Source organism: Mustela putorius, unplaced genomic scaffold (genome assembly GCF_011764305.1).
Source record: "Mustela putorius furo isolate JIRA1106 unplaced genomic scaffold, ASM1176430v1.1 tig00000129_pilon_pilon_pilon, whole genome shotgun sequence".
In the NCBI taxonomy this organism is placed as follows: Eukaryota; Metazoa; Chordata; class Mammalia; order Carnivora; family Mustelidae; genus Mustela; species Mustela putorius.
This window is the reverse complement of record NW_025421290.1, coordinates 14,745,902-15,016,355: the sequence shown is the minus strand read 5'-3', so window position 1 is coordinate 15,016,355 and position 270,454 is coordinate 14,745,902. Positions and strand designations below refer to the sequence as shown.

Here is a 270,454-nt window from a genome sequence, read left to right as displayed (position 1 = left end):
AAAAGAAGAGCCTTCAATTACCATTTGCCTCAAAAGCCCACTTAAGCCCCACAGCCATGCCTGGGGCTCAACCCTGCCATCCACAAAGACCCTTCAAACCAGATTCGGGAGTCTGAGGTCAGAGCAGAGGAGCAAGCGTGAAAGTAATACCCTCGCGGTCAAGTTGATAACACTCTGCACTGACAATTGCCTGGAAAGAGCCTAGTGATCAAGAATTAACAACACCACAAAACATTTCTGCTGTTGTTTCCTAACAGGAAAAGCGAATGAAATTAAAAATGTATGTGTGTAAAGCGAACAAACATGAATCTCTCCCATGGCCGTTTTCTTTTTTCAACGTAATTCACCAACTTAAATTTACCCATATTAGAATATTTTCATTTGAAATCCTTTACATCACTTAAGTGCATTTCTTAGTAGGTGTATAGAACCTTGGACAACCTTACCTTCCTTCCATTAAGAAGCAGGTTCAAAAATGTCCTCAGCCTGAATTATAGTTGTGTGATTTAAAAAAAAAAAAAAAAAAAAAAAAACCACACCTCATATAATAAAAGAAGAGATAGTTTAGAGGAGTTAAGACTAATGACGTTGAGTCACCTCGAACATTCTATATTCTATATATATTCTATATATATTCTAATATATTCTATATTCACCTCGAACATCCACCTCTATAACAACAACATAAAGTAACATGTCACCCAATGAGGCAAAAATTTCTTTCAAACTAAAATTATTTAAAAATCCTAAATTCTGAGTGTAGGGCCTATTATTCCTTTTCATTTTTAATATTTTTCTTGTTGCGTTAATATTTGCAAAGGCACTAGTAATAGAAGCAAGTGTATATGGTTTACAATAGTAATAATGACTTTCTCTAAAGCCTACTATTAATTTAGCTATCAGACAGTTTGTTTCATTCACCTTCCTCAGTTAACTCCAGTCCATTAACAAGCCAAGTGGTTATTAACTACAAGTAGTGACTAAGTTATTAGATTTTGTGGCTTCTGTAGGAAACCCGTAAGAGGAAAATGATCATTTTGCTCTAATAGCATTTCTCTTACCCTTCACAGGGTTTCCTCCATGTTGTTGATGGTATCCTCTGGTTCACTTGGTGACCAGAGGTGCTGAGAGTTTTGTAGTAGTTATTATTTGTAAAGCACTTGGAAGAGTACCCAGAGCAAAGTCAGCAATTTTACAAATGTTTATTAGTATAGGAGGCTTTTTCTTCTTTTCATTTATGTAATCTGGGATTTTTCCATAATGAAAGTTTTAGCCACTTATTAAAAAATTTTTAAGCTAATATTTAAAAACTACACACCAAATCACAGATAAGGTTGACTTTAACCCTTTGAAACTGTAATCACTTCCTGTCATCTTTCTGGTGAAACTTAAACGTTTTCTGATTCTTAGAAATGAAGAAGCAGTTTGGCCCCTCTTCCTAAGAGTGTAGAGTTCATAGGAAGGAGGCATTAAAAAAAAGACATTTGTCCTTGAAATCCAGACAATCTTTCTCATATAAGAACAAAAATCTAACTTTTTATGAAACTAATCAAGGCACCTTTCTACCTTAAAATCCTTCAAAGTACTTCCCTTTTCCTTTTTTAGAACTCCGAATTGATACATTTGTTTTGCACACAGAAAGTTAGCAAATGTTTATTCTAGATACTAGATGAGCAAAACAGGTAAATACTTTGTAGTAAATCAAGATACTATCCATTTTTAATCCTAATTTAATAAAGCCCCACCAAGCAGTCAACATAATTTTAACTCTGGAAGCCAACAACCAACAACAAGGCATTTCAGGCAGTCTGACCATGAACTTTGGGGTGGAGTGGGGAGTTAGACAATCCTGAATCTACTTTTTGACAAAGTTTAACAGGCCCAGCTGGTTCTCCTGCACCCAAGTTTAAGACCCCTACACGTAAGAGACAGTAACATTCAAAGACTTAGGTTTGCAACCTCCAAAATTATTAGATTGTCAGACAAGTCACGCAATTGTACAGAACTAAATGAGAAGCCAACTTTAATGCACATTGCAAAGCCCTGCAACATTATATAAATTTTATCAATTCTGTTTCACAGGACTGCTCACTTTCCCTCTCCCCCAACCCCCCCCCCAACCATCTCATTCTGGCTGCCTCACACTGTTCCCACTCCCCCCCCACCCCAACTCCTGGCACGAGGAATTGGTGCTTAAGACCAGACACAGCCCCACAGCCATGCCAGGGTTCAACCCTGCCATCCACAAAGACCCTTCAAACCAGAGACAGATATTTGACCCCTTCTCTTCAAATAGAATCATTCCAATTGAGATTATAAAAACGGCAGAAAACTTGAAAAAAATGACACCAGTAATAAGAAAATGAAAGAGAGAGCTGGTGAGTATAACACAGAGAAAGGGAGAAAATAAGCTTATGGGCTCAACGGGTATGAAAATACAAAAACCCATAGAGTACCCAGAGGAAACTTAGGCTTGATACAGGAGAAAGGAAGCCAACAAAGGAATTTTACACATTTCCCAGTTACTCATTTTTTCTAAGAGTCTGAACAACTGAAATCAGGAAACACCTGTGCTTGTTAACATTAGTTAGGAAATGACTTTAAAAACTTGGACTCAGTTTAAGATAACTGATGGCAGGCAATGATACCATTCCTAAGTCTATATTTCCATGTCAGTGCTAAGCTGTTTCTCTTAATTTGGGTCCATTTTTGTAATAGCAATCAGAGATTCAATGCATTATACTATTGGGTAATTGTTATAGTTCTTTAAGTTTTAAAATTACCTGGCACTTAGCCACATGTTTGTTTTTTATTCCCATTTATAATTATCCAATGATTGTTATAACCACCCAGAGATATGGCTGTCATTACTCTGAGATGAAAACATACAGAAAGAATGTTTTAAGATCAAAGACAAAAATATGGCACTATAGTGAGAAGATGGGTTAGAAACTAAAGTAAGAACACAGAAAGAATGGATCCTTTGATCTGGAAGGCATGTTAAACAACTCTAGACCAAAATGTTATTTTACAGTTGAGGAGCTAGAACCAGAAATAGGGCATTTTCCAGATAGTTTATTATGTATTCCCTAGGTCTTCAGAATATGGGGCCAGAGCTCCCCAGAACAGATTCTAGTCTCAAGTAAATTATTGACTCAACATGCCTTATCTCTAATTGATATAAATATACAGCAATATCATTTATTTTGCTTTGATATGTTTTGTTAAACAATAAAGTAAAACATAAATTCTGGTACAGTCAATGATTTAGATCAGTGTTCTTAGGAATACAATGTCAGGCAAATTCGTTTCTGGCATTTTCCTTTGATATGCCGATTAAATTATAGTCAGTAAAAAAGTATTTTTGTTTTTAAGGAAATTATAAAAATTTTTTACCAATGAACAACAAAGTTTATATGGGTCATTTTAGTGTCCTCGAACTTTATTGTATCCCACTATTTAAAATAAAACTTTGTTCTACCCAAATTTTGTTTCAAACTCTTGAAAAAGTATCTTTTCAACATTTGATAAACACTGTAATGAGTAACGCTAATTATTTTTTTTAAAATATCTATTCATTTGAGAAAGAGAGAGAGAGGGTGAGCAGGAGCAGGGGAAGGGGCAGAGAGTGAGAGAGAATCCTCAAGCACAGTCCCTGCTGAGCACAGAGCCAGACCTGGGACTCAATCCCAGGACCTTAAAATCATGACCTGAGACGAAATCAAGAGTTGGATGGTTAACCAACTGAACCACCTAGGTGATAAACATTTATTTACTTTAGAGAAAAAGAACATAGGGTTGGGGGGAGTGATAGAGGGAGAGGGGAAGAAGAACTCAAACAGACTCAACACTGAGCGTGGAGCCCTATGTGGGACTCAATCCCATGACCCTGAAATCACTGAGTTGAAACCAAGAGTCAGATGCTTAACCAACTACATGACTCTGGTACCCTCTGAGTAATGCTAATTATTAATCATTATGATTTACAAATGTTAATTATAATAACTTAAATGAACTTCAACAGACTAATGTTTACTGAAGTTAGAGTAAGAATACACATAATCATCAAGAACAGTGCTCTGACATAGAAATGAAACAAGAATCTTTAAATAAGAAAAGAAAAGTGATTTTTTTGTTGTTGTTTTAATAGTTTATTAAAACAAACCGAGGAGAATATCTACTTCTGGCTGTACACAGTGACCGGTACTGGACTTGCTCTCCCAAGTGAAAACAGCTATAAATATCTAAGGCAACCAGTTCCAGGCGTTTGACAATAAACATTGCAGTACTGTGATCTTGAGAGGAGAGAAACACAAAGAGAGCTCCATGTCTTCTTCAGCTTTCTACTTAGAGTCACCAACTGAACTCAAAGGAAGTGGAATCCAAGGGAATATGGAAGTCTCGCTGAGCTGAAGAGGTATACATAGAATTCAGAATGGCTGGGGTTTCTGGAATTTTTAAGGCAGGATATCACAGAGAAATGAGCTGTGTAGAGGAGGAGGATGGACTTCATAATGTTCCCCTGCAGCCACTGGGCATGCAGGAGGAGACTTCATGAGGCCTAGCAAAGAATAGCTGCCACTAGTAAGAAACTTGGACCAAGACATCACAAGTTCTGCACTCTCCCCTATTGGCCCAGCCTAAGTGGAGAGGCCTTCCTAAGCACCTCTTATATTGAACTGAAACTCCAAAGAGGCCACACCTTAGGAATAAGTACCATCCCCCAGAGAAAGGTCCATGCCCCAAGACTAAGGGCAAAATCAAAATAGAACTGCCCTAAACAAATAATAAAACAAAGCCTAACAAGATCAGGAGGATTTGTCAGTAATTTAACAGCTTCATAGAAAGAAAGCTCAACAGATTTTAAAGGAAAATAAGATAATCTCGACTCTCTATAACTCTGATAACAACATTGAAAAATAATTTTAGGGGCTTCTGGGAGGTGCAGTTGGTTGAGCATCCAACTCTTGGTTTCAACTCAGGTCACGATCTCAGGGTCATGAGATTAAGTTCTATGTGGGACTCTATGCTCAGTGTGGAGTCTTCTTGAGACTCTCTCTCCCTTTCCCTCTGCCCTTCCTACACATGCTCTTTCTCTCTCAAATAAATAAATAAATCTTTAAAAATAATAATTTAAAAAATATTAGACACTTGAAGAAGTAGGAAGCTGAGACCCACAATCAGGAAAAGAAGCAGTCAATAGAAGGAGAATCTAAAAGAACCCAAATGTTGGGATTAACAGATGAAGCCCTTAAAATGGCTCATATCAATATATTTAAGGATACACAGGAAAAGATGAATATATTGAGTAAAAAGATGGGGAGTAGAAGCAAAGATTAAACCAAATGGATATATTAGAAAAAGAAATTAAACTTCTGAAATTACATATATATCTGGAGTCCTTGGAGGGGAGAAGAAAGAAAGAATGGTGTAGAATAGAATTTGAAGAAACCATGGCTGAAAATTTCTCTGGTGGAAAACGTCAGCCTACAGATTGAAGAATGAACAAACTTCAGACAGAATAAATACAAAAAAAGAAAATCACACCTAGGCACATCATAGTCAACAAGCTGACAACCAAAGATAAAGAGTAAATGTTGAAAATAGAGAAAAAAGTCAACTACATGCAGGGAACAATGCCATAAGTGAGTTTACTTCTCATTAGAAACAAGGGAGAGCAGGGGTGCCTGGGTGGCTCAGTCAGTTTAAGCGTCTGCCTTCAGTGCAGGTCATGATGTTTGGGTCCTGGGATTGAGACCCGCATCAGGCTCCCTGCTCAGCACGAAGTCTGCTTCTTCCTCTCCATCTGCCCCTCCCTCCACTCATGCTTGCATGTGTTCTCTCTCTCTCCCTCTCAAATAAATAAATTCTTAAAGAAAAGAAAGAGGACCTGAAGAAACTGGAAAATCATCATTAAAGTGCTGAAAGAAGTGGTCTACCTAGAATTCTATATACAGTAAAAACAACTTTCAAATGTGAAAACAAAAAAGACATTTTCTGATAAATGAATGCAGGTATAATTCACTGAAAACTGTAAGAAATTCTAAAAGAAGGGCCATTTAGGATGATGGGAAATGATATAAGGAGAAATCCAACCTATAGGAAGAAATGGCAAATAGACATGAAAATATGAAAAACTATCTTCTTGGGTTTTTTTAAATAATTTATTTAAAAGACAAGAGTATTTAAAGACAGATATATTGTGAAGCTTTTAACCATGTACAAGTAAAATTCATAACAATAGTAACAAAAGGATAGAGAGTTAATAAAATTATACTATTGTAAGATTTTTATATTTTACATGAGATTGTACAATATAAATCTAAGTAGACTGGTAAGATTGTGTTATCCAATACAATGGATGGTTAGTATTCACTAAGCTCAAGTGACTAAGTTTAAACTTAATTAAAATTAAATATAACAAAATTCAGTTCCTCAGTTGTATTAGTCACATTTCAAGGTCTTGACAGTCACATGTTAACTAGTGACTCCCATATTGGAAAAGCACATGGAACATTTCCATAACTGTAAAAAGTCTGTTTGGAAATTTTAAGCAACCATTGAAACAGCAACAACAACAATAGAACTCCACAGACAGATAACTTAAGATGAATTAAAGTAGAGTCCTAAAAATATTTTATTAACCAAAACAAAGACAGAAAAGGAGGAAATAAGAAAGAAAAACATGGCAAGTTAAAAAACAAACTTAAATCTAACCATATTAATAATTATATTAAATATAAATGAACTGAACAGTGAAAAGGAAGAGATTGCAAAGATGAACAAAAAGCAAAACTTGACTATTTATTATCTGCACAGATGCATTTTAAAGATCCAAATAAATTGCAAGTAAAAGGAGGGAGGAAAGATAGACCAAGCAAATCTAAGAAAGTTAGTGTTGATATAATCATGCACAGTAAACTTCAAGTCAAGGAGAATTATCAGAGTTGAAGAGTAACATTTCTTAATAATAAATTGCCATCATAAAGACTTAAAACTCTAAATGTCCATGTGACTAAAAATCTTCAAGTACAAGCAAAAATGAGAATTAAAAAATTCGTTATCATAGTTGAAAATCTTAACTCCCCTCTCTGTAATTGATAGAAGAACTAAACACACACACACAATGATTTGAACAATATTATCAACCATCTTGATCTAACATTTATAGAATATCTTACCTGGCATCTGCAGAATACACACTGCTTTCAATTGTATATGGAAGTCACTTTATTAGTCAAAATTCTCCAAAGAAAAAGAACCAGTAGGATAGATGATAGGTAGATAGATAGATAGAACGAATGAACATGCAGGAAACAACGCCATGAGTGACAGTTTACTTCTCATTAGAAACAAGGGAGAGCAGGGGTGCCTGGGTAGCTCAGTCAGTTTGAGCATCTGCTCTCCAGCTCAGGTCATGATGTTAGGGTAGAATGTAGGGTAGACAGATGTAGGGTATGACAGAAGGTAGATGACTGATAGATAGATAGATAGATAGATGCATATATACATAGACAGATATTTAGTTGCTGGTTCATGTTATTAACAGAGGCTGAAAAGTCCCACAGTCAGCTGTCAGCATGCTAGAGACCGGGAAAGCTGGTAGTGTCCTTCAAAGCCCTGAAAGCCAGAGAGTTGATGGTGTAGATTTGAAGGCCTGAGAATCAGGAGTTGCAAGGGCAGAAGAAAATCGATATCTAAGCTCAAGTGGCCAGGCAGACAGAATAGTTAACCTTCCTCTACCTTTTTGTTCTATTCAGGCCTCTGGATTGGTACCAACTCACACTGTAGGCGAGGAAGGGATTTTTTGTGTGCATATGAGGGGGTGTCTGCTTTACTCAGTTCACCAATTCAAATGTTAATTTTTTTCCAGAAACATATTTACAGACAGATCCACACAACATAATTCTAAATGATTTATGAGTCAAAGAAAATTTACAGGGAATTTAGAAAATATTTTAACCTGAATTATAATAAAAACAAAAAAAATGTCAAAAGTTGTGGGATACAGGTAATGTGGTATTTAGTGAAAAATTTAAGTATTTATATTTACATTGGAGAAAAAGTTTTATAAAGCTGCAGAAAAGGAGCAAATTAGATCCAAATTAAGTAGCAGAAAGGAAATACTTCAGAGCTGAAACCAACAACAACAAAAAAAGACAAATGGAGAAAATTATTCATTTTCAAAAGTTGGTTTTATGAAAGATTAATAAAATTCCTAATCCCCTGGCAAGACCATTCAAGAAAAAGCACACAAATTATCACTAGGAATGAAAAGGGAAACTCACCACAGATCATATAGATATTAATAGGATAATAACACTATGTATAATATTATGTCAATAAATTCAATAGTGTAGATGAACTGGACAAATTTCTTGAAAAAAAACACAAAATAAAAAACTGACACAAGAAGAAACTGACACAATAGAAAATCTGAATAGCCTTATCTTTGTTAAAGAAACAAAACAGGCAAAACCCTGTGTTCGTAGAAACCAGATTAGTGGTTGTCGAGTATGGAAGAGTCTTGAGGGAACTCTCCAGAACAATGGAAAAGTTCTTATAAATTTTCTGTGCTGATTACAAGGATATATCTTTGGCATACTCATAAAATGATGCCCTTAAGACGTATACATTTCACGGTATATACATTGTATCTCAATTAAAAATAAACAGTGGCATCCCTAAAACTATGACATAAACATACAAAACTTGAAACATTCAGAAGTTTTAAATTTTAAATATAACTGAAGCAAAAATTTCCATGAGATGTGTTAGCATAATGCCAAAATTATCCTGTAACCTTATTTGGAAAATGTTCCTTTCTTCTCCTTCCAAATGAAATTTCTGAAGTTAAACTCTAGCATATTTCTTTCTGGAATGATGATAATAACTATGTTGATTTAACCCTTCTAGATTCAGCCTGTGACCCTTCTTCAATGTAATCTTTCTGGAACCACAAAGAGGACATAAGCTCTCCTTCTCTGCTCCCTGGCCCCCAGTGTCCATCTGTCTCACAGCATTATGAGAGGGGGAAAAAAACTTAACATATGGGAAAGAGGTCTTTCTAAATCACTTTCCCAAAGGTTAGATGGTATCCAAACTTTATGAAAATGTTATTTATTCTTTGAAATATCAGTCTTAAAATAGTCTTTCTAGTAATGTACAAATATATATGATCATACTTGGTTATATCAGATAACAATGCACTCTGTATTGACCCTGTAGCTGTATTGTGATTGCAGGGCTCTTGTTTGATTGTGGGTTAGATGGGGTGTACTAAAAAATATGAACTCTTAGGTAAAAGACGTGTGGTATACAATTACACACATTAGATAAGGTTTAACAAGAGATCTTGTAAAACTTAGCAATTCTCTAAATTAGTGTCAGTGGGTTGGAAGGAAAATAACTCAGCAGTTAGAGATACATGGTCAAGAAAAGCAAGAAAGAAGGCTCTTAGTCTGTGGAAAACTGAGCAAAGTTTTGCTCATCTCCAGAAAAGGTGTCAGGAGATGAGAGAGAAAGGAGCCAAAGGTTGCAAGGCTCACTGCAAGGTTTGGGGCCAGGAATGCTGTAACCAGAGGCAGAGGAGAAGGAAGGCTTTGGCAATGAACTGCCCTTTTACTCACAGAAATTACATATTAAAACAAGTCCAAAAGGGCTGCTAATAATCTCAATGAATATAATCAAGAAACACAGAGGCACCTGGGTGACTCAGTGGGTTAAGCCTCTGCCTTTGGCTCAGGTCATGATCCCAGGGTCCTGGGATGGAGCCCCACATGGGGCTTTCTGCTCAGCTGGGAGCCTGCTTCTCTCTCTCTCTCTCTGCCTGCCTCTCTACCTTCTCTGTCTGTCAAATAAATAAATTTATAAAAAGAAAAGAAACATATCCCTGTTAAGCTTTCTCTATGATATAGTAGAGAAGAAGTCAAGATCTACAACCTATAGCCAAACTGCCTGGGTTCAAATCCTAGCTCTTCTGCTCATCCCTGAGCAAGTTACTAACCCTCTCTATGCCTCGGTGTTAACATCTCTAAACTAGGAATGATAACACCTAATGTTTGTTATTTGGAGGATTAAATGAGTTAATGCAGGTAAAATGGATAAAGCATTGTCTGACATGCCCTATGGGCTCTAGGAGTATTTTGTATTACCACGGAATGAATAAGCCCTCTCTTCCCCCAAGGAAGGGAGTTCATAGAATGGTTAGAGGAAGGAAACAGGAGTCAGGACGTACACACATTCCTTAGACACATTGGAAAGGCTCACAACTTCAATCAGACATTCTGGGGCTTAACACTCATATTGTTAATTGTATGATTAATTAAAATGCTTCAATGATCATAATTATGAGTAATTTTCATGAATTGCCTGAATAATTCACCATGTACAGGTTTGATGTTTTTAAACCTCAGGGTTCTAAGTAAAAAAAAACAAAAACAAAAACAAAAACAAAAAACACACACAACTAAGTTGAAGGCGATATCCATAAGAATAAACTAGACCTAGACCCCCAAATCGGGTGCAAACCCTGTTCTATCTTGATTTGCTACATGATCTTTGGAGGCAGGAAAATCTCCTCCTTCTTTAAACACTATTGGAGCTGGGAAGGCAACTGACCTGCGGTATAAAGGATGAGTAGGAGTGCACAGGTCTTCATTCACTTATGCAAAAGACATATATAAAGCACCTACTACCTGTTGAGCCCTTTGTTGGATGGTAGAAATACACGCAAGTAAGTAAATTCATTTACTGCAGACTTAGGGATAGATGGACAAATAGACAATTACCACAAAGTGTGATAAAGACTAGGGGAAGCGAGGGAGCCCAACCTATCTGGGGAAACAGTGGGGAGGTGTCCCTTCCCAGGGGCAGTGATTCCAGTAGGAATATCTAGGTGATACGGGTGGAGAGAAAAGAATTGCAAATAGAGGCTGGAGACTGGAAAAAGCCTCAGTTTGATGAGCTGAAAGGCGTGTCTAAAGGACAGAGTACAGAGTTTAGAGGCAGAAGAGACCACGCCAGAAAGGTAGGCAGGGTCCAAGGCCTTCTGTTCACCTTAAGGATTTTAGATCTGTCTTAAGAGAGATAAGAAGCTATTGAAGTTTTCTAGCTGGAGCCAGACACGGTGATATCCACATTACACAAGGATCATCCTGGCTATCACGAAAAGATCAGCTGACAGGGGCCAAGACTAGGGGAAAATTAACCAATCATCATCGCAATGAGAGAGGATCCAACCCATGACCCGGATAGTGGTGGAGTCAATGTCAAGGACCGGCAGACGTGGGAATAGATTGGGTATGGGGGGAGGATAGCAAGAAAAGGTGAAGCCAGTCTTGGACCTCTGCATGGGGCAACTTCACAGAGAAAGGTGGCTGGTCCCCAAGAGAGAGGACATTGGGGTGAGGGAGCAGAGCACTGGGTGTCCAGACGGAGGTCTGGAGGGACAGGGTTGTGCAGTGGCGGGGAAGGCTGGAGGGTGTGCTGCCAGGGTAACAGAGGCTGTGGTATGCAGAAGGCAAAGTCTGGGCATAAAACTTCCGTAAGCTCATCCTCTATTATTAGTGGGTTAATAATGAGCATAATAAAGCCACCTCCTTGGACTGATCTATCAATTTTAAGAAAGCCAATTAATTTTATTCTTTTCCAGAGTTGAGTTTAGCATTTCAAATAATTTGTAAATAAATTTGCATCTTACTTTTCAGTAAATGCTTCCGGTGGTAAAGACTTCCAAATGAGAGAATGTGACTACACTAATAAAAGTTAATCAACATTATTAGAAAATCAGCAGCAGCCTCTCTGAGGGGAGGTAAGGAGTTACATTATCTCATGTGACTCAGGAACCCCACACCCAAACCGAAGTCTGAGGGGCATTATACCAGTGTCACATGGGAAGGAACATTTATTTTCTTTACGCAAGGGAAGTTTCGTAGGAGACTGTGGGATTATGATCTCAACGTCTACTTAATAAATTATAATACTGAAAATTTTTATGTGAAAAATGAAATGTTTCTACCCTCACGGAGACAAAAACGTGGCAATCTTAACTAATGCATATTACTTTCTTCACGACCGCCCAGCCTTACGTCACAGGCTTTTCATATTTGAAATGCACAGCGCCATCTAATGGCCACAAACCATAAATCGAAAGACAGGAAGAAAAAGGATCAGAATTAAAATAATACTAATAAACACAAGTAATATCAAACAAATTTCAAGTTCCAAAATTGTTTACTCAACGGACCTTGCATACAACAATTGAAATCTTTTTCCTAATCATTGTCATGTGAATTACAAATGATCATATTGCATAGGTAACTATAGATATATTTTTAAAGATTTATTTATTTATTTGACAGAGAGAGAAATCACAAGTAGGCAGAAGTAGGCAGAGAGTCAGTCAGATAGAGAGGGAGAAGCAGGCTCCCTGCTGAGCAGAGAGCCCAATGCGGGGCTCGATCCCAGGATCCTGGGATCATGACCTGAGCCAAAGGCAGAGGCTTAACCCACTGAGCCACCCAGGCGCCCCAACTATAGATATTTTAAATGTAAGCAATTCACAACACATCTATAACCATAAATTATATTTACAATTTTTAAAATCACAAAGTCCTTAGAAGCAATGTGTTTAAAAAATAATATATTCAAGTGGGATTATTCTTTTTTCTTTTTTTTTTTTTAAGAGGTAAAATCAGGGGTGCCTGGATGGCTCAGTGGATCAAAGCCTCTGCCCTCTGCTCAGGTCATGAACCCAGAATCCTGGGATCATGCCCTGCATCAGGCTTTCTGCTCCACAGGGAGCCTGCTTCCTCCTCTCTCTTTCTGCCTGCCTCTCTGCCTACTTGTGATCTCTGTCTGTCAAATAAATAAATAAAATCTTAAAAAAAAAAATAAGGAGGTAAAATCAGGGGTACCCCTAAAGGACTTTATCTTGATTTTTATAAGGCATGACCAGTCTTCTGCATGGAAAATGATAATTCCAAGCACTCTTTCAGGAGTCCCTCAAGCCTGGAGAGATTATGGGCCACTGAAGGAATCCTGGACTCTATAAAAAGGGAAGCTGGCATCCACTGGTTCTGCTTTGGAAAGCTGTATGACCCTTCTCCAGCCCTACTTTGGGTCAAAGGAATTTTCCATTGCTCACATGTGCCGCCCAACTCTGGGGGTATAAGTAAGAGAAGGGAGGGGAGGAACATGGCTGTGTACTGTCTTAGTTACTCTCCCCCGAGGAGCAACCAGGCTTGCTATTCCAAGAACAATGCCTCAAAGGCTGAGCTTTGGGTGTGGGGCTTCCAAGCCACATGAGTCACCTTCCCTTCCAGCTCAGTGGCCTCTTCAAGGCTAGATCTCTTTGATCTCAGCCCTTCTGAGGTGTGTGAACCCTCTGCTATAGGAATTGATAACTCCCACAAGAATTGCTTTAAAAATATCCTGCTCTACTGGGTATTATATGCAACTGATGAGTTATTGAATTCTACATCTGAAGCTAATGATGTACTATATGTTGGCTAATTAAATTTAAACTAGAAAAATATCCTTCTCTAATTGAAAAGGTTTTTTTTGTTGTTAGCTATGTTGTTTCACTCTTCTCTCATCAAGTAGGACATTAACATGACAAAAAATCCACTAAAATGTCGTGGTGTGTAAAAGTGATATTTTACTGCTTAGTCTTTCCCATTTGTCTTTAAGTTCTTTGGGGAATGAAGATCACACATTGCTTTATGCAATACTGCAAATATTTATTGAGTTAACTTCCAGACTTATCAGAATGCAGGGAGATTCCAGTAATGCAAAAGCCACACACACAAAAAGCAGCTTAAACAAAGTGGTTCAAAACACAAGTTTTTTATCAAAGGCTTATTCCTTTATATGGAGATCATTAGATATGATGATTTCCACAAATTGTCAGCAACATCAATACTGTCGTAACTTTCCATGCTTTCTTTTTGGACTCAGATAAGATCCTAAAGTGTACTGGAAAGGGAGAAGAGGTAAGAGGTGTGATAACTGATGAGTTGTGAATAAGGTTGAGAACCATGGGTTAGATGCTATGGAGACCACCGTAGCATTCCTAACTACACCATGCTCTGGGAACTGGATTAGGCATCTTGTGTCATTATGTCATTTAAGCCTCACAACCATCCTTTAATATAAATGTTAACATTCTGTATTGAAGCATACAAAAAAATTCGTTTCAGTTTAGGTTAGTTACGGAGGTCCCACAGCCAATAAGAGGCAGAGAAGTTAAGTGTAATCCCAACTAGTTAAGTGGGTGTGTCTTCTGGCTGGCCCAAAGACTGGCAACAGCAGTATCATCTGGTAATTTTTCCAAGGGAGATGTTTTTAAAAATCTCTTTCAATAGTTCTGTTCAGCAGAGCAGTCTGAGAACCACTTTATTAGACCTGGAGAAAGGTTTTAGAGATAAGCCAGAGGGCTCTCTTTGATCTTTCTTCTACTTCTTTTGCATTTTTAAAAAACACAATATTTTTGTTATTTTCCTACTTATAAAAGCATATATACTAAATTATTTTTCAGAAAAATGACTAGTAGCCCAGCCACTCAAGGTAACCACCGACTTGCTTGGTACATCTCTTTCCAGACACTTTTCTATCTTTATACACATGCACACATATTTTGATAGTGGAATCAGAAATGCATAACATTACATGATATTTTTTTCATTTTTCAATGTACCAGGCCCATCTTTTCAGACAACAAATAGATCTACAACAACATATTGAATGTTCATCTTATGCTCCATCAAACAAATCCACCACCTAGTCAACATCAACATTTAGCCAAATCTAGTCAACATTTTGATTAGTGACTTAAGTGAAGAGGTATGTTAATCAAATATTTGGATGACATAAGCTAGGAGGGCTGGCTAATATATCAGATTTAAAGAATTACTGTAAATTGTCTGGAGGGAAGATGGTAGAAGAGTAGGGAACTCTCGCTTCATCTGGTCCCTTGAATTCAGCTAGATATCTATCAAACCATTATAAACACCTGTGAATTCTAACTGAGATCTAAGAAAAAATAGCTGCAATTCTAAGTGACCACTTTTTGCATGGTAGGAGGTGCAGAGAAGTGAATCTGAGGGGATATATCAGAAGATAAACTGGGGGACGCCTGGGTGGCTCAGTTGGTTGGGCAGCTGCCTTCGGCTCGGGTCATGTTCCCAGCGTCCTGGGATCGAGTCCCACATCGGGCTTCTTGCTCAGCAGGGAGCTTGCTTCTCCCTCTGCCTCTGCCTGCCATTCTGTCTGCCTGTGCTCGCTCTCTTTCCCTCTCTCTGACAAATAAATAAAATCTTTAAAAAAAAAAAAAAAAGAAGAAGAAGATAAACTGGGAGAGAGCCTCTATAAGTCAGCTACCAGAAAGTGATATAGTGGCAAAGAGCAAAATTGGAACTTTTAGACTTCTTTCCAGTGGAAAACATCCCTGCTTAAAAGGTGCATAGGTGGCAAAGTGGGACAGAATCCTAGGTGGGACAGGGTGATCTCTCCCTGGGTCCCCAGGGTCACAGAAAGAATGGAGATGTGTGAGTGCAGCAGAGTTCCCAAGGATTGGAGCAGGAAAGCAGGCTACAATCAGCAAGCCCGGGGGTGGGCTTTCAGCTAGGCATTGCCATAAACCACAAGCCCAGGCATGATCAGGTGACTGCTCTCCAAGTAGGGGCCCAACAAGTGACAGAACTGCAGCAGCCCTCCTCCCTCCTGCAGGAAGATTGGCATGGGTGCACACCTCAGGAGCCTACAGCTTGGCACAAACAAATGTCACTGACTGCTTTTCCCTGAGGGTGCAATGAAGAGTGGGGACCATGATCCTTCAGCTCTGGGGCTGGAGATTGGGGCACTGCCATTTTTATATTTTTTTCATCCTCTAAAGTGGCATGGAAAGCCTTCAGGGAACAAAGCCACATAGAACAACATGAATCCACTTACACTGAGCCTGGCCTCTGGCAAGGGGTGGTGCAACTCCACCCAGACAAAGACACCTGAGAATCAGTGCAACAGGGCCTCCCCCAGAAGACCAGAAGGAACATCAGGCGAACACTAACTTTATGGGTCACACAGAACTAAAAAACTCCTGCACTGATTTCAGATCGCTTCAGATTTATCTAGTGTGTATTTTGCTGGATTTGTGGTTGATATTTTTTATTTTGTTCCTGTTCATCTATTTTTCTCTGGACAAAATTACTAGAAGGAGAAATTCACAGCCAAAGAACCAGAGGTAATATTCTTTGCCAGAGATTTAATCGATATGGATATAAGTAAAGTGTCTGACCTAGAATTTAGATAAACAATTATAAAGATACTTGCTGGGCTTCAAAACGCATTAAAGACACTAGAGAATCTCTTAGTGCCAAAGTAAAAGAACTAAAATATAATCAGGCTGAAATTAAAAATGCTTTAACTGAAACGCAGCCTAAAATGTATGCTCTAATGGCTAAGGTAAGTGAGGCAGAAGAGGGAGTCAGTGACACAGAAGACAAAATAATGGAAAGTAAGGAAACTGAGGAAAATTGAGAAAAACAGATAATGGAACATGAGAGGAGGCTTCTAGAAATCGGCACTACCATAAAGCAAAACAATACTGGAATTATTGGGGCTCCAGAGGAAGAAGAAAGAGAGAGGGACAGAAGGTATATTTGAGCAAATCATAGCCAAGAACTTCCCTAATCTGGGTAAGGAAACGGACGTTCGAGTCCAGGAGGTAAAAAGAAGCCCCCTCAAAATCAATGACAATATATCATCACCCCAACATAAGATAGTGAAGCTTGCAAATCTCAGGGATAAAGAGAAAATCCTGAAAGCACTAGAGACAAGAGGTCCTTAACCTAAGGGAGTAAAATCATTAGACTAGAAGAATACCTATCAACAGAGACCTGGCAGGCCAGAAATGACTGGCATGATAAATTCAGGGTAACAAATGAGAAAAACATGCAGGCAGGAATATTTTATCCAGCAAGGCTCTCATGCACAATGGAAGGAGAGATAAAGAACTTCCAGGATAAACAGGGGGGGAAAAAGGAACTTATGATCACCAACCAGCCCTGCAAGAAATATTAAAGGGTATCCTGTAAGCAAAGAGACAGCTCAAAAGTAACAGAACAGAAAAGATCAGAGACAATATACAAAAACAGTGACTTTAAGGTAATACAAAAGCACTAAATTCATATCTTTCAATAGTTACTCTGCATGTAAATGGGCTAAATATTCCAGTCAAAAGATGTAGGGTATCAGATTGGATAAAAAAGGAAGATCCATCCATATGCTGTCCACAAGAGACTTATTTTAGACACAAAGTCACCTCCAGATTGAAAATGAGGGAGTGGAGAATAATTTATCTTGCTAATGGACATCAAAAGAAAACTAGGGTAGATATCCTTACAGAAAACAAATTAGACTTTAAATCAAAGACTGTAGTAAGGGATGTAGAGGGACACTATATCATGCTTAAAGGGTCTATCCAACAAGAAGATCTAACAATGGTGGTATAGCCACTCTGGAAAACAGTATGTAGGTTCCTGGAGAAGTTAAAAACAAAGCTACCCTATGACCCAACAATTGCATTACTAGGCATTTACCCCAAAGATACAAATATAATGATCTGAAGGGGCACATGCACCCCACTGTTTATAGCAGCATTGTCTACAGTAGCCAAACTGTGGAAGAAGCCAAGATGCCCACTGACAGATGAATGGATTAAAGAACATGCGGTATGTATGTATGTGTGTGTATATACATACATACATATGCAATTGATAATACTCAGCCATCAGAAAGGATGAATATTTGCTATTTACACTGACATGGATGGAACTAGAGGGTATTATGTGGAGCGAAGCAAGTCCATCAGAGAAAGACAATTATATGGTTTCACTCAAATGTGGAATAAGAAACAGCCCACAGGATCATAAGGAAGGGAGGGAAAACTGAATGGGAAATAATCAGAGAGGAAACAAACTATGAGATACTCTTAACTACAGGAAACAAACTGAGAGTTGCTGGAGGGGAGGTGGGTGGGGGGTGGGGTAGGGAATGGGGTAAGTGGGTGATGGGCACTAAGGAGGGAACATGAGGTGATGAGCCCTGGGTACTATATGCAACTCAAGAATTACTGAACTCTACATCTGAAACTAATGATGTACTTACTGTATGTTGGCTAAATGAATTTAAATTTTTTTAAAGATTTTATTTATTTATTTGACAGAGAGAGATCACGAGAAGGCAGAGAGAGAGGAGGAAGCAGGCTCCCTGCTGAGCAGAGAGCCCGATGCAGGACTCGATCCCAGGACCCTGAGATCATGACCTGAGCCAAAGGCAGCGGCTTAACCCACTGAGCCACCCAGGCGCCCTGAAATGAATTTAAATTTTAAAAAAAGAATTAACATAAGTCATCTTACTGGGAATTATGACCCTAAATTGATATAAAACTTAATAACAGGTATAAAACTTCAAACAGTACCTGTCTAATGTCTCTGTCCAAGTCCCATATTTCTGGGAGTGGGGAGGACGCTGACTCCGAGAAGGGAGTGAAGGCAAAGCAGGCCAACGAACTGACCTGTCCACCTCAATCAGGCATCAACAAACAAAGCATAGCAAGATTAATGGCACAGCACAAGTGAGGAGAACTGTAAATGTCCACCTAGGAAGATGTAAAATGTAAAACTCAATATAAATATATCGTTACTTCAGAAGAGCTTGGCCATCCACTCTGTTAATAGGCAAGTTCTGTGGCAATTTTCTGTGGTAAGATTTTCTTGAGAGAAGTCCTGACATTCAGATAGTGGCTGCTTCCTTGGATGCTAACTTTTCAAAACTTTGCCAACAGAAGCTAACTACTCTAAGTTTGCAGACCAGTCCGATACTGGGACCAGTGTCTATCATGGAGCACATTTTTTAAAAATGGAGCTAAACAAAATTCTTGGAGAAGGCCAATCATCCACAGATCCCTTCTAATAGAGAGCTCCCATCTCACTTATTCACTAAAAAAGGTTTATCTTCAGCAGTTTTGGGAACCGAGTGATTTGGTCTTCTAGGCAAGTGACATGTGTTTGTACAAACTGAACAGAGGTAATTCTGCCATTTCGATGTTGGGATGAGGCCTCATGTCCCAAAGTAAATGTAAAGATAACCTGAGGTGGCTTGTGTGAACCTACAGGGAGGGCACACTGGGTGCTGCTGCTTCTGGAAGGATGAGTTGGGACCTGCTCTTCACAAGCCTGGTCTTTGTTGGTGTCATCTTTGCTCCCCAGACAGGCTCTTGGACTCTGGGGTGCTGTACCTGCCCTGGTCATTTGAAATTAGGTAGAAAGGGTCTGCAGGTAGCCAGATACATCCGCTTCGGGCAGTAGCTGACAGGCCCTCTGAGAAGGTAGAGTTCTATCAATCTGTGCAGCTGTGGTCAATCAGGCATTTTGGGTTTTGCCCCTACAGATGCTTATTGTCATCTTGGGAGAGTAATAAAGATTAGTTTACATATAATTAATTTCGCAATTTCACATTTTCACTGATCACCGGCCATTGTAAAACACAGGGATCTTCATATGTATACATGATACCCACAGAACTTAAAATACATTGAGTTATTACATGATTTTGTGAATAGATGGGGAAGAGCCTTTGTTGGTGGTATTTTGTTGGAAATTTCTCCTTATCAATTGGCCCAGAGTTTAGTCTATTAAATTTTTCCTCAGGGCAATTATTTACTTACTCCTAATTTACTAGGTGGTCTATCTAACATGCATGTCACCTTCCTGCTTGATAAATTGTAAAGTTCTAGGACTCTTGGGCCAGTGCTCTACACGAAGTGAGCTGTAGGCATAGCTATTCCACCACTGATCATTAGTAAAGTCTTTATCAACCTTGTGGTACAATCTGATAAGAAAACCTAAGAGTGTTTGTAGCTTTTATTGATCTGTCCATAATCTTTGAGGACTGAAATCAGTCCAAGATCCTCGTGCTCAGTATTGATTGTCAAGGCCCATTCCCACCCTTAGTCACAAGGTTTTAAGGAACCTGCACTTCATGCCACCGTGTTTCAAGGTCAGGAATTACAGTCCCTTGATGGATCAGAAATGGCACCTTTTCCAATTACAAGGAATAGAGAAGTGGGCTTTCTCTGACACATCAATGCCTTGTTTTCCTTAGTATCAAAACCAGAATGGCCTTAATACACAGCTGATACTATCTGTTATTATCACAAAGAAAAACTAGATGTTCTGAATCCAAAATCATCATCTTTTATATAGTTTTATATATACTACATTTTTAAACTTATGTATACACTTTTCAGTATAAAAAGCAAGATGTTCTATGAGTGAGTTACTGTGATTTGCTTATGGATAAAATGAATATGTGGTTATAAGATTTAACTATTTTTCAGGCTAAAATCATTGAGGTTGTACTGTATCATCTTGTTAGAGCAAACACCAAATTAGTTCCTAAGGAGAATCTGAGCACTAACAGACGGTCCTTTCCTAGCCCACCTCCAAGTGAAGGAGCAGTGACCTTCTGTCCACCATATGTCCTTGTTAGGCACCTCAGATTTAATAAGAAGTTGCCAAGCACTCCCTAGCTTGCTTGATTATTAAAACATATGGCTCTGAGTTCAGCTGGCAACACAGAGGTTCTATGCCTTAGGAACTTATCAGGGTGTTTAATCTTGGAAATCACTACTGCTCCTTGACTATTGAAAACTTTGGGAAATGAGCATTATCTATGATAGATTATCTGAGGGATAGCAGTGACCCATTCTTTTATATCAGTGGTTTTCAAATTTTCTTTTTAGCCCTAGACACATTATTCAAACCATGTTTTTCTAGAATCCTAGTCAGAGAATGGGATACAAGGGAGGGATCGGAAGCTTGAAGTCCCACCTCTGATGGGATCCTCAGAGCACAGCTTGAAAACCATTGCTAGATCCTCTTAATACCCATCCACAGACTCTGGGGCAAAGATCCACAAAGTGGCACCCAGTCTGGATCATAGAGCCTCACTCCAGAGGCTTCACTGAATTGTGCTTTCTCCAAACACCATTGTGTCTCCTCTTGGCAGATATTGTCAGAAAGAGTCCTAGGAAATGACTACAATATTTACTTCAAGGATATTGTTAAAGATATTGTTTACCTGGTTTTATGACATCTTCTCTCAGAGAACCCCAAGGAGAAATACGTTTCCTGTTCTTTGCACCAGAAATCATTTAAATTCTTCTGGGCCAGTGGCTTGTTTTTTTCTCTCATGAATGCAGTGATTCCTCACTCTCCCTTTAGGCTGGCCACTAGAAAGCTGAAGAAGCACTCCTGCAGCCCACCCTGAGCAAGCCACAGGCTCTCATGGGCTTCATGAACCAATTTCTCCTCCAGAGCCTGCTTATTTTACAAAGTGTATCCCTTTTGCCCTCATACTTTTGGTTTGAAGTATTTTGGGGGTGGTTCTATTGCATATTTTAAAGCCACTCTCAATCCTTTAAGAAAAACTACGATTTTTAAGTCAGCAAATTCTTCAATGAGAACAACCACTAACTCAAGCCATTTGCGAAGGAAGGAACCCAGCATGATGAGCGTCTAGATCCAGAAAGGACCATGACAAGGAACTAAGCGTATACGGTGTGGAAATAAAAATCTTGAGATGAACACAATAGCCATCTTCAGATTCTTAGAGACCGAGGAATAAGTTTATTCTGTATTACTGCAGAGAATGAACTTAGAATATATGATGGTCATTACCAAAGAAGCCATTGAGTACTTAGAACTGGAAAAGGAACGGACCTCAGAGAATGGTGAGTTCCTTGTTTCAGGAATTGTTCACTTCCTGAAATAAGTTTCATTCCCAATGATATCCCAATCATTCCCAAATGATTCCCTCATGGGGATGTTACAAATATATAGTGGACTTTTTGTTTGTTTGTTTTGTTTTCCATGGGGGAGTCTTCTGGTGAAGACTGGAAAACCTACTAGACAAATTCTAAAAGAGCTGTAACATTTAGTGTACCTCCCTTGAGTGCTTAGCCAGACTGTATTTCCCCTCCTTTGGAAGAGTCCCTTCCACTTTTACTGAGGAGGTGGATATAGGCAACCATTTTGTGTGTCATGGGACCTCTCCCCACCCGTCACAATAGATTGAACCAAGGCCAGACCCCTGACCCAGCCTGGAGTCTCTCCTGAACTGAAGAACATGTATGGTGGAGTGAGCAAGGGCGGTAAGGTGATCCAGCACTGGCACCTGAGTCAGAACTGTGGCAACCCAAAGCCATGCAAAGCCCAAGACTGGGAGGACCAAAACTAAAAGCCGTGCTGAAGAGGGTGGCCTGCCAAAATGCAGAGAGAAGCCATGACACACAGGACAAACAGAGAGAAGGGAGCTGCCTAATGACCTTCTACTCATGGGAGAGCCAAATCAATTTCCATCAGTTCCTTCCTTGTGCGAGATTCCTCATCTTTAAACAATAGCCGCCCCTTTACTAAAGCTGGCTTGGGTTTCCGTTCCTTGCATCGCAGAAATTCTTACTAAGATCAAAGAGAATTCCCCAGATGGATTCTGAGGCTGGAGTAGGTTGGTGGCTCCCAGCGATGGGCGATGATCAGATTGCTCTGGGTAAGCTTCCTGGGCACCAGCCCCTGGAGATTGTGACTTAGTGGCAAAAGGCAGATCGAATGTGTATTTTTTTTTTTTAGTAATTTAAAAATTTTTTTTTATAAACATACAATGTATTATTAGCCCCTGGGGTACAGGTCTGTGAATCGCCAGGTTTACAGAGTTCACAGCACTCACCATAACACATACCCTCCCCAATGTCTATAACCCCACCACCCTCTCCCTACCCCCACCCCCCAGCAAACCTCAGTTTGTTTTGTGAGATTAGGAATGTGTATTTTTAAACACTGCCCTCCCCCCTAATGATTTTGCTACATGGCCAGTTTGGAAAACACTGGGTAAGGTATCATCTAGGATCCTGGTCCCTGTAGAGTCCCAAACTTTGGTTTAGAATTTGATGCAATGCAAGCCATCCTCATGGTACTTTTTCCTACAGAAAGAAAACTAAAATTTTAAACACAGCCACAAGTTCAGATTTACTATTATGAGAGAAAGGCCAGGGATGCCTGCAACCCTCCAAGGATATACCCTCTCCCGGTTGAATATTAACAAGTCAATATTGATCAGCACATATGACAACTACAGGTTCAAGGGGTGTTGGGGCAAGGTATTTAAACATTTAAATCAGTGATCTGGATAACAGAATTCAACGTATGTTTGTTCAGTTTATTGATGCTATCCAGCAGAGAAGAGCATCTAAGCACATCTTTCTTGGGTACCTCCAGTTTTCCTAAGAGGTCAGCCCTCCCTCCCCAGCGTATGGACGTTAGGACATATGGCTTTGCCCTCTCATGGCAACAGACATCTACTTTATTTCATTTCACAATCTGGTAACTTTTTGAAAATTTTTAAGTGCTTAGCTATTTTGTCCTGATACCTAAGTGAAGGACTCCTAAAGTTTAAAACAGATACTGTCGCCATGTATAAGGGAAAGACAGTATGTGTACCATAGTCCTCAGTGAGGCCATCCCCAAACCAGTGAGTTTCATCCCCTCAGGGACAGGGGGATGGCAGAGAAGGGTGTCCCATAATCACCTCAACAGACACCCTACAAACAAACACCAACCACACAACTCAAGTCCAATCCCATCCTGGCTGATTTATCCACCACCTTTCAACATGGCCATCTCATACCTAAAGCCAATGCTGCTGAAAACCTATTGTCACCTAGCTCATTCCCATTTTTCTTCCATACTCCCCCCTGCAGCTCTGCACAGGACTGACCTCCATTGTTTCTCAGTAAGGTAGTGACAGGAGAATCCAAAACACCACAGCAAGGAGCAGAGAATTCTTTCCAGTCTTTTGCACCTCCAGTGCTTTTAGTAGTAGTTAACTGAAATTGCTTTGTATCTTCCACTAGGGGGTACCAACTCATAATTTTTGAAAACAGGAAATCTCTTGAATACAGTTTTTAATGAAAAATGAAGTCCAGGCACAGTGAATTTTTTTCTGAACATATGCTGTAATTTTATGAAGCAATTTAATTTGATTCCTTTTAAATAAAAGCTGCCCCATGGGCAGAGTAATAAGCAACAATACTCAGTAGTATAAACTTATGTAAGGAAACACCAATTAAAAATCCTGCCTCTATTACAGTAAGATATATAGTCATGAATTAAAAGAAATAAATGCAAAAACTGAATATAGACAGACAAGTGAAGTTATTTTTCCTTTAGCTAGAGAAATAGGCATGCTAAACAAAAGTCGGCCTCAAAACAAAAGCTTTTGTTAAACAAAAAGAAGGCAACTCAGATATCCTGGGGCTCTCCATCCAGTGGTGTGGAATTCTCCTATCTTTGTATAAGAGAAGAATGGCAATACCAAAAACTGGTTCACTGTTAAAGTGTTTGGGGTTCTTTTAAGAGAAAGCATGCCCAGGCATTATAGTGTCCTCGTTGAAAATGCAAGACATAAGAATTAAGTTGGCCTTCAGCTTCCTGATCGCTTGTTTACCTCCATGAGAACTTGGTCAGCCTCTACTTCCTGAGCCTAAATCTTAGTTCTGCATCAGCTCAGTGGGTTTAATGACAGTACTTCCCACCTAGGTTTGTGGTGTGAATTAGATGAGATAATGTATCTAAAGCACATAGAGAGTGACTGGCCCACAGCAGGTATAAATCCATAAAAGCTAACCAACCAATGAGTCAGTATGCAGGACACCCCTTGAGATTACCAGGAACAGAAATCTTTGCATGGAAAAAGACAGTCACTATCATTTTGGCAAATACACTCATACAGGTAAGCATTCAGATCAGGATAGTTAAGCAAACTGACCAAGGGGAACTAGATAGAACTTGGACTTCCTTAATGTCAAGCTGCATTCTTTCCCCTATGGTATACTGCTTCTCCTAGTATCTGGTAGCCTATTAGCATAGACTAAATATATTCTGTGGTTAACAATCGGTATTGCTGGCAGTTTTTGGTGAACATAGCAAAGTTCACATTACTGTGGCTGTATCAGAGTTTCTAGCACTATGTACCTTTAAAGAGTTTGACTTTTTTTAAAGATTTTATTTATTTATTTATTTGAGAGAGAGACAGAGAAAGAGAGTGAGAGAGAGGGAACAAGTTGGGGGAGAAGCAGAGGGAGAATCAGACTCCTTGCTGAGCGGGGAGCCCAATGTAGGACTCTATCCCAGGACCCTGGAGTCTTGACCTGAGCCAAAGGCAGACACTTAACCAAGTGAGTCACCCAGGTATCCTAAGGAGTTTAACTTTTAAGTCTTTCTTACTCAGAAATTTATAGCTGAAAAGAAAAGTTACATGCAAAAGATGTCCACTACCATATTATTTGGAATACTGAAAAATTGGAAATAATATAATACCCAACAATAAAAAGAAGTAGTTATATATGGTAGACCCATGAATTTTAAGACCATTTAAAAATTTATAAAGACCACAAAGAAATATAGAAAATATTTTATTCCTTATTCCAAAAGGAGGTAACTTAACAAGTAGAATGATGATAATAATCGTATTTTTATATTATTCCACCAGAGATTAAATATTTATACAGATAAAATCGGGAAGACAAAAGGGGGAAATGAAGTAATTTTGAGAGTATTGTGATTGAGAATTCATTTTTCTTTCACTTCGAGTTCTCTTTGTAATGAAGAGAGGCAATAAAGAATTGTTTAGAATGAGCTCATTTCTTCACTTTATTGGTACTGAAAACTAAGAATTGAGTTAACATGATCCAAGTGTCCTTTAATGCTCCATGACAACATGTATAATCAATTTAAAGACATAAGATCAGAATTTTCGTTATACAGTGCATTCGGAGGGACAAGGATGTATATCAATCCTGGACCTCTCAGACGTTCCAAGTTGGTGGAGGAAATAGGACATATACCCAGAAACCAGTACAGCTCCACCTCTAACATCCCATCTTGTATCAGCACTTTTCCCCTCCCGGCTTTCATGCCACCTGCTCATGAACATCATTAGGACTCCCAGTGTCTGATTTCTATGTTCTCTTTTGATCCATAGGCTTGGTTTCATTTTCTTTGCCATTCAGCTTACATACTAAGGTGCATCCTTTAGCCACCCCACCCCAAGAACAACACTAGCTTGAACCTCTATCTTTCCAACTCCCCTTTCCTGAAAGCCCCCATCCACTGGACATGTTCAATCACTCGCCATCTCTCAGTCCGGATGGAGGGGACTCCCTTAGACCAAGCCACTCAACATCCCTTCCTGTGTCCTTGGTCAGTTCCCTCTCCTCCTCCTCTCACGCTTTCCTTTGGAGATGACCCTGCATTTTAGTGCACGGAGGAAATTATTAAATTAAAACTTCCTTCTCTTGAGCTGAGCCCATAGTCCAGTTACATTCTGCATCCATCTTTATTCCATGTCATCTAATTTCTGGGGTGAGGTGACCCTGCACCTGTCCTCTGGACCCCCTGCCTGTTCCTGCCTTTGTGCCACCCAGGATCACCCATCTGCAACCTTGCCTGAATTATAATCTTTTTCCCTCAAAATAAACAGTAGTCTGTCCTCTATAAAGAAGCCTTTCCTCTGAAATATGTCCTCTTCACAATGACTACCATGTGCCTTTCTTCTTCCTCCCCATCCCCACATTTCTAAAGAGTTGTTCTACCTTGCTTGTCTCCATTTCCCCTTTCCTTCACCTGACAGAACCTGACTCTTCCCACCCCAACACCCAAACTGCTCCCACAGAAGTCAAATGCCATGACTCCTTTTCATTTCTTATCTCACTTGAACCCTCAGCTGTGTTTCACCCTGTTGACCATTCCCTGTCTTGAAATATTCTCTTCTCTTGACTTTTGGAATGCTCTGGTTTCACCTTAATTAGAAGAATGAATGAATGGTTGCCTTCCATCCAGGGAAAGGCTCTCAGCTCAACAGGGAGGCTCAGACTTTTAGGGGAGTGGTGGTGTTAGATTAAGTTTTGATGACTGAATTTCTTCCTAGAGACTAGTTTTGTGTACTTTCTGTCAAGCTGACTGATGATTTTATGAGAAGTGTAGATGACACTCAACCATAATGATATAGAGAACTGTTTGTTCTTTTGTCTTATTGAAGAAAAGGTGTAGTGAAGATTGATTCAGACTTCAGGAACTTGTTGGCAATGTTAGAATATTCCTCTCTTGGGGTACAATTAGACATGAGGGAAGTGGAATTCAAGTCATCTGACTCTCCCTCAGTGACCTCTAACAGATAAAGCCTCTAACCTGCATTCATTCCATTCAACAAGATAATGAATTTGTTATTGTCAAAACAATATTACTTTTTAATTTTTAGTATCATTCCTGTAAAGTGCAATTTGGTACTTGACTATATGCTGTCTATTGTGTCTTTCGATTTTTTTTTACTTCAAAGTAATATATATCCCCTCATAGACTGCAAACGCTTTGAAGTCAAGGGTCCTTTTTAGTCGAATTCTCTTCTGTCTTCTATAGTATTTACCATAAGCATGAACACTTGGGTGATGCTTTTAAAAATTCTTGTTTAATTTTTCAAGAATTTTAACTTTCCAAATTTCAATGGGTTTTCATCAACTCCTGAAGGCAACCTGTTATTCTAGGTGCAAAAGTGTAATATAGAAAATATTTAAGTTATTTGCATTTTATGAGCTGAAGGAAAGGCTGGAACCCCTCAACACCTAGGGAGAATTTAGCACAAAGCTGAAATGGCCTGATACCCCCTTGTGTAATATGGCACATAAAAGCCAGAATCCCAAGCAATGACCCAGAGCTCATTTGGGTTCTCTTTAAAATAAGTCCTATAAATCCCGATAGTTCACCTCCTTAGGCCAAACCATTCCCAAAGTCCTTGACTGTGGATAGCAGGTAGGTCTTTGGGGACCTTGGATTGGGCCTTTCTCCAGTCAGGCAAAGAATCTGAAAAGAAAAGGAAATCACAGGTAGTCCAGTCCGTTTTTACCCTTGTGTGGTTTTTCCAGCAGCTAGAGAGATATTTAAAGGCTTTGAACCTCTTGTGGTCTGTGATTCTCTTTTTTAAAGACCAACTTTATTTTTGGAGAACTTTCTACTTTTTTTTTAGCTTTGCACCCAGACTGCCATATCTGGCCGGAAAAGCATTCGTCTTTTTTAAAATATGCTAGAATTTGAATTGCTGACATTGAATGACTAACAGATTTGCTGTAGTGTAATCTCTCGGTATTACAATTTGTGGTTAGAAGTTGACTAAAAGGGGGGGGGGGTCCATAAGTTAACCTACAAAGACGAAAGGGTCAAGAGTCACTCCTCCACACCCCCCAGATAAAAGAGGATTAATAACCTGAAACCTTCAAGTCACCGGTGCAATCTCTCAGTGAACTTTATGCTTGCTACAGGTGGCAGTTCCTGTGATCAACAGCAGAGACTGGCCCAGGCTCTCTACTTTCTTAGAAGGCGGAAGCGAAGGTGGTACCTGAGCAAGGCAGGAGCCACTCAGACGCAGCCTGGAGACGCCCCTCACCTCGGGGAGGAGGAGCTGGCGGCCGGACCCACCCAGACCGGGATGAAACGCGAGCCTCGGGCCCGCCAGGTGAGGAAACCAACGCCCGCCCCGCTCCGCTCGGGAGAAGCGGGGCGCCGCTGCCCATCACCAGCAGGGGCGGAGCCGGCTCGGCTCACCTGGGCAGAGGCGGAAGTGAGCGGTTCAGGTCACGGCAAGGAGAAGGCTAAGGCTGACCTGGGCAGGGGCCGGAGGCGGGGCCAGCCCCCAAACTCACCTGAGCCTGCGGAAAGCAGGGCCGGGAGCAGCCCCCGGGCTCGCCCCGCGCGGAGGGGCGGCGCCCCCGGCTGGCCGCTCGTGAGCGCCACTCCGCCCGTCCCTCGTCCGATCCGGCGCGGCCGCCATGACCTGGAGCGCCACGGCCCGGGGCGCCCACCAGCCCGACAACACCGCGTTCACGCAGCAGCGTCTCCCCGCCTGGCAGCCGCTGCTGTCGGCCAGCATCGCGCTGCCGCTCTTCTTCTGCGCCGGCCTGGCCTTCATCGGCCTGGGCCTGGGCCTCTTCTACTCCTCCTACGGCATCAAGGAGCTCGAGTACGACTACACGGGCAACCCGGGCACCGGCAACTGCTCGGCGTGCGCCCTGGCCGACCAGGACCGCGCGCCGCCGCTTCGCTGCTCGTGCGCCTGGTACTTCTCGCTGCCGGAGCTCTTCCCGGGCCCCGTGTACCTCTACTACGAGCTGACCAACTTCTACCAGAACAACCGGCGCTACAGCGTGTCCCGCGACGACACGCAGCTGAGCGGGCTGCCGAGCGCGCTGCTCCACCCGGCCAACGAGTGCGCCCCCTACCAGCGCCGCGCCTCCGGCCTGCCCATCGCGCCCTGCGGCGCCATCGCTAACAGCCTCTTCAACGACTCCTTCTCGCTGTGGCACCAGCGCCAGCCCGGCGGACCGTACGTCGAGGTGCCGCTCGACCGCACCGGCATCGCCTGGTGGACCGACTGCCACGTCAAGTTCCGCAACCCGCCCCTGGTGAACGGCAGCCTGGCGCTTGCCTTCCAGGGCACCGCCCCGCCGCCCAACTGGCCCCGGCCGGTCTACGAGCTGAGCCCCGACCCGAACAACACCGGCTTCATCAACCAGGACTTCGTGGTGTGGATGCGCACGGCGGCGCTGCCCACGTTCCGCAAGCTGTACGCGCGCATCCGCCAGGGCAACTACTCCACCGGGCTGCCGCGCGGCACCTACCTCGTCAACATCACCTACAACTACCCGGTGCGCGCCTTCGGCGGCCACAAGCTCATCGTCTTCAGCAACATCTCCTGGATGGGCGGCAAGAACCCCTTCCTGGGCATCGCCTACCTGGTCGTCGGCTCCCTCTGCATCCTCATGGGCTTTGTTATGCTGGTCGTCTACATTCGCTACCAGGACCAGAACGACGAGGATGAGGACGCAGAGTGATACCCGTTTTCAAAGGACCCTTCCGGCTAGTTGTCTGAACTCTCCTGCAAGCTTCTTAGATTCTCCCAATCAATTCCAATTCCAGCCTTGCCTCACTTTAACTCCTGGTGTGATGCCTGGACCAGAGGGAGGGATTCCATGCAACTGGGGGCTACCAGAACCTTGCTGGGGTGTTTGGACCGCACATTGAGACATCCTTGTAAATTCTCCCCATCTTCACGATTTACACCGAGTTGACATGTTAGGTTCTTAAAGTACGCAGCATTTGAGTGTGGAAGGGACAGTAGAGATTCCTATTCAACTTCCATCTGATGAAGAGACTGAGACCTAGAGATGTTATAACGCATTCAGGGTCACGCAGCTCTTCCTTGGCTCCTGACTCTGACTCTGTTATCCCTACAACACCGTGGTTTTCTTGGCCGGGGGGTGGGGGGTGGGATGTTGGGAGAGAGAGTGAAGCCCACAAATGACTTGCAGAGGTGTGGAGGGGTGGGAGAGAATATACCTGTAAAAATGTGGACATCTTGTAGACACAGACCCATTCTGACGCAATAAGGCTGGGATGAGAGCCCTGTGTTTAAAAAAAAAAAAAAAAAAAGAACCGCGTTTTAACAAGCCTGTCTGGAGATTCCTCCTGTATTCCCTCAAATTCGGGAATCACTGCCCCCACCCAGGGAACAAGTAGAACACTGGATGTTCCCTGTTTCCTCATGTGTCTGAGGTTGGCCCTGAAGCAGTGACCTGCATTCAGCTCTTCAGGTAGTCATGGATTCCCAGGGACAGTGACACAGTCATAATATTGCAAGTTTTGCAATCCTGCCTTCAACATAGAAAGCGCTCCATAATTTCTGGAATGAGTGGGGAGAAAAATCTTGCTAGCTCTAGAAATCTGGCATACGAATTTGCAGGACAAATACTGGAGGATTAAAGTGAAAACAACAGTTTGCCCAGTACTGTATAGAAACTTGATAATGCCAGGTCACTTTGCACAGCTTGGAGTAAGTATTTTAACTTCAGAATCAGATAGATGGAAGGGGTCTCAGAGGAAAAATGATTTCCCTGAAGTCAAATCTGTTTCTCCTGATTCCTGACTCAGTCCTCTTGGTCATCTAATTATTTTTTATGCTTAGAGGAAAAAAGGTTTATTTCATGCATACATTTTCCCGGGAGTCAGAAAAAACCTTTTTAATCTATGTTCTCAAATGAAGCATGCTTATTTCTAGTAATTGTTTTAAAGGAATGCCAAGGAATACAGTCATGTATGTTATCTAGAATCTTAAGAAACGTCAAGATAATCTTAAAGTCTGCCTACTCTAAAATTACCCTACTGTATATAAAGTTATTTTGAGCAATAGATTTTTTTTTCAAATTAGTTTCAGAGGTAGAACTTATCAACTGATAAATTCTGATAAAAACCTGATTCATCAGTTGCATATAACACCCAGTGCACATTCCGTCAGGTGCCCTCCTTAATGCCCATCACCCAGTTACCCCATCCCCCACCCCACCCCACCCCTCCAGCAACTCTCAGTTTGTTTACTGGAGCTCTGCATCTCTTATGGTTTGCCTCCCATCTATGTTTTCATCTTATTTTATTTTTCCTTCCCTTCCCCTATGTTCATCTGTTTTGTTTCTTAAATTCCACATATGAGTGAAACCATATGGTATTTGTCTTTCTCTGACTGACTTATTGCTAAGCAATAGATTTTTTTTAAATCACCTTTTTATGGCAAAACAAAAACAAAAAACCTTAGTGATACCATTTAAACCAGTTTATTTCCTGAAACTAAATTATTTGGTATTCTGTCAGTCGTCTGATACCTACTCTCTTTTACAGCTGTTTTACTGCTGTTTTTCTTCATGGCTGGAAGGTAGTACAAGATTTTGACATACTTTTTTTGTAGCCAGAGAATATTGAATTGTATTGAATAATTTACATTAATGTTATTATACTCTATTCTAGTTCTTTGAAAATTAATAATTAATAGGCAGCATGCATGTTCACTGCCATCTGTCTCCAACATTCTGGAGTAGTTGTAAGTTAATATTTCTGCCCCACTATTTGGCATAAACCAAAAAATATTTTGCTCTTTCTAGTGTGCTAGCTTTCCAGTTCCTGAGTGTGACACAATTTTATTGTCAGACTGCATGTTGTGATTTTAGGCTATGAAAACCTGATCATTATATGTATATAGGATCATCTTTATTTATTAGGAATAATTGATCAAGCAGCTCACTAGCCTAGCTTTCTTTTTGTTGGATAAGAGAATTTACTACTTTTTTACTATGTGGCTGAGAGCAACCATGTATTTTACTATCCTTTTTATAATATTTAGTCCATTACTGTAGAATTTTTAATGAGACCACAAAATTTAAGGTATTCTGATTAAATCAGTGAATGTGGTTCCAGGTCCTCTTCTCTGAGCTTTTGAAAGAGAATAAAGGTTGTGTTTGTCTTACCTTTGATATCATGTTTGCTTAATTCTTTTGAACTATGATCTTAAAGGCACAAACGGTACCAGCCACTTTGTTCATTTGCAATTAGCAGGTTCTTATCGCAGCAAGAAAATCTTTCAAAATAAGGCTCAGAGTGAACTTAATCTTTCTAAAACAGAATTTGAAGTTACATGAACACCAGCATGTAATATGAATTAGCTGATCTTCAGCTATTACTTGAATTTGGTCAAATGTGATCAATTTAAAAAATAGTATGAAAATTTATTTTAAAATGTGATTATTGCAGCCTTCTCCATTTCTACATTTTACTCAGATTCTAAATTGCAATTATTTGTTGGATCTTTTGGACTGCAAAGCCTCAAAAACTTTATAAACAGAAATATGAAGCATTTTCTTGTGATGATCCCTGTGCTATAGCATTTTGTTTGATAACTCGGGTTTCCAGCCAGGCTTAAATTCTCATGTTGTCTAGTAAATGCCTGGAGCTAGATCTCTGTCTTCTGGAATGAGACAGAAAAGATTGAACCTCAACAAATGGACTGGAAATGTGCTTTGATTTACCTTGTAAACTAAACCACAAACAAAACAGAAACAAACATGGTTGGTGGGGAGACTCCCAAAACAATTACAGAACAAGAAAAAAGACTCTAGGTATCTCCAGGATCAGATCAACTAAATAAACAATTTGCTAATTATGCAATTGCTAAAAAAAAAACAAAAAAAACAAAAAAAAAGACACTACCTTCCCAAAGAGAATAATTGCTCAGTGGGGAGCCTACTTCTCCCTCTCCCTCTGCCTGCCATTCCCCTGCTTTTGCTCTCTCTCTCTCTCTCTGTCAAATAAATAAATAAATAAAAAAGACTTTGTAAAACTTGCCAACAGCATTGACTCTAAGTACACAACCATCCTGCATCATTGCCCTGGTAAGTAAGACTAACAACAGGTATTCAGGAAAAACCGCTTCCCTGCTGGTTTGCCACAAGGCTATCTATGATTCCCGCCATGTAGGTTCAGTCCGTACAGCTGTCTGCACTCCTTATGGCATGGATTTGGCCAAGCAGCTCATCATTCGACAGAAAAAAATCTTGGAGGTGATGAAATCCCGCAGAGACTACTTGTAGGCGCAGAGAGCCAGGAGAGGGGGAATAAGAGGGCAAGATGAGGTTTAGAGCATGAGATATTTTTCTGAGCCAGCAAGGTGTCCAGAAGATAGGGACGGGAGCCCACCACAGAGGGCAGAGCTTATGAGCAGGCTCATGGCCCACGAGGCCCTTGAGAAATTCAGTAAGCAGTGGCTCACCTCCTTCTGAACCCCTCAACTTGTCTTTTTGATCAGTTTGAGTGTGATTTATTTTTTTTCTTAGAAGTGAAAAGTATTACTGTCAAGAACCTTTGCTAATAGCCTTGCCCGCCACATTGAGCTCTTAAGTTCCCATTAGAGTGGCCGAAACTTTACATTGCTGATGAAAACTGGAAGTGATGTGTCATTAATAACGATACTTTGTTCATCTAAAAGACCTTTGTTCTGAAAGTCCAAGGTGCTTAACACTATGTGGTCTCATTAATCTTACCCATCAAAATGCATGAGGTTTTAGAAAGTCATCAAGACTGACGAGGAAGAAATATATTCCTTTCTCATTTCTTTCTTTCTTTCTTTTTTTTTTTTTTCAGAACTCTCTAAAAGTCAATAGTATTCTAAAACAAAAGCATAAGTTCTGGATGTGGCAGTGATAGTCATTTAAAAGGGCCACTTGAGTATTTCCCAAGGAAGACTTAGTTCTTGTTATGATTTTAAGAGGTAAAAGACAGTTCCCATTTGTGTTAATCCAAAATGGAAGATGCAACACTTCCTAGTCATTGTCATTGAATGTTAAAATACTTTTCACTCTTTTCCCAAAAGGCTTTAGGGATTAAGACTTATGTTACATTAACATAATTTGCAATTAATCAAATTACAGTATTTCTCAAATTTTACTTAAGGGGTTAAATTAGCTCATACGTTCACTTTCAAAAATCTTTAAAATTAATTTTGAACATCACATATATAGATGGCATCGAACCCTGCCTTTGATCCAAACTCACATTTCCAAGGGTCTATGGGACAGACCCAGATGTCTTACAAGTAGCATAAGCTCATCATGGTCAGCCCTAACTCACGGGCCTCTTCTCCAAGCTCATTCTTCCAAAAACAGTCCTGCTCGCTGAAAATGACTTCTCTCTCTCTCTCTCAATCTTCCAAACCAAAACTTTGAACTGCTTCCTTGACTCTTCCCTGTTCCCTTTTCCATCCAAATTGTTATCAGATCCTGTTGCTTCTATATCCCAAAAGCACTTTCAGTGAGGTCTCTCTCTGTCACTGCTCTGGCCCAGGTCTTTGTTATTTCTCATCTGGAAGTGGGAGGAGCCTGTTATTGGGCTCCAGTTTGTTCTCCACATCTCAGCCACAATGAGCTAACCAAAACATAAATCTCATCCTGTTCCCCTCAACTTAAAATCTCCCATGTCTATACACAGCCTGTGGGCGGGAGTCCCAGTTCTTTAGCATGGTCTACAAGGCCTTCGTGGTTGGCCTCATTCTAAATCTTGATCCCTTTCTCCTCGAGGCCCCACCAAATTCCACCACATAGAATGATTCTAAGAGGCCTAAACCCAACATTCCCTCAAATCTTTGTGCCGGTCTTGCTTGTCTACCCGACCACCCAAATCTCTCCAATTATCCTCAAGACTACACTGTGTCCTCTGTCCTCTGTGAAGTCCTCCACAAGTCCTCCTTGTCTCCTCTACTCCCTGCCTCCAGCCTGGTCTTCCCTTTGTGCTTATCCATCTCTCAGAGCACTTACTGGTTTGCCTAGAAATGGCTTATTTGCTTGTCTATCTCCATATCTGGACTATTAGCTCTTGGCTACCTGAGACTTTGTTTTCTGACTTATTCTTGCCAGTGCCAAGTTGATCTACCAGCACATGGTGGGTCTTCAAATATGTGTTGAATGATGATGAGGAAACCAATGATTCCCTTACTTTACTGCCACTGACCATGTTATCTCCTCCAATCTAGTTGAGGAATATTCCTCCAACATTCCTCAAAATAATTGAGGAAACAAATGAGATGTGGACACGACACCCTCAACATCTGAAAATTTAAAGCAAGGAGTGCTGGGAATACACATATATTCTTAACACCACAAACACGCTAAGCTTCAAGTTCCCATTGGGGTGCAAGCAAGTCTTCCTCCATAAGCTAATTTGCAACAATGAATAACATATGGGTTACCTTAGTCCATTGATAGTGAGGACAGTTACTTTATACTCAAAGGTAATCAACGTCTTTCCTATTAAACTGAGTAAGCTAATGGAATGTTTACATTTCTGCAGTGGTTCTTTATGGAGGAGAACGTTTTACTTACTGTAGCGTTCTATAATAAAATGTAAATGAACATTGCTTTCCTCTGCCAGGTAATTACCCCCAGAATCCATTTAAGTGAAAATAGCATTTGTACAGAAATATCCAAAAAGGAAAGCAAAAATAAATGGAACTGCATTTTGTCCCATTTGCCAGCTCATGTTTGGTTTATAACATTTGGCACATCTTGATATCTACATAATAGTAGTTTTAAAACCATAAATAATATTTTACAGAGGTCACACCACCGTTATTTAAGTTCAGGGGTTTATTTCCCTGAGCACTAAGTAGCTATGAATGAATTATGTTTAGTCTGATCTGCCACAGAAGGGCCATAAACCTCCAAGTCATGGCAAACCGTGGAATATTACTTCAATACGTCAGGAAAATTGTACGTGTAAAAGAATAATACATGATAAGGGAAAGGTATTTCTATTTTTTAAAAGTAATATATGTTACCAGGCAGGAGCTATAAAATTTTGTTATTACAAACTTTCCTCTGATTCTGGAAAACAAGTTAAGGGACAGCTTTGCATTATCAGCCCTAAGCTGACGAAGCAGACTGTGGAACCAGAGGAAGGGCCTAGGAAGGCAAGCTTGGCCGTGAATCAGGAACAGCTTCTCCTCCTCGGTGCCCCATACCTCAGAAAGATGAAAACAAAGAAAAGCTGCCTGAGCTTAAGAGATGGGTTTACAAAACTTCTCTTTGCTACAGGCATTTTCCAGTGATTCTCAGGCAAGTGCTTTTGAAGACGCTCAGCCATGAAAGTAGAGAGAATTCCTAGCATCAAGGCACAATTCACTCTTAAAATTAAGTCTCTTTAAAAATGCTTAAGTGAGATTGTTAAGTATTTACAGTATACCAGACAACATGCTAAGTCATTTCACTGCGTTTTCTCGTTTAATCTTTACAGCAACCCTGATGACCCCCATTTTGCAAATGTAAAAACCGTTCTGGAAACACAAACAAGTTCAGGGCTACAAGTTAGGTGGGAAACAGCCAAGAGTCTAGCTGAGGTCAGTGTGACTTCAGAAGCTCCCTATCTATTCAAAGTCAACAGGGACACAATCCTATGAAATGGATGCCATCATCATCCACATGTCACAGATAAGGGAGTGGGAGCGGGGAGTGGAGGCCCAGAGAGGTTAAGTCACTAGCCTCAGGCAGCACAAACAATAATGGAGGGTCAGCTCCTCCGACTGAGAGGTTAACCACTAAGGAACTCAACATCTCATTCTCTATTTTTCTCTTAGTTTTTTATTAATGATGGTTAATTATGAATATTAAAACTCATTTAAAAAAAAACACAAGAATAGTCAAGAAACCCCTGAAAATGAAGAACATGGGTAGGGGGAATGAGGAGGTGGAGAGGGACACTGCTTGACCCACCAGAAATGAAGACTCAGGACAACGCATCAGGAATTCACAGGTGATTTTAGTGCAGGGACAGACAACAAGATCACTGGGACAGAATAGAGAGAGATTTAGATAATGAAGAAAAGCAAGGAAATGATTATCACCCAGGGGAGGGCTTCCCCCCAAGAGAGAAAGAAGAGAATGGAAGCAGGGAGGGGCAAACAGGGTACTGGTAATATTGTCCGTAAACATTCTTAAACGTTCTTAAACCAGGATATCCTGGACATTTTGCTATTATTTCTGAAATTGTGCATGTAATAGAGCATGGAAACAAGTAATAACAGCCTGGGCAATGTAGCCTGTCCTCATGAACAGCTGGGGCAGGTGTTCCGACTGCAGGTGCATGGCGTGTTTAGATTCTGCCGCTTTCTGTGGTGGTTCCGGTGCTTCTACAGACTCAAGGATTAGAATAAGTTAATCTTAAGCATTTGTTACCTCGTGAAGGAACTTGGAAAAAAATTTTAAATGTAACATTTTCTTCAAATTGAATAATAAAAATGACATTAGATGGACTATTGCCCAAAGCACTTGGTTTTAACTGAGAGTTCAAAGGAACAAGGGTGCCCCTGTTGGTCAGTCTCCGGGAGTCCTGGCGGGTCTGATATTCTCAGTTTGACCAAATACTGTATGGAGGAAGGAAAGCTGTAGGCAGTGCTAGGAGGGGGAGGATGGGAAGATGCCCCCTGCAGGGACGCCTGGGTGGCTCAGTCAGATAAGCCATTGCCTTCGGCTCAGGTCCTGATGCCGGGTCCTGGAATCGAGTCCCGCAGGCATCCAGGCATCCGGGCTTCTTGCTCAGCAGGGAGTCTGCTTCTCCCTCTGCCTGCCGCTCCCCCCGGCTTGTGCCCCACCCCTCCCCCGCTCTGGCAAATAAATAAAATCTTAAAAGAAGAAAAAGAAGAAGAAGATGCTCCTATAGGACCCAACTCTCCACGTTTTCTCCTCACTATCTTTCATCAGAGCAGAAAACAGAGGAAATGCGATCTAATCTAATCTAATGCAGATATCATGGGGAGGGAAGGAGTCGCATTTTAACCACATTTCCTTCAATTTGTCGCCAAAGTTGAATTTGTTACTCAAGTAAGGGCTGGGGTCCCAGACCCTTTGCATGCCATAGAGCTCCCTCCCAGGGCTGGGACACAGTCCACTGAACTGGGAAGATGAGGTTTCAATTCTGCCACCTTCTCCTCGTCGTGGCCCTGCTGTCCCTGCCAAGGACTGTGACCAGAGCCTGACTCCGGAGACACAGAACCTGGTATACGGTTTCTCAGATGGGTGCCTGTCCAATCCGAAAAGGGAATCCCGCTTCTAAAGGTGTGCACTACTGCCCTCCGCTGGACGGAGCCAGAATCACCAGCATTTAACTACCTCTGGGCCTAACCCAAGTGGGGAGGGGGAAAAAAACCAGCTTTTATGCGATGTGTACGCTCGTGTGAAATACTAGTTTCAAAAATTAAACTTCCTGAGATTAAATAAAATACAAATGCTCTTAAATTGCATAATAATTCCATGAGTTTTAATACATTCTAGTTAACTTATTGAAGAAGAAACTGGCACGTTATTTTTTATTCAAATAATATAGAATATTGTCTTCACATCTAATTCCAGTCATTACTACTGATTTAAAGTTTTGTCTCTTAAAACCTTTGTGCTTACTTTAGAGCTATGTCATAAAGGAAGGATTTTTTTAAAGATTTATTTATTATTTGAGAAAGAGAGAGAGCACAAGCAGGAAGGGCAGGGAGAGGGAGAGACAGTTCCAAGCTGACTCAGAGCTGAGTGCAAAGCCTGAAGTGGGGCTTGATCTCACCACCCTGAGATCTGGACCCCAACCCAAACCAAGAGTCAGCACTTAACTGACTGAGCCTCCCAGGGGCTCCTAAAGGACACAATTTCTTGACACAAATGTCGCAAAAGTACACGTCATCTAGTTTGTTGTAAGCTTAGGCACAACAGATGAAAACTGTTACTATTCTTTTTTTAGCAAATAACTTTGTTAATAGGCATAAATATGTCATTTTATATTAGAAATGGTGTTTTGTTGTTTTTAATGAAGGACTGGGAAATATTGGCAGGCACTTTCCCCAGGAACTATATAAAATTATGTCCCAGGCTTGTCCATAGCCATGTCTTTCAAGAACAAAGCTTCTAGAATCTCTTCAAAAGCAAAAGAAAATGCCTTCACTTAGGATTCTCTGAACTGGTTACACCGAGACAGTAATTAAAGTGGGGATGATTTTAAACTCCATATACTTTCCTGAGGTTGATATTAAACCTAAGAACTAGAGATAGAAATACTTGTAAAGTATTTTGAAATTTTGTATACATGAGTCTCATACCATGCTTTGATACAAAACCATCCCATATTTCTTCCACTGTAACATGCACCTTAGCCCCCACCACACACACACAGTTTAACACCTCTAAAATCAGAATGTGTCTCAAGCTCCTGGCTTCTCACTATTCATAGCAACTCACATTTGTGTCACTCAACACACTCAACTCACTGCATTATGAGGCATGGTCACAATGCAGTTGTCATTGTGCTGCAGTGTGGTGTTTTGGGACAAAACACTGCATAACACAGACCTTGACGATTCTATCTCTAGAGGGATTTGGAAGAGTTGGACTCTGAATGTACAGAAGTTTTAGAACCTTAGCCAATTTATTTTACATATATTTTCCTTTTTATGTCTATATAAGTATGACACATACCAAAAGTCTATCTAAAGAAGAGTAAAAGAATCCTTTTAATAAGAATAAAAGACAAAAGTTTAAATGTAAGGAATTATTAGGTCTATTTTAATTGGCAGCATTTTTTTTTTCCTAGTGGTACATAAAATAATGGTCCATGTCATGGTGGATGGCATCTTAAACCAATAAATTATACAATATAATAACAGGGCAGTGGAAAGAATGCTTCTGAATTTAAAACCAGATGACATCAGATGACATTAACTGAAAAGGCACATTCACTCAATTTCCACTGCTTGCACCCTCGATCAATTAAAAATTCTCTCACTCCTCTGATGTACCCATATATTAGTAGAATAAAACAAGGTGCCAGCTGCCAGCACAGATCAGCCCCTCAGCCTTCAGCATCCCATGACAATGATTGGATAGAGGCCAACTAACCTTCCAGACCACAAAGAGGGTAGGTGAAAGGCTCTGAGATCAAAGCCAACACGTAGCTCATCTGACGCCCATGCGGTGTGCCTCACTGGAAGGATGCACAGGGGATGGAGTGTCAGAAGAGTGAGAATACTGAAGGGTCTTTCCCAGTCCCTGAGGTCTCCTTTGGACCAGGAAGCTTCGCTGGATAGACATACATCACAGCTCTCTATATTACATCTCTCTGTGTTCTTTCAGTATGAGTCGTACCTGAGTGTGTGAACTTGAATGACCCAATATAAATCAGAGTTATTTCTGTTGACAGGAAATAAAGTTAGACCATCAGACATGCTCAGAGCCAATATCTGCTTTCATGTTTTTCAAAGTTATAGGGAAAAGATGTCTTCCATTATTGTGGCTGTCTTGTCAGAGCTCAGACTGAGCCAATTCCATTCCACCTCTGTTCTTGGCCAAGAAGAGAAACCATGCTGTGATAAAACATTGCCAAGGGAGAGCTCCAAAGAAAAGCTTTCCCAGTCAATTTAGACTCCGCTTGGTTAAAGATTCACTTTAACCCCACCCTCTGCGACCCTGCCTAAGGAAACAGGTTTGGGCTTTTTTCTTTCTTTCAGAAATCGTGTTTCTAGTTCCTTACCACCCATCCCTGTCTCTTTGCTTCTTTTTCTAGACTCTATTTCAGAAAAGCTCATAATATCAGATTTATTTAAATTTAGTTTTATTTTTCAGAGAGAGAGAGAAAGCAGGTGGGAGAAGGAGGGAGGGGTATGGAGGGGAGGGGCAGAGGGAGAGGGAGAGGGAGAGAGAGAATCTTAAGCAGGCTCCATGCCCAGCCTGAGGCAGGGCTTGATCTCACCACCCTAAGATCAGGCTCTGAGCCAAACAAAATCAAGAGTTCCTTAATGACTGAGGCCCCAGGCACCCCTATCAGGTTGTTGTTGTTTTAGATTTTTTTTTAGTATACATAGATTCTTGTGCCAATTTTCGCGTATCCAGTAGTACAAAATTGCACACAAGTAGGTAGAATAGCGAATTTACAACTAAGTCAGGCTATAAAGTCGTTTCTAGTTGTGCATTCTTAGGAGATGATTCAGCCCTTCAGAACATATTTCCATCTGTCTTCGCTCTTGATCCCTGTCTCAGTGCTGTGGAAAGCCACTGGCTGTAGAGGCTGGCGGACAATTCTCTCAACAGTGTTTCCCCAAGGTGAGCTCTACCTTTTCTGCACCTTCAGAAGTTCCTTGAGTTTAAAAACTTCCTTACCTGCTTGTTTTATGGAGCATCAGGGTCAAATTGGCACCACATACATTCTGGATCTACAATTTGTCTAAAAGCCTTAGCAGTCTTTCAAACTCATCCCTCAACCTCCAGCACCCGCTTTTCGAGTTCTTGGGGGCTCTCATCTTGGAGTTCTCTCTTGATACTTAGTTGTTAGCCTAGTCTCATCCTAGACAAGCATTAGCACAGAACGGCAATGCAACAACTTTTCGGTTTTGTGTTTTCGAACCCAGACGAAAATTATTCTGAACTGACAGATGATTCAGAGTAGGGAAATACTACTCTGGTGTGTTGAGTGGCACAGTGGTGACATAGACCATTACTGCATTGGGAGGTGGAGGTCCCCGGTATGGTCAATTTCTGTAACTGCATATGACTTGGATAAGTTACTTAACATTTTGTGCCTCCTCCTCTGTGGAATGAGGCTTTCGACTAAACCGTTGGATTCCTTCCAGTAGTAGAATTTTCAACTTGGGATTTAGTTGGGAATTTGTACGGTGGGCTAGGCATAGGACTGATTTTTTGTTTTAATGTCAAAGGACTGAACATTTCCCTGAAATGTCTTCCATAGATTATTTCTGCTTTCATGAGATAGTATATATAGTTGTTTTACTACAGTGTAGGCGAAGTCCACAGTCAAACAAGTTTCAATAAGGTTTCTTTCCTACAGCATTTCTAGAATTTTTTTTTTTTAATTGGAGCGAGAGAGAGAGATCGGGATGGTGACAGAGATAGTAAGAAGAACACACGCAGGGAGGAGAGGGAGAAGCAGGCTCCCGCTGAGCAGAAAGCCCAATATGGGGCTCGATCCCAGGATTCTGGGATCATGACCAGAGCTGAAGGCAGATGCTTAACCGACTGAGCCACTCAGGCACCCCCTAGAGCCTTGAACAGGCTACTATGCTTATGAAGCTCTGGGAAGGAGAACAAATGTTGCAAAACTATGTAAACACATTTAAACACCTACCTTTCGTTGTTGTTCAAACACCAATTACCATCTTGTAGACATAGGGTTCCACATAAGGCGTCTTGGAGAATGGTGTCCCAGGGATGGTTTCTGGAAGAAAAATGCGGTTGTCAAAATTGCAAGAGTTCATAACAGAGAAGAACCCTCCTACTTCCCACTGAAAAAATTTAGAAGATCATGTTGAGGTTTGTTTCAGACTTGATTCCTTCCAATGTCAACTTGTAACCTTTTTTTAAAAAATGAAATAATGATATGCTTATTTGGTTCCCAACATGTACTTGGTGTCTTAATCCTCTTCCTACTCCACTTCCAGCCCAGCCCAGCCTTCTCTTCTCTCTTTGCTCTTCTCGCTAACCACATGGACTCTTCTAAAATGTAAACTGAGCTGGCATCTTTGGAATAACTAAAATCTCAGGAATCCAAGCCTCTATGTTTCACTGCCAAGTACTCTTCCAAAAAGTTCACTGATCTTTGAAATCAGCCACCCCCGAAACCTGCCCAAGGGGGTCAAGAGAGTTAAAAGATTCCAGATGGGGCCAGAGCAGCCTCTCCAATTTCTTCCACCTCTGTTGCTCATTCAGTGTGTGACCTGTACAGGTCACTAAATCTCTATGTGCTTTCAACTCCCCATTTATAAAATTTGGCCAATACATATTGATTTCTAGGATATTTAGAGATACTTGAACTAAAGTCACTACAAAGAACAAATTCCGTACCTGATTTTTCTGTTATTACCACTGAAGACCATAGGCACAACTCAGCAGTACGAAAGCAGCAATGTACAAGAAACTGCAGAAATTGACCACATCAGGCTTTCTAACGGCTCTGGAGCCTTTGCTACTCAATTAAATCTGTACATTTACATTGGACGACATCGAGTTTATAAAGGCAAATATTTAATTAGTCGGACCTGAGGACTGGCAATGTTACTTCTAATGCGTGTAACAAGATACTCGAAGCTTGAGAAGTAAACCCTGTAAACTTAAATTACCGCAAAATTATAAAGTTTAACGTAAAAATGGAAAATCTTTAAATAGCTGTTTTGTGCAATGTACTTAACAGACAAGACTGCCTCACAATGGAACTGTGTAACTGCTAGCAGCAGGCACTCCAGGAAGATAAAATAAACTGGCTTTATGGACCCAAGGAATTGATTTTTAATGAGACTCTGCTTGGCCGTAATGGCATCCTGAGAGAGTGCTCCGGTTTCCCTGGCCTCTGGTACACAGTTATAAGGTGCGGAGCAAGGGCTTGGTTAAACAGTGCCAATGCATTTGCCTTTTTAGTGTATGAGACTAAATGAACTAAGGATGTTGTTCTAAGACACACTCCAGAAAATGCATGAGCACGGGTGTGCACACATGCACACATGCACACTGCCATGCCTTCACATGTTTTCTGAAGACCTTGCCTACTTGTATATTCTGAATATTAGGATACTGGAACTTTTGAAATCATATGAATATGTTCATATTTCTCTACCAGAGTTTAAGGACCCATATACTCTAAGATAGACCTAATTCTTTCATATTCTAGCACATGGGCTTTCTGCTGACATTATGTAGATACCGATACAGACATTAAAATAGATTTATCTACAAGATATATAAATTTAAATATATGTATGCATACATAACAGCAGATATGATTAAGGATAGGTATGGGTAGAGGCAGAGATATAACATAGATAAGAAGAATGGAAAAGGCAGTTCAGCAAATTAGTTAGGAGCTTCAGCTTTTTATCTTGCTTCTACTTCTTTCTAGCTGGGTGTCTTTGGGCATGTTAATCAACTTCTCTGAGCCCCAGCTTCATCTTCAACAAATGCAGATAATAATACCTATTTTTTACAAGGTTGTAAAAAGATTAAATGACGCAGAGACATATAACAGTTACGATGAATCTTAGCAATATAATATCAAGTGAGAAAATTAAGACCCAAAAGATTATATAGAACACATTTTTTTCATAAATTAAAGCTAGGTAACATATACACCTCTAAGTTTAAGAATTCACATAACATCAATAAAATTGCACACAGAAAGGAATGATAAGGGGGGAAAGTGGGAGAATGCACCTATTCTCACCCAAAGAGAGGATTATATAGCTAGATAATAGGTTATAGCTAGTGTTTGGGTGGCTTGTAAGTACATATTATGAATGAAAATAACTAGCTAACTAGCTAGCTAACTAAAAATAAAACTAGCCATGCATGGACCAATGATAAGAATATACTATTAACCAAGAAATACGACTAATCTAATTCTGTACACAGGAGGGTCAAAGAAAACAAGAAGATTAAATGAGATAATGCATCATAAAAATAATTAGCACAGGGCTTGGTACATAGTAAACACTCAAGAAAATATTAGGTAGCTGGCTACATATCTCTTCATCTTTGCACATAGATTTTCATCAGTAATAGGATCAACTTCTCCAGTGTGATCAATTCCCCTTCATCTTCTCTTTTTGCTGATTTTCTCCAACTATCTTCTCTGGTTGCATCATCTGTTTTTCCAAAATCCTTGACTTTATAATTTTTGAAACCTTTGAGGTATAATCTATATAACACCAGGTATAGGTCTTAAGGGTTCAGCTCGATGTGTTTTGTCAATTATATTCACAATAATTTCTATTTTTAATAGAAATAATCTATTACAATAAATTTCACAATAATTTCACAATAATTAAAATTAAATTCACAATAATTTCCATCACCCCAAGAAACTTCTTTTTTGACCTTTTCCAGTCAATTACCCCCCTGCCAGAGGCAACCTTTTGACTTCTAACTTTTATCTCATTGTAATTTGGTCTTGTCCATCCATGGACTCAACATAAGTAAGTCATACAACCTATGACTTATTTAACAACCATACAACAACTCTCTCATATCTACCTTCTTTTGATTAACTTAAAGTTAAGATTCTCCATACTGTTTTGGATCAATGGTTCATCTCTTTTTGTCACTGAGTAGTATTCTCTAGTATGACTAGGCTACGATTTGGTTATCCTCTCTCTTGTGGGTGGACATCTAGGTTGTTTCCAATTTAGAGATATTATGAGTAATGCTATAAACATGCTTGTACTATTGTTTTTGTAGACATATCTTATTATTTCTCTTGGTAAGGAGAGTGGAATTGCTGAATTGTAGGGTAAACACCTGCTTATCTTTTTGAGAAACTACCAGTTTTCCAAAGTGGTTGAATCATTCCACATTGTTAAGTTTGTAATCTCTAGCTCTTAAGTAACGCCATGGACAATGACCCATTTGTGTCAGAGCCATGTCTTTTATCAACTCCAAACGGATTCCCAGACCAGGATAATAAAGAAAGAAAAAAAAATAGATGAAATAAATGGAAACGGTAATTTAGACTTGTCTGATGGTAAAATGGACAAAAATCAGAACAGCAAGAAAGAGCTCCCTGCTGATTTAGACCATGAAACTAATCATTTTTAAGAATACAACTTAGGTGAAGTGAGCCTAAATCATAGATTCCCCAGCAGTGCGGATGCCCCTTTCTGTTCTTGGCTGAAGAATCTTCTTGGGGGAAAGAGGTGGGTGACCGATGGTAGGGACATTCATTGACTTCCATTGGCCTGTTGCTCTGGCAGTAAAGAGAAAAGCCTGCCCTGGCCCCAAAGAGCTTACATCTGTTTCTCATACAGCTTAGCCACCCATGCGGCTTCAACCATCCCCTTCTGCTGTCCAGGCTACCGCTTTATTGATTTTTTCCCCCCTGCCCTTTTAAAAAGATGAAAGTCCCTAAAAGCTTTTGCATGCAAATATGTGTGTTTGTACTCATGTGCATTTTGGTGACAGCAATGGCTGAGTTAACAAACCAAAGCAGCAGCTAGGTGAGCCATCCTGGTGTGTGTGTGTGTGTGTGTGTGTTAGCCAATTACTCTGGGTTGTGCACCCCCAGTGGTGGAGCTGGCAGAAGCACAACAATTAGAATGTGTTGACAACAACTTAAAGATAATTAGTTGACAATGACTTGAGACCTCATTAACCCCTTTAACACCTCATGGTTTATAATTAAAATGAAATATTTAGAGATTGTTGGAAGGATGATCTGTTTTACCAGCAGCAATTGTTCAGGTATGGCTAGCACCGTTGATATTTCTTTGACACAGCATTCCTTATTCTCTCACCATCATCAATGATTACCCAAAAATGTTACCATTATTCTGTGGAAATCAATGGACTAAGGATTCGTCCATTTACTCAAAGACCTGTTATTTGCTTCTTTCCCCAGCATCCTCTCCCTCTCGTCCAGCCTTTTTAACTAAGTGAGGTTCAAACTTAATTTTTAAGTGAGCTCTTCCGTTCTTAGACATTACGTGGGTTGATAAAGTCAACTGTGACTTTTCCTGAAATCACTATGATTGGGAGTATAACATCTACAGAATTCCAGCATGAGAATTCTCAGGTGTTGCATGTGTTTTGATGGTCCCACCATATTTCACAAACCTGCTAGCCTCACACTCCAAAAAACAGAGGAATAGTTTTCATTTTTCTTGATGGGTTCTCAGTAAATGTGTAGTAGATAGATGGACTGATGGAGAGATTCCCCAATCTTCCAGAATGTATTCAGTTTTAAACCACCAGAGGCGAAATCCAGTGGTTCCTTTGTTCCTAAATATTTCTTCGGCAAGAAGTGTCAGTGTTTCTGGGCCAATCCAATATACTACATATGAAACTGCAGGTATCAGACAACACTGTGCTATCTGAGAAAGTTTGAAATAAGCTTTGTTTTGATTTTTAAATGTGAATCACCTCTAAAGGTATAATCTTAATATCAGTTGCAGTGTTTAAATATGCAATCTGTTGTCTGTTTAGGTATTCCAACCATTTATTTGATAGGGAAGTTTCATATCAATGAGGCCAATACTACTAAATTTGTTCCCTTCCAGGACAATGGTCCTTTACCTTCTTTGGGCCATAGACTCATTTGGGAATACGGTGAAGTCTACAAACCCTAGAATACAAAAAAAAGGCTCTAGTCACTTCTATACCAAATGAATAGGTTTCCAGGGATTTATGGATTCCAGATTAATATTCTTTTCTCATCCATAACATGGATGATTTTAACCTCCCAGACATGTTGGTGATAATTAACCTATAAGACAAATGAAGGGAAAACGGGCCAACTGTGAAAAGATCATATTCAAATTGGAACTATGATTTGAGAGAACTCTCTTAGTTAGAAATCCAAGCAGGCCAAAAAAAAAAAAAAAAGAAAAAGAAAGAAAGAAAGGTGTCTTGTTATAAAATAAGGGTGAAGCATGCAGTGGACTTGTATTGAAAAGATTGATTGACCAGAAGTTCTAGGCAAGTGTTTCTCACGATATAACTTATGTGACTCCTTCAGCAGAATTAACAGAGATGTTTATTTAAAGTGTATATCTCTAGGTCCCACATCTAGCCAACTAAACTGGCATCTCGTCCAGGGGTGCTGAGGCCCTGCACTTCAGTTTAACAAATTTCCAGGTAATTCTCATACACAGTTAAGTTGCAGACTCTGTCTCTTGCATTCTTGTTCTTAACTCCCCTTCTTACATCTTCTGCAAGTACTTTCTTTATATTAGTATTGTTAGTCATTCACTGTGAATTCAGCTCTTCCATAAACATCCAGAAAATGCTTTTGATAACTCCAATTTGGAGAGTGGATGTCATTAGGGAGAGAGCCCTTGGAAGGCAGCTGCAAACAATTGTCACTCCACTCACTTACCATCAGACCCAGGGCACTTTGGATTGGCCCATCACATTGTTTCATTTTTTGGTACTTAGTCATTTGTTACAATAAAAATTAAGTTACAGGGAAGGAACACTGTGACAGGATAATGGACTCCTGCTCAGAAGAAACCAGCCTGCCTCCAATTCATCACGGCATTTATTGTGCATTAGAAGACATCACAGTGACAACATCATTCCTTTGGGGCAGGAGGAAAAACCAGATTGAGTGGGAAAGAGGGAATTTACTTCATGAACTTGGCAAAAGTGAAACAAAAATAGAATTCAGGGGTCGTTTAAATTGCCATGTTCAGCAAAGGACGAGGAAAAGGCTAACAATATCTGAGACTAACCTTCCAATATGTTAAAAAATTAGCTCATTTCACCTTGCATCACAGGAGCAGTCTGTGGGTAAAAAGGGAAAGGCTGCCTGAGGAATAACAGAGAGGCATGGAGAAAACGGGCAAAGTTAAGGCAATTTAAAATGATTAAAGCCCACAACATATTTTGCAAATATAAAATCCTGGAGAGAAGCTTAATAATAATATTTGTCCAACGAATGGGGCCAAAGATATCTATATTGTCTAGGTATTTTAATTGGAGGCCTGAAGTATCATTATAAAATCATAAGAAATCTATGTCTGTGTTCTCATAAAAATAAAAATGGCTGTTTGATGTTGGAAAGTACTGTTTTGAGACGTAGGAGCTAAAGGAATGTGGTGCTGCGTAGGCATAGCTGCCAATTTTGACCTGGGAACTTAATAACTTTATAGTATTTTTGCTAGTATACCCTACACTATGTTAAGCCTGAGGGGGGAAAAAAAAATGAAAGGCAACTTAGTATAATGGGAACAATGTCTTAATTCTGGGAGATTTTTAAGGTAACATTTTTTTTTAAACTCTACTTTTTATTAAAGCGACATTATTTCATAGACCTCAGATTTTGGTTGAGGGGAGGGTCCAATGGTCTCCTTAATAAAATCTTTAATTCACTTAAGAATCAATTTGAACAAAAGCCTGTGTGGTCTCATTTTCTTTCCCTGTCAATCTGTGTTATTTCCAGGTTGAAAGGTAATTTTGACCATAAACATGGTTTCCATCACACATTTCTAATTTTAACCTATTTGTCTCCATTTGATTTACATTGGGTCTAGAGCAAATTAACTATTGTGAGCTTTTATTGAAAATTAATTAGGTGGCTAAAGTGCCCATGGCAGACTCTGCCGGTAGATGTTTCTCTCTGGGTCGCCAGCCTTCTCTAGTTAAAACACCTAGCAACTTAAAAAAAAATCCATAAAACGAATGATATAATTAGTTCCAGAGTGGAACTCCATCTCTTTGAAATCAGATGCTTTCTTCTAGTGCCGAAGGGCCATGCTATAGCAAGCATTTTATGGTATCAGGGGATTTTCCTAGGGGTAAAGAGTAGCTCATTCTAGCTGAATCACCTCCCATGACTTACAAAAGGTGTCCTTGTGGTACTAAATATAGCTGCCTCCAGGATTGGATTCCTAAGTCACAGCAAGGAGAAAGAAGGAAACTGGGTTTACAATACCATAATGAGAAAAAAATAAGCTATCCAGGTCAGAAAATAGACTCCCTGAGTGTATGTGTGTATGTGTGAGTGTGGGTATGTTTGTGTGAGAGAGAGAGAGAGAGAGAGCACAAGACAGAAAGATCTTATACTTCAGAAAAACCAGGATGTAAATGTGATTTATTGTAAATAGTTCCACAACATTAAAATGAGTTTTTATTTTCTATGTATGCTGCTTCAAAGAAGAGCTCTGTGGGCTCATAAAAATGCAGAGAACAAATAGGGGCCTCTAAGTCCAATTTATATGCCATGCCCACTGTGCACTGAGACACATATAATCTGTAAAATGTCAGCTTCAAAGTTCCACCGAGATCGGTGTTAACCCTGACCTCTGGCCTCGCCGCCTCTGGCTGGGCCTGTGTGCTTTCTTTACCAGCTGTTTTAGATAAATGTGTTCCATTTTTAAGAGATTGTCTCAGCGTTTTTTACATGAATAGTGGTAATATTATTAACTCTCACTGGAGAAACCACCTTTTCCAAGAGGGCTTTACAGAGGAACCGATCGTTTCATGCCTCATGCAGAGAGTAGTGGATTAATAAATATGTCATTGTACTGAAAATATGTAAACAACACTGGGAGAAAAGAGCAAGGCATACAACAAAAGGGAAGCATATTCGTAGTGTTTCCTGTCAAAATACACAGAGGAAGCACTTTATTTGGACCATTTTCTCCATAAAGAGACATGGCGGGCCAAGATAAACACAGTGAAGGAATCTGGTTTATCCCACTTTGGAGATTGGAGACCATCAGCTCAACCAAAGTTATGAGACCAAAACCAGGTTTTCTCTCTTGAGGCTGCTAAGTAAAGCCATCAACAGAGGCAGCAGATAGACTTAGTGGATCAATATTACAGAGTTAAGTGGCATATACAGTTTCTTACATGGTTTTGTGAAACAAGTCACTTATTAGGATCCATAAGCAGAAAACGCAGATCAACATATATAAAATTTTGTGACGAGGATTTACCCAACCAAGACTATAAACAAAGGTTTCAGTCAGAGTCCAGGGACATTTTTGCATTTCAGCGGAACAAAGTAAACCCTAACTTCATGTTTGCTGAGCGCTTTCTGAATACAATGTAGTTCTTGATGCAGAGTGAGTTTAAAGACATAGAAAAAAATTATAATTGCTACTAACCTAGATAATTAACTTTCCAGGATCAGAAAAGCACTCAGACTTCACAAAGATGAGCACTGTCAGGGAAGAGGGAGCGCCCACCGAACTGTGATTATGAGGGACGGTGGTACACACGTGGTGGGCTTTCCAGAGGGAGAGGGACCCTGACACGCACTCTGACCAGCAACAGAGCAGACCCAAGGGAGATGGAATGCTAGTTTGTTTGCTAGGGGAGACAGAGAATGGAGAGGAGACAAAATAAAAATAGACCACCTTTGGGTATGAACCATTCAGTGTGAATATCCTGAAGAGAGGTCAGGGTGTCGGGGGGAGCAGGGAAGCTGAATGAATGCATTCCTGGTCAGTTTTCACCGACTGTCAGTGTCTCTCATCTAGAAATCCTGGCTGGTACCCATTTTGACAAGCTAGGGAACTATGATTTATGATACATTCAAAATTTAAGATGATTACAGAGAACATTACAAGATGCTGAAATGATCACAGCCCCCTCCAATCCACATGCATTGGAAATAGGATCCTAGATTCTCACCATTAAACATGATGCTCTAAAACAATTAGAAATTTTTTTCATGTACGAAGACCGACATCATGTAGATTGAATCAGCCACAACTAGTACTTTTTTAACATGAAAAGCTTCCTCAAAACAGGTAAGACTGTCAAAAACCACTGGAGAAATTATTTTGGGAAGGTGGATGTGCTCATTCTAGGATATCATATTATTAGTGAATTTGGCACTTCCATATGTATTACCCAAAAGCATTAAGTCTACGCCAGGTGAGAAGGTTGTTTTTGAAATTGATCTTGTAGAATTGTCCCTTTTAAGTGGCTGCTTTCATGAACCAGCCAGTATTTATATATTATTATAAAGATAATACCCTTACTTACCTCACAAGGGTGTTTTGAAAATTAATTAATGTTTGCCAAGTACTTTGAGTTCTATAGATGAAAGGTGGGGTGGAAATGCTAAGTAGTATTATTATTTTCATCTGTATTTGAACTTGCCTCTTATAAGACAATCTTTTTTTTTTTTTTTAAAAGATAATGATCTCTCCTTTGGGGAGAAAAGGCAAAAATTGCCTTATCCACAATCAAACCCTCATAAGGAGGACAGGTGTAATTATTAGGATTTGGCTAAAGAATAGATTGAAGCGGATGGCAAACTTCAAAAGGTTGTATTCCCAATTCCCAAGACCTCTTCTGGGAGTCCTAAATGTATCAAGTTCATCTTGTGATTTCTGCCAAGATATGGCCAAATGTAAAGGCTGGGGCCAGTTGGGTATTTATGTGGCATATAAATAACAACCCAAACCCTTTCAATTAAGCTCTTGGCTGTTAGGTGTCCATAAGGTTCACAATCTGCTTCCTGAAAAGAAAGATGTTCCCTTAACCCTGCCAAGAGATTAAAGGACAGCATGGAGGAAATTGGTTTGGCTAAACCAGTTGACTAGACTGACTTGAGAGGAACTGATTTTGCTCTGCTCTGGGTCCTCAGCCCTAACTTTAGTTCTGGTCAGTGCAGCGAGAACAGCTGCCACGGAGCTCAATGGGTCCATTTGAGAATGTGCAAGACTGTGTGAAGAAGGAACAGTAAAAATCTCAAAGAGCCCCCAGAGCTCAGAAACTGTCCCTTCCCCCTACAGACTGTGCATTTCTCACAGGTAAGGGATGGTCTGGGTCAACAGCACCCTTTCCAATACTTGGCAGGTTCAGGGCTAGTGAAGGAGGAAGCCATGTTGTACCAGTGGGTGGGGATGCCTGTCGACAAGAAGACCAGATTCCCTTTGAGAAAAGTGGTTTGAGATTCCCTGGAGTTTTCTGACTGTTCTTTGGTAGAGACGTTCATATAGCCAGAGAAACATTAAAATAGTCTCATTGTTATTCTTGCCCCAAATTAAAGGTTTGCCTACTATCAATGGCCTCCCTCTCCAAAACTGACATATGATTGTCAATCTTTTGGATTTTTAAAAAAATCATGATGTTTCTATGTGTTCACCTCTAAGATTGGACGTTGTCATTTAAGCTAATTTGTATTGTTCCAGTGAGTTAGCAAACAAGTTTTAGAATCACTAAGGAATAGTCAGGTGATAAAACATCAAAGAGACTGAAAGCTCCCTGAGGGAAGGAAAAGTGCCTTTTTCAGCTTCTTATGCACCTCAGTGTCTAGCACAGCGGTCTGAACATAATAGAGACTCCATAAGTATATCTTGAAAGAGGAAAGTAGGAAAGAAGGGAGGGAGGAAGGAGAAATGGAAGGAAGAGGGAACCTGTCTGTGCACAGGTTTAGTTTACTTTCAGTAATTATATCCTGTATTCGTTGAGCAATTACTGGGGGCAGGCTACCATCTAAGCACTCAGCATCCATTATCCTCCCAATAACACTGTGAAGTGGGTACTATAAGCAATCCCATTTTACAGAGGAGGAAACTAAGGCTAAGGAAGCTTAGAAAACTTACCCAAAGTTGCCCAGTGAGGTAGTAGCAGATTAGAAACCAGTGTGATGAAGCATTTTGATTTTGAAGGTCAGAGTTACCAACTCTCTTCATGATGTCCCCAAAACAGAGTTAAAGAGGACTTTGCAGAGCAAAGCAGAGCTTAAAGCCTCAGGATGGATGTTACATACAAGGAAACGTACTCTTTTGAAAAGCACTCACCCTCCCCCCTCCATCCCTGCCAAATTAAGGACCTAAGGATTCTGAAAATATCCAAATTCCACTGCAGCCCAGGGAAAAAGTTTAGCAAGATGCATCACGTTCTCTTTGAATGTTTTTGACCCCACTGACCTATCTCAAACACACCCATTTTCCCCAGGCAGTCTTGAAGTCTACCACATGCTTTCAGGTTTCTCAGAATTACTCCTGCTCACGAAGCAGATAAATTCTGGCCTGTGCACAAGTAAGCTGGAGCTCTGGCAGACAATTAGTTGGAAAAGAAACTGTTCGGCTACAGGCCGATAAGCTGCTTTTAGAACCCATGCACAGAATAGGCGGAGCTCTTTACAAAACTCGTTACCCTAAGTATCAACGTACCTACCGTAGAAGTAGCAAATACTCAATAGAAGTTGTTTCTAGAAATCTAAAAAAGAGTAAGTCTTGTGGGTTTGTTTTTTAAATCAATAATTTTAAAAGGTGACTAAAAAATTTTTAAAAACCTCTTTTTTAGAAATCTAAAAAAGAGTAAGTCTTGTGGGTTTGGCTTTTAAATCAATAATTTAAAAAGGTGACTAAAAATAAAAAAAAAAACTCTAAAAAAGAGTAAGTCTTGTGGGTTTGGTTTTTAAATCAATAATTTAAAAAGGTGACTAAAAATTAAAAAAAAAAAAAAAACCAGCACAAAACATTTTTCCTACTCCTCCGGAGAAGGAGGAGTAGAACATTAAAACATTTAAAAACATTTTCCTTTTTGTTAGTTCAGTGTTGTGCTAGTTTGTCCCCATTTGTCCAGCAGGGGTCACTGTTGCCCACCATACTCTCAAAAGACTCCATTGCTTGTCTGTTCTGTACCAGGGGCTTTTATTTCCAGCAGCAGCGTGAGTATAGGCAAGGACATCAGCCCCAGAATATTGAAGAGAAAAGAATCTGTGGTTCGGAAGGTGGAATTGCGGTATTGGGAAAATAGATACTTTTGTAATGATGGTGTATGAACAAGAGGTATCAAGTCTGACATTAAACTTGTCAATTTATTGGACAATTTCGTCAGTTTCTATCGCAAAACTATAGCTTAGTTCCATTCTTGCTCCTAAATCTGAGTATATGTGGGGTCTCTCTTCTCTGTATCAGTGTCAAACTGGGCGAATAGGGAGAGGGGAGTTGAGCTGATGGTGTTTGCTTGTGTCCAGGCCACCCTCAGCCAACGGCCTCATCGGTGTTCACTTGCGCCTCCGTGATCGCTCCAATCTTGTTAGAACAATGGGTGTCCAGCCTGCTGTGTCCTCAGGGATCCTCCTGTCTTGGATGGAAGTTAGTCCTTAGCTGTGGCACCTTCCTCTTCAGGAGCGCAGGGCAAGTTCAAGTTCACACCGGCTGTCTGGGGCAGATCTGAGTCTATGGGTACATGTGAAAGATGGGTTGGGGAAAGGCTGACCTTTCTGCCTTCTCACACATTGGTGTTTCTCTTGAGGCCACAGGCGCAGATGAGATAGCGAACCGCCTGGCATGGCCACGTCTAACACCACAGAGGGCAAGGAGTGGGGTTTCGATACTGAGGAAAGGAGTTCAGTGAGGACGGAGCTCCATCAGTAAGGACACATCACAAATAAAGCACAGCTTTGTGATTGCTCTACGTTGGTCAGTGGGTGAACACTGATATTTAAATCAAATATTTAAAAGACTCATATTTATTCTGCTTCCTCTATCTCCTTTTCTTTTTAATACTCAAGACTTAAAAAACAGTAGACCTTCACTGTAGAGCAGTTTTAGGTTCACAGCAAAATTGAGTGGAAAGTGCAGAGAGCTCCCAAATACCCCTTATCCCATGCACCCCCCCCCACACACAGCCTCTTCTACCATCAACATCTGCCACTACAATGGTCCATGTGTTACAAACAGTGGACCAACACTAATGCATTGCTATCACCCAACGCCCATAGTTTACATTGGTGTTGTACATTTTATGGGTTTTGACAAATGTATAATGACATATACCCACCATAACGGTGCCATACAGAATATTTTCACTGCCCTAAAAATCCTCCATGCTTTCCCTACTCATCTCTTCTTCCTCTCTAACCCTTGCCAACCATCAATCTTTTCACTGTCTCCATAGTTTTGCCTTTTCTAGGATGTCACATAGTCAGAATCACACAGTACATAGTCTTTTGATATTTGCTTCTTTCACTTAGTAATATACCTTTAAGGTTCCTCCATGTCTTTTCATGGCCTGGTAGTCCATTTCTTTTCAATCCTAATAATATTCCATTGTCTGGATGCACCACAATTCATCTATCCATCTCCTAAAGGACATCTTGATTGCTTATGGCAGTTGTGAATAAAGCTGCTAGAAACATCTATGTGCAAATTTTTGTGTTAATAAAAGTTTTCAACTCATTTGGGTAAATACCAAATACAGTATTTCTGGATCCAATGGTGGCCCTGACACCTTCTCATTCTGGTCTTCACAATTGTTGTGTAAACATTCTACCTTCAAAATTATAGAACAAATGTTTTCTTCCATTTGGAGCTTATATTCTGGTGGATGACTGACTGTTCCTTCTGCTCCAGGATTTCAGCACCAACTTCTAGAGAAGGGCCTGTGTCTGAGCAATAATTGTCAAAGGAGAAGCAACTACACAGTTGCTTGTTGATGCCTCTTCAGCTGGAGACATAGGGTGGATAAATGGTTTTATGAGTGGTTTATCCAGAATTAGACCAACCCATATATGATTTAAAAAAAAAAAAACAACACTGCTTATAATTCTGGAATTTCCAATTGCTTGTTGTTCATATAAATTGGGCTCCCGAATTAGATTAGCTCTGATTTTACATTCTGGAAGGAAAAAAGAAAATATTGTGTTGCAGCAGTGGCCATGGTGGTAGAGGTAGGAGCAGGAGGGGGCCCTTATTGAATAATTTGATGCCAATTTTAATTCCCAGCATTGGATACTTGTCAAAAGGGGTTGGAATTTCTGTGGTATGTCCTTGTTGCTTTTCACCGTATGAGCTTTCCTAGTTTAGACCTCCTAGAAGGTTCGCGGTTATGGCCTTGGTAGGCTTCTATGTAGACTGAGAACTGTTAGCTGCTAAGCACTAGCCCTCCGTGTGCACCTTCTACAGGTTGAGTGGTACCAGCCAATATTTTTGCTTTGTTTACACTGCTGTGGTCTTTCTGTCATTCACATCCTTTTCATCTGACTGACAATTTTCGGTTTGCAGCAAATAGTTTTCCAAAAAATAAACCAACTCCAGATTATTTTGATGGTTGACGTAACATGCTGAAAGTAAAAATGCGAGTCTCCCAGTAACTCCTGGGGGGTGACCCCCAGCTGGATGGAGGAAGTCATACTCTAGGTGTGGTCCAGCCCATCAGCCCAGGAGTTCCAGAGAACACCAAGAAGATAAAGACCCTTATAGGATATTGACTTTAGGGGAGAAATCCTGTTGTTAGAGGATAAACCTCATGAGGACTGGGGTAAGTTTGATGCATTTCTTTGCAGCAGGTCCCCAAACTATAGGAGGTGGTCCTGTAGCCACACAGTTGTGAAACAACACTGAAAGATTGTCTCCACTAAGCAGTTGATAACATTTTTTTAGAATTCTAGAAAAATAAGGTGTATGGGGGCATGGAGTTCAGCCTATCCAGGCTAGCACCTCCAAGTGATCTCTACTGTTGTCCTCAGGCAACCATGTAACTTCATTTCTACTGGAGGGTGTTTTAAAGCCTCCCTAAGTCAGATGTTCTATGGTTTATTTTTTTCTTCCTTCCAATCATTTCATCAAAACATCCTTTGATCACCTTGCTTTCAAAATTATCTGGATTTTCATTTATATCAATTCTTAAGGGGCTGAGCTGTGCATAGAACATATAGAGAGGATTATTAAGGATAATTAAAAACCTATATACATTGTGTTCCTACAGGATTTTGAAAACATGCCTAATGCCCAGGGAAGTTTGTACCTTGGTGGGGCACTTTCTTTCTGGCAAAACATCACTTAGTTTTGTTCATCACAAAAAATTTTTTTATAGAGAGAGAAAGAGAGGGGGGCAGAGAGAGAGAGAGGGAAAGAATTTTAAGCAGCCTCTATACCCAGCCTGATGTGCGGCTGGATCTCATGACCCCGGATCATGACCTGAGCCAAAATCAAGAGTCAATGTTTGACTGAGCCACCCTGAGGCCCCTCATCAAATATTTTCTAATGATCACTCTTGCCAGATGTTGCAGTAGGAGAATAAGACATCGTCCCTGCCCATATGGTGCTGCCAGTGCCAGTGGGGAGATGGGATGTTTCTATGTGATGTATGTGATGTAGGGGTCCTGGGTCAGAGGATGGTCAGGGAGGCAACATCTCTCCACCTCAGCCTGGAGGTCTACCTCCTGAACTGCTTCCCCAAACCAGAAGAAGTCAGGCAGATTGACAATGGGACAGAAGACTGAGAAGAGGATCTTACGTATCAAATGACATGAGCCAAAGTATTCATGTGGCTGCTACCTGAAGGGCAAGCAGGAGAGTTGAAAAGAGATGATAGTCAAAGGGATACATGCACCCCAGTGTTTACTGCAGCATTGTCTACAATAGCCAAATTATGGAAGCAGCTCAAGTGTCCATTGACTGATTAATGGATAAAGAAGGCGTGTGTGTGAGTACATACACACATACACACACACAATGGAATATTACTCAGCCACAGAAAAGAAAGAATCTTGCCATTTGCAACAACATGGATGGAGCTAGACAGTATTATGCTGAGCAAAATTATTAATACTAAACATAATACTAGTATTAATACTAGACATAATACTAGGCAGTATTTAATTATTTTAATTTTAATACTAGACATAATACTAGACAGTATTATGCTGAGCAAAAAGTCAGTCAGACAAAGACAAATACCACTTGGTTTCACTCATATGTGAAATTAAAGAAACAAAACAAACAAGCAAAGGAAAAAAAAAAAAGAAGAAAGAGATAAACCAAGAAGCAGACCCTTAACTATAGAGAATGATGGTTACCGGAGTGGGGGAGACGGGGATATAGCTGATGGGGACTAAGAGCTGCACCTGCTGTGAAGAGCACTGGGGGACGCATGGAGGGGCTGAATCACTACATCGCACACCTGGGACCAATACAACACTATATGTTAACTATGCTGAATTAAAACTAATATTAATTTTTTAAAAAGAAAGGAAGGAAGGAAAGAGAGGAGGCTGTGGGAGTGCCTGTGAGTACATCATAGGATTTGGACCCTACACTGTGGGTAATGTGGAGTCCCAGCAGGCTTTTAAGCAGGAATTCATTTTTTTTTTTTTAGACAGAATATTCTGACAATTAAGTGGATGATCATGGCTTGGAGGGAGCAAAACCAGAAGCAGAGAAATTATTGAGAAAACTTTATCGAATTTCAGGACTAAGAAGAGAGGCACGAATTCATGACTCCCAAACAAGTTGAATGGGAAAATTCTTTTAAGTACAAATATGTTGCAGTGCATTTCCTTTTTGTCCAGGGGACAAAAGCGCTTTAGGAGGGGGAAGACTAGTACCTGCCCCACAGGTACCCAGTCTTACTGGAAGCTCTCCCTCACGTCACTGAGCATCCCAAGACCAGAGGCCACCAACTACTGTGTCTAATTTTGGAAACAGAGGCAGGCCCTTCTTCCTCAACCCCTTCCAGATCCACTCACTGATATTCCCACCACTAGGATCTTTTCAGACTAAAAATAAAATAGCACCCACATAAGCTTATCTTCTCTTTCATACTTATTAGGTTTGAGATGCTAAAAAAAAATCTGAGCACTGTATTAGGTTGGATAATCTGATGTGAGTGCCCGTGCGGTTATTTTCTGTTTGTCCTTCTAGATGTGTTCTCTGGCCTTCCATGGCCTATTCTGTGCCCCAGGATGCCGACCCCTGGCAGGTCCCCCCTCCCCCAACCCCTTGGCATTGGTACTGGTTATGGTCGCTCGTGCTCCACATCTCTCACCGACTTCCACTGCCCACACCTCCACAGCTCCTTCATTTCATTCTCCTCAGTCAGCTCTGATATGAATCCCTTCCTATGTTTGCACTTTGTAGGGTTAGGACTCTGAGCCCCTGAGCATAAAGCTAGCCATGGAGGAAAGACGAGACTAAGAAGATTCTAGAGTCTCCTAGGACCTATCACAGGGCTGCAGGACCGCCCACCTGCCAGACTCCTCCTTTGCCTCGTGCTTATGCTGTCTAAGGGAAAGTTAGCCTCTCAGATCTGGTTTGAATTTATGTTAAAAAAAATCCGAATTGATTTGTGTTGCAATCTGTAATTCATAACCACTCCATCAAGAGGCATTTCTTGTCTAAGCATGTAACTTAGCAGACTCATCACATGGAGAGGAACAAGAAACATACAGATGTCATCTTACGTTGGGCACCTAACAGAGTCTTCAAGGGTTAAGAAACAGCCCCATGCTGTACCTCAGGTACAGTAGGTTTACCAGAGGTTTCCTTTTGTGTTTAAACAATAAACTAGCTGGTGGTCTGCTGGCTACAAGCTGTTATACATTCCTTGGTTTTATTAGGATAACCATAAGCCTCCAAGACCCACCCTGATGTCAGTGGCAGGTTTTATAGAACACTCACAAGTTTCTTCACGTTGTGTTTGGGGGTATATAAAGTGTGAGGCATAATAGGAAACAGGTTGGAAGACCAGTGGAGGGCCGACAAAAGTTCTGGTTCCTTATGTGAATATTTAATAACTCCTCATTACAGGAAAGGGTCGACTACCAGATGCCTGTGACCAGCGGCTCCAGAGCCCACTAAACTTTTGAGTTACTCCAGGAGCAGGAGTGTGTTTTGGCAGTTCCCTCTGCCATTCCAACAGGATGGAGGTTAGGATGTGCCCAGTTGATTTAGGAACGCTGGAGGCGAGCATTTGCTAGAAACATCTCATCTATTGTCCAGCAGCCAAGTGGATAATTACTTCTGATATGGTGATTTCCCAAGGTGATAGAGCACAGTAGGTTTAAAAAAAAAGTTGTGTTTTTTTTGTTTTTTTGTTTTTTTTAAATAAACTCAGAAGCATTGGAACACATAGGATCTTCACATTGGTGTGGATTGCTAATTCACCGTTTCAGGACGTACGTTTATAGAGGCCCCTGAGAGCATCACCTGAGCTTGAACTTTGGTTAATTGGCATGACAATGACCTAGTTCTGCACTCCTGAGCTGAAATACACACTCACAATTTGTCAGGTCCTAGATGGTGTCATTTGTCCAGCTGTGTTTTGACCACAGCTGGCCTGGGAATGGAATCTTCTTGCGTTTCCATGGCCCATGAAGTTTCGTGACAGAATGCTCATGGGGCGGCCTCCTGCCTCCCTCTCCGCGGCACATGGGAGGAAAGGGTCTCTTGCCGCTCAGCCCTCTACCACATGACAGGCCGTCTCTCCCGGAGCACTCCATGGCCCCAGACTAACAACAGAGAGATTCTGGGCTGCAGGGCTGTGTTCCTGTCCCTCCCCAGCCTCCCTGCATCAAGGAACCACTTCAAGAGCAACCGCTTATGATAGTTGCTTTTTAATGGAGGATGTGTCTATGAATTGGCCTTAAAAATCTGAATCTGAGCCATAGGTAACAGGTTATTTGAAACACTTTTGTTGTTTTCTTTCTTTAAAAAAAAAAAATTCCAAAATGGACATAGCTATGGGTTACTATCCTGCTTCAAACCCTGGCTTTCTCTTCCTCTTAAAAATCAAATGCAAAAACCATTAACACAATGGTTAAGGCCATGTTCTCTCTGGCGCTTTGCCTTAACTGGATGTCCTCTTTCCTCCAAGCTGCAATCCCTCTCGCCTACGTTCAGCTTCTTGAGTTCACCGTTCTTTAGGGTCTCTGCACATGCCATTCTCTACATCTGAAATATTTTCCTTCTGTCTCCCTCTCTCTCCCTTCATATTTTAGCTTTAATATGATTTCTTCAGGGATGCCGTCCCAAACTCTAGCTTAGGTCAAGTCCCCATTGACTTCATAGTCCCCTAGACTTCTCTATTGAGCCTACTGTCATTGGAAGCAATTAGTTATTTGTATAATTACTTATTCAGTGTCTCGTTCCCATCTAGACTGTAGATATATCAGGAGATAATGGGGCCTGTACTCTCAATGCCTAGTAGAGTACATGGCATATAGGTGAATGTTGAATTAATTATTTAAACCATGCATGCTTATTACAAAATGAATTACAAAAGTGCAGAAAAATACCAAGAAAAAATAATCTATAACCCCACATCTCAGGTATAATAACTCTTAACATTTGGGTGCGTTTCCTTATGGCCTTAAAAAAAAAAAACACACAATGTATGTGGCATATAAATAAGCATTATATAAGACAGGTCCTCTGGCCATTTAGAAAAGTCTTCTTGAAACACACCAGGCACCCTGGTGTTCCAAACTGAAGTCAGTCGGGGAGAGCTCTGTGCAGTGATATCACCATTCATGGTCTCTAAGGCTAGAGAGGGATTAAAATCTAGCTCCCAAGAGCAAGTTCCAGGGTCTTCCTTCTATACTCCACTGTCGCTCTAAGATTTTCTATTTAGATTCTTTTAGTAAAGGAACAATTTCTTAAATACTCGAAATATGTCGCCTCCATGTTTAGTTTTTGTTGCTGCTAGCATCGTTCTTTCCCCTAATTCATAGGATAAGGGATGTTTTTCAGAATTGTGGTTCCAATGGTCCATTCCTAGCTCTTTTGCAAAGGGGAGGTGTCTGGAAATAGACTGGGTACAACTGGATAATTCCTCACTTCCAGGTAACAGTGTGACTTCTGTGCCCCAATGACCCAATACAGCTTATCCCACAGAACCTATTTTTGTTGATGGGCTAAGTCCACCAAGCAGGTACTGCTATTATCACCATTTTAAGTGTAAGGAGACCTGGCTTAGAGATGGCACAGAACTTGCCCACGGCCACGCAACTCATCGGTGGCTGAGTCAGGTTAAAACCTAAGCTGGCCAGACTCCAAAGCCCAGCCTCTGAGCCACGACACCAGGCTGCCCAAAGTGGCTCTCTCCAAATTTTACCAAGAGGATTAGCAAGAGGAGTAGACTTCACAGAGCCTTGAAGACCCCTAAGTGTGTATTAGATTTCGTGTGCCTGTACACATTTGTATTTTTTCTAGGGAGAAGATCTCTATATTTCATCAGACTTGTTTGGAAAAAAAAAATAAAGATTCATCTGGATTAACAATTACACTAATATTTGTTGATCGGTTACCAAGTACTGTTTTAAACACTTCACTTGTATTAAACCTTCACAATAGCCCTGTGGGATAGGTACTATTATCCCCGTTTTATGGTCAAAGAAATAGTCACTGAAAGCTGTTATGTGCCAAGGTCACACAGCTGACCCGTGGTGAAGGGATCTCATCCAAGCAAGTACTCAAGCCTGCACTTGTATTTAACCACAGCGAATAAATACCTCTTTTGTAGATGTCTCAAGGCTATCTGCTATCTGAACTTGGGGTGCATCTCCCCATTAATGTATATAATCCATGTGGTAGTTTTTCCTTCCTATCCCTAAAAACTACTAATAAATTAAAGTGGTGGTAGCTCTTACAACAGAGGTTATTTTAGAAGAAATTAGTAACTCTCCTTGGCAGGATTAATCATATTAGGGAGTTACACCTTTTAACAAAATGTTAATCCCTCTGGCATGGAATTTGGACAAATTCCTAATGGAGTCAGGCTTCTGAATTAGAAGGGGGCTCTTCTGGAGGAGGCGGGGACGGAGAAGTGACCAGAATTAAGGGGGAGCCTGAGGAAAAACACTATGCTGTGTAGGGGGGGTGGTGAGAGTTCACGTACACCTTCTCTATAATGTGTGCACGTGGGAGTACACACTTCCATTACACTTATAGCCCACAATACATCTGGCTTGTATATGATTGATTGATTATGATGAATGCACTTTGAATTATCTAATACTTTTCTCCACACCTTTTGAGATAATGAGACCCAACCTAAATTGTTCCCAAATGGCTTTCAGGGATGAGTGCGCTTGAGGACAAAACACACTTCACAGGCTTTCCCTTTACAGATGGAAAAACAGGGGTAAGAAAGTTGGGCTACTTGTTCAAGAGATCCTAAGGGTTTTAGTATAAAACTAAGAAGACCATTATGACTTTATTCTCCCTGCTGAGGAATTAGCATTTTCCTGATTAAGTGACACTGAGACCAGAGACTGAAAAAACAGAGTCTAAGAGATGAGAACTGAGTCTACCCCAGGGTCCAGATGAGGTGAGAGACAAAACAGGAAGCGGCTGGGCTTACAACACAAGGCCTTGGCCGCCACCCGCATGGCCTCCATGGTTTCGGCTGCGTGGGTGTGGGAGACAGGCCTGGAAAATGCGCCCCAGGTTGGCTTTGGAGAAGAAGATCATGTACCTTTTTTTTTTCCCCTGTTAGAATTCTGGCAGAGTCCTATTTTCAGACCCATTAAAATTCAGGAAGGAAAAAAGGAAAAAAATTGAAATAGATTTCAAAGAGGAAAAAAAGAAAACAAACACACCCATTCTTACAAAAATTAGATTCCACCCCAAAAAGCCTTTATGAAATGTTTTTGAGTTTAGAAACAGAAAAGGCGGTTGGAACGCGGATGGGGCACAGGTCATGAAATGACCATTAAATGTGGCCTTGCCACCAGCTCCTTTGCGGGGGCGTGTTCGTCTTGTTCAGCCCTTGGAGGGAAGCAACCCCATCCCGTCCCCTGGAGGAGGAGTAGAACCCAACTCTGTCAGCGAGCTAGATTCCGCTGAGTGTTCATGTGCTGAGGGGGCAGTGTGGGGAACAATTTGTTCTAATTCACTGCCTCAACGTGAGAGCCTCTCACTCTGGAAGCTTCCTGGCCAACCCACCCTCCAGTGCAATCAACAGTCTCAGCCAAATCCTTTCTTCAGTCTCAGATTTCGGTTATATAAACTGTGCTAATCAAACAGACGCCTTCCAATTCAGAACAAGGCAAAATAACCATTGACACAAACAGCCAGTGGCTTATGTAACCTGAGCCAGTACACAGGTCTGGAGAAATCTGCTCAATCATTCAGGTGCCTCAGGTGCGAGTGGCAGGCAGATTGCATAGCTCTGGGCTCAGGGACTAAGGCAGGACCTTGTTCCGGCAGATTTTTTTTTTTTTTTTATCCCAAGAAAAAGGCTACAGGTCCTTCCTGTAGCCTCTCTTCAGCTTCAAGGCACCCATTGTTCGATGCACTTTCCACCCCTTACAGGTTCTTATTCTTTATAGAAAATGGATTTAGTATTTTTTATATCAGGGTTTTATCTGATGGGTTTTATCTCCTGGGGGTATGACTTTTTCTCATGGCATAAGCCATATATATTCAGAATTCTAGTTAGAAAAATTCAGAAAAATCAGAAAATTAGTTCCACTCCCCAGAATTGGTTACTTTTTAGCATTTGGTGTATATCCTTCCAGTCTTTTTTCTATGCATATCATATAGATACACACACATACAACATACAGAACTATCTACGTATTGAAGACATGCATATATATAATATTTAAATAAATAATAAATTGTGACTATACTGAGCATTCTCTTTCGAAGTATGCTTTTTGCCCAGCCTCCTCCTCCTCCTCATCACAAGGATCTCACCTTCCCTCTCAATTTTAGAAACTTACCGGGGCTGTGCCAATCGCTTTATCTTCCTACCTTCAGTTACCCCTATAACATCCCAGTGGGGCTAGTATCATGACCCTCACATAGCCGCTGAAATTCAAGGCCTCTGAAGTCTGTGGTCTTAGCACAGCCTGATAGCTCACTGCTATTAAAAGTCTTATCTAAGGAAGGTTTTCAGCGGCTGCTTGGTTGTCGCATTGTACTCTATTCAACACATCCCCTATTTCCGACTATTTAGGTATTTTCCATTTGGGGAGCCATTATAAATAATTCTGTGAGGAACATGCTCTCATATAAATATTTATACTACTATTCTCATAGTATAAGTTCCTAGCAATAGAATTTCTGGGTCAAGGATATGTTCGTTTTGATGGCTTTGTACTACCAAATTGTTTTCCAGAAAGGTGAAATGAATTTTCACTCCCACCAGCTACTGCCCAATACTCTAACCAAAGTCATTTAATAATTTTTTAAAATGATTTAAAAATGAAAGAAAAAATCTTTCTCAAACTGCTCGCTTAGGGAAGATAGAATACATATAGAAAATGTTTGACGATCCAGTGATTTTTCACATTTAACTACTATAAAACTTCCAGAAAGAACCCTTGGGAGGACTAAAACACAACTGTTGGCTGTTCCTGGACTCCTGTGATGGGTTCACCTTCAAGCCCTAAAATACAAACCCTCATATTTCCCCTTTCCATTTCCCACTGTCCTGCGATCTCCAGCTATTGCTTCTGATGGCCAGTCCTGCAAGGGCTGATGGGAGTAGATGGTCTCAACACCGCAGCAGAAGGGAACTTGCTTGGGTGGGAGAAAAGGGGATCAGGTTCCATGCTGTCAGCAAAAAGCTCCAATAAACAGAGTGCAATACATTAAGCCCTTGCTGTTAATATGCTGTCTAGACTTGAAAAGATTACTTTTCTCTCTGTCTTCTAAACTTCGACTCTTAACCTTGGGTCTGTCCTTGTCTATACTGGACTCAAGCATTCCTTCTCTCCCGGAAGCTCAATAGTGGGATGCCCTGCCACTCAAGCTGCTATATAGTAACTGAGGGCAGACATGATTCTAGCTACTTCTCCGCTATGAAATGAACAAAAAACTTGACAACACCTGACCCAGGAGGCAGAAAATGCAGGGCGTCCCCCTCCTGCTGGCTTCAGGGTAAAATGATACTCCCTGCAGAAATAAGAGCGGACAACCCCTTTGTTGGCTGTGGGTGGAATCCCAGAAGGTATTTGAAGGAGGGTTAAGAAGAAGAGCCTGCCTGTGAGTTCCACACTTAGGGATAGAAATAATTTGTTAGCAAACTGGTTGTCAGGCCTTCTGTTTAACTATGTTTTGCTCAGAGATGACAATTCCCTTCCCCATCACCAGGGTTCCCAGTGCCCTCATGCTGACATCTGGGTGCTCAAGTCCCACTCCAAGATATAATATTTATTAGGCACTTTAAATGTTAGGCATTCCTAGGCACTATCCTAAAAATATTCCCATTTAGTCCTCACAGCTGCAATCTGATGAGGAAGGTACTCATTATTGCCATCACTCCTATTGTACAAAGAGAACAAATGTTGTAGAAACAGAAGCAGTGAGAAGTTCTAGAGCTTGAAACTCAAGGAGTGATGGCGGTAGTCTGATTCAGAATCACATGATTAACCACTATTCTATACTATTTGTTGATCTAGAATTTTATTTTTGTTCTAGATTTTTCTTCTTGGTCATCAAAAGAAAAAAAATCATTGTCTCTCATTCCTTCTAGGTCTTGCTGAGGTGGGTAAATTAATCTGACAAACAAATTTAGTCTGTTCATGGCTGATTCTGGGGCAACAGTATGCCTCTTGGTAAATTTATAGTTCACTAAAACATTCACTGGGCCACCAGTGGTGGCAGCCAAGGGTCTCTGAGAAAGATGCTAGGACAGTGGTTATTGGGTGAGGTAGGGTGTAGAGGACAGAATATTTGTGGGTAGGGGAGGCTTTCCCATTTGTCAATGGCTTGTTCAGGCTATAGGATAAGACAAGCCCCTGATATAATAATTAGCCTTGATCAACAATGACCAAAAGCTCAGATGTTTACCAGCATGAGGGCACTGGGAACTCAGAATCTAACTCAGAAGTCTCAGAGTTGACCACCATCTGCCAACCACTGCTCTATGGGAACCACATAATTTCACGGTCTATCTACAACATCCAGTCTCCTAGCACATTTTTGTGATTAAGGAAAGCAGAAAGAGTATGACATACATCTATCTATCTATCTATCTATCTTTCATCCTCACAAATCTATCTTTCACCCCAACCTGGTCTAAACCAACTGAAATACCCCAGATCCACATCAACTTGTCACATCCGTTTTGTTTGACTGACCCACAACATCCCACACATACCTTTCCTCTCCTGACTCTCTTTGGGGCCGGAGTAGTTTGTGGAAGAGAAAAGATGACTTGCTGAAGGGTGTGGCCAAGGAATAATATAATCTTTGGCCTGAAGATGTATGTTTTGGTCTTGGGCAAATGTATTTGAAAGAGTTTAATGAGTCATGGAGGTAGTGCTGACACTTGGAATAATATTTTTCAGTTCTTTAGGATGAATAACACAAAGCCTGGTTCAGAGAGGAAGCCAATAAATGCTCATTGGTTGAAAGAGTGAGTGAGTCCTGAGAACTTAGAATTCACCACAATTGGGATAGCGCTGGAGACAAATCTTTAACAATGTCTTGAAGGGCTGCCAGGCTTTTGTAAAATGAATTTTCATTTTACCCGTTAGTTCTGCAAACCCCCTCAGTTGACCTAGATATATGGCTTCTTTCTCATTGAAAACATTCTCCACTCTTGAAATTATATCTCTTTCTTTCAAAAACCTTGACGTTTTTTTCCTCACAGTAGGTTGGTTTGTTTTATTTTTACAAGCTGAATTTAAAGATGGGGACACTTTTCAGGTTACTGCTACAGGACTGGCAGACCATCATGGCTCCTCTGTAGGTAGGACACGGGCTCCCAGCAGCCAGGAGAGCTGGTATGCCGTTTAGCACCCCGCACGCTCCTTGCCCTGTGAAGGGTTCATGGATGCCGGAGGGGAGTGTCATGCCCTACTGTCTTTATGTCACATCTCTGGTGTCAAGCGCTGTTCCCCTTCGGTCCATCCCATCCAGGTGACAAAGCGGTTAGTGGTGAGTGAGATATCCTCCCAGGATGGGGAGCGGTCCTCTCCTCTTGGCAGGTGGTGACTCTGAAGTCTCAGGAGGCAAAAGTGACTTTCCCAAGCCTACAGCGTGGGAGGCTGTGGTAAAAGAGCACTAGGTTCAAAGACTTATTTCCCAACAGGAAGCTCCAGAGCTAGAACTACAAAACACACAAGCAGTTACAAGCTGGGGTGCGTGCTTTTCCTGCAGACGCTGGCCATCCTGGGAGTCACACATGCTTTTTCAGGACTCAGATAAAAAAAAAAATCCAATGCAAAGCCACTGAAATTTAATGGAGAAAGCATTTTCCTAGTGCGTACAGCGCTACAGTGTTCACCCTTGTAAAAGCTGGTTGGAGGTAGGGGTTCCCTGTAACAGCCTGATTAAATGACAAAGTGAAAGTCCCGTAATCTGGTAAGTGTACCAAGTACTTCTGAGAGTGTTCGAGTCTGTCAGGAGGTGAGGTCCTGTTTGGATCCACTGAGGGGAACAGTCATAGCACAAGGTTTGGTGTCCCTAAGGGGTCCGTCAACATACCAGATACAGAGTAAGAAATGCTGCAGGCCTGTGGGAGGCTGACTCCACTTAGGGACTTGCTTCCTAAGAGCAGAGGGTGGAGGAAAGGGGGAGAAGTTAACTTCACAATAGAGAAATGGGACACACACCTCCTGAGCTAGGTGATCAAGGTCATAAGTCTCAGTCGTGGTAACCACGGTTACCACAGTTACCTGCTGATACGCCATGATGAGAAGAGCAGTACTCCTCTCAGTCTTATCATGAGAAAAACACTGGTCGAATCCCAAATGAGGGACATTCTACAAAATACCCGGCCCAGCGCTCCTCCCAACTGACAAAGTCATCAAAACCGCAAAATCTGTGAAACTGTCACAGCCAAGGGGAGCTGAAGACGACATGATGACTAATGCAGCTTCCTGGATGGGATCCTGGACCAGCAAAGGACATTAGTGGAAAAACTAGTGAAAGATGGATCAAGTGTGGAGTTTACTTCATAGAAACATGCCACTGTTCATTTCTTAGTGGTGACGAATGTAGCTTGGTGCGGTCAGATAATACCAAAGGAGGAAATGGGGTAAGGAGTCTATGAGAACTTCTGGCATTATCTTTTCAGTATTTCTGCAAATCTAAAACTATCCAAAAATAAAAAGGTTATTTTAAAAAACAGGTGGAAAGTGAAAATAAACAGGGGCACTGAAAGGATATATAAGAAACTAATAAAAGTGGTTACTCAGAGCACGTGGGAACACAGGGTCAAGGGTGGGAGTTAGATTTCTCAGTGGATTTTTTATATCATTCTGAGTTATGGACCATGTGAATGTATTTACTAGCTTTAAAAAAAAACACACACACACTCTAGGTCTGCAGCCTGCTTACACATACTGAATAACAATGACAAAGACTAAGCTTACTAGGCAAAATGTTAATTTTTAAAAAATATAGCTGGTGTGCTAAATGAAGGCCAGACATGTGGGTATAAGGTTGCCAGTTGCAAAGGCACTCCCCCACGAGGAGCTGTTTGTGGCTGCCCGTCTGCACTGTTGGATTGTGAGTGTGAAGTTTGGAAAAAGCAATTTGGCTCTGAGGGGCCTCCGGAGGGTTAGCTCTTTTGCAAGGCTCTGGCCCTTCCTTTCTGGGTGCTGACTTTCCATGACTGTTTATGACAGGCTGCGCCTCTCTTTCGCTCTGCTGTGTAGATACTGTGTCAGACAGGAAGTGTAGGGTTGTATATTACAGATCTGAGTCCTAATAAATAAATTCAGAGGCAGATATCATGCTGTATAATGGAGTGTGGGAAAAGAGCAATAAAGATCAGGCAACAGAGTCTTCCCAGGAGGCTGGGGAGGAGGGCAGCGGTTGCAGAGAAGCTGAACTTGGGCCAAATGGTAGGAGCCAAAGATGAAGTTGTAGGCTGCAGGCAGTGGAAATTGTGCTAAGCTCATCTCAGCTGGGATCTCAAAGGCAAGACACTCTAGACTGTCTGGAAGCTAAAGAAATGGGTCACAGAGAAACACTGTCACTTCATTTAAAATCCAAACTGAAATAAATAAATACAATCCAACCCAAAGTCAAAGCTTTAACCTGCACGTACGCACGCGCGCGCGCACACACACACACACACTCCTTCTTGTTCTTTTGATGTCAGCCATTTTAGAGAGCTTGATGGTGGAAAGCATCTGGAATCTGAAGATTCAAATATTCTTTTCTTTCTGTGTAAATTCTCCCTGGTTCTGTAGGATTCTTTCTCCTTCTACCTGGATCCCTTCCTGCCCTGAAACTGTTTAAATGGGTGAGACTAAATGACCTCTGGGGTCTCTCTGGCTTCTAAAAGGCTACAAAATATCTTTGTTTAGAGGGAACTGGATTTCAGAGTTTAACTCCCCTGGGATGATCTCAGAAGACTAAACTGGACTGGTTGGTGCAAAATTAAAAAATGAGAGTCATTGGCCCTGTTTAAAAGTTGAAGGGGAAACAAAAAAACAAAACAAAACAAAACAAAGAAAAACACACAAAAAATGAGGGTGTCCTGACAGGCTGAAAATACCTCCCAGGCTTTCCAGGTCTCCTAAATGTTATGGGTGTGAAACTGGCCACTGGGAATAAAATGTGGAAACAAGAATGGATTAATTAGCTGAACCTTTGAGGTTCAAATTTCATGAGCTCATGAGAGCTCTTTGGTCTTCCGAGAAGACAGAATATATGCAAGAAGCTGAAAGGTTTTTGTCCATGCAGAGTTTATTTTCTCAAACACTGCTTATCCATTGTAAAACTAACAGTCTTTGCTGAAAAGACCATCTCATGAAACATTTCAGGTAGAAGCAGAATATTTTATGCAGTCCTATCTCCCCGTGAGGAAATCCATCCAAAGCTCAAATGATTCACACACAAAAAAAGTTCACGGAGTTGTTCATGTCTGAACTCAAAATTCTCGGGAGACACATTAGCTTGTTTGATAAACCAGAAAGAACAGTGTTTTTGTGCAAGTATTTTTAATACAGGAAATACAAGTCTAGTCTGTATCTCTCCAAGTCCATGTGTATGAGTGGGTTTTGAAGTAAAATGCCATTTATTGCCTTAAAACATGGTTAAAAGAAATACACATGGTTAAAAGAAATACTACCAGTGAAAATGCTTCTTTAATCTGTACCATGCTGAATAAATACCAAGAGTGCACACAATCTAATAAGGATAACAGAAATAAGCGAGATGCTTAGCAACGAAAAATCATTCCAAAGCTCCTTCCCTGTGAATATCTTTTTCAATGGTCCTGGATACACAATTTTATAATTAAAACACAATACCGCACATCAAATTCTGTAGCAAAGAACACTGCCTACGGGGAGACTCAGAACCAGTCTGACAACTTTTCTGAGATTAGAAAAGGAGAAAATATCACTTTACAGAATCTACTTTTCAGAAGGCAGCATCAGCGCTTTGTTGAGAGGAAGGCAAGACCAGACAGTGCTGGGGAGGGAGCACTGTGGGCTGCCTCCCCCTCCCATCTTGGACCCCAGAGAATGCTCAGCTAATAAGTCCAGGGCACCAGAAGACAATCTCTGCGGACCATTTGGATTGTAAATATTCTCCCACGCTACCTTTTAGCAAAAAGTCACTTGGGGAAATAGGAACCTGACTGCAATCCTTCCTTCTCCCAAAGGGTGAATGTTTTAGAAAAGGATCCTGCAAGGCTGCAGCAAGAAGGAAGAGGAAGGGAGTCTGGAGGGCCCAGTTTGGAGGAAGGATGCCGCCCTCCTGAAGAGCAAGAAGCCCCAGAGAGTTCGGCAGCCGGCATTGAGGTTCTCCAGTGGAACCTCAGGTCCTAATCCTGGGCACAGAATCGGTGTGGGAAGAACGTGGGCGGTAGCAGCGCAGATCTCAGATAGGTGGCGCTCTAACACGCTTCCGTTCACCTAGCAAAAAAGGTAAGAGAGGCAAGAGAACAGCGGGCAGGCTGTGAGATGTGCCAAACTTTCCTGAGCAGATGAGGGCAAAGAGAAAGAGAGACTTAAAACAATAATAAAAAAATTTAAAAGCAGAGCTAAGCACGACAGTATGTAACATCCAAACAATCCTAGTGATTTTGTCTAAGCTTGTGGCTAAGAATGTTAATTTAATGGAAAATCCCTAGAGAAGTAAGCATCCCAAAAGACAAATTCTAGGAAATAAAGGTCTCTCCTCCATTAGGGATCTGGAAGCTGGGTTTCTCTTACGGGTCACTGGAGGGTTTTCCAGCTGCTGCTCCCCTGGCATCCCACCTTTCCTTTGCTTCTGTCCCAGTTTCCTTCATTTCTGGAAGCCTCACCTTTGTCCTAAATTTAAAGTTCAAGATTCATTTTTTTTTTAAAAAATGACCTGCCACTAAGCATGTAATTTTTATAAATGTCTGCCCAACACTAACAGCACCAAGCAATAAGATTCAAATCCCCAAAGCAACATTATTCTGCCAACCCCTCCCTTTTCTCCAGACTTACCAGAGTGTGGGATGTCTGCCAGGGAAATACAATAAAATGTGGGAATAGGAATAAATAAAAATAAAATTTTAAATTCTGTATGTTGCTTGCTTTGTTTTATTTTTTAATTTAATCCTTTTCTTTCCCTCCTTTTCTCAGACATTTGTAGTATTTCTTTTTACCTAACTTTGTTTCTGCCTCCTGGGTTGATGATGCTAATATATTCACCCCTACCTTATGGACTTTCTGGGCAAACAGGTTGCCTGCACTATTTGAACAATTCCCTCCCTTGCTTTGTCTTATTATATCTTCTGAGTGAGTTAGTCCTGCCCAGTCAGGTTCTTCTTTGTCTTTTGTGTTCTACACCATGATTCTCACTCTTGGTCCCCTTGTTGCTGGCTCTTGCAAATCTTACCTGATCTGTTATCCTCACAGCATCTGCTTTCCGGTCACTGTTTGTAAGGCCTCCCCCACTACCTGTTGTATTTCTTGAGAAATCTCTTCAATCTTCAAATGCCCTGTCCTTCCTGACTGGCATGAGAGATCATTCAGGGTGTCCTTTTCCTCTGCTCGATCTAAGAAGCGTTGAGTCTTGTTTTGTTTTGTTTTGTTTTTCCCCTCCTGTTTAGTCCACTAACTAGATCTCTGGCTAAGGAGATCAAAATGTTCCCCTCTTGGGTAGACACCTCCTAGCAGGACTCTGCCTCCTGACAGAGGAGACATTCTCAGTTGGGGGGAGGGAGCAGGGAAGGGGGCAATCAGGGGCATTCATCACGGGCACAGCCATTTGGGGGTGATGTCCACGTCACCAGAAGTTGGGAGTTTGCTGTGAGAGTAATTTGGTTTAGGAGAAAAGAGAGATGGTGGGGGACCCACAACTGTGCCTTTCCAAGGGTTCTCTAGGACCATGGCAGCATCTCCCACCACTAACTACTGACCTAAAAAATACAGATGCTCCTGCGCTGATGCATTTCTTTCTTTTTTTTTTTTTAAGATCTTATTTATTTATTTGACAGACAGAGATTACAAGTAGGCAGAGAGGCAGGCAGAGAGAGAGAGAGAGGAGGAAGCAGGCTCCCCGCTGAGCAGGACCCTGGGATCATGACCTGAGCCGAAGGCAGAGGCTTTAACCCTCCAAGCCACCCAGGTGCCCCCACTGATGCATTTCTTATTCCCTTAGGGAAAATAATGTACTTGGAACCCTCCTGAGGAACAAAGTCAGGTGGCAGCTTCCCAAGTCCTACGTAGTGAATCTATTTTTTTTTAATTATTAACATATAATGTATTATTTTCTTCAGGGGCACAGGTCTGTGAATCATCAGGCTTACACAAGTCACAGCACTCACCATGATAGTGAATCTCTTCTAACATCACCAGCTCCGAGAGTCTCCTGACTCCTTTCTCAATCTTACGGCAGAGGAGCTCTGGCATGTCTGCCTCATTCCTCATAAGCCATTTTTATGTCGGGCCCAAAACAACAATGACACATAGGACTTATAGAGAAACTCTGTTATAAAGTTGAAAGCTATGACACAATTCTCTCAATTATTTTGATCAGAGGAAGTTACAGCAACCCAAATGTACATTTTGCATGTTTCTACTTTTTATTTCATTATGGGTAATGATTCTTTTGAGTTACACCAAGTAATACACCTCTTTGGGTAATGAACCTCTGAGATACAGCCCGGATCCATATAGTAAACATTGTAGCATTCTGACTTCTGGCACAGGGGCTTATCAGCAGCACCTTCCTTGCTTACTAGTGAGGCTAACTCTACCTCCTCACCTAGGAGAGAGGGACAGGAAACTGATGTTAAGGACAAATCACTGACCAACAGAAACAAAAATGACCCAAGGTTTTCGGATGGAGGCTTACAGAAGCTCACGGCCCTTGCCCTAGTGGAGAGAGAGAGGTAACATGCAGCCCATAGTGGCTCCCTTATTCCTGGCATGCCAATAACAATACGGTTGCCTTGCATTATTTGGAATATTGATGCTAAAGTATTATATGTTATTTTTCTCAAACTTATCCTGAATTGAGCACCCTGTGTTTTAGCTGACAACTCTAATAGTACCCAACCACCACATCGACCATGGGGATCTGAAGACAGCTATCCATCGGCTATGGATAAGCTAAAACACACCTATGAGTGACTCAACTCGGTCTCAGTCCCAAAGCCAAAGGAGGTTTGTAAAGTCCAATTTTAGGCCATTTCCAGACTCCGTTTGGGACTGTTTACTTCAGGGACACTGATTAAGTCATATATTACAAGGAAGCCTCCCATTGCCCCTAATTCAAAACAGCTGAGCCAGCTTCTGCCAGCAAAGCCTCATGGTGGAAGCCTTGGGAGGGGACAGGGTTTGGGAACAGGGGGAGGGCAATAGGGGGACAGGTTCAATATTAAGTGAGGACACGTCCTAATGCTGTTGTGGAAATGCTCTTATGGAGCATCAGGTTACAAAGCCCCAGTTAGGTGGGGGGCGAGCAGGAACGGAGTGGGAGGGGGCACTGGAGAAATCGCTACAACACTGGAGGATCAAAGAATCCAGCCTGTCAAGGGCTATGATATTTTTTCAATGAGGAAACAAGCTCACATTATTCCCCCGAGGGCTCAGAAACAAAAGCCAAGGTTCAACCAAAAATGTTTAAGACTTTTTTTTTAAGCCACAAATTATGTCTGTGTGTGCTTTGCTTCCACTATTGCTTTTTTTCCACCCCCCCTTGAAATTTGGGTGGGTGGAGGGGGGAGCAGGAAAACACTGTAGTTGGAATTTGGAAGCCATACTGACAACATGTCTGGTGAATGTGACCATTTTGGAATGTACAAAAGCATTCACTGGGTACCCATAAATCTGGCGATTGTGTTCATTTACTTAACAAAGCTTAGCGTTCCAAGGGTGAAGGATGTTTTACCTAAATCTACAAGGTGATGAAGGGCTGGCCGTGGGCGAGTCCGTAGCTCAGCCATGCTTCCTGTTTCGTGTTTGCTTATTTTTCTTCCGTGAAGCGTTTCTGCACGGCGCAGGGCTGAGGAAGAGAGTCGGGGGTTCGAGGATGAGGGGGGAGGACGGATGAGGGCAAAACGATGGAAGGTGATTGTGATGAGTGAATTAGCTGTACTTTCCCTCCCTTCAGCATATATTTCCAACTTTTGCTTTTTGGAGAGAATCCAGCCTGTTTTAATTTCATTTTCCAGTAGATAATGCTTCTATGAACTCGATTGAACTAGAGAACAGAAAGGAAAGAGTGTCCAGGTAAGCATGCTGAGGACTGAAATGTCCTGGTTCAGAGTAGTTCAGCATTCATGTCTGTTGACCATAAACATAACATTAGTTATGCCAGAGAAATGAAGAGAAGATAAAATCGAAATTCAATCTTCACAGGGCTCCAAGGCAGGCCCTATATTTGCCTTTGCATAAGGTTGACAATATCGGCTCTGGCTTGATTGAAGTTTGGAAATGTATAAAACAGGGATTCCTTTAAAAAGTAGAAGAGGGATTTTCAAAGAAGTTGCTTGTTGAAGATCACCGCCGAGATCTGTCAGCTCTGTACGTTCAGAGGGCACATCTGTGATCTCAGTTTTCGTTCATTTAAATGCCCATGGTTGGCTGCTGCTAGCCTTTCCCACGCCCATCAAGAGGATTCGTGGCAAGAGAAAAGGCAGTGATGCTCCTGCTGTGGTTGGGGTGCTATGGTGGAGGGGTCAGGAAGACATGTGGAAGCAGTAAGGGGAGAAGCTCAAGAACGAGACCCCTTGTGCTTCTCTAAGTGCTCACGGGAACTCAAAATATGGACTCAGCACCACTACACCCTCTACACGTAAGGTTCTTATTTCTTGTTTTCTTTAAATGGAGTTAGAGCCATACCATTCACTTTCAGTAAAGGGCACGAACCATAAGCATAGGGCTTGATGAGTTTTTACAAACATGTGTGCCCATATAGCCACTCCTAGATGAAGGGTCTGGAGTTCCCAAAAGAAGTATCCTGGACCACAGCATTCCATGTGCAAGAGTTTCATACTTTTACATCCCAGAATAGCTTTCTTACTTAGCCTGGCCTCTAGTCTTTCCCAGGGAGAAACAGCCATATTAAATGAATTATGATTTTTAAAATTATTTTTATTTCATAACACAAGGCTGCACGAAACAACAGAAAGCTTTCATTCTCGCCATTGAGCCTCGTCCAACCATCCACGTGATAACATCTCAAGAACCAGCCCTTCAGCAGCCCAACTTCTGCTAAGCCTAAAGGAAGAAAAGGGCTCTCCCTGTGAGGGTATAAAACACCAATGATGAGCTTGGAGAAGTAGATGTAGAATTTGCTAGGTTTTCCATCCTTCAGAAGGAGGAAATGTCTCCCTCTTTACCACTGCTATTTATTTATTGGGTAAGGCTTGCTTTGTCTAATTTTTTTTAAAACCTGTTTTTTTGTCAACCTGACAACAAAAGGCACTTAGGATCTGGAATAGAAAATAAATGTGGAGAGAAACAGCCCAGAAATGCTTCTAATTCTGAGCCATACATTTAATGGCCAGCTACAATGTGTGAAATCTGCCAAGAACTTGGGGCTGTGACCTTGGACAGAGTAGATTGTGTGGTCCCAGAGGCCTTGGTTGTTTTCCTGGATGTCTCTTAAAACCTGTATACATTCAGAACAGTGTTTTCAATTCTGAGACTGGCTGAGGTCTCCTGTGTCACACAAAACTGATCACAGGTTAAGAAATTTAGAAGTATCTCCCAAAGCGTTATTGCTCAATGGAAAGTGAAACATACCAGAAATAGAATTATACTCTTTTATTAAAAATGGCAAGCCCAAAAAGGGCGGCAAAACTTAGCATAGAAGCTTTGATAAATCAAGCAAGTAAATCACAAGCACTTATTAAATATATTTTATTCTTAAGTATGCTTATTTAATAGTTATTTATAAATACTTACTGAGCATCTGTATTAGTTAGGATTCTCCAGAGGAAAAGAAACAATAGGATATATTTATATATAGAGAGAGATTTATTTTAAAGAACTGATTCACACAATTGTTGGGATGGTAAATCTGAGATCTACCAGGCAAGATGGCAGTATGGAAATTTAAGTAAGAACTGATGTGACTTTGAGTCTGAAATAGACAAGACACACCGGAGGCTAGAATTCAGGAAGGGAAACTGCTATGGTCTCAAGGCAGAATTTCTTCTTTTCTGGAAAACATCTATCTTTTGTTCTTCAGGCCTCCAACTGATTGATAAGGCCCACTCCACCTTATGGGGGGTAATCTGTTTTACTTAAAGTCTATTGGTTGTAAATGTTAATCACATCTGAAAAATACCTTCACAACAACATCTAGACTGGTGTTTGCCCAAACAATCTGTCACGGTATCCATGAGAAACTGACACATAAAATTAACTATCAGAGCATCTAATTGTTTAAGCACTGTGTTAGGGACCTGGGAGGATACTCATGGAAGATAAAACACAAAGGCTGATTAGAAAGAATTCTCCCTCAAAGAGCTCAAAACCTAGTAATGTAGTGAATATACAAATGCCTTCCTTCACTTTCCGGAAATATGGTCAACTAGATTGTCTGAAAAGCCCCTCTGATGAAGTACTTAAAAATTATGATTTAAACAATGATTTTAAATGATTTCCTGAACTAAGGGAGAGTAATGAATCTGCAGATACCAAAACTGTATGGAAAGCAGGAACTCTGGGAGGCTATCTGTCAAACTCTGGTGACCTTGGGCTTTGATGATGACTACTCAGGACATGAGATAGATAAAGCCCAGGACCCAGCCAAGGTAAGGAACTAAATAGAAGACTTTTATAACCTGAGGAACTAAAGAGAAGTGTTTTCTCAGACTTTCACTGGGATCACAATAAGACACATGTCTGAATTAGAGTAGACTTAAAAGTAAGCCCATTGGAGGGGCGCCTGGGTGGCTCAGTGGGTTAAAGCCTCTGCCTTCAGCTCAGGTCATGATCTCAGCATCCTGGGATTGAGCCCCAAGTCAGGCTCTCTACTCAGTGGGGAGACTGCTTCCTCCTCTCTCTCTGCCTGCCTCTCTATCTACTTGTGGTCTTTGTCTCTCAAATAAATAAATAAAAATCTTTAAAAAATAAAAATAATTAAAAAAAAAGAAGTAATCCCATTGTGTAGAGGGGGACTTCAAGGAAATTTGGCATGGATGGAATCAGTCTTCATTCAGGTTTATGACCTGAATACATAATACCTTATGGCTAAAAACTGCAAGAACCAAATTTAGTTAAAAGTAATTCCAAGCTGTAATTTCCCCTAGGCAACTGACAGAAACAAGCACAGATCTTTTCTGGAGTCATCACCCTCAACTCAGGTTTCAAAGAATTCCTGTAGACAAAGTATTGAGAATATAAACTCACAGCCACAAATGACAAATCATAAACAGAGCTCCATGAAGGAGAGCCAGCAGAATTAGACTTAGGGAGACTTCAGGTACTAAAATGACTAGATACAGAATATAAAAGGGATTTAATATGTTTTAAGAAATAACAAAATTTAAAATATGAGCTTAGTACAGAGACTTATAAAAATGGAATTTCTAGAGGTAAAAAATCCAGTGCATATGTTAACTAGCAGATTAAAACACAAATAAGTCTAATAGGAGTTCCAATTATTTCAAGAGTTACCAAAAAAATCTTAAATCTGATATCCAAGAAGCCAAGGAATCTTTATTAAGATAAATAACCAGAAAAATGTATCTACACACATCATAATGAAATCAAAGACATAAAGAAAAGTTGAAAAAACACCTGGAGAGAAAAGACAGGACAAATAAAAAGGAGCAAGTAGTGCTCAGTGGTAAAATGAAAGACAAAAGACAATGGAATAATATTTTTTTTAAAAGATTTTATTTATTTACTTGACAGACAGAGATCACAAGTAGGCAGAGAGGCAGGCAGAGAGAGAGAAGGAAGCAGGCTCCCCTCCCCACAGAGCAGAAAGCCCGATGCGGGGCTCAATCCCAGGACCCTGAGATCATGACCTGAGTTGAAGGCAGAGGCTTTAACCCACTCAGCCACCCAGGCGCTCCCTGGAATAATATTTTTAATATGCAGATAAAAATTAAGTCAATCTCAAACTTTTATACCCAGAAAACCTATCTACTAAGAACAAGTACGAAGAAATAAAGACACTCTCATATTAACAAAAATAGAGAGTTTAATACAAAAGAATTCCTATTCAAGGAGAAATCTAAAGGATATAAATTCAATCCAAACATAAGGTTATTAGGAGGGAAAATAAAGTAACAAAGAAGACAGGACAAATAGATGGCACAAAATAAGGTGATAAAAATAAAAGTAAGTATATTGGTAATCAAAATATATATAAGAAGGAAATCCAAGTACACACAGTTCATAGAGATTCATAAAGACATAAAAAGGTTGAAAGTAATTGGGTAGAAAACATCTATTGAGCACATAAGCCAAAAGAAAGTTAGTATGTCTGTTTTACTATCATACCAAAAAGATTCTCAGGGGGAAAAAAGATTACTAGTAAAAAGTAGGGTCATAACAAAATAACAAAAGTTTTTTGTTTTTTGTTTAAATATTTTATTAATATTTAATAATATTTGATTGTCAGAGAGAGAGCACAAGCAGGGGAAGCAGCAGACAGAGAGAGAAGCAGACTCCCTGCAGAGCAGGGAGTTCAATGCAGGACTCGATCCCAGGGCCCCAGGATCACAACCTGAGATAAAGGCAGACATTTAACCAACTGAGCCACCCAGGTGTCCCAATGACAGAAGTATTGATACATTAATATATCAGATATATAAGATATATACCAGATATTTAAGATATTTAAGATCAGATATATAAGATATAAAACATCACAATTCTAAACTGGATATGCATTTGATATATAGAACAAAAATTGAGATGATATAAATGCAGACTAGTATGCTTTTTTAAGTGACAAGTGTTATAGGAGAAAAATGAATAAAATGCTATGGTAATTCAGAGGAGAAAAGGGATATTAGCTGATAAAGTGGAAATGTATGGTAGAACTAGATTATGGAGGATGCTGAAAGTCAGAGAAATCTGAGTTTAGCATGATCAGAAATTGAGAACTACCTATATTCTTGAGCAGAAAAGTGATGTGATAGAAATGACTTCTTAGAAAGAAATGCAAAAAAATTGTGTGTAAGATGAATTGGATGGGAGAGCTCAACACCAGGCTGTAAGCAAACAGGGAAAGTCACAATATTTGGGATTTGGGAGATAGAGGACATGAGAAGGAGGGGTAAACCCAAGAGATATTTTCATAGACAAAATCAATGGTAAATACCTGCACTGTGCCAGTTAGTGGATTATTTGTCTTAGGAAGTGACTGCAAGAAATACATTCCCCCAAGATAACCATATGAGAAGAGACCTGGATGTCAGCTGACTCCTGGATGCCCACTGACTCATCTCTATTAGCCTCAGAAAGTAAGGACAATAGCCCCAAATCTATGGGTCACAGGTCACTCCCTACATGGGCCATTACAGATTATTTTAAAACACTGATTAGGGGCCCCTGGGTGGCTCAGAGGGTTAAAGCCTCTGCCTCGGCTCAGGTCATGATCCCAGGGTCCTGGGATCAAGCCCCACATCAAACTCTCTCCTTGATGGGGAGCTGCTTCCTCCTCTCTCTCTCTCTGCCTGCCTCTCTGCCTCCTTGTGGTCTCTCTCTGTCGAAAGAATGGATAAAATATTTAAAAACAAAACACTGATTAAATGAGGGATCATGGGAAGACTATAGCTCCAGAACCATTTAAAGATCAGTCTAAATTTATTCACCCATAATTATGGTATAGGTAGGGCACATCAAGCCAGACCCTGAATCAATCATGGATTGCTTATAGAGATGGACTTCAGAATATACTTCCTCAAAAATGTTTTTCCAGCCTGAAACTATGATAACTGTGCCATAAGGAGTAGAGACTTTGGCCTTGGTAGCTCATCAGCTTACGCATTAGCATAGATTCAAAACCATGTCCGAGGACACAATGCCTCCCAAACTGCACTCCCCTGACTCACCTCTAACCACAGGTAGTATGGCTGCTGATTCATGTCATCTTTATTTGATCCCTCAGTTTTTACAAAGACATGTTAAGGCAAATGTCAGAACAAATGTCTACTAAGTCACAAAGGTCTGTCTTCAATAGGAAATAGAGAGTGAGTGCAACCAAGACTGAAAATAAAGAAGGAAATTCAAGTGCACTGTGAGTCAATACTTAGCAGGCATTCAACTGTAAGGAGCCAGGAGGACATCTGCAATGGAGGGAACATCTGTGGTAGAGGGGGACAGGTACAAAGGAGGGGTACATCTACGACCAACCATCAACAGGGGGACATCTACTGTCTCTCAAGCAATGGTTTATAAGGTATTCTAAAATCTACCCCTGGATCAAGCAAAAGCAGATGAGAACTAGTGCTGAATCTATTACACAACATATCCATCCCCCCACAGGTGGACTGTGCTAAATTGCATTTTTGGCAATGCGCCATTCGTCTCTTTTGAGATCCTTATTTTTAAAATACTCATGAAATTTGGTGTTTTTTTTTTTTCCTGAAGAAAAAGCTTTTTTTTTTTTTTCCCCTGATGAAAGGTTACTTGTAAAATCCTACCATGACCTCTTTATAAAAACTCTGGAAGAATCTCCCACCCTATGCTAGTGTAAAAAAATTGCACTCGTGAAGCTGGCATTTATTTTCTGCATGCCAGATTGCGTAATTGACCGAGTTTCCCTTTCACATTATAGCCAAGCATGTGGCCCACGTTGGGGAAGCATATTGATCAGAGCACACATTTTAGCCCTAGTCCTGGCTTCTTTCTTATGCTCCTCTTCCATTTTCTTTCTACTTTTCTCAGATATTTATGCAATCTTATTGTATTTTATCTATCTTTAGAGTGTACCTTAAATCCTATATGGAACAAGTTTGGGATAAATAAGTAAATGAACTATAATGGCTTGACATAAGTTAGAATTTCCCCATGGGGTCAGGACAATGTACCCTCCGTGGGATTTTGCCTGAAAGTTGTACCTGCTAGCTTCTTTCCCTTCCCTGTTCTTCTGTTCCCCCTCAGGAGTACTTCCTTAATGAAGCACTAGCCGGTAAATCGTTGTGTCAGGGTGGGCCCCTTCAGAGAGTTTCCCTCACCCCCTACCTTCCAATATTACTGAGTCTCCCTGATTTTGCCTCCTCAAGGTCTTTGGGGCCCATCTGGCACTTCTCTTCCCCTCTGTCCCACACTGGGCCATCTCGTCTCCACCATCTCATTCCCATTAGACCACATCGGCAGCCTCCTAGAACTAGAATTTTTCTATGAGTTCATTCTCCACACGTAGCCAACAGAGATCTTCCCCCAAATAAAAATCTGACCATGTCCTCTCTCTGCTTAGAATTCTTCAAGGGTGTCTCCTGTCTTTAAGATAAAGTCTAAACCTTTAACTGGGCGTACAAGATCCTCTAATATGAGGAAGCATCCTTTCCCCAGGCTCCTTCCTTCGTCTACACTCTCCAGCCGACCAAACTTCCTGTTCATCCCCCACCTTGGGCATGAACTCTTCGTTCCTCCCAAGCACTCTCCCTCTCTCATCTGTTTAACTCTCCTCTTGGCATTTGTTTGAAGAAGCCATTCATCAGACAAATACCTCTTGAGGTCCTGCCCCGGTACCAAGCATTGAGATTGGCTCTGAGGAGATCAGCCGCCGCCCAGACACTCTGAAGGGCTTGGCACAAAGACCACTTTTCTGGAGACACTCCTTCAATCCACACACACTCAGTTGGTGACTCACTGGGCTGCTTTGAGTTCCCACCACACCAGGAACAACCACCAGGTTCAGCGTTAGCTACCTGTGTGACGTGTGCCTTGAGGTTGTCTCTAAACTGCAAGGCTCAGAGGGCAGGGTCTGGGTCCTTCTTGCTTCCCACAATATCCCCTGACACTGGGTATCCCCTGATATTTACCCAGTATAAGAGCTGGCGTTTAGTAGGTGCTCAATAAATAGTTGTTAAATGAATTAATTCCTCTCACTTCTGCTTCACAAAGATCGTGGCTCACATGATCAGTCCTTTTTGCTCCACTGCTATTTGCCATAGCCTCAGGTACTGGGAGAAGCAGGAGAGCGGCCTCAAGGGGTCCCCATCTTAAACCATCGTCGCAGACACTTTGGGTTCAGGAATAACTCAAAATGCCTCTGGCCAGAAGATATTTCTTTGCCCACCAATTTTCATAACCCTGTTTGTTTGAGAGGAAATTTGATCCAGATGTTTCAGATTCATTTACATTAAACTCATCACCACGTGACACTCTAAGAGCTTGTGATGGCCATGAAGTCCTTTTTCACAAACCAGGCTGCTGCATTTTGCCAGCTATAAATGAGTGCAGGACCCTGGTTCTTTGCACTTAGGTCCAAATTTAGCAGGGATTGGGGGAGTGTGAAGTTTGGCAACTATATGTTCTCCCATCCCTGCTGAGGCACGGATGGGATCTTATGGACTTTGGAATGTAGATTTCCTAACAATTCAGATGAATGTCACAATATGATGGTTCCATCCACCAAAAGGATACTGAAGCAAGACCCCTACTCGTCTTTGTGATTTCTTGTTTTAAAAAGAAGTGGGAGGGAGAAAAGAAGGTAAGGAAGGCGTTTTAGCAGAGTCAACAATTAAGCACACATACGCTCACACACAAATGCACACGCATCCAAAATTCTTAACAACCTAATGATTCACTAACAGCGCCAGGGAATATAAATGTGCTAGTCCCTTGGCAGGCAAGAAGCCAAGGTCCTCCTCCCCTCGCCTCTCTCCCTGTGCTTTTCTCTATCCACCCCCCTCTCCCTGACATAAGGGTAAGCTTTGGCACAGAAAGACACCTCCTCATTCCACTGAAAACTCAACGCTGCAAAACTAACTCAGAGTGAACTGAAAAGATATTTTATGGCTCAGAAAATATTTATACCAGGGTGGTTCTCTGAAACAACTGGGAAATGTTATCTCAACACAGTGAGTTCCTCCCTCCTCTGCTCACGGAGCACTTGACTCTGTCTTTGCTCTTAACATGTCATTGATCTGTTAGAAGACTGTTCCCATCACTATATTGGTAAGATCCAAGGACAGGTGCTGTATCTCCTGTATCCTTACATACTCAGAACTTAGCACAGTGTCTGGCAGGTAGCAGCCGCTCATGAAATGCCTGCTGAATGAATGAATGAGCCCTCTACATTAACCAGAGCTTCCAAATCACCATGCTACCTACACAGATAGACACACATCAGTGGATGTAAAGAGACAAATGGACATAGACAGAATGAAGAGGAAATATGGAAAGAAAGGAAAATCTATTTCCCCCAAAATCCTGTGCCTTGAACTAGGGAATTTTAAATAACTCAAACAGGTAGCAGCCATACCTAGATTTGAGCATGCTTATCTAATACTGTTTCCTTTTATTTTTTGTTTCCTCTTTTTTATGGCTTTTCAGGGAGGCAGATCCCTGAAAATGGACACTCCTAAGCCTTCTGAGGATACCATAGTTATATAGTCTCTCTGAGAAAGGAAAAGCCAGGCCTTCAACGATATTGAAAAACACTCCACGGACCCTTCAGTGAGGCAGGACAGTTCTGCCCTCGCTTGGAGCCACAGCTAACGACATCCATTTATAAAGGGGAAAAAGAGATCATAATTTTTAAAATTGTGTTTTTCCATGTGCGGCTGGGTTTTCTAAGTCAGTCTGAAAGCCCCATGCTTGCGAGACCACAACTGCGCTCTCAGGCCGAAGTGGCGAGCCGCTGTCTGAGACGCAGGAACAGATGATGTCATCTTGCAGCAGTTAAGGACTGAAGGGATTACAAGATTTGAAGTGGGATTTGGAAAAAAATCTGGCGCTGTGAATATCGGGGGGCGGCTGGCTCTCTCCTCACCTGAGCAGAAACGCCTCGTTCTCGCCCCTCGGGTTAGTGGCTGGGTTGTAATAACCACCGGCTTTGGCTAGGGCTGTCATGGGTTATTTTGTGTCAGTTTTTCCACTCCACGTTTCAAGAGCTTTTTCTGTGGATCTTAATTCTTTCCCACTTTTCTTCAAATCTTTTTGACAAGGTTTCAGATCAAGAGCAATGTGCAGTGCGGAGGGATATTAAAAGATTTGTGCACTTGGCAGCTTAGGCGCAGGGATGGGGGGAGGCTGTGCGGGGTGGGGGCTCCGTACTGTGGCCAGCTGAGGGTCACCTCAGCACCCTCAGGCTGCACAGCTGTGTTTGGCTTCCTTGTGTGAGACTGCAAACTAGCAAGACAAATATTTAGATTATTTAATCGAAACGGAACATACCGGTGGAGCATCTACTATGTGCAAAACATCCCATTGGATGTTGTGCACGATGATCACAAGGAAGAGCACTTTCTTGCCACCAATGCATTAGTGATCCAGTACCTAGAGATCAGTGTAGATAGTATGGTTGGACCCCCATTTCTTCGTTTATCAATTTTAAATAGTAGTTACTGACCCTCTAATGCAAAAGATGAACAGGGTCTCATAGCTCTTCTTCCCTCCTCCTCTTCCTCTCAGTATTTAATATTCACATTCTTATTCATTTGTTTCTTTGAAATTTTAAACTTTATACAAAATGCTACCTCACTATTTCTTATTCTAGCAACTTCACTTTGTATCTTAAATGTTTATTATGAAATATAAGAATATGGAGACTCTAACACCTCTGTTACCTCTTAAATATTTATATATATGTGTGTATGGATTCCTAAATAATATGTATTATTGCCTTTTTAATGTACAGAGGCCATATGACTACTGTGAACGTTTTATTTTATAATTTGATTTTTTCATTCAATTTGGTGTTTTCAAAATGTATCCATTAACATGCATAAGCTATAGTCCTTTCGTTTTGCCTGTTACCTCCATCCCATGAATTCGTACCACAGTGTCTTTGTTCAGGTCTTGTTGATGGAAAATAACGATAGCAATAGCAACACCCAACATTGAGTGCCTACTGTCCGCCCGGCACTACTCTCAGTCCTTAAGTTTACATTGCTTAACTAATACGATCTGATAGTGATCTCATTTTCTATGGGAAAACTGAGGCACGGGAGATAAACCACATTCCTGAAATCTCGACAGCTAATACATGAACATCTAGCTTCAGAGTCTTCTCTCTTAATTTCTACATAGTCCTGCATCTTAATATAGACTGGTTACTTTGAACCTTTCCGAGCAACACTATAGTGACTCTCCTGTATGGGGTATGAGAGATCCTCTAGGAGAATTACTGGGATGTGGGATGGGGGTGGGGAGGGCATCTTCAACAGCTTGTCTCCATATATGGCCAAATTGCTCTCCCAAAATACATTTCCACAAGCTTCTATTCACTTCAGGCAGCATTCCTTGACTCTATACTATATAAAAATGAGGCAATTATCTTCCATTCCATCTGCCTTCCTTTCTTCTACACTCTACCTTCTGTCAGCTACATTTTGCAAGGTAAACATGGATGAAATTGTTCATATATTCTATATAATCTCTGTTAACTTTTCTCTACCTTATTCATAAGGTGACTCTAAAGTCAGATTCCAGTGAAAGGTATTTACACATTTATAACTATTTATATATTGTTCAGTGCCTGGAAAAACAGGGTGTTGGAATCGCATTCCCTCCCTGCGGGGCCCAGAGGAACCAACCTAGCGCCACCTTAAGTAGAATGTTCATAGCATCGAGGACTAATGGAGTCCCTTTTCTGACAATTAGCTTTAAAGTGGGTCATGTTTAGTTGACTGAGGCACTTATATACTTTCCCTGAGCCCTTGAAATTCCTTATTTTCTTCTTTTTGTTTTGTTTTCTATTATCATATTCCCAAATTTTCCCCAAACTTTCTTTGCCCATCCTTTCTACCGATGAGTTGGCTTTGTTTCTCCAAAACTCTCCTGCACCACTCTGGACTTGCCCTCTGGGCCTGCTATGCTATTCTCATCCGAGAACCTTTTGTCTGCCCCTGCTCTCCTGCAACAGAGCTGTTTATTGATTGCATGTCTCCTTCCTTAGTTTGCTCCCTTATTTTGCTGGAGTATATCCTTAAGTAACAGCCACAGGAGGGGGCATGGAAGATAGATCTTCTACATCCTCACATACCTGAAATGTTTTTACCCTCATGCTTAACAGTTTGGCTCTCTATAAAATTTTGACCAATTGTTAAGCTGGGGGACCTCCCATATGTCCAAATAAGAAGAACTATATCTGTATGGGAGGTCTTCATCTTCCCCCAGATGACCAGTTCAAAATTTTTGGAGCAGAGCTGACAGACTTATTTTTTTGCCCTGGGTAAGTGTCAGCTGTTTGGGCTTTCTGCCCTAAAGGGGTGGGGGATGTTCAGGGTGTACCAACAGGGGGGATGTCCGGTGTTTGCTCTAGTTATCACTTTGACCCTTGGCCATACTTGCTGATTCTAAGCACAGAGCCTCTCAGCGATTTTGTTAGTAGACTGACTCCAGTAGGGAGAATACACGGGATCTCAAGTTTTCCCCACCTGTTTCATTTAATAGCCTTGTCCCGCCCACTTTCCATCTTACAGAAATCTGTGGACCGTTTTCTATCACTTTCGGTAGTTTTATTTCCTCATTTATTAGCTGTGTGACCTGGGAAATTTATTTAACCTTCCTGTACCTCAATTATCTCATATATAAAATGTGAAATAATGGAACCTACTTTATTAGGTTGTTATGAGAATTAAAAGAGTTACTACACTTACAGCACTAGAAGGGCACTTGGCACACACTTAACTCCGTAATACAATTCAGTTATTATCGTGATGACGTGATGGAGTCTTGAGGGGGTGGAATACAAGATCCCAGGCTGTAGTATTTAGCCAATTTCCTCAGGGCTCTGGTCTCAGATGGAAGAAACCCATGGAATGAAATCATCTGGGGTTTATTCATCTTTGAGCTTGAGGTCCCCTGAAGCAGGGCTTCTTAAACCTTAATATGCACCATGATTACTTGGAAACCTTATTAAAATGCCAATTTTGATTTAATAGGCCAAATGTGAGCTCCATATTTCACATTTCCAGCAGGTTCCCAGGTGATGCCAATACTGTTGACAGTGTGTTTGTGTATACACAATGTGTGTACTGCCTGTGTACACTAGATGTCGATATGAAATAGATTTTTTTACTGTAGGTCATGCTAAAAATGTTTGAAAAATCACTGCCTAGAGAAATCCAGCCTCATTCTCGGCTGTCTGCACAAGAGATTCTCCCCTACATGCCGCCCAATGCTAACCTTGGAAATCAGGATAGGGTTTTATCCAGGAAACCGTACTTACTGCAGTAAGAGTTTGTCTCAAATCCTAAGTCCTGTTATTTGAGACCCCTTCTCCACGGTGCCTGGGATCTTACCCAGCACTATCTACATCTCTTGCTGGTTTTCCCAGCACTTTCGGGCTTCTGGCTTGGTGCCTCTTTCAGACCACCAGAGACCTGACACCCCCTACCCCTTCCCTGGGATATCTGGTTTCACTCTTTAGCTACTGGTTTAAGGTTTCTCTTCCTTGGAAGACAGGGACAGCTGGGAATGTGGATCTCATCCTGTCTGGGTTTTCCCCTGACAAGTGCCGGTAGTAGCAGGATATGAGGTGCTCGAAGACCACTCACATGCTATTATCACCAAGAGCGGAATCAGTAATGAGAAGAACAGGTGCAGTGGACTGGATTTCACGTCATGGGCAACTTGGAACACTATGGGAATCAGGACGACACGGATTTTTCAAAAAATCAATTAGGGAGAGGGATGAGTAGGTGAGCACAGGGGATCTATAGGACAGTGAAATTGTTCTGTATGATACTATCATGGTGGATATGGGTCATACATTTGTCAAAATTCATAGGATCTCAAACTAAGAGTGAACCCTAGTGTCAGCTAGAGACTTTAGTTCATAATAATGTACAGTATTGGCTCATCAGTTGTAACAGAGGTACCCCACTCAGGCAAGATGATAATAAGAGAAACTGGGGAGACAGGGTAGGTAAGTGAGAACTCACTGTACTTTCCGTTCAAGTTTTCCATAAACCTAAAACTGCTCTAAAAAATAAAGTCTACTAATTTCAAAAAATAGAGAAAAAACTATTTTTTCTGGGCTATTGTGATGATTACAATGGGTAAAATAAATGACAGCACTTAACGAATATCCATAGCAACAAGAACAAAAACAATCAATTACCTGTGTCATACATGAATACTTCATCACTCTGAACTCATCTCCCTAGACAAGCCCACTGCTATTGAAGTGACCTGTATCCTCCCAGAACTTTCCGTGTGTGTGTATATATGTAAGGGGGATAATGCTTTTGAAATATCTCCCCATATCATGCGTTCTTTTTGGTAGACTGCTTTCCCTTCCTGCAGCCCATCTGCCATGAAGGCCAAGCTGTGAGGCTTACTGTGCCCTGGGTCAGAAAGGTAATACACAGACCGGAAAAGGAAGTGGAACCCACTCTGCTTTCTCATCCAGAAGTAAATATAAAAGAGAAAAGAGGGTGAGAAATTCAGACACAAGGGTCCTTGTTTGCTCTTATCTCTGGGCTGCATCTTGGGTTAGGTGGGGGCATAAAGACATTCATATAGCTATAGAGAGACCCCAGACCATCGGGGTGTGGTGTTTACCTGGCACACCTTCTAGACTTGGAGGAACTCCCTCGTTTCCCTTAGAGCCACGTCTATAATGTACATCATGAGCATTCTTCTGGGAGGGAAACCTAGATACGGACTTACTGAGTGAGAAGTATAGGCATGGTTCTTATTATAAAACATAATATGGGCACATGGAAAGAATCATTTAACATATAAAATCAAAAGTAAAAATCTCACTCCATGATCCATACTCCTGGCCTGGCCGCTTTTCACAGATAACTCTTTCTCATCTATTTGTTTATAGTTTTGTGTTTTCTGGTAGTCATCTACGTAACTCAACTAACATGTTTGTACTGTTCCTGATTTATCTATTGAATGATGTTTTGAAAAATTTTTTAAAAGTGGGCTTGTTTATATTAAACTCTCTTCTGACTTTTGTTAACTTTTTATTTTTAGTTCTATTAACTATTTTTATAATTTTTTTTAAAGATTTTATTTATTTATTTGACAGAGATCACAAGTATGCAGAGAGGCAGGCAGAGAGAGAGAGAGGAGGAAGTAGGCTCCCTGCTGAGCAGAGAGCCAGATGCGGGACTCGATCCCAAGATCCTGAGACTATGACCTGAGCCAAAGGCAGTGGCTTAACCCACTGAGCCACCCAGGCGCCCTATTTTTATAATTTTTTAAATATATATTTTTTTAATTTATTTGACAGACAGAGATCACAAGTAGGCAGAGAGGCAGGCAGAGAGAGAGGAAGGGAAGCAGGCTCCTTGCTGAGCAGAGAGACTGATGCCAATGTGGGGCTCGATCCCAGGACCCTGGGATCATGATCTAAGCTGAAGGCAGAAGCTTTAACCCACTGAGCCACCCAGGTGGCCCTATTTTTATCATTTTAAAAATATATTTCTTTTGATGCAGTAACATCAAACAGTCTCTCCTCCTCTGAGAAATATGAGGAAGTAAGTACTCTTTTCCTTTTCTTCCCTCTTTTCCCTAGCTTTCTTCTATATTATCTGTATATGCCCAAGGTCTTTTGGATTTATAATTAAGTTTTACATGCTTTATAGAAAGACTCTTTTAAAAATCCAAAGAGCATTTATCATGATTATGTGACTATCATTCATTCTTGATGGGGATAATAGAGCCTAGCCGGAAACAATATATCATAATGGGAAAGCCTGAGGCTTAGAATAAACTCTGCCACTTTAGTGTTGTGTGACTTGATTACGTAATTTCTCTGTGCCTTAATTTTTCATCTGAGAAAATTGGAATAATAATAATACCCTGTAGGATTGTTCGAAGATTAAATGCAATAATCTATCTAAAGCACTTAGCACAGTGCCTGTCATGTAGCAAGAATTTCAATAGAAGTCGTATTATTATCTTTGTGTATGGTGTAAGAGAATGGTCGCATTTCATTCTTCTATACATAGCTGTCGTCCAATTTTCCCAGCACCATTTATTGAAGAGACTGTCTGCCTCCCACTGGATATTTTTTCCTGCTTTGTGGAAGATTAGTTGACTATTGGGAGTCCATATCTGGACTCTCTATTCTGTTCCATTGGTCTATGATGAAGGGGGAGAAATAAGAGTGGGAGATGAACTATGAAAGACTATGGACTCCGGGAAACAAACAGAAACTTTTAGAAGGGAGGGGGGTGGGAGGTGGGGGAGCCTAGTGGTGAGTATTAAGGAGGGCATGGACTGCATGGAGCACTGGGTACTATATGCCAACAATAAATCATAGAACACTTAATCAAAAACTAATGATGTACTGTATGGTGACTAACACAATAAAAAACAAAACAAAATTTTAAAATTTATATACTGACCTAAATCCATTACTACTACTACTACTATTATTATTATTATTTTGTTAGGGTTGCAACATAAGTCTTCCATAACTATTTTCAAAAATACAATTCTTTCAAAACTTAAAAAAAATTTATTACTAGTAGTATTATACTGTCATATAGGTAGTATGAATGGATCCATTGGAAAGATATTATAAATCTTATGTTATTAAACCTGTGTCACAATAAGGAGAATATACCTAATACCAAGGTTAAGTGGATTCTCTCTCTCAATACAGTTCAAAATGTCACGTCATAGCTTAATTTGCATTTTTAGACCATGACTTTTTGTATTTCACACATCTAATTGACTGTCATTTTTCTTGTTGAGTGAAGAAACTAAAAATAGACTATATCATACTGTTTGTCGAATAGCCGAGAAGAAAATTATGCAATCCCTGACAAATAAGAGAGACAGAATGCCCCTGGTTTCTAACTTTGCAGTTCTGGTTTCCATGTGATCTGGATTTTTTTCTATTCCTCAGCTACCTGAAAGATGCCCTATCCTATTCTTATAATGTCCCCCCAATTGCACACATATTCATTAAATAGTAGCACATGAGGGTTACTTTCTTTGAAACCCAATGATGTTATAGAGGGAGCTGTAGTGAACATAGTTAGGCACTCTTCCAACTCTCACATTTTTTTCTATGGTTTTAAGCTCTGTGGAGAGTCTGCTCATCCAGGCTTTCCATTCTGGCTAAAGCTTTCCTACTCTCTCTCTCTCTTTTCCTCTACTCTTTGCCCCACCTGCCCCCCCCCCATTTCTGATAGAAACTGAGGACAGAGACACACCCTCACCTTGTAGCAAGGATTATTTTGGCCCTGTCATCACTGCTCCTCCTCAGTAACCCACAATGCATACCAGTATGCTAAAGATAATCACCCTCTAGCTTCAGCAAGTTCCAAACCCTTGCTACATTTAAAGGGATACCATATAAAACACACATTTTAATACATCAAATCCACAACCACTATGAAGGAAGAGGAAGGAGCATTTCTGCTTCTTGATAAGAAGAACTAGCTGAGCACTGTGTACATCTTAGCAGTTACTAAATATAAATGAGGGTCATGGGATACAATGTTTAAAATCTTGAATTGTCTTAGAAATAAATACCCTTGAGGTATAGTTTGAGATGTTGCTCAATGCCAAAGTTCCCCAAGGACCGGAAAGGAGGGGATACATAATAACAGACATAAGCTCTCCATAGGGAACTAATGCCTGATGTTTCATGACGCTTTCCAACAATGCAAATGGTGTCAGTTCCCCTACATTGACTGTGGTGTTTTAATAAATCAAATTATCTAGGCTTCGTAGATAAAAAAAAAAAAAAAAGAAAGAAAGAAACAAAAACAAGTGAAGCAAGCATAGCTTGCTACTCTAACATCAAAGACCCCAAACCATAAATCCATAACATTCACTTTCAAAAGCAGATGAAGAAAAATATGGAATGAGTTTCTTAGATTTAATTTTAAAACAGCAGAAGTATGTGAAAGCAGAAGAGAAATGCTGAAAAGCAGAAACCAGAGCAGAGGGCACTTCATTTTAGAATTTTTAGCTTCTCCAGGGAGCATGAGAGCTTAGTTCCTTCGTGGCTGGAAAGCCATAGGCAAAGTTTGCAAGCTCTTTTTGCATTGAGTTCAGTCACTCAGCTCAAGTCAGTAAATCAGACACCCAGGGGATACATAACACATTATTAAATTTATGCAAAAGCTCTGAGTTCATCAAGAAAAATAAATAAAGGTGCTAAATGTCACAAGTGAATTTGCCGGTAATCAAACCATCCAATATTAAATTGATTTTTAAATCATATGGTCTCTTTCTCTGCAAAGTTTCATTCATAGCAGACACTTGTCACTTTTTTTTTTTTTGGTTACACATTTCATTTCCCTTCTGATAACATCTCAGTTTCCTTTCAGGGAATTACTTTTCCCTAATGTATGCAATCTTAGTGGGAAGTAGTACCTACCCCAGCCCCACCAGCCAAAAAGGTTGGGTGTAGCCCATCCCAGCCTGTCCATAGAATGAGCAGATAGAAGGGGTGCATTGACACAGACTCAGCCAACTGGTTGCTATCCCCAGCCTGAGAATCCCAGGGGAAGGATACAAGGATATGAATGGTCAGGAAAGTTTATTTGTCCCTGATGATTTGCGCTCTTAGGTTCCATTGTGTCCAGCACATTCTCCAAACCTGGTTTTTGAACCCCTCAGTGACTTGTAACCAGTAGTCATCCAAGAAAATCTATTTTTTTCTTGAGCTCATCAGTGTCTATTTCAAATGCTTGTGACCAAGAGGTCTAATGTATTCATTTGTTCAAAGAAAAAATTTCTTGAACATCTACTCTGGCACAGGAATATAGAGACATGGTACCTACACTCAGACTGACTGAGATTGCTACATAAATAGGTAATTCCAGAGTAATATAGGAGGCGCTATTATGGATAAACAAAGATCACAGAGGCAGAGGCCAGTGATTCTGCATAGGGGACCTAGAGAACATTCTACCAAGGAGGCAAGCATAGTCTGGTTTTGAAGGAGATGTAGTTTACCCTTGCAAAAAAGATGAGGCAGGCTTTCCAGCAGCAAAAACAAAGGACACACAGAGGCATGCAGGCCTGGAGGAACAGGACAGGTTTGAGATGCTTCCAGAATTAGGCTGGGGCAGAGTCTGCAGGAGTGAATGAATGTTTGCATGAGGCTGAGACTACATCATGGAGGCCCATGCACTCAGGGCAATGGGTGTTGAATAAACAGCTCATAGAATGGCTAACGCCAAGATACTCAAAAGCATTGCCCTCAAATACAGGAGGTCTCAGAAAGAGTAGGGGGGCAGAAGTAAAACATAAAATGGAAAAAAGATGCTTCAAATCAATCATATAACTTCTTTTTCAAGCATTGATTTAGGTTAAATAGAAGTGTTTACAGGCCATAATTAAAAAACAAAACAATCACGTTAAATCTCATGGTGTTCCAGATTTGATGATCTACTTTGTTGATCAAAAGAACATCAAAGGAGATAATGGGTAGCTCTTATTCGCTGCTAAAATATTAACTCTTGGGACTATTTGAGAACTATCTACCATTGGGAGATAATTCTCTGAGTGTGTCTTGCATTTCGGCTCACCTCACAAGTAAACACACTGACTGCCCCTTGTTTCAGACTACATTTTCAAGGATGTAGTATATAATATGTATATGTAGTATATAATAGACAGCTTTATAAAATGGCAGTAGTGTCCTCTTCAGTCTTCAACACTGGCCTAGGCTTTATGAGCAATAAGAACCCCTACTTTCACTGTGTGTAGACAGAAGTGACCAACACATGTCAAACCAGAGTGAACAACACAAAATAATATATAATTCAGTACGACAGCCCCTAGCAAGAGCTGCTGTTTTTTCATATTGTTTAGATGCTTAGTAAAATGTTTTGAATACCGTCAAATTTCAGAGGAGATAAAAATCAGGGGAGGCTTGGTGATGCAGAGGAAACCTCTTTGGAGGAGAACTTCAACTGGGCTCTGAAGAATTGGGAGAATATTTAGTGGGAGGAGATGGGGGAAATATTTATTATGAAAATTGACAATGAGATTTTTTTTTAAGAGAGGGAGAGAGCGGGGAGGGGGAAGGAGATAGAATCTTAAGCAGGCTCCACACCCACACAGAACCCAACACAGGACTAGACTCTCATGATACTGAGATCATGACCTGAGTGAAAATCAAGGGTTGGATGCTTAAACAACTGAGCTACCCGGGTGCCCCAAGAATGAGATGGTTAAGGAGCAAGTTGTTAGACGTGGGTTGCCTAGGCTGCCTCCTGTATTTATCCTCTAGGTGTCTCAATCTCCCCATCTGTGAAGTCTGGGACATCATGGCCCTATCCCCTAGGGAAGCTAGAGGGAAGCAATGAACCAGCAGGTGTGAAAGCTCTTTTGAAGTGAGAGCACATAAAAGCCAAGACAGATAGACTGATTATACCAACACTTATCTTATTACTGCTTCTTCTCTTTTCCAGATTAAATGTCCTTCGGTGGCTATCCCCATGTGTCACATGGCAAGGCATGAGTCCAGTCTGTTGTTCTGCATGACTACAACATAGTTTATGTTCTTCTCCAGTGTGGTGCTCAAAATTCTCCAGTTGTAGCCTGACAGGTGCAGACTGGAACGGGATGTTCACCTTCTTTGGTGTATGTATTATAACTGTACCAGTCCAAATTCAATGAGCACCATTAATTCCTATAGTCCTGTCAACTAAAGTTCCATTTTAATGAGATTCACTACTGTATCTTCTCCATCCTGTTCTTCTGGTCTCAAAGGCAGGAATTTTGACTCATTTCAATTTGCTGTCTCTTGATGACTGTTGATTCCAAATGGTAGTAATGGTTGAAAAGATTAGCAGCCTAGGGGCGCCTGGGTGGCTCAGTGGTTTGGGCTGCTGCCTTCGGCTCAGGTCATGATCTCAGGGTCCTGGGATCGAGCCCCGCATCGGGCTCTCTGCTCTGCAGGAAGCATGCTTCCCTCTCTCTCTCTCTCTCTCTCTCTGCCTGCCTCTCTGCCTACTTGTGATCTCTGTCTGTCAAATAAATAAATAAAATCTTTAAAAAAAAAAGAGAGAGAGAGAGAAAAGATTAGCAGCCTCAGGACACATGAGATGTAAGTTCACCCAACTGGGAAGACTGGACCATTATCAATTCCTAGTTTCCTGGTAAGGCTGGGCCTTAAGCAACCACACCTCCTTCTTTCTTCTCAAATCCCTTCCTCCTGACCATCAATCACTTCATTCTCAAATGACCTTGCCTTCTCCACCAGCCAGGAATTCCCTATCAGAACCTCCATGGATGCATCATCTCCACCAGCACCAATACTTTCCCTCTTAGTTCCATGATCCAAGGCTGTGTTTTGGCTTCTTATGGTCATCATTCCAATAGGCCATGTTTTTTTCTCCTGCATTTTTATTTTGCCCTCTTTATTAGCTCTTCTACCTCCAAACCTCCCTCCCCCCACACAACACACACACACACACACACACACACACAAATACGCTGTCTTTTCCATAAAATCCATCTGTCATGGACTCAATGTGTGTGCCCCCTTAAAATTTGTATGTTGAAGCCCTAACCCCAAGTCAGACTGTCCTTGGAGATGGGGTACCTCTAGGGAAGTAATTAAGGTTAAAGGAAATCATAAGGGTGGGGTCCTGATCCTTACTTCTTTGTCCACTAACACTCACTGAGGAAAGGCCAAGAAGGCAGCCATCTACAAGCCAGGAAGAGAGCTCTCACCAGAAATGGAATTTTCTGGCAACTTGGTCTGCCAGCCTCTAGAACCATAAGAAAATAAATGTTTGTTGTTTTAGCCACCCAGTCTCTGATATTCTGTTATGGCAGCCTGAGCAGACTGAGATGCCATCTATTGACCTGCCTTCCCTCCAGCTGTTGCCCAGCTGGTCCACGTTGGTCATGGCCAAGTTTCTGCCAAGAGCTCCTTAAGTTCACTGATTCTAGGTTCTCTCTTCCCATTTACTCTCCAACCCATGTCATGTACCTTCAGACTCAACTCTCTGCAAAATACTCTCACCATTACCTCCTATAACCTGCAATGATAAAAGCCAGGATTGAAACTTTCTGCATCATTCAATGCATTTGGTCACCCCTTCCCTTGTCTCAAGGGGCTCTCCTGGTCTGTCTTCGACCCTTGCAGCCATTCCTTTAGTCGTCTTCCCAGCTACTGCCCCGTCCCAGGTCCTCCCAAGATGATCTCTGACATCTGAATGACAATCAAATTTCAACTATAACTTACACTGTGATGATACTCACATGTCTAGTTTTGGTCAAATTCTTTCTGCTAAAGTTGTACATGCCCAATGACACAGGCCATTTGAATGTTCCTAAATTACCTTAAAGCCAGATATTTCTGGTACTGAACTTACATATCTTTCCTTCAAACCTGCCCCCGCTCTAATATCCCCTATACACCTAATCACCAGAGCCTGAAACCTGGGGTCCTCCTGGATCCGTTCTTTTCATTCACTGTTAGCATTTATATGAATGTATGAGCATATTCATATATAAATATAAAGAACTGAATGTGGGTCTACATTAACAATCTACTGTATTCTATCATTTATCCCTTATAAAGAAGATACTGTTGCTGTTTTTGTGAGAAGAGATTTCTCAAGATTGTATAATGTTTCCAGAGTTGCACAGGTAGGAAATGGCAGGCAGATTTGAACCCAGCTACATGTTACCACAAAACCCAAACCCCCTTTTTTTTTTTAAGATTTATTTATTTATTTGAGTGAGAGCACATGGGGACAGGCACAGAGGGCAAGAGAGAGAGAGAATTGCAAGCAAACTCCCTGCTGAGAATGAAACCCGAGGTGGGGCTCCATCTCACAACTCTGAGATCATGACCTGAGCCAAAATCAAGAGTCAGATGCTTAACTGAGTAGGCTGCACGGGCTCCCCTCCAAAACCCAAACTCTTAACAACTAAACTAGACTACCTTGTAATAGCTGTTGTTTTAAATGTGCTCATGTTCATTGCTACATCTCTATCTTCAGTTACTCCCCACCCCTTCTTGCTTACATTATCGCAATAGCTTCCTGATTATTCTCCTCAGCTCCAACCTGGATTGCTTCCAAGACCACTTCAACATTGCCACCAGAGAAATCTTTTGAAAACAAAACTCTGAGTATTATGCTCAGCTAAATACATCAGACAAAGAAAGACAAATATCATATGATTTCACTTATATCTGGGATCTGAAAAATAAAACAAATGAACAAACAAAACAAAACTCGTAGATACAAAGAACAGATTGGCGGTTGCCAAAGTCGGATGGGAGGGGGTGAGAGAAGGAGATCAAGAGGTACGAATTTCCAGTTACAAAATAAATGTCACGGGGATGTCATGGACAGCATGGGGACTATAGTCATTACTATTGGGTGGCAAATTTGAAAGTTGTCAAGAAAGTCAATCTTAAAAATTCTCAAACCAGGAAAAAAATTGTAACTTTGTGTGGGGATGGAGGATAAATAAACTTAACGTCCTGACCATTTCACAGTGTATACGAATGTCAAATCATCATGCTGTACATCTGAAACGAATACAATGTTATATCTCGATAAACTCCAATAAAAAATATGCTTCAATAAAAAAATAAAATAAAACCAAGTATACTCAAAAAAACAAAACCAAACAAACATAAGTCTGATCACTTCCCTCCCTCTACGTGAAACCCTCTTTTGCTTTTCAGGACCTGACTCTTTAGTCCACAAAGTACCTAGGGTTCGGGCCCCTGGCTACCTCTCTAGCTCCCGGGGAAGGCCCCATTTTTCCCAGAGCGACTTGCAGCTCCCCCAAATGTGCATAAAATGTTACAACTCCAAATTTTTACACATTTGTTTCCTGTCCCTGAAAGGATTTTCCTCACCATCGATTCACACAGACACTGGGGTTGACTAACCCAAAAGCCCTTTCCAGCACCCTGTTGCCTCCTCTCCAGAGACCAGTAAGCCTCTTCCTTGCAGCTAGTGGTGGCCACATGACACTGTCACGGCCAGTGAGATGCCAGAGGAAGTCTGCTGTGGGACTTCTAAAGAAACAGACATGGCTGGTGCTGTCCTTCCCCCACTTTTAACCACCTTGAACAGAGATGTTCTTTTTGGAACTGTGGCTGTCTTGTTGAAATCATGAGACCATAAACCATGAGGATTAAAAGCCATAACTGTAAGGACGGCAGAGCAGAAAAAAAAAAGAACACGAATGCCCAGCTAAAATCAATGTCCAGTGCTTCTGGACTTCCATTTAAGTCACTGTTATTCAGGCATGCTGTTACATCGGCCAAATGACTCAACTAAAAATAGGTCTAACAACCTAACTCTTTCAAAATTCAATCCAAGGTGTCTCTCCTGGGAAATACTTCCTGACTCTTACTTCTGATTTGGAGGTTCTTCCTTTGACTCCTAAAATAACCTCTGCATGATTCTATCATGCACATTATCACACTTAATGTAATCATTTATTTACCTGTCTTTCCTTAGAAGACCGTGAGCCGCTAGAAGACAACATCACGCCTATTTGATTTTATATTCCCAGTGACTAGCCCATTGCCTGACCCATGTTGGGTCTTTAAGATCTGAAACATTATCAATTTTGAGTCATAAAATGCACCTTGAGTCCTCACTTTAAATAATAAATTCTAAAAATTTCTCATAATTATTGTAGTCTCTCCTTGAAGGTGGGAAAACTAATTTATTTGTATAAATTTGGCAGAGAAAGTGCCACAAATGAAGAAAAATTCATTTATCATACAGTTAGTTTCAAAACAAAGACTTTCAAACAAAAACTGAGAGAATGTGCTGGCATTGGATATTTACTTAGAACAACTACTAAAAAGAAGTGATTTAGGCAGAAGGCCTATAATCCCAGATGGAAACATGGTAATACAGGAAAGAATGTAGAGAAATGGAAAAGGTAAACATGTGGGTAAAACATAATGAATATTGACTGTTTCAAACAATAATGTTTTGTGGGATTAAAAGTATGTAGAAATAAAACACGAGATAACAGTAACAATGCCCAAACAGGAAAATCAGCTTAAATGTTGTGAGATTCTTTTATTGATTGTCCCAGAAGTATTAATGCTATCAATTTATAGGAGACCCTAATTAGTCAGGGACCTGTGTTTGTAATCTCTGTGGTAATCACAAGAAGAATAATTAAAGAGCATATAATCTAGAAGCTAATCACAGAAAATGGAATAATTTTTAAAATACTAAATTGTCATAAGTAAGAAGACAAGAACATAGGAAAAGAGGAATAAAAAAAAAAAAAAACCAAATCAGACAAATAGTAAACAAAGATGATGATGGTGACAGTAGATTTAAACTCACATAGGCAGGCATGGTGGGCCTACTGCTTACCAAGCAGAAGCCAACCTGGGGAGGAAAGGTGGTTATCGTGGAGAAGGTATGAAGAAGGAGACAGAAGATGTGTTGGACTTTAAGACAAAGATGGAGGGATGTATTTACTGTCAGATGAACTTTCTAACTGATCATAGCCCCTGAAAACAAATTTTCTGCGAGAGAAAAGTTCACAATATCCTTACAATAAACTCTCCTTTCTGAGCTAATTTCAGGCAGTTCTGTTCCAACCTTCTGTTGCAAACAAATGACCCCTGACTGAGACAGCGGTCACGGTTAATAGGAGCGGAGAAATATGGTCTCATTAGACTGGCCTCTGGGGAGCGAGAACCAGTGTCTTGGTCATGAAGCTTCTATCACAAGAATGCTTTCATAGTCCAGGTTTCGATAATGATGATTTCTCATTTTTTAAAAATATTCCAGAACAACAGGCAATCAGTCTTTATAGTAACCTTAACGGAAAGGTAGTGTTGCTTATGTATAACAGAATACTGAAATTTGTAAAGCAAAAATGTTTCATGCTATGAAAACAAAAGAAAAACAAAGGCCTCTTGGTTGATTTTTCTACCATGACCATCTGGTTTTAAAATTAATGTCTTGCCAATATGCTAAAATATTTTCTATGTAAATCTTTTACATTCTTGCTGCATTTTCAATTAAAGTCTCTGAATTAAAACTTTGTACCATGAGTCAGCAGTTAAAGCAAACATGTTTTTTCCATTTATCTTCCTTTGGGAAAACCCAGAACCAAATGCAGAATGCCTGCCATCCTGTAGTTCTCTTCATCAAACCAGATGTCCATAATTACTTCTGGAGGTTGCCATCGTGGTTTGCCCTGCCATTTGACACCATCTTTCCCATGATTGCCTACTATGGCTTCCCTTGCTGCTTTCACTATTCCCCATAAATACTACCATTCACAGTGGGCAACATACCTGTGGTCTATGCATCGTAAGACCTGGGGACACCTCGTGTTCATGGGTGGCTTCATGCAGGGACTGCCATTTCAGGTTTGTGCTGGGGCAAACAGACTTTCTCTTTATACCCAGTTTGAGAAGCCATTGTCCTATTCTCTGAGCCATATTGCAGAAAGTTAATATTATAAGAAGGAGGGAAGATGAAGCTGCAAAGATCACATACGCAACAATCATGAGGTCCTCACAGGCCTTATTTACGATAATGCCTCCAAAGTGTGAGCCAAAGCCATTATGACCCCCATCAACATTTGGTTGGCCTTGGACAAATGGCTAGCTGACCATCTGCTATAGATGTGGGTCTGTAAAGATGCTGAGCCTAGTAGTGTCCTGTTGCCAAAATAGCTATGGCAGCAAGCACTGCTTTTCTTTTCTTAAACAGTTTTCCTTTTCTTTCTTTCTTTCTTTTTTCTTTTTTTTTTTTAAGATTTATCTATTCATTTTGGGGGGGGGGGGCAAAAGGGTGTGAGAGAAGGAGAGTCCCAAGCAGACTCCACGCTAAGCCCAGCGTGGGGCTTGATCTCACAACCCCGAGATCACAACCTGAGTCAAAACCAAGAGTCACCAAGAGTCAGACGCTGAACCAACTGCATCACCTGGGGCCAGGTGCCCCCAGCACTGCTTTTCTTCAAGAAGTCCTTCTGAGGAGTGCCTGGGTGGCTCAGTGGGTTAAAGCCTCTGCCTTCATCTCAGGTCATGGTCCCAAGGTCCGGGATCAAGTCCCACATCAGGCTCTCTGCTTGGCGGAGAGCCTGCTTCCTCCTCTCTCTCTCTCTCTCTCTCTGCCTGCCTCTCTGCCTACTTGTGATCTCTGTCTGTCAAATAAATAAATAAATAATCTTAAAAAAAAAAAAAAGAAGTCCCTCTGAAAACAGGACACCTTGGCCGCTCTGTAGACATTCCTTTCTGCACACTCCTCTCCACAGAAATACTCTAACCAACATAGTGATGCTAGTGTCACATACAGCTTCATCAAAAATATTACTAAAATCTATACAGATGGAACCATTTACCATCTGTTAAAACTCTACTACAAGCTGCCTATTATCTTAGGAGCTTTACCTGCCTTCTCTCTAATCCTTGCAACCTTTCAGATTGGATGTCTGCTTTCCTAATTAGCAGTAGAGGAAACCTACTCAGAGTGGTTAACTTGTTATCAATCACATGCTAGTAATTGTCTCTTACTGACACGACTATTGGAAAATAGAAAAATTAGTCTAGTTGAGAAGTTTTTGCTCAGGATTTGAATAAAGAAGGGTAAATCCTGAAATGCCAACAAGTAAATACAAATCACTTCTTATTTAAAAAAAATGAAATCTGAATAATTTCATACGTAACTATCGTTTAGCGCTTTCACACAGCAGAACAGAGCTAACTGTTAGATTTGCTTATTTAAATTTCAGAGCTAACGCACCATCATTCCAGGCGCACACAAAGTGTTCTAGGAAAACTTTGTTCTTCTTCACATACTTTAAATATGTACCCCTCTGCCAGTGGTCCTGGGATGCCTTGAGCATAAATGAATGTAACCATGTGGATCACATTTTTTTTGGAAATACATATGAGCTTGTAAACTAAAGGGGAAAGAACTTGGAAAAAAGTTTATTTGGGGGTTTGATCAAAACCAAATTACTTAGGAAAAAAAAGATCATATATGTATCATCTGCAGCCCATTCAACAAATTCCCAAAGCCATCAAAACCAATGGCCTCTAAACAATCCAGGCCAGACACATCAGAAAGAGGGAGTTAGACTTGAAAAAATTCAGACCCAATTACTAAGTATATATTGTTTCCATAATTTTCTCTAAAGTAACAAACAAAAAAATTTCTCTTATGTTAAGAAAACAAGGCCCATTGTTGGGGCCTGAAGAAAAAAAAAAAATAAGTGGGTGAAAGTTGATTCTCTTAGCAGACCTAGGCAATGTAGGTGTTGATACATAAGAAATTATCATAATTAAAATAAAAAATACATTCTCTCTTCCCACTCTCATTGAGGCTGCTTGGAGGAATTTTTTTTTACTTTCTTCATGGTGATGGGAAGTCGATTTTTTTCACTCTTCTGTGAACCCTTCAGTAGTTGTCCTGGGGCAAAATTATATACAGCCAAGCTCTGACCACAGGCCATTGAACCAGGCTTCTTATAACAATGATTTGTTGTTGTTGTTTTGGTTTTAAAAGTTGGTTAATCCTATGACTCTCAGTCCTTGCTTTGAAAGCTCATTGCATTTGTTTCTGTGGTCTTTCCGTTTGAGCTGACTGGGGTGGGAATCAGGTAGGGGGATGGCTTCTCTGAAGAGGTGACATTTGAGTGAAAGAGTCAAGAGTTCAGGGGAAGAGAGTTTCAGCCCAGAGCTCAGTAAGAGTAGAGCTTCCAGGCAGTAGAGAGCTGAATGCCATCAGAGAACAGAAAGGTCAGGAAGGGGGCCAGTCACTGAAGCACAGAGAAAGAGATTGAGACAAGAAGGAAGACCGATGGGGAGGACTGGCACAGGGGATCCTTGTTCCTGAGAATGCAAATTAGATCTTATCCTAAGTACCGGGAAACCACGGAAAGGGTTCTAGAAAGGGAGAGACATGATCTTGGATTGGGGGCAAGGCGGTGTTTTTTTGTTTTGTTTTGAACTTCAGTTTCTAGTTGTTTTTTAAATTTTATTTATTTATTTGACAGACACAGTGAGAGAGGGAACACAAGCAGGGGGAGTGGGAGAGGGAGAAGCAGGCTTCCTGCAGAGTGGGGAGGTGGGGGCGGGGCTCAATCCCAGGCCCCTGGGATCATGACCTGAGCAGACACCCAATGGCCCAATGACAGAGCCACCTAGGCACCCCGAATTTCAGTTTTTAAAAAGCCACTCTGGCTGCTGTTTGGGGCACGGACTGAAGTGGGACAAGAGAGTGAAGTCAGACAGATTGAGAAGCTGAAGCAGATGTTCAGGCAGGAGAAAAATCGCTGGCCTCCCTTTTTGGGGAAGGATACAAATATTTAAGTTGAAGGACTTTGAAGACCTGATTGAGCTAAGATCCCAGAACACCTGGAAACTGTCAACTCAAGTTTTCTTTTCTTTTTCTTTTCTTCTTTTTTTTTTAATTTTATCCATTTATTTGACAGACAGAGATCACAAGTAGGCAGAGAGGCAGGCAGAAAGCAGGCTCCCTGCTGAGCAGAGAACCTGATGCAGGGCTCAATCCCAGGACCCTGAGACCATGACCCAAGCCGAAGGCAGAGGCTTAACCCACTGAGCCACCCAGGCACCCCTCAACTCAAGTTTTCTTAAAGAGGGGGCAGCAGCGGCGGCGGTGGGGTGGAGGAGGGATTTAGAAAATAGTTTTTGTTTGTTTTTGTTTTTTTCAGGAGAACAGCACCTATAGAAGCACCTAAAAGCTGACCTTATTAAGTGTGTGTTACGTGAATACATTATTACAGTTAATTTATTTTATCAATCCTGCAATTTTATAAGTTGGGCATTACTAACCCCATTTTTCAGATAAAGAAATGGAGGCTTAGAAAGGTTAAATGATTGACAAGCTAGTAATGGACGAAGATGAGATTTGAACTAATCCTTGAAAAGAGAACAGAGAGAAAAAGAGAGAAACAGGAGCCACCAGGTAGAGAAGGGATAGACCCGTGATATGAAAGACCATGTCAAAATTATATCATTGAAAACAAACTGAGGGTTGCTGGGGGTAGGGGGTTCAGGAGAGGGTGGTGGGGTTACGGACATTGGGGAGGGTATGTGCCTTGGTGAGTGCTGTGAAGTGTGTAAACCTGGCGATTCACAGACCTGTACTGGGGCTAATAATACGTTATACGTTTATTACAAAAATTAAAAAAATTTTTAAAATAAATAAAAATTATATCATTGACTATGGGGGAAGAAATGAGGGAGCGCTAAACATATATTAGAAGTTCATTTTTTTAAAAGATTTTATTTAAGAAGTTAATTTTAAACACTTCAAATTTTAGCTGAGAGGGGGGGAAAAAAGAAAAAAAATAGGCCAGGCCAAATATTGCTATTTAAAAAAAAAAGCAAATGGATTTAAAGAGCATAGTCATTATCAGAAAGAAAAAAAAATAATCAAACAACAGACACTGAAGCCTCAAGCAAGAAAGGAAAGAAGGAAGGGAAGAAAGAAGGAAGCTGTGGGCCCTCACCACAGGAAATAAAAACTTTTCTCCAGAGAAGCAACGTTTCGGTGCAGCGTCCCTTCATCAAGGAGGCACCTGGAGTACAGACAGGGGAAAGGCCACGCACTTGGGGCCACTCGGTGCACAGGCTTATCGTCGAGCATGCCCCAACTCATTCTCCCCTTCGCCTTTTCCCTAAACTTGAGAATTTTGCAAAAAGCAAATTAAGGGCTTGGCAGATAGTCTTGTTTTTTAAAGAAACAGTGACCTAGTGAGAAATCTCAGCGAGGTCAGGGCCTGGAGACAGGCTGGTTGGGACCACCCGCTGGGATTCCCAAACACCAGCCGCCTCCCCTTCCGCAGGGAACCGGGGTCGCCCGCGGGCCTCGCTGGAGCTGCGGGGAAGCGTCGCTCGGTTTTGCTCAGAATAAGCAGCTCGTCTTTTGAGCCACATTTCCCCCGGTTGCTGTTGTTTTCCTTGTGAACTGTTGGGTTGGTTTGTTTCTGTTCACATGACACAAAGGCTGGGGCGAGGGGTTTGCCTCGGCAGCCCCCGCGGTCCCCCGATGCAGCGGGCCGGGGACTCGGTGCGCCCGGAGCCCATCCAAGGAGCGCTTCTGGGTCAAAGCCGACGAGCTACGGCTCCGGGGGGGGGGGGGGGACCCAGACGCCGCTGCCCCGGAGGCCTGCTTCCCCCGGAGAAGGCCGCATCCTACCCTCCTACCCTCCTCCTGAATCTGCCCAGCCTGAGCCCCAGGCCCGCAGAGAAGCTGAGCTACCTCGCCTCCCTCGCCAGGAGAGCCCCGCACTCCTGAACTGGACAGGGCCGAGGCACAAGCGGATCTTCTCCTCTGGGTGCCCTTGGGACAAATGCAATGAGGAGGATAGCTAGGATACATACTATTCCTTATCTCATTAGTGAAAGTCACATCGTACAGTATATTGTATGCCTTATCTTCATCTTCTCAAAGACTTAAACTGAAGCTCAAAAAGGTTAACTGACCTGCCCAGGGTCACACGGCCAATAAACCAATGGGAGGAGTGGGACGCTGAGATTCAAACCCAGACTTCAACTCCAAAGCCCTGCTCAGAGTTTGGATTCATGAACCAATTCAACAGATTTGTAAAGCCCCTACTATGTGCCAGGGAAAGACAAAACCGCTGGAGAGCCAGGACTCTGAAAAGATCCTTGTGTCCCCTGATCTCCACCCCGGCAATGTGGAATTTGATTTTTTGGTAAGGCTTCAACATCTCTAAGTCCGCTGAAATGAACATAGCATATGCAATGTTTAATTTCTGGTGTTCTGATTGAAAAGTTCTAAGTAAATTCACTGAAGCTAAACTTTCCTCTCTCGTGTGTGCTTGCATTCAAGCGCATGCCTAGCTAATCCAGGCGTGGGTGTGCTGGTGAGCAGGGTGGAGACAGTCTCCTTCCCCTCCAGGAGCAGAGACAGACATTACACCTGTAAGCCTGCAGCATTCGGAAGGGGAAGCCTCACTCCAGATTCACCTCCCCACAAAACCCAGTCTAGCCTCCCAATACCTCCTGTACTGTCAGATCCCAGAGCAAATCTGGAGGCCAGAGAACAAGAAGGTAAAGCAGGGCTCCCTGGGGTAATTAGACCCCAGCTGCCCACAGGTGCTACACAGGTGGTCTCAGCCACCAGCGATGACCTAGGAAAAGCCACAGGACCGCTCAGCTGCAACCAATCCTCTGCCTGCTGCCTTCTTGAAACAGTCCAGGTTTAACTTATTAAACATATTAATCTCAAGTTAACAACGTGTGGTCGTTTCTCTAAACGGTTTGAAGAGAGGAAGGTAAGGAAAAAGAATTTGATCTGATGGGAACGCTTACTCCTGATGGACTAAGTGGACTTCATATCCTGACTCTGAAAGAACTGGAAATGGAGGGACTATTCACAGAAGTGGAGAGTCAGAGGGTAAACCCCACTGGAGTTAAAGAAACACAAACACAACCCATCCCCTTCTGGGCCCCAACCTGTCATGTGACTCTGAGGACATTGCTTACTGCAGTGACAGCATTTTAAACAGCTGCCCAGAGGGGTTTTAAATAGACTTGATGTAATTCAATGATTTATAGAGCATGGGTTACCAAAATATTAAAGTTCTGAAATGCCCCCAAACCAGGACGGTGGCCCCAGCATTACCCACTCTGAACCAAATAATTCCCTGCTGTTGGAGTATGGTGTGCAACTTGAGAAAACTGCCATTGCTCTGAATGTGGGGCCAGAAGAAGATAAAAAACCTCTAATGAGTAGATACTTGGATCCGTTTACACTCAAGTCATCCCAGGATCACTGGCAGGGAGATACATGCTCAAGGTGTGTGAAAAATAAGAATCTTTTCTAAAACATTTCGTGCATGTGCGTGCTCATCTGATGGTACCTTAGCTCAGGGTCCTTAACAGGCAACTCCTATAGTTAGGTATGGTTCATACATTCTAGGACATACCCTCCCAGTCTTCAAGGATTCAGACCATGGAAGACACCCATCTCCAGGAAACAAGCCAGGCAATTATTCTCTAATTGCATATCAAATCTAAATATTCAAGGAAATTGCAGGGGGATAAAGACATAAATCTGGTTAATGAAATGCCCGCAGACCTCTGTTTTATAAAATAAACTGCAATTATGTAAACATTTTACGGCATTCATCAGTACCCCCCCCCACACACACACTTCAGAATGCAATGGTCTAAAATTGCGTATAAGTTTGGAACTGGAGATCATTTCCATTCTTCCATTACATTCTTTTCATTATCTTGGAGCAAGACTCCTTTTTCTAATCCTTGCGGATCTCCCGGCCTCAAAGAGAACACCCTGAACCAAAGGCAGGTCTGGGTCTCCGAGAATTCTGACAGCTTTGTTTATGTCAACAATAATGAAAGATGACAGGCTATCACATTTAGACTTGTAACATGATCATTTGCTTCAGGACTCCCTGCTCAGATTAATTTGGAGACAGGGAAGAAGAAAGAGGAGGAGGAAATGGGGGTGGATGAGGAGGAGGAAAAGGGCACTTACATGTTGTCCTTAAAAGAAGGAAAAGGGATGGGCAACCTGACGGATGCATTTTACTTAGCTCAAGGGCAGGTGAAAATTGGACCTCTGCATGGGCTTTTATCTAACTGATCCTCCTATTTTCAATGCTTATTTTGCAGAGGACCATTATGTTGGAAAAAACCACAGAAACCACACGGTGATCATGCATCGGGTGTGGAAGAAAGCGGTAAGAAAGCGGCACCCTCTCCCGTGTGCTCGTCGTCACCAACACCAACCACCATCATCACTACTACCATCATCCCAAAGAAGGAGACATAATCTCTTGGAGTTGACTTGCATAGCCAAAAGAGTTCCTTGGCCTCTTCCTCTCAGTCCAAACTGGTTGTGTCATACACCTTAACTTCTCTATTTTTCAAAAATCCTTCTCATCCTTAAGCTAAGGCCCTGACATACCAAAAGGAAACTAAGTCTCAAGGAGAGTAACTTTTTCGTGGCGTGTGTTTTGGCACATTGGGTGGCAGGTGGTAGGAAGAAGCCAAAATGACATGGCAGCCAAGGGCCTTCTGTCTCAGAGTGGGGAAGTCATATAAGATTTTCTGCTAATACATCTGGTGCAGAGAGACAACACTTAAAATTTTCAGCCTCATGTAGAAACCAACATACAAAGATCTCCCTTGAATGAGACTCAAAAGCAATGGATCCAATGAACCAATGAAAAGGAGATTTTATATCAGAGGCTAATTCCCATCTGTTGGTGGTAGCTTCTGTGGAGACTATTTTGAAAGGGTTTTAGTTTTGTTTTATTTAAAGCTAAACAAGAGAAAGGAATATAAATACATCACAGGTATGGTGATCTGTGGTTAACCGTAGGCCCACGGCGGAGGGGGAGAAAAGTGGAAACCTTTCCACCATTACTTACCATCAGCACCCTCCTCATTCCCCTCCTAGAGAGCTCATGTGTCTGATAATCCCACAGTTACGTATGCCCACATCCTAATGCACTAGCCTCTGAGGCGTAATATCATCTTCTGAGAACCAGGAAACCTATTACTAACATGTTGGTTATTCGTTCACAGTACCAAACCATAGAAGACTTGAACAGAGGTCTTAAACACCATCAGGATGCACCAACTCCCATCTCTGCTTCTCTTAGTTGGTGTCTGCTTTACTCTCCCAAATCCATTGGAAGGACTCTAGTTGTCTTAGCCCGAGTCACTGGAACATCTCTGCACCAGTCAGCACGGGCAGAGATGAAGCACGGCGACGGGACCAGGTTAGGTCAGCTGGCCATCCTTCAACCCATGATTGTGGCCAGAGAGGTGAAGACCTATAAGCAGAAGCCTGCTCCAATTTGGGCCACATGGCCGGGTCAAGAGGAGGGAGAGAGGAGGAGAGGAGAGTTTGGTCTCCCCAAAGAGGAGGAAGTAGAGTAGTTGTGCTTACTAGTGCAATGGGTTTGAGTTACAGCCACCAGAACTGGAGCCTACTACAGAAGCCATCTGAAAAATCTACTATACTAGTATTAAGAAAAACACTTGTTCTTGGTTTCATAGACTTTGCCAGTTTTAGAGATAGCGGCGGCAGAGATACTGATAAGCTCTAGTGTAGATGAGCAAACAAATCAAATAGTGTGGGAAGAGAATGTTGATAAAACAGATTCCCGGTCCTGTGTCCAGAGATTCTGCTCTCCTCTATCTGGGGCCCAGGAATTGACATGTTGAAAGTCCCCTCCCTAGGATAATTTGGAGGTATCCAGTTCACAGAACACCCTTCGAGAAATACTGGCCCAGCCTCTCATTCGATACTGTGGCCCAGTTCTAGCGAGAGCGTGAGTGGGCACCGCAGAGAGTCTCTCCCCTCTGCCAGCTGTGGAGGCTCCCTCGGCTGTTTCAGTTGCAGGTCCAAGAGAATGACCCTCGTTCCTAACACTTCAGTCCTAAAGCCTTTTCATCAAAGTCTCAAGAGCCCCAGGCATCTAGCTCCCAGCTAACCTACTACTCCAGGGTCTCACCCAAGTGTTTCCCCATTCCCTTGGCTCTCCAGCTACCAAGAGGACAGGGGTGAAGGCTCTCAGCCCAGTCCCTTTCCAAGAACTACCTTTAGACTACACCTGGTCTAAAGTCACATGGCCTCTTTTACCCCAAGACAGGTCCACACAGGGAATAATAACCCAGTCCCTTCCCTGGGGGCAGGGCAACTCCAATGGGCCATCCTAGCCCCAAAGCTTCCTATGGGATTGGCGGAGTCTCAGTGACAAATACCAGGCTCATTACTATTTAATCCTTCCTCTACCTAGTCCTCTTTCCGCCACCTCCTACTCACCTACCCCCCCATCCCCATTCAACTCCGAGAAGGTGTTGATCCTGAGCACCCTCTGCCATAAACTTCCTCCAGAACTTTCCTCCCACAGAATGGATCCCTAGGAACCCAAACTAAGACCGACTGCAGCCCAAAGACCCCATCCTCTTATCAATAGTTACCTGGTCCCGTTTTCAAGCAATCAAGTACTTTAGCTACAAGGAGCCTGAGGGTAATAAATTTGTATTTCAGAAAAGCTTTCTGAAGAAAGAGAAAGTTGCAGGGATGAACCTGCAAGGAACAAAATGTGCTAGAATCCAGTCAAATCACCTCCTATGTACCTGTGAACACCCAAGCTCTTAGCGGACTGCAGGAGACAGCACAGGCCCAGAAGTGTGTGTGTGTGTAAAAGGCATGGAATTCTGCCTTTCCTGGAAAGGACAGGGAGGGAGAGAGCCTCAGGGAGCTGAGGATAGGCCAAGACCAAATTAAACCAGCTCAGAGAGGAAATGTGATGGACAGATGGAGTCTCAGCAAGGTTCCCAGGGCCCTGGGGTCCAGTCATGGCTCTGCCAATTCTAGCAGTGGGCAAGGGCCTCCATTTCTTTATCTGGGAAATGGGAATAATTATGACTGCCTGATTTCTCTCCCAGAATTCTCATGACCATTCAGTGAGATAGTGCACACAAATATCACAGAGAAGCCACTGTGCCTGTGACCTTACCTCCTCCCTGACCCCGACCCTAAACTCCCTTACTGTCACGCCCAGACACAGTAAAGCGGGAACCCAGTGTTTTCTAAAGCGCTTTGGTATTAATAGTTATGTGATTTATTGAGCACTTAGGGGGTACCCTCCCGCCAAAGACTTCCGTGACAAGCAGAAAGCAAAGTGCTGGCACTTGACTCACATTTTTGCTGACAACCCCGGGTGGGTGAGTGTTTCCTGTTTTGTAGAGGAGGAACACAAGGATCAGAAAGTTGATCAATTTTCCCAGAGTCACAAATCTCGTAAGAGAGGGACTTAGGGTTTGTACCAGCTCTGCCTGGTACCCAAGCTCTTAACATCAGGCAAAACTGAAAAAGAAAACAAACAAAAATCCAGAGGACTACTCAGATACCCCCCTGCCCCAACCATGTCATTGTGGGAGAGAACGTCTGAGTAGCTAATGGAGTCACGTTTTCTCTAGACTTGAGGAAAGGGTTAAAAATGCAGAGTCCTGTCCAAAGCATACTAGTAACTTTTCCCTTTTGTTGCATTCCAAGCACACATGTACTTCCCGCCTGCTCCAGGGGCCGGGACATCCTTGCCGAGGCTGCGGCTTATGACCTATCATCACCTTCAACATCAGCCTGGAAAGTAAGAAAAATATTATGTGAGAGGTTTTTCTCTCTTAAAACCAGTCTTAGGGAACTAGGGAAAGAGGGAAAGCAAGATCATTGAAGGCCAATACACAGCGGGTTTATTTTAGCCCTATGTGATGCAATAATAATAATAATAATATATTCTAAAAAGTGTTGCTTAAGAAAAGGCTGGAGAGAATTGGGAGTCAGCTGGCTTGGGTTTAAGACCTGGTATGCAGCAGTACAGCCAGATATAGTTCTTTGGGGGAAAAGAAATCTGAAAAGAAAAGGAAAGAAAGAAAGAAAGAAAAAAAAAAAAACCCTTCCTAAGTTTGGGAAAGGGCAATAAAGCATACAAAGGTGTGTGGTACCATGCCAGAAGTAAAAGAATATTTCACTGAAACCACAACCCCAGTCATCTGCTATTACTTATGCTGGGTTTGACAATGACTGGCACAGGCAGAAGCAATATTATCTGCTGGATTTGGCATCGCTCTCTGTTCACAGGAAACTGTGTTCCTTTGATTCCGTCGATGGGTTTCCTGCTGAAGGCCATCCATGACAGGGCGGGGAGTATACAAGACCACTGTCCAATTTCCATCTTTCCCAGTGCCTCTTGCTTCTGGCAGCGGAAGCTGGCAGCCTTCCCTTGATATGATCAGGCCCTAGCCTGGCAATAATGCACGCGAGGCTGGTTGTCAATGTTGCATTTAGCACGTTGGTTAGGGAAGGAAGGAAACCTTGAAACACAGGGGCCTACACATGTACAAACAACCACGGCAGATGAACCCCCATTTGTTCGCCCAGACTCATTCATTCCCTGCCATCAGCTTCCAGGGGCCCATGTCACAAGGTAACAAAAGATCTGCCTCCCACGGAGACCTGACAATGTTTCCAAGGGAGAGACTGGCCCCAGGGAGAACAAGAATGGGAATAGATGGGGTTTGGCTGAGCGGTGGGTCTCCCTCCTCCATGGTTTCTAAGCCAAATCATCTTGTTGAAAAGTCCCTGAAAACTCAGTGGAGGGTAGAAAGGTTGGGCCTGAGCCTGAGAAAACCTGTGTTGATGAGTCCGGGTCGTTGGCCATGTCCATGTGCGTGGCTGGTGTTAGTAACAGCATGGAGAGAATTTTGTATTTGACAGAGAGCAGGCGTATTTTTTCACTGAGTTGACTTCAAGATGGAATTATAAGCAGTTTTTGCTTTGGCTGTTATTGAAAGATCATGTCTGTAATAAGGTAATTCTTTTTTAAATGATAAAGGAAGATAATTCATGTTAGTAGTGGGCTTGGGTTGGACCCGGGTAAGGCAATACCCCAGCCACCAGGGCATCTCGATCCCCTGAGGTCCTCAATCTCCGGGCCATCAGCCCAGACGGAGGTTCTCTCCATCGGAACCAGAGACTCATTCCAAACGTTCCTTGTGACCATCCTCACTGACCTGGCTTCTTAGCACATCACCCACTCTATCTCGTGTTTCAAGCAAAAGTAACAACAACAACGCATTTATTCTATTTCCAGGTAAGGAATTGCAGGCTATGCAATAGTAAGGGCAGGGGGAGGTCAGTTGCAGGAATTTACTCATTCATAGATTCCAAGGGGTGTTGCTTAACTCTGACCTTCAGATTGTCACCAAGCTAAGAGATCCTTCCTAGCCTCTGATCTGTGAAACCCAAATCCTTTTTGTCACAGCTATAAGTAACCTTCCCACTCCCACTACATACACTCAAGCACACACACACACACGTGCATGCACACCCCAACCCCCACAGGCAGGACTCTAGGTCAAAACCATACTCTGCAGCCACCAAAGCTCTGATTTGGTCACTCCCTCAGTTGGCCTTGGTGGGTGACCTGGGGACGGGGCGGGGTGGCCAGGGCCAGATGGACAGACGGAGGACCCAGAATGAGGAACTGAGATGGCTCCAAAGCTTCTTGGCAATCTACAGGAGCGGGACAGAGAACGGAGCTGAGCCCCCTCCCAGACCCTCCCTGTCTCCTGTGGTCTGGTGGGAAATAGGCAGAACTTGGAGAACCGAGCTGTATGGAGGACAGTAATTAACAAGGGGGTGGCCGGAGAGAGGTTGGTGAGGCTGCGCCTCATGTTCTCTGAAGATGGAGAGAAAGTGCTGGCTGGTTGGGCTCCCTCACAGTCTCCTCCTCCGGGGCCTCGGTCAGCTGTCAGCCGAAGCCTTTGCCCTGTTGTCTCCCTCCCTCCATGTTTCTTGTTTTCTCCCCTCCCCCCCCCCTCCTTTCGCTCTCTCCTTATTGTGATGTTTGATCCTGTCTTTAATAAAGACTTTGCTCCAAGGCCGCCTGTCTGGAGGGATTGGTGTGCAGTGGTCACTGGAGGTCAGTTGGAAGGAGGGGCTCTGAAGTGGGGGCCAGAAGGTAGGGTCAAGGGAGCAGCCAGATGGCCGGGGGATGTCAGGGAGGGGGTGTCCATGAGTTCTGACCTGGTTGAGAGAACACAGAGCACCAGTGAGACAAAAGTGCCCTCACTCTCTGCAGGAGGGCAGCCAGGCAGCCATCCAATAGCTCCTCCAGATCCTCCAAGCCCAGCCTCCTTCGGCCAGAGTCACTCAAGCGTGGGAAGTTTCTCCATCCTTCACTCTCTGGCTTCATGAAGGTTCTGTTAGATGCTGGGACCCTGCTTACTGCTTATGGTAACCCTTCCCAGTTTATGTCCAGTCTTCTCAGTTACTCACCTTCTTCCTAACTGGTCTTGACTGGGGACCCTTCCCACAGCCCACAGGCTGCCTGCCCCTCCGGGGCCAGCTAGTGGCAAGCCCAGATAGAAACCTGGATCTTTGAATCCTGGGTCCTTAACTCCTTCTGTTCCCTCCGTATCACTACCCTTTGCTTCCCAAATTGCTGCCTACTGGCTGCAGATGGTCCTTTTGTAGGAAATAACCTCAGATTCACTCATCTAACTCAAGCAGAAGTGAAGCTAATCTTGTGAGAAGTGTTTTCTGCTTGTTTGGTTTGGTTTGGATTTTCTGTTGGTGGTTTGGAGTCCTATGGGACTTAGAACATTGTTTTTCCTGTCCCCGGATACACTTTTAGAGTTTGTGATTTAATTGAACTCAACATTTACATTAAGGGAGCTCTTAACCAGGGCGCCTAGGTACTCAGTTGGTTAAGCCTCCAACTCTTGATTTCAGCTCATGTCCTGGTCTCCGGTTTGTGGGATCCAACTAGCATCAGGCTACGTGCTCAGCAGGAGTCTGCTTGAGATCTCCCTCTTCCCCTGCCCCTCTCCCAGTACTTATGCTCTCTAGAGAGAGAGTTCTTAACCTCTAATGAGGCTTCAAACACACATAATGTGAGAGGGAAGGGGCAGGGAGCTATGAGAGCCAGGACTCAACACAAACCTTTGAACCTTTGAAGCACAACACCCCTGACAGGTCCATTCAAGTCTCTGCCCCTTGAGCCCTGCGGATCCTGAAGCTGGACATTCGGAACATATTTCTGTTGATTAGTTCAAGGGCTGGATTCAAAGATGCTATTTGATTCACTATTTCTTTGCTGTCTTGCTCTGCCACTGAGATCAGTATCTCTGGTACCTAGAACAGAGCCTGGAACATGGAGCCTTCTCAACAAACACTTGTGAGATAAAGGAACGAATGAGAGCTCCATCTCTTGACATTCTAAGTTTCTGTACTCACAATAAGAAGCAAAAAGCCAGAGTCCAGCTGGGCTGCCCCCACCCCTTCATCACCCCACAGAGAGACCCCAGTTCTCCCTGTTCTACTGAGAAAGGATTCCTTCTTCCTCAATGTCCTTCCTTTTGCCTTTTCTTTCCATGTTGCATGTCTTAACATCCCCTACTAAGAACATAAGTGACCGTGTTTCCTCTGCTGTTTCCAATCCCCTGTCCATGCCATTTTCCCTTCAGTTTCCCTCTGGTGGAAAAAAAAAAAAAAAAGTTCCTCCCAGAAATGTGACTCAGAGGTAATCATCGTCAATGTCATCCAAGGCCATGGGGAATTTCTTAGCCATGAGTCACATCCCCTGTGCTGAGAACCTGAGTTTTTGTCAAGGCAGAAAGTTTCAACACCAACCTCTAGAGACACCCCCCTTCCTCCCCAGCCCCATGCCCACTGACTGCAGGAATTTCTCCTTGACATTCTTTGTTGTTGCTGCCCTCAGCAACATCGGGTGACGGCTCCAGCTCCCTTCCCTTCCCAGCGAACTTCCACGGCTGCCGACACGGAGTTAAGCTCCTTGGCAGGAAGTGCCTGGATGCCACTGCTCATTGAGGACCGAGAGATGCAACCCCCAGCCAGGTTTCAGTGCAGGCTCAGAGCCAGGGCACCTCAGACTTTCCACTCCAGCTGGAAACAGGACGTGAAGGGTTCGGGTTAGGAAGGAGCCATGGCCACTGAGTTCAAAGGCCTCATTCGTGAAGTTAAAAAAATGTATTTTTCAGTGATTAGGTTGCTCGGCTTTCTTTGTTCTTTCTCTTTCCTCTCAGATTTGTCAAGTAGGTTCCAGCGTATGAATTTGAAAATAGGATGGAAGGAAGGAAGGAACGGAGGGAGAAAGGAAGGAAGGAAGGAAGTCTAAAGCTCCCAAACATACACAAAGGTGACACTATCCAAATGGAAGGGAAAGACAGTGACAAGTTGAGAAATTGTTATCCAGGTCATAGGAAGGTCACTGACATGTTTTTGGGTCTCCAGCAAGTTGGAAAATGATTGAAACCAAGGGAGCTTGGAGCAACCTTGCCTAAGACTGCACAGGCAGCCCTGAACAAGAGGCGCAGGACAGCACAGGGTTAAAGGCACGGGAGCCACTGGGGCAGTTCGGACTTTAAGAAGCAAGGGAGATAACCACGCAATAGGAATGATCCCGGCACGTGATGGGCCCCGAGCAAATGCTGGTGCGATGCGTGAAGGACCATGAGAAGTGCTTCTCGGAGGCCTGGAGCACTGAGAGGAGTTCACTGAATAGCAGTGGTCATTCCTGAGCTTGTGATGGGAAACGACGGGGACCCTTTCCTGTCACTGAGCTGGAGTTTGGCCAGGAGCCGTCAAGGCACCATAGCACCAAGAGGAAGGGGGGGAGGGTTAGCCACACTTGGGATGTTCTCTCGCAGTGAACAAGAAATACCCGTGACAGGATGAACGAAGGTCACGGTCTTCAGAAAGGGCAATGTCTAAATGGGTGCAAACTGACTCAGACCCCCTCCAAAGAGGAGGATCTCACCTACACACCCTAACTCTGCCTGGGAACTTTCTTGGCCAGCCCTCAGAGGATGAAGGAACCATCCCTTTTGTCCTGTACCCCCAGCACAGGCAGGCAGAACCTCTTATTTCAAGGGCAAACCTCGACATGTAGGGTGCCCTCTACCTGAGGGTGGTTAATTTACAAGTCAACATGTGGCAGAAAATCTCCCAGAGCAAGGAGAGAATTTGAACATTATTCAAGCAGCTCTGCATTAGCCAAGACCCTACCAAACAAACAAACAAACAAAAAACCACCAAAAAACACTTACCTCCAACTACTTGAAGCAAAAGAAGAAAATTTCCTGACTCACAAAACCAAACTTCCAGAAGAAGGGGTAGGACTCACTTTAGGAGCTAGTAGGACAGGGTCAGGTCTCATCTTTGGGTTGTTCCAGACTCATATCCCAAGTGTGGAGACTACTGGCTGTGGTTTTTTCATCTGCATAATGGGAATATTAACTTTCTCGTCTACCTCACAGAATTAGTATAACGATCACCTGAGAAACCCCATGAGCCGAGGTACCATACATGGTCTGCTATAACACTTGTTTTGAAAATGCAAATTTATTTTAATTATATTAATATATGATGGGACATTTTGAGCATGTGCAAATTTCTTGCCGCCAATTTTGTCTGAAAATTTTAAAACTCCATTAATACAGAAAACTGCACCCGCTGAGCCAAGTCTTGTAGGAATTCACGAAATGCACAAGTGCTCACACTCCACACACTCTCCCTACCTTGTACTGTCCTCCTTGTCCCATCCAAGTGTGTGCTCCTACAAGGTTAGTTTTGGTTCTTATTATGTGAGCTTTTTTATATTAAAAAAAAATACTCATTCAACATCTCAAACATGTCTAACCATCCTGATTTTAAAATACCAAACAAGCCATGAAAAAGGAAAATTTTATGTATTGAGAAGAAGTTTGAAGTAAAAAAGAAATTTTGAAAGAATCAAGAGATCATGTGCCGTTTCCCAAGCAACAGGTATGAAGGAATCCACAAACGCTGAGACCATAAACAATACACCCGAGGGAAACAACTCTGAGGACTAAGGCGTCAATGAGACTAACCCCTGAAGAAACACAAGAGACAGAAAGATGAGCACTGTTGCGACTGAAAACCAAACAGGGCAAAGTGGTGGGCCAGCTGTCTCACAAAGACACACACTCTCTCCATACAAGAGCTTAGGGCAAAATGCCAAATTCTGCAGAAGGGGCACCTGTCAGTACTACGAGTGGCTGATTCGGGGGTTTCAAATTCATGCTGACTTCCAAAACCTTCAGCTGTTAGGTGAAGCCCCAGGTGTAGATGAGAAAGCCACGGAAGAATGTCCAGAAGGCGGACAAAAGTTAACAGACGGCAAAGACTATGCATGGGATCAAATTTTCAATTTTGATAAAGGGGGTCTCTATCATAAACACATGCTTCCAAGGGCCTATATCTCCAAGACAGAAAAACAAGCTCCAGGATTTCAAGCTGGCAAACTTGGGTGACCTTCCTCATATCACCCCACAATGCCTTGCAAGCTGTGCCACCTGCTTCCAGAAGCCAACTTCGGGTCTTTTTCAAGATAAGGCGCCATCTTTATTGTAGTACTGACCCTTTCTCAATCATTTAACATGTGCGAAGCTGTGCTATTTCTATTGATATCTCTTTTTAGTGTTACTGACAAAATTTTTAGGTGGCTGCCCGTTTCTATAAGCCCCGCAGTTTTTATTGTGTGATTTTGTGCAGTGAGGGGAGTTTTCTATATTGAAAAAAAAAATGCCGACTGTACTATAATGAAATATATAAATGCACTGGGATGTTATTACCCAGATCTTTTTTTTTTAAATATTTTATTTATTTATTTGACAGGGAGAGATCACAGTAGGAGAGAGGAAGGGAAGAGATCACAGAGAGAGAGGAAGGGAAGAAGGCCCCCTGCCAAGCAGAGAGCCCGATGTGGGATTCGATCCCAGGACCCTGAGATCATGACCTGAGCCGAAGGCAGCAGCTTAACCCATTGAGCCACCCAGGCGCCCCTACCCAGATCTTTTAATTCCTACATGTTTCTCACTCCACTGCAGGCTACAGGTGTGAACCCCTAAATTAAGCTGGGCCCCAGGATCAGAACCCCACAAGCTGTTCCTTATTCCTTGAGGCCCTTAGAGCTGAATCAGACATCTTGACAACCCTACACTGTGCAGCTAGTTTGTGAAGGACTCCCCGAAATCCCATTTGTTCTCCAGAAGCATGTTCTTTCCTCTTCATCTCCATTGCTCGTGTCCTTTCTTTCTTGCACCCACATGTTGGAAGCCCCACAGATCCCTGTGGTTGCTATTATCTGCTTTCCATGGAACAGCCCCCCCCCTCCCCCAGCATCAAGTGGTGCTGGGTGAGATGTCAGGGCCTCATCAAAACTGGTACCCTTTCCTGGATGATCCTGGGAGTGGCTGGAGAAAGCTAACACAGCTCTTAGTGGGACAAAGACATAGGGTCTCTAGAGAAGCCTCAGTTGTGGGCTGGGCATCCTACAGGCTGTCCTCAGGCTGTTCTGGAAGTCTTGGCTCTTTTGCAGGACTCTGAAGATCTGTCTCTTCAAGGGCAAGCTGAGACCAGCCCCACAGGAGGTGAGGAGAATAGGATGAAAATCAGACCCCCGGCCACCTAGAAAATCATACTTTAGCCACTGCCATTTGTGAAATGCTTTTCCTGGGGAATTTTATTATTCTTTCCTGACTACCTAACATATGTCAGACATCGGAGACTTCAGGAAATCCCCCACTGTGCTAGCTTTATTTTACTTTTAAAAGTGAGTTTCGAGCCCTTCCTGTTTCTAAACTCCAGTAGCTTTGTCTACATAAGAACACCACTGTGCAGCTCAGCGAAGACAACCCCAGAATGAAAGGTGTAAATCATGTCACTCCAACAAGGCAGAAACTTCAAAACTGTGTTAGTGCTAGAGACTAAAGGTGGAGATCAATAGAATTCTTCAGAAATCTGACTTCCCTTAACCCCTTGCTTCAGCTGAATTGCGTGTGGTTTCAGAGCGGTTTTCAAGGGGATCACATTGAACTTGACTAGCAATTAGGAGAATTGTGTATGATTCTGAATTCATCTCCTGACCTCTTAGCGTGTGGACTACTTCAGCTCTAAATCACAGACCACAATAACATAATGCTGAACAGTGTCTCCCGCAAAAGTGAAAAAGGTAGTGTTTTCAGGCTCAAAGAACAATGTGTTGGGCAGGTGATGGCCCAGAAACATTTCAGTAAGAAATACATTGCTTTTAAATCAAGGTCAGACATCTATACTGACAGTCAGGGATTGCCTAGGAACATTCAAGCCTGGAAAGGCTCACTTTGGTGAGGCTTTGGTGCCAGGCTGCCTGGGTCTGATTCTTGACTCTGCCATCAATGAGTTGTCTGACCTTCAGGATGTCACCTTCTGTCCTCTGTTTCCTTAACTGTAAAATAAGCATCATAATGACACCTGACTCATAGATTATAAAAAAAACCCAATGCAGAGTTCATGGAAAATATCAGGTGCGTAGTAAGAACTCAATAAATGTTTGCTATTTTTAACATCTCAAACTACCTTATGAACAGTCTAGAATAACATGCAATTTTATGCAAAACTATTTATTCACCGTGGTAATTTGTTGAAAAGGTGCAATCTTCCTAACAATACCACTTTTCATGAGTTAATACATGGGAAGTACCTGGTACGTAGTGGGTTCTCAATAAATGTTACTGGTTATGGACCATCTCAAATTGCACGTGCCTAGCCATGGGATGCTATCTGAAGAACACTCAAGATTATTTGCTCTTGTTATTTCATAAGAGTGGTAATCTTTAGTGCCTTCTGTCTATTTGAGTCCAAATGCCGGTTTGGGTTCTGATAAATGACTTATTTTAAACCCTGAGCTCATGAGGTCATACTTGAAGGAATCACAGCCAACTATTGGTTGTTTATGTTGAAAGAAGAGAGGAAACACAAACAGAGCCAAAGTCTATAGCAATTACACCAGTTCCCCTCAGAATTTGCTGGACCCCTCCCTCCTTTCTGCAAGAGGTCTGCAGGCCTAACCCCTGGGGCGGTGGAATGCTTGAGCCCATTCTTCCCCCACTTGCCAGAGCTGATTTGGCTCATTTCTTCCCAACTCTTCTTTCAGGGACTCCTAGTTCACATCAGGGACTTGCAATTGGGGGTGGGGAGAATGTTTACACCATGATAATTGGCCAGCGCTACAAACTAGAGATTTCTTTTCTGGACAGCCATTTGTTAAACATTTAATAGCACACACTGCTTGGTGGGGCCCAAAACTTTGTTCCCTCTTGTACAAATCCTTTCCAGAGATCCTCCCCAGGCAAGGGACCATCTGGCACCTCTGCTGGGGGCGTCCCTGTGGGAAGCCTATTGCCATCTGGCACTCTGCAGAGCCCTGGTCCTCCTGATGGGCTGCCTGCCACTTCCACTGGAGAGGAGGATGCAAGATGACTCTCTCTCTTGTCACTTTGCCCCTCAGTCCCCACAATACTAATATACAGGCTGCAAAGACACAGGCAAATGTCTTTAAAAGAGTTAATACACTTAGTCCCCCCGGGGGAGGAGAAAGACTACGGGTCCTCTCAACACACATTTTATTCAGTCACTAATCTTCTCATTTCACCTAGTGATTGAGACATGAATTCAAACTTTTTAACCACTAAAAAGTAGCACAGCTAAGGAACTTGAGTTTTGTCTATTTTTCCCATCTTTTCTCCCTTTCAGGCTCTACTTGTCATAATTATGAAGAGAACCAGAAGAAAAGAGTAGAAAAAACCCTGAAGATCTGGTTAATTGACAGTTTTAATCATGGCTATGGTTGCAAGTAATTGTCCTTCACTGGTATGTGTCTGCCCTTGGCTGGACAGATGGGAGCATTTTCATACCTACCAACACCTTTCCCAGGAAGTGAAATGTCTTTGGCTCAGGACACCCCAAAGAATTTTCCCTGTCCTAGTTCCATTGACAACTGCCTCCGGAAATTTCTGTAGCCATTTATTCCAATTCAGTAAGAATTTCTCCTTCTAAGACCTTGGCCCAGAATTCACTGAGTTCCTCCTTAAGTTCAGTGAGGTTCCAAGTGGCTTCCATTTCCTTCCATAACCAGCACAGCCCAGACTCAGAGAGTCTGGTTCCCTCTAACAGAGAGTTGGATGAGGGGAGTGAATGGGATTTGTCCCAAAGAGCCAGAATTGCAGTGGAGTTTCCCTAATGACATGGCTAAGAGTGGAAAGAGCTGCATAGCAAAACTGGAACAGAGTCTAGAGAGAGAATGGAATTGAAGGTGGGAACCTCTCAGAGGATAAGGGAAATTGAAAATGAGAGATATTGGCTACTTTCACGAATGAGGCCCATCCACAATGGGTATGACAGCAGATGGGATTTGTCCCAAAGAGCCAGAATTGCAGTGGAGTTTCCCTAATGACATGGCTAAGAGTGGAAAGAGCCGCATAGCAAAACTGGAACAGAGTCTAGAGAGAGAATGGAATTGAAGGTGGGAACCTCTCAGAGGATAAGGGAAATTGAAAATGAGAGATATTGGCTACTTTCACGAATGAGGCCCATCCACAATGGGTATGACAGCAGAGGGCACTGGGCTCCTGTAAAAATGAGGTTTGGGATCTGCCCAATACACACTTGGGCAACTCTCAAGTATCAACGGAATCTCTCGTTTCCCTAAAAGCTGATTTCATTTCCAGGGAAAAAAAAGAAAATGAAAACTTCCCTATTAGAGTATCAGTTGAGGTATAAGTACTAAAAACAGATTCATATTTGTGGAGACAAACCCAAGTGTTTTGTTCCCCATGTAAAATTCAAACAAAACACCAAAACAAAACCCTGTCCTTTTGGAACATAGTCTGAGTTCCCTGAGTGTTTTGAAATTTAAATCCAGCTCCAAACCTAAAGTATGTTTGGCTAGTTCTTAATTATTAAAATCTTGGGGAAATTTGAGGGAAATTTTATCCATATACTTCTGATCTGTTTGCATTCAGTCCATCAAAAAAGTATTTAAATGCTACTTCATTTCAAGAGATTTTTTACAAAATCAAAAACCAGGAAGTTCTATTTTACAGAGAGTAAACAAATTTAAACACCAACTGTTCTCATTTGGTGGGATTTGCCTAGACCAAAGAGACCGAATGAATTCTAAACTTGGCCAGATACAGCCCTGCCTCCCTACTGGACTCATTCTATCACATGCAAAAATGCATGAAGTGATCCTAGGAGAAAAAAATTTAAATATATTTTTGATTTGCATACAAAGCTTTGTTCATATCAAACTAGAGTAGAAATTTAAAAAGCATGAAAAGTTTCTGCTCTTTTTGTTGTGATTTCCATCTCAATTTCTCATGGGATTCCATGGCACTGGGCCAGTTTTCTCATTTTGCTGGAGCTCAGGTCTCTCAAGGAAGAAAGAGTCCCAGCATAGGTCACTCTCATAGAAATATACTGAAGGATTTTCTTCATTGACTACAGTGCCTGGAACAGCAATAATTTATTTTACCATAAACTGTGGTGATCGTGTGAACTGCCTTGTTACATTTAAAGAGAAAGTTTATAAAATCCCTAAATGATTTTCCATGGCGTCCAATTCATTAGCTTTATTTCTTCTTTCTTCAGTTGTTCAACATTTCCATTGGGAAAAGATAACATGTGAAGTGCTGGCATTGCAAATACCAATGAGTTTAAGTAAAGATCACTTTTAAATTGACCAGATGACCATAAACTTTTGAATTCTTAGTCTCTTAGAAACTATGTGAGATCCAAGCCCAAAAACATTAGATTTTAGTTCAAGAGGTAATAAGAAATGACAACATTAGAGGACCAGCCAGGAAGCTGGAAGGGAAGGAGACACAAAGACGAGTATAAAATAACTCTTTATCAAGGGTGAGGTTAGAAATCTCCAACCATAGATACAGTCTATCATCACCAAACCCACTATAGTAAACAGATTTCATCAATTGCTCTAATTATTCACCTTTTGCTGTACCCACTGTTTGCCAAGGAACTTTCTACTTGTCACTCTGGTGTGAAGCCTTAGACATAGAACTTTTTTTAAAAATCAGCTTTTTAAAGTTATAATTTATATACAAGAAAATATACCCATTTTTAAATGTATTGGTAGATGGGTGTGATAAATATATAATTACCAGCACGATCGAGCTATAAAACATTTCCATCACTCAGAAAGTACTCTTATACCAAGGTCACAAATCTCCAGCCCCAGGCAAAGACTAATCTGGTCTGTAGCTCTATAGCTTTGCTTTTTCTAGACTTTCCCAGACATCAGATAACCTAGTCTTCCACTCTGGGCTTCTTTTGCTTAGTATCATGCTTTGTTCTTTCATGTATCAGTAGTTCATTTCTTGACGTATTCCATCGTTAGGAAATACTAGAACTTATTTATCCATTCATGAGTTTATAGATATCTGGGTTGGTTTCGCTTTCAGCTCATGGAAATTAAGTTGCTATGAACATATATGTACATATCTTTATGTGGACCCATGATATTTTTCTTAAGTAAATATCTAAGGATTGAATCACTAGGTCATAGTTAATGACCAACTCCATTTAATTTTATAAAAAACTGAGAAACAGTTTCCAAAGGACTGCACCATTTCCAATGTTCCATCAGTAATAGAAGAGAGTCCACACTGTTCCACATCCTCACCAACACATGGTATCGTAAGTGTTCTTAATCTTAGTCATTTAAGTACATGTGCAGCAGTAACTTACTGTTTTTAACTTGTGTTTCCCTACTGACGGATGTTGAGCATTTTATCACATCCTGATTCACCATTTGTATATCTTCTTTGGTGAAGAGACTGTCCAAATCTTTTGTCCATTTGCTTTTATTTATCAGAGTTGTAAGAGTTCATCATATATTCTGGCCACAAGTCCTTTATAATATATCTGTTTTCCAAATATTTCCTCCCAGTCTGTGGCTTGCCTTCTCATTTTCTTGATAATGTCTGGTGAACAGCAAAAGTTTATAATTTTGAAGAAATCCAGTTTATTTTTATTTTTCAAAGTTTGTGTTTTTGTATTCTAAAAAATGTTTGTCTAACCTAGTTCAATTTTTTTTTTGGGGGGTATGCTTTCTACTAGAAGTTTTGTTTTGTTTTTATTTGAGAGAGAGAGAGTGAAAGCACTGAGCTGGGAGGGGAGAGGGTTGTAGGTTCCCTGAAAGCAAGGAGCCAGATACAGGGCTCAATCCCGGGACCCTGAGATCATGACCTGAGCTGAAGGCAGAGGCTTAACTGACTGAGCCTCCCAGGCATTCCTCTACTGGAAGTTTTGTAGTTTAGGTCTTACACTTAGGTCTATTGCCTACTTAAAATGAATTGAGTGTGTGATATGAGGTAAGGTTCAAAGTTCATTTATTTCCTTACAGATGTCAGGTGTTTTTTGTTTTACTTTTAATATTTTTTAAGGATTTGATGCATTTATTTGAGAGAGAGAAAGGCATAGAGATCATGAGCATGGGAGGAGCAGAGGGAAAGAGACAAGCAGACTCCTCACTGATTCGGGAGCCTGACACAGGACTCAATCCCAGGACCCTGAGATAGTGACCTGAGCTGAAGTCAGACACTTAAATGACTGGGTCGCCCAGGCATCAACTGTTTTTTTGAAAAGACTCCCCTTTCTCCATTGAATTACACTGGCACCATTTTTCAAAATTTGATTGACCTCGTATGTATGGATCTATTTTTAGACTATTTTGTCTGTATCTCTCTATTAAGTCTTTAATTTCTCCCAACAGAATCTTATGTTTTAGCAGATGCTGCACATATTTTGTTAAATTTATCCCCAAGCGGGCACCTGGGTGGCTCAGTGGGTTAAGCCTCTGCCTTCAGCTCAGGTCATGATCTCAGGGTCCTGGGATCGAGCCCCACATCAGGCTCTCTGCTCTCTCTCCCCTCTCTTTGCCTGCCTCTCTGCCCACTTGTGATCCCTCTTTGTCAAATAAATAAATAAAATCTTTAAAAAAAAATTTATCCCTAAATATATCATGTTTTTCAATGCCATGCTAAATGTTATATTTTAAAGATTCAATTTCTAGTGATTTGGGACTAACAAAAATACAGTTGATTTTTGTTTAATCAATTTACATGTTTCAACCTGTCTAAGCTCACTTACTCATTCTTAAATCTTTTTTGGTAGATTTTTAAGAATTTTTCCACATCAACCATCATGTTATCTATACAGAAAGACATGTATCAGTAGCCCACCCTTTTTCATTGCTAGGTAGTATTCCATTGTAAGGATGTACTATGTAAGAGTTCATCATATATTTGGTTTTGTATTCACCATTTGGTTTTGTATTCACCAAGAAGATTGGCTTTTTTGGCAATTGTGCATAAAGGTACTATAACATTTTTGCACATTATTTTCTGTGAGGACATAGCTTTCATCTACCTTGGGTAAAGGTTTCATGTTTCTGAAGTCCTTGCATTAGGTGCATGTGTGTCTAGGATTGTTACATCTTTCTGATTAATTTATTCCTCTCTCATTAATAAATATCCCTCTCTATTTCCGTTATCATTATATGTTCTGTTGTGCACCAACATGCTGCATTCATGGAATGAATGTTTAAAAAGCCCCAGAAGTTTCTGGAAGGCCTTTCCCTCTAAAGAGTGTTCTGAGATCAGGGTTATCCTAGTTATCTCAGACCGGGGTTACAAAACAATGCTTGAATCACCTTCAGATCAGAGCCTGGCCAAGGAGAAATCCAGTTGGCAAGAAAGCACTGGATTGCCTTAAACTATTTTCAAATATCACAGTCTTGAATCTCCTCAAACCAACAGGAAATTAAAATTCATTGAAAACTCCTATATCAAGGCTCACAAGCCAGAATGACTCAAATGTGAGATGATGAAATGTCAGGAATGATTTTTGAGGTTTTGGTTCATGAACTTTTTTGGTTACTTCTTTTTTCTCTCCTCTGTCTTCCTTAGTTTCTTCTAAACTTTTTGCAAATTCATGTAAGTTATGCATGGCTGTGCCCACCATCTCCACAAACACTGAGGACAGAAAACCATCCTAATGTCCTTCTGTCGTTCTTCCTTCCCTCCTTTTCCTCTTCTCTTATGCCCCTTTTTCTTTCCTCCCCATCATTCAACATTTATCAAGTACCACTATGCATAAAGTACAGTTGCCTCAAAATTTTTAATCATGACCCACAGTAGAAAACACATTTTTACATCAAAACCCAGCACCCTCCCATCTTCCTTCCCGTTCTCCACTTGCCCTCTTCTCCAGACCGTCTTCCTGTCCCTCTCATCTGGTCGGAGGGCAGTACCGTTAACAGAACAGTGAACACCAATGGCGGGACTGCATCCCCAGCAACTCTCATCTAACTGGTGGGCTGCAAAACTCACAAACCATTTTTAAAAGCTGCCCAGGTGATTTTAATACAGAGTCAAGGCTAAGAGGCATTCAACTTAATAGTATTTAAGCCCCTTGTATCTCCTTTCCTGGGAAACTGTGATTAAAATAGTGAAAGAATTGGCCCCAAATTACCCCATGAGGCAAGACTAAAGCCCCAAGCTCTTGTGTGTATCTATGCCCCACCTCTATCTGCCTAAAGAGGATGAATATACAGGCAGCCCTTTGCCCTCGATCTAGTGTGGCCTGAGGATTCCCGTCTTCTCTTTCACTACAGTTTGTAGGTACTGTACCTCCCATTAGTATCTCTGTTGTTCCTGGTTAATAGCCTAGATGGTATCAAGAGCCTAAAGTGTGTTCACTAATAGCTAGAAAGCATCTTAATAAAGACCAAGCCTTTTTCAATTGATCCACATTGATTGTTTCCTCCGGTTAAATGGACTGAGACAAAACCCAGAGCAGGGCGTGTTCTTGTTGTAGGTAGTGAGATTCCACGAGGGATGGAATCGTCCCTCCGCTCCAATCAGAGACAGGTGATGGAACCTCCAAGACTATCTCCACAGGAAGAGACAGGCTGACAGCAGAGAGAGGAGAGCACACTCATCCCCCACGCTCATGGCCTGGGCTGGCCTGCTCACAGCTGACGTGTCTGGTTTAGACAGTGTAGCTCAAGCTGGGGTTTGGATTCCTTCAAACAATCTACACACAAGAAAAGGAAAACACCAACATGATTTTCTTTGACACTTTCCCCTGAGTTCCTTTTCCATTATTATTGTTAGAAATTCCAGAAAGAAAAACACTGAATTAAGCATTACATACATTCCTCCCGGGATGAGAATCGGGTGTGTGCATTTTGGACTCATGATTAAAGTTCTTGGGTACCCAGTTACTTGGCAACCCAGGAAAGGCCACAGGAACTCCATGCCTACCTTACCTTCTCTAGGGGTACAACGCGCTCAGCACAGAGACATTAAAGGCCAAACTACCAACCACAGCCTTGCTTGAATTTTCCTGACTGGAAGTTGGGAGGGTCAAGAAAGACAGGGACTCGCCTCAGCAGAGCTAGAATGTTAGTCGGGGTCCCTGCAGGAAGCAGATGGCACGCTCCAAAGGGGTGACTGGAGAGAGTTTATAAATGGATAATTTGCTGGGCGATGGGTCAACCTACAAGGGACGATGACGCATCCCAGGGCTGACAATATACTGTGCCTTCCCTTCCTCGGGCTTGAAAGGAAAAAGTGATAAAAAGCAGTTCCTGGAATCTGGTGAGACCTGCCATTGTAGGAGCTGTGGTCTTCAGTGATGGTATGGAGCTGCTGCCAACCCACAGCCCCACCGGGAAGCAAACACCCCAACCTCACTCCTCCCTCCCTCCCTGCATGATCTCCTGCTGTGCCTCCCTTTGGCTGAACCCAGCAGGAAATGGGGGCAAAGAAGTCCAGCTGATGCAATCCTTAAAGGCCAGCGTCCCATGGCGCCTGAGCAGGATGGAAAGGGGAGGCAGGGGGAGAGCAGATCCAAGGGGCAGGCAGAGTACAAACAGAGAACTGGACAAAAACCTCAGAGTCCCCTGAAAAAGGAAAGTCCCAAAATACAAATCCATGGTGTATACTCCTACTTCAAACATCATATCATGATGCGTAATTGTTAAATATGACTTTGTACACAAAAACACACGATCAACTCTAAAGACCTACCCATAGTCCTATTATTATTAATAATACTATTCAAAGGGGAATTAGAAAACTCTATAGCGATTGGATGTCAGGAGCTGAGTAAGTAAGTAATTTAGCAGCTGTAAGGTACAGAGGCTGTTATCAGGAGGCCTCAACCCCCAGGCCCTGCCCCATTTGGGTCCCACCTGTAACACCAAGTGGCCCTACTAGGGATTCCAACAGTGTAAGCTACGGTCCCTTTGCCTGCTCGGTGCTGATTTTCCTCTCTTGGGCTCCTGCAGGGTGGAATGTCAGCTGAGTGGCAGGGAGCCTGCTAACCAAGGGGCTGGCTGATTGCTTTGGAAACCCATCCCTCTACTGGAATTTAATAAAAACCACCCACCAGACGCAGGGTGGGGGCATTGGCTCTTTAAATGATGCGTTCCTTTAAGGGAGGAAAAAAAAAATCTATCTGTGCCAGCAAAAAAGAGAAAGAATCTAGTTATTCAAAGATGGAAGAAAAATGTTTTTAATTTGTAACTTTGCTAATTTCATTCCCCTGCTCAAAGCTCTTTGATGTTTATCATTGCTGAGAAAATAAATTTCAAATGCTTTACCCTGAGCTTTGCCCTCATCTTTTTCTACCCAAACTCTCATGACTCTCCTTCAATTCTCCTTCTTCCTTCAGAGGGACCGACTCAGAGGAATTTTTCTAGGCCATTCCATGTGTGCTCCCATACACCGGTCTCTCATGCTTTCCACCAATATTTCCCAACCCAGGATAGTCTGGTCTGCTACTTAGGGGACATTCAGCAATATCTAGAGGCATTTTTGATTGTCAAACCTAGGGAGGGGAATTGCTACTGGTATTGAATGGCTGGGTTTTAGAGATACTGCTCAACATCTCATAAGGCACAGAGTGGCGTTACGGAGCCCCCAGAAGACAAAAAGGCCAAGGTTGGGGAGCCTTGAGACTCTGCCAGGAAGTCCTCCTATGCTCCCCCTCAAAATGCTGTCCATTCCCTCACCACTTAGACCTGCACTGCCCAACTGAGGAGCCACTTACCCTCTGGGGCTATTGAGCCCTGGAAATGGGGCGAGTATGAGTTCGATGCACTGTGTCAAATGCTCATCAGATCTCAGAGACTTTATATGAAAATTAGAATGTGAAATGTTTCATTCATAATTTTTATATCGATTACATGTTGAAGCAACATTTTGGATGTTCTGAGTTAAGTAAAATACATTATTAAAATTAATTTTACTTGTTTATTTTCACTTTATTAACGGGGCTACAGAAAATGCTCAGTTAAGTATATGACTGAGTTATATTCCTATTAGTACTGGTCTAGACCAGGTATTGGCAAACCTTTTCTGTAAAAGACCAGACAGCTTTTAATGTTTATGGCCCATACATGGCCTGGCACGTATTTTCTCCTTCTTCTCCTCCAACAGCTCCTCCTTTTTCTCCTTCAACCTTTTAAAAATCTAAAAACCATTCTTAGCTCGGGGGTATTTAGAAACAGGCCTTGGCCCCAGCCTTAGCCTATGGGCCATCGCTGACAGACCCATGGAGATGACTGAGCTCCAGAAGTAATCCTCCCTTCCTGGTCTTTCACCAAGAACTTGGGCTTCTCCAATCCCTTCTCCTATAAATTCTGATGTCTGCATCTCGGCCTTTCCTTAATCCATTAGCTCTTAGAAAGTTGATACCATCTTTCCCAGACATGGATCCTTCAGAGAGACGAGCAAGATGCCTCCACCAAGCACGGCCCTATGCGGAAGGCAGGAGCACACAGGGGTGAGGCACCCAAGCTATGCATAGCTCCAAGGACTTCCCTGACCTTTTGTTTTCCTTAGCTCTAAGTGGAGCTAATGGTACAACTGAGCTCAGAGACTAGGCGTGAGGATGGATGGAATAACAGACAAACAGAGCACTCAGCACTTTGCTGTGAACAGAGCTGTGCTTCTCATTACTGTTGTTATTTTTGTGAGTGATCATTAGAATTAAAATTTAAGTATTTATTGGGTTAGAGATGAGAGAAATATGAAAACAATTCTTGTTATTCTTCTTGTTGTTATGATTATGTTTTAAAAACCCAAGTATTTATGAATTGAATTACAAAGTCTATAGAATTATAGCCTACGGCTTCCAGAAATCTGATTGTTTTTCCAGGGAGTTACACATACGCATGAATGTGTATATGTTGGCAGCTCAGAATTAACAGGGTATTTTTTCAAGTTCTAAATTCCTCTCAAATGAGAACGAAGTGTTCTCCTGACCCTTCCTACACTTCATATTACTGTCGACATCTGCAACTAATTGGTGATCTATAAGTCAAAACTGTGACCAATGCAAAAAACCTTTAGCAAAGTCGGCCCCAGGTTTGGCTGACCCTTCTTAATGTATTTCAGATTAAGACTAAAACAAGCTACCTTTTAACTGTTCAACTGAGTACCAAACGGTAGCAGTGAATATTTATCAAACATCAAATAATAACATGATCAGATAACATGCTTACCAGTGAAAATCTAATTTGGAGCATTTCTTAAATTTCATTGAATTTTTAAAAACTCAGACATTTTTGAGAGGTATAGAGGAATATATTGTCAGCATGCTATTTGATTGATTAAAGTAACCCTTTAAGACAACAAATCAAATTACGACCATCAAAATATCTTTGTCATGACACTTTAAGAAACCGTAGGAAGAGGCAACATAGCATTTTGCAAAAGAACTTGGGACCTGAAATAAATTGGCCTGAGTTTGGGTCCCAGCTTTACCTTTTACTAGCTAGGTGATGCCTTATACCTTTGCCTTCATCCATGAAATGGGGGAGAGCAGAAGCTTCTTTGCAGGGAAACTCTGGGAGGGTTAAATGTGATACCTTTAAAGCAAAGTGTTTGGCACAATGCTAACTATGTGCTTCAAACATCAGACACAAGAAGGCTACAAAATGTACAGTCTAGGTAAGTAACTATCTTTTTAAAATTAAAATATATAAAAGGTGATGGACTTGATAGCCTGTTTGTGTGTTGACTAACTGACCTACCCCGTGTTCTTTAGGAGAAGATGGATGTGACTCCAGAGAATTGCCCATATGAGAAGCAGCTTGTTGCAAACCAACAACCACATTCCAACTTAGGGCTCCTGTGTGGCAATTTGCTTTCTTGGTCCCATATCTTAATTCTGGGGCCAGCACCCCCTCAGCTGCCAGGCACGGCTTCTTGTCGCCAAATTTCAGTTTCATTCCTTCTGAAGAATGATGGCTTATCTTCCTGAGATTCCCCTTGGGCAGAGCACACATTTTCATACCACCCTACCATGCTCTTCAAACCTGGGAAAAATCCACCCAGCAATCTTCGTGGCCTGTAGTAAAGGCAAACAAAGAAACAGTAATCTCGTTTCTAAGCTGAAGTTCACTTATGTTCATTTATGATCCAGGTAATTCAAAAACAGATTAATAGGATGACGCTTGTTTATTTTTAAAGTACTAATAGTTTTGAGCAGGATGATTAGACTTTGGATTCTTTTCCATTGACATCTGCCCGTCTCAAGCCCTGGGTCAGGCATCTATAGAGCTGAAGACATTTCCTTCCACCTGAGCTGCTACTGCTTAATGTCGCACCACCGCTCTGTGAAAGAAAGTGGCCCCCCAGCCTGATCTCTCTGCAGAAACGGGGTTCCCGGAGCCAAGAATGCAGGCACAGTGGCCACATACTCCTCAAAGGGGCAAGTTCCTTGGGCTGCCGTATCAGTACACATTAACTTTCCTTCATTTGTAGGTTTCTGAAACTACTTGGAGTGAGGGAAAGTACACTGACCACTTGCCCATTCCAAGGTTTCTGGGCCCTTCTGGAAGCTGTGGCCACTTCCCAACAGAAGACCAGGTCACCAGGGAGCCTTGGAAATAGTCCTCTAAAGCCTTGCTTAGGAGAAAGTTGTCTTCCCAGAGCGGAGGCAGTTGTTGATGGGCTAGGTCAGTCCCTCTTCCATAACCAGGGTAGGATGTGGGCATGGGGACAATCACATACCGGTGACATCAGCATACTCCCTTCTTCTCCAGCCCAAATATGGCCCACGGCAGGGGAGGGAAAATGACCACTGCTAGCCACCTCCAGCCAAGCTGCTTAGGCGAGGCGCTGGGGGATCTGGGTATATTACCTCATTTAATCCACGACAGTCTTTGGAATTAGACCTTTCTCTCCCCATTTTATACCTGAGGAAGCTGAGGTCCAAGGAGGTTAGATCATTTGCCCAAGCTCCTGCAGATCATAAGTAGCAGAGTCCAACCCAGGTGTGAACAACACATTCCTACCCAGACCCCCACAGCAAGCCAGGAGGGAGTACGCCCCAACCGTCCCCTGATGGCTACCTGTCAGGGTCACTGGGACCGGGGCTTTGTTCCAGGGCTGAATGCAGGCTCCCTCTCCCACTCCCCCTCTCCCCAGGTTGCCAGAGTAATGTGTCTGTTCTGTTCTGCTCCCAGTTTCCCAACTCAGAGCGCCGGAGTCCTCTGCTTGGCTTGGCCAGCTCTCAGCAACGCAGGGCCGTCCATCACTCATGTCTCAGGTTTGCTCCTCGGAGAGCCGCAGTTGACCACAACTGCTTTGGCGCCGTTCCACTGTGAGGGAGTCACAAAACTGGCATTTAAGTCCGGAGCGGAAAAAACACCCCAAGCTTGTTCGTTTTTTCTGACAGGTGCTGGAGCCCATGAAAGGTCAGATTCCAGCTCGCAGTCACATCCTGGCTTAGCCGGCTCCAGGCACACAAAGGCCTGTCTGTCTCACCCAAGCGCGGGGAATGAGGACCCAGGCCAAGGGCTTAAAATGGCCGCCTGATGGCCCGCGCCTGCTGATCCGTTCCTTCACGGACATTGGCCTAAATGAAGCATTGGGAAGCCCAGCTGCCAAGGATGTGTGAAACGGGTGAAATGAAGAAGAATGCGGGCTTTTTTCTGATTTGTAATTGCAAGAGATATTAACCCCCACCCCCACCCCCACCCCCACCCAGCAGCCCATGAATCCATCCCCTGACATCCAGCCCTGCTGTGGCTCATTTGTAAGAGCCCTGGGACACTTCTGTTTCATGTTCAAAGACTTGCTGGGCTGGAAAATTGAGCGAGAGCTGTCCCTCCAACCCCAGCCAGGCTGCTGGGAAAGGAAGGAGTTTGTTCTCTTCCTTGCTGAGGTATCAGGGGTGGCTCCGCGTTGTGGTGTTATTGGAACAGAGGCTGTGTGTGTTTAAATGCACGTAGTGCACGCTTTCCACCGGGAATGTTTGTTTTTGCTGCCTTTATGAAAACATGCCCCAATTCAAAATGGCTCCAAGGTCCCACAGTCCTGTATTTTAAGTTCCTCATCAACAGCTGTAGGCTGAGGTGCTTTGACACCTTTAACGTCTTCAAAAGATGGTCACTTCACTGGCCCTCCAGCCCCCTCTAGTCATGTGAGTCCTTCCCTCCTCCTTCCCCCTCCCCGTAACTTTACACGGAACTGTGATGCTGGCAGGGAGCCAAGGGACAGCGGCTAACACAGATCACCCTGGAAAGGAACATGGGAGATCCTGATTTTATAAGGGCTTCATTTGAAAGCTCCTGTTAAATAACAAGCTCAGACTTCCAATAAAATTCTTAACCCCCCCCAAAAGAAGATAATAAATCTGTGAAATAAAAACCATTGTTTTGGAATAATTTCTTCCCCATCAGTGGAGAATCTCACCCTAACAAGAGACTTTCTTAGTAAAATAAGCCACAGACCAGGCACCAGGGCCCTAGCCTCTTGTCCTAAATGTGCCTTGGAGTCGTTCTGGGTCAAAATGTGTTCATACCCACACGACCCCTGAAATTCCAGTCTCTGCCACCTCAGCAAGGTTCCATCCCACAGACTTCACCAATGGTTGGACTCAAAGAACTTCTGTTGACAGCCTCTGTGAAAAGGCGTCCTGGGGGCCTGTCCCACAGCCACTCTATAATCCTTCTCTGGGAAGCACAACTCAACCCTAATAAACACACCGGTGCTCACACCTACAATATGCACATACTGTGCTAAGCTCTTCCCCAGCACAGTCATAAGATTTCCCCAACACTTGAGGAAGTAGATATGATTCTTCCCATTTCGTAGAAAAAGAGCCTGAGGTTCAGAAAGGCCCCCTGCATGGGGTGGAACTAGCATTCAAACTGTATAAATCTGACACCACAGTTTAGCCCACCGGGCTGCTGAGCCTCTCCCAACCAGGGATGTCAGGAATAAATAATCCCCAAGAATCTTTACAAAGAATTTAGTAGAAAAGAGCATTTTGGCCAAAATACCTCTCATGTTTTTGGGCTCTCAGTATGTGCCTGACACTGCCAGGAGCTGTGTATAAATCTCCCCCAGCATTCCTACAAGGTAGCCAACGTGACTCCATGTTGTGTCAATGACCTGACAGACATGAGAACAAAGCAAAACGCTGAGTGAGCTCGATCCTAGAGTAAGACAACCCTGGCCATGCAGCTGGCTTCCATACGATGTAAATGTGGCAGCATCCGGACAACTCACTGCTCCATCCTGTTATTTTTTCTTATCAGAAACAATCAATGGCATTTATTGAGCATAGAGCACATGTTTTCGGGTTCCCGTCCTAGGTTAGGTTTGTGGTCCCTCTTTAGGGATGTCAGCTTTCCCAAAAATGTGATTCCTGTGATTTCCCAGACTGCCTGGGGCTCCGTGTGTGAGTGTGTGTGTGTGTGTGTGTGTGTGTATTTGCACACTCCCGCTATGTGTCGGTCACACTGCAGGGAGCTTTTCCTCATTTAAACAGCCAATTAAAACCTACTTTGGCACTTAACGCATGTCACTGCTTCTAGGCGCTCAGCTGCCTTCCCAGCAGGCCTTTAATTTGATAAAGAGCTTCTAATAACGACTAACAGAGCCCCAGTAAGTTAATTAAACCTTGTCCTTTATTTTGCTTTCAAGGTGTACCCTCCCTATAAAAGGCCCAAGGTCTGTGCTTGCAAATGACTTTAGACAATGTTCCATGCTTCAATGAGAAAAGTATGTCTGTCATGTCCTGGCAAGTTACACTTAAAGTCTCAATTTCAGCATCATGTCAGGCTTTAACGGAGGCCAGAAGCAGATGGAAAAAAACCTCTGCACCCAGTTGTATGGAAGCCAGAGTTAGCAATGGAAGATGAGTTTCCTCTGAGACTATAACGCTGAAAGACGACCTGGCTGTCATACCGAACTCCATTTATCCTATTTCTTTAAAGTAATCTGAGAGACCAGATGGGCTGTATAAACAGAACAGGAGGTTCCTGGGAGTTCACTAGCTTAATGAAGCCCGTATGTTTGACTCATGTAATAAGTATTTAATCATGCTGATGAAATTCATTTAAACCTCAGCCACACACGCTGTTGCGAAGTCCCGATAATGCCCCACGTCACTCGTGCTAGCCGTGCTGGAGTGAGATAGGTGCAACAGAGAGCCGGTGACATTTCTCCTGGTAAGTGCGCTTTGGGAAAGATAATGAGCCGTGAGAAGCTAATATGCAGCATTATGGCCTCTGAGTCCTCGACGACGTTCTGCTCTGCCTCTGCCCGTGAAAGGTGCTAAATGCTGGGTAATAACTCACATGTCCCCTCTGCCTAATTTCTGAGTGATCAATGAGAAAAGATACATCACTTGGGAAGCTCTCTGCTGGAAGTAACAGAAACCACCCCCCACCCCACTCCACCCACTTAATCTGGAAGTTTTCTGGATGCACATAATTAGAAGTCCTGGTACACTGTGCTGTCAGACCCTGTTAATTCAGCAGCTTGATCACATCACCAAAGACCCGAGTCCTTCCTGTCTCTCGTCTGCTGTCCATGGTGTGTGCAGGTGTCCACAGGCTAGCTGCCTCCACAGCCTCCATGATGGCTGCCCGTGCTACGTCACAGCGGGATGTAAATTACTGTAGTCCATTCATAGCCAGAGGAAGGGGAGAAGCCATTCGTTCCTTTATTAACAAAGAAAACTTTTCTTCAAGTGCCAGGTCCCATCTCTAATGGCTTTTGCTCACAAACCAAAGACAGACACCAGGATGGGATCACCTGATTGACTTAGACTCTTTTATCTCTGAGTGGCTGTAGCAGCGCTGGACTGGAGCAGCTCAGGCCAGTTTGCAGGTGCGCATAGCGCACAGCTCTTACCCTCTTACCAAAGGCCTCTGTTTAGTGACCTTGTGCTGGTATCTTGAAACCAGCCACAATGGGCAGATTTATACCACATGAACTGGCAGACACTACAAACAGGGCTTTTTCCTGAAGAGCCAGCTGATATGTATTTCCCAGCACATCACTGAAGTAGGGTCACTTTCCTTTTTTATTTATTTATTTGACAGAGAGAGAGATTACAAGTAGGCTGAGAGGCAGGCAGAGAGAGAGGGGGATGCAGGATCCCTGCTGAGCAGAGAGCCCGATGTGGGGCTCGACCTGAGCGGAAGGCAGAGCCACCCAGGCGCCCCTAGGGTCACCTTCCTTAAGGTTGGATACCAGAACGAAACCGGGGCTCTTTTAGCTAGAAAGAAAAATAGGGACGTGGGTGCCACATGAGCACTGAACGTTTTCTGTCTGAGAAGGGCTCAGCGGCCTGATCGTTCTCTCTAGAAAGCACAACACTCAGAGCCTGAGCAAGATTAAAATACCTCATAAAAGTATAGGGCAAACCCTAAGTGGCTTTCAAAATATCCTAAAAGAATCTGCTTGGGTAGGGAGCGCTTGTTTTGTTGTTTGGCTTCATTTTTCCACCAAAATTGAAAAACTTCTCCTAAGAAAGCTCTTGGTGTCCTTTTGTCTGAAACGGTTCTCCACACGTAGGGTGTTCCATGACCATCCAGAAGAATCTGGGACCACAGCAGGCTCCTGGCAGCCTCCCCAGGAGTCTGGTTCACTGGCTCTGCCGAGAGAATCAGGAAGCTGGACTTTGAGCACCATCCTCCTCCCCGCCCCCTCTGTGATTCTGATGCAAGTTGTCTGAAAAGAAATTCCACACGGCAAAAGAAGCCTTCCTCATGGTGGTCTAACTCAGAGGTTGGCCAACTAGAGCCCACAAGCTAAGACAGATTTGTATATTTTTAAATGATTTCTAGATCTCAAAGGAAGAATATACTGTTGTGTGATGTTAAGGTGAGATGAAATGCAAATTTCAGTGTCCACAATAAAGTTTGCCTACGACACCATCACACATGTGTGCATGTGTTTTACAGAAAACAGCTGCCCTCAAGCTATGATAGCTGAGTTGAGTTGAGCTGCAACAGGAATCCCATGGCCTGCAAAGCCTAAAGTATTTACTCTCTGGCCCTTTACAGAAAAAAGTTTGCCAACTCTGCTCTAAACATATTCCATTTAGTTGAAGGACCAATGGAATGAGAAGACTTTCCCTATCAATTCCCTAGCAGAGGGGTTCCCAATGGGTTAAGTCAAATCCTTCGAGCCACATCAGAGCCTTGCAACCTGGGAATCATTCTATGGCTCCATTTCCTTTGGCTCAAAGATGACTAACAATGGCCACATGGTTTTCCCTTTGACTGCTAACGGGCCCTTGATGGTGTGTAGAGTAGGTAGTGGTGTTTTCTTAGTAATATGCTCCACATATTCAAAATCAGTAGCCATCATACCATTCCCCACAGTGCTTCTACCCTGGACACACCCCTGTGCTTGCCCATGGCCAGGGTCAGTGGGGAACGGATACAAACACATAGGACACATGGCCTCTGCCCTCCTGGGACTTACACTTTAGTTGGAAAGAAAATACAGAAAGCCTGCAGGCAAGGCAAAAACAGCAGCACTTCCATTCCAAGCAGTGGGACTTTTCTCAAAAAAAGTCAGAAATGTGTCCAACCATTAGCCATCCTAGGTCAGGGCTCCATGAAATCAACATCCTCTGAGACAGGGACCCACAAAGGAGAGCTCCAAGGACTGAAGGCCATCACCGAGGATTCTGGAAAGTTCCATTCAAGGGCTATTTGCTGTCTGAATGTCCCTGATGAGTAGGATACAGAATGTGAACTCAAGGAAGCAGAGGACTCAAAAGTGGGGGCTGAACAAAAACTAAGGAAGAATGCACAGAGAAGATGATATCTGAGATCTTAAAGTTGGGGGGGCAGTTCATAGAACCTTCAGAGGAAGGGCGCAAAAACAAGGAAGTATAGGATGACTGAAGAGAATATGTCCCCTGGTGAGGTTGGACTAGGGGGATTAGTCTGAGAAGGTAGGTCAGGTCACAGCGCAGAAGATCCCTAATGCCAGAGTCAGACAATGGCACTTAATTCTATAGAAAAGGAGGAACTGTTTTTTAATGTACATTTTTACTAAAATTAACATATACAAAAGGGAGCACAAATCACAAGGAATTTTCATCAAGTGCGAATATCCAAATAACTAATAGTTCTGTTCCCTGAAGTATCCCAATCTGTGGGAATTCCCCCCATCCTGGTATATAATTAATAATAACAATGATGATTATGTCTCATACTTATATAGGATGTTATGATTTTTAAATGATTTACATGCATTATTAAAGCCCCCCAAATTATGTGTGGCTATCATTATCATTGGCCTTGCATCACAAAGGCATAAAGCAGTAAGACCATGTGAGTATTCAGTAGAAGAAGCTGGACTCTGTATCCTCACTCCGTTAATGGTACAATCACTGAAATGATGTGGCAGATATATATTTATTTAAATAGAAACATGGTTAAAATACATTATGGAGTTGAAGAAAATAAGACTACTGAATAGCCATATAGAATTTCACTCATGGAAGATCTCGTGGGGCAGTGGAACATTCCAGAATCAGACCATCTGCTTTCAAACCCTGACTCTGACATATACTGGCTATGTGACTGCTAGGGACTGAATTTTCTGTGGGACCCCCATCTGTGGAAGCCCTAGTCCCCAGGGCAGTGGTACTTGGAGCTGGGCAGGCAAGGAGGAGCAGAGGAAGCGGTCACGGAAGTGCTGGTGACGTCTCTGCTTTTCCCCCACCCATATTCTGGGAAACGGATGACTTGATCTGAATGGCCTGGATTTAACTGTTTGGAATTTTAACTCATTTGCCTAGTGTTTCTTAGTGATCTGAATTCTGATAACCCTTGTGGAAGGGGTTAGTTCACATCTTAAACAGGGGAGCGTTGGAGTCCTGTGTAGAATTCTTGGCTCCCCCAGTGACTGGCTGTTTGATCTTGAATAATTAACCTCAAAGGAAGCTCAGTCTCCCCATCTGTAGAAGCTGAAACACAACGCATTCCTGACAGGCTACTGAGAGGATTCAGTGAGACGATGTAAGGTTCTGAGCACAGTGCCAGACAGAATGTAAGCGCCCCAGAGGGGTGGCATGAGTTCGTTAGTAATCACCCACAAAAGGGCACCATCCCAAGAGCAAGGACCCCTGAAACAAGCATGGTGGGTGCCTTCCCTACAATCCATGAGGCCCCCAAAACACCCCAGAGTGTCCAGCCCACATTTGTGGTGAGCTCTGCTGAAGCAAGAGGCACAGGCCGGTGGATGGAGACCATGGAGGCCCGTAGAGACCAGGGGCAGGGGGAGCCACATGCAGGAGCCTGGTGAGCTGAGAGTAACGGCCCTCTCCTCCCTGGGACCTGCGGTATCCTGCCACTGGCTTGAGATTGTCTGCAGATGCCTGCCTCCTTCGGGTGAACACCCAAGCGCCCCCTGTGGGTGTAAGCGAAGGAAGGTTCTTCGCCTAGGAACTCTGGCTTCCAAAGCAAGCAATGTCAGGAGGTTCTTCCCACCCTCCCTCCTACTCTGTCTCAGTTGGGCCTCTGCCACATCCCAGACCCCGAGGACACCAATGCCCTGATGTAGCACCAGAGTAAGGCTGGGGCATCCAAGTACAACAAAGAGGTGAATGCCATTCTCTTGTTCCTTCCTTGACTTCTTGGAGCAAAGGGTGGTTTTGAAAATGCTCGAGGCCCATCCGTAGTACAGCACAGAGTGGGCCCAGGGCCCTAGCTTGGGGCAGCGATCATGACAGTTCTCCTCTCCTGGAAGGAAACTCCAGTCCCCTCGGTTTTTATGCCAAGAAATCAAAGACCTGTGCATTATAGGAACAGGAAGGAATAAAGGAGGTCTGAGAATGAGAAGAACGGAGAGAAAAATTGGACTTCATCGTTTGGAGCCAGGCCCACAGTAGATGGAAAGTAGACGCTGACAAGGGACAAAGACGTAGTGAGAGGATGATGACCAGGGCTGTGGCGCAAGAGCGACACAAAGAGCTGAAAGCACCAGCAAAGCACATGTTGCCATGGACCCACAGCCACCCAGTCCCCGATAGCAGGTGCCATGGGGAGACGGGCATGCCCCCAGTGCCCATGCTGGTGTGGAGCCCACTTGTCCAGGGAGAAGGGGCAGAAAGAAGAAAAGGAAAAAATGGCTGGCTCGCTCTGGAGTCATAAATCACTGGAAGGGAGAGACCTTGCCCAGTGATGCTGGAGACTCTACCTGGCATCGTTCTGAGGGTGAGCCTGGGTGTCATCAATCCCTGTGGCCCTGCCCATTGGCCCAGGGCAAGGATGATGGTTGTTTTGCTGGCTCTGGAGCAGGTGTCTGCCAACTCATGGACACAAGCCCATTCTGTGTGTTTTCCCTTGAGTGTGATGGGGGCGAAGAGTAGAGTGGAAATCTGTCCCTGGGAACCTGGGAACGGGGCCCAGCGACCTGGCAGAGCTGGAATGTCCTTGGCCAGTTCTTTGTGAGCAGAGACAGTCAGGAGATGAATCTCATGATCAGATGACTTGGGCTTGCTGGAGTATTTTCCTCAGGTTTTGGAATCATCTGAGGTCACTTGAGTGTCCTTGCTCTCCTTGTTGGGTCCCTCAGGTAGCTCGCTGAGTTCTAACTGTTTAGCTTGTGTTAATGTTTAGCTTGGGGGAGCTTGCCCAAGAGGTAGATGTCAAAGATGCTGTCAAAGATTGTCAAAGATGTGAACTGTTCACCTCACTGTCGCACCCATCAAGGAGGGGCCATACCCCAAAAGGGAGAGATTGTGGTTAGCAATTGTCTCCTTCCCTACCAGCCCAGACGAGCTACATGGATCCTTGCTCCCCAAGGCTTCACCACTCTCCCACTCACATCCCCACTAGTACATCTGCAACAGCCCTTCCTTCTGGCAAACACTTGATAATACTACAAGGTATCTTCCAGGAAGCCTTCCATGACATCTCCCCAACCTCATACCACTGCATGCCCGAAAACCAACAAGAGCCGTTCTTTCTTTCGTTTGCTTAACAAATGATTGTGGAGTCCTACGACGTGCCAGATGCTGTCAGAACAAGATGGGTACGGTCTCTGCCTTCCTGGAGTTTAGTCTGTTGTGGATTAGAGAGATAATACAATATAAATAAATAAGACGGTCACACTTGAAAATGCTTTAAAGGAAATCAACAAGAAACTGAGAGCAAATGATGACGATGAAAGCTGATAAGTTACCATAGATGGGGCGATGAAAGAAGGCCTCTCTGAGGACAGATATTCAGCAGAAGCTCAAATATGAGCAGCCAGTGGTACGCAGTTCAAAGGGGACGATGTGTGCAGAGAGATCCCGAGTGAGAGGACAGAGAGGTTCATGCATTTGGAGCGCGGTCAGGCTCGGATCACTCTGGGCCAGCAGCCATGGGAAGGAGCTGGGTGGCAATCCACACTCATGATCCTTCAATCATTGGGTATTTTACCTTATTCTGGCAGGCATTCTGTTACACCGTTCCCACTGATTTACTTCCCTACCTTCCAAGCAGAGTATGAGCCTTTCAAGGGCAAGGCTGTGTTTGCTATGACTGCATCTTTGGCGCTAGCCCATACAGCGCATTGTGGATGGATGGAACGGACATTGACCTCTGACCACCTGAGTAGATTTCATACCTGTCTGTTCTCCTCATTTTCCTCCCTTTCCCAAGGTAAGAAAGAAGCTCTGGCTGGATGAGGGAGTGGCAGAGCCAAGTGGCCAGAGTAACTGACCTAGCCTTTGTCCTGAGATAACCCTGGCACCTGAGACACAAAATCCCCCGGGGTTGGAACTGGTGGAGGCTGTGAGCCCTTCTCCAGCTGCTGGCAGCCCCAAGGGTTCTCAGCAAGACCGAGCACCTTTTATGGACTCATCCATGTTTTGAATACATGGCAGAAACTCATGAGGAATTCCTGCCCATTGTTGAAGAATTGTTTACATATAAAAAATCCGGTAAACATAATTCAGGTAATATATGCTCATGGCATGATTTGATCTGTGGCAAGAAGCACTGATCCTAGGTGAGATTTTGTATTTCATTTTAACACACAATTCTAGGCCGGGCCTGCCTTCAGAGAGCTTACAGTCTGGTTAGAAGTAAAGACTTGTAAACAAGTAAATTCTAGAAAGTATTTCTGTTGCTAGGACATCAGCTCTGTTTACAGATGAGGTGATCAACTGTAGCTGGGGGAAAAGGGAGAGCAGGGGACACTGGAAAGGTTTCCATTTGGGAAAGGATGAGTACGGGTTGGTTGACCAGACAGATGAGAAAATGTCTTTCGGGTGGAGGCAGCAGAGTAAGCAAGGGGGTGGGGGGAGGGGGAAGGTCAGAAAGGGAATATGGCACGAATTGTTTGTGTATTTGGCAAGGCTCAGTGTCCAATACTGGGGAGAAGTGGGGGGGTGGGGCAGGCTACGGAGATTTGAGGGCTGGGCTGTGGAGCTTAGACTTGATCCTGCGAGTATGCGGAGCCCGTGAAGAGCTTTATGTGGGACAGAGAGCAGAGAGTAGAGGTCACAGTGGCCAGCCCCCCCAAAGACAGCGGGAGGTGGGGGGCAGGAGCTCAGTCGAGGCACAAGTGAGAGCTGCTGCTGGGTGGAAGCTGGGGGCTGGAAAACAGGGGCGATTCTGTGGAGGAGCTGAAGCCCTTAGAAAGCTGCTCTGGGGGTGGAGAAGGGCTTTCACTCTGGGAGTTTCCTTCAGGGTGGATGATGGCAGCAGCCTAGAAGCGAGTAGATTTGGCGGGAAATTCATCCCCTTTTGGAGAGTTAGAGTTTGACATAGTCAATACCAGATGTGTAGCTGGGCAACTGGGTGCCCACCCTGAGCTTGTCAGCTCAGTGACTCCATCTGAGCCCTTCCTGGATCACACTGCTTTCCACGGAACAAGAAGTCCGTGGGACCACCAGGACGAGCCTGCCTACATGCAGGGTCATCTCCTTCTCGACCTTGACCTGGGTGACTAAAACCTGGGACTCCCCTGCCCAAATGGCCCCCATCTGTGGCCTCTTCCCAGACCCATCCATCCACGGGTGGCTGATGGGCACACTTTGGTACCAGGCAGTGGCCCAGTGGTCACTGTTTGGGGCAGTGCAGAGGCCGAGTTTGGTTGGGGCTTCCTTGCCCATGTGCATGCGTTAAGGCTTCTTGGGGTCTGGGACAGGGGAGGGGTTTGGGGGGAAAAAACAAAAGATTCGCCATTTGTCTCTCCCACAGATATTAGGGACAGATCTAGAGGTAACCTGTAGGGTTACTTTCTTGGTGTTCTGAATCACTCTTATACACTAGTTATAACATCTGCCAGCCTTCCCTACGCCCCCGCTAGTTGGTCTGACTCCTTTCCACACCCCTCATCATCTTGGTCACCTCTTCTGAATTGACCCTGTCTCGTGTAACTAGACACTCAGATCGCTGCTGCATAAACTCTACAATCAGGGGCGACGAGGGAATTCAGAATCAATGACACAGAACAGCATAAAGTACCCCCTCCCCAGACACTGACGGATGTAGAGGTGACTCAGGAATTAGGTTAGTGGTGGGACAGAGAGTGGCAACCCGGGAAAGGGTTTGGAGCTGTAGGGCCATAATCTGGGGGGAGGAGGGGGGAGAAAGAATGAGCAAAGAACAGAGAGGAAGAGGCGCTGAGGGCACGCATCTCAAAGAGACAAAGCCACACCTACACCTACGTGTCCTACAGGTGCACAAAACACAAAGGGAAGGGAGGGTCCACTTCACTTTCAAGCCCAAGGTGCTGACCCTCCACAGTCTTCCTTGTGTCTCTTTCCTGAGCAAGGGGCGGGGGGGCGGTCCTCCTCTCCCTTCCCCTCTGCCCTGATTCTACAGGCTGCCTTCTCCCCCCTGGGGGGTGGGGGCGCCAGCAACCATCCTGATGATCTTCTCTGCCTGGCCAGCTCTTCAGCTCCTCACCTTTTCATGATCTCATCTGAAAACATCCTTTTTCATTTGTCTCTTCGCTTTTCCCTCCTCCACAAATGTCTTTCCCTCCTCCCTCTCTTTCTCTCTCTTGCTCGTTCGCTCACCTGGCTGTTGTTGCTTTATAGAGCATTGGGGGGACAGATGACCTGAGAAAACATGCCCATAAAGTAAACCACTCTGGCTGGGTCTCTGCCTTGTCTAGACCTAAGGCAGCTGTGCGCGGTCACAGGCCCCACTGTTCACCTGAGCGCGGCCCAGCGACCCCACGGTGCCGGTGCTGGCTTAAGAGCTACTCCTTTTCTGTCAGGAGTGTCTTGTGCATGGTTGACCTTGGATCACTGGGACCACTCAGCCCGCAGCCCTGGTGGGTTACTCAAATGGAGTTTCCTGGTGGGAGTGGGGAGCACTTCTCCAGCCCTGGGGGGTGGGGCGGGGGTTGAGGTAGCAATAATTCTAGGAGCCTGACATCGGTGTTTCATAAGCCCCGACATCTCCTCAGCACGGCTTTAGGGGGAGCGGAGGCTCCTCTGGCTTCCCTACCCCATTGTTGTCCCTGGAAGGGATCATTCTCCCCACTTGGAGTCTCTTCCCAGACAAAGGAGGGGGAAGTGACTGCATGAATCAAGAAAGGTCAAGTCTGGCCTGAAAGAAAAGGGACACGGTAGGCCCCATTTCGCAAGAGCCCTTTGGGGTTCTTTGAATTAGCTTGTTTTGTGTTGCGCTAGGTGGGGAGAGCCCAGGATCACTCTGTCAACGGCTCTATCTATAGCGGGAGCCCAGGCAGGCCCGCCCTCCCCCCAGCCTCTCCACTTGCCGGGTGCTCGCTGACCCTGCGGCTCAGCTGTGGGGATCAATCATCTCCTTCCAGAACTCATCCTTCAGCAGCTGCGTGGCCTTGGCTATTTTTACCACCCCAGGAAGCCAGTGGCCAAGGACGTGCTGGGCCACCTTGGCGGGAGGTGTTGCTGTAGAAGGCTGGTGGGTTGTCAGGGCAGCTGAGCCTCTACCTCAAGGTTAAATCCAAAGTGCCTGACCTGGAACAGGAGAGCACTCGCTCTTCTTCCACTCTGCAACAGTGAAAGCACCCAGAGGCTTAGGCTGGGGAAGCAGGTGGCCAGAGGAGGGACAGAGCCCAGGGACACCATGGTAAAGACCGGAGGGTGGGGAGGCAGGGAGGAAAGGAGGCAGACAAGAGTGTGCCTGCGCCTGGGCTTCTCTTCGCCAAACAGGGAGATCGGAAATCAGAAGGTCTCAGGCAGCTGGCCTCAGTCACCTGCAGCTTTGCAGCCAGCCCCTAGACACCCACCCCACTGCCCTCCCATCATCAGCACTTCCAGGGCGCTCGTTCTGTGCTGGGACCTGGGGATCCAGGGTCTGCCCCGGAGTTGTCCAGAAACTAGAGAGGCCAAATCAAACCAAACATCACCAAACCCATGAGGGCCCCTTACTCCCCAGTCTGCCCATCACCCCCAGTTCCTTTGCCCAGCCTGAGTGTATAACTAGCTTCCTGCTCGGGTCCCAAAGGGGGAGCCTGTGTAGTGTAAGAGCAGGTGACGCAAAGCATTTTGTGTTTGTAAAGGTTCATCTGATACCCTAAACCAGCTCCTTCAGCACAATCCTCTGAAGTCAGTCAGTATTTTTAGTCTGTTTAAAAATAGTCTGAACAGCCAGAGTCTCAGCTGCTGGTGCACATGTGTGCTCTGCACACAAAGTAGGAAAGGCAGAACTCACTAATGTCCTGACAGAGCAAAGGGTGGCCCCCTTGGATTCCTGGGATGTCTTCCATCTCCGAAGAGGCAAGGAGGGGATCTGGGAAGAGAAGCTCTGAGGCTCTGTGTGGGTGCCCTTCTGAGGCCTTTAGGAAGGGAGAAATCAGAGCTCATGAGATGCTTTACTGAAGGGATGAGATTGGGGGAGAGCTGAGGCTCTGATCCCTTTCAGGCTCCAAAGACAGAGACAGAAACAAGTGAGCTGGGACCAGAGCCCCAGCACTGCCTGAGACCTTCTGATTTCCTGAATGGAGAAGCAGGCTGGTTCTCCAAACCTACTCTGGTCTGTTGTGGATCAGCTGGGAGGATGGCTGAGGGCAGCCTGTCCAAGGTGGAATAAGAGATACCCTAGGGAATGTTACATCTCTTAGAGCAGGGGGCAGGACGTGAGGACCTGTGTGGATTACACAAGTCCATGGGCATCCATGGGCCAAGAACGCCCTCAGCGCCCTGGGCTCTCTGTGGCTTAATAGACCAGATACTCTCTTGCCCTTGAAATAGTCTTTCCCACAGTCAATGCCAAATTAGCAAATCATTTAAAGAATAAAGTCACTTGACACTCTCATTTACAGCTGTGTGCAAATGACATAAGCTTTCTAGAGAACAATGCAGCAATTAGTATTGGACCTTAAAAATATTCACACCCCTTAAACTAATCATTTCTGCTTTATAAACACACTAATACTTTATATACATACTAATGCTTTGGGAAAGTGCTAAAAATGTAACACTTGATATAAAAAGGCAGAATGAAGACTATAGAGAGTATGATATCACCTTTTATTATTATTATTATTATTATTATTATTATTATTATTAAAACAGTAGCTATAAGATTAGAAATGTCCTGGGGCACCTGGGTGGTTCAGTGGGTTAAAGCCTCTGCCTTCAGCTCTGGTCATGATCCCAGGGTCGTGGGATCAAGCCCCACATCGGGATCTCTGCTCGGTGGGGAGCTTGCTTCTCCCTCTCTCTCTCTGCCTGTCTCTCTGCCTACTTGTGATCTATGAAAGTCAAATAAATAAATAAAATCTTTAAAAAAAAAAAAAAGATTAGGAATGTCTTTGTTTAAGGAGATTCCTTCATAAGGCATGTTTTCTACAAGGGAGACCTTAAGGGTTGGGTACTAATCACCAAAGCCCCCCAGAGCTCTTCTGCTACTTTGCACAGTAGCAGAAGAGATCTGGGGGGGGCTATAGTGTTGACCATGGAGAGAAAGAGGCATGGAACTAGAGGAGGAGCAAGGAGCTGGGGGGCATGATTCTAAGACTTCTCAGAGTAAAGTAGCCAGAGATAGTCCACATTAGGGGAGCTGCTTATGAGGCAGAAAGATGTACTCTGTCGCATTTAAAGGTGACTTTGTGGCTCCCATCAACACCTCAAGTCTGTACCCACCTGAAATTTTCAGGAAAGCCCATCTCATTAGTAAATGCCTCATGTAAGTGGATGTTGGGGGAAGAAATCCAGAGAAAGACCTAATATCCATCTAGGTTCATAAACTGCAGAACAACACAATTAAAATGACTATAGAAATAGATGCTTATGGGCAGAGTTAGTTAAGAGGACCTAAGACTCCCTGAGATTTCCAGAAACACTGGGAAGGACTTTGGACTTCCACAGTATATGCCACAGGGTTGAACCTCTCCAGGAGTACAAGACACTGGGGATTCTTGCCAATATCCCATATGCCTGTATACACACACACACACACACACATACACACACACACACACACAGGCACACACACAGCACTGAAAGAAGCAATACCAGGATTTCAACAATGGTTACTTTGGCAGTGGGTCTATGACAATATTTACTTTCCTCTTTATACAGCTTAGAAATCTCCAATTCAAATAATAAACAGACTTTGCATAATTTTTCAAAAACAACAAATAAAAATAAAATAAATAAATAAATACAAATAAAAAGCACAGCCATTCCATTTGGCATCTGGAGTGTTTGTGTTTTCCTGTGAGTGGATGAGAAGCCTGGTGGGCCCAGATCCCATCCTCTGTGCTGACTCTGCATGTCACCTGGGGGAGCACGAGGGGCCAGGGGGCCTGCCCACACATGGACAACCGAAGACCACATTGAAATCCTGAAGCTGGAGGTCTGGGACACTCTGGTCTCTTCTGCAGCCTAGAGGGTTCTCAGCTCACATCGCTGGATCTGTGAAAGGGAACCTATTTGCCAGCAAACCGAGGCGGAATTGCAGTTGGAAGGATATAATCAACCCCTGTCTCCTGGTTTCTCTGCCTTCCTTTGACTTCCATTTTTGTGTCTTCCAAAACCTTGCAAGTAAAATACCATCCTACACCGATTTTCACCTTCAAATATCTTTCCTCTCTTTATAATAGATCAGAACCCTACACTGCTAGATTTGTTCTCTTCTCTCTCTCATTGAGGAGAAATTCTGCACATAGTCAATAGAGATGAAAAGGCAACCTACCCCCTTCACAGAACTAGAGCAAATAATACTAAAATTTGTATGGAGCCAAAAGAAATAAATAAATAAATAGAAACCCGGAACACTCAAAGCGATCTTGAGAAAGAACAAAGCTGGTATCACAGTCCCCGATTTCAAGATACACTACAAAGCTACACTATCAAAATAGTATGGTACTAGCACGAAAATACACATACAGATAAATGGATAGAATAGAGAGACAGAAATAAGCCCATGGGTATGGGTTCAATCGACAACAAAGGAGGCAGGCATCTACAAGTGAAAAAAAAAAAAATGGTCTCTTCAATAAGTGGTGTTGGAAAAACTGGAAAGTTACGTGCAAAAGAATGAAACTGGACCAGTTTCTTATATCATACCCAAAATTAAACTCAAAATAGATTAAGGACCTAAATATGAGATCTGAAATCATAGAGCTCCGGGAAGAAAGCAGGCAGTAATTTGACATCAGTCTTAGCAACATTTTTCTAGATAATGTCTCCTCAGGCAAGGGAAACCAAAGCAAAGACAAACTACTGGGACCACCAAAACAAAAGGCTTTTGTACAGCAAAGGAAACCATCAACAAAATAGAAAGGCAACCCACTGAATGAGGGAAGATATTTGGAAATGTTGTATTTGATAAATGATTACATCCAAAATACATAAATTACTTACCCAACTCAACACCCCAAAACTCAAACAATCAATCCAATTAAAAAATGGGCAGAGAACACAGACATTATTCTGAAGAAGACACAGGAGATGGCAAACAGACACATAAAAGATTCTCAGCATCTCTTTACATGAGGGAAATGCAAATCCAAACCACAATGAGGTTTCTGACCTTACAACTGTCAGAATGGCTAGAATTTAAAAAGACAGGATGGGCGCCTGGGTGGCTCAGTGGGTTGAGCCCCTGCCTTCGGCTCAGGTCATGATCTCAGGGTCCTGGGATCGAGTCCCGCATCGGGCTCTCTGCTCAGCAGGGAGCCTGTTTCCTCCTCCTCTCTCTCTCTGCCTGCCTTTCTACCTACTTGTGATCTCTCTCCGTCAAATAAATAAATAAATAAAATCTTTAAAAAAAAAAAATAAAAAGACAGGAAATATCAAGTGTTGGTGAGGATGTGGAAAGGAATCCTGGTGCGCCCTTAGAGGGAATATAAACTGGTGCAGCCATTGTGGAAAGTGAATGGAGGCTCCTCAAAATGTTAAAAATAGAAGTATGGACAAAACAAACTGAGGGTTGCTGGGGGGGTTGGGAGGTAGGGCTGAGTGGCTGTGTGTGTGGATTCTGGGGAGGGTATGGGCTATGGTGAGTGCTGTGAAGTGTGTGAGCCTGATGATTCACAGGTTCCCATGTACCCCTGGGGCAAATAATACATTATATGTTAATAAAACATCAATAAAATAAGAGAGAGAGAGAGAATAGAAGTATTGTATGATCCAATAATTCTACCACTTGGTATTTACCCAAAGAAAAGGAAAACACTAATTTGAAAAGATATGTGCACCCTCGTGTTTATTGTAGTGTTATTTATAATAGCCAAGATATGGAAGCAACCCAAGGTTCCACTGATAGATGAATGGATAAAGGTGATGTGTATGTGTGTGTGTGTGTATGGAATATTACTCAATGATAAAAAAAGAATGAGATCATGGGGTGCCTGGGTGGCTCAGCTGGTTAAGCATCTGCCTTCAGCTCAGGTCATAAACCCAGGATCCTGGGATTGAGTCCCACATTAGGCTCCGTGCTCAGCAGGGAGTCCGTTTCTTCCCTTCCCCTTGGCTGCCATTCCCCCTCCTTGTGCGTGTGCACATGCTGACAAATAAATAAAATCTTTAAAAAAAAAAAAAAAGAGTGAAAGCTTACCATTTGCAACACGGATGGACCTGTAGGGTATTATACTAAGTGAAAATAAGACAGGGAATGACAAATACCATATGATTATATATGGAATCTAAAAACAAAACAAAACAAATGCATAAACAACTAAAAAGTAGAATCAGACCCACAGAGAACAAACTGATGGTTACCAGAGGGGAAGGGATGTGGGGGGTGGGCAAAATGAGTGATGGGGAGTGGGAGACACAGATTTGCAAGTTATGGAATGAGTAAGTCACAGGGATGAAAGGTACAACACAAGGAATAAAGTCATTAGATTGTCATTGTGTTGAACAGTCACGGAGGGCAGCTACACTTGTGGAATTACTATGCTGCATGCCTGAAACTAATGTACCATTGTGTGTCAACTCTACTTATATTTTAAAAAAAAAAGACAACCAACCCATATGCCCATTGCACCTTCGGGTGGACAAAGCAAGTATTTCTGTCTTAGATATAAAATATACTATCACACTTGGAACTTTTCTACCATTGCCTTTGTGGAGATCTGAAAATGCTTCACTGCCCAACCATTAATTCTCAAACCATTTTGAGGGAAAAGGAAGGAAACTAGGAAAAATTACTCTCAATGTCCTTTTTCTGGACCGTGCCCTCAAATGTTTTTGACTGTGGCCAACTGGGGCTTGGAAGACGTCCCCACAGCCTATGTCCCTCTGCCTGTTCCCTCCTTCCAGAAGAAAATAAACAAAACCCTGTAGAAAAAAAAACCCAGAGGAACAAGAATTTTTTATTCACTTTATAAAAACATTATAAGCACATACCCATGATTTTATACTAAACTTCTATTATATATAATACCTATTTCTCATGTGTATATATTTTATACAAACTTAAATATTTTTATATTGCATTATATTTTAAAACATGAAACGATGTTTTCTTCAAAAGCTTAGTAATGCTTAATGATTCTTAGTAGCTTTCAAATAAATAAACTTCATTTAGGTGCCAGCTAGGCACAGGTATCTCTCCCTGAGTGGAAAAAAAAAAATGACCTGTAGAAGGGCTGGTTTTATTTGTACTGTAGAAGTATAAATATCAGAAAAATTGGAAGAGGGGCACCTGGGTGGCTCAGTGGGTTAAGCTGCTGCCTTCTGCTCAGGTCATGATCTCAGGGTCCTGGGATCGAGTCCCGTATCGGGCTCTCTGCTCAGCAGGGAACCTGCTTCTCTCACTCTCTCTCCCTGCCTGACTCTCTGTCTACTGTGATCTCTCTCTGTCGAATAAATAAATAAAATCTTTTAAAAAAAAATTGGAAGATACAAAATTAAATAAAAGCACGAATCCTCTCAGTACAAGATCAGCTGATCGTCCCTCCCTGGCATTCCGTCCCCAAACAGCCCAGTCAGGCTATGCTTAGCTCCCCGCCCTCTCGCACATCTCCAGGCTGCTCTGCCCCACACAATGCTGTCCACCCAGGTCCTGCCCCACATTCTCCAGAGGCCTGTCCTGGCTTTTCAGGACGTGCCCTGGCAAGAGAACATAGTCTTTCCTGAGTTAGGTATCATTCTGGACTTTGACATCTTCCAGTGTAGCTCAGTCTCTCTCTCTCTCTCTCTCTCTCTCTCTCTGTGTGTGTGTGAAATGAAAAGACTGGGTTATTCTCTCCCCACTTTTTATATTCTAAAAGGAGTAGGCATTGTCCTCATGCCCTGGAAATCTCTGCGAACTTGGTCTGGTCCTGCCCGCACGCAAATGGAAATGCCTAGATGGAACGAAGGCCGACGGAAAGGGTTTGGCCAGGCCCCAAAGAAAATAAAATGATTCGGCCCTAAAGAGGCAGACAGTCCTGATTCCGGGCACACGAGGTAAATGCGAATGGAAATCCAACTGTTGTAGAGAGTGATTGCTCAGATGGAGCAAATGTGCTGTGAAATCAGCCCTTGGAAAATCATCTGGAGTTCATCTTCATGAAATCCAAAAACAATAACTGACTCCCCAGCCACCCCAGAGGGAGCCTCAGGAGCTCCCCTCGTCAGAAGCCCGGAAAGCCACGGCAGGAGCCAGGCCCAGGGTCTCTGACTCTGCCCTTGTTTATTTACAAACCTGCTTTCCTTTCCCACCTCGGATCATCCCTCCGCTTGGCCCCCTGGGGAGCCCAGGGCATCCATCATGCCCCTCACCGGGCAGGCGCTGAGACACACATGAAAAAGAGAGACCTTTAACTCAGCGGCTGCCTCCCCAACCCCAGGGAAAAGAGATCCTTCTCACGGCAGGAGGCAGGCAGACCAGGGACTTTGCTCTGGGCCAACACAACAGAATGCCCCTTTGGGTTGGGCTATGCCTGTTGCAGTGCACATTCAATAAAGTCCGAAAAGCTCTGACCACTGGGGTATTTTACTCCCGAAAAGGGGCCTGAGCTCATCCGCATTCCCAGAGGCGCCAGGAATCAGCCCAGAGGAAGTCCACATCCCCACCAGCCAGGAGAGCCAGGAGGTGTCCCAGTGCAAGGACTGTCCCAGGCGACTGTTCCCACACAGGAGGTTGGAGCTCTGAGGAATTCAAGGATTCGTTGTCTTGCAATAGCCTGGTTTTGACTACCGCCAAAGATTCAGTGAAATGGGTGAATTTCCGGAAGACTGATGGCTCCTGTCCCCAAACCTCACATCTGCCCTTGACACCCTCCCAGAGCCTGGAGCCAGCCCGCGCTGGGTCTGTGATCTCACTTGGAAAATTCAGATGGTCGGGCTGAAGCAAAGAAGTTGGAGGGAGTCATGGGAAGGACTGGGAGAATGTTTGTAAGCTGCTTAGCAGATGAAAGTGACAACGTGTCAAATTTTCCAAGCTGGTTTCCAAAGCATTCTGTTAATGGGTCTTCCAGAAGCCCATCTCGTAAGGACCTGAAAGAGGCTTGGGTCCCAACTTTTTCTGCCACAACATAAGAAATGATGACATTCATACAGGCAGCACACTCCCATGGCCCTTCCCATGTGCCCAGTTCCCAGCATGTTGGCCCCCTCCACCCTTCCTCTCCCACACACGACAGCACAGCAGGATGAAAGTGAGTATAAGAGCCTTGCAACGGAGGTCATCTAGAAACCACTCCAGTAACAAAAAATAAATTAGTGAACAAATCATTCACTTACTTTACTAGAAGGGACAAATGACTCTTGTCTAAGTGTAGTCTCGTTGGGATGATGGTTGAAAAGGAGAGCTGGAGGGGTGCCTGCGTGACTCAGTGGGTTAAGCGTCCAACTTTTGATTTTGGCTCAGGTCATGATCTCAGGGTCATGAGGTCCAGCCCCGAGGTGTGGGGGGGCGGGGGGGGGTCGTCCATGCTCAGCAGGGAGTCTGCTTGACATTCTCTCTCTCCTTCTTCTGACCCTCCCCTCACTTGTGCATTTTCCAGTAAATAAATAAATAAATCTTAAAAACAAAACAAAGCAAAACAAACAAACAAACAAACAAACAAAAAACAGAGAGCGCGCGAGAGAGAGAGCTGGAGCGGTATGGAACTCCCAGTGGGTGCTCGAGTCCTGGGCAACAGGCCTGGCTGCCTTAATTTCAGGGTCTAGTGTTGGGGACTGGCCATTGTTCCAGGCTAGGGTCCCCAGCCTTTCAGAAGTGGTGGCCCCAGGGCTGGCGTCACCCACTATGCAAATACTGTAGCATTTTGCACTCCCATTGTTGCAGACTTACGACTTCCGTGTCTGGCAGGGGTTAGGGTAACTCAAGTGTAATCACATTGTCAAGATGATCATACTTATCATCTTGTGACCCCCAAAAAGAGGCTAAGCTCCCGGGCCATTGAGGAGACATGAAGCGGAGGAAGGCAGGCTGGCAGGGAGGCCTTAGGAGAAAATGGGTGGGGGGGAGATCTGCGGCAATTCCCAAGCTATGGGACGAAGGATTCTCTCCGCATTTAGAATCTGCTTTCTTTGGGCCACATCTTAGGCCCCCGACAAGCCAATAACTTGTTTCTTTTCCCTTCCTGCCTCTAAGAAGGAATACAGCTGAAAACATGTATTTCAGAATTTCAAATCAAACCAGCAGCTTGCCACCCCGGACAGTACTAAGCCCTGCTCCTCAAGCAGCAGCCAGAGCTCCTCGGAGGAACTAGCCCTTGGGAGGCCCTGCTGGCCTACGGGCCGGTCAGAGTTCTTTCAAGCTAATTGGGTATTTAGATGTGCTTGAAACCAAAATAGAGATTCCACAGAAAGTCTGTGTGTCCCTCTCTTTCAAACGTCCCTCAGGTCCTCCGAGTCATGGCATCTGTGCACCAAATAAACAACTGGGAGCTACGGGCTTCAGCAAGGACCATGAAGTGGCTCGTCCCTTCTCATGCTCGATGTCCACTGTCCCTCTGATTTGACAAGAGATTTTGAGTTGACCATAGCGAGCCAAAGGTTCAGCTTGTCTAATCTGCAGCATCTGGGGCCTGGTCTTCACGTACTGACCTTGGTCAGAAACATCCCTGTTTTGATTGTCGTCTCCTTCTCCTTCATTCCACGACACTCAAGCGTCATGCGCAGCACGGACCCAGGCACACCTACACAGAGCAGCTCTTCTTCGGGTAGAGACAGACAAACAAACGCAGACACGCCCGGTGAGCTCCAGGACAGTCAGGATTTTCATCTGTTTGTCTCTCCAGACCTTAGAAAAAACACCTGGCACAAAGTAAGTGCTCAATAAATGAGTATGTGAATAACCACAGAAAAGGCGCTTGAGCCCTGAGTGGTATGGCCAGAATGCCCATGTGTGGAGACAGAGCAGTCCCCAAGGCATGGCCTGCGAGGTGGGGCAGCAGAGAGAACCGGCCCATAATGTCCTGTTCATGCACACCTGACCGACACGTCAGGCATGGAGTCATTTGCTGGAGCTGCTCTAGCACATGGTGGAGACTGGGTGGCCTAAGCAGCAGAAATTGTGTCTTTTACAGTTCTAGAGACCAGAAGTCACTAGGGTGCTTCCTTTTGAGGGCTGGAACGGAAGATCTGTCCTAGGGCCCTCTCCTTGATGTGCAGACGGGCAGCTGCTCCTAGGTCTCCCTCCCTCCACACATGTCTGGGTCCCAGTTTCTCCTTACAAGGACACCGGTGATGCCCCCCACTGGACGACGACGTTACTATAACTTGATGGCCTTCTTGAAGATCCTGTCTCCAAATAAGGTCACACTCTGAGGTACTGAGGGTTAGGACTTCAACATATGAATTTTGGAGTGGACACAATTCAACCCCTAGTTAAGTGTTTCATAAACGTTAGCTGTTAACAAACTCATAAACAAGGAAAAAGTAGAAAACAAAACCATTAATAATAAAGTCAAATGTTGAGTGCCTGGATGACTTGGTTGGGCCACTGCCTTTGGCTCAGGTCATGATCCTGGAGTCCCAAGATCGAGTCCCACATTTGGGCTCCCGGCTCCATGGGGAGTCTGCTTCTCCCTCTGAACTTCTCCCCTCTAATGCTCTCTCTCTCAAATTAATAAATAAAATCTTTAAAAAAATATATAATGTTTGTTTAATTAGCTCAAAATCTTCCAATAGCTCCATATGCAACCCAATAGACAGAGGCCAAGTCCCTCAGCCCTACAGTCAAGGACTCCCACAAACGGCTTTCACTCCCTGTGTCAGCGGCCCGTCCCTTGTGTCGCTGCCTGTCTCCCCGGAAAATTCTTCTTCTCTTCCCCACACAGGCAGCTTCAGCCGCTGCTCAGAAGCCCAGCTATAGGCTCTGCTCCTCGGTCTATTTCCTAGGACGGTTCACTGGTCCGCCTCCCAGCACGTGCAAGGGAACTCTGAAGAATAAAGGGACTATTTTCAGGGGAAGGGGTAGGCTGAAGGAAATGAAAAAGGGACCCAGGGACCCAGCGGCACCAGGAAGCCACACCATCCTGTGCTCTCCAGGAGCTGTGGCTTAAAAAAACCCAGCCAAACCAGCATCATTGGTAACAAGACAGGAAAGAAGCAGCGGGGAAACACTGCAGGCCCCCCTCCTTTCCGCCGGCCCTCGGGTCTCCTGCCTGTGGCTCCACCGGCAAAGCCCACCTAGAAGATGGGGGCAAGGGGCTGGTCGATGTGGTCTACAACGGTTTCTCCCAGGGCACCCAGTGGGAAAAAGAGAGTCTGTATGTATGAGTCCCAGGCAGACAGAATAATCAGCACACACCCTGCCCCCATCTCTCTTGCCCTTCTTGGATCCCACAGGGCATTTTTGCATCTGGACCATTTCTGTGACCTAGAGCCAAACCGAGCCCCCCTGGTTGGGGACCTCACTTTCCCAGTGTGTGGCTGTGGCTATGGCTGGAGGATAAGCCCCAAAGCAGAGAGCGTGTCCAAGGCTTCCTCTGCGCCCACCCCCTGTGCTGCTGAATACAAAGCTGGGCTTGTAGTACGTGCTTAGTAAATCAGAGCCGCACACGAGCTGGGTTGTAGAGATGAAGTGTGGGTGGGATCCACACAAACACATATTGAAAAATCACCGGCTCTGGAAGAACAATTGTCAGGCCCATTTCCTGCTGCAGACGGAGCCAGGAGACGCTCGGGGCTTGGCAACCTGACAGCTGAGGAGCAGCCAGGGAATGGAGCAGGAGACAGAGAAAATGAGCCCTGTGGGTCTGGCCTGGCCCCATCAAAAGCAGACTCGGGGCAAAGTCTCTCTTCCCAGATTCAGGGGCCAAGGTGGGGTGGGTGCTGGCTCTGTTTGCTCAGGTCTGCTGCGAGCCAGAGTTGGGGGTGGTTAGGGAGGAGGCAGCAGCATTTTGGAAGCCGATGGCTCAGCCTCAGGCCAGGCAGAGCTTGAAGGCACAGAGACGGTCACCTAAGGGGAGAGCACACACGTGTCTATTATGGCACCTGCCATACCCCAGACCCTCCTCTGGTAGAAACTGTCTGCCCTTGACCGAGGCTGGGCTGGAGCGAGAGGTAGGCACCGAATGGACCCACAGCAAGCACCTGCCTTGATGACAACCTGTCTATAGGCTAGTCATTGACATATCCGATGGACACTTGGTCCTCACTCAAAATCCTCTCTACCCCGAAGACCTGAAGGGTAGAGGACCTGAAGGGAAATGTTCATTTCATTTCCCTTTCCAAGGAATGCACATGAGACTGAGTTCTAGCCAATGTAATTTATAGGAAAGTCTGATAGGAGACTTCTAGGAAAAAGAAAGTGACAAAGACAATCTCCCCTATTCCCGTGTCTTGATGTGACGTTGCCGCCATCTTCTTACTGCCAGAAGTCAAACCAACACCAAAACTTCTAGCATAGGCGTGGCAAGAACTTCCGTCTCTGAGGAGATAACTGAGCCCCTAAAACAGCCGGTCTCCACGTTCACAATCCCAGTAGTCCAGTTGTAGGAGGTGGTAAATGCCATTATTTAGATCTGCTTCCCTGGAGTTTCTGTTACTTACAGCCAAGAACACCCTATTTGATATGACCTGAAAGACAATAAGCTAAGTTGGATAGACAGTCCCCCTCCAGGACGTGAACAGGATAGGTAGCCCACCAGTGGTTCAGGAGAGAACTTCAACTGGCACGCAAACTTTTTTTTTTTTTTTTAAGATTTCATTTATTTATCAGAGAAAGAGAGAGAGGGAGAGAGAGCGAGCATGGGCAGACAGAATGGCAGGCAGAGGCAGAGGGAGAAGCAGGCTCCCTGCAGAGCAAGGAGCCCGATATGGGACTCGATCCCAGGACGCTGGGATCATGACCTGAGCCGAAGGCAGCTGCTTAACCAACTGAGCCACCCAGGCATCCCGGCACGCAAACTTTTAATAGTTACATATTTATCATCTACTCATTTAAACCTATAAGGAGAATATCAAACCTGTGACACCATGGTTCTTTTAAAAATAAAGTTTCTTAGGGCCCCAGGGTGGCTCAGTTGGTTAAGTTTCCAACTCTTGATTTTGGCTCAGGTCATGATCTCAGGGTCATGAGATTGAGCCCTTGGGGGGAGGCAGTGCTGGGCAGGGAGCCTGCTTAAGATCCTCTCTCCCCCTTTGCCCCCACCCCTCCCCACCCTCCCCTCTCCCCCCTCACACACACACACATTCACTGTTTCTAAAAAAAAATAAAGAATCAAATAAATTTGCTTGTACAAAGGAGAGCATAAAACATAAATGGTACAAAGTGAAATATGATACATGGAATGTGAGTCTGAAAGGTCAGTAAATTAGATCAGAGGCTACTGAGGAATTAGCCAGTAAAGAGAGAGAGGGGGGCGCAGGAACACTGAGAGGGGGAGACACTCAGCTCCACAACGACCAGCTAAGGACCCTCACGTGCCGTGCCTGGGTGGAGGCTGGGGACGCCGCAGAGAACAAGGCTGTTCCGGGCCCTGCTGCCTGCGGTCCAGCGCGGAGGCAAACACGGACCAGGGAGCCTGACAACACGCCGTCCAGTTCCCGTACCAGGAAATTCCGTAAGAGACAAAGCGGTGTTGGGAGTGTGCAGAACAGAAACACCTGACTTCACCTGGAGGGGACAGAAAGGCCAGAAAGAGCGAGATGTAGAAAGGAAAAACTCCCCGGAATGGCCGCTCTCATCGGCCCACCTCAGCTCAAGGCGGAGAGCATCCTTAAAACAAACTTTTGCTTAGGAGGCTGTTAGGGGCTAAACTGCATCCCCTCAAATATTCAGGCACTGACCTCCTAAACCCCAGTACTCCAGAATGTGACTGCATTTGCAGAGAAGATGTTTAAGACGTATTATATTAAAATGAGGTCATCAGCACAGGTCCTAGTCCAGTATGACTGGTGTCCTAATAAGGAGGAGAAATTTGGGTCCAGAAACACATGAAGAGAGAAGATAGTGTGAAGACAGCCCCCACCAAGCCAGGGAGAGAGGCCTGGGACTCATCCTTCCCTCACAGAGCTCAGAAGGAAGCACCCTGCCGACACCTTGATTTTGGACTTTCAGACTCCAAAGCTGTGAGACAATGATTTTCTGTTCCTTGAGCCCCCCTCGTCTGTGGTACTTGGTTTCATCTGCCCTCGAAAACAAACACAGAGGCCTAAGTGGGTTTTTGTCCTTCACAGTTAAAACAGCCCAAAGGACCCTGAGAGCACATAGACCTGAGTTTGGGAAGGGAAGATCCTGGCCAGGGAGGACTTCACAGGGCAGTCCCCTCCGGGTCTGGTAGGCCTCAGGGTCTTCCTCTGTCTGTCCCCTCTCTCCCCCAAACGGGAAGTCTGGAGCAGACAGCCGTCTTCCCTCCTGGACAGGGAGGAGCTGGTAAGGAGAACCCCCACTCCTGCCAGGTTATGGGCTCCCCGGCCATAACCTTGGATCACTTCTAACAGTCCTGCAGGGACAAGGGGGTTTACTGCCAGGAAGAGAAACCCCAGGAAGCCAGCCTTACTGCTTCTCGGGGTAGTGGGGTGGAGTGAGATTCTCCAGCCATGACTCATGCAAGGTTTCATGGGGAAGGGAATTTAAGAGAGTCATAACGACCATACTGAAAAGCAGTTAAGCCCATTTTCATGGCAGCATTACACAGAATTAAAAACTGGACGATTTGATCCTATTTTGCGACCACAGCTGCCGTGAACTATGCACAAGCAAACTGGACGGGGTGAGCTTCTTGCTGGGACTCAGGCTGGGCACACGGGCTTGTGGGAGGGGGCGTTTGAGCTTCAGCCGAAAACACCCCCACCCCTCCATTCCCTTCCTATTCCTCAGACTCCTCGAAATCACATGGCCATCTACCCCTTGTGGGGGGACACCAGGATAGCCAGCCTGTGCCAGAGGGAGAAAGGTCGAGGCCTCGGCAGACCAGACTTCAGAGACTCACTCCTGTCCTTGTGCGAAGAACCTCCACTCCACCCCCAACCCAGGGCTGCTTGGAAGGTGAAGAATTTGTAGCCATGCCTGCCTAGAGCCAACCAGCTTTTCCTGTCCCAGGGTTTCCTGAGCAACACCTCCCACAGCAGTGAGACTTGGGCAGACAGCACTGAGGAAATCCTGGAGAAGTGAGGGGCTCAGCAGGAAGGAAAATGGGCTCTTTCACAGACGACAGGAGATTGGCAGGTGCTAAGTGGGGGGAGGTGTGGGGTTTAGCCAGAGTTGTGCCACACACGGAGACTCAGAAGCAGCTCTGGGAGCTGAGCAGTCAGTATGTTCCTACTAGCGGGCTGGCCTCAGTGCTTCTATCTGTCTGACCACATTTATTGAGTGTCAAGTGTTTACAAAGTGCAATTCTAACAGCAGAGGAAAACTTTAATATTAACTAGGAGATTACACTTGGATGTCCCGGTCTTTGAACTTGGTCTGGTTGAGCAGAGGCATCCTACTCATTCTTTTAATGGAGTAAGCAAGGGGCAGGAATGAGCATGGAAATGAGAATTATTTATCGGACTACTTCCACTGTCCCTGAGCCCATCCAAGCCTTCTTTATTTTGTACTAACCTGGCTTCCAAAGTCAACCAACAAGCATTTGCTTCGTGACCTGCTGGGGCCCATAAGAGGATTTTTTTCAACCTAACACACTCATCTGTGAGCAACCACTAACAACACAGGCATTGTGAGGAAGGGCCCCGGACTTTTGAGGGCAAGGAGAAGCTGCTCACCCACTTCCTCACATCATCCTTGAAGGTCACCTTCTTGCCCACGTGATGGCAGCAGGAAATGTTCTTAGAAGCAAGAGCAATGAAAGAGACCATATTCTCCCAGCAACCCCCAACCGCACCACTGTCCCAGATAGGGAAGGAAATGCCAAAGCAGCTTCCCCCCAACACATCCTAAAAAGTTATTTCTAGTAACTGCCAGAACTATGTGTCTGGCACTGTACAGTTATTCTGATTTCCACAATTCTGCATGGCCAGTGGTATCTCCCCATTTTATAGACATGAAAGTACAATAAGCAGACCAAATTATGGCCCAAGGCACACAGCAGGATTTAATGCAGAAACAAAGGCCCGCCTCGAAATTGCTCAGTGTTTCCATAATCAGTGATTACAACCAATTCAAGAATAATAAATTTGGAGTGTGTCTGAAAGGGAGTCAGCAGCTATAAATAAACATACATGGATATTTCTCTTGAGCAAGCTCCAGTAAATTTTAAGGAGTCACAGTTCTACCTGGAATCTGTTTTCCAGCAGCAGGCGGATCTTTCCCTGGGCATCACAATGCAAGAAGAGTGAGGCCATCAGTACTGTTTCCCTGGGTCCTGCTGTGCAGTGACAATTTATTCTAGAAACCACACTGCAGAGCAGGACCAAAAATAGAAATGCAGGTTTTGCATATTTCATTCCTTAATGCTAGCACTTTGACCTTGTCCATAGTGGACCGGAATGGCTGCTGAGATTAATCCAACTTTATTGACACTTGATGTGTCCCTAGTTGGCCTGAAATGCCAGGTGCCTCAAAGGTGACAGTTACCTTCCAAGCAGCATCTACGTCAGAGTCTAATATTTTAAGCACATTTACCTCTCTTGATGCAGTGAAGGTTTCTAAGCTTCAGTGGGCACGGAGCACGAATGTGTTCTCCAAGGCCCAGGTCATGATCGAGCATGGGTTTTAACAACGTTTTGAAATGGGGAGGATGACTAAGGAGATTTGATATGGCCTTCGTTAACAACAGGTCAATTTAGGCCAATTCCTGAACCTGATGGTCTGGGTAGTCAATTCTAGCAACCAAGGCTGGATTCTCATAACAGACACAAACCAGAGGCTGAGAAAGCCCAGCTACAAAGGCACAGGCAGATCTGATGGTGGAAACGGAAGGCACATCAGCAAAGCAAACTGAGAGGCTCTCCGTCTGGTCCCACTTGGCCCCTGCAGATGTCTGACTTTCCACTTTTCAGCATTCACCCCCTCTAGTGAGTACAGTGCTTCCCAAATGACCATGACAGTCAGTGGCAAAATAAAGGTAGTTGATTTTTTTATAAACCAATTATGCTCCAAGGAAAAGACTACCCTTTCCACTATTGGATGTTGTTAAAGAAGACTTTCTTTTAGGAAGGACTGATGATGCTAGGTAGGAATTTGTTTTCTTTTTTTAATGTTCTCACTTAGCAAAATAAGAAGTTAGCCCTTTGCCAGGTGTTGCCAAAATGTTTACAGATTTCACTGGTCTGGGGAACCTCTGCATTAGAACATCATCAGAAAGCTTGCCGTGAGAATGCAGATAGTAGGCAAGTCCAGACATGTCCCGTGACAAGGAGCTTGCCAGGTTCCTTTCCCTCCAGAAGGTCGAAGCCTGACTTCCTGAATTCAGTGGGCACAGGCAGGGCAGGCCCTGGGGCCAGGGAACCAGAGGTCATGCTGAGAGGGGAGTTGGGCAAACATTTTGTATTTACTTTGTGATTCTGCCAAGGCTCTTCCTAGGTGCCTCTCCCCGAAAAAAGACGAAAGTGAATTCCCCAAAGAAAAGAAAAGGGCAACGGGGCAGATTACAGTCTGGAAGGCAACTGTTCTCATGGATCATTTACCAGCCTTCAGTGTTCTCTATCTCTCCAAAGCCCTAAATACAAGGAAATTGCCTCAAAATGAAGCAAGAGCAAGCATAGTTAGTACTCGCTGTTCTCCCGACCAGGAAAGTTCTCCCTCAACCTCTTCCAGCTTCCAAGGCCCAAATCAAACTTCTTCCAAAGACGGGTCCCAACTTCCTGAGATGGCCCCAAACCCCACCTCTCCTGGGCCCCCAGCACTCTCCATTCATACTTCTAGGACAGCCTGGCTCATTCTTACATAGGTCATTTCCTTCTGATTTGGGAAACAAAGTTAGAATGTTGGAACTTTAATAATAACCTAGGCAAGGCCCACCACATGCCTGGCCCTCCTCTCAGCAGCGGTGTCAACACATCCATCCTCTCAATAACCCAGCGGCTCAGCAAACCCGGCATTACCCTACTTTCATAGCTAGAACCAGACCCCAGGATCTTCCTGCCTCTGCTGCCTGACCCAGTGTCGGTCACAGTCAGTGCCTACTGAGAGAAGCGTGAGCTACGAGACAGTTGGATTTGCCTATTTGGGGTGTTGCCAAACCAAGGAATATAGGGCTGGTCTAGATAATGTTTAAGAGTTTTCTCCAGGGCACCTGGGTGGCTCAGTGGGTTAAGCCGCTGCCTTCGGCTCAGGTCATGATCTCAGGGTCCTGGGATCGAGTCCCGCATCGGGCTCTCTGCTCAGCAGGGAGCCTGCTTCCTCCTCTCTCTCTCCCTCTGCCTGCCTCTCTTCCTACTTGTGATTTCTCTCTGTCAAATAAATAAATAAAATCTTAAAAAAAAAAAGAGTTTTCTCCACCTGTTCAGTTGTGGGAACTTTAATTAACTTGCACACTCCATAATCATATTATTTGTGTAAATATATCAGTACACTCGTAATTTACCAGTTTATTGATCACTGACTGATAGCTAAGGGTGGGTACACAGTTCTCTCACCACCTTGAATCTTGTGAAGTTGTAGGAGTGTGTACAGAATTAGTTATGTGCATATGAGTCCCAAAAGGATTAGCAAATTAATACATTATGCCTGTGTCAACACTTTTATTTTTAAACTAAACTATTTACTTACTTAACTAACTTTTGGCTTTACGGACAGCTGTTAGTACAGCAAACTGGTGTTTAATGAAGCAAGAAAAATAATAAACCATATTGATGTTATTTCCCAAATAAGTGCTTTTTAAAAACATCTCTTTGCTGGGAAGGCAAAAATGGAGCTGGAGAAGATCCAAAGAAATGCAATAATATGGTCAAGAAAATGGAATAATTTCTATGCAGACAAAAAAAAAAAAAAAGAGGGAGGTCCTTTTTCCTGGAAAGATGAGGGATGAAAGAAAATGTGATAAAAAGCTCTAAAACTGGGGTGCCTGGGTGGCTCAGTGGGTTAAGCCGCTGCCTTTGGCTCAGGTCATGATCGCAGGGTCCTGGGATTGAGTTCCGCATCGGGCTCTCTGCTCGGTGGGGAGCCTGCTTCCCTCTCTCTCTCTCGCTCTCTCTTTGCCTGCCTCTATGCCTACTTGTGATCTCTCTCTGTCAAATAAATAAATAAAATCTTTAAAAAAAAATAAAAATAAATAAAAGCTCTAAAATTGTGAAAGTTACACAAAGAAGATAAACATGAAGAATTGCTTCCAAATCCCAAAATAACAGCATCACTTTTTTCTTTCTACCTTGGAGATCAACGTAAATACAAGCACCTACCAAGAAATAATACTGCTTACATATTGAGAAAGAAGATAAAAGGTAGTACTAACTTTTTACACAGTGACAACTAGTAAAAGCTAATTGGCTTAGAGGTGGATGGATTAAGGCGACTTGTAAATTATGAAGAGAAAACAGTATGTGGGAGGAGGGGAGGTATTTTCTATGTTGATGAGGCAGACACTGTTGCCAGTAATTCTGCCCTCTATCTGTCCTTCCTCAAACCAAATATTATGCTGGATGGACCATGAATCAATGTACCAATATTGGTACCAATGTACCAATCAATGTACCAATATTACACTTCTACATTTCCTATTGTGTTTCTGTATCAGATGATGAATTTGACTTTTGCTAGAATATATATAAAAGTTGTCCCCTGCTGACCAGTTTCATTGCATTACTATTCCATAAAAACAATCATCTTCTAATGAAAGGGTCTTAATTTGGTGACAAATGATAGTCCTTCTGAACAGAATTACCAGCAGGACATTAATTCATGCAAAGGCCTTTTAGCTGATCTTAGGAACATTAGCCTAAGTTTTGTCTTGGGCCACAACACCTCTCCACCCTTCTCTCCCATGACCCCAGATTACTGAGCTGCCATGTGTTCCCAATGCAAGAGTCCTGTAAATAAATGACCCCTCTGCTCATATACTCACCTTGGGCTGGGGACAATGAATCCTGGCACCAAAGCCATGAAGGTGCCCACAGGGACACATTCTAACATACACAAGAGGACAATGAAAAGGACTGGAACCCCTTCTTGGGTTCTGGCTCAAAATGCTGCTGCCTTTCCTCTGGCTTCTCCCGACAGCCTTCTCTTAGCAGATAATCACATCTCACCCTTTAGAACATGTACTTGATATTAACGTTACACCCTCGCCTAGCAGGGCGGCCAGCTTTCCCGTGGTGGCTGGGTGAGGGTGGCCTTGGTCCACAGAGCAGGGACTGTGCCAGCGCCTTCAGGTCCAAATAAAATCTTGGAGATCTTTGCCTTCAGTGGTAATTATTCTGGCAAAGATCCTTTATACATTGCTCTAAATGTTAGCCCTCCAAAGCAGAAAATGACTCTGTGGAAAGTCTTTTGTGTTAAAAAAAAAAAGAAGAAGAAAGAAAGAAAGAAAAAGCAGCAGCAGCTTTAGTAAAGGCATAGCAGCTTTGGAGATAGAAAATGTATATTTTTACAGGCCATAGTGAAACCCACTTGCATAGCTAAGAGCTATTGCACATACCCATTCGCCTTCTTCAGTGACCTTCCAGGATTCAAGCTCTCAAACCAAATACAGTCTTATGTGTTCCCAAATTAGTTTTTCTCAGGGCTAAAGAGAAATTCCCCTAAAGCCCCACTTTTCCAGAATGCAGCACCCTCCTCTGTGCCCAAGAAAAAAATACACTCAAAACTCCATTTCTCAATATTAGGGCATATTATGGATATGAAATCTTGGTCCAAATCCCCATGGTCATATAAAACATGTCAGAGAATTGCATTTGGGGGCATGGAAGAGTGTTACAAAATAACTATTTCCCCATCAGAGCACACTGGGAAATGTTTGCTGACACCTTCACTTGAACCCAGCAGGTTCCCTTGGAAGAGTTTGGCAAAGAACAGGCCCGTCCTTAATGAGGTGCTGGAATTGGTTAAAAATTTAATATGAATTTACAAAAATGGTACATCCTAAAAATCAGACCTCGGGCCCGCACAGGGGCGTCTTTGCGGGCTGCGTGGCTTCAGCTTTCAGTCTGCGAAATGTCCTGAGTCAACCAAGGATCATCGCCTTGTGTTGGCCACTCCTTCTGTTTCTAAAGCAGTCTGTGGAAAACATCAAGAATTTTTTTTCTTTCTTAAAATTTTTGCCTTTATTCTCCCTCCTGGAAAATTCTTCCTGAAACTGATGGTGATTTGTTTCAGAGGATTCCAAGAGATTCCTATTTGCAAGGGCCTTGGGAGCACAAGTCAATAGGTGTGATCATTGCTGGTTCCTCTTGGAGAACGGTTTCCTCTACACATCGTCTACATACTCTGGGCTGCCCGGTCATGCCCTATTGTTCCAGAACACTCAACTTCCCTGTCTCTGGCTTTCCTCTATGGCCAGATTGAAGAGAGAGGACCACAACGGTGGCCGAGGGGGCTTTCCTCCCCACTGCCCTTCTCCATCAGGTTAGGCATTCTGATTTTCAACCACTCAGGGGCTCACAGTTCCAGATTTGGTCATTTTCCTTCCAGCTCCCATGTCCTTCACAGAATCCCCTTCCCTTCTCTACACACACATTCACACACTCACTCAAATCACACAAAACTCTGTCTAGTTCCGTGGTCTTAATTTATTAAGTGGAGTGATGGTTGCAAATTAGTTATTATACTCGTCCTTCCAAAGCAGACTGCATGCATTTTAATCCCTTAAGATTCTGGGAGTCTTTCTTTTACTTCTAATGGTAGAATTTCAAGGCACCAGAGCAAAGGGGCAAAGTTTTGAGGCAGGCTGGCCTTTGAGCATTCTTCCAAGCACAACACCTACTTTGGCTGCTATGTTCAGATCATGGGGATGGGAGTTTCAACACATTATGGGACGTAAATTAGTCTACATATTTTAACACCTTTTCAATCAGAAAAGGTTTTTTTTTTTTTTTTTTTCTTGGAGAGTTTGGGAGATGACAAACTTGATAAAATGATTCTAACATGCATTTAAGAGAATAAATATATGAGAATAGCCATAAAAAGATTTTTTGAAAGGAAGAGGAAGGAGAAGATACATGCTTGATTAGATATGAAAACATGAGTTCCGCTTCTGTCCAGTGTGCCAAAAGCTGAAAATAGTGCCTCTCCCATCTTCACAAGCACAGAAAGTCAGATAAACTACAAAATCATAGATTTTCCTAAACCCATCAGAGAGCTAAGCTCATATAGAATCAAAACACATGAAATCTATAGAAAGACAGCCCCTCCAAGGAGAAATGGGACACAAGCAAGGGCCTTCTTGTGGTTGAGTATATGAAGAAAGAGACCAGGAACCATACAAGCAGAAGAAGATGAAAGAGAAGAAGAAGAGGGAAAGGGGGGAAAAAAAGAAAAGAAGAAGAATTCAGCTACAAATTGTAATAAATTGTTAAAGGCTAAAAGTGGGCTAGCCTGAAAGTATAGCACCCCTGGGAGTCGGAAATACAAGTGGAATTTACACCCACTTGCAGGCTTTCATCAGAGGCCTCCACCCACCGCTTGAGAAAAGACTGAGAGGAGGGCAAGAGACCAAAGCAGCTCCCCTCCGTGGTGCAGGTCTGTGGGAGTGTGAAGCAGTGTTGCTGAGGGAAAGGCACAGATTTATACCCAGACTCTTCGCCTTAAGCCACAGGGGAAAGGCAGTGAACTCTGTTGCCCTTGGGCATAGATGAAGACCCATTGTAGCTGGGAGAAGGGTAAGAGACAAAAAAATCCTCTATTTTTGGGAAAGGGAAAGGAGAGAGTCCTGGACTCAAGATTCTATAAGAAGTCTCTCGCCAACAGGAAAGGGACAGGACACATTCTCCTGCATAAGACAAAAGGCATAGCTCAACTGCCATGGGGAAAAGGGCAGAATTTCTGAGTAAGCCCCACTCCTGAGACCCAGATACACAAGGCCAGTCTGGAACTGCACCGGGATGAAACCCACCCACACATCCCAGCACCCAGTAACAAGTAACGGCAGTCTACCCCACAGGCTGGGTGCAAGAGCACGGAGAAAGAACTCTCTGAGGCAGAGATACAAAGGTTGAAAACTGCAGCTGAAGAACGAACATCGAGAAAAATACCTCTGATATTCCAGCCATGATCAAAAACATAAGGTAATGCTGAAGGAATTTGAATCTGGTCATGCACTGAATATTAACATAACAACAACAAAAATCCAAAAAGCAAACAAAGCAAAAAAAAACCAGAACCAAACCCAAGCCCAGCTCAAATCCTGCTATATTCATTCAATCTAACAGAACAAGGTAAATGTCTATTTCCAGGCACAAATTTTATTTACTTTAACTTTCTGGACTACATACAATGTTGCATCAATAAAAAATTAGGAGAAACATAAAAGGTGGGGGGGGGACAACCCACTGTCAAGAGACAAAGTAATCAATGCAACCAGACTGAGACAATCCAGATAGAATTATCAAATAGGGAATTTAAAATAACCAATATATCAATATGTTAGAAGCCTAGTGGAAATGAACACATCAAAATTTTTATCAGAGAAATGAAAACCATAAGAAAGAATCAAGTAGAAGTATCAAAAGTAAAAAAACATAGCAAAGATGAGGAATGCCTGTGACGGGCTCAAAAATAAATTAGACACAGCTGAGGATAGAAACAGTAAACTTGAAGGAAGGTCAATAGAAATAACCAAACTGAAACACAAAAAGGAAAAAAAAAAAAAGCCCAGAGAATCCAAGAGCCATGAAACAATACCAAATACTCTAATCGGAATTCTAAAGGCGGGGGAGGGGTGGCGGGGAAGGGAGAGAGAAAAAAAAAGAAAGAGAGAAAGAGCAAAAAATTGAGCTAAAGAAAGAAAAAATGAGACAGAAATATTTGAAAAGATAGTGGTCAAAATTTTCCAAAACTAATGAAAGACATCATGTCGAGAACCCCAGGCAACATAAATACAAATGAATAAAAAAGGCCAACACACCAAGATACATTATTTTCAGAGTTCTGGGTTTGGATTATACATATATATGTTTGAAAATAAAGAAACCTAAAGAAAGATCCAGATGGTTTCGCTGGAAAATTCTATCAAAACTTTAGAAATTACCACCTATTATATGCAACATATTCCAGAAAATAGAAGAGAGCATGACACATCTCATTTTATGAGGCCAGCATTATCCTGACATCAAACCAAAGGTAGTTTAAAAAACTATTAATATCCCATATGAATATTGGTGCAGAAATCCTTTAAAAAACAAGAGCTATATAAAAAGAATACAGGGAATAAAGACCAAATAAATGATAAATGTCTAAAATTGCTCATGTCAATATTAAAAAAGTGGAAATTTGGGTGGAAAAATAAAGAATAATACATCAGAAAAGAATGGAGTTTATCCTGAGAAAGCAAAACTAATTCAATATTTAAAAATTGTCTTCCACCATATGAACAGCATTTTTAAACACATATATGCATTGCTACTTTTTCCTCTTGTCATTTGTCTTTTCAGAACAATTAAAAAATTTGTAATGTATTTTACCTTCAATCATTCAATTCTCAGTGCTCTTCGTGTCTTTGTTCTGGCACCTGTTCCTGCTTGAAGAACTTCAACATTTCTTGCAGACTACATCCCAAGGCAATAAAGTCTTAGTTTTCATTTTCTGAATTTCTTGCCCCTTGGTTAGGGTGGAGGGCTGGTTTCGGGTCCCTCCACAGTGGGTATTTTTCCCCTCCCCGGACTGCCCCATGGAGGGATTCTTTCCTGGGACTTTGGCCAGTCTTTTCTGTGAGTGTCTGATGGGCATCACGGAGAAAAGCCTGCAAAACAGATGCAAACTCCCCTGTATGTGTGGTCCCAGGGGCTCACACTCCCTCACCAGCCCCCACTCATTCTCTGCTAACTCGCTCCCTACTCCAGGTGACTTCTGTTGGCCACATCAGCCCCCGGGGAGGCAAGCGCTCGTGGCCTGCGCTTTTCCACCCACCCCCACTGACCCTTAGATTTCAGCCTACTTGCTTGCCCTGTAACCTCAGCTCTTGGAGGGGCCCCTTGGAGCTTGTCGGAGTTTGTTTACTTTAATAAGAGTGGAGGTGAGGGTCCTTCTATACGTCTATATCTTGAGCGTTTTATATTCTTCATACCTGGCTAGCCCACACGGCCATTTCATTCCTCAATATGCTTTTCATACTCACAGGAATACCTGTGACAATCGCACGAGCACGGACATGCTCCCACCGGCCTGCAGGGAGCCCCCTTCCAGGGGCCAGCCTACCCTGTGGAGAGCCGGAGGTCCAGCTGGGGAGGAAGCCAGGGTCCTCAGTCCCGCACTGGGAAAGGTCAGTAGAGAACACAGCTTGCAGAGAGCGCAGTCAGGATGCAAGTGACCTTCTGGGGCCCTTGGATTTCCAGACTCTGTCTCAGTCTCCCGTGCCTGTTTGTGCCCCCACAGTTGTCCTCTAGGAGCCTGGGACTGGAGAGCGCCCCTCTGCAGCTGGGGGCGTGGAGACTGTTTCAGTTTCGGCAGGTGACGATAATGTGGTTGAGAAGCCATGTTTACTGGCAATAGAAAACGGGATCCAGGAGACACCATGTGTTCCCACTCCACACTGTGTACATTTTTCGGGCTCTGAGCTGCTCTGGCTTCCAGCTGGTTCATTTGCCTTCACTCTCTAACAAACAGGAGGGACAGGACAGAGAGAGGCCCGTTGTTTGGATAGGGTCTGTATCAGTGTTGAAAAGGAAGAGTAGATTTCTCTCTTTCCTTTTAGTGAAGAGCGAATAGGAGCAGCCGAGCAGCCAGCAGAGCTCCTCTCCTTTACCACACTCAGGGCTGTGCTTCAAAGTAAAAACCACCATGCTCTTGCTTTCGAAGACGTCAATGCTCCGTGCATATTTATCAAAGAAATTGCTTACAGAGAGGCTCTAGAAGAGCCCTCTGCTTTTTTGTAGGATTTGAGACTCAGTGGATTCATACTTGCCTTCCACATTCATCTCAAAATACCCCCCTAAGGAGGTAGACTTCGTGATCTACGCCTCACAGATAGGAAAATCGAAGCTCATAGGAGTAAGGACCACAGTCACTGGGCTCCTAAGGAGGAGACATGTCTTGGAGTAGCCCTAGAGCACTTGATTGCATTCATGCAATGGAGGGAGTTGACATGGGAGCTGCTTTCTGCAACCTACGTCCTCGCCTTTGTCCCTAAGCCCTCTTGTTGGAGTCTAAGCTTGTCTCTCAGTCAGGAAAAAAGAAAACAGGTGATATGTTCAAAAGGAAAGTGTAGTAAAGGAACTTTACACAAGGTAATAAGCAAGGTTTAAGGAAATCACTGAAGGACAGTGAAGTATGTTCCTGGCCAATGTATGAGTTTGCTAGGGCAGCTGTAACAAAATAACACAGACTTGTGGCTTCAGCGATAGAAATGTATTTGCTCATAGTTCTGGAGGCTAGAAATCCAAGATCAAGGCGTTGGCGGGTTTGGTTTCCTCTGAGGCTTCTCTTCTTGACTTGCAGATGGGCGGATGCCTGCTTGCTGTGTTCTCACATGGTCATTCCTCTGTAAATGAGCATCCCTGGTATCTCTTTGTCTAAGTTCCTTATTCTTGTAAGGATGCCAGTCAGATTGGATAAGGGCCCATTCAAGGTCCCATTTTAACTTAATCACCTTTTCAAACGCCCTATCTCCCAAGTCCAGTTACAGTCTGAAGTATTGGGGGTTAGGGCTTCAATATATGAATTTGGAGGACACAATTTAGCCCATAACAGCTAGTAACAATGAGGGAGAGGTAGTTATTACTACCTTATGACTGAAGGGGCAAAGAAGTCCCCAGCAAGGATGGCTATATGGAGAGGGCCACCTGACAGGAGTTGTGCCTTCAGTAGAGAGGTGCAGCCAACATGGCCTAGCAGAGAGGGGGTGTGGAGGGGTCATTACCCTGACATCACTTTCCTTTCCTCTGGGTGTCTTTCTTTGGCTGAACCCAATGGAAAGCCAGAGGCAAACAAACCCACTGACACAGTCCACAGGGGTCTGCCTCCTTGACTGAGAGCAGCATGTGAAAAGTTGAGGGGCAAGTATGAGATACTCAGCATGGCTTACAAAGTGCACATTAAGGTTTGCTTTGAAGTGATGGTGATTTACAAGAGGGGCATTCAATTGCCTGGTTTTTCAATTATTCCTAGGTGTGTTCAATGGTGAGAGAATACTGGGGAAATAACTATGTCTGTAGGGTCATTCTGAGAAGACATTTCCTAAAAAAACAGTCTTCAGAGATGTCTTCTCTAGGGCTGGCGGCAAGAGCATCATTCATGTTACTTAAGTAGACAGTAGAGAAGGGTCAGGGATGACCTGGGTTTCTACCCTCTCGTCAGAGCCCTTCCAGTCGGAGTCCAGGTGTGTTCATGACTGCTTGTAATCATGCCTCTAGGCCTTTACTTGTGCTGCTCCCGCTGCCTGTAGTGCCCTCACACTCCTTTTCACTGGCTAACTCTCACTTACTCTTCAAGAGGGTCATCCACTCCCAGAACACTTTCTTGGACTCTCCCGCCCACAGTAGGTGCCCCTCAGCATGCTGCCATCATAGCCAATGTTATCCCCATTGTAATGCTTGTTTGCTTGACTAAAACAGACACTCACAGAATGAGAAAGCCCAGTGGGGGGACCCATGGCAACAGGCCTTGGCCCAAAATCAAAATCAAGACAGTCAGCAGGACTGTGGGACATACTCTGACTTTCCTGTAAGGTAGGGAGACTCTTACTGAAGATGTAATAGGCAGACCAGTTTTCTTGTTTTAGCTATGTGCCAGGGGACAGTTGCAAGTGATAGTGGTGGTCGCCCAAAGATCTCAACATTTTAATACATTGAGGACACATGTTAATAGGTAGGACACAGCACAGATGGGGGTGGAGGGGGTTAACCGTCCATCCATCCGAGCATACCCTCAAGGGCCACTGTGCTTGGAGGTCAGCGGGTTCAGAAAAGCACCAGCAGCGGTCCCTGTGCCGTCATTACTGCCAGCCAGGCAACAGAGACAGCGCATGTGCACGTGGGGCCTGACCCAGCTCTACCGCGTGCTCCCCTGAGGGGTCTCCCTGAGGCCCAGCTGGTCTCACCCATGCAGAGCTAAGTGGCACAGGCAACATAGCATGGCTCCACGGGTCTGTCACCTGCTTCAGTGCTTCAGAACTGGCCTTTGGAATCAGTCCTCCATCCTGACTCTGACCAGTTCTGACAATGGACACAGTATTTAATCTCTGTGAAGCGATTTCCTCGTCTGTACGACGGAAGCAATAGTGTCTTTGGCATGTGGTTGCTGTGAGAGTAAAACGAACAAGTAGCACACATTAAATACTCAGCAATTGTTAGTTGCCTTATTTTACTGACAGAAGTACTTAGGGGTTCAGGAGAAAGATCGCCATGTGCTGGGTGGTCAGGAAAGGCTTGGCGAAACATGAGAAACTTGAATTGGGCCTGGGAAGGTGGGTTTGGAATGTCTGTGGATGGTGAACAAAAGGGTGGGTCAAGCAATGACCCCAAAACACTGGCCAAAGTAATCCTACGGCCTCTGGGCTCAGACCCTTGTCCAACTTACTTTGGTTTTTATTCCTCAGTCAAGCCTCCCACCTCAGGCAACCGCCCCCTCACAGCTCCTGCTTCCAGGTCTGGCTAATTCCCCTTGTGCTCAAAACCTCCATGATTTGCTACATGCCATGTGGCCCTCTAATTCCATCCCAAGGCTCTAGAGGTGCAGATCTGCAAACCAGCGTGATTAGCCACCACTGCTGGCTTCCCGTTCAGCATATAAATCTACTGCCTGGGATTACCTCATGCCAGAAAACCGAAATCCAAGTCAGATGGTTAAAGCATTAATAGCAGTGAGTGTTGTAAAGACTCAACAATGCGAACCTTCCCAAAATGAACCATCCTGACCTCCCTTGCGCTGACAATGCGTGTGTGACATCATGTGTAAATGAGCCTTAAATTTGAACCAGGTGCCGAGAGCTGTCTGGCGTCTCCCGGCTGCTGTATTAACCACTAACATGCACAGGGGGATTCTGAGGCAGTAAAATGAAGCGAAACTGATGGCAGTGACCAGTGCTGGGGCGCAGCAGCTGTGGCAGTGAATATTCAAATCACGCCCACCCTGTTGGCCCCCAGGCCCTGTAAAGCTTATTTCCGGAGGGCTGGGGAGCCCCGGGAATTTGGCTGGCTTCTCTCAGTGACAAAGCTCCACCATGCAAATCAACCCATTCTGACTTGATTCTCAGGCTTGATTCTGGGCTGTTTGGATTTGCATCCGTGAGGCAGGACTCTGAAGCTCTGTCTAAAGCAGTAGTTGGTGGTGGTCAAAGTTGGTCATGCAGGGACAGGCAGCCTAGGAGAAATTTTTGGAGGGCACAAGTTCCAAAGAAGAGAGCCACAGCTCCAAACCCTCAGGTGCTATGGCTTCCTCTGGCTGGGACCTGGAGATGAAAGTGTGCCTTTGTCTGTGCGGCATTATGGACTCCCCTGAGCTGGGCCTCTCCCCACAGCAGGTTACATGACAAACAGGCTCTAGAGATCACGAAACAAAATTTGGAGGGCTGGAATGAGGCGTGTATGTGACCTACCAATGCTAGTCATAGGTCCCAGAGAGTGGATGAAGCAGGTAAAAGTGAGTTAGGAGGAAATGAAGCCTGGATACAATTAAGAGGGTTTTTGTTTTTTGTTTTGTTTTAATGTTTTTTATGGTGCCCGATCCCAGGTTATTAAGGACATGACCATGTTAGCAGCCTGCATTCCTATCATCACTAGAAACTGGAGGCCTGTAGAAACTGAGACACTGAGGATAGAAGGAAGGCTTATGAAATAATTGCTGTCTTCGTGGATACTGTTCTAGAGGCTTTATACATCTGGTAAAAAGAATGTGGAGCCCAAGATGGGTGAAAGCCCACACCCCACATATCCTATAGGTCTTCAGCTCTAAAGAAACCCTGTGTTATTGAGGGCAAGCTCTTAAACCACCAACACTCATCAAGTGCACTGCACTGTACTATGAAGTTTGGGGGTGGGGAGGCAGGATGGGAGGCAGGTCCCAGACACAGGATATAAAGGGTCTGCTAGACAGAGTATATTTTCTAAAGCCTGTTATAGTGTGGTTAGATATAAATATACAATAATTTGCATATTTCATGATGTAAGGAAATTAAATGTAGTACCAAGATGTTAAAGATGGGTTTCCTAGAAACAAATATGGAGCAAATAATTTCATATTAGAGTCTTAGAAGTCCCTTCAGAAGAGGCAAGTATTGAGTTAGGTTTTGAGGAGGAGGAGGAACTTTGGGGAGGAAAGAGAACATAGCATGTATGGCTTTGTGCAGAATTGTGGAGGCAGAACCATGGCGAGTCCCTTGAGATGCCAAGGGTTATCATAGGATCTGAAGGCATGGGGGATTTCCCACAACTCCAGGAACAGTTCCTCATGCCCCCTAAAGCTGAGACTTTAGAACAAAGTGTGGGTTTTTAGATGACCAGCCCTTGAAAGCAGAGCGTGCTTTTTCTCATACAGCTTTTGGAAGATAAGGATGGTGATAGGCAATGCAGAGAAGCAATTAAGATCACTTTTGGAACATGCCTTATTCAAAAGCCTTCAACTAAGATTCTACCTTTTGTTTGATTTAAAGCCCAAACTCAGGGGTGCCTGGGTGGCTCACTTGGTTAAATGTCCAACTCCAACTCTTAATTTTAGTTCAGATGATAATCTAGGGTCATGATACTGAGCCCTACATTGCACCTTGTGTTCTGCATGGAGTCTACTTAACATTCTCTCTCTCCCTCTCCCCCTTCCCTACGGCTCACATGGGTGCATGCTCTCACTCTAAAAAAAAAAAAAAAAAGGGCCAAATTCAACCTGGCTTCCAGAATTCTCTACAATCAGGATCCTACCCCTCGGCTTTCTTTCTCAAACTGTTCATTACATCTTTACTCCTGACAAAATTTTTACTGGTCACTTCTAAAATATACCTTTCATTTTTTTATGCATTTCTTTTTTTTTTCCAAGGGGAAATGCATTCCTCCCATTATCATCTTTACTTCGGTTGTCCTACAATTTTACTCAGCTGTTACTTCCTTGGCAAATCTTTCCCATTCATCCAGGCCATAAGCCTCCATTCCTATGAACTTGTCCAGCAGAGGTTTTAATGTTCCTATTACTCACCAAGCTATGTCATTCTTTCAACAAGTGTACACTGATGTCCAGGGCACACATGGCATGCACTAAGGCCAAACCCCGTCCTTCCGGGTATTATGATCCTAGTTGTACACAGCTTGCCTCTGTTGGACTGTGAGCTCCAGGAGTGATTGGATTGAGCAACTAAAGGTTAATCACTGTGTGTACTGAGCAATGCCACGCACCTCTATGACAAAATCATCCCCTGGCACATGAGGCTGGAAATGGGAGTCTAAGAATTTTCTCTCATCAGAAAATTAAATTAAAATTAAAGTTCAAAACTGCTACAGTATGGCTCTCTGACTTACTGAAAGCAAGTTTCTTTTTGTTTTACTAGAGAAGTGGAAACATTGTGAAATGTTTAAGTAACTGAGTCTGGGAGTGATTAGATATCTTTTGGGGGATTTGATTGAAAAGAAAAAAAATCTGGGAAAACCATTTTTACTTTCACATTAAAATGCATGAATGCAACTCTATTTATTTAGTCTGGTTAGCTAATAAGTTGAGAACTATTCTGGATGAGTGAAAGCAAAGAATTTATTTGAATGCAAATGAATGACAAATCTTTAGACAAAGACATGGGGAGTATCCAAGTATTTGCTTCCTTGTGAAATGTAAATATTATCATGGTATAATCATTACTGACTGACTCGCTAGAACACGTAAACCTATGAAGCTTTATAGTAGAAATGCTACTTTTCCTAAATGCTGAAACGTTGGCCAATTTTTTTTAAAATTTGTAAACCATTAATTATTTAGATATTTTTCCCTTCCAAAGTTTAGGATCAGCAATTACTTGGGGGAAAACCCAACTAAAAAGGGGCGGGGGATATGTGGCAAGTTTTTAACAAATACAGGCCTATTGCATTTAAAGGACTGTATTATATTTTTATGCTGTATTATGACCTTTCTTTTTTATATTAAAGGATAATGATGATAAGGTGGCAAGCTTTTTCTTAATACCCTCCATCAATTTGCAAAATAAAAAGCTGGCAATCTTAGGACTGTCCCCAAAATCTATTTTGAAGGTCTAAGGATCTAAAAGAAATCAAAAGTCTGGAAAACAATGAATCAGAATCTTGATGGTCTGAGATATAGATATAAAACAAATTTTATTTGTAGAGAGTCATAGAACACAAAATTGGATTTCTAACACTGTTTTTCAAGGGGTCTAAGTTTTCGCAAAGTCTGATTGACAAATACTGGAAAAATATTCCTGCTCTACCAAAAGCCCACATGCCTTTCCTTTGCAGAGAATTTTCCTCTGAAATTCTTAACAAAAAAGAAATAATAATGTTGTGGCAATAGACCATGACTCAGAGGACAAAGTATGGGCCCAGTGCTGTCTGGCTGGCATAGGAGAGCCGACTTAGACTCAGGTGCAATATTTCAATGAATAAAGGAGATTCTATACAGTTGGTGTTAACTATGTATCAACTATGAGCAGATATACTTAGCCATTAGCTGGATATACTTAACCATTAGCAGGACAGTTAAGCACACAAAAACTTGTTTACATTCTGGGTGGGCGACCTTGGGCAAGTCATTTAACTTCCTAACTTCTATAAACTTTAATTTCTAATCTTTTAAAGGGGGGAAATAGCTGTACTTACTTCAGATGACATGTGATCACGTGCTTGGCCTGGTGCCTAGTCCATCCACACATGGGCTGGCTCATGTTGGGGATATTATTTTATGAGACTGATGACCTCCCATTCACTTAAAATATCAAACTTCCTCGGATATAAACAGAAAACTAAGAGAATGAGGGAACTACAAAAATAGTCTTCACTCTTTCCTCATGGGGGTCCCTTTCCCTAGAGACCCTCTCCTTTCGATTCCTACTTTTACCACCCAACTAGAAGTAGAATCAACGGGTTCTGATCCCAAATACAAAACACCTTAGGTTGATAAAAGGCATGTTCTGGGAGACCAGTCTCTGAGCTACCATGTTTGGTTCTGGAACCCATGGAACCCTTCTAAGGAGAAGAGTTAGAAGCACATAGCTGCCCCAACCCTCGAGATCTACTTCTTTGAAGTTTGGTCTTTTGTCTTATAAAAGAGAGGCATTTCCCTACAAGGACAACTGAAGACTAATCACGAGTGATTTTAAGTCAATGAAATGACATTTGGCTGCTCCTGAGATGGCACCCGAAGTGGCCTCACTTTGAGAGCCAAGCCTAGTTGGTTTAATCACATCTTCACAGGGGGGTGGCCTCATAGCCCTTCTGACATCCCCAGTACTCTGGGAAGAAGCAGCGGCTTACGTTTTTTTCTGGGCGTCACTGGCTTTGAGGTCCACTTTTCTGAGGGATCTGATCTGGCTAGCACAGATGGTATTATTCTTGTTCTGCCCCATGTGGCTCCAGGGAAGGGTTCTGCACGCACAAGCTGGCTCACACAAGGCATTTCTGTGTATCGCTTTTATTGGTTTCAGGAGACAGAGGCAGGCAAATTAAAGCTGAATATTAGACTTTTCTGTTCGTTAAACGCCCTTCAGCCACTTTCACTCACAGGCTCCAGACTCCCACCGCTGGCTCAGCACCCGCGGCCTCTTTCTCTCCACTTTTCCTCAATCCCTAAATCTATGCTCTTTTTATAAAGAGTGCTGTAGCTATTTCTTCAACTTCCTCTTCTCCTGCCAACTCATTCTCATAAGGTCTCAACCTTTTTTTTTTTTTTTTTAAAAGATCTTATTTATTTATTTGACATACAGAGATCACAAGTAGGCAGAGAGACAGAGAGAGAGGAGGAAGCAGGCTCCCTGCTAAGCAGAGAGCCCGATGTGGGGCTCGATCCCAGGACCCTGGGATCATGACCTGAGCCAAAGGCAGAGGCTTTAACCCACTGAGCCACCCAGGTGCCCCAGTCTCAACCTTTTTTTAAAAAAATTGAGGTAAAATTCACATAACATAAAACTAACCGTTTTACAGTTCATAGGCATTTAGTAGAGGTTGCATCCCCAATGACTTATCAAGACAGTTTCCTAAATAAAGACATGAAAGATATTTCCTAGTACTAAGAGGAAAAAAAATTTTTTAAAGATTACATATTTTTAAGTGATCTCTATACCCAATGTGGGGCTTGAACCTACAACCCTGAGATCAAGAGTCGCACTCCACTGACTGAGCCATCCTGGTGCCCCCTGAGGAGAAATTTAGAATGCCAGTTGCTTCCCCTCCCTTAAACCTTGATCTTCCATGGATAGAAGTCTTTTGGCATTTGAGGAAAAGATGCATGAAACAGCTGCTTATCCTTTTGGAGAAAGAGATATAATTTGTGGGGGGAACACGGTTGTGAAACATTTAAAATAGATTTGTTCACAGAGGGTAGTATTTATAAAACTAATTTTCAGCTTTATTTACTACTCAATGGAATATCAGCAACTTACTTGCAAATCATTCATCAAACATATATACATTTATATATTTTTTATATATTACATATAAACTTGACATTTGTTCCTAGTTGTTTTGGTACCTACATATATATATTTATATATGTAGCAAAACAACTAGGAACAAATGTTAAATTTCAGTAGTGGGTATATGGACATATTATTCCAACTCAGATGTATATTTGAAGTTGCTTATAATATAAAGTTGGGAAAAACTCATGGAGAATAGATTTTTATTTAGATAATTTGTACTAAATGGTATAAAAATGTGTTATCCATGTTTTTAGGATATGAAATTTTAGGCTATGAAGGGTACTGGGCTCAAGTCTGGTGTCAGCCACAGTCCTCACACTGATCATTCAAACTAAACAAACCTTAGAACAGATCCAAAGATTGGCTGAGCTGAGCAAAGATTATACGGAATCTGGAAGAGCGATAGCAATGGCCAGCCTCTCTCCTCAGAATATCAGTCACACCGCCTCCTCTCCCAGGAACAGTTCACATGTAAAGGGCACAACTTTCACATGGTGGTCATTAGAGCCATAAGAAAACTCCCTAAACACACAATGAAATAAGATTTTTAACAAATATTTACTGAGCACCAATTGAGTGAACTTACGGTATTAGGTGTTGTGTACAAGCTAATATTTGCAGGATGTGGCTTCTGTTTTGGGGTTAATCACAATTGAGGGAGAGAAGGTGCTTAAATGTGAAAAGCTAAGTAACACCACAAAATGTAAAGAGTAATTATTACATTGTTGGTGAAAATGTAAGTTAGTAAAACCTTTACTGGAGGACAATTTAGTAATAGGTATACAAATTAGAAATATGTATACCCTTTGACTCAGAATTCCAGTTAAATGGGCAGGAACAAAATACTATGCCACTGTAAATAGAGTTAGGCTGCTTGCCTTCTTATTTTATTTTTGTAAAGTAGGCTCCATATTCAGCATGGAGACCAGCATGGGGCTGTAACACACAACCCTGAGATCAAGACCTGAGCTAAGATCAAGTCCAATGCTTAACTGATTGAGCCATTCAGGTGCCCCTAGGTGGCCTGAAATGTGTTGATACAGAATAATCTCCAAAACAAAAAGTGAAAGGAAAAATAGACAAGTGGGATTACATCAAGCTGAAAAGCTTCTGTGCCAGAAAAGAAACAATCAAGAGACTAAAAAGTCAACTGACAAATGGGAGAAAATATTTGCAAACCATATATCTTATCTGATAAGGAGTTAATATCCAAAATATCTAAGAATTCCTACAACTTAATAACAACAACAAAAATAACCCCAAATAACTCTAATTAAAAATGGGCAAAAGACTTGAATACACATTTCTCCAAAGGCATACAAATGGCCACTGGGCATATGAAAAGATGTTCAATGTCCCTGTTAAGGAAATGCAAATCGACACCATAATGAGGTATCACCTCACATCTGTTATGATGGTCACTATAAAAAAAAATCAGAAAATAACAAATGCTAGTGAGAATGTGGAGAAACTGGGACCTTGTGCAGTGTTGGTGGGAATGTAAAATGGTGCAGCCACGGTGGAAAACCATATGGAGGCTCCTCAAAAAATTAAAAACAGAATTTACCATATGATCCAAAAATTCCACTTCTGTGTATTTATCCAAAATAACTGAATGAGGTATTCATACTACCATGTATATTACAGCATTATCCACAAGAGCTAAGAGGTGGAAACAGTCTAAATGGCCACAGCCAGATAAATGGACAAAGAAATTGTGGTATATCTGTACAATGGAGTATTATATAGCCTTAAAAAGGAAAACCTACCATATGCTACAACAGGGATGAAACTTGAAGACATTATGCTAAGTGAAACAGCCAGTTACAAAAGGACAAATACTGCATGATTCCACTAAAGCAGTGAAACAGCCAGTTACAAAAGGACAAATACTGCATGATTCCACTAAAGCAGAAATACTCATATACACAGAAAGTAAAATGATGGTTGCCAGGGCTGGGAGGAGGGGAAAATGAGTTTTTGTTCAATGGATATAGAGTTTCAGTCCTGCAAGATAAAAAAAGTTCTATAGATCTACTGTATGCATAATAATGTGATTATAATTAACAACAGTATTGTACATTTAAAGGTTTATTAAGAGGACAGATTTCCTGCTTTTTTTTTTTTTTACAACTGAAATTATGTATCTATACATATCTTTAAATATCTCTAAGTAAAAAGAAGTCAAGATGCAGAGGACTGCAAGTTTACCAATGTTGTGTGTGTGTGTGTGTGTGTGTGTGTGTGTTATATAAACAGATAGTTAGCTCAGCTTAGAATATATTTTGCAAAGATACAGAAAGCTGTAAGAGCAGTTGCTTTCAAGGAGGAAAACTGGATGCTTGGGGCAGATACTGAAGGAGGGAATTTTGTAACTTCTGAATTTGTACCAATTACATTTAAGTCTTATCAATAAAAAAATGTAACACAAAGCAATTTATAAAAAAATAAGAAATATATTATAAGGTAATAATGACACACACCAAAAGACTTATCTAAAAAATAAGAGATAAGGTGAAATGGAGAATGAAGTATTTACAAGATGGAATTTGAGCCAGGCCCTGAGAAATGGGAAGTGCTTGGGTAGGCAGAGGAGAGGAGTAAGGACAGGCCAGGTGTGTAAGCAGAAGTCAGTGTGGGGAAGGAAGGAGAAGAGGAGAGGGCAGGGTAATGAAAGGCAAATCAAGTGTTGGTGAGATGGTTTCAGTGTATCACAGAATGTAGGTAAGAGAGAAAAGAATGAAATACAATTTAGTAGATGACACAGGGGAAGGTGGGATTGATGTGGCAGGCAGTGGGGAGCCACAGTAGGCTCTTGATGAAAGCTGAATTCCAAGGAGATCAATGAACACAACAGACAAAATGAACTAAAGGACAGCTGTTAGAAGACTGATGCAGCCATCCAGTGGGTGCCCATTACAATCGTCTGGGAAGATTTAAAAATATGTATTGGGGCCCGAGTTTCAGGCAGAGATTCTGATTTCATTGGTTTGAGGTGGAACCTGAATGTTCTCATTTTTTAACGCTTCCCAAGTGATTCTAAAGAGCAGCATAGGCTGAGAACAGCTGTAATAACCAGGCAAAAAGGGATGAAGGCAAAGGTGCCAGGACTGGCAGAAGACTGGGAGGTTGGGGATAGGATAAAAGCAAATATAGGAGACATTTCCAGGGAAGAACTGATGTGCAACAGACTGGAGGTAATGAATGAAAAGAGATATATGGTCCATTGGATTTATGCAATCACTCAACAAATACTTACTAAGTCACTCCCAAGTACCAGGTACCATTCTAAGCTCTAAGGATATAGTGACGAGAAAGACAAGTCCCAGTTCTTAACAAACCTGTAGTGCAGTGGGCCCCAACAACAGGCGAGCCTGCCAGCAATGGGCTGTGCTAGAAAGCACGACTGTGCGCTGGGGGCTACTCGTCTAAGCCAAATGGTCAGGGAAGACCTTGCTGGGCCAGTGACACTGGGCTGATGCTTGAATGAGGAGGAGCTGGGCCTGCAAATCTCACTGAAGAGAAAGTTCTAACTCGGAAAAACAGTAAGCCTGTGGGAACAAGCTGGGTGTGTTCAAGGCAAAGAACAGCTAGAGAAGAGTCAAAGATATGAGACAGGTAGGGGGAGAGAAGGCGTAGACCAAGCAGAGCCTTGTGGGCCATGACACAGATTCCATTCTCCATGAGATGGAGGCCCTTGGAGGAAATTAAGCAGAGCAATGACATGACCTGGTTTACATTTTTAAACAACTACTTTGGCCGCAGTGTGAAAACGAACTGCAGGTGGTGGGAATGGAAGCAAGAAAACAAGTTGGAAGAAAAGATTAGAACATGTTGAGTTTAGTAACTGTGCAGCACCTAGGCAGAAATATCCCAGGACAACTACTGCCTTGGGAGTCACTTCCAGAAGGACTGAAGAAATGCAGATTAGATGACAATACAGGAATACAGGACGATAACTTTACCCAAAGAAGAGATTAATAACATGGAAGAAACATCTCTAGTGGGGGGCTGCAGGCTCTACAGCTGGTCTTGTCTCACTGAGCATCTTTGTGAATGGGATGAAGAAACGTCAGGATCATGAAGGATGTCAAAAAGCAGGAATTGGGGCACCTGGGTGGTTCAGTGGGTTAAAGGCTCTGCCTTTGGCTCAGGTCATGATCCCAGGGTCCTGGGATCGAGCCGCACATTGGGCTCTCTGCTCAGCAGGAAGCCTGCTTCCTCCTCTCTCTCTGTCTCTCTGCCTACTTGTGATCTCTGTATGTCAAATAAATAAATAAAATCTTTAAAAAAAATTTAAAAAGCAGGGAATGATGATGCACTAGAATCAAAACTCCAAAAAGATCTCAACTGCTTGAAGGATGAGCTTAAGTTTAGACAAATTTAACATATATGGATAGATAACAGGTGTGTATGAGTAAGTATATGTATATAAATGTGTGTATATATATGTGTGTATGTGTATATACACACATATGTGTGTATATACACACACACATATATATGATATATTCCTTCATACTTAAAAAAATTAAAATCAAGTACAAGACCTAGAAATCTGGCAGTTCACTTAAAAGAGAGCTGGAGCTTTTACTGACCACATAGTTTATGAGGCTGAAGCGTCCTAACATTGTGAAAAAGCTGAGGTAAAATCAGATTACGGTGACATTATTGACATTATTACAAAACTATAAAAATTATTTTTCTGGGGAAGAATACATCAGTCATGAAAATAAACTGCATTGATCAGATATTTCTAGAATATTATTTTCTCATCGGACTACTGAAGCAGAGAAGGGAGAAGAGATATGTGATTTTAGGAACAAATAAAACCACCTATATTCAAGTCAATGCTCAATTCAAGCATACTGAAGCTTTCCCCAAACATCATGTCAACTAACTTGAAGAAACAAGGTGCATTTCCCCTGGCTGAGAGAAAACTTAGTCTTCAAACATGAAGGCCTTTAGAGAATTCACAAAATTCAGAAGACTTGTCCAAAATTGGACAAAAAGAGATAGAGCTGGGATTTGGACACAGGTAAATATGACTCCAGAATCATTAAAAAAAAAAAAAAAAAGAGTCTACCTGTAGGTAAATATATGAAAATATGGATTTTTTTTTCCTTTGAGTTAAGCAGTCTCATTCATCAAGTCCATCTGAAAAAGGTTCAATGAGAAAATTCCAAGTTTTATCTGAGGTTTTTTCAGGTAAGAAATTCAGGTGTCCTATTTAACCTCACAACTTTAGGACTAGGTACAACTCTAGTGCATACTGTGTGCTCAATAAACATTTGTTCAGTAAATTAGCCAGTCCCTTTGCTTGTGTTGTGCATCAGTCCACTAACTGATAAAAGATAAAACACATATACATTTAAACAAATGAGAAGCAATTTTCTGCAAGTCTTTTTTCCCTTATACCATTCCATATAACCATGTCTTTTAATCATCTTTTTTTGCCCCCCTGACAACTCAATTTCCCTCTCCACCCCTTTCCTTTGTCCCACAGGCGAACAGACCTTTCACTTCCACCTGTCCATCTGGCCATCAGCCAAGATGAGTCTTCCTGCTTCTCAAAATTGCTCACCTTGATTGACAGCTTCACAAGCTAGGACAGTGGATCATGAGGACCATAAGAACACAGATCAGACTGTTCACGAAGAGTGAGAAACAGAAAGAATTCTGACTGCAACAAGGAAACCACATCTATAATATCTGTACTTATCCTTCACCAAAATTTTGTTTTCCTATTTCCCCCCTCTTCATTGTGAGACGACTATAGGTGGATAATGGTAGAAAAATGAATAAATGGTCTGTTTAATTAAAAAAATTTTTCTCAGTACTGTAAAAGATTCTGAGAAGTTCTAAGACCAAAAATTATGACACCCAAAATCTAGGCAGAGTTATTGGCAGGAAACAAGGTCTTTTTTTCATTAGGGCTAATTCTAATATAGCCACGGAGTACTGTCAACATGCCAAGAAGAAAATCAGGTTAAAATCAATTGTTTTGAGTTCTTTTGTTTCTCGCATCTACTCCTCATCTCTCCATACGGTACTGGCAATGTCAGCACTAGAAACTAGAAACTCCACACCCCGCTACCCACAGATTATCTAGTAACCTGATCCTGCAAATACAAAGGACAGGAATGGAGAAGAGAAAAATCCATTTATCTTCAAAAGAGATCTTTCAAATTCATTAACATCTCATGTAATGCTTACCATTTCATTTGTGCTCACAGAACCTTATTCTTAGGCTCCAAAAATGAATCATTTCAGGGTCAAATGCCTATAGCACTTCCAGGAAATGGGGGGAATACACATTTCAAATACAAAATAGTACCAGTGCAAAGGTCATGCGGAAAAGGAATGAATCTTTCCCAACTGATCTCTGTTCACTTCAGAGATCACCCCCCAAACTGTTCTTAAAGGTGGATGCCGTATATGTAGGCAAATACAGAACATGAGATTTTACAAAAGTGAAAAAGTTTCTAGAAGCACATGAAGGCCAATGATTAGCTCGTAATCCATTCAAAGGCATGTGTAAAGTTTATCTGAAAATGGATGGTAAGCTTCTGCTTTTCCACTGGTGAATTTACCAGGATACTAAACTTGTATTTGAAAGGTGTCATGGTAGAAGAAACAGAGGAGCAAATAAAGCCGGAGAGTTTGGGCTGATCTGGTAACTTGCTACCCGCCAAATGCCTATTAGGAATTGCCACAGGGAGGAATCTATGGTAGTTTCTAGACTGCAGCTCTATACCTAGATTGTGCGGCATTTCAATTCTGCTTCTAGATGGAAAGGAAACACACACACACACAATTTCCAGACCTTGGGTGTTTAAAGGGCCCTTCACACAGTAAATCAACCTACTCCTGTCTTGTTTTCTCCGCAGCCAGACTGAAATAATACAGCACCAACAGAGGTGTGAATTACCCCCATTCATCTTAATGGAGTGTTAACTTCAAAGGCTTGTTTTAACCATTTAAATGCTAAGCTCATGAGTAAACATTCTGTTAAAAAAAGGTACGATTTAAACATTCACCCTCAACATATGAAAGTAATTTATATTCTCAGCACTTCGTCTTTTAATTTAGCAAACAAGTCTCCAAGTGTTAGAAAAGTATATATTTTGTGCTTTACTTAGTTTTATTTTAAATAGTTCTTACCTAATAAATTATGAACATTAAGCCCATAATGCAAGGGCCTATATTTCCCAGGAAAAATGCAGCGGAGTACTTAAACAAGGTTTTTTGGTAATCCTGGTGAAGGGGGCACTGCTCTTACCTGCCATCTTATTAGTTTCCTCCAAACTCTTGGGGAGCTGTGACTCCAAATAGGCAACTAGATAAGGCAGAATATTAAAGTGAAATAATAATAATAAAAAAACTCTTCCACAAACAATTTCTCTTGATATTAACTAAGTTTTACGCAGGGTGTTCAATAGGTTACTTGTCCCTTTGCCAAACCTCTCATGATCCTACCCCATGAGCAGGTGACAAATGTATTAACTGATGCCCAGCTGTCATCACACTTAACATTTGCCCCAGGGGGCATCCTTGCATCTGTTGCAGATTTAGGGTTATTTTGGTATTACTGGAATTAGATTTATGTAAGCAGCTGAACACCTATTTGTATTGGGATCTATAATTTCATAAAGAAAAAGAGGGTACAAGAATTAGCTTATCAGATTGATGGGCTCTGGCTGACCTGAAGCCACATGGTAAGCCACGCCTGGCTAAGCTCCTGGGACCAGGCTAAGTGTCCAGTTTCAGGAAGATATTAGTAAAAGAGTACAGTGGGGGCAGAACTGTGGGGAAACACTACAAAGAGTGCACGTGGGGCCAGTTCCCCTGTGGATGAAGGCTGGAGCAAGATTCTAAACATATTAGCTCTGCAAGATGGAAGATGAAGAAATTCCACATCGCTGATTGAAAGCAAATTTGTTTTACTGGTCCAGATGAGGCTCTCTTAAAAGAGCCTGTCTTGGTCTGCACCTAATTTATACAAGGTCATTTAATCTTCTCAACACAACCCTGTATAATTGGTATTAACTCTATTTAATACGTATGTGAAAGTGGAGGCTTAGAGAGGTTAAGTACTTTGCCAAAACTCATTGAGATTTGAATCTAAGTCTTTGTAACCCCCCAAACCTGGACTTTTCCCATTATATTACGCTGATCCCAAGTTGCCAAAGAATTATCTTAACTCAAAAGAGAAGGTCAGTTGTCAATTTTTCAGCTCATTTCTTCAGTGGGAAGCAAGGGGGCACCTGCAAAAGTGGGTATTTCCATACATGCAAATTGTACTTTGCATGCAATTCCCTACTTTACATGTACACAGGGGTAGAATTACATTTTTACTGATACACCCTGGCTTTGGTAGGCTGCTAACAAGGTGCCCTTTACATAGAACACTCACGGGGAGGAGAGATCTAGCTTCTGGTTTCCAACCAGAAAAAAAGGCCACATCAATGGGAAACAATGATTTATAACCTCCACAGAAAATATGATATAAATCATCACTATCTGTCTCTGTTTGCCAAGTAGAAAGTCACATGTTTTCGTGACGAATGAGAAAGCTCAGAGAAGTTCCAAATCCACAGCCAATCATCACAGCTCTATCTCACAATGAACAAGAGGAAAATCACAAAAGTTTCTTAGAGAAGATTTGGAGGCAGGGCAAAATACCAAATGATATAATCCCACAGTTTTGTTATTAGTGATTAATGCTGACAACATTACGCACAGCTAACATTCAATTTTGTATATAAGCTCAATATGCTGATTTCTTAAAAAACAAACAAACAAATGAAAGACTGACCCAGTATATTTAATAACATTAAAAACTTCTGCTCTGCCATAAACACTGTTGAGAGAATGGAAAAGACAACCCGCAGACTGGGAGATAGTCTTTGCAAAACACATTATCTGCTAAAGGACTGGTATCTGAAATACACAAAGAATGCATAAAACTCAATAATGAGAAAACAATCCAATTTAAAAAATGGATGAAAGAACTGAACCTCACCAAAGAAAATATACAGATGGCAAATAAGCATATGAAAAGACTCCCAACATCATATGTCATTAGGGAAATGCAAATTGAAACAACAATGAGATACAACTATACAGCCATTAGAATGGCAAAATTCCAAACCACTGACAACACCAAATGCGGGCGAGGATATGGAACAGGAACTTTCATTCATTGCTGTCAGGAATGTAATATATTACAGGCAGTTTGGAAGGCAGTTTGGCAGTTTCTTATAAGACTAAACATATTCTTACCATTTGATGCAGCATTGTGCTCTTTGGTACTGACCCAAATGAGCTGAAATTTACATTCACGCAAAAACCTGCACACACATATTGATAGCAGCTTTATTCAGAACTTTGAAAGCAACCAAGAGGTCCTTCAACAGGTGAATGAGAAAACAAACTGGCACATCTATAAAATGGAGTATTTTCCAATGATAAAAAGAAACGAGTTATATGAAAATGCATGGAGGAAACTTAACTGCATTTTGTTAAGAGAAAGAAGCCAGCCTGAAAGGTTAGATAATAATTCCAACTATATGACACTCTAGAAAAGGCTCACAGCGAAAGGCTCATAGTTTCTATGAAGTCACTCAAGAGATCAGTGATTGCTGATACCTGCATCAATAGTGAACTCTAAGGTAAGCTATGTACTTTAGTTAATAATACTGCATCAATATTGGCTCCTCAAGTGTAACAAATGTATCAGAGAAAGGCAAGATGTCAATAATAGAGGAAACTATGGGTGTACTGGTGGCGAGGGGATATAGAAGAACTCTGTACATTCTGTTCAATAGTTCTGCAAACATTCAATCTACCCTAAAAAACAAAATCTATTAATTTAAAAAAAAACCCAAAGATTGACTTAGTATACTGAAGAACATTTTGTATTTCTTATTTTAATTAAAACTGTTATAAACCAACTTTCCCCTACATATTCCCACTTTGTTCTGCTTTTCTGATAATAATGTTTATAAAAATGTTTACCCATATAAAAAGGATTTATCCAAGGGGTCTTCCAGAATTATTCCTTTTTTGCATACAGAGGTAAATTATTCCTCATAAGAAGAGGAAAATATTTCTTTCATTTATTAATCCAATTAAAAATGATTAGTGCTAAACTAAAATTCCCAACCAAAATTCCAAAGATGAGCAAAACAAAAGCCTGTGGAAATAAAAAGATAAAGAACAATTAAGAGTATTTTAAACCTCTACCTTCTCCAATAAAGTATATTGCAGTTCAAAATATATTAACTTCCTTAATGTAAATAAAGTAGTCAGTTATAAAATGATGAATTATTTCTCAAAATAGAATTCTTAAAAAAATAAATAAATAAAAGCTAACCTACCCCAAGCTTTTTCCTTGAGAGAAAATCCTCTCTGCTAAGTTTAAGATAAAATAGTCCTGGGAATACAAAAATCAGACATGTTGATGTACTGGAACCTTTGAACAGGAGGAAAAAATAAAATAAGTTATTGCCAGATTCAGATGTGAGGCTGGATGACAATATTATCCAGTCTGTTCCATGGGATTTTTTGAAATAGAAAACTTACCAACTATACCAAATACATTCTTAATGTCAGGAACATATAATGCAAGCAAAACAATGATAATATTGAGTGCTAGAGTGATCAAAGAATGGCGAATCCATGAGAATGGAAAGTTGGAGAAAAATATCATCATTAAAGCTTTCCGTGCCTGTATAACAGAAAAAGAAACAGATTTAAGCAAAGAAAAAGTGTCAGAGCCAAAATACTTGCTTAGGGAAACACCGGTATAGTACAGTAATCGTGACATTCTTGTTCCCTGCACCACTTAGATTTTAAAAATATAACATAAACTATTATTATAAAGTATTTATGACACATGAACTAAGAAATATAACTGTGTGTGCTTCATAAAAAATATTTTAATTCTTGAAGAAATGTTCATATTCAATTTCTCTAAGTTGCATACTTTTCAAATGACCAACAACAACATTATGTGATGAAATCTCAGAGAATCATTTTCATTAAATTCACACAGAGAAGAACAAAAGGTTAAAATAGAAAAAGAAATCATGCTATGGGAAAGAAACACCATTTATTATTTTATTTTATATTATCTGTTTTATAGCATATAAATATAAAAACTAGTTCATACTCCCCATTGCCAAAGTGGTCAGCTGACAGTCTCGCATCACACCAATGTTCATTCGCCACCCCAACCCCCACTGAGGCACGCCTGGCAGAGCAGTCCATACAGGTAGTGGGCCAAAGATCTCGAGGGCCCAGTTATTAGGGAGCTCAGTGTTTAGGGGTTCGAGACATTCATGCAGCACCATTCATACCTAAAGCCTCTGTTTCCATTTTCTCAGAAATTCTTAAGATTCTTACATATGGCAACTAAATGCAGAAGGAAGATCTGTTCTGCCCCTTCATTATAATTCTCGAGTAAATAAAATATTTTGACTAAGATTAAATTAAAATGTATATGTGAAAACAAATCTACAATAAACCAGAAGGAGCTTATTTTTGCTGACTTGACTTTTGCCTCTTCATGCACATTCTTTTGAAAACAGAATACAGAATTAAAGAGGGGGGAAAACCTGAAACTTTAGAAGAACCATAGTCTCTAAATTGGAAACAATGCTGTGGGAGAGCGTAAATCTAAACTAAATCTCAAAAAGCACAAATCAGCTTAGTGGTTCACTGTTACTTCTGTGCTTTCATGGGGCCATATGCAAGTATGAGGTCTTTGATCAATTACTTGACAAATGAATAAGATACACAAGAGCTAGATGTGATTCAAACACTCTAGTCTGCAAAGAATTAGTGTTGCCATATTAGAGAGCTGCTACATTAAGCAACAAGCCCTTTAAGGATACTTACAGGGAAGTGGATTAGAGGGACTGTCAAAAGCACAGCAAATAGTATGCATAACTTCACAGTCATGACAACAACATCATGGGGCAAGTATGTGCTATAACTTTGCAGTAATTCTGACGCCACTTTGTCTGTAAAATAAAAAAATAATAAAGACCACATTATAAACCACTAAGACGTCAATTTCAGCAAAATTATTTTTCTTGCACAAACAGATCTTAACAAATGTTGGATTCCCAGTACCAAATCCATCTCTGGCCTTTCTCCTATCCTATTTGAAACACAGAGACATAAGTTAAATATCTTCTTGAAAATTACAATCTTTTCTTTCAGTTAAACTAGAAACCAGCATAGGTAGGACCTCTAAAATTATGACGATGAACATATATTTATCTCTTTAGAGATAAAGAGATAAATATCTCTTTAGAACTCTTCCATTATCTGAAGGTTTTGAACATTTAAGTTTGTCTTGTAAGGTGCTTTCACATGTATTACTGAAAGTGTATGATGTGTTCCCTTCCGATAACAATAAGACAGATAGCTAGGCTAAGAAATATTCACTGACTGTCCAAGATACACCACACAAAGGGGAAGAGCTCTCAGAGCTAGACGCCCCACTTTTTTTTTTTTTTTTTTTTTGGCACAAAAGTCAATACGTTTTCCTCAATACCGCAATGTTTTCTAGAATCTACATTTCTGTGCATGCTGCTGCTCCACCAACATTTCATCTGTAGATTCCTCTTCCCTAAGAAAATGTAGTTGTAGGGGCACCTGGGTGGCTCAGTGGGTTAAAGCCTCTGCTTTCAGCTCAGGTCGTGATCCCAGGGTCCTGGGATCAAGCCCAGCATCTGGCTCTCTGCTCAGCAGGGAGCCTGCTTCCACCTCTCTCTCTGCCTACTTGTGATCTCTGCCTGTCAAGTACATAAATAAAATCTTAACAAAAAAAAGAAAAGAAAACGTAGTTGTAGGGAAACGGCTTACTCGGCGAGCCAGTGTGGTAGTCAGGGAGAGAGTGTGTACACGCTGACCGTGCTTTCCTCTGTGCTGTTCCTCCAGTTTCACAATGTGTTCTGCACCCCCAGGTAGACAAGGGGCATGAAGAGTGAGCACTCTCAAGACCACTCCATATCCTACCTTGCAGGGAAAGATCAGTTTGTACTTAAAATGGAATGGTGCTTTTAAAATTTGAGAGTAATAGATATCAGAAAAGATGTTCTGGAGGAAATAAAAAACAAGGATCTAAAATATAACATTACAATAAGATGGACACACCCATAGAATAGAAAATGGATAAACACAGATGTACACATAAGCGGCAGTAGGCATTCTAAACAAAGAGCTACGGTGATTCTGAATCGGGAAAGGTAACAGTGACTTGGGGATGAGCAAGGAGGCAATCCCAGGAGGCTTGGGGAGAATCTTCATGATTTAGAGAATGGCAGGAAGGCAGAGGGCCCCGAATTCTGGGACTACACAAATTAATGTTCAAATTCCTCTACTTGCTATCACCTTAACTTCTCTGAGTATCTTGGTACTCAGTACATCTGTAAAATGGGGAAAATAATATTTTGACCTGTGGATTATTGAGAGCAGTAAATGAGATAATGTATGTGTGGGGACAGAGATTTTGTTTCAGAGCAAGAAGAGCACAGACAGAAGCCCTAATGTAGCAAAGAGAATACGTAGCTGAGAAAATGAGTACCCAATGCTACTACAAAGGCTGAAGCAGGACGTGCTGTAGAGCAGACAGTAGTGGGTGATAATGTCCAGAAAAGGCATTTAAGACCCAGAAGCAGAGCTCTTCATAGGTAAAACCTATGAAGTGGGCCACAGAGATGCAATGACTTATAAAGACTGGTGTATTATGATCTGAACTAAGCATGAAGAAAAAGATACCCAAAACAGAAATAACAGTTAGGAGGATACTGTCATAATCACTGGGAGGTAAGGAGAAACTGAACTAGACCAGTGATAAAGAAAATGGGAGAGAAATGAATTGTCTAACATATCAATGAACTCATGATGTGAGACTAGTGGACTAAGAGATTAAGAAAAACCGAGAAAGCTGGGTTCTTGTTTCCAAATCTGAGATATTTGTGAGCCTTTGAAAAAACACGGTAAACTTTTATTTCCACTTTCTGAGTCATGAAAATGAGCTATTAACACAGATTGCTTAACAATTTTGTAGACTTTTAAAACGGTCTGATTATGATGTAACATTTGGGCATTGGCTTGGTTCCCCAGAGGAACACTTCTTCTCCCTCAACTTATAATACCTTAACATCCATAAAGAGCCAGTATTATTAATCTAGATACGTATAGGCCCCTGTAGTCTGACAAAATTGAGATATTAACCAAGCCCTGGGAGCACGGGATAAAAGGATCCCAAGCAGCTTCAGAAGCCTGAAGAACTAGATTTATTATAAATTCAAACTATCTGTTACATATCCACTTTCTACTTTCCCAGGTCTGAGACAGTCAATTCTGTGTTCTTAGCTGAGCCTTAACATATGTAAGGGATAGAGTACAACACACTTCCCTGAATTCAGATAAATCCCTATAAATCTCAGTAAGGATCTGACGGTGATCTCTTCAAGTTATGTATGCCATTAAGTCAGGAGGCTGTCCTGTGTAAGACACATTGTCAAATCATATGAAGTTCATAAAGATTACCAGAGAGTAGCAGAAAGATCACTGGATTCGTATTCAGGAGACATGCTACTAAGTGTATGACTGACAGGTCACTTCACTTCTTTGGGCTTCAGCTGCTCATTTACGAAATGAGTTGGAAGGCCTCAACTTATGACTACTAGCCCTTTTGATAATTGTTCAATCAACATTTTTTTTCCATAAGACTGATGGCTACTGTTATCTCGATAGAAATATACCATAAAAGATGCTCCTCAAATATAATTAACCCCCCACAAGCTAATGTAAACAGCAAAATCAGTATCTGAATCCTATAAAACTTTTTTTGAAGATTTTATTTATTTATTTATTTGAGAGAGAGAGAGAGAGAGAGCAAGCATGCAAGAGAGCACAAGCAGGGGGAGCAGCAGAGGAAGAGGGAGAAGCAGGCTCCCTGCTCAGCAGCCTGCTGACCAGGGAGCCTGATGTGGAACTCATTCCCAGGATTCTGAGATCATGACCTGAGCTGAAAGGAGACGTTTAACTGACTGAGCCACCCAGGCACCCTAGCTGAATCTTTGTGTGTCTCTGGAGGAGAATTACTTTTATATCATTCTTTTTAATCTATCTATCACCTACCTATGTGTTCACGTAACAACACGTGGGCAGGTATACAGACAGGCAGGTAGGTATGTAGGTAGGCAGGTAGGTAGGCAGATAAAGATACACAGATATGCCTGCAGCTTAAGTGAGCCAGGTTCTTCCAAAAGCTCACTAACCAAAACTTGTTATGAAATGAAAGAATGATGAAGGGATGAAGGAAATCTAGGTTCTACAGTGTAATTCCCTATGAGGCAAAATGGTAACAAAAGCACTGACTCTGGAGAAAGGTCAGAACTGGATTCAAATCGCAGCTCGTTATTCATTAGCTGCAGGTATCTGGCCAGCCGAACCATTCACCCTATGTGAACCTCTAAGGGTTCAATTAAGCAATGTATACAATATCCTGGGCACTCACGGAATAAATTTTAGCTCAAAAGATGTATTAGTGGCTATCCTTTCTCTACTTTCCCTTCAGTCTAAGCTTTCTTACAATTTAGTACAGCAACTCATGGTCATTCACATAACTATTCCTCAGGAATCCTGGAGAATGGCAGGCCATTTGTGGTTTCTTCCAGAAAGCTATTTATCCATGAGGAGGAGGAGGTCTATTTTTTGGATTTTTTTCTCAATGTCAAAGATCTCTAAATAGAAAAGTATTTGTGCCAGGTGACAGTTTTACCTTAGAAAAATATACAGCTATTCTGTTATATTAAGTTTCTGCTGAGCCCCAACAAGGAACCTGCTACAGTATCCTACTGACATAGAAAAGTACTACTGAGGTCAAGTCTGTGCAAAAGTTTAAAAATCCAACAACCAAAACTAGAGCTTATGTAGTTCAAGAATCCTGTTTCATCAGCAATGATCAAAAAAGCTTAACCATCTGCCTTAAATTTCTTTGTAGTTTATCCAGCAGGGTACCATAGTCATGCTGAAAATAAAGCTTTTCCTGATGGTGTACACAGAGCTTTACTATACTCCTCTTATCTACATGAGTATAAAAAGCAAGAGCAGATTTAAATTAATGAATAGCCTTTATTACCGTTAAAATAGCACAGATAATAAGAAAGGGACTACACAGCAATTACAATTTTCTCATATGCTGAGAACTCCAAGACCATATTTAAACACAGTACTGGAGACTTACCATATTTAACTTAAATTCCATTAAAGATAGTGAGAAGTAAAGGTCTGAAAAACTCAACACCTGAAGTTATAAAATAACTACAATACTAATGATAATAATAGTAGTAACCACCAGTAGTAGCTCTTCTTTGTGGAAGGCTGCTATGTGCCAGATATTATATCAGGCATGTTTAACTCATTTCCTCCTCAATACAACTCTACATAATTATCCCTGTCACAGATTAGGAGATGAAGAGATTACAAGGTGACCTTCCTGTTCAAGGTCACATTAGCTATTTAGAGCAGACTAGTTTTCCGTACCACATTTGTTGGATTTCAAAATCATACTCTTTCCAATGGGATTAGGAAAGGTAGCTGGTTTAGTAAAGGTAGCTGTGGAAGTAAACATTGTCCAAAAACTTGTCAGACTTGGAAAAACTCTGGGAGAGAAGGAAAGTGCCATTAGAAGTAATCATGGCTGTTTAACACCTGCAGCACAGGCACAAGGGTATCAACCATGAAATTAATCAGTCATAACAGCTAAATATCACCAGAGCTATAATAGCCATTTACTTGGAGAGTTGTTATAAAAGCACTCAGAAGCTGAAAAATGTAATAAAAATTGACAAACTGTGTGCAATTTGTTATAAGGGCTTTGTTTGCAAATTAAATATGTTTGCAAATTAAAGAGCCTACAACATTTTCCTTGTTCTAGACTTCTAAGTTTTACTTTTTCTTAAGGTTCTTCTTGGACAGGGAAAAAAACACATACCAAGCAGGCAATTTTCCAAAAATAAATAAAAATTTACTTTTATTGTAAGAATTTAAAAAAATCCTTTACAGAATTTATGGGAAAAGATCATGGTGCATCATGGAATGCACATTGTCAAATTGTGTGAAGCAAGTCTGAAGGCATACGACCATAACCTAAGCATATAACCATAACCAAGTGTAAACCCTTTCCTTTCTTAACTTGTTCTTCTGAAATTAAGATGATTGATTCTCCCTACCTCCCAAACTGAACTGCAGTGTAACATATTGAATTCTCAAATTAAAAAATAAAATCATTATTGCACATTTTTTTCTTGTGGAAAGACAACAATATCCCTAAGCTTACTTAGGTGTTTAAGAAAATTTTCATATGACATTATTAATCATTTTTTTAAAGATTTTATTTATTTATTTGACAGAGAGAGACACAGCGAGAGAGGTAACACAAGCAGGGAGCGGCAGAGAGAGAGGGGGAAGTAGGCTTCCTGCCGAGCATGCAGCCCAATGCGGGGCTTGATCCCAGGATCCTGGGATTGTGACCTGAGCTGAAAGCAGACACTTAACGAATGAGTCATCCAGGCGCCCCTGAAGTTATTAATCTTGAACTTGATCCACATGTATTAAAAGGAAGAAAATCAGTTTTTTTAAAGCCCATAAAGCTACTACAGTACTGCACTGAATTTTAGCAGCCTAAACAATTAACTTATTAATGAAAGGCAGAAACAAAGTCTATATTCAGGTGTGACATCAACTATAGAATGATTTCTTTTGTCATTGGTAATTAAATAATATACTTACCATAAAAAGTGAGGTACCCAAAGAGTGCAGATACAAAATAAATGAGAAAACTTAAAACAATTGCTGTATGGGTTACATTTTGCATTCTTTTCTTTGAAGGGCTAAAAGACAAAAATGGCAAAAGTAGAAACTATGATCTGAATTATATCTAAAGAAACAAATATCTCCCAAGCTAGTTGTCAAGAGGATTCCTTAATTGCTCAAGACCTACTTTATTAATAACTATATATCAGAATTTCTGATTTGAAATTACTGCGCAAAGATTATGCTTCCAGGAAACATTCTCAAGTTGGATGGAAATAACTCTCAATTGTTTTTATTTTTTTTTGTGTCTGTAGATATTTATTTTTTTTCCAACTTCAGGTTATCTTTATTAATAATATTAATAGGGATCACATTAAATTTATATATTAACTCGGAGAGAATTTGCATATTTAGCATATTGAGTTGTTCTTTTTTTACTTTTTTTTTTTTTTTAATTATGTTCAATAAGCCAGCATATCATCTGTTTTGTTTTAAACTAACACTTAGGGGCACCTGGCTGGCTCGGTTTGTAGGGCATGTTTTGGAGTTGTGAGTTCAAGCCCCACACTGGGTGCAGAATTTACTTAAAGACAAAATCTTCAAAACAAATAAATAAACTAACACTTAGAATCCAGTGATAGGAAAGAATGATTCATAAAGGAGTATGTCATTTGATCTGAAAGACTAAGTAAAAAGAAGTTCTTAATATACTTAAAATATTTCAGGATCCTATGGTACCTTTGAAGTTCACAGTATATTGGCAATATGGAGGTATGGCAGAGAAATGAAAAAGCCATGGTAGGTATGGCATAAACACTCTGGAAAAGAATTTAAAAAGATGAAATTATTAAATGCTGTTCTAGTGAAGCCACTACTTCAATTGATAATAAACTCAGGTCCAAAAAAAAAAAAAAAATCAATTTGGTCAAATTTATTTTAGCTTGCACAAATCATCTCTTTATAAAATAAGGTGTTTGGGGGCGCCTGGGTGGCTCGGTGGGTTAAGCCGCTGCCTTCGGCTCAGGTCATGATCTCAGGGTCCTGGGATCGAGTCCCACATCGGGCTCTCTGCTCGGCAGGGAGCCTGCTTCCTTCTCTCTCTCTCTGCCTGCCTCTCAGTGTACTTGTAATTTCTCTCTGTCAAATAAATAAATAAAATCTTTAAAAAAATAAAATAAAATAAAATAAGGTGTTTTGTTTTGTTTTTAAAGAGAGAGACACAAGTATGGTCACCAACAAATGTTTTGCTTGATTGTTTAGACCTCCTGTCCTAGCCACAGTATTTCTTGGCTGGCTTCTATAGCATGTTCATGGTACCACCCACCGAATCTAAGGGAATACTGAAAATACTAATCACATCTTAGCATTTTTAACTAGGATCTGTTTCAATGGGAATGAATATGATAAATTCTAGACTGACAAATTCTTAAAGATCCACTGAAATGCACAAACATAAGTGTTTTCTTAATTAAAATACTTAAGAGCCAGAGGAAGTTATAAAGCAAACAAAAATTATCGTCTAAGTGAAAATACTGTCTTTATATAATGAATGGTGATGATTTACTTTCTCTTTTTTACCATAAAAAGATTTCCCTCGAACAACTTGAGGCTCTTTGACAAAGACTCCAGATGAGTGAAGACCTGTCTTGAAATATAATGCCTCCTAAAATATCGGAAGGGAGCTGCAAAGGAAAGCTATCGCATTTCCTGAGGCTGGATTAGGGGAATGAGAATTTAATTCACAATTTCTTTTAAATATATTGCTCAATGTCCTGGCTTGTCAATTACTCTACAGAGATCTTTAAGGCAGATAGCCTTTACCGTGTAAAGGACGTAGTAATCTCCCTTACGGAGCCGGAGAGACATTTCTTATTGAAAAACTGGGGATAAAAAGGAAAATTCTTCATGGAGGACGTAGCACACTAACCTGCTACACTAACTGAGTTGTGCCGGAGTGGAGGGGATTCTAGTATCTGGGACTTAGATTTCAACAGAAGCAAAAAATGTAGAAGTTTCAGAAGAAACTGGTGGCAACGGGAAGACTTTGGGCTCTTCTGGAATAGTAAAGTAGACATCCATCCATATCACAGCTCCTGTCTCCTCTGCCAGTGCTCAGGGGCTCTTACAGACACTTCCAGGATCCTGGTTCCCAGAGATGGCAAGGAGACTTGGTCTTCTAGTCTCTACTCCAAGCATCATAAATTTCAACTTTGGAATGTCAGCCAGAAGATACATTGGCAACACTCACTTGCTGATCCAATGATGAGGCTGTTTAGCTACAGACCGAGGTTCTACTCACTGGGGAGGAGTTTTTGATATAATTGGCTATTTAGCTTTACAAGTCCAGAGGGCAACAGGAAGTCTGTATCCACAGAGGACCTTATTGGCCAGACCAGACATTTGGTAAATCTGTTCTTTTAGGCAGTGGCCCATTTAAAACAAGCTCCATTTAAAGGCATGCCAAAAAAAAAAAAAAAAAAAAAAAAAAAGGTGGCTGTTTCATAATGGGCCACCCTGTGTTAAATAATATTATTCTTCTGGTAGGCAACCCTATACTTAACACTTTCATGAAAATTAATTAGTTACAGGTACAAAGACCTAAGAGACCCTGTTATACAAATCTCTTAAAACTTGAAATGTGAAAAATCAACCAAAAGTATCTGTTAATAACTTACACACCTCTTTGGAGAAATGAAAGAGCCTTGGTTTACAATCATCTGTAGCATTTGAAATCTGTTTAAGAGAATTGAGGGGAAAAAGAGAAACCAGCAGTCATTAAAAGTCAGAATACATCAACAAAAATGATGTATTTATTATTAGTAGGCTTTCAAATAAAAATATTTCAAAAGAAAGTTCCAAATTGCAATATAGTCATTACTTTTTCATTAATTAGGAAAAAATTCATTATTAGTCTGATTCCTTTTTTAGCTTAAAAAAAAGGAAGAAACAAAATATAAACTATTACCTGGAAATATTGCTCTACATAATTTAATGGCAGAGGACAAGGAATGGACCACTTTTTAATTATTACCTGTAAAAATAAATAGAATCCACACTCGAGATTATTTCTTGTAAAATTCATGACAAGAAATTGATTTCAAACAGGTCAGCATTATTTTGATTAAACTAATACCATATCAAATAATAGCTATTTGATAGCTAAAGATTCTTTGCTCATATTGTTTTTTTCCAGTTAGAATGGGTCATCCTTTAACATGGTTACCTATCTTGAGGGGAGAGGGGATGCTGTATATCTGTCTAGCGGGGTTCTCCCCCATTAAAGATGGAGAGTCTTCTCATGTCAACTTTCAAAACCCCAAAAGCATCAAGGCATTAAAAAAAAGTACACTCAAAGTGGGAACATGATGTTTTTAGTGACAATGGTATATATACTATGGCTATTTGTGGACCTGGCACCAGTAGCAGATAGAGAAAAATTAACAGCAGTTTGGGAAATGGCCACAAGCAGAAAGAAGTAGGGAACTCATGCAAAGCAGGAATTTAGGGATTTCTGATGAAGAAGTTCTGCACTGCTGACTTTTTTAAGACTTGTATTACTTTTAACAAATGTAGATAAAGCAGGCTAAGAAAAGTGCACATAGCTAGCAAGCTCTAGCTGTTAAAAAGAAATCTTTAAAAAATTCAAAGAAATCCAGAGGGATGAAAATCTCTCGGGATTTTACTCTGGATTGTGGTACCACCCTCCTCGACCTACACTTGTGGTTGTGTGGACATTACCACTGTTGCAGTAGTTTCAGGGCACGTAATTACTCTGCAAATATTTGCTCCAGGCTGGAACCCAGCATCCACAGGGGCAAGGGAGAATAAAGGAAGCATTTGTCCTTAGCAGGAGACCAATAAGTAAATACTAGTCCTATTGCTCTTTGGTATTTATCTAGTTTTTGATTTTAACTAATTCAAACAAAATTTTATATACTGATAAAACAAATCTAAGAAAAACATACACTTCTATAGTTAAGTTAATGAGTGAGCTAAAGAATTACTCTTTATTAAAACCCTCACCAACTAAAAAGAAAAGGAAATGAAAGGATAAACTGAGCAAGTTGCTTGGATATTTCTAGGTAGGTTTTCAATATGAAATAAAACTAAATGGTCAACTTACCAAGACGGGGAAAAAAATCAAAAGCGATAATTTCAAATCTGTTTTCTGATATGTTTTCAAAAAAGTATGAGGAGGGGGCAAGACAGAAGCTAGAGCAGCAGTGTGGTTCCTGGTCTCTCTCTCAGCGCTACTTCAAATTCAGTGTTGCACATCTCCCCCTTAGTAGCAGTGGTGTGGAGGTGGCAGCAACCATGTACTGAGCACCTATGTACCAAGGACTTTGACAAGGTCGGAATGTGAGTGAGCTCATTTATTTTATTAGCTATTATTATTACTTGGCTTGGCAATCAAAATATTTCAAAACATGCTCCAAAATACAATATAATGATTCTTTCATTCATTTTTTAATAAATTTCTAATTAATGAAAAGGTCATTAGCAGTTTGGTATTATATTAACATAAAATTCAGTTACCATAGCTAATTTCCCTGCAGACTCCTATCCCAAGCCCAAGCCTGCCCAGTGGGATGGTGAGATCTGCTGTTCTATAAAGTACAGTACAGAATGGGAATAGAAAGACACCCAACAACAAAGTATGATGGGGAGGGCTTGCTCAGGTTGTAGATAGAACATGGTAAGAAGAGAACTCCAGGGGTTAGAAAGGCAGAGGGAAAAATAATTCACTGGCATCAAAGGCCCTTCTTTCTCTCTAAGTTCTTCTCATCTTTCGAGGTGCAGCTCAAGTTTAATTTCCTTCTCTCCGTCAACTGCTATGACTCTTATTCTGAAGCAAGTAAAGCAATAATTAATTATGTATTATCGACATGGTTCTCTGTTGTTTTCCAATCAATTTTTCTCATCTCTCCTATGAGACTGACAGATCCCTAAGAGCAGTGACCACCAGTCTATCTGAAGCACTGATCATGCCTCACTCAGTGCTCAGAACAAGCAAGGATTCTGACTATGAACCATCCACAAAGTTTTCTATTTTGATTACTGGCTCATTAAAATATTACTTAAAATACTAATCTGCATTCAAGACAGAACTTTTGGAAAGAATGGCAATCCATTTGTTTTCTAAAATGGACTGAAAAAGGTTAAGTCCATCTGGTTACTGTCATTCTGAGTCACTGCTAAAATAAAATGGATTTTAAAAATTTTAGATATTTCAGAGGGGGCAAAATTTTATTTTAAAATTTTTAGACAAAATAAAGATCTGGGACAACAGATAAGACTAGGTTTGGGGGCACCTGAGTGGCTCAGTTGGTTGAGCTTCAGACTCTTGATCTCAGCTCAGGTCCTGATCTCAGGGTCATGAGTTTGAGTCCTATGTTGGGCTCCACACTAGACCTGGAGACTGCTTTAAAAAAAAAATTTTTTTTTTAAAGACTTAAGTTTTGCATTCCATCTGGTAGCAGGCATCTGCTCCAAGGTCAGCCAAGATGGGCGTTTAAAGTACATCCAGGAGCTATGGAGGAAGAAGCAGTCTGGTGTAATGCACTTTCTTCTCAGGGTGCACTGCTGGCAGTACCCACAGCTCTGTAGGGCACCCCCCCACGCCGCAAATTCCCCACCAAAGCCAGCTGATAAAGCACATGGACTGGGGCCCAAGGCCAAGCAAGGTTATGTAATATATCAGATTCACCATAGTGGCCCCAAACGCCATTCCTAACAGTGAGACCTCGAGCAAGCCCGTCCCATCATGGTGCTAACCAGCTAAGGTTTCCCAGAAGCCTTCAGTGGGCTGCAGAGGAGCCAACTGGATGCCACTGTGGGTCTCTGAGAGTCCTGAATTCTTACTGGGTTGGCAAAGATTCCAGGTACAAATTCTTCGAGGTTATCCTCATTGATCCATTCCATAAAGCCATGAGAAGAAATCCTGACACCAAATCAGCCCACAAGCACCGGATGACACAAGGGCTGACATCTGCAGGCCACCAGAGCCGTGAGAAAGGGTCATGGGTTCCAGCACCCCATGAATGGTTCTTGCCTCAAGGCATGGGGTAGACACAATACTCTCTGCTAATATAAGGAATGTTTGTAAAATCCTTACCTGATCAACAATTTAGCTCAGTCATGGCTGCTTTAAAGTGTTCTTTGTCAAAATGAGTTCTCTGTAGATTGTTTCATGAATGCATTGTCAAATTATGAAAGTTAAAGTGCAATAATGTTTGAAGACTGTAAGTGATGGTGTGTCTTGTTCCTAATAAGATAAACGCTTTTGTCTTTGCTTTATGTCATTAGGGAGTTTATATGCCAGTGTTTAAAATGCTGTTCAGGGGGCACGTGGGTGGCTCAGTGGGTTAAGCCTCTGCCTTTGGCCCAGGTCATGATCCCAGGGTCCTGGGACCGAGCCCCTCATCGGGCTCTCTGCTCGGCAGAGAGCCTGCTTCCCCCTCTCTCTCTGCCTGCCTCTCTGCCTACTTGTGATCTCTCTCTCTCCGTCAAATAAATAAATAAAATCTTAAAAAAAATAAATAAAATGCTGTTCGGTATAATAGGTGTAAAATAAATTCCATAAAAGTGGATGGCAGAAGCTAGCCACATCATTTATGGGCACATGTAATGAAACCTACAGCTTCACTGGGGTGATATAATATTCTGCTGGTTTACTCTCAAATGGTTGTTTTTAGGGGTTTGGTAAGAACAAGCTTTTTAAATTGGATTTTGCTTGGAAATGTGAAGAAAATCCAAATCCCTTATCATGATCATATGCAGAATAATAAAGTTAACTAGGGCCCACATTTTTAGGTTTAATCCAATATTCCACTTAAGTAATTGTTGCTTTTCAAAGAATAGTTTTAAAGAATGCCACCATTTTTAGAAGAACTGAATAAACCTATTGTAAGAGGGTTCTCTTACAAATGAAAATAAATCCTCCTTAACCTAAGCAAAATTGCCTTGATTTCCATAGTACCACCGAGGTTCACATAAAAGGTGGAGGCTCTTGATTCTATCCCATGACTCTGTGGGATCCATAGAATACTGAATTTCATACAAAGCAGCCAGTAATGTATTTACACCAGTGTATATTAAAAACTAGTAAAATTGAATATTAGGTAAATGAGAAGAATCTACCTTAAGATTTGTAAGCTAGCAACCAATGCTAGGATTGGGAAACTGGCAGCCATCAGATAAGCTTTTAAATATGAGAGTAAAAAATTAAAGTCGTCTTTGATCAGAATTTTAAAAAAAGACTAAGTTACGATTTACATTATTTGGAGAGTGTAATTTAAGAAAGTAAAAGGTTTATTGACTGATTTTTTAAAAAAAATTTATCTTAAGAATTTAAAAAAATGTAATATAGATATTATATAGATTTATAAATACATATTGACCAAAACAATAAATGGAGCCATTGACACCATTCCAAAAAGTCTGGGTTGATATACACATGTATCCTTCCCTAACCACTATGTATTTCTAACCTAATTATTTAGAAAATATAAAATAAAAGTCACAATTAAAAGGAGCATTTTTTAAAAAGTGTACAGTGTCTTCACTGTGTCTTCACTGTCCCATTGTAGACCAAATTTAAGCTGTGCTCACCAGTAAAAATTTGAGCAGATGGTTTGTAAAGCATTACAATAAGTACAGAATAAGGGTCTTATTTCCATATGACTGTACAGTAAGAAATCTGCATCAAATTTAAGAGTAGCTGCCAGGACAGAAATGAATATTGTGAAAACTACAAAAGACATGCCATATCAATATATTTCACATGCTTCAAACTACTGGCTATAAAACCCAATTACTCTTACCTATGCAATGCTTGGATTGCCAATTATCTGTGAGGAAAAAACCGAGTGTTATCTAGACTGATTCTCTTTCACATCCATATGTTCCTTTGCATACATAGGTCATCCCTAACCATACAGATGTTTCTCAACCATCAGTTTATGAAACTGGACTACTTTCTAGCACCATATAGAAAAATAAACTCAAAATGGATTAAAGACCTTTAATTAGGAATAAACATGAGACCTAAAACCATAAAATTCCTAGAAGAGAACATAGGTAGTAATTTCTCTGAAATCAGCCATGGCAACATTTTTCTAGACATGTCTCCTAAGGCAAGGGAAATGAAAGCAAAAATAAACTATTTGGACTATGTTAAAATAAAAAGCTTTGGCACAGTGAAGGAAAAGCACAACAAAAAGGAAACCTACTGAATGGGAAAAGGTATTTGCAAATGATATACCTGATAAAGGGTATTCAAAATACATAAAGAACATATACAACTCAATGTCAAAAAACCAATTCAATTAAAAAATGGGCAGAGGACTTGAATAGACATTTTCCCAAACAGGACATATAGATGGCCAAAGGACACATGAAAAGATGTGTCTTTTTACTAATTATCAGGGAAATGCAAAGCAAAACCATAATGAAATGTTACCTTATACCTAACAGAATGACAAAATAAAAAAGACAAGAAATAACAAGTCCTGGTGAAGATTTAAAAAAATACAACCCTTGAGCACTGTTGAAGGGAATGTAAATTGGTACAGTCACTATAGAAAACAATATGGAGTTACCCCAAAATATTTAAAATAGAAATACCATATGATTCAATATTCCATTACTGGGTATTTACCCAAAGAAAACAAAAACAATAATTCAAAAAGATATATGCACCCCTACGCTTATTGTAGCACTATTTACAATAGCCAAGATATGGGAGCAACCTAAATACCCATCAATAGACAAATAGATAAGAAAGATGGGTGTGTGTGTGTGTGTGTGTGTGTACACACAATGGAATATCACAACGCCACAAAAAAGGGTAAGGTAGTGCCATTTGCAACAACATAGATGGACCTAGAGGGTATTTTGCTAAGTGAAATAAGACTGAAAAAGACAAATACCATATGATTTCACTCACTGTGGAATCTAAAAAAAAAAAAGCAAACCAAAAAACCAAAAAAACACCAAATGAATAAAAAACATAAAGCAGAATCAGACCTATAAAAACAGAGAACAAACCGATAGTGGCCAGAGGAAAGCAGGGAAGAGGGGTGGGCAAAATGGATAAAGGAGAGTAGAAGAAATAGTCCCCCGGTTGTGGAATGAATAAGTCATGGAAATAAAAGGCCCAGCATAAGGAACATAGTTAATGATACTGAAATAGCATTGTATGGTGACAGATGACAGCTATAGTCACGGTGAGCAAAGCACAGTGTATAAACTTATCAAATCACTGTTGTACACCTGAAACTAATGTAACACTGTGTCAACTATACTCAAAAAATAAAGTGCCACTGCGAAAAAGAGTCCATTTATGGTGAGAATAACTATTGTCTCCCTTTTCAATGTGGAACCTAAAAAGTGTATGTCCAGGGGTGCCTGGGTGGCTCAGTGGGTTAAGCCTCTGCCTTCGGCTCGGGTCATGATCCCAGGGTTCTGGGATTGAGCCCTGCATGGGGCTCTCTGCTAGGCGGGGAGCCTGCTTCCCCCCTCTCTCTCTGCCTGCCTCTCTTCCTGCTTGTGATTTCTCTCTGTCAAATAAATAAATAAAATCTTAAAAAAAAAAAAAGTGTATGTTCATGAATGTTACCTAAACTTACTGTGGTAATCATTTTGCTATATATATAAGTCAAGTCTTTATGCTGTACACATTTAAGCTTATACAGTGATGTATGTAAATCATATCTAAATTAATTGAAGGGGGAAAAAGTATATGTTCAATTCATTTGTCTCTAAGATAGAAGTCAGACAATTTGAGGTGGGGAGGGCAATGATTTTTAATGCTGATAAATTCAACAAATGATTAAATGTAAACACTGTTAAGTATTTTAGTTTTAAGAGCATCCATTAAAGTATTTCTGAACACTAACACCAGGGTTCCTTCCACTTCATTTAAATGATCTAAAGTTGTTTCACCTCTGCATCCCAACAGATAGTTCAACCTAAATTAAATGCATCCTGGATTGTTATGACAACTTGAAAATCTGGCTCGATAATATGGTTTAACTACTGAGGTGTTGTGTTGCTCCTTTGGGTACCATTTTTCTTTGACTCATTTTCAACAATAAAGAAGCGTTTAATCACATACACACCCAGTATTATACAGAAATAAACGGATACACACATCGACGCAAAGAATTAAACTTCATCTAAGGTTTTAACAGAGTCAGTGTGCTTTCCTTTCTAGTTAACCAAGAGATACTGGATTTGAAAGGATGTTCTAGCTAAGCCTCTTCAAAATAGGTACAATAATTTTGTGGAATAAAAGTGCTTTCAGTAACACACTGAAATAAAACTCTGACAGAAAACAGAGTTAAAAGATAAAAAGAAGATATTAACACAGTAAGTTCAATTTTAGTGAGGAGATAAGCAATATACTGTATTTTAAACTTACCACGAGAGCAAAGAACACCATAAAGAAAAATGATAAACTACTTGTGTAGCCAAGAAAGCCTGTAAAATAACAGTAAAATAAAAAGCAATTTATAAGGAAAGTGATCCTAACATACAGCTAAAGCTATACATCTTGGGCATGTTTTCTATTACAGTGCTTGGTATCTGGGGCTTAGGGCTGAGAATAACAACATTCCAACTATCTGTCACAGATCATTTATGCAGCTCTGTACAGCAGAATTGGAACTGGCTTACCACTAATGGTACACTGTAAGGAAAGGCTGCTCTTTAATGTTCCACTGTAAAGATTTTATTTTAGTGGGGCAGACAAAATACTACTACAAACCAAGTAATAGGCTAACTAAGCAAGGCTGAAGGCTGAACAACCTAAAATAAGTCCAAGTTCAGAATTATTCACTGTTACCACCCTTCTGCTAAAAATGTGGTACTGTGAAATTTAAAAGCCCCTTAACGTTATCTTCTTTCTTCCTTCTTTCCAAACAAAAACTGTCTTCTTCTCTAAAGACTTACCTATTTTAGGAAGAAGTGCAAGAGGGAACACAATGCCAACACAAATGATTATTAGTAGTGTTTGTCCATCAAGATACCAAGACCTAGTAGAAAAAAAAATAGTCCTATCTTAGGCACAGGAATCCAGTGCTTGTGTTTACACACACACACACACACACACACACACACACACAGTTATAACCATTACAACCACCCATTAGGAAAAGCCTACTTCCTTTCATTAAAATATATTCTTGAGAAATCCCATTATTCTTATTAATGAATTTATATTTAAAAAGGTATCAAAACAATGAGATGTCATTTTTCAACTACCAAATTAGCAAGTATTTAAAAGTAAGATAATAGTCAATGTCGGTGAGGAGTGACAAGGTGTACACAAACTGGTGAAGGTAGGGGTGCCTGGATGGTTGAATCTGACTGTTGTTTTTGGCTGTTGAATCAGTCGGTTGAATCTGGCTGTTGTTTTTGGCTCCTCATGATCTGAGAGTCCTGGGATTGAGCCCCAGGGTCAGCTTCTGCGCTCAGCGGGGAATCTGCTTGAGTATTCTCTCCCTCTTCCTCTGCCCCTCCCTCATGCTCAAGTGCACACACACTCTTTCTCTAAAATAAATAAATAAATCTTTAAAAGTGGTGAAGGTAAAAACTGTGTATATTACCTTTCTGGAAAGCAATTTGGCAAAAGATATTGAAAATTTTCAAATATGTAATACTTATAAAAGATTATTAAAAATAAACAATCAGGGACGCCTGGGTGGCTTAGTCAAGTTAAGTGTCTGACTCTTAATTTTGGCTCAGGTCATGATCTCAGGGTCATGAAATGGAGCCTCCAGATGGCCCTGTGCTGGGTATAGAGCATGCTTCGATTTTCCCCCATCTCCCTCTGCCTGCCCCCACTCCTCCCTGCTCATATGTATCCACTCTCTCTCAAAAAATAAATGAATAAATAATCAGTTGGAGTGCCTGGGAGGCTCAGCCAGTTAAGTGTCTGTCTGACCCTTGATTTCAGAATTTCAGCCCAGTTTTTGATCTCAGGGTCATGAGTTAAAGCCCTGCACTGGGCTCCATGCCAGGTGTGGAGCCTACTTAAAAGTATGATGATGTATTTGATTACTAAAAAAAACCTGAATGAACATTAACAAAAGAGCCAGAAGGATATTCTTAAAATACCAGAAGGAGACATTTCTGTGTGGTAGCAATATCAGCAATTTTTATTTTTTTCCTTGTTTGCATATAGATGGTTTCAATTTTCCAATATAAAATACATGTGTGGAAATTTTTTAAAAGTTAGAGTTAATTCCCCAAGAATTTAATAGTAAAGACTTCACTTTAGTATGTAAAGGACAAACAATTCATGAAAGAAGTACAACTAGTAAATACACATGAAGAAAAATCCAATCTCTGGTGCTAATTAAAGAAATAAATATGAGGCTGTTGAAATTAAACTAGTAAAATTATTCAACAAGTAATATTCAAGGATGTGGCACAACTGGTCCTTCAGGCATTGCTAGTGATCTTGTCAATCAGTACTACTTCTGGGAAAATAATGACATTACGTAGCAAATGCAATAAAAACATGGTACTCTAAGAAAATAATCTATAATTTAAAGAATTCTATGTGCATGAAGCTATGAATACAACATTACTGTAACATTAAGAAGGTGGAGGGAAGTCACATATATTTAACAAAAGAAAATATTAGGCCAATAAAAGCATATTCAGTGGAATGCTATGCAGCTAGAAAAAAAGACAATTTAGTAAAATGGAAAATACTAACAATGAAAATATAAAATATATGATTTTTAACAATGTTTTAAAAAGCTTTTTGAGAAAAACTAAAAGGATAAAACAGTGATTAGGTAAGAGATGTTATTATGTCTGATTTTTATTTGCTTTCTTTTCTGAATTTTCTATAATCTTTTCACTGAAACATGCACATATACACACATGAAGAGTAGTAACCAAGTATAGTTAATGTCAATATGGCAGCTGGAGCATCAAAGACAACAGGGATTTTTTTTTCCCCCAAATCAGTTGGCAGGGTGCCTGTGTGACCCCAGTGGGTTAAAGCCTCTGCCTTCAGCTCAGGTCATGATCCCAGGGTCCTGGGATCGAGCCCCACATCAGGCTCTCTGCTCGGTAGGGAGCCTGCTTCCCCATCTCTCTCGCTGCCTGCCTCTCTGCCTACCTGTGATCTCTCTATCAAATAAATAAATGAAATCAGGGTCAAATCATTTGGCAGATACTCTCAGAATTCCCAGCTGGTGAAAATGCATCCTCTTTTTCTACCAAGTAGCTAAAGTCACCCACTGACATGTTAAGTTAAGAAAATGGATACATTCCTGGAAACATAATATATCAAAATCATGAGAAATAATAAATATGAACAGAGCAATAATGAGTAAAGAAAATGAATCAGTGTCAAGAACTTCCCAACAAAGAAATCCCCAGAACCAGATAGTTTTACTGGTGAATTCTACCAAATATTTAAAGAAGAATTCATGCCAATCCTCAAACTCTTCTAAAAAACTGAAGAGAGGGGAATACTCCCAAACTCACTTGACAAGGGTAGCATACTCTTATACAAAAGCCAGATAAGGACACTACAAAAAAAGAGAACTACACATCAATATCCCTGATGAATACAGATGCAAAAATCCTCAACAAAATATTAGCAAAATGAAAACAATGGCACATTAAAAACATCATACACAATGATTAAGTTGAATTTATCCCCAGAATGCAAGAGTGGCTGAACATATGCAAATCAATAAATATGTTACAGCGTATTAACAGGATGAAAGATAAAAATCATACGATCATCTCAACAGATGCAGAAAAAGCATCTGACGAAATACAACAAAACTTTTATAATAAAAGCCTTCAACAAATTGGGTAGAGAAGGAATATACCTCAATATAATATAGGCCATATACAACAAACCTATAGCTAACATCATATTCAAGAGTGAAAGGTTGAAAGCTTTTTCTCTAAGATCAGGAACAACAGGGTGTCCACTCTCACCACTTTTATTAAACATAGTACTGGGAATCTTAGCTAGAATAAATCAGGCACGATAAAAATAAATAAATAAAAGGCATCCAAATTGGAAAGGAAATAGTAACTCTGTATTTGCAATCATATGATCTTATAGGGAGACTATCCTAAAGACTCCACCAAAATGGCTATTAGAACTAATGGACACATTCAGTAAAGTTGCAGTTAACAAAATCAACATACGGAAATCGGTTACCTTTCTATACACTAACAACAAAATATCTGAAAAAGAAATAAAACAATCCCATTTACAATAGCATCAAAAAAATTAAAATATGTAGGAATAAATTTAACCAAGCAAGTAGAAGATGGGTACACTGAAAACGACAAGATAGAACTCCAATGGCAGAATTTGAAGAAGAAACAAATGGAAAGATAACCTGTCTATGTTCATGGATAGGAAAAATTCATTTGTTAAAATGTCCATGCTACCCAAAGCTATCTATAGATTTAATGCAATCCCTATCAAGATTTGAATGATACTTTTTACAGAAATAGAACTATCCTAAAATTTGTATGGAACCACAAAAGATCCCACAGAGCCAAAGTAACCCTGAGAGGGAAAACAAAACATCATACTTCCTGATCTCAAACTGTACTACAACGCTGCTGTAGTTATCAAAGCAGTATAGTACTGGCAAAAAAATAGACACATAGGCCAATGGAATGAATAAAGAGCTCAGAAATAACTCTGTACCCATATACAGCCAAACTGATACTTTCAAGGGAGCCAAGAGCGCTCAATGTGGGAAAAGTGTCTTCCGTGAACAGTGTTAAGAAAACCAGATAAACACATGCAAAAAGTGAAATTGGTCTCCTCTCTTATACCACTCACAAAAATTAACCTGGAGTGGATTAAACAGATTAAAGACTTAAATGTAGCACCTGAAACCATAAAACATGAAAACATAGGGGGAAAGTTCCTTGACATCAGCCTTGGCAATAATTTTTTGGATATGATACCAAAAGCACAGCAACAGAAGTAAAAATAAGTAGGGTTACATCAAACATGCAAAAAGCTTTTGCACAGCAAAACAAACAATAAACAAAGTGAAGAGGCAATCTATGGAATAAAAGAAAATATTTGCAAACCATATAATTGATAGGTGGTTAATCCAATTGAAAAATGCACAGAGGAAAACAACGGCCATTTTTCCAAAGACATACAAATGGCCAACAAGTACATGAAAAGATGCTCAACATCACTAATCATCACAAAATACAAATTAAAACCACAGTGAGAGACCACCTCACACTTGTTAGCATGAGTATCAAAAAGAAAAGCAATAACAAGTGTTGGTGAGGAAATGGAGATAAAGCAATCCTTGTGCACTGTCAGTGAGAAGGTGAACTGGTTCAGCCACTATGGAAAATAGTATGGAGGTTCCTGAAAAAATTAAAAATAGGGGCATCTGGGTGGCTCAGTCGGTTGAGCGTCTGGCTCTTGATTTCAGCTCAGGTCATGATCTCAGGGTCTTTGGATGGAGCCTAGCAAGCAGGAGTGCTCAGCCAGGAAGCTGCTTGTCAATTTCTCTCCCTCTCCCTACCTCCCCCCTCGTGTACATGCATGAGCTTGCATAAATAAATACATCTTTTTAAAAAATTAAGTGATCCTGCAATGCGCTTCTGAGTGATATATCCAAAGGAAATGAAAACACGATATTGAAAAGATATCTGCTTTTCCATATTTATTGCAGCATTTACTCACAGTAGGTAAGATATGGAAACAACCTAAGTGTTTGTCAATGGATGAATGAATAAAGACGTGGAGGTATGTATGTAGGCATTTATTTTTAAATACCATATATATATAATATATGTGAAATAATGGAATATTATTCAGCCATGAGAAAGAAGGAAATCTTGCCATTTGTGACAGCATGGTTGGATTATGAGGGTGTTATGGTAAGAGACAGAAGTCAGGCAGAAAGACATCATTACTGTTTATCACTTACATGTAGAATCAGAAAAAGCCAACCTCGTGGAAACACAGTAGAATGGTGGTTAGCAGGACTGGGGGTAGAGGAGCCAAGGGAACTGCAATGTTGGTCAAATGGTACAAACTTACAGTTATGAGATGAGTAAATTCTGGGGATTGTGATTGTAGTTAACAATAATAACATACCTGAAAGTTGCTTAGAGAGTAGATCTTAAATCTAACAGTGATGGTGGGGTTAGCTAACACCACTGTGGTAATCATACTAGAATATAAAAGTGTATCAAAATGTTGTACACCTTAAATTTATACAATGTTACATGTTAATTATATTTCTTTTTTTTTTTAAGATTTTGTTTATTTATTTGACAGACAGAGATATCACAAGTAGGCAGAGAGGCAGGCAGAGAGAGAGAAGAGGAAGCAGGCTCCCTGCTGAGCAGAGAGCCCGATGTGGGGCTCAATTCCAGGACCCTGAGATCATGACCTGAGCAGAAGGCAGAGGCTTTAACCCACTGAGCCACCCAGGCGCCCCGTTAATTATATTTCAATTTAAAAAGAATGAAAGAAAAGGTTTTCCCCCACATGGGTTTCAGCCCCTGGCTTCTAACATGGACTTCATGATTCACTGTGTCTCTTTTTTATTCCTGGTTTCAGAGAAAATCCTTTGTAATCTATCTTTAGTGGGTATTGGTGGGTGCCAACAACTTCCTTTTAAACAGAACAAAAGAGGGAGCAGCAGCAGAAATAGCACCATGATCACAACTTTCCCTTTATCACTCTAATTCATGTCTTTAGGAAATGCCTGTGTCAGATCCTAAAACCTGTGAGTACTAGCACAAGTATCACTAGTACTCACAGACCCAAAGCTGTGCTCCCTGCATTTATATGAGCCTCTCAATCCCTGTATGGAGGAGGACCTAAGGGTACAGATATTAAGAATACAAAATGATACTGCGCAGGTTCATCTTCTAGTCACTCTTGAGTAAGTATCAAAATGGGAACCTCAAAACATCCCTCATTGAGGAACACTTTGCAACTAAATTTCTGGAGCCGGCAAAAAGCCCAGGGCTCTACACTTAAAATCTTCTTCCTTCAGGGACCCAATATCAGAGCCAGACAATTGCAGTGTCAGGAGGAAAAAGACCCAATGCAGCAGCAGAGCAGATTCCATGTGTTAGCTCTGTTGTCCCTACCATCATGAAGGTGGAGTTGTGCAATGGGCACATTCATCCTTAGGATCCAAAACTCTTCTCTTGCATAAGAATAAACATTTTGAAATCCTGAACTTTACAACTTATACTATTATCACTAGACTATGTCAGACCACAATTCACTCTTGCCCAGAAGCCACAAGACTGCCCAGAGTACTGAACTGTGGGACTGAAAACAACGTCACCGCCTCTCAGCAGTCTCTCAGCGTCACTGTTATGGTATGTTAGTGCAAGAAGAGACCTCAGAGATCCTTTGAGTCAACAACTTCATCTTATATGTCTGTAAAAGCAGCAAAAAGATGAGAATGATCTTAGTGACAGGAGAAATGGAAATAATCTCTACCCCCCTCCCCTTTTAAATGATTTATTTGAGAGAGAGAGAGAGAGAGTGCGCATGCACACAAGCAAGGGGAGACATAGGAGGAAAGGGATAGAGACAGGCACAAGGCTCCATTTCACAAGCCTGAGATCATGACCTGAGCCGAAACTAAGAGTAGACGCATAACAGACTAAGCCACCCAGGCGTTCCTGATCTCTATTATTGAATAGTCACTCTTGAGTTTACGGTATTTTTCAGCTACTGCCTCATTTTTCTCAAGATGGTGCTTTCCTTTACACTCTCCTAGTCACAGGATTGAATTTTAAATTACTAATATCAAAAGAACTTTATTGCAAAATATAATTTCTCTATCCCTGGCTTGGCTTCTGGTTATTATTAATCATTTCTTATACTTATTAAGGTAGATTAATAAAGCCAATTATAAACACAGTGCTTTTATTTATCATTCAACTATAAGGCAATTCAGTAACATATACTAAAGGTAGTTTAGATTTGATATGCATGTCACAGGCAACTGAATTGTGTTTGGCAATGGATATTTTCCAAAGAACAGAGATGATTAAACTTGGAAAATTAAACCCAGCCCGAGAAATACAAACCAGCAAAAAGTAATCTCCAAAAGCACATATTAAATAAGTATATTTTATAAATCAAGATTTTAGAAGAATATACTACCCTTAAATTTTTTCCTAAGAGGAGAAAAAGAATTATCTAACAGAACCCCTGTTTTCCTACTGTAATCTAAATATGCATTCCTTTAAGCCAAAAGAATTAGAGTAAAAGTTTTATACTTCCTAGAAAACTTGTTTGATCTATGGATTTAATCCTATATGATAAAAATGTTCCAAGTATGAAATATAGAGTATAAATCTTTAGCTGTATTGCAAATGCTTTGGCATGCAGATGCTTTTTTCCATATTTTAATGAAAACCAGATTTATTTATAAGTTGCTTTAATTTCATTCTCGAATGGAATGGAACAAGAGTATCATATGTTCTGAATTAGGATCTTACTCACATCCCATATCAATTATGTAACTCAAATGCAAGACAACTTAATTGTGTCAATCATATTCCACTGACAAGATCATTAAATGTTAACAGAGAGCTTCCAACTTTTAACAGCCATAGATTTTTAAAATATAAATTATTCTCCAAAAAGTACAGATGCCTCATACAAGTTTGGGATAAGTATTATAGCTTCTGACTTCTAACAGTAATTGTTGAAATTAGAATATTATGAACATAAAGTTTCTTTTTGATAACATCTTTATAAAGGCTTATATTTCACAAAGGTACATCAAATCTCACAGAAAATAAGCACACATGAAAGACCTTAAGTGCAATTTATTGTCAATCAAACCCTAAAATAAAAGCATAACAATATCACATTGATCTCAGAAAAAATAATGCTACGTAACTTTATTTAGAAATAAACTGTCCTAGGTAGTTGTCAATTACCATAATATTTGTTTCTTAATTATTTTACAGCATTAAGCTTTGAAGATTGGTGATTTATCTGCATTCTAACCACTTAATACAGTCTCTTATTGGAGTTTTTTACAACTCTGAAATATAAAACAAGCAAATGTACTTCATGTATAAAACAAGATGAGGCTGTTAGAGAGGTGTACAATTTTCAACAAAACAGAGATGATGCAAACTGGTCATAGTATTTTGAAGTATACCTTAAAAAATTCATTTCTGACATATAAAAATATCATTTTAATCAATTTTCTACTAATATGAGTAAGATGGGGGTTAATTTTTATTTTTTTAAACAAATGAGGAAAAAACCCAACAAAATAAATGGTAACTGATTTAAAGTGAAAGCTATGGCAAAAGTATCACATTTAGAGAAAGAAGACCTAAGTTTTAATAGCAGTTCTGTCTCATACTACCGTAATTATTTCTAAAATTTTATAAGCATGTTATCCCTCCTCTTTCCACAAGGCATATAGCAATTAAAAAAATGTAAAAAGAAGTCACCAAATTCAGGAGCAGGGAAAAGGCAAACACGTGACAACTACTGGGATTAACAGTTTATGCAGTATATTCAAATTTGACTCTGACCTCCCTGGCAGAGCAAACAAGGAAAATCGACCTTAATATAATTATTATTATTGAAATTTCTTTATTTTTAATTGAGGATGTATCTGACATTCAACATTCAGGAATTTAATTCTCCACATTTACACTATGCTATCAGCTTACAAGAGCATATATATATATATATATATTTATAAATATATAAATGATGATCAAATAAGATATTATATATATATTTATATATATATATTAATATAAATTAATATAAATATATATATATAATATCTTATTTGATCATCTCAACAACTTTCTTAAGAAGGCAATATTGGTATGTCCATTAAGACAGGTGAAGAAACCTAAGGCTCAAAATTAAGTTGTATGGCCAGAAGAAGTAAAATCAATTACCTGAGGTCACTGACATGGATAGAACACATGTCTCCTTACTCCTCGTCTAACATTCCTGATTCTACTTCTCATTGCCTTGAGTTCTTAGCCCTACACTATAAATTTGTCACACAGAATTTTTTGAGTAATGGAAATTGTCCTGAATATTTTTACAGCAAATGAAAAAGTGAACTTCACATAGCTCTTTCTTATAGCAATTGTTCATCAAACTAAGGGCATAAAACTTAAATGAATATGGAAACCCTACAAGCAATAAAGTACTACAGAAAGGCACAGTATCTTCTGATGATGAAAAATCATTAAAGACTTCCAGTTCCTATTCAGATCTAAAGTATACCATACTTGCCTTTTATATAAATATGTATTTGCAGTTGTCTAAGTAGAACTTTTTCATGGAAGTCGAGTTGTAAAAGCTAAAAAAGTTTAAAAATTTGCCCTGCAGTCCAGAACAAGTACAAATATTAGAGCAAAACAACCAAATATTTAAGTCCAAAAGTCTGATGGGTTTTTGTGTTGTTGTTTAGAAAGTGTGTGAAATAACTTGATGACACTTAAAAAAATTTATTCTCTCTTTTCCAGTGTATTTTTCTAAAAATTTCTTTTCCTATGCAATGAAAGGAAAAGTAAAATAGTTTGCTTTCCCATAGAAAGAGATGAGTCAATAGTCTTTATTTTTTTTGAGTCAATAGTCTTTAGAACCCAGTATTTTATAAATAATAAAGGAGAAAGGAAGTATAATGTGGTTTAGTATTGTTTATAGTATTGTTAAAAACCAGGAAATGAAATCATTAAGTCCCTGCAAATCATTTATTTTTTCAAACCATGCTTTAGAATAGCAATCTCACAAGTGCGGCTGTAACTTTACCACCACGGTTTGTGGAGAAGTGACAGCAGTGTGATCCCCTCCCCCCCTTTGTTTAAGACATTTATACTCCGTACTTCTCACCATTCCCCATTCCTACCTGAGTCTTTCACAGTCCCAGAAATTTCTCCCTTCCTATTCTCCAAGAGAGAGTTCCCCCCTGTCCTGCCCATTTTACCATATCATTAATAAATACTTATTGAATTAACAAATGAGTGGATACAACATGAAATATTTTTTCTTACCCAGTATGGTCTCCAGACAAAAATTCTGAAATAGCAGCAGGAAGCTCTGTTTTAATAATTAAAAGATAAGATGACATAGCTGCAAAAAGGATAAAAATAGTTCCTATTAGAATTCTATAATTTTTAGTCATTTAAGAATAATCTATACAGAAACACAGATGTCCATTAGGACTTTGACGACATGTGGAAGATTAACTCATACTGCACTATCCCAAAGGTATAGACACACCAGGAATGGAGATAAGTAACTTTGCAGAGAATAACTGGTAGTTCATTAAGTAGTCTTTGTTTACATTTCAAACCCAATACAAACTGTTTAGGTAAGAGAAATGGTTTAATTACAGGCCATTTACAAATAAAATTTTCTTTGAAGTTTTGCATAAATTTGTGTATGTTTTCAACCCTGTTCAAGGCATCAGAAGTTAGTTTAGCAATAACTGATAAAGAAGCAGGAGTTTAATAAGTACAGCTAATAATTTTGATTACTTGTTTCTTCTTACTAGAGAGAGACAGGCCCCCAGAAGTCTCCCTCTCTCCCACTCCCTCTTCCTTTCACTGCTTGCCCCCAACACACATAACATTATGCATGTTATTATAAAACAGAAATGAAATGTATTATGAATTACATTTTAAATTGTCCCTAAAAGTGATTAGAAAAGATTCAATGGAAACCATTATGCATATTAAAGGGACAAGACTTACAACTTTTATTCCATTTTATTAACAGTTGGGATCACCTTTATTATGCAATCACAACCTGAAGCTAACACTGCTTCTTATATTTTAACTGACAGGATCCAAGAAAGAACTAGCTTTTTTAGCATTTTAATAATGATCCTATTTCTGATGTAGCTATTAAAAAAAAACAAATCCTATAAACCTTCTATCATATATTAGGAAATTTTTTAGTATGGTCACAAAATATAGAACTCACTTATAGGTAAATACTTGAGTTTAAGCTTATATGTTTAAGTATATAGTAACCCAGATGACTGGAATCAGATCTCAGTTTAACAGAGTAATAATCTCTCTTTCCCCCAGAGATTAAGGATATATTAAAAAAGGACCAACAAGAATATATCCAAGAAGAATAAAGAGTGTACTCTGTATGCACATTAATTTTATTACTTATTTATATTTCAGGAAACATTTCAGTTTCTCCTTAGACCTACAAAAACTAAGAAAACAAATGAATGCCAAGTCTGAATGGTAAAAACTGATTAAAAGGTTCAAATGTTTAAGAAGAAGAGTGTGTTTTTTTCAAACAACATATGTAAACATAGCTAAATTTTTCCACAATTATTACAGTGCTGTGTGGCTAAGGAAAAAAAGGAAATATACTAGTTGCTATATAAATTTATATGAAGATAGACAATAAGCAGATACACATAATTTTTTAAGTAAAATGACATACCCATGGCAAAATAAAATTTAGAATAGTTAATACTCACTTCTCTGTAATGAGAATACATATATATGCATTTTCCAGTTTATGACTGGAAAATTTATTCTTCCCCCAAAATGCAGTTGTTGAAGTACAGCTTTTTCCCCAAGAAGTACAGTACCTTTCTTCAAACTCATTTTGTTTGGGGACATTACAATGATTATATATGAAAAGGTGTTCTGTATTGTTCATACTGTCAAAAGGAAAAATGCTATCAATTTGGCACAGAACAGAAGGAAGGTTTCGATTAACCTCCTCCACTCAAGGATTTGGAGGTCTGTGTTTATAATACTTTATCTATTCCAAAGAATCACACACATATGGTATAATGAAAATCATGAGCTGAATTTTCTGAAACTGGCCTAGAGCTGTTTAAATGAATCTTGCAAGGAAAAAAAGAGGAAAAAGTACCTTGAACAAAAGGAATGCAGACTTCCTATACAATGTAATTTATTATCTGACCATCAGTCTTTCTTGCTTGGATTAATCCAACACCACATGCATTTCTAAAGTTTCAGACATTCATCTCTTTCAGTAATTTTCTATTATTTCTTTTAGATCTTTAGTTGTAAAAGCTTCAATGAATATGATATCGTATTTCTTTCTAATATACAATCTGTCATTCTTCCCAGAATTTCTATTAGCCCCTGGCTAATCATCTGATCACTTTTATCCTCTGTTGTAGCCTTAACTCTTTGGTTTTCAAATGGGAGTCCTATTTCATTAGATTCCAGTCTGAAGAATCATGTATATTTCAAGAAACATGAACTCACCAAACATATGTTTCTCTCTCAAAAAGAGATCTCAGCATACAAGATATTATAAAACATGTAAAATACTGCTTCTTTCTTACCGAATGCTGGTGTTTGTTTTAAGAGCTACAAAACCACACAACTCCCGATGAGGAAAAGCCCCACTAATTAAGCAGGTAAAACAAAAACACTATCCTTTTTACTGTCTTAATCATTTTTTCTTAACCACAAGTAAACTTCCATTCGAGGACCTAGCACCTTAACATATTATATATAATACAAAGAAGAAATAAAAGAGATTGCCAAACATGCAGTAACTTAGGAAATATATCTTAGATTCACATAAAAAGGATAATTAGCTTAATAAAATAAAATAAGAAAAGTTTTAAAGATGTAATATCAATAGTAAGGCTCATATACCCATTGTTTTTAACCAAAAGGTTCACTAGATCAAACAGCTGCCTGCCAGAGCTCTTGTCTCATGTCTTCTATTAATGGCATAAGGAAGTGTTTAAAGACTTATTTTAGAGACAGGTCATAAGCAAGAATTTGTAAATGATTTTTGCTGACATCAATACATAGCATAGACTCCTAATACAAGACACACCACGTTGTTCTCTAAATTAACAGCTGTAACAGGGTCATCCATTTTAGCCTTCATTATGGTTAAGTGATTCTAGCCCACCGACTAGCAAGCCAGAAGACTTGGTGCTAGAGACATACCTTGATGACAGGTATTCAAGCCATTACAAATCATTTACTTTTACCACATAAACTAAATAAGTATTCTTTTCTCCTTCATCTTAAACATAACTAGTAGAACTCATTTAATGGAAACTACCCTGGGAAGGAAATTTTTAAAAATCTGTCAATCTAATCACAACACAGAAATTGAAAGTATTCTTTGAAAACCATGTGGAAAAGCAACTGTTATATTAAGAAATGACTAAAATAGGGCAAAATCTGATTAGGCAATAGCAAGTAGTAAGATATTAATATTGGTTGATCTAATCATAGAAGAGAAACACATGAACTGGGAACATGGATGTTGAAGGGAGAGATGTCAGAAACAACAGAAAAGGGGAAAGCGCCTTGTTGAGAGAAGAATCATAACAGTGAACATCTGGGGGTTCTGAATGCCTATTCCATGCTTCACCGTATTCTAAGTGATTTGCAAGCTATTTTCTTAATTAACCTCTACCACAAAACTGTGAGGTAGATATTTATTCCACAGATACAGAAATAGAAGCACAAAGAAGTAACCTGCCCAATGTAGTGATAGTAGAAACAGTCAGTCTGGCTTGAGAAATGTGCCCTATTAACTATCAGGGAAAAGTGCAGGAGCAAAGCGAAGAAGAAATCACTACTGCAAAGAAAAATAAGGGAGGTCTGTCAAAAGGACCACTCTCTAGAATTATTTTGTGTCTTTTTCATCAGCATTTAAATGACAAATGCTTACAAATAGTGATGTCAATGGGTAAGATAAAGGAAATGAATGAGAAGTCTTAAAAATACTACATTCATTTCACTTTGACATATTTTCAATGTAATTTATTTCAGCTTTGTAGCTGGTTTGATAAAAATTATTAATCCAAAAGTCCTCAGATAAGCTAAGGAGTTTCCTGAGGGCCTCTACTGCTCATCTACCACTATGATTCTAATGCATCTGCAACTATTATTGTAATTCAGAAGGAAAAGCTTCCTATTCTCACACATTTGAGATATTAACATCAAACTGAAATGAAACAAACAAAACTCTTCCCCAAACCCCTGAACTCTCATGGACTATTTTTCCCAGGACTCCTTAAAAAAAATTAAAAGCCTCATTTGGAGTCTGGGCCTAAGAAATCATTAGTTTGCAAAAATAATTACCCTTTTTGTTAAACTCTTAAAATACACGTATGAAGATAAGATTACATACAGCTATTTTTAAAACAGAATGAGGTTTTCAGCACTTGGAAGAAGTTCAGCAACTTCTTAAAGGATTAGTCAGCCAGCCCTAAACAGATGTACTATGGGAGGAAATAAGTTTGCCTTTCGATCTGAGAGACTCAGTTTTACTTCAAACATGTTTTTAGTCATGTATAGCAACAGGTTTATTCTACTCAACTTGTCTTATTAACCTGGTGTCCCTCTTAAATGTCCAAATGCCAGTGAGAGTCTATCCCCGCTCAAAATAGTACACAAGACAACCTCTCTTTCTAAAACCCCCCAAAATGTCATTTCCTTAATTTGTACATAAATGGAAATCAAAATACATGGAGGAAAATTTTCACCATAACCCCAGGAAAATGTTTATCTTTGTTTTTTATCATTTATCAAGATCTTAAATTTGAACACAAAAGGAGAATATTTACTATTCTGAAATCCTCCAATAAGCTTCAATAAGTCACAGGAATAAACAGTACAGCATAATGAATACAGTGGAGGATAGTGTAATAGCAATGTAACAAGACAGATGGCAGCTAGGCTTGTGGTGAACACAGCATAATGTATAAATATGTCAAATCACTAAGCTGTACACCTGAAATTAATGTAACATTGTGTTTCAACTATAGTCACATAAATAATTTTTAAAAATTATTACTAAGAAATATATTACTTTCAGAAAAAATTTTTTTAATTTTTTTGGAAAGATTTTATTTATCTATTTGACACAGAGAGAGAAAGAGAGGGCACAAGCAGGAGGAGCAGCAGGCAGAGGCAGAGGCAGAGGGAGAAGCAGGGACTTCTTCTGAGGACTGAGTAGGGAACCCACATTCCAGGACCCTGGGATCATGACCTGAGCCCAAAGCAGTCGCTTAACTGCTTAACCCACTGAGCCACCCAGGTGTCCCTCAAAACCTTTTTAAAGTGACATGTTGCCAGCAAATTTTATCTGTGAAAATAAATTTTTACTTGTGGGAAAAAAAATCTCCTTCCAAATTTCCTGCATCTTTCCCACTCTGAGTAGTACTTTCTAGAATTTCTGGACAGTACTGCTCAGGCTCAAAGAAGCTGCAGTATGTTTACAGATGAGCTGACCAGCAGATGGCGTTGTAACAGCATGCCCAATTCCAGTCTCCCAGGGGAGAGTACAAACTAAAACTTCTAAAATGACTTCACTATCCCACAAAAAAAAAAAAGGCAGAAAATAAAACCAAATAGTTTCTAATTTATTTAATATTAAATCATGAATTTTAAAAATTCTGAGAATTTGAAATTTTTATAGTTCTCAAATTATTTATACATTTCTGATGATGAGATTTAGAAATTATGCTGCCAGAGTATAAAAAAAGGCTGCAGAGTTTCTCTTAAAACTTAAGATTTCCAGACTGAGGTATTAATCAAGACTGCTGGGATAAGGTTTGTGGGATCTGTGCCAAAATGGAAAATCTAGATCATTCTAGCACTTTCAGGAAGTTCCAGTAATGTTTAGGGTTCTACTTTCAAAATATATAGCAGGGATTCAATCTTTAATCTCCTTTAAGAAATTGGGGCTTTAAAAAATTAATATGCTATTGATAGTGGTCCTTCATATTTTATAAAGAGCAAAGTAAGGATTTAACATACTCAGAGTCACTAACCTTTCCACACTTTGAGATGAGTAGGACATAAAACCAGAAAAAACATCAAGTAACTCCACTTTATCATGCATTTCTAGTTCACAGGACTTTCTCTGGTTTGACTAAAAGCAATTTGGGGTTTATGGTTTGAATACTAGGACTATTTAAGTCTACTAAATGGTCTATCTCAAGAGTTCAGATGAATGTGAAACTAACTACTTACTTAGGTTTTTAGGAAAAGAATCTCATAATGCAACACAGCTAGAGGAACTATGTGGAAACTATGTACACTTACTTGCTACTAGGGTTCTTATTCCTTTTACTAATAGCCCACCAAATCCAAACCCTAAGCCAGAGTTCTTATGCCTGTTACAGCATTAAATATTAAAACTTCCAGATGTCTCTTTTCTGACTTTGTGTCCCAGCAGCTCTCAGAGCCTAGGGAAATGGGCAGCTGGGGGCTATTACTAGTACTTCTTTCAGCTCCCTAATTCATTATTGCGGGGTGGGTGGGGGGGATCAGGAATCGCTTGAAAGTAATAAAATACTTGCTTGAGGGCTCTCCATATTCCAAAGACAAAAAAGTTTCCATCAGCTTAGAATAAGAGTGCTAAATTTCTTGAGTCACATTTTTTTCTATCACAAAGTTTGGAGATTTTTTTCAAAGACTCTATATTTTTCCAAATAATTTGTTAGACTACACCAGTGCTCTGTGATTAATACTTGGTGCCTCATTGATGCTGGGTGAAAAAAAGGTTTCCTGTAAAGTTGTGACAGTAAATTCTTTCCTAAAGAAACTATATACTCACTAATCTATTCCATGGTCTCCTCTTCCCAGCTGATCAATTCTTCTTCCTCCTAAGGAATAACTGAGCCACACGGCTGGCTTTTCCTTCTCCTTCTCCTTCTCTTGTTCCTTCTTTTCTTCCTATCATAAATATTACTAAATGCCTACTATGTGCTAGGTAATAAGAACATAAATGAGCAAATTACTTAGATTTCTGTAATAAGGAGATGTAGGGGACAACTGGGTCTTCACTGAAACATCCATGTAACAAGTATTGATCAAGAGCAATCCATGATCATTTTGACTTTAAAGGTCTCTCTGCTCCATTTTCTCATAGATTCATCAAGGACATAAAATCCTAAGAAAACTGAAAAATGTTTAAATGTTACAAAGAACAGAAGAGTTAGGAAGCATTAATCTAAGACATGATTACCTAACCTGAAAACAGATTTCAAAACATTTTATATTCTATTTTATATAAATAAGATTGAACTCTACTCAATACTTTCAGTCTTTTAATTTTTATATAATTCTAGTCTATAAATCATTCTATGGATTTATATAAGATTATCTCTTTGAGGCAAAATCTTAGACTTTTAAGTAGAAATTTTAGAATTCAACAAATATTATTTATTGAGCTCCTCTACCAGAAATTAGGTCAAGTTAGGAAAACAAATAAAAACACATAGTCCCTATATCCAGTGAGTTTTTAAATCCTCAGCATTTAATCTTTTCAGAGATTTTCAAACACTGTATCACAGCAGGAAGGATAAAGGCTTTAGAAGTAGACAGTGAAGTTGAGTCCCAGCTTTATCAAGGGGTTAGTAAAAATAAGCAAGTTACTCATCCCCTCCATGCACTGACTTCTTCCTCTGTAAAATGAGGATTTCATCTCCCTTGAAGAGTTTTAAGTACAGGGGCACCTGGGTGGCTTAGTAGGTTAAGCACCCGACTTGATTTCATCTCAGGTCATGATCTCAGAGTCATGAGATCGAGCCCTATAGCAGGCTCCATGCAGGCCCTGAAGCCTGCCTAAGACGCTCTCTCTTCCTCTGCCCCTTCCTGCTTGTTCGCTCTCACGCTCTCTCTCTCAAAGGAAGAAGAAGAAGTAGTAGTTTTAAGTACAATTAAAGCGTCTAGTAGAATGTTTGACCTAGAAAGGATCTATGATATCCATTTTTCATTTCTAACCAATCAGGGTAAAAACTCAGACCATTTATACTAATAAGGATCATCCTACATTTCAGAAAATGGTATCAGAACCAGATTACATTCAGATGGGCATGTAATAAGCCTAAAATTTCAATGTGATGCTATATACTTCTATCATCTTATAAATATCCAACATGTTCCTAATTAATAAAGAAAAAAGGCAAAATCCACTGTGAAAAATAACGTCATATGCACGACATAGCCAGGAGCCTCCCAAACCAGTATGTTGTTTCTTCTCAAGCATACATACCTAGTAGGTGTTAAGGACTCCACAGAACCAACTTATATCAATCATAAAACTCCTTAAAACTAGAGTCCCTACACTTTAACCCCAAAGGCTCAGCAGCTGCCACAAAAGGTAGTGAAAAACTGAGACTCCCCTTTTCTGACAAAGAACAGCATCCATGAGAGCTTTCAGAACAATAGTTCCTGATGTGTTAATTACCTAAGAAAAGACCAAATGATCTTTTGAGCAAAGTATAACCCTCCTACTGAACTTAACTGTAGTAAAAATATTTCAATACCCTGAAGGAGTTAACATACCCCTCAAAGTGCCAAATTAGAATTAGAATTTGGGGGCAAGAAAGGACCAGAATGAAGTCCCTGTTACCCATCCTATTCCCACAGCGATTTAGCTAAAAGGAAACTGAAGCCAAGAGGGTAAGGGAGGGATTTCCCCAAGATACATGATTATCTAGTGGCAGAGACAGGGGTAGACAGAATTCAAGGTATTTGACTTCTGGTCCAGTGCTCTGCTCACAAGAGCAAGCTTGCACTTCTACTCTAATAAAGGAATGATTTATGCATATCTGACAAAACAATAGAAGGCAGCTCTGAAAGTATTTCAGTTTTTACTTCGTGGGTTCTCAATAAATTACCCTGTAGCCAATATGAAGAAAATCATGAGGACATTTTTCTAAAAACTAAACATTATCAGCTTTTCTGAATTTGAGGGACATTAAAAATTACCGTGACTGTTTCTAAGCCAATATTTCTTCTTTTCTCTAAAGATTTGTTTATTTGGGGGGGGGGAGAATGTGCACACACGTGGGGGTAGGGACAGAAAGAGGGATCCCCCATGGGGTTCAATCTCACAACCCATGAGATCATGACCTAAGCCAAAACCAGGAGTTGGCAACTTAACAATGCCACCACCCAGGGACCTTAAGTCATTTTTTTCTTAAAAAAGGTTATAATAATAAAAAGCAAACAAGCAAATCAACATACTTAGGGCTGAGAGAATTGCTGATTTATCTGCCATCAGACGCAGGAGTCCTTTCTAGGACTTTCTTTTTTTAGAACTTTTTTTTATTTTTTTAATTTCATGTCAGCTTTTCAAATATTTAAGGCTAGTGATCAGTCTAGCCATTCCTTTCTTTTTTTTCTTGATAAATATATCTAGAATATTACCAAGTACTTGGACATAGCTCATACAGATCATATTCAGCTTTGTTCAGCTCAACAAAGGTTTATCAAGCCCTTGTGCTAGTTTCTGGGAGTACAAAAAGAAATGAGACCAAGCTCTTGCCTTGTAAGTGCTTACAAGAGAGTAGGGGAGAAGAACATATACAGAAATAGCTTCATTCTAATAAAAAGTGCTAAAATAGATCACGTACAATAATAGATACAAGATTAGAGAACAAGAAAGGGATGAGAGTGAAAGATACCAAGAATATAACGGTGGGCATTTTGGCAGGGTCACACATTCGGATCTAAATTCCTGGACTGAAAATACTGTATAAGGGGTATCTAGGTGGCTCAGTCAGTTAAGCGGCTGCCTTCGGCTCAGAGCATGATCTCAGGTCCTGGGATCAGCCCCAAGTTAGGATTCCTGCTCAGTGGAGAGTCTGCTTCTCCCGTTGCCCCTCCCACCAGCTCATGTGTATGCTCACACTCTCTTAAATCAGTAAATAAAATCTTAAAAAAAAAAATTCTACATAAAATGCCAAACAATAGTTCAACCTAACTTAAACAAAATGCGATGGTTCTCAGTAATAAGATAGAATAATGAGGGACTGAAAATATTAAAATATACACTCATATTAGGGATGCCTGGGTGGCTCAGCTGGTTAAGTATCTGCCTTCAGCTCAGATCATGGTCCTGGGGTCCTGGGATTGAACCTCCCATCAGGCTCCCTGTTTGGTGGGGGGGGGGGGGAGGGATGTGTTTCTCTACTCTGCTGCTCCCCCTGCTTGTGCTCTCTCTCTCTCAAATAAATAAAATCTTTAAAAAACATATATACTCTCATATTAGCCATTACAAGTGTACATTTAAGCTATTATATTTGCTAAAATAAGATAAATTATTCTAAAGCAGATCTTAAATTCAATGGCATTATACAAATTTATAAAGGAAGAGACTAGTTACTGGCTTCTAGTGTGAAGATGAAGTAGTGTGTGTTAGGAGATTATTTGGTATGACACCCAAAAAAGCATTCTTCTCTTTTTTCCATGTGCATTCAAAGAATTAAAACATGTATGTTCAGGATTCCCAAAACAATGGCAGGTATAATTTGTTGTTGGAAGGTTAAGTTTTTCCTTGACCAAGAAACCCATTAAAGACTGAATTTGGTTGAACAATACTTAAAGTAAAATAGCTCAGATCTCTTGAGAATCAGAGTTGAACTTTATTAAAGCTGTCATCTTTAAATTATTTTGAACTGTTACACATAAGAAATAAGATTAAAATTTCCTCTGACCATACAATCTTGTGTAAGTTCCGAAATGCATGTCAACCTTCTCTGTGTATTTTCCTTTAAACTACTAGCATTTATTTAGCCCTCATTTAATGGTACAAGAAAATTAAGACCTTGTTCAGCACTATATACTTTCTTACAAAATATACAAACATGACTCCCATATTAAATATTTAATACATTTAGTTAGTAACTGTCCATAATTAACAGTAATTTTTGTTTCTACATGGTTCTCAATATTGGGATCTTTTTTAATGAAAACAAGATGCAAGATACATGTGAGAACAGTTCTTATTTGTTTCAGGTTTGTTTGTTAATTTTTTTAGAGAGGGAGGGGCAGAAGGAGAGGGAGAGGGAGAATCTTATGCAGGCTCCACACCTAGCACGTAGACCACTGCAGGGCTCAATCTCATGACCTTCGGATCATGACCTGCATGGAAATCTGAAGATGCTTAACCAACTGAGACACCAAGGCGCCCCAGGTTTGTTTATTTTTTAAACTACCCTGTCATTTTAAATTTCTTGGTTATAACAGGATATTACTTATCTATGCCAGATTGCCCACAGCCCAGGAAACATCACTGCCTCTGAAGCAGTAATTAGGACAAAAGCAGAGGGGAAATATTTTAGAATAACCTGGAGAATTTTTCTAAACTGTACCTTACAACACTATCACAACTACAGAAAGCCAGTGCTTTAGAGGTATATTCCAGACCTAAGAACAAGATTGAAATAAAGGATTTTCTTGGAACTAAATTTAGAAGCTACTGTCCTACAAAGGCTGTTAATAAAAAGGATCTTTAAAAAAAAAGAGAGAGAGAGAGAAAGAGTGAGAGTAATAAGACCAATACTGAAGGTTTCTGAAGATACCTATGGGTGCAGAGGTCCAGGTTCCCAGCTAGACTGGTAGTAAGACAATAAACAAAAGGAAGAAATTGCTGCCACCCATTTATGCGTAAGCAGTGCGCCTTCAGTGGCTTACCTCCAATATTCTGAATCAGGATGGTGCCGGCTACCACCACCTATAAAAGAACAAATGCATTCACAAGATGAAAGAAGAAATAATATAAAAGGACCCATATTTTATTAAAATCCCACAACCATTACTAAAAAACAGATGCAGAAGTGAAGAGAAATTGAAAATACATTGTCAGCCATTTGTAATACATAAAACTAATTATTATCACATAAAAAGCCTTTCTTTAATAGTTCCACAGTTACTATAAAGAATGCTTTGGAAAATTTTCTTGGCAATCATTTTAAACAGTTAAAAGTGTTAAAAAGCTAGTAACTGGTGATTATCAAAGTAGTGAAACATTGAAATTAAATCTATCTGGTCTCATTCTCCCTTTTTCACTGCTTTAGAGGTAGAACGAGACATTGCTTTAGTAGGTCAACTGCTACAGCTTGACGTATACTACGCAGGTACCGTTTTGCATAGAAGAAACTCATATAGTCTTCTGAGTGTGTCAGCACGGCATAGAGCAAGTTTTTGAACATCCTGTCCCAGGAATTAGTAAAGTCTAGAGCAGAAACCTCTAGAGCCCACAATTTCTCAAATTTGAAATTTTAAGTAAAATATTTCAAACTCAATAATATGAAGTGGGCTTAGGGTTAAGACAAAAAAGAAAGTCATAAAGACTGTAGTCTATTGGAGAACTCCTCCCCTTTCAAACTAGGGTAGCTGCTGCTCAGCTCTGGCCAGTGCTGGCATATGAGAATGTGCATCCAATGTAGCTAGATCTTCTACATTTCATTAATTTTTCAAGAAAAGTCAGAAATGGAATTCTTTCAAAATTTCATAACTCTTAGCTGGCAGTCAGTTAAAGAAAAAAAATGTAAGCCAAACCAGTATGCCTAAGGACTAAGTTGAGCTTGTAGGTTTGCTGGCTTGTGATTCAGATAAGCTTCCCAGGAAACTCAAGACACCTTATCCATTCTTGGTAATCAGATGTACTCAAAGGAAATGACTAAACATTCTACTTCCACTTAGGTCTTTCAATTGCAGAAATCTTGGTGGATCTACACCCCCAATGGATATTTGGAATGGCCTAGCTACCTAGGATCATTTAGTTCATGGACTGCAAACAGATCACCTCTCAGACTCACCTCTATTAGGAATTCCATTGGAATTCCATCATTGCCTATGATGGAAACACTGGAGGCCTTGGGGTCTGCAAATCAAGGCTAATGACAGGTGTCTCTGAAGATGGGAGTAGTTGCCACTCTTAACTTTTCCAGAATAAACGTTGCATGTTAACTCATTTAAAGTTTAGTATAAAATGCCACAGTTGAGGTACCTACGTGGCTCAGTGGGTTAAAGCCTCTGTCTTCAGCACAGGTCATGATCCTAGGGTCCTGGGATGGAGTCCCACATCGGGCTCTCTGCTCCGCAGGGAGCCTGCTTCCTCCTCTCTCACTGCCTGCCTCTCTGCCTACTTGTGATCTCTGTCTGTCAAATAAATAAAATCTTCAAAATGTCACAGTTACTTGTGAAAAGACTATTTTGAACTTTTGCACACTCTTTCATATGCAATTGATAGCTATTGTCAGTCATACATGAAATTTGGATTTCTACTAATATATTGCAAAAAAACAGTAAAATCCAATTATTCATGATTATCTTTCCATCTTAAGTGCTGAATATAAGCACTCAAGATCTAGAAAGCCAGTATGTCTATCTACCTATCTATGTGTTCAGAGGCTACTATAGTGCATGGCACATGGTATTAACTCACTTATTTGTTTGATGAGTAAATAAATTGATTTATAGACAATTTTAAAAATCTTTCTTCAAAAGTTCAAAAAATTTAAATATATTTCCGAACAATGTTATCTTATCATGTCCTATCCACATCTGCATCATAACTGGAAAGAAGGAAATAGGAAGATTTCAACCCAATTATGGAAGTGGAGAGGAAGTAAAAAAAAAAAAAAAAAAAAAAAAAAGCAAAACAGCAACTCCTCATTTAGAGTATCCTCTGTCCACGTACTTGCCTCCTAAGAACTGAGTGCGTACATGAATGATAATGCAACTATTTCAGAGTTTTAGGGAAAGGGGGCTCTTAATTCTTTTAGATTCTACTAGTCAAGGAATGCAGGAAATGCTAGGGTGAAATAACAGTCATGATGCTTAGAGTCATATTTATGGATCATACAAAATTCATTTGAGAGTTCTTTTGTACATATAAATAACATCGTCTTCTTCCTTGGTTAAACTGGATACAGGAAACTGATGATGATTATACCAAACATCCCTGTCTTCAGGAAAGAAAAACTGTTATCAGGATGATTAACGGAACCCTTTACCTGTAAGTAACCTATTCTCCATTTTGTTCAAGGGTGATCTATGCTTCTTTCTTTTCCTGCCTTTATGAGGATTTGCCTAGTTAATAGAATCAAAATTAATTAAAAAAATTAAAACAGGCCATTGTTACAGTTATAAAATCATTCAAGTCACTGCTCTCCTTCATTAGCGTGAAAAATACTAATAGAGCTAAGTGTCAAATTAAATTTATAGATGCATCTTCCAGAAGGGAGTAAAGAGAGATTTCTTCTCTTTGTCTTTCTGTTCCCATCATTCTTTCTTTACTTTAGTTTCCTTTTAGTCTCCTAATTTCTTTCTCTTAGATATATCTATCTCTTTTAACTAGAAATGGAAGGTAAAAAATGTCTCTATGGATTTAGGAGACAATAAAGAGAAAAAAAAAATCTACCTTTCCAGGTAATCCAAATGCAAAGAGTCCAAGATCTTCATAAGATGTCACGGCTGTTAAGAGAGATTATAATTTTTACTTTTACACAAAATGATTCGTGTGTCAAACCTTAAAGGGAGGAAAGCTATTCTACTATGACCTTTTAGCTATGGGATGGTCAGATTAAATTTAAAGCAGAAGTAACCACTTCTGGGGGAAACTTTTGGAGACTTATGGGCTGTAAGGATAGAGTCTTCTTAGAATAAGCAGGGCTTAGCAAATCCCAATGTTATCTAATTACCACCCAAGCTACAGTAGCTCAAATGCACTAATTACTCAAGAACAACCCCACTTCTCCCTAAACAGTACTTGCATACTACACTACCCAAAAGCAAGTTTTCACTGGCAATAGTTTCTGAAATCTGCATATATAGTTAAAGTTAGATAAAGTATGAAATTTGTATCATACTTCCAGAGACATTCATTTTTCCTTACCCTCATAATTAGGACATACACTTTCTTTTTCATAAAAGTATGGAATTACATTTTCACTCCACATATTTAAGAAATACAGGCACAGAAAAGATGAAAATTAAATGGCTCATAAAAGAACCAAATTTGCCCTTAACCCATATAGCTTCATGTTCTAACTAATGACACCACCAGTAAAAATGAGAAGTAAAAACACATATGTAATCCTATAGTTTGGAAAAAATGCTTAACCTTATAGTACTTAAACTAGAAAGAAGCAGACTAGCAGATGCTAAGGCTTGGTACTGCAATACACTTTTCCTATTGAGTCCAAGATATGGCTCATCATTTTTTAAAACAAGTTTTAATACATTCTCTCAAGACATACATGGGTTTTCTTTAAAATGTCACTAACTTAACAAAAAGCTCCTCTCTACTTTTGTATACAAAGATCACCAAGTTTGTAAAGTTAAGCATTTTAAAAGCCGTATGTGGCCTTTGCATGTTATACCTACAAAGCTGAAAAGAAAACAGAAATGTTGAAAATAAAAAATTACTAAAATACTAATTAAGAACAGAAATTTTAACATTTTTTTCATTGCAAAAGTTAAGTTTTTTAAAAGATTTTATTTATTTATTTGACAGACGGAGATCACAAGTAGGCAGAGAAGCAGACAGAGAGAGGAGAAAGCAGGCTCCCTGCTGAGCAGAAAGCCCGACTCGGGGCTCGATTCCAGGACCCTGGAATCACGACCCGAGCCAAAGGCAGAGGCCTTAACCCACTGAGCCACCCAGGCGCCCCAAAAGTTAAATTTTTAACTTTAATCTATTATCAGAGTTCATGGATGACACAGGTATTTTTTGAAGTCTATTTACATACTGCTAAACACAGTGAACAAAAACAATTTAGCTATGATTTGGGGATATATAATTTGATTATAAGTAGAAATCTTTATATTTTAATAATGAAAGACTTCTACAATAATCTGACAGGGGTAGATTTTGGATATATTTTAGAACATGAAAATTAAAAAGCGGAATTACAAAATTAAGAACTGAAATTTTTTCCTCCTATGTGAAATGCCAAAATTCTTTTTTCCAAATATACATACTCTAAAGTGAATGTCATCACAAAAATTAATAATTATTTTAATCAATAAATCTTTCCTAGTTTGTTTTAATTTTCTAAACATAATCGATAATATTATATAGGGGCACAATTCCTTAAATTTGACATTCCAAAGCCTTGGTATATGTATTAAACCAGAAAAATTTCTAAATGTTAGCTTCTAACTAATTTGCCATTGACAAGGTAAGTCTGCTGAATATTATGTGTATATGAACCAAGTTGCCAGAAGATCTCTGATTTGCCACTGAAGCAGATTAAAGGAACATGATTGTTTAATTTTAGCACCCCTCTTTAATATTACAATGAAAATTATCTGTTCTTTTTTTCTTTCTTTTAGATTTTATTTATTTATTTGCCAGAGAGAGAGAGAGAGAAAGCACAAGCAAGCACAAGCAGGGAAACATGTAGGTTCCCTGCTGAGCAAGGATCCTGATGTGGGACTCAATCCCAGGACCCTGGGATCACGACCTGAGCAGAAGGCAGATGCTTAACTGACTAAGCCACTCAGGCATTCCTTAGGTTCTTTCTTAAGAAAAACTTTCCTTCTGAAAAAATGAAACAAGATGGGATTGGGAGGGAGACAAACCATAAGAGACTCTTAATCTCATAAAATAAACTAAGGGTGGCTTGGGGGGTAGGGGGGTTGGGAGAGGGTGGTTGAGTTATGGACATTGGGGAGGGTATGTGCTATGGTGAGTGCTGTATAGTGTGTAAGCCTGAGGATTCACAGACCTGTACCCCTAGGTCAAATAATACATTATGTGTAAGTAAAAATAATTTTTAAATAAATAAATAAAATGCAGGCTTCCATCAGTCTCTCATAAGAAAAAAAAAAAAGGAAGAAAGAAAAACTTTCCTTCCAAGAACTTAAAGTGAGGGGGCTTTTCAGTGTCTCAATATACTGAACAAGTTGCTATGTAGAGGTTCTCAGTCAATGAGCAAGTTATTAAGATGATAATGATCCAAAAATTTAACTAAGGTTTATTTTATTTTTGAACAGCAAAAAACAAGTATAGATTGTATATTTAATAAACATGAAAAGCAAATAAATTTCCCACAAGCAAGTCATAATACTGAAGGATTCTAAAATAGATTGGCATTTCAATTACCTAAATTAATTAAACATTTATTAGTTTTTATATTATAACACAACCTTTATTATCACAGAAAATACCATCAAACTAACAGTTTAATAAAGATAAATGTAGTTGCAACTTCTTTTTTAAAAATTTTTATTTATTTATTTGTAAGAGCGACTGAGTGAGAAAGAGAGCATGAGCAGGGGGAGAGGGAGAAGCAGGCTTCCCACTGAGCAGGGAGCCCAGTGTGGGGCTTGATCCCAGGACCCTGGGATCATGACCTGAGCCAGAGGCAGTCGCTTAACCGACTAAGTCACCTAGGCGCCCCTGTACTTGCAACTTCTGACAGTAGTGGCATACATTTTAGCAAGGCCAAACTTGCTCTCTATTACTTTCTAGTTTTATAAAAATACCTCCAAATACAACAAACTCCCATAAGCAGAGTAAAAAACCTTTAGACTTTTAAATGGAGACTGAGTACAATGTTCAAATCTGCACTCTATCTTTCAAACCAGCATGTCTGGCTAGCCATTCAGTTTTGTCACTGTCATCATACTTCTTTTATGTTGCAAAAATTAGAAGCATTTTCCCATGTCTAAGACATCGTGAGTATAAGCAATGGTCTCTGGCTTAACATTGAGGCTTTACTAAAATATGTACCAGTCAGCCAAATGTTTTATCTCTACAAATTCCCTTTTTAATGGTTTTCTGGATCATCTCAACATATAAACCAAAACAACCCTAGAGAAACATTTTTAAAGCTCTGTTCTATCATTTGGGCAGTTAAGATGCTAGTATACAATGTAAACTGGTATGACATTTGGAATACAGTTTAAACAATGAACCTTTAAAAAAAATCTCATTCGGGTGCACTTGGGTGGCTCAGTCGGTTAGGTGGCCGACTCTTGATTTTGGCTCAGGTCATGATCTTAGGGTTGTGAGATCAGCCCCTTGCCAGGCTCCAAGCTGCCACTCAGCACGGAGTCTGCTTATACTCTCCCTGCCCCTCCCCCAGCTCACTCATTGCCTCTCTCTCAAATAAATAAAATTTCTAAAAAAAAATTTTTTTTTAATTTTCTTTATTTGACAAAGAAAAAGATCACATGTAAGCAGAGAGGCAGGCAGAGAAAGAGGGGGATGCAGGCTCCCCACTGAGCAGAGAGCCCAATGTGGGGCTTGAGCCCAGGACCCTGAGATCACGAGCCAAGCCAAAAGCAGAGGCTTAACCCACTGAGCCACCCAGGAGCCCTAAAATATATATTTGTAACATTTACCCCTAGAAGTTTGTATCTTAGAAAATAAGACTAAAATTATATGCAAAGATTATCATGCATAATTTACACTGAAAAAAAAAAAAACACAAACCACCTAAATGTTCAATAATGATAAAGTGGTTAAGTATATTACAGTAAGTATTCCTGATCCATTTAATATGTAACCATTAAAAACTATGCTTATAACATGAAAAATGTCAATACTGAGTGAAAAAGTTGATTTGAATATGATCCATAAAATAGAAAACCTAAAAAGAGTGGGATTAACTATAAACTGATAATAATGAATGCATAGTCTTCTTTCTTTGTCTTCCTTTCTTGGGGGGCATTCAAATATTCAACAATGACCATAATAGGCTGGTGGCACTTTAAAAGCCATACCTCTTGAATAGTTCTATTTTTTCCACTAAATATCAGATAGGGTTGATTTAAGCTGCAACTTTAAATTTCTCTGGTGTTTAATAGTTTAAGTATCATTTGGTCTACTAATAAAGGATATTTTTCTGCTCTTTCATATGATCTATGTTTTAATATCTTATTTATAAAGTGAAAATGTTTTGAGAGATCTCAAAATAAGACGTGGTAATGACCAGTCACATTAGAAGCATATTCCTACAGAATAGGAATAACATTAATTATGAAAATTATAAAATTAATTCAGTCTTTTACAGGAAACCATACAAGCAGTACTTGGCACAATTTTCCTAAAATAAATAACTGAAAGCAGTCGTTAGCAATCTATTTTAGGAAATTATTTTTTGATATTAGAGAAATCAATGTTATGTTTTCAGGAGGCAGAAAGGCTGTAAATCTTAACAAGTAAATTGGGGGAAAATTTCTTCTTTAATGTACCATCAAGGCACACTTTAGTGCTATTTTGGCTAGACCAAGAGTTTGGCCTCCACACGAATCATTTGGAAAGCTGCTTCCCATAAAGTCGTGGAATATTTCCAGCTAGTTACTCCAGTGTTCTGTCTGCTTTGCATTTTTTCCTCAATGAAATAGGACAATTAATAAACTCTGGTTACAGTACAAAGCCCAAGTTTCAGCAGCAGCAATATTATCTTTGGATCCGAATTGAGGTACATGAGTTATTCAAATAACAGTTCAACTCTCAGAAAGTTGGCCATTTGGAATGCACCCTTATTATTTTGAAATCCTTTTCTCTCTTGTGCTTTCCATCATTTTCCTCTCACCTTTTTCTCCCTAAGAGTGTCATGCAGGTCATTCATTTATTGAGAGTCTACTATGTAGCTGTAATCACTACTTCTGATCTTTCTCAACATGCAATTAAATGTCAGTTTACCCACCAAATGTGGCATGATTTTAGAGAATTTGATGCAGGAAAATAAAATAAGACACTAGAATACTAGAAACATTCTCCTTTCAAGTGATGCAGAGGTTGTGATATTGCATGTGTAGGGAAAGTTCTAGGATCCCAATATACTGCTTGGCTCTACGATTTACATTTACATAGTCTTATCCTATAAATGCTATTCACTAGTTTCCAACTTTAGACTCAACTTACAGAGAAAACGTGAATGACATACATACGATTACAAAACAGAAAGTAAATACTGTCAGTCTTAACAATATAAAAGTGCAGCAGGGACATACGAGGAATATGGGAAATAGGGAGAGGACACATGTAAGGATAAGAGCACTAACATCATATCACACAGCAGAGAGTTAAGGGATGCTGTGTAAAGTCCATGGAACAAAAATAAAAATTTAAGTGCATCGGAGTTACAAAATAATCAGATAGGTTACAATATCTATAGGAATTTCATTTCAGATAGCAAATGGAGCACTTGGAATTTTTTAAAAGAAGGGTATTACAATGGGGGCACCTGGGTGGCTCAGTCAGTTAAGCATCTGGCTTTGGCTCCGGTTATGATCCCAGGGTCCTGGGATGGAGCCCACACCAGCTCCCCACACAGCAGGGAGTCTGCTTCTCTCAGCTCATGTATATTCTCTCATAAACAAACAAACAAATAAGAAGCATGCTGCAATGGACAGTATTGAGAATCATTGCTCTAAAGGGCTTATGTAAAAAAAAAAAAAAAAAAAAAAAAAGTGCTTACCCAAGTGGTAAGCACAAAGGAGACATTTTACTTCTCATTTATTTCATCATCATTGCTAACAATTAAAATCCTACTAAAAGAAGTATAACCTTATTTTAGGAAGAGGAAGTTAGGGGGCTATGCTCTCTTCATTGGTGGGCTCTAAGAAGGACCAAAATTCTCTTTGGAAGCAACAAGTGGTGAATCCCAGTATCTGCCTTGACTCTTTTCAACCACCTCAGTTGATTTTCACTGGTTCAGCAAAAACACCACAAATGCCTTAAGTGACACTTAGTCTACCTCTTCAGTTTCATTTTCTCTTTTGTAACTCATACACAAACTAAACTATTTTTGGTATCTTGAATAACATATGTAGTACCTACCTTTGTATATGCAATATTCTCTCTTGCCTTGTCTCCTACTAGTCAAATTCCCTTTCAGCTCAGTCCTCCAGTATTTACTGACCCTCAACCCCCAACCCAGACAAGGCAAATCACTCCCTCCTCTGAGCTATCACTATATCTAGCCCATATTCAAATAGCTACAATTGTCAAACTGCCATTATAATATTTTTTTTAACTTACGTATATTTCTCCCCAATTAGACTATGAACTCTTTCAGGGAAGGAAGTCTTATTCATCTCTGTATTCCCAATAGATAAAAAAGAGTACTGAATAAATAAATGAACCTTACCCTGGGCTTTAGTTCTAGAATAGATCCATCTAGATATAGAGTTGACCCTCGAGCAACACAGGGTCTATGGTGCCAACCCCCATGCAATTGAAAATCTGCATGTAACTTCTGACTCCTCAGCAACTTAACTACTAATAGCTTACTGTTGACTAGAACCCTTACTCATAAGTCAATTAACACAAACTTTCTATGTTATGTACATTATATACTGGCTTCTTATAATGAAGGAAACTACAGAAATGAAAATGTTATTAAGAAATCATAAAGAAGACAAAATACGATTTCCATACTGTATTTATTTTTTTAAAAATCCACATATAAGTGGATCTGCATAGTTCAAACCTGTGTTGTTCAAGAGTCAACTGTTCTTCAAAGTCCACCTATCCAAAACTGAACTCATTTTTACTTTGAATCAATGCCTTCTGCTATGTTCTTATGTCCATTTAATGATGCTATCATTAGTCCAGTGTCTCATAACAGAAATATGGGAGATATCCTTAGACATGTCCTTCTCCCTTACCCTCCACATTCAGACATCAGCTCCTCTCAATTCTAACTCCCTTAACCTCCATATTCCCTAATCGATTTCTTTCTTTTATTTCCCTTGAATACTTTGTTTCAATCTTCCAGTTTTTGATTCTTAGACTTTTGTGACAACTAGGCCTTACTGCTGACTTACTCAGGTACTGTTAGTGCAAAGCAGAGCCTGACAAATGAGAAAGGCATTCTTTTCAGGAAAAAGATAAAGAAAGGGTCGTCATGAACACAATCTTGAAGGCAAGCATGGCCTGGAAAGCTGACTGTACCTTTGCGAAAAATAAAACAAAATAAAACAAAACAAAAAACTACTCCAGGGGGGCGCCTGGGTGGCTCAGTGGATTAAGCTGCTGCCTTCGGCTCAGGTCATGATCTCAGGGTCCTGGGATCGAGCCCCGCATCGGGCTCTCTGCTCAGCAGGGAGCCTGCTTCCCCCTCTGTCTCTGCCTGCCTCTCTGCCTACTTGTGATCTCTCTCTCTGTCAAATAAAATAAATAAAATTAAAAAAAAAAAAAAGATTAAAAAAAAAAAAAAACTACTCCAGGGATGGCTGGGTAGCTCAGTCAGTTAAGCATCTCACTCTTGATCTCAGCTCAGGTCTTGATTTTAGGATTTTGAGTTCAAGTCCCGCCATGGAGCCTACCTACTTCAAAAGAGAAAAAAAAAAAAAAAAGAAAAAGAAAAAGAAAAGGGAAACCTACTCCAATCTGGAGGTGGCTTTTAGATCAGCTGCTCAATTGTCCTGGGAATTCCCATTCTCCCCTGTGCTAAATTCCCTATTTCTTTGATAGTACATAACTTGGTAAATGGCATCCTCTAATGCTCATTAAGTAGGAGTGCACAGGAAATAACTTTTTGAGTCTTTGCATGTATGCAATATTATTATTCTACCATCACACTTACTTGATAGTTTTGCTGGGTATAGAATTCTATACTGAAATCATCCCACCCTAATTTTTGAAGGTATTGTTTCATAGTATTCTTATTTAAAGTATTTCCTGGGAAGTTATTTGCTATTATAGTTCTTGATTCATTGTAGGAGAATTCTGTTTCTCCCCTCTGAAAGCTTTTAGAGCATTCTCTGGGTTTCTGAATTTTCACAGTGATGTGTGTTGGTATGAATTATTTTACAATTATCATATTGGATACTAAGAATTCTTTCAATCTGGAAACTAGTTTCCTTCAGTTACACAAACTTTCTTTGTACTATTATGTTGATAATTTTCTACCATTGATTTTTTCTCTTTTCTCTTTATGGAATTCCAATTATTTGCATGTTGAATCTCCTGCACTCGTCCTCTATTTTTGTATCTTTTCTCTCTCATTCCAAGCTCCTTGCCTTCCCCTAAACCCTCTGCCTAAAAAATGTCCTTAACTCTTTCAAGCCAATTACTAATTCTAAATTTTATTTTTAATTTCTAGGACTCTTGTGTTTCTCTTCTTATAACCTTTTAATCATTTCTTATCTTTGTTTCAAAAATGCAGTTATCTTCTTTTAGTTCTCTGAAGCTATTAAATATAGTATTTTTTAAAAGTTTTCATCTGGTCTCTGTATTATCTCTGTTTCCTCTTTTCCTCTGAGTTTGTTTCTTTCTTAAATTTTTTTGGGGGAGGGGCAAAGGGAGAAGGAGGGAGAGAGCACCTTAAGGAGGCTCCATTCTCAGTGTACAGTCCAACATGAGGCTGTCTCACAACTCTGAGACCATGACCTGAGCCAAAACCAAGAGTCTGATTAACTGGCTAAGCCACCCAGGTGCCCCTTTAATTTTTTTTTTTTTAATAAACTTTCTTTTTAAGAGCAATTTTAACTACATAGCAAAATTGAGCAGAAAGTAGGGAGAGTTTCCACATCCCCCTAACCCCAAACATGCACAGTCTCCACTACTGTCAACATTTCCCCTGCAGCAGTATATTTATTACAATCAGTGAACCTACACTGACACATCATTATTACCCAAAGTCCATAGTTTACATTACAGTTCACTTTTGGTACTGTACATTCTATGAGTTTTGGCAAATGAATAATGACATGTATCCACTAGTAAGGTATCTCCTGCATTCGTCCTCTATTTTTGTATCTTTTCTCTCTCATTCCAAGCTCCTTGCCTTCCCCTAAACCCTCCATTTCACTATCCGCAATATCCTCTGTGCTCTACCAGTTCATTTCTCCTTCCCCTCTAGCCCCTGGAATCTACTGGTCTTTTTACTGTCTCCATAGTTTTTTTCTTTTCTAAAATGTCATAGAGTCAACCATTTTTTAAAAAGTAGGCTCCACACCTAACATGGGGCTTGAACTCATGAAAGTGAGATCAAGAGCTGCATGCTCTACTGGCTGAGCCAGCCATATGCCCCAAGAATGCCATATAGTTAGAACTGTACAGGATGTAGCCTTTTCAGATTGGATTCTTTCCCTTAGTAATATGCATTTAAGGTTTCACTATGTCTTTTCATTGCTTGATAGCTCATTTCTTTTTAGTGCTGAGTAATATTTCATTGTCTGGATGGACCACCATTTATCCATTCACTACCAAAGAACAACTTGGTTACTTCCAAGTTCTGGCAATTATGACCAAAGCTGGTTAAATATCCATGTGCAAGTTTTGGTGTCACATAAGTTTTCAACTCATTTAGATACCTAGTAGTATCATCTAGATCTGATAGTACATCTGGTGGATCAAATGGGAGCCTCTACACCTTTCCATCAGGGTCTTCACGTCTTGTGTCAATGTTCTACCTTCAAAATTATAGAATGGGTGCTTCCTCACATTTGGAGCTTGCATTTGGAGTACAAGGGGAAAAAATGAGTTCACCATAACTCCAGGATCTTTGACCCAAGCAACTAAAAGGAAGATGCTATCATCTACTTAGATGAGAAAAGAGTGGAAGGTATAGATCGGAAGTACAAAACTGGAGAATTCTGTTAACTTGGGATATATATATATTAGTATCCAAGTGGAGATGTCATGGAGGTGGTTGGATATGAGACTGAAATTCAGGGGAAGAGATTCAGGCTAAGGACATAAATTTCCGGGTCACCATGAGCCCTAGTGAGTATAAAAGAAACTAGAGGAAGAGTCCTGGGGTACTCCAATGTTTAGAAGATGGAAAGATGAAGAATATTCAACAGAGAAAAAAGAGGAGTATTCAGAGAAATGGGACAAAAACCAGAAGCGTGTAAATAAGTGTCACACAGAGGAAGGAACAACTAACTACCAAATGCTGCTGAACGATCAACCAAGGTGAAGACTGACAACTGACTGCTGGATTTAGCAACTAAATGTAAGTCACTGGTACAATAATTCCAATGGAATGATGGTGGAAAGCCTAACTGAAGTTGTCCAAAAGAGAATAAGAGAAGGGAAAACAGACAGAGATAGAATAAGAGAGGGAAACTTTCTGACATAAACAAGTCTTCTGAAGAGTTTTGCTATGAAGGTATGGGGCATATTGAAGGAATGTAGAGTCATTCTTAAAATGGAAGAAATGACAGATTTTCTGTAAGCTGATAGGAAGAAAACAAAGGAACAAAGATGATAAAAAAGAAGTGTGAAGGGAGAGAGTGACTGGAGGGATGTAGGTGAGAGCAGATGTGATCAGAGCAGAAGCAGAGAAGCTGACCTTAGATAAGAACACTAAGAGTTCCTCCAAAGTAAATGGTGGCAAGAGCTTATAATGTTCATTTATGATTCCTTCTATTTTCTCAGTGAAATAGAAAGTGAGGATATCAGCTAAGATTGTAATCAAGGAGAATGTGTTCAAGGCATCATCTCCTAGACAGAAGACTAAGCACGTGAATGAACTAAGGAAGTTAATGAGGATTGTGTGATAGTGTCATAGGTCCACTAGACACCGAATTATAGTGATAGCAATCTGCGAGACTGTGTGTTTTTCTTCAGGAACATTCAGTTGCACAGGTGCATGTGTGAAGTAGGCAGAGTCACATTTAACCATGGCTGGAGTTTTGCCAGAGGAGTAGGATGATAAAAGGGAGGAACAAGGGAGTGCTTGTAATAACATACCATGAAATTTCAAATGGAAAAAGGGGGCTATATGGACAAGAGAGTAAGGGAAAGTACAAAGGTGGTAGGACCAATGAACTCCCTCCTGCTGACAGTAATGTGCAGACCAAAGAAGGGGCCCTATGGGTTTATTCCCTAAGTACAGAAGTTTCCCCAAAGAATCACAATAAGCCAACTGTTTCTGAGACAGCAAAGTGTATAACATCTTGCAAACTTCCAGGGTTTTGCATCAGTGAGAACTCATAGTAAAAGCTAGCATTGACCAAAGACTTGGCATTTTATATACGTTACTGTATTTCATTCTCACAACAATCCCAAAAGGAACGATTATTATTACTGTTTAATAGATAACAAACTAAGGCTAGAGAGATTAAGGTACCTTATATGCTACCTCTGTTCCCCGAAACAGTCTTAGGAGAACTCAATTCCTATATAAAATCCAAAACAGCAGAATTTCACAAGAAGAAATCCTTTATTTTTATAAAGATAAACATTCCTCTTGTACTCCAGGCAAATAAATGAAGTTATTTTGTAAAGACTTAGGAAAGCCCTTTCTCTGACCAATCAATTTGATCTAATACTCCTTTATGACAGTCCAATACATTGAAGAAAAATTTCCTCTAGTCTTTTATGTGTGTGCATATGTGTGTATATATATATATATATATGTATATACACACATATATGTATATACATTTTTTAAAAGCCTACCTCCATAGAGAACTTTACAACGACTGAAGGAATTCAACAGAATACAGGTGCATCAATGTATATGAAGAACCATGAAGAAGTTAGTTCTTGGACCAAGTAAGCTACAAAAATAAAGGAAAAAGAAAAAAGAGAAAGAAACAGAGGTTTTCAGTTCATACATCCTAAAGTAAAAGAAACCAAGACAGTGTCAGAATTTTAAAGTTAAATATAGATGAACTGAAGGAGAAAAAAAATTAGCATTACTTGGAAATCTTCCTAAATTGAATATTACTCCCAAATAATTAAAATTAATAAAGCATGTTATAACACTTTATTAATGAAGACATAATTGCCATATGGTTGACTAAAATATTACTCTTTCAGTAGAATCCATAATAAAATAACCTATTAAGATGTTAAAACTACCACAGTTAGGTAAAAATAATTTTGTCACACAAAGAAGCAGAATTTCAAAACATGTCATTAAAACTCCAGTCAAGTTTCAGGCGGATTCATAGACACCTATTTAATGCTATTATTCCTGAATTTGGAACGTTCTTATGAACACCTTTTACTTTCAGATTAATATCACTGCATTGTTTCCTAGTATGTTCACTGTTTGCACTGTTACCAAAGCTCCTTGAAAGCAAAAGCACACATTTGCAGGTTGGATGGCCAAAGGCGCTAGTACAAGATATAGCTGTGAACTGTGGATCCGAAATCAGTTTTGCATAAGAATCACCAGGAGGACTTTTAAAAACATATTTCTTAATTGCACCTCAGATTCCTGGAATGAGAATCCCCATGATTTATAAATCGCTATTTATAAAAAGATCTGCAGGTATGTCTGATACATAGACAGATTAAATAGAGTAGAGCTGAGGATTTAGAACTATGCTCTGGAGAGTCTTAAAATTCTCAAGAAATACCTTTGGGCTTCTCTCACCTGTTCCAGTCAGAATAATCCCATTTTTATCTATTTTATGTAACTATTCTGCTTCTTCAAGTCTGAAAACTACAAAACTGATAGAGCAAAGTGAATTCACCCACATAAGAATTAAACTCATAATTCTACCATCAAAACTGACCTAATCCAAACATAAAAGAGACCATATAGATAAAAACATCAGGATTGAGAGACAAAGACCATGTGTTAATGCCATTTGAAAAACTCTATTAAAGCAGTTCTGTAATTCATATATTTTTATTCATTGCAACTGAAAAGAACTGAATACATGACTGAATTAAATAATAAAGTTCCAAATGGTAAAATGCATATACACCTCTATATTGTTTTAATTGCATATAATTCTGTCAAAAACTACCTTCTTCTAGACTTGCAATTAAAAATATAAAACTATCTAAATAAATCCAAAGTTTAGTGACCTTGCCTCCTACAGAGCAGGCAGGAATAAATCTGAGAAGGTGTTCTCCTTGGGGGAAATAATCACCCGAGGAGATATATGGTCAGAATAAACACCTGTCTATTGTTTCCCCATAAGATAAAGTTTGGATTCTTTAAACACCTTGCAGGTGCTTCCCCTAATCTAATCTACTGAAATCTAGAAAACTATGCTGTGTGCTGTAGAGAAAGGCAGGTAAGTTTCCTCCTCTCATTCTGTCCTTAAATATTCTCCTAGGATTGGGTCTATCTATCCTGGCCTTTTGAAATTCTCCAGTTCAACCACCCTACCTAAGAATAATAATATGCCTGCTGGAAATTAAATTTGACACATCCACCCCTATCTGTGGTTATCATCTCAAGAGGCTGCTTCAACAAATGACCCAGGACAATATTTTTACTCACCTGTCTGAATGCACATACTAAGCAGGAGGTGAACTGAGTAAGAAGCCAGGACAGCAACTATCAACAGCAAAACACTGAAATATAAAAGAGTACATGGTTATGGGGTGCCTGGATGGCTCAGTGGGTTAAGCCTCTGCCTTCAGCTTAGGTTATGATCTCAGGGTCCTGGGACCGAGCCCCGCATCGGGCTCTCTGCTCAGTGAGAAGCCTGCTTCGCCCCCCATTCTCTGCCTGCCTCTCTGCCTACTTGTGATCTCTCTCTGTCAAATACATAAATAAAATCTTTAATTAAAAAAAAAAAGTACATGGTTAAATCCCCATAAAGTTTCCTTTTTTGAGGTATTTCATTACAAAAACAAATTTTTTTCACATTCAAATGTTCATAGGGACTATCTTCTGAGTAAGTGAATTATGGTCACTCAAGAAAACACTCTGTATTCACCAACTTTTATTTAAATGAAAATATACTGCTTTTAGATTAAAAAAAAAAACAAATTTTACTTAAAACAAACAATTTTCTCCTTCAGCACTCTTGTCTGCTGACTGCTGGCTCAGCCATTTAGTGATCTTGCAGTATTTCCCTTTTATAACTATTTCTTCCTATTTTAAGTCTAAACAGAAGTTTTAGTTGTGAAATCTCATTCTCTTCTTTTTCCTTCCCTCCATCCCTCCTCTTCTAATGACTGTACCTCCATATCATACCTTCAACTATAATTTTGAATTAAGACAGCATTTCCTAGGGCAACCTGGGAGGCTCAGTTGGTTGAGCATCCAACTCTTGGTTTCAGCTCAGGTCACGATCACAGGGCCGTGGGATGGAGGCCCAGGTATGGCTCCTCACTCAGTGGGGAGTCTGCTGAAGATTCCCTCTCTCTCCCCACCCACTCACATATTCTCACCTTCTCTCTAAAATAAATAAATATTTTTTTAAAACGGCATTTCCTAGCATTCATTAAACACATATACGCTCGCCAAACCAAACAAAAGCAGTTAACACACATCTATTGACACAATTTCAAAAGGTGCAAATAATGTAATAATTAGGATCCTTGTACCAAAAGTGTAAAAAGAGACAACATGCGTAATTTCCTACTTCTTCTCAGGAGGATACTAACAAGACAAGCTTCTTAGAAAGCTGGCAATAGTGGAGTGCCCCAGAAGTTGAAGAAATTCTTCTAGGTCTACTTAATACTTGTTACGAAGTAGCACAGCTGAGAGGTACACCTGTCATTTGTATATAAGTACACTAGTCAGTACACTTGAGGCCTCACAAAATAACTGTTTGGTAACACTAAATAGAAAATCTGATATGATTCAATAAGGACATGTTCCGTGGTATACATCTGCACGCAGATTTTAAAAAGGGAATCCAAAAATAAGTCCTATGATTATGTCTTGCCTAAGATATCAAATACACGACTGAAGTTTTAAAATTATGAGAGTTTATTAAGAAACAAAACAAGCAAAGAGGAGAAAAGAGAGAGAGAGAGAGAAAGACAAATCAAGAAACAGACGCCTAACTATAGAGAACAAACTGAGGGTTACCAGAGGGGAGGTGAGCGGGGGATGGGAGAAATAGGTGATGGGGATTAAGGCGTGTACTGTGATAAGCACTAGATGATGTATGGAATTGCTGAATCACTATACTGTACAACTGAAACCAATATAACACTGTATATTAACTAATGGGAATTTAAATTAAAGCTTGTAAAAAATTATGAGGTGCACCTAGCACTCAGAAGAGCGTGAGACTTCATCTCAGGGTTGTGATTTCAAGTCCCATATTAGTGTGGATTCTACTTAAAATTTTTTTTTGATTTTTAAAAATTATGAAAGGTTGTGCACATAACCAATTATAAAAACAAGTCGGGGTGGGGGTGTGCCTGGATGATACAGTTGGTTGAGCATCTCACTTTTGGTTTCAGCTTGGGTCATGATCTCAGGGTCATGGGGTGGAGCCCCAGGTCAGGCTTCTGGCTCAGCTTGAGATTCTCTCTCTCTCCCTCTGCCCCTCCTGCTTGCACATGTGCTCTCTCTCAAATAAATAAATCTTTTTGTTTAAGTTGCATTACTTAAAAACCGGTTGCTTATCAAGAAATGCAAAATAAAAGCAGAAAATAAACCTAATGGGCCACAATTTTTATTTTAAATTTCCTGGTAAAATAGATCTGCTTCTACTGATAAAGAAAACAAATGATAAATGCTAAGGATAAGGTCTAGTTCTAAAGGATTTGAGTTTAGCAGGGTAACGAACTTGCAAACAAATCATTATAACACATTATAATAACAGAATAAATACACAAAGTACTACGGAAACACAGAAAAGCCAAGGATTTCTCTTTTGGGCCAACTGAAATGAGTTAAGTCTAGATGAAAAGCAATAGACACAGAACACATGTCTAGACTCAGGGAAACAAGACTACCTAACAGCAGGAAGACAGGAGAAGATGGAGAGAAATGAAAAGATTATGAACTTTACACTCACAAAATTACTATTCATAGGTAATCTGTATGGCTGATAAACTTTAATTCACTTTGGCCAACTTGGCACAACAAATAGCCACTCCTTGGAGTGCCTCGGTGGTTCAGTCATTAAGCATATGCCTTCAGCTCAGGGGTCATGATCCCAGGGTCGTGGGATTGGGCCCCACATCGGGCTCCTAGCTCATGGGAAGTCTGCTTCTCCCTTTCCTATTCCCCCTGCTTATATTCCCTCCCTCTCTCTTTCTCTGTACGTCAAGTAAATAAACAATATCTTGAAAACAAACAAAAAAACAAACAGCCCCTCCTTAAGGTTTTTATAAGCAAGTGTGGATCAAGTTTCCATTTTTTAAAATTGGCCACACTTCTGGATAAAAAATACAAATTATATTGCATCCCTCCAAGCTACAGACTAGCAGGAAAATGCCAAAACCCCAGAAATAATTTAACTAGACACCATGTAACACTAGCTCTGGAGCCTCTTTGCTTCTTGGTGTACTATCAAAATGGGGAAAAAATAAAAGTAACACTAAAAGAAGAAGAAGGAAAAAAACAAAAACTCACCTAAATCCAAGCATGCCAGTATGAGCCATAACATAAGCTAAGCCAAGGATGCCACTTCCCATGATGGCATTCGTCAGATTAAACACAGAAAAACCAAATGAAACACCTGGGGATCCCTGTCTGTAAATTTCCTGCAAGCACACAAATTTAGTAGTGTTAAATGTTTGGATGGTGAAGTTCCAATTTCATCACGAAATAAATGAATGACAAGTTATGGGTAAAGTTTCCTGCAAACCACAGGCACCGTGGGTTCCTTTCTTCCCTTCCCACCACCCACTAGTGAGGGCCAGGAATCTCATTTCTTAGAAAAATCATCTCCACGAGTACAGGCCCAGGCAGACTTCAGGAAAAGCCACGACTAGCCTTGTGACTGCAAAAGATGAAGATGGGATAGGAATGAAGTGGGACAGAGAGAAGGGAGATGGCCTCAGCCCATGTGATTACTGAAGAATTCCTGAGTCAGCTTGAGGCTGCTGTAGACAAGGTTGCTCCCCAATTACTAGGACTGCAAAAGTAATCTCTATATATTTAAAGAATTAAGTCAGCTCAAATGCAAGGATGGTCAGGAATACCTTGCAATGACGATATAATAAATAGAAACAATTCACGTTGCTCTACCGAAGATACCCTTGAAAACATCCTCTCCCAAAACAGCATTTGGGAGCAAAGTCTAGAAACTGTTAGAGTGCAGGGGCTTGAGTTAAAAGGCCAAAGACCCATTGCACAGGCTTTAGGGTCAAGGAAGTGCTTATGTACTTTACACCAGGCCACCTCCATTCCTTCACCGCTAAGGCTCTCTGCATGAAGATGTTTCCAGGCACCCAATGACTAAGTCTAGAAAAGAAAAATCTTGTGACTCTGGCAAAAACCTCACAAGACTGGTGGACGGAACAGGAAGTCCACAGAGAGACTAAGGAACAGCACTGAGTTACATAACGTTAGGGCTGCTCATCCAGTCATCGTTTTCCACCTGTGCCTGCTGCGCCTTCTTTCTGGGCCCTGTTAAGCGGCTAGCACATCCATGCACTCCGCCCAGTCTCATCGGCGTCTGGATGCTGCCTTAGCGCCCCACGCCCCACGAGTCCGGCTCCAGCTTCTCCCTTCTCCCCGTGCCGCACCCCCACCTCCTTCTTTCCCCGGTCTTCTGTGCCAGGCATTTCAGGGAAGCCCGGACGCCTTCAGCACCGGGAAGCTAGCAGAGGCCACTTACGTTGCTTAGCAACGGGCTCAAGTCTTCCGCCTCCGCCTCTTCAGGCTGCTGGGCAGAGACGTACCAGCTCCGCTCAGCGTTGACGATCCCCCAGGGTGCCTCCATGCTGCTCGCTGGCCGACTACCAGATCCATCTGGGAGATACCACCCCAACCCTCCAGTCGTTAGTCACGTCGGAGGCGGGGCTGTGGGACCCGCCCTTCCGGGTTTCCGTACCTCATTCAGCGAGGCGAAGAAAGGAGGGAGTAGACGCGACCTGATGACGCTAGTCTCTTGGTGGCGAACGGTGATGATGTCATCGAGGGCCAGCCTTTCCACGAGTGACCCGTTTCCGACCCGCACCAGAGCCTGCGAGGGGTGTAGTCTTGGAGTCAGCCGCGGAGCGAAGCCGGGAATTGGGATGGTGACGTTGGTGAGGTGGTGAGCGCAAGGCCCCTGAACGGAGAGGCTGATGGTCGGGTGGCAGTACCCGGCCACCAAGGTCTGCTCTCCGCCGCAGGAACGTTGTGAGGTCACCTATCGCCTGGGTGTTGAGCCTAGGTCCGAGTAGTTGCTAGGAAGGAATGAGTTTAATCTTTTCAAAAGCTTTCTGAAAGAGCCTTTCGTTTTACACGTGGGAAGCCGAGACTAGGGTTAAGAAATTACAAGATCACACAGCTGGCTTACTGCTAGACCAAATTTGAACCCTGACTGTGAAGTTCGAAAATTGCGTTACGGGGTCCTGGGACAGGGCCCTTTCCCTACCGGTTGGTTCTTTGGTATTTTAGAAGGTAAAGTGAATAACTGATACTGTTAATGTAGTGGGCATATAAGACTTAGCAAATACTAGTCCTCCGAATACCGAAACCTCAAGTCATCGACTTTGGTAGGAAAGCGTTGAAGACGGACAACCCAGCAATACTAGCAATATATTAAGACCACAGGCTCTGAAGTCAGGCCGACCTGGCTTTTCATCCTTGCTCAGCCCCTTAAAGCAGCGAGACTGGGTGAATTAACCTACTTCTGACCTTTAGTATGCTCGTTTACTAAATAAGGATGTGATATCACACACCTGGCAAGATTGACAGTGTGTTGTAAAGCATGTAGCACTCCTAAGAATATCCTAGTAAATGGGTACAGTCATAAAATTAATGACCATTTCATTTAGAGATTATCTTTTAACTTAAATCACAGCCTTCTAATTCCACATGTATAGAAAATTGTGGGTGGAGAGGTTCATTGACTATAGGGAGGCTGATGGATCACTAAGCCTTGTTGTGGCTGCAGGTGATTTGAAGCTGCAAATTTATTATTTGCTACTAATAAAAAACAATGCATCATGGAAAAGATAGTATACTTGTCACACATTACTAAAGTTTTAGTTATCAGCATTTAGCAGGTTGTTTAAAACGGGAGAATTTTAGGGGCACCTGGGTGGCTCAGTGGGTTAAGCCCCTGCCTTCAGCTGGGGTTGTGGTTTTGGGGTGCTGGGGTCCTGGAATCAAGTCTCGCATAGGGCTCTCTGCTCAGCGGGAAGCCTGCTTCCCCCTCACTCTCTGCCTGCCTCTCTACTTTTGATATCTGTCAAATAAATAAATCTTTTTTTTAAAATGAGAATTTTAGATTTTTTCCAAGATTTTATTTATTTAGGGGGGGGCAGAGGAAGAGAATCTCCAGCAGACCTCCCACTGACCAAGGGGTCTGATACAGAGCTCAGTTTCATGACCCTGAGATCATGATCTGAGCCTAAATGAAGAGCCCCACACCTAACTAAGCCACCCAGGCACCCCTAGAATTTTATTCTTAACCTATTGTGCACATATAAGTTTGTAATTTTATGGTATTTTTTAAAAATCCATCCTTTTTTTAGGATCTTACCGAGGCCATTTGGATTCTCAAGAATACTTTTCAAAGTGGAAAACTGTAGAATATCTGAATCAGAATCACTGACTCCACTATCTTGGACATCACAAATACAGAAGCATAGCAGAGCACCTTTCTTGTTGGATCAAAGAAAAAAATTCTCAACTATGCCTGAAATAGAAACAGACCAGAGAGACTCTGAATTGTTTTCACCACCCTCTAATGTTCGAGGAATGACAAAACTTGATAGAACAGCTTTTAAAAAGACAGTAACCATCCCAGTGCTTAAAGTTAGGAAAGAAATAGTCGATAAATTGATGCGATCCCTTAAAAGGGCAGCACTGCAGCGCCCAGGCATAAAACGTGTGATTGAAGATCCAGAAGATGAAGAAAGTAGACTAATTATGTTGGATCCCTATAAAATATTTACTGATGACTCCTTTGAGAGAGCAGAACTCAGTATTTTAAAGCAGCTCAATGTCAATCCACAGATTTCTAAATACAGTTTGGAACTAACTTATGAAAACTTTAAGTCAGAAGAAATCTTGAAAGCTGTGCTTCCTGAAGGTCAAGATGTGACTTCAGGTTTTAGCAGAGTTGGACATATTGCCCATCTGAACCTTCGAGATCATCAACTACCTTTCAAGCACTTAATTGGTATGTGTCTTAGTAACATTCATGTACTAAGTAGTAATTAGCAAGTTCTAATTTTAGTTCTTAAAATTATTTGATGTCAAATTACAGAAGTAGGACATTTTATCATTTTAATTTTAAACTGGATCTTGGGCTACACACCCTCTCTTTTAAAACCAGTTTTGAAATATTCTTCCCCAAGTGACAGCAAAGCTCTAAGAATCAGTTCAGGCTTTTGTGTATACAACATACAAGCATAGATTAAACTCACATCTTCAGCTTTGGCAGAATTCTTTGGCATCTTGTCATTTTGGTACACAGAACTTATTAGGCCCTCAGAGCTATATTGAATTCTAGGTTTCTTAAATTTGAGTGTTTTACCATCAAAAGTGCAAGACAGTGTTTACTCATGTTTTGATTCATCTGATTGTCTTCTGTATGTTAGGCACCATACTTTGTCTTTTAGTGCCCTTAACCTTTTTAGAAATGATGCTTTTGTGTGTTGTACCTCTTTAAGCCTTCACGTTTGAGCCTGGGTCCTTTATCCTTTGGGATAAGAAAGAAGACTAATCACGATTGCAGGTATCCCTTTACAAATATTGATGTCTATGTATTCTTCAGATCAAATTTTTTTTTTTTTTTTTTTAAGGATTTTATTTATTTATTTGTCAGAGAGCAAGCGAGAGCGAGCGAGAGCGAGCACAGGCAGACAGAATGGCAGGCAGAGTCAGAGGGAGAAGCAGGCTCCCTGCGGAGCAAGGAGCCCAATGTGGGACTCGATCCCAGGACGCTGGGATCATGACCTGAGCTGAAGGCAGCTGCTTAACCAACTGAGCCACCCAGGCGTCCCTCAAATTTTTTTAATGTAGAGTAATTGTCAGAATTTATGGGAATTATTTTCACCTTTAAAATATAGTTCTCAGTATTTTGCATGGGTTGAATTTTAGAAATATGCCGTTATGCATTTCATTGGTTCTTATTGATGATAGGGGCTGATAATACATAGTGATAATATAATAAATATCTAAGCAGATCTTTATATGTATAACTGGGCACAAATGTCAGGATAAGCTTTGCTGTGAGTCATTACTTGTCATAAGTCAAACATACCTTTCAGCATCCCTATTTTATAAAGGAGCACTCATAGATTAAAAGTGAAACATTTTCATACAATGGCAATTTTAAAGCAAGACAGTGTTTACTCATAGACTATAGACTTTCAGAATTGGTTTTGGTTTTTTTATTTCATGCCTCATTTCAAACTACCATACCTTAAAAATTGAGTTCTGATACCTGAAGTGGAACAGGATAAGAACAATGATTGGCTGGAGTTTATTAGTACTATCATATTTAAAATCAGGTATCTAATTATCAGGAAGAAACTGGACAAATTTTTATTATATATCAGGGTATTTGTATTTTTGAGTACTTTTTACTAGCTTACAAATCAAGTTATTTTTGTGCAGTGAGATAGCATGTAGATTCTTATAAATTTTTTAAGTGCTGACAAAAAAGGTAGACTTTAATTGAGGGGCATCAATATACCATTTCTGGTGTGTTTTATTATTTTGTAGCTTTTCTGGCTCTGGCAAATATTTGACAAAAACAATTTAAGTAAATGAACACTGAATTTAGATAAGACTCTAAAGATCTATTTTTTTTAATATTTTATTTTTTTATTTGATAGAAAGTATGCAAGAGAGTAAGTGGGAGGGGTAGAAGGAGAGGAACAAGCAGATTTTCCACTGAGCAGGAACCCTGAGATCATGACCTGAGCTGAAGTCAGATGTTTAACCAACTGAGCTACCCAGGCACCCTAAGAATCTATGTTTCTTTTATTTGAAAACTTATTTTCCTGTCATATATTTCCAAAGCGAAGGCATCTTTCTGTTTCAAGCACACAGTAAAGAAGACATTTGATTTGGGGCCAGTGAGGACAGACTGGTGATTTCTGAGATCTTTGTTGCCCATGATCCTTACATCTCTTCTTTCTGTGTTTTACCTTATGGTCTCCCTTTTTGATTATTGTTGTGTATTGGTCCATTTGAGATTTAGTAAAAAAAAAAAAAAAAAAAAATTAAAAAAAGGAAAAATATTAAGTAGATCCAAACTCCTTGAAAATTTTTCTTTTTCTTTTTTTTTTTTCCCAAATACTTTATTTGCAGAAAGAGAGAGCGCACAACTATGGGGAACAGCAGAAGCTCCCCGCCTACCTGATCCCCCTGGGATCATGATCTGATCTGAAGGCAGACACTTAACTGACTGAGCCACTCAGATGCCCCTCGAAAATTTTTCTTTAAAAATGTACCCATAAGGTTTTTTTGTATTTGTGTTGGAGGCGACACTAACTTTACTAATCTGTTGAATTTTTAGCATTGTATGCCACTCTATAGGTGCAATTTTTGTCTATAAACCAAAAGAAAATTGTTTATTTCCATTTCATATATTGTTTTATTTTGCGACCAACTGGCAGTATTTATTACGAATTCTTATCTTTCAGGCCAAGTTATGATTGACAAAAATCCAGGAATCACCTCAGCAGTAAATAAAATCAATAATATTGATAATACATACCGAAATTTCCAAATGGAAGTGCTATCTGGAGAGGAGAACATGATGACCAAGGTATGGAGTATTTTATTGTCTCCTAGTTACATATTATATTGATTAATGTTTAGAATCTTAAAAAGATGACAAAGATTAAAAATATTTATAATAACCCAGTGTTGATGAGAATGTGAGCATTTATATAGCCTTTTTTTTTTTAATATAATTTTTTATTTTTTATAAACATGTATTTTTATCCCCAGTGGTACAGGTCTGTGAATCACCAGGTTTAAACACTTCACAGCACTCACCAAAGCACATACCCTCCCCAATGTCCATAATACCACCCCCTTCTCCCAACCCCCCTCCCTCCAGCAACCCTCAGTTTGTTTTGTGAGATTAAGAGTCACTTATGGTTTGTCTCCCTCCCAATCCCATCTTCCTTCATTTATTCTTCTCGTACCCACTTAAGCCCCCATGTTGCAACACCACTTCCTCATATCAGGGAGATCATATGATAGTTGTCTTTCTCCGCCTGACTTATTTCGCTAAGCATGATACGCTCTAGTTCCATCCATGTTGTCGCAAATGGCAAGATTTCATTTCTTTTGATGGCTGCATAGTATTCCATTGTGTATATATACCACATCTTCTTGATCCATTCATCTGTTGATGGACATCTAGGTTCTTTCCATAGTTTGGCTATTGTGGACATTGCTGCTATAAACATTCGAGTACACGTGCCCCTTTGGATCACTACGTTTGTATCTTTAGGGTAAATACCCAATAGTGCAATTGCTGGGTCATAGGGCAGTTCTATTTTCAACATTTTGAGGAACCTCCATGCTGTTTTCCAGAGAGGTTGCACCAGCTTGCATTCCCACCAACAGTGTAGGAGGGTTCCCCTTTCTCCGCATCCTCGCCAGCATCTGTCATTTCCTGACTTGTTGATTTTAGCCATTCTGACTGGTGTGAGGTGATATCGCATTGTGGTTTTGATTTGTATTTCCCTGATGCCGAGTGATATGGAGCACTTTTTCATGTGTCTGTTGGCCATCTGGATGTCTTCTTTGCAGAAATGTCTGTTCATGTCCTCTGCCCATTTCTTGATTGGGTTATTTGTTCTTTGGGTGTTGAGTTTGCTAAGCTCTTTATAGATTCTGGACACTAGTCCTTTATCTGATATGTCGTTTGCAAATATCTTCTCCCATTCTGTCAGTTGTCTTTTCATTTTGTGAACTGTTTCCTTTGCTGTGCAAAAGCTTTTGATCTTGATGAGATCCCAATAGTTCATTTTTGCCCTTGCTTCCCTTGCCTTTGGCGTTGTTCCTAGGAAGATGTTGCTGCGGCTGAGGTCAAAGAGGTTGCTGCCTGTGTTCTTCCTCAAGGATTTTGATGGATTCCTTTCGCACATTGAGGTCCTTCATCCATTTTGAGTCTATTTTCGTGTGTGGTGTAAGGAAATGGTCCAATTTCATTTTTCTGCATGTGGCTGTCCAATTTTCCCAGCACCATTTATTGAAGAGGCTGTCTTTTTTCCATTGGACATTCTTTCCTGCTTTGTCGAAGATTAGTTGACCATAGAGTTGAGAGTCTATTTCTGGGCTCTCTATTCTGTTCCATTGATCTATGGGTCTGTTTTTGTGCCAGTACCATGCTGTCTTGATGATGACAGCTTTGTAATAGAGCTTGAAGTCCGGGATTGTGATGCCACCAACGTTGGCTTTCTTTTTCAATATCCCTTTAGCTATTCGAGGTCTTTTCTGGTTCCATATAAATTTTAGAATTATTTGTTCCATTTCTTTGAAAAAGATGGATGGTACTTTGATAGGAATTGCATTAAATGTGTAGATTGCTTTAGGTAGCATAGACATTTTCACAATATTTATTCTTCCAATCCAGGAGCATGGAACATTTTTCCATTTCTTTGTGTCTTCCTCAATTTCTTTCATGAGTACTTTATAGTTTTTGAGTATATATTCTGTGTCTCTTTGGTTAGGTTTATTCCTAGGTATCTTATGGTTTTGGGTGCAATTGTAAATGGGATTGACTCCTTAATTTCCCTTTCTTCTGTCTTGCTGTTGGTGTAGAGAAATGCAACTGATTTCTGTGCATTCATTTTATATCCTGACACTTTACTGAATTCCTGTATAAGTTCTAGCAGTTTTGGAGTGGAGTCTTTTGGGTTTTCCACATATAGTATCATATCATCAGCGAAGAGTGATAATTTGACTTCTTCTTTGCCGATTTGGATGCCTTTAATTTCCTTTTGTTGTCTGATTGCTGAGGCTAGGACTTCTAGTACTATGTTGAATAGCAGTGGTTATAATGGACATCCCTGCCGTGTTCCTGACCTTAGCGGAAAAGCTTTCAGTTTTTCTCCATTGAGAATGATATTTGCGGTGGGTTTTTCATAGATGGCTTTGATGATATTGAGGTATGTGCCCTCTATCCCTACACTTTGAAGAGTTTTGATCAGGAAGGGATGTTGTACTTTGTCAAATGCTTTTTCAGCATCTATTGAGAGTATCATATGGTTCTTGTTCTTTCTTTTATTGATGTGTTGTATCACATTGACTGATTTGCGGATGTTGAACCAACCTTGCAGCCCTGGAATAAATCCCACTTGGTCGTGGTGAATAATCTTTTTAATGTACTGTTGAATCCTATTGGCTAGTATTTTGTTGAGTATTTTCGCATCTGTGTTCATCAAGGATATTGGTCTATAGCTCTCTTTTTTGGTGGGATCCTTGTCTGGTTTTGGGATCAAGGTGATGCTGGCCTCATAAAATGAGTTTGGAAGTTTTCCTTCCATTTCTATTTTTTGGAACAGTTTTAGGAGAATAGGAATTAGTTCTTCTTTAAATGTTTGGTAGAATTCCCCCGGGAAGCCGTCTGGCCCTGGGCTTTTGTTTGTTTGGAGATTTTTAATGACTGTTTCAATCTCCTTACTGGTTATGGGTCTGTTCAGGCTTTCTATTTCTTCCTGGTTCAGTTGTGGTAGTTTATATGTTTCTAGGAATGCATCCATTTCTTCCAGATTGTCAAATTTATTGCCGTAGAGTTGCTCATAGTATGTTCTTATAATACTTTGTATTTCTTTGGTGTTAGTTGTGATCTCTCCTCTTTCATTCATGATTTTATTTATTTGGGCCCTTTCTCTTTTCTTTTTGATAAGTCGGGCCAAGGGTTTATCAATTTTATTAATTCTTTCAAAGAACCAGCTCCTACTTTCGTTGATTTGTTCGATTGTTTTTTTGGTTGGTTTCTATTTCATTGATTTCTGCTCTGATCTTTATGATTTCTCTTCTCCTGCTAGGCTTAGGGTTTCTTTCTTGTTCTTTCTCCAGCTCCTTTAGGTGTAGGGTTAGATTGTGTACCTGAGACCTTTCTTGTTTCTTGAGAAAGGCTTGTACCGCTATATATTTTCCTCTCAGGACTGCCTTTGTTGTGTCCCACAGATTTTGAACCGTTGTATTTTCATTATCATTTGTTTCCATGATTTTTTTCAATTCTTCTTTAATTTCCCGGTTGACCCATTCATTCTTTAGAAGGATGCTGTTTAGTCTCCATGTATTTTGGTTCTTTTCAAACTTCTTTTTGTGGTTGAGTTCTAGCTTTAGAGCATTGTGGTCTGAAAATATGCAGGGAATGATCCCAATCTTTTGATACCGGTTGAGTCCTGATTTAGGACCGAGGATGTGATCTATTCTGGAGAATGTTCCATGTGCACTAGAGAAGAATGTGTATTCTGTTGCTTTGGGATGAAATGTTCTGAATATATCTGTGATGTCCATCTGGTCCAGTGTGTCATTTAAGGCCTTTATTTCCTTGCTGATCTTTTGCTTGGATGATCTGTCCATTTCAGTGAGGGGAGTGTTAAAGTCCCCTACTATTATTGTATGATTGTTGATGTGTTTCTTTGATTTTGTTATTAATTGGTTTATATAGTTGGCTGCTCCCACGTTGGGGGCATAGATATTTAAAATTGTTAGATCTTCTTGTTGGACAGACCCTTTGAGTATGATATAGTGTCCTTCCTCATCTCTTATTATAGTCTTTGGCTTAAAATCTAATTGATCTGATATAAGGATTGCCACTCCTGCTTTCTTCTGATGTCCATTAGCATGGTAAATTCTTTTCCACCCCCTCACTTTAAATCTGGAGGTGTCTTCGGGCTTAAAATGAGTTTCTTGGAGGCAACATATAGATGGATTTTTTTTTTTTTTTAAAGATTTTATTTATTTATTTGACAGAGAGAGATCACAAGTAGGCAGAGAGACAGGCAGAGAGAGAGAGGAGGAGGAAGCGGGCTTCCTGCTGAGCAGAAAGCCCGATGCGGGACTCGATCCCAGGACCCTGAGATCATGACCTGAGCCGAAGGCAGCGGCTTAACCCACTGAGCCACCCAGGCGCCCCTGGATTTTGTTTTTTTATCCATTCTGATACCCTGTGTCTTTTGACAGGGGCATTTAGCCCATTAACATTCAAGGTAACTATTGAGAGATATGAATTTAGTGCCATTGTTTTGCCTGTAAGGTGACTGTTACTGTATATGGTCTCTGTTCCTTTCTGATCTACCACTTGTAGGCTCTCTCTTTGCTTAGAGGACCCCTTTCAAGATTTCCTGTAGAGCTGGTTTGGTGTTTGCAAATTCTTTCAGTTGTTGTTTGTCCTGGAAGCTTTTAATCTCTCCTTCTATTTTCAATGATAGCCTAGCTGGATATAGTATTCTGGGCTGCATGTTTTTCTCATTTAGTGCTCTGAAAATATCCTGCCAGCTCTTTCTGGCCTGCCAGGTCTCTGTGGATAAGTCAGCTGCCAATCTAATATTTTTACCATTGTATGTTACAGACTTCCTTTCCCGGGCTGCTTTCAGGATTTTCTCTTTGTCACTGAGACTTGTAAATTTTACTATTAGGTGACGGGGTGTGGGCCTATTCTTATTGATTTTGTGAGGCGTTCTCTGAACCTCCTGAATTTTGATGCTCGTTCCCTTTGCCATATTGGGGAAATTCTCCCCAATAATTCTCTCTAGTATACCTTCTGCTCCCCTCTCTCTTTCTTCTTCTTCTGGAATCCCAATTATTCTAATGTTGTTTCGTCTTATGGTGTCACTTATCTCTCGAATTCTCCCCTCGTGGTCCAGTAGCTGTTTGTCCCTCTTTTGCTCAGCTTCTTTATTCTCTGTCATTTGGTCTTCTATATCACTAATTCTTTCTTCTGCCTCATTTATCCTAGCAGTGAGAGCCTCCATTTTTGATTGCACCTCATTAATAGCTTTTTTGATTTCAACTTGGTTAGATTTTAGTTCTTTTATTTCTCCAGAAAGGGCTTTTATATCTCTCGAGAGTGTTTCTCTAATATCTTCCATGCCTTTTTCGAGCCCGGCTAGAACCTTGAGAATTGTCATTCTGAACTCTAGATCTGACATATCACCAATGTCTGTATTGATTAGGTCCCTAGCCTTCGGTACTGCCTCTTGTTCTTTTTTTTGAGTTGAATTTTTCCGTCTTGTCATTTTGTCCTGAGAAGAGTATATGAAGGGGCAAGTAAAATACTAAAAGGGTGGCAACAGCCCCAGGAAAATATGCTTTAACCAAATTAGAAGAGATCCCAAATCGTGAGGGGGGAGAAAGGGGATAAAAAGAGGTTCAAAAAGGAAGAAAGAAAAAAAAGAAAAAAAAAAGAAAAAAGAAAGAAAAAAAAAAGAATTAAAAAAAAAAGAAAACACCTAAGAAAAATATAAAAAAGAAAAAATATATGTATTAGATAAACTAGTAAAAAATCGTTAAAAAAGAAAAAGGTAACAGTTAAAAAAAATTTACCCAAAGGCGAGAAAAAAAACCAAAAAATCAAAAAGAAAAAAATTAAATTAACCGCAAGACTAAAAAAAAAATCACAGGGAAAAAGCCATGAGTTCCGTGCTTTGCTTTCTCCTCCTCTAGAATTCTGCTGCTCTCCTTGGTATTGAAACTGCACTCTTTGGTAGGTGAACTTGGTTTCGGCTGGATTTCTTGTTGATCTTCTGGGGGAGGGGCTTGTTGTAGTGATTCTCAAGTGTCTTTGCCCCAGGCGGAATTGCACCGCCCTTACCCGGGGCCGGGGTGAGTAATCCGCTTGGGTTTGCTTTCAGGAGCTTTTGTTCCCTGAGCGCTTTCCGTAGAGTTCCAGAGGACGGGAATACAAATGGCGGCCTCCTGGTCTCCGGCCCTGGAGGAGCCGAGAGCCCAAGGCCGCACTCCTCAGTGCGCGCTCAGAGAACCGCGCCCAGTTACTCCCGTCTGCCTGACCTCCGGCCGCGCTCCGAGCTCACCGAGCCTGCGACCGGTTCAAGGTCACCCCGAGCTGCGAGCTTACTGTCGGCTCTGTCTCTGTAGCCGGCTTTCCCGTTCCAATACCCGCAAGCTCTGCGACACTCAGACACCCCCGATCCTTCTGTGACCCTGCGGGATCTGAGGCCATGCTGACCCCGCGTGGGCTTCGCCCTGGGTAGCCTCTGGAGCGATGTCCCTCAGCAGAACAGACTTTTAAAAGTCCTGATTTTGTGCGCGGTTGCTCCGCCGCTTGCCGGGAGCCAGCCCCTCCCCCCGGGGTCTATCTTCCCGTCGCTTTGGATTCACTTCTCCGCCGGTCCTACCTTTCAGAAAGTGGTTGTTTTTCTGTTTCCAGAATTGCTGTTCTTCTTCTCTTCGATCTCCGATGGATTTTCAGGTGTTTGCAATCTTTAGATAAGCTATCTAGCTGATCTCCGGCTAGCTGAAGTAGTCTCAGCCAGCTACTTCTCCGCCATCTTGACTCCTCCTTTATATAGCCTTTTGATGGAAGTGCAAATTTGACAGATACTCAGGAAGAATATATGGTAATATATTGCTGTTTTGAATACGTACGTTCTCTGACCTATCATTGCATTTACAGGAAGTTATCTGAAGGATAAAACTGGACAAAATTGTAATGCTGTATGTACTAGGTTCTTCATCATCATTTTTATAATAACAAAACAGGAATGGAAACAATCTAAATTTTCATCAGCGAATTGATCAAATTTTGGCATATAGAATAGTATATAGAACATCGCTCTATTTTAACTAAGTATTTATGTAAATATGCATGTATATTAGAATGTTAACAGTGGGCATATTTTTATTTGATGTAGTTACTAGTGACCTTTGTTCTCATCTTTATACTTTTCTACTGAGCACATATTTCTTTTATAAGAAAAATCTATTTCAAAGAAAAAATATTTTTAATATGTGGGAACAGATACCTGGTACCCCTAAAATCTCATCCTCTACCCCCAAAATCCTCTGAAGTGCTGGAGAATATAAACTTTTTTTTAAGCCAAAAGTCTTAGATGATTATATATTAACATTATACGAAATTTTATACCCAAGCTAGGAAATAGGTTAAACTCTCTCCATAACGTGACAAAAATTTTAGTAACAAAGTCCTCTTAAACTGTAAGATACGTCTTTTTGTTTCTTTCAAGTTTTTATTTAAATTCTAGTTAGTTCACATATAGTGTAATGTTGGTTTCAGGAGTAGAATTTAGTGATTCATCATTACATATAATACCAGTGCTTATCACAAGTGCCCTCCTTAATGCCCATCACCCATCTAGCCCCTCCCCTTCCAACCTCCCCTCTAGCAACCCTCAGTTTGTGCTCTATAGTTAACAGTGTCTTAGGTCTACTTCCCTTTTTCCCCCTCCCCCTACATTCATCTTTTTTTTTTCCTTACATTCTAAATATGACTGAACATTCTCATGGCACTTGTCTTTCTTTGACTGACTTACTTCTTTTAAACAGGATTTTGTAAAACTTAGGAGAGAGTTTATGCAAAATAATTATTTTTTAAAGGTTCTGGGACACATAAGCTTAGGTGAATATTTCAGGTATAATATTATTTCTCCATAATTTAATTGTAGCTGAATATTAAAATACCATTTACTACACACTTACTATTAGGCCTTAGCTAATGTTTTAAATATAACATATTTTAAGAAGCCTACAAGATAATGGTTATTCTTTTTAATATTCTCTTTATGCAGGTAACAAGGTATGACTGAGTAGGGTGTTGGGAGCCAGGCTTCTGACTCCAGAGTAGTCTTTCCCTGTATAAAACCTCCATGGCCTACTGCTTGTATGTAGTACATAGTATTACATACATGTAGTTACATGTGAGATTTGAATGTGAATCCTTTGCTGGTATCACTGCTTATCTCAGCACGCACTGATTGAATACTACATGTTCTTCATTTGCTACCAAGCTTTACGATAGCAGGTGGCATCCTTCTCAGAGCTCTAAAAGTTCTGAGAAACTTATATAATTTTTGAAATGGTTTCTGACTGATTTCTTAAGTCAACTAAAGTTTGTTCTTAGGGTCTATTTAATACTTAACATTTATACCATAAACGTAAAGGCTCACCCAGTATAATTTCTTTGCTCCAAATAGAATCACATTTAAGTTTGACTTTAGGAGCTCATGCAGTATATAAGTACTTTGTGTGTATATTGTGAGTAAAAAGATACCTGAAAGTTAATTGGGCTGAAAGTAATGCTGACTAGGTGAGTGAGATACCAGAGACAGTGTGAGTAAAATCAGAAGGATACTTAGAATTATTTTTTTTTCAAACTAGTACTGTGCTTCACATTAAAAAGGGGGAATAGAAAAGATATTTCAGGAAAAGCTTCCCAAGACATATTCAGAACCTTCCAGGTTTTAGTTGGCAGAATAATGAAGGAACATTTCCAATTCTGGAGCCTTAACATGGCCAGAGCATCTGATGTGGTTGGGATGAAAAAATATTTACACAAATTTGAAGGCAGAATATTCCATGAAGGCAGAATATAGAAAATATTTATCTCTACCAGATTTATAGAACTTACAAACTTTTCTTGCCCTTTTATTCTTCATCCATTAAAATAAGGGCTGAACCAATTTAGAAAATACTCAGGTTAATAAAGACTTAATTTTTTACAAATAAAATAAAATAAAATAAGGGCTGAAGTCAGATTCCATGACTATAATTTTAATTTTGTTTTCTGTCGTGTTTATGATAGCCCCCCCAAAAATGGCATTAAGTCTTAAATGTGTTTCAAGACTTAGCTTCTTTGTATAAATTTAGTTTAATCCATGAAAACTCAAATTTGGGAAAAGAGAAAATAGCAGAATGATTTGTTCTGTACACTGGCTCTAATATGTAGTCATGAAACTTGCAATGTCAATGTAACTATCTAAAAACATAGCAAAATACCCCCAAATTCACTGGTGCATGACACATCTATCATGCCTCCCTCTTACAAACTGAAAACTAAGGAAGCTTATTTGCTGAGTGGAAGTGCTATCTGCAACTTAGCTAGTCATTGTGAAGATGTGTGTGGTGTGTTGTTTCAAATTATAGGTTTATTTCTCTCTCCATCGGGTGACAAAATAGAGTATGATTAAGCCAGTCAGCTGGCCTGTCTGAAAAATTCCTCATGTGATTTGGGAACCACTTTATGACCCCATTAGAATGAGATGGAGAGCCATTTGGCTTTAAAGAGATGAATTTTCTCATGTCAAAGTCTAATGTGGGTTGTTAACTGGCCTCAAGGTTAGCATAAACACCAGAATTATAATTAAAATGCACTGTTATTTTCTATTAAATGTAAATGTATGTGTGTGGGTATATCCATTCCAGTATTCATGGCTGGAATTTAAGACTAATCAGGTTAATCAAAGTATAATACTTCTTTCAGGTTCGAGAAAACAGCCACACCTATGAATTTGATTTTTCAAAAGTCTATTGGAATCCTCGTCTCTCTACAGAACACAGTCGTATCACAGAACTTCTCAAACCTGGGGATGTACTGTTTGATGTTTTTGCTGGGGTTGGGCCTTTTGCCGTTCCAGCAGCAAAGAAAAACTGCACTGTATTTGCTAATGATCTCAATCCTGAATCCCATAAATGGCTGTTGCACAATTGTAAATTAAATAAAGTGGACCAAAAGGTGAAAGTCTTTAACTTGGATGGGAAAGACTTCCTTCAAGGACCAGTGAGAGAAGAGTTAATGCAGCAGCTGGGACCACTGTCAAAAGAAAGAAAACACTCTGTGCACATTGTCATGAACTTGCCCGCAAAGGCTATCGAGTTTCTCAGTGTTTTCAAGTCACTTTTAGATGGGCCACCATGCAGCACTGAGCTTCTTCCCATAGTGCACTGTTACAGCTTTTCCAAAGATCCTAATCCTGCTAAGGATGTTCAGCAACAAGCTGGGGCTGTGTTAGGCATTTCCTTGGAGGCATGCAGTTCAATTCACCCAGTAAGAAATGTAGCCCCTAACAAGGAAATGTTATGTATCACCTTCCGGATTCCTGCTGCTGTACTCTACAAGAACCAGACCCTAAATCTAGGTGAGCAATTTCTGGGAAATTAAATATAAAGTATAATACTTTCATGGAGCTTTTTTAGTCTACATATATATTTTATTAATTAAATTTGGAAATATGTGAAACTAATTCTAGTTAGCTATTTCAATTCAGGATTCCTTGCTGCTCAGTTGTGACTACTTTCTCCCAATTTTACAAATTTTAGCATGGTATACACACTGTTCAGTCTAGTAGAAGACAGCTTCATTAAAATAATAAATCCATGGGAATGTTACTATTTCATGTATAAGTTGAATATTAAAAATCTTAAAAGGCCTATATTATTTGGTTTTTGAAAGTATTTTCCAATGTTAAGTATCTTACCTAATACAGGTTTTCTGGATTTGTTACAGAGAATCATGACGATCCACCTCTTAAACGCCAGAGGACAGAAAAATAAAGTCTTTTCAGAAGAAAAAACTCAAATTGCCTCAGTCACTTAATTGGAAAAAGTCTCTGTTTCCCCACTAGACACTTACGTAATGAAATATAACTTGTATGGTTTCATAAAATGTTAGCTAGGAACTTTAGAATTGAACACTTCTGTTTTGCTCTTGCTGTCTTATAAGTTGAAGATTATTGAATTAGAATTTAAATGAAATAAATCTACTAAGCATATTTTATGTTACAGTCTTACAATCAATTATATCTAATTCTTTATTATATTTAAATATTGATTATCTCCTGGGAAAATAGGTTTTGAAGGTGGGATAATTGCATGCTAAGAAAGCACTAATACCATTTTGTAGTGATCCTCAGTTGAAGAGTGTGCCTAAATTTTATGTAAGTACCCCAACCTATCACTATATAAGTCATAAAAATGAGATCATTAGATCAGGGATGGCAAACTATGCCTGGCAGGCCAAATCTAGCCTACCACTGGTTTTTGTATGGCAAATGACTGGAGATTGGTTCTTATACTAATCTTGAAAAATTAAATCTTGTGACATGAAAATTATATGAAATTTGAATTTCAGTGTCCATAAATACAGTTTTATTGGAACACACCATGCTCATTTGTTTATATGCTGTCTGTGGCTGCTTTCATGCTATAACAGCAGCACAGTTACAACACAGACAGAAAGTGATTCTCAGCAGTTCATACTGCTGCTCACAGGGACATGATTCTAACTCAACACCATTTTGAGTGCCATGTAAATCGCCAAGCTATAATATCTTATTGCTAGTGTATATTCATTATTTCAAAACAAGAAAAGTGGACTTATGATGTACTTTTAAAAGCATAGTGGAGTGTGAACTATTTTGATACTGAATTAGGTAACAAAGCATATATACCTGAGCTAAAATACAATACATGTTGACATTACCAATAGCGGTACTCATCACAGATTTCCCTCACAAGCAAGCAACTGTCAGAAAAACTAGAAATTTAATCTGGAAATATCTGAACATAGAATTTCTTCATAAAATAAAAACTGAAAATGAGGGCGCAACTTGAAAGTAAGTCTCCAAGTGACACTTTTATAAGCCAAGCAAGGAGAGCCATTTACTGATGGTAAGTTTATTGTATTTGAATGCAGCAGCCAAAGAAATGTATCCAGAGAAAATTTGTTTAGGACTGTTGGCCTTTGGGCAAGAACAGTTGCTCAAAGAGTTTAGGATTTTGTGAGCAAAGTCAAGTCAATTAAGAAAGTAAATGAGCTTGACTCTTGCTGAGTTGACAGATGTTACTAATACTGCTCAGGTCTC

General features: G+C 41.0%; 3 protein-coding genes, 1 long non-coding RNA gene, 1 other non-coding gene and 1 pseudogene across 12 annotated transcripts; 3 read left to right on the top strand and 3 right to left on the bottom strand.

Moving 5' to 3' along the window:
* Positions 1–21,936: 21,936 nt before the first annotated feature.
* LOC123390535 lies at positions 21,937–21,998 on the bottom strand. The gene has a single exon (XR_006605087.1). It is a non-coding gene; the product is annotated as a U7 small nuclear RNA (small nuclear RNA).
* A 6,609-nt stretch (positions 21,999–28,607) lies between these two features.
* On the top strand, positions 28,608–30,610 carry TMEM30B (transmembrane protein 30B). Its single transcript, XM_004738885.3, has one exon. The coding sequence runs from the start codon at positions 28,934–28,936 to the stop codon at positions 29,993–29,995; it is 1,062 nt and encodes a 353-aa protein (XP_004738942.1). The 5' UTR covers positions 28,608–28,933; the 3' UTR covers positions 29,996–30,610.
* A 96,859-nt stretch (positions 30,611–127,469) lies between these two features.
* On the bottom strand, positions 127,470–135,535 carry LOC123389177. The gene is made up of 3 exons (XR_006603746.1): positions 134,931–135,535; positions 133,608–133,924; positions 127,470–129,598 (listed from the first exon to the last, which is right to left on the bottom strand). It is a non-coding gene; the product is annotated as an uncharacterized LOC123389177 (long non-coding RNA).
* Positions 135,536–156,264: 20,729 nt separating this feature from the next.
* On the bottom strand, positions 156,265–253,440 carry SLC38A6 (solute carrier family 38 member 6). Of its 8 annotated transcripts, none has more exons than XR_006603736.1 (18): positions 253,312–253,440; positions 252,102–252,232; positions 249,057–249,130; positions 235,316–235,368; positions 232,582–232,621; positions 221,164–221,242; positions 211,060–211,142; positions 210,530–210,588; positions 203,072–203,137; positions 202,786–202,839; positions 200,845–200,924; positions 200,083–200,183; positions 194,167–194,291; positions 192,850–192,994; positions 192,645–192,739; positions 189,545–189,601; positions 172,166–175,937; positions 156,265–157,374 (listed from the first exon to the last, which is right to left on the bottom strand). XR_006603736.1 is itself a non-coding variant. In XM_045070192.1 (17 exons), the coding sequence occupies exons 1-17, from the start codon at positions 253,414–253,416 to the stop codon at positions 175,872–175,874; spliced, it is 1,413 nt and encodes a 470-aa protein (XP_044926127.1). In that variant the 5' UTR covers positions 253,417–253,440; the 3' UTR covers positions 170,928–175,871. The 8 variants fall into 8 exon arrangements, 5 of the variants coding, with proteins under 5 accessions (XP_044926127.1, XP_044926138.1, XP_004738940.1 ...); XR_006603734.1 differs by lacking the exon at positions 156,265–157,374 and adding an exon at positions 158,304–160,243; XR_006603735.1 differs by lacking the exon at positions 156,265–157,374 and having other exon boundaries at positions 170,928–172,443; positions 172,899–175,937.
* Positions 203,469–206,175, top strand: LOC106005628 (annotated as a pseudogene).
* TRMT5 (tRNA methyltransferase 5) lies at positions 253,415–269,704 on the top strand. The gene is given in 6 exon segments (XM_004738884.3): positions 253,415–253,731; positions 255,161–255,810; positions 258,287–258,411; positions 268,075–268,729; positions 269,098–269,141; positions 269,143–269,704. Coding segments are annotated over 6 exon segments (1,836 nt in total). The 3' UTR covers positions 269,188–269,704.
* Positions 269,705–270,454: the final 750 nt, after the last annotated feature.

Excerpts from the sequence above, each read along its gene's own strand:
- TMEM30B (XM_004738885.3), top strand. The coding sequence starts at position 28,934 with ATGACCTGGAGCGCCACGGCCCGGGGCGCCCACCAGCCCGACAACACC.
- SLC38A6 (XM_045070192.1), bottom strand. The coding sequence starts at position 253,416 with ATGGAGGCACCCTGGGGGATCGTCAACGCTGAGCGGAGCTGGTACGTC. Across the intron at positions 192,995-194,166 it reads TCCCTCTAATCCACTTCCCT|GCACGGAAAGCTTTAATGAT; the intron begins GTAAGTATCCTT and ends TCTGTTATACAG. Across the intron at positions 189,602-192,644 it reads TCTCAAGGAAAAAGCTTGGG|TTGCCTATTTGGAGTCACAG; the intron begins GTAGGTTAGCTT and ends TGCCTTATCTAG.